Here is a 288,358-nt window from a genome sequence, read left to right on the forward strand (position 1 = left end):
CTGCAAAATGCTGCCTTCTCCTAAACAGCTGGACTCAGACCAGGAGCTCTGCACAAACATGTTCTAATAGAAATCTCGTACACGAAATGATACCTCCCAGGCAAGTGTCATCTCACTACAATCTCCAGTGATGAAGAAAAGTGAATCTATTGCCATTACAGGATTCCAGATGAACTGCAGAAAGAGCACCAGCTTTGACAGTTTGCCATGTTTGTGAGTAAAGGTCAGGAGCTGTGATAGGAGCTGCTAAATTCCTGTCCCTCCAGGAATCTATATCCATGGTTCAAAATGAAAAATGGTGTGCTGAACGTGTAGGGTTCATAGGAACACACAGATGCTGCTGTTAAAATGAAAAGATTAAAGAGGACACATTAGATTCATTAATGACCAAAAATATCCATTAATATTGGTTTTTTAGGGTTCTTCTACGTATAAAACCTCTGTTTTCTGAATTTATGTAGGAAAGGCAATGCAAGCTCACAACACCAAAGCTATGACCAATGCAACAAGGCAGAGTGAAACCTTCACTGGGTTAGTTTGTTTATAGACCAGTTGGAAAGCCTGCTCTGCTGGGGACAGCATGAGACTGGCATGCAGTTTTGCTGCCCTATGGGAAATAGGCTATTGAAATGCAGAATATGGGACTCTAGTTCAGTGCTACAGCAAAACCTGGAGTGCAGGTTTTGAACATCAGTTTAATGTGTTTATGCAAAATTGTTCCCTGAATTGTAGCCATGAGGAGAAAAGTTTTCTTTCTCATTTCAGGACTGGTGGAATGAGATCAAGCACAAATACTAGGACTGAGAAAAGGATTTGCAGGAGATGCTGCAGTATGCCAGGCACCTCCAGATATTGGTGCAACCAAGCTGTGTCCATCCATCTGGAAGATTTCTTCTAAGGTGTTACCATGTATTTTTCAATGTATTGACCCAAATATATGTATTAATTAATATATATTTGTTCCTTGCCTTGTGTATCTAACACAGATTTTAGATTTGTTTCTTGGGTGTTACCATTAAAAAAGTAATCAGCCTTAGAAAGCTTCCCTGCCCTGCCTTATGAGAGGATGGTTCCCAGAGAAGCTGCACTGACGACAGTGCAGGCTCAACCCCTGACTTTGGAGATTGGGGAAAAAGGCTTTTGCAAGTTTTGCTGTGTTCTTGCATTCCCTTAACCTTCACCTTATACCAGCTTATCTTTGCTGGTTCCAGCGTGCAAAGTCTGGTAAAATTTCTCCAGGTTCTTCCACTGTTATCCACTGCTTTAGCCAAGTGTCACCATTAGTGCAGGCATTCTGCCTGCAGCAGGAGGAGCTGAAATTAGTGACAGTCGTGTCCTTCCAGAGCTGACAGCCAAGGAGCCACTAAGATGCTGCTTCCTTGTCAAGGCCCTGAACAGGTCCTGGTGCCAACCAGCAGCATTTGGCCACTTTCCAAGGGTGTACCTCACTGCTTTCAGCAAGATGCACTGGTGTGTGTTGCGTGCAAAGTCCTGCAGTGATGCCAAAGAGCCAACAGCTCACTATTTTCTCAAAGTCAAACAGATTTGAGACTTCAGAATGCATATTGCATCAATTTGTTTATACCAGGGCTCCTGCTCCAGCTATGACATTCTGCTAAAATAATTTCCAATCAGTTTAGCATCTGTTTCCAGTGTTGGTATTGCCAGCTCATCTGTAGTCTTCAGAGACCAGACGTGCCTCACATAGTTTCCTATAGGTCATAGTTTTCCACTTGCTTTCTTGCCCAGCAGCTGGTGCCCACCCTCCCTGCTGCAGGCGGGAGGAAGCTGGTGCCGTGCAGCCTGCGCAGCCTCTGCTCTGCCACCACCCCTCGCCCGCCCTGCTTTCTCTCAAATGCGACATTTGAGCCATGGTCTCAGGTATTCAACACTCACTGAGCCCAACGCTCCACATCCCACACACTGAGCAACAACCAGCTTTCCTAAACCCAGCAGAACAGGCAGCTTTACCCCACGAACAGTACACATGTTGCCTGAATGCCTCTATGGAACGTGTGCCCCTCTGAGTGCTGGGGTGACTGGGAGAGCTTTCTTGCCAAAAACACACTGGGAGACCCTTTTCAAGAGCAAGAGGCCCAGTCTCCCACAGAGAGCTTTGTTCTGTGGCCCTAGCCCTGGAATGAGTCTTACCTCAGCAGATGTGCCAGCCAGGTACAGGAACCCTCTTGCACGTGCTACTCCCCTTGTCCAGGACATGCTGAATATTCCAGTCACTCACTGGATCCTGCCAGGACATTACACAATTTATTTTCTTCAATCCCGTTTATGAACTTTCCTTTCCCCACTAGTCTTTTAAGGATCTATATTCTCACATTTAAATGCACTCTCACTGTACCTGCCTCACACTTCATTAGTCACCTTGAGCAGGCCACTCTCCCTTGGGGCTCAAACCAGCCTCTAGAAATAATCTGAGGAAAACCCTGGAGCATTGTAAAGAACTTGGATGTGTTTTTTGTCAGCCATTCCAAAAGTTTCTTCACATAGCTCTTCGTTTTCTTATATCAGTCTTTTACTTGTGTGGAGAGTTCATATATCCAGGCTATGCTACTTCTGAAATAAGACTCTCTCTTGTCCAAACTCTTCCACTTTAGATAAAGTAATTAAATATTAATTTACATTTTCTTAATGCTTTATCATTGGACAATGTTCACGGCCTGTGAGTATGTACCTGTTATCCATAAAGGGAGAGGACTTAATCTGACATTTTTTTTTTTTGGTCCACTGACCATCTCAAACGAATCTCTGCTTTCTACTCTGTTGGTAGAGGTGCCTAAACCCACATAAAAGCAGGATATTCCTGCACAAATAGAACTTCTCAAAAACAAGAGTTTTGTCACCCTTTTTATTGAAACAGATAGAAGTAAAGAAATAATCTGCTGAGGGAGTCCTGTGTTGCCGCCCCTGATTTTGGTGGGTCTGAAGGACCACCTATAAGTTTCATTTTCACCTTAAAAGGACATGTTTCCAGCCTCAGCCTATGGAATCAGATCTCCATACCTGGGGCGGGGTCACTTAAGGTGATATATACCTGTATTTTTGAATAAACTTTGGATCTTGCTTGAACATCATATTGGTGTGTGCGGTCTCACTAGAGCCTGGTCTGCAACAGTCCTGCCTTAAAGAACTTTTCTTAAGGACCTCAAAGTTTGGTGAAACCAAGAGGGAGTCAGAAAAGCTGCCTTACTTTATATCCCTAAATAAATAGACATATATTAGCATATTGGTAAATCACAGCTGTCAAGCAGGTGTCCCTCAACCTCAGTGACAACCTTCAATTGAGCCACAGGTGATGAGGGTGTGGAGGGGAACTCCTTCCACTCCCAAATCCTGGTGCAATGCATCTGCCATGGATACAACAGAAATTAAGAAGTCTTCGATATTAGAGATAAGATGTTCTCACCAAACAGACGATGCTGCCGTGAAATTTGAACATGAGTGTTGCAAGCAAGGAGAGAAACCTGAGCCACCAGGCATTGCCCCCACAGTGCTGCAGAAGCCTGAGACATCGCTCATGGCCTTTTGGGGGTTTGGATATCAAGGGAAGCTTTACCTCTCTTTACTCTGCAGCTGGAGTCCTGCCATCCTCAGGGGCAGTACTGGTAAAGAGAAGATGGGTTTTCCCTTGCAAAAAGGCCTAACAGACTGCTGAGTGCAGGAGGAATAATTGCATTATTTGCATATCCTTAGAGCTCGGTTCTTCCTTGTCTATACCCAGTACAAACTCCATAATGTCAAGCTATTTGCCCCATGGGCCAATCACAGCAATTCGATCCTCCTTGGCAAACCTACATTACATTATTGTGCATCAAATAATGCCATAGTGTGGAGCAGAGAACAAATATTTGATGTTTGAATTAACATAACAACTCAGTCTCAGATAGCATAAGGCAGAGCTTGCTGACCCCAGGCAGCAACAGGTACAGCTCTCTGGGCTTTATTTGGAAGATGTAATCCTGCAGCATTTCACACCAGATATTCTCTTGCTCCAAAAGTCCTGCCATGGAGCAAGCTGTGCTGCCCTTCACTCCACCCAGCAAGACCGGTGAGATTACCAGCTTTATCCCCCTGGTCCAACTCCTCTGCTCTGGCGTCGCTACTGGGTTTGACAACTACTCTCTGGTCAAATGACAGCTATACAGTAATGTGTCACTGCAGTCAGCAGGTGGTTTGAATGTACTTGAACCATCACAGCTTAAATTCAGCTTTTTATTGTACTTCATAACCAACCTCTCTGTGGGTCTTGGCCCATAGTACACACATTTCAACTGCCACTTCTGGACAGTTCTGTTGCCTGAACTATTCCCTGTTGCTTACTTCTAATCAGTTATTCTCCTCTTTAAATCTGCTAACAACTCAAAACCTAAGCAGTCCTCAGTATGGTCTGTCTCGGCACATCCTGTCCTCAGAGCAGTAGTGCCAGGTAGGTAAGATGTCAAACCCATCAGAAACTTATAAATAAATATTTTATGTATATATTTATTAATATATACTAATTTGTATATTGATAGAACAGAAATATTTATTGATATGAAGGTCAGGGTTGCCAGGTTCCACTATATTTCCATTTAAAGATCAAATGACCTGCAAGAGGAAGGCATGGGAAGCACCAAACATAACCTGCCCCAAATGTCTAACTGGCTCAGCACAACCTCTTTCAGCTCATGCATAACAAATTTTGTTGGGGAACATGGCTAATTGAAATGAGAACAGCAGTGAACAATGGGAGCTCTTCCAAACAAAATTAGTCACTAAAAAGTTTCTGGGACCCCGTGATGGAAACTGATGGGGTCCCCAAGCTATTCTCCCCCCTTGCTCCACTACACTGGAGATGCTCTGGCTAAGAATGCAAAGGAAAATAAATGTTACATGACTGCATTTACGTATCTGAAGTCAGCACTTGGTAATGGTTCAGTAGAAAATGCCACTGGGGCCCTCTTTTTCCTGGGAGGGTGGCAGTGAGTAACTGTCAGCACTCTTTCCTCCACCATCCCACCTTTCCTCTGCTCAGAGGATGCTGTGGACCTGACAGAGCTCTGACTCCTCTCTGAGTTTTGAGAGCTTTACCCACTCCTGGCTCAAGGGTCAAAGACACATTTCCCTGGACTTGAATTTAATGCTGATGTCAGTTTCTTCACTTATTAAATAGTGACACTTTAGACTGGCTAAGAACAGTCATCAGTTGCTGAGTTTCTAAATATACTAAACAAGCTGCTGTGTGTGTAGGTTAATGTTACCTCCTCTTCCTCCTGGCTGATTTATTGTGCCATTAGCTCAGATTCCTGCTCTGTCAAGCCTGTGTTTGCGTTGTTGCACACCAGCCAGACTGGCTCCCAGCTGCACTTGCAAAACAGCTCGGGAAGTGCTTTGTCCTTTCTTGTGTCCTGCAGGAGACGCCATCAGTAGCATTCGCCCTGGGGACAGCCCAGCAGACAGCTTTTCCTGAAAAATTGAGATGCTCTGATGCACATGTGACTGCCTGAGGCCCCTTCCCACTCTGACTGCAATGGTCAGAGTGGGTCCTGCTCCATGCAGTGCCCCACTGCACACCTTGGCTCTGCTGCGCAAGGCTTTAATGGGTTCAGCTCCATGGTTCTACTTCCTTTCCAAAGAAAATCCTAGCACTAGTCAGTGCAGGGAGGGCTACTTATTCAGTAGTGTGTGGGAAGGCTGCAGCAAAATGTGGCTGTTTAAACCCTATTCTCTCACAATCTCAAGAAGACTGTGCATCCAAACTGAACCTTTCATCATTCTCGGGAAACTGTCAGAGTGAATTAAGAACCCTAAAAAGCCAGGGCTGTAACTCAGTGCCTTTTAAGTGCCAAGATTTTTGGGGGGGGGCGGAGGGAGGGAGGGAAGGAGCCACTAATGTAATTTCCAGCAGGAGTACATTCCTCTAATATAATTTGGCCTGGATACTCTTTCAAATGCAGCCTTTCCTTGCTGGGCTGGTTCAGTGCCATCTTCTTAAATGTCCCAGTAATTACTGATGCAATGAAAACATGTGCCCAGGCCTTTTCAGCCCTGGAGTGACACCAGCTTTCAGCATAGAGCACATTGCTGGGCATGTAACGGCACATGAATACTATGGTGGATGTTTTCACTATGTTCCATAAAGACACAAATGGCTCATTTGCTTAGGCTTTGTTTCATTTTTCTCTTTGATTAAGCTTTGGCAGTGCTCTGATGGTCTGCAAATTGTATGGTCCCTTACCAGATTAATAAGTATCACTTATTCTGATCCACATTTCCAATGCAAATTTTAAATTCACCTGTTGCTTGCTTTAGTTTGTCTTTTTGCCAGCACCCAGTGCTGCCTGTAGCACAGTTCAATAGCCCATTGCTCTGTGCTTTCCTTTAAAGGGAATGGTTTCCAGGGAAGGGACACTTGCTTTGCCATATCCATCTCCTTAGGCAAAAGCTATCAGAGGAGGAACTTGAAAGTCTGTCAGAAGGTGGTCTCTGTTGCTTCCCCCTTTGTGAATTAAAGCATTATTTTTCCAACAGCTTTTTAAAGATCTCCTTGCAATATTGTGCATAATACACTTGAGCATCACTGAAGAATCACAGCACAACACTGGTTTACTTCTCTTGGATTTATTTTGGTCATCTTTTTTTAATGCATCTTGTGATTGTATGTGGCAGCCAAGTGTCAAAGCTACTGAATTGTCCCCAAAAGCAGCTAGCTGGGGACTTATTACTGTTATTCCTCATAAACAGTTGGTGCTCAAGGACAGTGACTATTCTGGGGGCTCCCAGTTTAAGGATAACCACCAATCCCCTCTCACCTTGTCCAAATCAGTGGAACTGAAGTGGGAATTGCACCATGCAATTTTTAGAAGGTAAGAACCATGACCCTGTGATATTTGCAGGGCTGTAACAAGCAGAAGGTGTTAGAAAAGGGATGAAGTGAGAGACTGAAAGAATCTGACAAAACCCAGAGCCTGTAGAGCAGTGAGGGCATTGTAGAGTTTTGGAGAAGCTACAAAAATTATGAACTTTGGTCCCATTAAAAGAAACCATCAGAAGAAAGAAAGGAGGACGTGAGGTGCATGGCCAGATTTATGGGCAAGGATAGTGTTGACAGATATAGTTTTGAATTATTTGAAGAGAGAAATTACATACGTATTTGTGAAGCCAGAGAGTGTCACAGAAGCTGAGCTTTTAGAAAGAACAGGCAGAAAATAAACCACTTCACAGACTCATTCATTCTCTGTCAATACGCTTCCATTTCCCCTGGGGACAGCCAGCACTGCCCTTCTCTGGGATGCCCTGTTATATACAAACGCCTCAGTCCAACAGATTTGCAGGCTGCTACTGCAAGGCAGGACCCTCTTCTTGAAGCCTGGGTGCCAGCTGCTGTGCGTGTCTGAACTCCTGGTGCTAACATCACCATTCCCATTGTCCATCACATAACACTGTTGCTTTCTGGTTTACAGCCATGAATTCAGCCTCTGGCAGGAGTTACAAAGCAGCCAGTACATTACTAGGTAGCAGGAGGAGATAAACCCACAAACCACAGCTCATAGTCTTATTAAGAACCAGTACATTACAGATTCCAAGCAGAAATCCATGAAAGCAGAGCTGTTCTGCTCTTGGCATGTTGCACAGGTCAGTTTGGGGCTGAGGCAGCAGCAAGCCCATGAGCAGGAATGCACAGTCACACTCCCAGACTGTGATCCACATGGGTGTGCCTGCAAAGAGCCAGATCCAAAGGTAGGTAGGAAGAGGCAGCAGACATGGGAGAAGAGGCACTGGGGTTTTTCCCTCTCCAGCATCTTAACTAGGTAATTATATTTTAAAACTGTGATATTAAACCAAAAATTAAATAAATGAAAGTAAGGACATAGGGAAACTAAGGTAGCATGATTTATTGACATGAGCTGCTAACATATGCAGTAGATAATTACATATATTTAATCATATATTAAGTGCAAGCTGGATTTTTAGTATACATTAATACAGTGCATGGCATAAGATCATACTGGTTTTGTACTTGCCTAGAGTTGCATACTAATCATTAGAAAACTCTCCCACAAGCAATTTGCAGCTACAGAAGGCTGAAAATATCCCAATTAACTTTTGAACCAGTCCTGGCACAATGTGTAAAGAAACTCAGAGAAGGAGGAAGACAATTTGCAGCAGACCAGGGCACCACACAGCTGAAAATTCAATTAATCATAAATCAGAATCAGGTATGTCAGAAATAAGGACACAGGATTTCTTTTGGAGCCTTTTAAATCATATATACTTAACACCTTCCAAGGTATCATTCTAATGCTTTATCATCTGAGGACAACAAGACAGTAACAGCAGTATCAATTTTTTTTGTTGTTTCCTTACATTTTACATTGCTTTCTCTTACAATGCCAAGTTGTTTGTGCTGTATTAATAAAGTCCATTTAAAATCCATGCCTTACAAATGTTATACTGACCAGATTGATAGGCCCTTTTCTGAATGTGTGCAGCACAGTACAATTTTACCAAGGCAATTTTATCTGTTTACATATTCTACAATCTTAGCTTGGTTACTTAATGTCCTGTGGAGGTAGGGAGCTTTTAAGTAAAAATTATTTAACTTAAAACTGAAGGTGAAGAACCACTGGGATCACCAAATTTCTCAGACTCCAGCATTTTGGGGAGTAGAGACAGACTCCTTGGAGAATGTGAGGAGCTCAGACGAAGTGTCTCCCAGCCCAGGATGGTAGCACCCAGCAGAGGTTCAGTCAGGGGCTGAGCAGCTGACAGAGCTGACAGAGGTTCAGTCCAGGGGCTGAGCAGCCAGATGTGCTGCTGGGAACGTGTCTGTCCCCAGAAGCCTCCCAACATGTTACATGCTCCTTGTGTGGCGTGACACTGCTGGAACCTGCAGCTTGCACAAGCCTGGAAATTAAAAGGCAGCTGTGCTAGTGCCCAGATTTCCAGAGTTTATGGCAACTTTCTTGCCCCAGTGGTTCCTTGACCTTTTATTAAGACCTCAGTTTAAAAAAAATAAATACATTTGAACTACTGAACTGGGCTACAAATGCTGGTGGCTTGGCTTCATAGCAACATAAATAGCCCAGGTAAGTCACAGTCATACTAATTTTCTTTCTTTTTTTTTCTTGTTGTTAATTGGACATCCATAGTCACAGTCTTCCAGCCAGGTGGTAAAAGTTGCAAGCATTTCTTAATTGTTTTAATGAATTATCATTCTAATACAACATCCACTTTTACTTAACCTTTACAGAAGTGCCAGTGTAAGTGCAGCTGTTGCAGTGCTGTCACTTGTACAGATAAGTCACACATTTCAGAGTCCTGTACATTTACCACAGAGAAGAAAAGAGTGGCTTGTAAAAAAGTAATGCCTAGATTTAAGGCTTTTAGTTCTGAATTCTGCACATTTTTTGTTTAGTTTTCTGTTATAGACTGTTTTTCACATAACATTTATTATGCTTCCCATGTGTAATTTGCTCTTTAATACTTACTAATAGATAAGTATATAATCATCCTGACTCTGATCAGAGCTAATACAGTTGAGCAAACTTTCTGGGAAAAAAAACAAAACAAAACAACATTTATGTTGCACAACATTAATGAGCATCCATAAACATGCTACTCTGAGATCTCAGATTTATGGCAGTACAAAAGTGAGCACATACATTGGGAGTACCCCAGAGACGATGGCGGAAACAGTGAGTGGAAGAGAAGGAGAGAGGATAGAGTGTAACGGGTAATTGAACAATGATGGTCAGGCAGACAAGGGGATGAAAACCAAGAGACCCTCCAGTGTAGACACCAGAGTGAAGGCAGTGTGCACGTGGCCATGCTGTGGTGTCAGGCAGGTCACTGACGCTGTCCCAGGCCCCTTGAAGTTGGGCAATGCCCACCCAGCTCAGAGCAGAGGTAAGAAATACAGAAATAAGGCCCTTCTTTATCTTCCATCCTTGCCTGATTTTCTCCTCGGAGAGAATTTCTTGGCTATTTCACAGTTTATTTGTCGAACTTGTCCTTTGTGGTCTGTGTTGCGTGCCTCCAGTGACTGCTTCCACTTCCATTCATGCACAAAGGACACACACAGAAAAAAACCCTTTACCTGAAGGTGAAGTTAACCAGCTTTTCAGGCTGATTTGTTGATTCTGAAATCACTTACTGAAGGGCCTCTACTCCTTTCACCCTTGAAGGAGTATTGTTAAGCTTAATGTCGCTGAAGTAATTGTGGATACAACACTTGCGAAGTTCACATTGTAATAAAAGAGAACGTCCCTATAAACACCGCATCCAAGATATGCTTGTGTTTATGCTGAGAAAGTTTAAAGATAAAACCCCTGAAGAGCTTACATTTGGGTTTAACAGTACTAGCTGGAGGTAATTGTTACACAATATTCCTGGTCAGTGAAACTCAGTTTCCAGTAGCTTAATGGTATTTTTGTGATGGAGAGCAAGTTGCCATCCACAGCTGCATGAAAATCTTACTGGCACACACTGTTAGACATTTCTCTATTAAGACAGGATGCAGTGGTCCTATTTTTTCCCAATCTGGTGATTTTAAAACAAGAAAAACATCTCAAAATGGCCATCAGCAGCATGACGTCACTTTGTTTTCACACAGAGGTGGGTGGGGTGGTTTTTAGTCCCAGTACTTCTTGGCTAGGTGATGGTGTAGCACTTACCACCCTCCTACAAGTGGGATGCTCCCACCTCCGCCCCCTTCATGTGAAGTATCGACACTGTGTGGAGTCAATGTAGCAGTAAGAAGTGCATCGCAATTTTCCGTAAGACCTGAAATTAAAGAGAATATCTCAGTTTCAAAGTATGCTACAGTTCACATTATATGGTTCCTGGATGTAGCTCTCTGTAGGAGTGAAGAACATCAGAATATGTCATATGCAGCAACGTACAGGAACCAAAACTGGAGGGTGATTTTCATCAGTGCTCCACTGTGTTCTCCTTTGTCAGCAAAACGAATCCATGAGAAACTGTGAGTGAAGACTCAACTCCCAGTAATGTTAATTAAAAAAAATAAAATCCCCCTTGGGAGCAGGACTTGAGTGTTACTTGGGGGTGGACACAGAAGGCCTTGGAGCTCGCCCACGGGAACTGAGTAACGAAATATCTGAGGCTCTGAGTTAAGTGTTTTTCCAGTTACATCCAATCACTGTGCCTGTCCTTTAACTTATTTTTCACATGCTTGAGATAATGAGAATGATACACTCCCACCTTTGAAATAAAAAATTAAATGGAAAGGTCCTTTCAAAATAAGAGAAAATAGAAATTTTCTCTACTGACTTAAACTGAACTGCAGTGACTACCTACTGAAGACCTGACCAGAGATGTTAATAAGCATTTTAAGAAGCTTTTATTGCTGTCATACATCTAAGTGAATAACCCACCCACAGCATTAAGCTGTGAACTAAGCAGTCTTAAAACCATGTCCTTGAATAACTCACTTTCTCAGACCAACATAAAATCTAAAGTGAGGATATGTGAAATAGGAGGAGGGATCTGTGGGCTTGGAAAGAGTAGAACATGGGAAAATCGGTTGCAGCAAAGTTCTTGGAGGAAAGGTTGCTTTGGGATGAAACTCCCATGGGAGTGACATGCTCACATATTTAGCCCACATTACTCCTGATTCACAGCTTTTTCTTTCCTTTGGCAGATAATTTGCAGACTACACACAGAAAAAATGGAGAATCTCAGTTGCTCTTCACAACTGAAATATGCAAGCAAAGTGAAATTTTTAAAATTTTCTCAAGCTTTTGTGGTGCTATCTTTGGCTCCAAACTTTAAACTTTTAGAAGGGAATAGTTTGCACAGTAGAAGACAGTTCCACACCGTCTGAAGGTGAGATCTCTGTAAAATGTTTCAGGCTTGTCAGGTTTACTAGTCTGGATTTTAGTAATCTCTTACACAAGGAGTGCTTCAACAATTACTGTGGAAGGATTAGCAGAGCACTTCGTTCACAAAGACATCCTGTGGTTTCTTATTCCTGTCAATTAGCACGTTATTGTTCCCTGAATGATGAGGGCTCTGCGCGTAATTTAATTTGCAAATTAATTGTTTCCTGTTAGCCAGTAACAATACCTGACAGTTAAATAGAGGTGCTGCTCTTGGAGGCAAAATGCTGACCAGGGGAAGCTGCTTAAACAAAGGCTGAGAAGGCAAGTCAACAATAAGCAGATGTTTTATATGAAGGACATTGCTAAGCAGATGCATGGCTTTGCATCTACCGGTGAGTGAATTTCCTGCTCTTTTGGAAAGCTGACAGGTGACCCATGGATCCAGAAGCAAAGATATCCCAGAGTACTCATTAACGGGAAGGGCAGCAGGAGATCTGTTGGAGTATGTGGGTTTGGGTCTTCTTTTCCTTCAGTGTGATCCTCCTCCTCATGGTCTTTCCTGCTCTTGGTATGTTACCAGTGGGCATTAATGCAATGATAATGTGACCAAATGAGGAAATCTCGACAAGAAGTGTGCATACACATGTCTGTGCAACCTTCATTTTGTACAATAAGAGGCACGTGCTTATCACTGAGAAATGACGTTTAGACCTTAAAGACAATGATATGCAGAAATAATTTGATAGACTCTTTCTTCCCTGCTGCCTGCAGTGGTCCCAGTAGAACAAGATTAAAGTCAGTGACACTACTCTGTTTTAAAGCTGGCAAAGAGAAAAAAGAAAGAAAAGACACACACACACATACTAAGAAAAAAAAACCACAAAACCAACACAAAATCCAAAACCACACACAAAACCCACAAACAAACAACAACAAAAAACCAAACAAAACTCCAAAACAAAGCGAAGACCCCCTCATACATACCCAGGGAGATAAGTTCTACATGTCAAATATCCAAAATCCTTCCCATCACAGTCTTCAACCCCCTCATGCCTGTAGCCATCTCCGCAGTAAGCACGGCGGCATTCTAGTGAAAAATAAAGAAAGATATAACTTCAAGGCCCTTTATATGTAAAAGAAATAGATAAAGTAAGTGGAATTAGACTTTTAAGAATTAAGGATAAAACAAGGCATTTTGGGGAGGGCATCCTGTAAGGACTGTCTTACGAGGGGCAATATTTTTCTCTACAAAGAAAGAGCACTTTTTAGCCTAATTTCAATGACCAAGGGAAATAATGGATAAATACTAACAATAATTACCAGAGAATCACTAACTACAGTAGGATTTATTCTAAAAACTATTATTGCATAGATAATTACTATCAAAACTATTTAAGGGAAACATACAATACAGATAACATAAATGTTCTGAGGAGGCCCCAATCTGAAAAAAACACTCTGAGGTCATTAGGTGGTTTGAAAATCCCAGCCTAGACCTTTACCCAATATGGCACAATATCTATGTGTCTCTATTGTGAGTTCCCACATATGAACAGAATTATGCATTGCCTGTCTATTGCCTGTCTATTGCCTGTCTATCAGGAAAAAAAAGTGTGTAATGAACTATATAATAGTTACCAAAAATGTGTTTTTTCCCCTCTGCTGGTTCCTACTGACTTTAGCATGAGTGGGACTTGTGACATTTTTTCATGGTGACTGACATGTAGGCTGCAGTAATTTGTGGGGGTTTTTGCCATTTTAGCAATTGAACCTTGCTTTTGATGTCTTTAGTGTACCAAGACTGACTTTATAACTTGAACAAACTCATTTGCCTTTGACATCTTCTGGGGAAATCCATCGCTATTGAGCAAAGGATTAAAAGAATACTCAGTAATAGGGAGTTTATAAGAGTTAAAGTGGGTTATTTATGGATAGAAATGTTTCATTAATTACATCAAGGATGTGTTTGCTAGAAATTGATGTTTCCAAGGCCAAGGAGTCTATTTTACAGTTAAATCCACTTAACATTTGGTTAGCCTTTTTCTTTTGGTTTGGTCACAAGAGAAGAATGATGACAATGTGATCATTTCCAAGTAACTTAATGATTACTCTTTGGGTAACATCACTGTCAGAACTCTGTGTATTGCAGGGCCTCAATTGCCCAGTGTATAGCACAGAGAACATGATGTGCTCTCAGACACACAATGTACAATTTTCCAGGCACTAGAACTAATGAACACTATTTTCCCACATGGTTGTTCCCCACAGTTGACTGCAAATTCTAATTGAATCATTTTTTCATGTCTGGAGATTGGAGAGATCCTGCTGTCTCTGTGTATTACCCTGCAGTTAGACAACGTTAGAGGGGCTTTTATTTATATGTCTCCCTATACCTGTTGTGACTGAATTGCCTTTGAAATCTCTTTCCTGTTGTCACTGAGAAGTTGGCTGGGATTCCTGAGTTCTGAGAAGGGTGGTGATGGACAGATGACTGGAGAAACTCATATAGAACATGTCTGCCTACACTCCATTTTCAAAGTTAAGCTAAAAAATGATGGGATATATAAATGAAAAATTGCATCTTTCAATGTTGGCTGATACTGTTCTGAAATGTGAAGCAGCATCCTTTTGCTGGAACCAAGAAAGCACCAGCCCGGCTGTGTGGAGAAGGTGTAGTACTGCACTCTGGGGAAGGATTCAAGCTGTAAAAGTAACAAAGGAAGAAGTAAAGGTTGCCTCAGCTGCTTGAATGCCTATATGCTCTTTGCTGTCCACAACCAACAAAACCAAAGGAAGATCGAGTAGACATGAATTAAATGTTGTAGAAACCAAACAGTGAAGGTAGTGGGGCTGACACATTCCCTATGCAAGTAAATAACAAAATCCAAAGCAGTGTTTCTGGACCCAGAATCTAATTTACTGTAAGAAAGAGCCAGGTTCAATGTTTATCCCAAGGGCTGTGGTGCACTGCGAAGGTATACTACATCTTTTAGACAGAGCACTGGCAGCCCCCAGGAAAGGTATGTATGTAAATCAGCTGCTGAATTTGGCCCCTGAAATGCAGGGGTTTGGCTCTGACTGCAGACACCTCTGCTCAGTGAGGTACACAGTCCTCAGCGTGGATGCCTGAGAAGTACCTGTTGCCACCTCTGTCTTGTGCTGGTGTGTGCCATCCACATGCATGAAGGACCTCAGTTTTTGCACTGTGACTATTGTGCCTCTCTTTTCCTGTGCCTGTGTGGTTTCCACAAACCACACCAGCTCTCCTGAGTGAAACACCTGTGTGATTTACACAGCACTCTGTAGAAACAACTAATGCACTGTGTGATTTACACAGCACTCTGTAGAAACAGCTAATGCACCTTCCGTGGTACAAAGAAGCCACTCTTGATGCACCGTAACTTACTTATACAGTCATCGGTCACAACTGCATTGCCATCGTCACACTCTTCCCCATCCTGCACAATCCCATCTCCACAGGTACCCCCATCCTCAAAGCGATAGTCCACAGGATAGAAAGGGGTGAGCTGACCAAACAAACACACAGTGGTTACTGAACCAGATCAGGAACAGCCTGGCTAGCAAGCAGGATTGAAGGGCTGTGAGAGGCAGATCCCACGTCTGAGTTTTCCCATCCCGCTAATTGGTGGTTCACAAGGTTTATATAGAATCTGATTCAAAGTTCAGTGGACACAAGAAGGATCCTGCTGCTGATTTCAGTGGGACTTAGCTTAGCTCTTTGAAGCAAAAAGGAAATACACGCGTTTGGTTTGCAGGGTTTGTGTTCTGCAACTCTGTACCCTAGCGAATTTTGCCTTATTTTGTATTAAATTAAAAAGGTCTTTACTATATTAATACCCTGAACTCTGTCCCAGTTTGCTCACCAGTGGAGCCTGGTTCACAGGGAGAGCAACAAAACCTGCAAGACTGTTAACTTCTCAGTAATTAAGATTCCTGTGAACAAAATTCACAGAATTATGCACACTTGTGGCAATGCTGGAAAATGAGCTTTTTCTCCATTTGCTTAGCTGATTAGGTGTGACACCATAAGTACAGAAATGTTTTCTGTATTTCAAAATGAAACATACAAATTTTCTGAGACCACATTCATATTTTCACCTGCACTGGGAGCCATCCAAAGGTATCCTTGAAATACAAAGATCGCTGATCTCTTCTAAAAGCTAAAGCATTTTCAGTGTTTAACTGGTCCAATTCTTCTTGATTATTCACGACAAAAATCTGAGGCACAGAAAAAGAAGTGATTGGTAACCCTCTCAAGGAGTTTTTCAGATTGTCACAGAATTGAGTTTTGTCAACTGACATATGTAACTGCAAACAGGTAAATAATTACACAGAAAAATGGTTTGGTTGTCTTCAGAAACAGGATGGTGTGAGAACTTACACCCATGGACTGCCAGACAACAAGAGGCTCCTGGTAAGAAGAGAACCAAGTTTCCAAAAGGAGAATGGTCTTCTCTGAGCACCTAGCTATGACTCCAATGGCCCCTATTTCAAAATGCACATCCACAGATAAGGATCATTCAAAGACTTGTGCACAGTCATTGCTGAGAAGAACTGTCAGGTGCTCAAATGGTTTGATGGTGGAACAACTGCAAAATCCATATGGGCATAAGTGGTTTTTGTGGGTTTGTCTGTAACTTTTTAGGCATGCTTGCTGCAAATTAAATAATGCATTGCTCAATGCAACCTTCACTCATCTTTTACTACTTTGTACTCTGTTTAGATTTAATTGGCATTAAAATGCATGTTTCTTTATATGCATATATTTTGGTCTAAAGCCAAGTCTTCAATTAAACAAAAAAAAAAATCAGTTCCAAATGGAAAAATCAGAACAAGCTGCTCTCTTACCCATTTTTTAATGTCTCAGTCACTGAAATTTGATGTAAGAGGCATTAGGAAATAATCTCTTCCTTCAGCAGCTTAATCAATTTAATTTTTGCAAGATTCAAACAATTTTTAAATTAAGAAAAAGCAAGAGAGCTTCTGAGTAAAATGGATTTTAGGGCTGAGTCTGACTCCCACCAGCTTAAACAGAACTGGCTCTTTCTAAAACAAAGTACCCTGGAGTTTTTACACAACAGAATATTCCCATAGTTCTGGACAAAGGCCAATTTCATTAAATAAGCATTGAATAAAAATGCCTTCAGCTTGAATGAAAGAAAGCAAAGAAATAGGAAGCCAGCAGAGGACTGATTCCATAATTGTGTTCAGGAGCTCACAGCCCAGCCCCAGAGCTGCAAATTCTCTGGAAATCAATAGCAGATTTGTGCTTTCTGGAACTCTCTATTAGAGTTCCTGGCTTTTGAAAATGCAAAAGATTTAAAAACTGGAATGAATCTTGGCCAGTGACGGAAAAACAGCACTTTGATTCCCAGCCTCTGCCCTGCTCGGGCAGTGCTGGCGCTGGAGCTGCTGGCGGTGATGGCACTGCCGAGTGCTGTGCTTGGTCGGATGCTGCTTTGGCAAACTGCGGGACAGGGACGGGGCACAGAGCACCAGCTCTGGGACCTTTCTACGTGCAGCTACAGAAACCCCAACAACAGCTTTCAAGTGGTGTTAGACAAGGCTTCAAAGCTGCTATGTGGGGATCTGAAAAGAGTAATCGGTATTGAGGTTTAAGTTCCTGATCTTTACACTCGAGGGAGTAAAACAAATAGAACGGGCAGGAAAACAGGAGAACTGCCCTGCAAGTGCTCCACTTCCAGAGCTGAGTCTTGCCCCTTTGCCGCCCCGCATTCCTGGGAACAAAATGGCACTCCATCCTCATCATATGGGGGCTCATAGCAATAGCGTACAGTACTTATATTTTAAATAGTCACACTCTCATTACTATCTTTTAAGATCTAAAATGGAACTGTGCCTGATGGAGAAGGAGGATAAGTAAGACCTACACGTAATATTGTGAGCCTTATACCTTTTCCTGAGGTTTCCAGGCTCTGAAGTGCATGACAGGTTTTTTTGCAATAGCATGCAGCCCGATGTGATATGCACCGGTATTTCAGCATTTCCATCTCTCACCATTATATTTTAAAAACAGCAGACTTTCTTTGTAATGCAACCCTGCCTAGGATGGGAGCAGCTGACAAGACTTGCAATGCACTTATGCAAAAGACTGAGATCAATGATGCAGTTTAATGGGCAGTGTTGACAGTATGTCCCTTCCAAAGGCTGCAATAGCTTTCTGGCAACCCGACAGATGGGTATGTTAACGAAGTTAATTGCTGTTTATTGATATTCGCAGACAATCAGACACTGCACAATTGCCACTTGCATGAGGGGAGCGGTTGGGCTATGCTGGTACACAGCAGCAAGGTAGCATCTTCTGCGCTAAGTGCTACAACGCAGAGACTAATAAGCCAGAGTCCAGCTGAAGGAAAAGTACATAAACAGTATTTACAAAGCCCAAAGAAACCAGAAATGAAAAATTACTAGGTCACTTTTCACCAATGCCATGTTCTTTAAAGTACTTCATCTAATTTACTCATAAAAATGCTTTCAAGGCTAGAGAGGGAAATTAACTATATAAAGTGTATGTCTGTAGACAGGTGCTCAGAAGCCTGATTCCCGTGGTTTGTGGAAACTCTTGTTTGGTTTAAGGTAGAGGGTCTATGCATTGGGAGAAAGTTCTACTGTATATGTTCAATGTTTTGTCCCAATATTCCAATCTGAAATCACTGTCTTTGCAGAAGAAGATTAAAAAATCCCAAAACCCCCTCAAAACCCCAAGAGATCTTACTTCACTGACCAATCTAAAATTTTTATTTAATGAAAAAAAAGAAATTTAATTAAATAAAATAACAGATTATATATGTACAGTACTAGATGAAAAAGAGCATCCTCAGGCTTGAAAAATATTTCTAAACATGTGTTATCTTTGTTTGAAACAGCTGCATTTCAACACATGAATCATACAACCCTCAGAGTAGTTATGACACCAAATTCTTTTGCACCAACTGCTTCTCAAAGGTTTCATATACCAGAAATCACACATTGCCCACATACAGACATCTTCCCTGTTAAATACAAAATATTAGTGAGTACACAACCTCTTATAATTTAAGGACTGCTCACATCCCTTCCCAGAAAATCTGCTTACTGCAGGAACTTTTGGATAGCTGTGTCCAAACACGGATTCCTCATATGATGGGTTACTCATATGTTGTGGGTTTCTGCAGAGGCATCTCCCTGGAGGTCCTGGAAGTCCTCTTTCCCCCTTTGGTCCTATTGAGAATTGCCCTAGGAAGCAAAGTATCAAGTTGTCTTGTTATGAAGTTAATACACAAAACACAAACAGCCTTAATGGGAAAAGTACAGGTCAGGTGGATATACACATTTACCCAAGTTTTCAGATATTCACATGTCCTGACAAAACCACTGGAAACTGAGGGGAGGGATTACCAGAATCACTAATTCCAGCATTTCAGAAAGAAGGCTCCAGTTTGTACCTCAGTCATGTTATTTCAAATTATCTCAGCCTTTTAAATTTTTCTACCAGCTTTACAGAGGAAGAGAGGGAATATTTGCTTAGAATAAATGTCAGCCTGTTTGAACCCACAAAACTTCAGGACAGGAGGAAGACACAGATCACTCTATAGCATCTGTGCACCAAGTTTTGTAGAGTCAGTCTCTGTATACATCCACAATACTTTGGACTTTTGCACTTATATAACCACTTGAGCAATGCTGTTTCAGAGGTTCCTACACAGAAAAACCCAACTAGATATACAGGAGTTCTAAAATTAAACATTAAAAATGTTTTTTGACTTTCAAACTTTGGCAAGGATACACTGCTCTGCAGAATTAGACTATGAGCCAATACATTCATAATGCAAGCAGTGACATCATTACAGAAATGTCTTTTACCATCAGAATTTATATTCTAGAGGAGAAAGTTTAACAAGCCTGACACATAGACTTTCTGTAGATGGAATAAAGCCTTTAAAAAGTAATCTCAAGGTCCTGGCTTCCTTCCCATCAGCATGGTGAACATTCTGCTCTCTGAAAACTTCTAGGTAATTTACTCAAGCAAAGATGTTTCATAATGGGAGACATGAGATATATGAAGACTCTGAAGCTGTGCTCAGCTTCATGAATGCACCATTTTCACACCACCACAAGAAGAGACATCCTGTCCACTGATGTAAGCAAGGGAAGAAAAAGGGAAAAAAGGAAAAGGAAACGAGACATTAAACAGATTGGCTGCAGTACAAGCAGCTGTTATACATTTGGAGGAACAGTAGTTTCCAATGGGGTTTGCTTTTCTTTTCATATACTTTAGTGTATATCTGTGTGAAAAAAACCCTACCTGAGGGCTCACTGTCATTATATAGTGTGGGTCATGTATTGTCCTTTATGTCTCCATGTGGTCTCACAAGCTGCCCAGAGTTCATGTGCATGCACAGCTTTGAAGCTGTACAGTTATCAGCTACATGGTTTTTCTCGTGATGTCTACAACATGCACAATTTCAGTGAGCATAGATCTCCAGCACTGAATTAAAGACAGAGTTTTTCTCCACTGTCCTTTTTTCTCTTTGAAAAGGGAAAAATCTTTCTCTTCTCTTTCCTTCTTAATGCCACTGTGACTTGGTCTTATCTGTTTACCTCTTACAGAGCTGCACAGGGTAAGCATGTTCTGGCTGATTAGAAATCACAATCTTGCACTGTAAGCCAGGATATCTGGAGAAGCAGCAGAGCTCCGATGATGATTATCTTCAAGGCTGCCAGATGGCTTTTCATCATTCTCATCTACCAAAGTCCTTCAGAAACTGCATAGGCTTTACTTTTGGTTTTATTTGAAACATCAGAAACCAGCTTTAGAATGAGGTACAGAGTTGTCATAACGGACAAGGATGGCATATGTCTTCAGGAGAAATCCACTCCTCGACATCAACAGAGAAGCAAATAAAGCCCTGCAGCACTTTTTGCAGAAGAGCCTATGTGTATGTGATGTGTCAGGAGGGGCTGGGGAGATGGGACACCCTTTAGGAGATCGCCTCATCTACTGCTTACCTAATCCTGAAGGCCCAGGAGGGCCTGGCTGGCCAATAGGACCAGGCCTTCCAGGTGGACCCATGACACCTGCAGGTCCAATGTCTCCCTTTAGTCCCTGGAAGAGAGGAGACATCCATTTATTTGCTAAACTATTAGTAACACACAACCTCTTCCTATCTGCATTGACCTCCCCTTCAAGAAAGCCAAGACATTTGCCCATAGAAACATGTAGCATGAGCTCCTGGGAACAGGTGCTCTCCCCTCCTACATGGAGACAGAAAGACATGCCCAGGCAGGACTTCTGCTTCTAAATGTGAATGGTCACAGGGATCTGATCTGTGAGCAGTCAGGAATCTCTGTTATCTGACTTCAGCCCTTTGATACTCTTTCTTTAAGGATGCCTTTTTACCCCTGATGGCTCTCTAGGAGCCAGTGCAGCTCAAAATGAAAGGGGAAAATCACTAAGGAGATGTCAAGTTGTCACAGTGACATTTCCCAGTCTCAGGGTGCAGTTTTTCAGAAGCACAGTAATGACTTTGAAGCCCACACTATTTTCAGAAGTATTTTAGATGCCTGGACTCCTGTTTCTGCTTGACTTTTATTGTGTTAACAAATCATCACAAAGCAGGCAAAGGCTTGACTTTACAAAGTGCAAACTGGTGTGTACCAACACCATGCTGACAAATGGTGTCCCCCTGGTACCCTTTCAAGCAGTCAAAATGCTGTAAAATTACCTGTGGGAGAGGAGCTTACACACAGTTACCATATAATAGCTAATATTCTGTAAAATCAGCCCTAATCTGCCTCATAGGAGTTAGTCTGTGCAACCATACCCTTAGGCATTTGGAAGTTTCACCCTAGAACTGTTCAGCACTTCCTGTTTTTTGCTCCTGAATTTAATACAGTGACACTTATTAAAAATAACTATATTTATCTTCCTGCTCATATACTCCCCAAGGCTTGGATTTCTCAGTTCTGTATTTCAGTAGTGTATTACATAGCGCAAAGTTTAAATATCTGACTTGATTTTTATGTAACAGCACACATTATTTAGCATAATGAAATCACTTTGGAAGATGTAAGCTTTCTTTTAATGACAAAGGAGATTATTTCCTTGAAGATGGTGTAATTCCAGGTTAATGTGCATTCAGAAGATGAGTAGTTGTAAGTTTAAGAGCAACAAAGCATATATAGTAATATATGCTAAAATAATTCATAGTTATATAATATGCTATATCTCATGGATATGTTTGAATGTCACTTTCACCGTTTCAGCAGAGGAAAGCTGATTTTGCCATGGCCCATAAAGAACTAATTGAATATTTGCTTTGTTTAATCCTATTAGGTAAGCTCTGTGCCATCAAAATATAACAGGATTTATGTGAATGTCAGCGATACTGATCTCTAATTACTTCTTACATTACACAACACAGAACTAGCAGACCAGGGTTTTGTAGCCCCAAAGAAGACTGTGGGAAATCTCTTTCCCCCACACAATAGCAATTTGACAGAGTCAACCCAGCGCGAGTCAGATGTGCACTGCTTGAAAATGAGTTGTTTTCTGTGTCTTCTGCTTTGGAGGAATGATTGCTTAATGCTCTCCTACTTAGCACAGATAGATCAAATGATAATTGCAGGGGATGATATTAAATGTTTTTACCTTGGGGTTTTTTCATGTACCCATGGCATTCAGAGAAGCTTTTCCCATTGACAACATTTACATTCCTCTCCTTTCTTTCAAAGTAACATTGTCTAAATCACTAAATCATTCCTCCTTATCAAGACTGAAACCTTAAACTTGGTCCTTATGGTCAATTCCCAAGCTACAAAGCTTTGGGTGTTGTATCTCAGTTAGCAGCAGTGAGGCTGTGACTTGTGACTCCCACCTCCTGGAAACCGCTTAGGAAGAGCCTGCCCCAGAGGCAGGGGAGAGTTGAAGTCAGTCAGCTAATCAAGAAGTATCTCAAAATGGAAGTGGAAGTGACACCTTCCTAATTTAGCTGCTTTCATTTAGTCAGCTGGATCAAGAGACAGGAAATGGCCCCATGTTGATGGAAACCCTCCCTTCAGCTGAGCAAACAGCCAGACAACTACAGCACCTAAAGGTGGCAGCCAGACCCACAGAGCCTTAAAGTGCCACTCTACTTTTTTCAAAGGATTGGAAAAGAAGAAAGCAAAGCACTATCTCACCCATTTACGTAGAGGGAAAGCTGGTTTTCATGAAGATCAATGTTGAAATTGCCTTTGCAGCACCAGAAAGGGGTTGGTGTACTGAGTCTTGGGACTGGAAATGACAACTTAGGACCAGACTAAAGTTCTTTTAGTCACAATGTTTGTTGCCTTGCATTATGACAGGCCTTATGTCACCACTTTTTGATTAAGGTGCTGTGTAATGTGACAAAATGTCTAATGTCTAAGGTCAAGTAAGGAGTGCATTGTGTCCAAGCTGACCTGCAGGCACTGTCTTTCCTTTGCCTGTTGCTATGAAAAGATATTTTGTGCATAGTACTTTGGCAGGACAAATGAACAGAGTACGAAAAAAGAAAGCAAAACTAAAAAAAAAAACAGCAAAGATCACGTATCAACTTTTAAAACCTGACAAATCGAGGACAAAAGAATATTTCTTGTGGGTCATCTAGCAGACTTACACAGTACATGCCTTCCTTACTTGGGAACATATTATTCCCTCTCTAACACCCAACTTTTTTTTCCCCCCACACTACCTCTTTTTTCACTTCAGATACTATCTGATGGCATCAGAGCAACAGCGAAGGAGGTATGTACCTCTCTTTGCAATGCTGGGTGTAACCAGACTGCAAACAAAATACTTTCAGCTAAGCTCACTGATGATCGCATCTACAAGCACCTGTGTCCAAGCAGTTGTGCATAACACCAATGCTGGGGTAGCAAGGACCAGTTCCCTTCCTTGCTGGCAGAAAGAAAGAGGCTCTGCAGGTGACAATTCAGAGCATTAGGAACTAGTCTTCTTTGTGCCCCCAGTATCATTGCTTAAAATAAATACAAAAGGAAAGATGCACTCAGAGAGGCCCGCTTAGTGACTTGAACGGGTAACTGTGGCAATGCATTCTCAATACATGGCTTGGAGAATGTCATGTCAGAAATGGGCTGATGAAGAAAATATGCCAGCCACTGAGAATGCTTTAACAACTGATGTTTTTAATGTGGTTTAAATGTACTAAATGTAAAAAGTGCATAGTCACTGCGTCTTCTTCCCATCACCCCCTGCCTGGCCAAGGGGCTGGGAGAAGGACAGTGACCTCATATTTCCTGTTATCCCCTCCCATTGAATGTAAATCCCCTTACTCTTATTGGCACAAATCCAGACTTCCCTCTTGTCCCTTACTGGTGAATTTGTATCCCTCCAAAGTCCATATAAACCTGTACCCCTGATTAAACTTTCTCTTTGTTCCTGCCTTCGCCGGTGGTCCCTGCGTGTCCTTTCTGGGGGCTCTCAGAGACCACATGGTCGGGGTAAGCAGAGAACACACACTTCTCCTAGGTTAATGGACTGATAATCCAAGACCAGGAGAAGTTCCATATCGTTGCAGATTCCTTCAGCACACAGCATAACGAGGCTACAAGAAACCAACCCCCAGGTAACTATATCAATATTGCTATAATAGTGGAGGAATTAATATCTAATATACACACAATTCCTAGTCCTTACAATTCACCTGGAAGTCTGTAAATGTAGCTCTGCCAGCATAATTTTGAGCTCTTTAGCTTTAGATGGGTCTGTGACTGTAGGTGTTGCTTAGGATTCAAAGGAGGAGTTCAAGGTCTGCTCAAACTGTATTAAAAAAGTGTGTTATTAAGTCAGGGCTAAATACAATTTCTTTCATGCTGCATGGCCAGGGAACTTATAAGACCACAGCCCTAAGGCTGAGGCTTTAACTCCTGTGTAGCCTGTACGTGCATATGAGATGTTTCAGGGCATCTGTCCACTCCATGTGCGAGACAGTGCATGGTACAAGAGCATAAGCCACACAGTCATAGTCACAATCACACAGATGCCATGAGTCACAGAAAGAAGAAGAAACACCATGGTCCTACTTGTTTGCCTCGTTTTCCGGGTCTTCCTATAGGTCCTCTGTGTCCCGGTACTCCAGATTGTCCCTTCGGGCCCATCTCTCCCTTGAAAAGTATGGGGGGAAGGAAGCAGGATGTAAGTGTGTGGTTATACCTGTCTCATCCAATAGAGCAGATGGACATTGCTTTCATCCACCTGGCTCCTCTAGACAATGCTGGCACTGTTTCTTTCATCCAAGATGATACTAAAATATTTTAAAATAAACATAAAGCAAAAAGTATCTCTTACAATTTACCCACAGCCCTGAAAAACCCTTTTCAGCTTCAAGTGAATATGTTAAACAGGAAGAAGTTTATAACTAAACCAATGATCTGGGAAAAAGAGAGAAAAAGCAACAACAAACAGGTCAATCAGAGAGTTTTCTTCTAAGCTAAAAAGCCTGAAGAATTTGACCAAGTCCAAGCAGTGTTGGTCACTGAGTCAAGCCAAGACCATTCCAGGAAGTCCCTGAAGTCACTGGCTGACCCTATGTCAGCATTTAACACAACTCCCCAACACGTCATACCCACTTACTTTTTGTCCCAGCATTCCAGGGAAGCCTATTTCTCCCTACAAAGTCAAAGGAGAAAAATAATCAGAAAAGGTGATCTTTGACAAAGCAGCACCTTCCTTGGAAGGAAGAAAAACAAGTGCCATGTATGGATATCAATTAAAATACTCTGCACTGACTCAGTACTGCAGGTGATTCAATAGGTGGAGAATTATAAGCAAAATTTTACTATAAAGCCCCTTGTATGGTAATGGTTATGCCACTCCTCTGTCTAATTCTCCATTTTCCTGCTTCTGTTCTGGCAAAAACATCCTGATTATGCTTTTATCTGCAGGCAACCCTGCTACCTGGACAACTCCCAGAGCCTGCCTTTGGGGATGCCATTTCTCCATTTGCATCAAAAGCAGCTTACTTTTCCTTTCTTAGTTAAAAGAACCTCCAAGACATGAATCTCTCCTCCTCTTTCTCTCCCAGTACTATCATATCACCAGCTAAAAGCATTTTGGCAAGCTGCCCTGGTTTTGGAGTGCACAGGCCAAGAGAGACTGAGGTTACCTCCAGGGAAATCCCCTTCTGACTCATCAACCCCCACACACTCACTGGTGCCAGGGGGCACATAGACATGGAGTCTGTCCCACCAGCCTCACATTAGATGGGGCCACTGCTTTCCCTCACCACTCCTGCCCTCCTAAGAAGATGCTTCCAGGCTCCATTCCTCCATGCCACTCGTGTTTTTGCTGTCAGAAGTACATTGCTCTTCAAGTGCACATTCAGTTGAAGATCACAGCCACCTGGAAAAGAAAATTACCTGGTCTCCTTTGACTCCTTTGTCACCCCTATCACCTCTGGATCCCTGGAGAGAGATAGCAAGGCAACAACAGCTTCATTACTATCATTTCATGAAGAAGCAAGAAATCTTTCTCAAACACAGCATGATATTTGAAGTCAGAAAAGAGTAATATTTTCAGTGCGAGGTATATGGTTCATTATTAACATTATTACAGAATTAAGAGCAAGGCCTGTAGGAACAGGGAATAATTCTTCCAGATAATTACTTTCAATATATGCTTTCCTGGATGTAATATTTCCACACTTCACTCTTTTCTCCAGTGGGCTTCATTCCCCAGTTCAGGTCCCACAGTCACGTCCTACAGTGAGAACTGTCTCCATACCAAAGCATGTATCACCTAACTGAACCAGATCAACAATTAAGGATTATTATACCCATTCTGTAGGTGGGGAACCTGTGGTGAGGTTCACCGTAGCAACCTGTTCACAAGAAGATGGTGCAAAACTCAATTCTTCAGCACCCCAGACCAAGCTACAAGACTGTGCTCCTTCTCTATGCTTGTTTTCATTTCTCAGTGGGACCTTTAGACTTCATAAAAGTTCAATCTCATTTCTATAGTTACTTTTTTTTACGTAACTGTTTCCAAATGTTAAATTGTGCATTATTCTACTGTCACACTGACCTTTTCTCCTCTAGTTCCAGGAAAACCCTAAAGGGAATGATAGATATTTTAATGCTTCTTGCTTTCGAAATCACCCAAGATGTTGGACTTTCAAACTTTGAAGTGAAGAAAAAGAACGAAGCACAAATAATTAATTGCATCAACTTTTAAATGCAAATGAATATTTATAGCTTCTAAAATTCCACTGAAACAGAACTGTGAAATATTAATTAAAGGCACAACTCAGCCCAAAAGCCAATATGAAAAAGCCAGGTAAAGCCAGCAGGTTTGATATTGCTTTAAAACTGAAACAAGGGAAATAAAATGTAACTGGAGTGAATAAAGCATTAGACGCCACAATTAATAAGCTAAAAGCATTTCAGCAATAATCTTCCTGTTCTGTTTTGTTTGGCTGGTTTTTATTGGTTTTTTCCCCCATGGAATATCCTTAAGTTATACTTAAGCAATCTAATGTGATCATTAATATAAAACTAATCTTTCTCTTAGAGGAACATACAGTAAATAATGGTGTTCAGGCTTTTCCAGTCCTTTATTTGAATAAAGTGATTACATAGGTTTTTTTCAAGTACCTTAAAATGTTGCGGCTTAAATTTTTAAAGGCAGAGTCTATGCTATAGACAATAACGTGCAGATACTGGAACATCCAGACCAAATTGTGCTTCTATCCATCTGTCAATATGTATGCATAGTTTTATAGAGGACCAAAATGGTCTCCACAGTCTTATTAGGTGGGTGGAAAACATTGCAGACATGATTTAATGCTGCAGATATGCTTAAGAACTTTACTTTTCTAGTGTGATACAATTATATGTGAGTTCACTTTTAAAGTTAATTGCAATAATTTATACCAAAGCATTTTTAGGCAAAGCCAAATACACAGCCAAGCTCAACCAGACAACATAACCTTGCTTGATGTAGAATATATCTTTTTAGCTGTATTAGAAAAGACTTATATTGATAAATGCTTTCCAGCAAATCCATGAGGGAAGCAGCTGTCAGCAGAGCATTAGAAACCAATGTCTGAAAATGCAGCATTTGGTTAACAAACCTTGGAGCCCATTGGTCCTCTTGTACCTGGCAATCCCATCACACCCAACTCTCCCTTTTCACCCTAAAGGGGTCAATAAAGACAGTTATTGATTGTGGCTTTCTGATGACATTATATTTGAATGTCTTTCAGTTTAGGTTTTATGTCAAATAGTTGAGATAAGCCTGACCTTGGTGTACTATTGTAGACAGAGGTCTATATTGCAATTGTATTCTGCCTCAGCCCTCACATGTTGTCTTACTCTTCTGTTTACATTTTCTTGTGTGTGTGACTCATGCTCTAGTTTTGCCAGATGTCACTAAAGGACATGCCAGTAAACCACCATCAGCAGCACATCCTTTTCTGCATGAGAGTGCATTGTCTGTACCTGGCATCACTGCCACTGAGTAGCAGGTAAGAAAGGTATTTTGCTGCATGCCTTAGGGCTTGGGGAGGCATAGTGACTATTTCTATTATAGTTCTGAGACATCATGTGCTGTACAGTCATTTGGAGCCAGTAAATCATGAAAAAACTTTACAGCAACTTCTCTGGCTGCTGTCAGCTAATTATATCTGGCATGAAATACAGAGTAGACCCCTAGACATGCATCAGCAGAGTATAACTGGCTCTCATTCTCCTTTGGCTTTCACTGTTCTAGGAATGGAAAGGATTTTCACAGTGGCTGCTGCCACTGGAGAAGTTCAGAAAAGAAGAAACAAAGTAGGAGGAATAAAGACTGAACTAAGATTGTGTCAAAGAAAGAGAAGGCAAGGAAGGTGATTCAGCTGAAGAAACAGCAAATATCCACAGAGGTGAATATGAGGAAAAAAAAGCCAAACAGCAGCATACTGGAGATTTACAGCAAGAAGACAAAGTAGCAAATGTCTGTGGTGAAGATACCAGAAATTTGAGATTATCAGATTGGGAGAAAGGAAGGAGACACAACCAACTGAAGAGAGCACAGAGATCAGCTTGACTATATTCAGCTGGAGCCTTTGTTGACAGGCAGGAAATCGAAATTTATGAAGACCAAAAGGAATGAAACTGTGAACCTGTCTAAAGAACAGAGGAGGCCAATATCAAATGAGACAATAAAAGCAGAAATATTGGAATCAAACAGCAAGTAGGACTTACAGTTACCATATAGAAAAAAGTATTACCATTGTGTGTTGCCTTTAGCAGTGTGATGAACAAGCATAGAAATAGACAGAAGAGATTAAATCAAAATTATGAAGACGACATAAATAAAACTAAAGCCTATATAAGGAAAAGACCAAGTGAACTAGTTTTCTGTCTACTTTGCTCTCTTTCATCACTAGGACTATGAAGTTAGTTGAACCTTCCCTCTGCCCTCACTGTTTCCGCTGTGGAAAATCATAGCACACAATGCATTTGAGAGGGACATCATTTTGCTCCCAAAGTTCAAAGTGAACATTGATTTAACTACATACTCTCGTTGCTTGCCTATATTCCCACATACTATAATATGATGTTCTTCATCTAAAATAGCTGTAAAGATTTTGAAAGTTTGCTTTCAGATGTGGCTTGAATTCAGAAGTCATCTACTATTATTCTTGAAGTATCAAGAGCTACCACAGCACATCCTCTGAAGTGGGGGCATCAACATTCACAAAGCAAATGAACAGTCAAAGATTTACTGGAAAATGCAGCTTCAAACTAAGGATTGTGTGCAGCCCTTTAGCCTAATGCACACTGGATTGAAGAAAAGAAAATTTCCTCAGAAGTTCCACTAGAAACTCCATACACTGTGGCTCCTGTGAACAGCTGTACGTTTTCACGTAAGTACTCACTAAAGGACTGGCCCGAAGCTTTCCTATAATAAATGCAGACGAAGCAGCCACTCTGCAGTAGCAAAGTGGGTCCCGTCATTTCTTTTGCTGTTGGTTAATAAAAATAACAGGAATGAATGTTTATTTTTATAGGAATGAACCTCAAAGATGTGATGAGCAATCCTCATGGTTTGTAAACTCTTTCCCCTGACATCAGCCAGGTATTTTCCCACTGATCACATGGGATGACAGAATACCTTCAGGCAAAGGGATCATCATAAAGAATAGTTATAAAGATGATGACCAGCTTAGAAACACTGATATGTGTGTTTGTGAGACACCAGTGGCTATAAATTAGTCTTTATTAAGTTGCTTTTCAATTTCCCTTTCACATGTTTAACTAATGTAGGAAATGCTACAGGGGGTGGGGCTGAAGGTGGAGTAACCCAATACTAGACTGGGCAGGATACTGTAAGAAATGGGACAAGCACAGTGGTTTTGCACTGCTACATCTTCCCAGCCTCCAGCAGGTAGTTGTTCAGAGGCTTCCCAAGATAACTGTTCTGTTCAGATCATGATGTTGAACAGGTTTTTCCATGTGAATTTTAGTCTTACCTTCGGTCCCACAGGTCCAGGCCATCCTACCGGTCCTGGCATCCCAGGGACACCTGGAGGACCAGGTCTACCCTTGAACAGAAAACATTGATTACAATGATTCATAGAACATCATTCCTACACACTCTGCTGCAGACAGGAGATAACCTGCATGTAATTATAGCCTTACAAATCCAATTTATGTTAAGAGTGGAACCAAACCTTTAACAATTATTACTATTGTTCTTATTCTGAACATTCCTATATCACCAGCTATAACTGCTCTTTATTAACTTCTATATGGCTAGCAATAACTACACACATACATACAGTTATTTATCTGTTTTAATCACTGCCCATAAACCACTCTTTGAATATCTCCTAAAATGCTGCAGTTCTGTTCCATTCCACTGTATCACACCACGTGACAATATGATCTTAAAAATGCTGTCATGACATTCGGGGCCAAGAGTAAACTCTCACAGCCCAGACAGTTTTTAGCAAGAGTTACATTGTTTTATTTGCAGCCTGAGTGACTGAGAGTTCTCTTTTGGAACTTAGTAGTTTTTGTCAGAAGAGTAGGTATTGGTGTACTATGGTTAAGGTTTGCACTTTCTTGTAAATTGGTGGGTTACTCTCTCTAGGTCATTACTGTTTTGAACCCTTGAATTTATATAAATAATATTTTGTTTACTCTAGGCCATTTTCAAATAGATTAAAGAAAATGGCCTCTTCCATTTCTGTGGTTTATATTTATTTGAATTACTGTTTGGTAGCTGGTGTATATTATTAGAAAGGTGTTAAAATCTTTGGTATATTATTAGAACGGTAGTTCTTTTCCTGGTTAGTGACTACCTTCAGCATATCTCTGGTTTCATCCTGCATTTCTGTCTTCTCTTAAAGTTAATTACATTAAATGGATGTACTTAGTGACTGAGATAACATATTCTGTTTCATCACATGTAGGGACACATACTTTTGACAATGTATCACAGCTCATATGTCACCAAACATAGGATTGCAATCAGCATATTGCATTGGTGCCAAAACTCTGGAATTGTAATCATTAATGGTTATTCCTCCTTCAGGGTATCTAACTGAGCCCTGCTTAGACTTTGGAGAAGAAAAAAGTTTGATTTTGCTTTGGGCTCTTTATTTTAATACACCGTTTATGATAGCTCCCATATTCTGCTTCTTCTGTCTACAGAGACATAGTTCAGGTAATTTCCCACTCTGTTTGACTTGTCTCCATATTCTCACCGAGGGAATTTGTCCAATTCGAACCAGCTGGGGCAGCTCTCCAGCCCTGCCCCTGGAGTTCCCTGCCATCCACCCTGGGTACTAGTCAGAGCAGCACAAATAGCTTTAACCTCAACATTAGCTAATTTTTAATCAACTGTTGCCTGCACCCCTCTCTGGCAGCTGTCATCTATCAACTATTCAGTGGACTTCTAAGACAGCACCTTTGTTCATACCTTTCTTCCTGGCCTGCCAATTTCCCCCTGCCAGAAAAAGGAAAATGTTAGTCTTATACCCTCCACATGAAGTACAGTGGCTCATAAGTCAATGCATCAATGCATTTATATTAAAGACAAACACACAAACAAACAACAACACCCCCTCCCATCTCACATATCACCCCCCCCACCCCCCCGCCCCCACCCCCTGCCAAAACACTGGGAATATCTTTGTGCTCAAGACTTTGCTTACAGAGGTAAAATGACAAGAATTACTGTATCAGAACTCCTTGGTCTTTCCTGTGTTCTCAGCCCTAAAACTACAGTCATCACTTTGTATAACAAAGCATGTAACTGTGTGCCCAGCTTTAGGTACAAAGTTCTTTAGGCATCATTATGGAGCTGAAAACATAACTAAGCATATAGGCCAGTTTTAACACCTGAGCTGCCCCAAACTTTCACACTGTATGAGCTCTGCTTCTCACATACTCCCAGAGGGTTAGGAAGCTCAAAGGCTTTTGAATCAGTAAGTTTGCTGACTTGTGCACCTGCACTGCTTTCTTAATGCATACCATAAACAGGTGGAGCTATCATAAGAAGCCATGAAAATATCTCAAGACTGAAAAGGAACACTGAAAAATGAAGATTTAAATTACAGCTTTGAAGCAATTCATAGCTTTATATTCAAATTAAAGCAAAACCCCCCATTCATAAGGCTCACTGTTCACTAAACAGACAAGGAAAAAAGTGAACACCCTCCCCTCTTTCTTTGTCCCTGAAAAACATACCAAGCTCCACAACAATAGACACTTACCTTCTCCCCTTTTGGTCCCATTATACCAGGAATTCCTTGTGGACCCTACGAAGAAAAGTGAATGCTAATAATAAATTGCATTAGTAAGGAAGCACTGCTGGCTGTCTTCCCTTAGCCCTTGACCCTATAGGTGTTTCCTGGGAACAGTGTGAACCCATAAGTCTGAGGTGTTGGGTGACATGTTTGAATGTGGCCTCTAAATACCAGGTCTGTGTCACTCCTGAACGCCAGGCAGGAGAGTTGGACTGACATGGGAAGCCCAGGGCACCTCATAGATGAAGAGGACCAGCAAGAAAAACAAGCCTGGGGCAAAGGAAAGATGAGAAGTTATCACAGTCCTGAAGAATTAGCAACAACAAAGACCCAGAGACACCACATCAGCTGTCAAAGGAGGTCAACCAAAGGGGTGGTAAAGGAAGTAGCATAAAAAATGCAGTCTCTGCAGGGTGGGATGGATAGGTAGGATTGCCACCACTTTTAAATCCTGAACATATTTCTTTCTCTCAAATGAGGCTGATTCTTCTGTCAGGAGACTTCTTAATCCAGGGAGACCTTGAACTCTGTCTCAAAAAAAAAATTCAGAAAAACAGTTCTGTTTTTAGAATGCTTCAGTTCAGAGACCACCTTTTATTTTTGAATGACTAAGGAAAAAAATCCCACAAGCCTGCATCAGAGAAGCATTAGATTCACAATAAAAATCACTCACTCCAAGTTTGGGTTCTGGCTGTCATACTGTCCAAAATGTAATGCAAATTGTACAAGAATAGGAGCAAAATGTACCATCAAATGCAAATTCCTCCAACTATTTTAGTCAGTAGAGTTATTTTACATTTTCAGTAGTATAAATCAGAATGTACCCTATTAGAGTCAGAGACAAATTTTACCTTATTCCTTCCATTTTACCTTAGGCTAAACATGGGAGAAATTATACTCTGAGTTATGTCATTATAAATCTAATTCTCCTTCTTATGAAAAACTGTTAAAATTCAGCTGTGAGTCAACAGTATGAGCTTTTGCAACACCTCTGAAGGCCATGAAAGCTACAGCAGAAAAGAATTCAGAAGTACTTAGCAAATGTCTTTTTGTAATGGTAGTATTCTTTTCAGGCATCCATTGTCCCAAATGTATTGCCCAGAGGACAGCTGGATCTAACAGTGTCCCTTTACAAGACACAGTCCTGTAATTTATAATTAAAAATTCCAAAGCCATGTTATACCCACTCTTACTGTCTGCTGTTGTGCTAAAGTCTGCCAGTCTGCTCTATTTAAAAATGTTCTTAGAGGCATCATAGGTCATTTGGTTGCAAGATAAATATTATTTATAGCAAGTGATGTTGTAAAACAATAGAATTAACATCCCTGTTCTTCCAGTTTAAGACAGGGACAGTATTAAGAGAATATTAAAAAAAAAAAAGACAGTCTAGCAAAGACTGAAATAAGAACTGCTTCTTTCACATATATGGTGGCTCTGGATCATGGCCAGCCACACTACAAGGCTGTTTCATAATGCAGAGACTACTTTTCTTAATACAGGACTGGAGAAACACTTCCCATCGCTTCTTGCTGCACCTCGCCATTTCTCATGCTAAATGCACCTGCCTTATCCTGCATGTCAGCAAAGACAAAATGGGAGAACAAGAAAGACAAGGTTCTTGGGGCATTCAAACTAGATGACCTTTAAGATCTCTCCCAACCCAAACCATTCAATGATTCTATGAAAAGAAAACTTTGTGGCTTTCACCTTGCAACTTTTAGGCTACTTACAAATACCTTCTGAACTACTGACTTCAAAATAATTAAAGATAAGCTTTTTGATGCATAACTGAAACTTTACTTTGATGTACTGTCCATAATTTTTAAGTAGTATTTGGGTGCTTGTTAAAATCTCAGGCTGCCAAAGCCTCAGTCACAGCCTTGCTGCAGCAAAGGCCCCATGCCATGTCTGCTATTAGCTGTATTGTAATGAACTGGCACCCAAGGGCCTTGAGGAAAATCACTGTCCCAAAGAACCAGGCACAGCACATAGATTGGGACTGCCTGTGCCCCAGGAGAAACTGGGATTTTCATAAAAACCTTCCCCCTAAAGGTGGTCTGTTTTCTCAGAAGATGGGCAGGTTGGATAGGGCTCTGAGCAACCTGACCTAGTTGAAAATGTCCTGTTTATTAGAGGGGGATGTTGGACTGGTTGACCTTTAAAGGCCCCTTCCAACTATACCTATTCTGTGATTCTAAGATTTCTGACCTTCCTCTGAAGATTTCTGAAAGTATAAATTTGAGAAAATGAGGTGTCAGGTCAAAAAGACTAGTCCAAGGTTATCCAGCAAGTCTGAGACAGAGATGTTGCCGATCAAGCTAGGAGATCCCTTACCTCCTGAAACCCACCCGACTTCCCTGCTGAAGCCCCTCCTTGTCTCTGCTGTTTACTGCAGGTATTTGCCTTCTCAGGGATGCACTCCCCTAACATTCCAGTCCACTGCATCTCTTGTGCATCCACCCCACAGGCTCTTGTCCACACATGAAAGGACAACAGAGTCTAAAGCAAAGAAAAAACTGACCAAGAGCCTCTGAAAGGAGTGATGACACCTCCAGGATTTTTGATGGGTGTTACCCACTGTAAAACTTCACAAAAACGAAGGGTGAGCTTGAAATAGACTGGAGTATGCAAGGCAGGGGTGAGAACACAGGGTAAAAAGCCTACATGATTTATGCAGAGTCATATCAAAATGAAATAAGCCAAAGGTTGGTATGTTCATTAAGTTGTAAAAAGCATTTCCAAATGTTTCATAGCTTTATAAGGATCTTGGAGAATGTGAGAGAATGATGTGGTTTAATCACAAATGCATCACTCACCTGGGGGCCAGGAGGCCCTGCAGGACAGTGTGATTCAGACAGAGAGGAAGCCTGTATTATCTGGAGCTCATGGCACAGCTCTTCCATATCCACATCAAGCAGCTTCTACCAAACATAAAACATATGAGTGAACGTGTAGCCACACAGAGCCTGTTGGAGAAACCCATAAAAATCCAGCCACCACATACTACAGTCTCAAGAGTTTATTCACTCCCTTAGGAAGAACCCTAGGGTTTGTCAGAAGGTTCTCTTCATGAATATTTGAACATTAGCACTTCAGCATAGCATCCTGTCCCACAGCTCCTCCTCCTCTCCCTGCTCCTCCTCCTCTGAGAGGCACATCGCAGCTGGGCTGCGCGTACACCTCTGAGCCAGAGTGGGACCCTGGCCTATTCTTAGGGCTGACCCTGCTCTCTCTGTCCCACTTTGCAAGTAGCAGCTCCTCTCCAAGAATAGTGTCTTTGCTCTAATAATAGAGATTACACTCAGGGAGGGCATAGGCAGCATGAACTTTGCTCCAGAAGATAATAACCCACAGACATTCATTCACTGCAGATCAGAGCTGATGCCTTAAATGATGAATGGATGTCTGATCTTTTAACTTCAAAATTAAACTTTCATGAGTAAAATGCCTTATTTATGTCTTGTGACAAAAGTGATCTTCCCTGGAAACACATGAACACTGAGCCAGAAACAGTGGATTAACACAACCGATCTTCAGCTTCCACGTGAAAGGCCACTCCAGAAAAGCTCTGACTACAGACTCCAAAGCACAAACTGCTCATAGTCAATTCACACGGCTTCCATCCTGCTCACAACTACTTTGTTTTATGTCATGTTTTTATGGGGGAGATGCTGTGAAGGGTGATTTTATGCTCAGGTTACCCTCTGGGCTGCTTGCAGAAATCTCAAGAGACCTGGTCCCAGCCTGATCCTCACTGAAGGAGTACACCACATTTCTAGAGAGATCTTGTCTCTGGGTCTCCTTTCTGTGGAAATCAAGGCACAGGCAGGGGAGGTGATGAGACAAGCAGAGGCAACCATATTCTCTGGAGAGAATAGCACCCTAAATTCAATTCTGATCTCTCTAAAGGCAGTGGAGGATTTTACACTGTGCTTTTTCTTGGGTTAGTTCTTGTCAGATCTTACTAATCATTATTTACATAACGCTAGCAGTAATTGCAGTATTTGTATGTGGTGCATGGATAGTAGAATTAAGAATAGGAATTACTGAGAGGGCATAAAAAAAATCTTAAAAATTGGAATGGAAGATATATTGGAGTTAACAGACCCTGTCAGTAAGAGTCATTGGGCAAACTGCTATATTATGTATCCATTGTGTCCTGTACATTGGATATGTTATGGACATGTGTCACACAGAGCAGATTTGTGCATAGGTGGGTAAGTGAAACTCCATTATCAGCAACTCACACATATCTGTCTTACTGCAAACTGAAATGCTGGGAATAGATTTCATAACAGGATTTCAGGACCTTCATTTCACCTACTGGGTAAGGCAAATGTGATGCAAAACAGGAAATATATGTAATCTACACCCTGAAATCATTGGGCAGAATAGTAAATTTCCTTTCTGTCCTTACTTGATTTATTGCATTGCCATTTCCTTTAGTTCAGGATTGCCTTATTCTAAGAAAGTCCCAAAATAGAGCAGGGAAAACACATTAAGTTAATTGAATTAACTGCCTGAACAAACCCAGCCTTATTCCTTGATCTATTTGAAATTTACTTAAAGCTTCAGTCTGGGATGTTGATTGTCCTAACAGAGCCATAACATCAGAGCCAGGAGGGTTTGCTGAATGACACCACAAAGCAATGCTTGAGAGGATGCTTCAGTCTTTGTCATACATTAAAAGTCATGTGAAAGCAGAGAGTCTTTTAGGCCGGACTTACAGTGCTCCAGCTGTGTCTGAAGAACGGTGGTGGGAACATGGGTGGTGGAGGAGGGCCGAGGAGGCAGCGCGCTCTGCAGTTGAGCTGTTTCTTCTGTTCCAAACAAGGGAGATCTGTTCAATACAAACACTCATCTGTTTTCTTGAACAGCACAAACATTTGACAGAATAAGAGAAGTTTCCAATCCTCAGGATATTCCTCAATCCTATGTGCACTGATTGCAACCCCATAATCCAAGCAGGGATTTAAAAAACTGGGTGGACCCTTAGGTCTGTAAGTTCCTTCTCATGCTGAAGGCTATTCAGAGTTTTAAGCTCTTAATGTAGCTCTGACACAGGCTGATTTTGGAAAAATTCAGATAGGCAACATTAGAAAATAAATCAAATATTTATTGTTTTCTGTCTCCTCTGTTCCAAAAGTGTATCAGAAATAGCCTCTTCTGGTCCCTGCTACAGCCTGTGTGCTGTAATAGGGAAGCACTTGTGCTGTTGCCCCCCAGACTTCCCCAAGAACTGAACCACTTTAGGCACTTCTGTGGGAAGTGGGAAGTAGAAAGCTGTTTCACAGCACATTTGCTTTTATTTCCTCTAGGACTGCAACGAGGTCACCTTATTTCTGATTTGTGCATCATCCCTAGGAATAAATATCCTGCAACCCAGACTTAGTTGATGGCTTTGTTTGACAATATATTTAACTTTTTCTAAGAGTTAAACTTCCATCAACTATATAAGAAGCTGTGACCAAAGATTCACAGAGGAATGATATTAAGATGATGTATTTATACAGTGTAGGATATTTTCCTGAATCTATTTACCCCTTGGGAAACACATCTCTAATCAAGGTGGGGGCCTTCTTCAAAGGTTTTGTCAAGGATAGCAAATATTTATTTATGTCTGTTGGCTTCTTCCTCTGGCTAGTGGCAGCTGGAATGGGTGTCTGCAAACTGAGGGGTGGCAGGGAGCCAAATACAGTAGGAAGAAAAGCCTATAGTGAAGTATCTGGTATTAATAGAAAATCTCTAAATTAAGTTTCTGGGAAGACAAACCTGACAAAATTGCTATATTTGTATGCAAATCAATTGCAGGCTGGATATTAGTTACATCTCAAGGCAAGGGAAATTTTCTAAAGGACAGAGATACTTCTAGTTTTTCAAATGGCTCAGAATTTGTGTAATATCAGTTTCACCATCCCACAATAATGGGGATGGCATTTTCTCAATTCTGATGCACAGAAAACCGTTGCCCAGAGGAGTGTGATTCAGCAGCATTCAGCAGCATTCATGTCATCCAGACTTTTTTTTCTCTATCAAGACACTATTATTGATATCTTTGAGAGATGAGTCAATTTAAGTCTGACATGACCTATAATGAAGATGCCTCCTCAGCTTTTCCTCACAAATTTGAAACATAGCCAAAAAATTCAATATATTGTTTCATTTAATCTTTAAATATATACTGAAAATGCCAGTGCCCTTTGAAAAGTAGTAAAGGTTTGAGTCACCTGTCTTCAGCTCTCACAAGCAATAAAATACAAAGATATAAAGAGTTAAGTTTTATATTGGCTTAACCTGGATTTAGTCACTTTTACGCAGCTATAACCAAGTTCTTCAATTTTTAACACAGATACTTATGTGGTTGTCTGAATTTCAGGATTTTATTTGAACAAATTGTATTGTGACTAAGGACCATCTTATTAAAACAATGGAGAGCTCATAATTTAACAGGGTATAAAGTATGATTCTTTTTGTTATTTTAGGCCATGTTCCAATATAATCTTTCTTAGTAATACCTTATTGCATGATCTAGCTAAATTTTAATTAGACTATGGTAATTCAACAAGAATAAGAATATCAAAACTAGTCTGATGGGACTTAGTTGCTAAGAGATCACTACCAGGCACTGTAGAAAAAAGGTTTGCATTACTGCAGATGTACTGCTACTTTAAAAAAAAAATAAAAGGAAAAAAATTTAAGTGCTATTCTTTAAATATTCTGTAAATATAAGATTAAATATAGACATACATCTATAATTCTAATATGATACTTATCATGTCCTCATGAGTGAAGTCCAGTCCTGGGCTATAAAATATCTGGATTTTCCTTCTTAGCAGAAGTCAGCAAATCTGTGGAATAGGCTTTATTGAGAAAAACACCATAGCTAACTAAGTTAGTTAGCCATTGATTTCAGTCTTTATAGTCTTATACCAATACTACTGTAACACAAGTTAGGTTGAAATCCAATTTAGGTTTGCTGGTATAAAGAGTGATAGCATGTACTGATCTCAATGTGGAAATAAGCAAAATCTAACTACAAGTAATAGTAATAGATACTATTACTACAGATACTTGGTAGATGCTAAATACTAGTAGATACTATTATTATATACTAATAGATGCTATTATTATATATTAAGCAATTAGATGCCATCAACTGTATAGATACTACTAAATAAGACAGATATAATTTATATAATGATGAAGATAGTTAGTATTTTGGGGGCTCCATCAGTAACAATGGCTATGTCCTGGAAGGTGTATTGGTCAAGCCACTATTTAAGAGGATGGTCCTGGACCCAAGAACCTCCCACACTCAGGTATGACAGGTGATACGACAGCAGAGGGAGTAAAAAATTGAGTGATTCACAAGACAACTATGGTATGATCTGATCTTCCAGTAAGTACCCTATTTCACTGGTATGGATTTTGTAAGTAACTGTGATAGCCCCAAGAAGTACAACCATTGCAGTATTGCCTTGGTTTCTATCACAAAATGGTTACCTTGGCAGGCTTACTGGCTCTCTGGAAATGCAATGCATATTTTTAGGCTCCAGGTTAGTTTTGTTTGCTAAACAACAGCTTCAGAACAGTGCTGTTCTGTTTTTCCATCAGTGGAAAAAATCTCAGCCCAAGAATAGGACTGTCATAGTTTTCTGTGAAATATGAAGACCCTGCCTACACAGAGCATGTGTTTACATATCTCATATGGAAACTCTTCAACAACTCCAATGTCAAGAATATGTCAACATATTCAATAAACGAAGAAATACAAAATTAAAAACTTCTAGCAAATGTCTAAGAGGCAGTTGCTTACAGAGAACATTAAAATAATCAGCTTTAAAATAGAAAGTATTTACCATTTTCAAATTATTTTTAAGGTCCAGATTATAAATTAATCCAGCTCAAGAAAGTGACTATATAAATCTATAGCTATACTGCCAATGTTGCTTCAGAAACCAACATATTTTAGATTAGCTTTTGAGATATTTCATTTTGTTCCTGCAGACTGCTTGTGACCATAGCTAGAATTTGGGAACTCTTATTCAAGATGGCTAACACAGCCAGAGAGAAGCCTTCACTCAAGCTAAGTCCCCTGGAGGGGGGTTCATATGAGGTCTATCAGGCCTCCCAGAGCTGATCCTAGAGCTGACCTTCAACCCTATGAACCCCCATAGATGCAGCACAGGTACCAGAGAAGTCCTGCCCTGGGTTCAAGTCAGATTTACAGGATTTAATTGAAAAAAAAATCAATAAACAACAAAAATTACTTTTATTCTAAAATCACATAGCTGCCAGCCAAATGCCAGGAGGGAAGGACAAGAAAGGAAAAGGATACTTAATACGTGTTTCCCTTCCTATTTATGACCACACTGATCCAGCAAGCCCTGACGGGAAGCTGAGATGTTATCCAGAGGCTTCTCACCGTGACAGCAGTGCTGGTGGTTTGCCCAGCTTGTGACAGGCAGGACTCTGCTAGAGGGAGCTCTCTGAGAACTGACACCCGATCACAGGTGTTTCTCCCACTTGGGATGGCTGTTAGAATTCATAATAAATGAGCTAGGCAAAATAGCCAGTTAATGAACGTGGGCTTGTCCAGCTGAAACTGAGACTTTCATCTGCTTTGTTGTCATTCATTCAGGCTCCTCTTAACCTTCTTGCAAGGACAGCAGTGTGCCAGTGGCTGCAGCCACTCAGGACCATTCTGTACCTTTACCGAAAGGTGACTAAGGCACTTTTCACTTTTAAGTTAGGGAAGTTTAAGACCTTGTTAGAAGTGTCTTCTGAGAGCCATAAAGGTCAAAATCCCTTATTTACAGAGTAGACGCAGCTATTAAGCTCTCCTTTAAAACCCCATACACATTTCTTTAAAGTATGTTTTATGAAGTTGTGATCCAAAGTGTGCCCTAAGGACATAAGCAGAGTTGGGAACACAGCTTACATCTGGAGCTGGGCTGAACAGTCAGATTAGTGAATAATCTGTGACTCTCAGTACCCTTTTTAACTTTGACCTTATAGCTGATGGTCTAAATATGTCTTTCCCTATAACCCAGACTAAATATGCCAAAGAAACACATCAAGCTTAGGTAATGGTGTCTGCTTGGAGGAGGTGGTAACCCACAAAGTCCCCATGGGAGTTAAAGGATGAGACATGGAGCTGCAGCTCTCCTCTGCTTCTGATTTCCTCTTACCTAAAATGGGTCTTCAGACTCTTCAAGGTACAGAGCAAAATGGATCATAAATTAATTAAATTAATTTCAGAAAATTAAGACATTCAGACAAAACCTTGTACATTTCTTTTCATAGAGTCCTAGGATTGTTTAAGCTAGAAAATACTTCTAAGAATGTCAGGTTCAGCCACTAACCCAACGCAGTCAAGAAAATATCATAAAAATTTGAAAACACTCAATTTTTAATCCCCAGTGTGAATACAAGCCTTGGCAGCAGTAACGTGGACCTTACCAGCTGATGCTCACTCAGAGGCTGTCATAATGAAAATACACAAATAAATGAATGAATAAATAAATAAATAAATAAAATATTTAAAAATCAGTCGATGTTCAAAAAGCTGACCAACAGCACGAACCCTGGCACACTGCCTGGACAGTGAATCTTGGTATTAACCTGGCCAGAGCAGCAAGGACACTCTGTTCTCTATCCCCACCTAACATTTAGCCCACGTCCCTCAGTGTCTCCGAGCAGCCCAGCTGGTGAGTGACAGGCGGCTGCATCTTTGCAGGTCAGTCTTAGAAAACACTGCAGACATGGCAAGACACAGGAAAACAAAGGAGTCTGAGATTCCTAAGCAAAGGAAAGGCCTTTTACTCTATGTATGCAAACATTTCAGACATTTTATCTGTGTATATATGCATATATAAGGACAATTTGTATGCCAGAAGATTACACACTGTTCTCCCAGATTGATTGCAGAAGAAAAATTCTGAGATCAGTACAGAGAGAAGAAGGATTTGCTCATGTTGTCTCTGCATCTCAGTTTCACAAACAATGAAAACTCCCCATAAAATCTGATGGGTGGAATACTTCAGTGGATTATAACATGTCTTATATAAATCCTAGTAACAATAGGGCTGTTCTGTGCAATTTTCTTTCTACTGGCTTCCATTTGCAGAGGTCCAGAGCTCTGGACACTGCTACACAATGTTAAAAACTCCATGTGTTCCCCTCAATTCATGAGAAACTGAGGCACAGAGAAGTTAAAAGAGTCCCTCGAATCTGTGGATAATTAATTATAATATCAGAAACAAAGTTCTGCTCTGGTGAAAAATATCTTATCTCAATCATTTTATGAATCAGACCATAAAACTCAGCTGCTTGTCACACCAGCAATATTAAAAATACCCTGAGTATTAAAGCCTAAGAATTTACTATAATCTGTAGAAGAGCCGGAAACCCTGAAGATTAATGCAAGATGATTGCTGGATCAGCCCTGAAAGACTTGCATGTGTCATTCACTACCACACAGTCTTCTCCCACCTTATCTGTGAGATCAGTAGCAACAAAGCCTAGAGACACCAGTGCCACCCTTCTGCAATTGAAAGACCATAATCTGTTAGTGCTGACATAGATCAAACATGTACTTGACTTTGATGTTCCTTCACCATATGCTCAGACAGTCCCAGACAATCCCTATGAGACTGTAGGTGTTGTTACAAGCTCAGTGAGACCTCAGAGAAAAGCCTCCAAATTCCTCTTTCAAAATTTGTCTAGGTTAATTCCTCATGACTCCCTCACTGCAACAGATTCCCTGCCCAGATGACTTTAATCTCTTGCCTTTCAGAAAAAAAACCCTGCTCTATTGACTTGGGTTTGTAAAAAATCATTAACTTTGTAGTTCTAAGAAACTGAAAAAAAGAATACTTCCCTGGGTAGAAGAATATTTTAGCACTGCCTGCTTTAGATGAAATGTCTCCCTTTGCTTGTGTGCATTCTCCAGGTGCCTGCATTTATCCATATACACTTGCTAGTTCCTGAGAAAAATGTTTAACAGCCTCCTTTCCCCTCAATGTCTCAGTCCTCCTCAGCATTCTTCTCTTCTGTGTTCTCTTCCCAAGGGTCCTTTTACCCTTACAGCTGCATGGCTACAGAAAGCATGTCCCCAGTTTCCTTTCCATTAAAGGGGTGATTCCTTGAAGAACAGGGAAGAAAGAGAACTTCTAGGTGGGGTTCTGTTAATTCCTGTGAGGTTTTTCTTGCTCATTTATTTCTATTTTCCTCAAACACCCCCCCTACCCCCCGCCGTCACCTTTTGCAGGGCTTTCCCTGTTCTATTCTACCTACTAAGCTGCAGCAAGAGATAGATCTCTCAGCTGTGTCCTGGCTGAGTCCTATTATGCATTACAGCTGAACGTGCCCCCTGATTCTGCAATCACACACCATCCCAGCACCAAGAGTCAAAGACTGCAGGGATAAACAGTCCACTGAAACAGCAAACTTCCTTCCATCTAAACACTAAAGATATTTTCTGTAGTTTCAACTCAGATTAGCAGTTTATTTTGCTGCAATCATGCTGCTGTTTCTCCTTTGCCAAAGCAGCCCACCCATGGGAAGTCCCAGTGTGTGACAGGAAACAGACTGTAAAAACTAAGGATGCTAAAATGTGTTCTCTTCCTGTGCAGGGATTTAGTAATACTGACAAATCTGCAAATAAACTGTTTGTACTAGAGGCAGAGGTATACAAACACCTCTGTCTACAAGCACATAGGGACTAAGCTGGCTTTACAGCACTCTAAATTGCTTCTTGGTAGAGCTTCCATCCCTTCACTGAAAACACCTTATTTCAAATAATTTGCTTTTCTGTGCTGGAATTTAAGCCTTCACCTTCCAGTCTGGAAATAACAAAAACCGGGTGTTCACCAGAACATCCAATACCTATGAACTCCAAATAGTGCTATTTTAATTCATGGCAATGGTACAGAATTGAGGAGCTTACTCAGACCAGCTGGGGTCTCCATGCCAGCTGCAGTATTGCTTTCAGCTGAAGTTCCCTTTTGGACTGGTTGCTGCCTATCAGAAACATTCACAGGTTACAGAAAAACCTTTGAATTAGTTACTGCTTCCTTTGCTGGAAAGCCAAGCAAGCACTGCCTCAGTTCCTGTACTGACTTCTGTCCCTGGCAGCTGGACTTCTGCAGCACAAACTACCACCTGAGAAATACTGGCTTTGATTGGGTTGCACATCTAGAGGAGCTTCCACAGTCTCAAGCCGTGCAGCTGCCTTACTGGTAACACAAATGGAAAAAATAAAATAAAATAAAAAAATAAAGAAAGAACTGGCCTCTGATGTAGTCTCAGCTTCCAGTACTTCAGGAGTACAGGTATCAAACCTGGCTTCTCTATTTCAGGATGCCTCTGCCTTTATCACCTCACCACATGAAGCCAACCGAGTCAACCTTTGTATGAAACTGGGGGTAACAGAGGAATACAGGGACTGCATGGTTCTTTTTCAGGCATTTTCTTAAACAAGTGAATATTCATGATATCTGAAGCAATATTTCATTGAAACCTTTCCCTTCATTTCCATTATCACTGAACATTTTTTGACAAGACAAGCATCATGTCATGCAGCAATGCAATAAGCAGGTTAGAAAACCGTTTCCCCTCCTGCATATAAGACTGTACTGTGGAGCTGACAACAAAACAAAAATCCAGATTATTTTTCTTTCCCCAATTATTCTACAAACATTTTCCAATCCTACTGGTTGTTTACCTCTGCCTCCTAATTACTGCTTTGTGAGACGTAAACCTCTTTATTTGTGTCTTGCTATGCAAAGAAGTGTGGACAGAAATAAAAGTACTTTTAGCCCAGAAATTTTAAGACTTGGAAAAGACCCAAATACATTTTTCCAAGTATAGTAAGGACAAGTCATTGCTTAAAAACATCCTCACTGTTAAATGTGATTAGTTTTAGAATTTGCAAGTGCAGTGCTAAAATCCATTCTTTAAATGTGAAATTAGATTCTGGTGCCAGATACAAATAATTTACTCAGCTGACAGTCAGGGAACATTTGAGAAACCAGTGAAAAAACTGAGAATGTAAATAGAATGAATTCACCTTCTGTACCCACTGTGAGATTTCTACCAGAATATACAGAATTTATTGTTGGTTTCTTAGAAGTTTTTTTAAATGCAGATGTAAGCAAAGCACTAAATTAATTATTTTTTATGTAATTTTTCATAGCTGTGATCAGCAACAGCACACAGGTATGTCAGAGCTCCCCAAATTGCATCTCTTGATCTAGCCCTGTGGTTGTGGGATTATGACTGAATCATCTGCCAGCTGTTATTTTTTCCACATGTTATCCAATAACCATTGACAAGGCATTTGTGGCAGAAGCCTCACTAAGAGCTTCTTGGGTATTAAGGTGATTATTGGTGTCTTGGCCAGAAGAGGACAGCGCAGGGCATTGCCATGGAGCAGAGCATGGGGTGGTGATTGGGAACCAGTTCTGACTGGGCTCACACCTTCCCTGAGCCTGCAAACAGCAGCTGTTGGCCTGTGGGGATGGAGGAGGAAAGGGCCATGGATGGCTGCAGCCTCTGCCCAGGGCGCCCCAGGGTCTGTCACAGAGAAGCCCCCAGGGCAGTGCTGTGGAAAATACTCTACTGCAAAGAGCAGACTCTGGCACTTTTCTTCGTGTTTGACTCTTCTACTGTGGTTTCAGCAGAGAATATAGGTCTTTTCTAAGAGGCAGGTTATTTGTTGAACCCTTGGTTTTTAAGAGGATAGTTTGAAAGGCTTCTGCAGACACACAGGTGTGTGTCACAGGAGAAGGCGATGGAAACATCAAATTCTTATTTGTCTGGGTGGCATCTACAAATGTCAAATAAAGTTCTTCAAAATAAGTTTTGAGCTCTAATGACTTATATGTTACTGCAAAGCAATTTGGGGTATAACAGAAAAAATAAATCTTGATGATTCCTGTACCTCAGCATTGACTAATCTCAACATTATGGAAAAAGCATATCCCATTGAAAAGAAATGATAACAAATGGAAGTGCTTTTTAGCATCCTACAAAGTTTAGTGGAAAAAATAGTATCTAAAGGTTGAAACAAATGCATTAAATTGTTATCAAAGTATGTACTTTGAACATTTGTGGCCCTCAGAATCTTCATATTTTAGGATCTTCAAATGAATGGACTGTTCAAAACATTGGGAGTGAAATACAGTGTACTGGCTCTGCACATTTTAAATTACTAAAAAGCCAGAGAAGAGATCATGCATAGTGTTAGAGCTACTTGGCGCAGAAGCCTGTGGTCTCACAGAAGCTTCCCTCTTGATCATCCTTCCCTTGTAAATGCCTTGAACATTACGGCTTTGTGAACACAGCAGAGATGTTAGAGAACAAGAAAGGCTGTGTGCCTTTAGACTCATGTCTAAGGTTAATTTCATGTATAGAATTAAAATATGCATCTTTTGGTCACTGTGAAACTTATGGGCAAGGTCTGTAGGTATAGCTGGCCTTGACCTACAAAGCTCAGTTGAACCATCTCAAATCTGACATTGCAGGAATGCAGGACATTAGTCAGAAGCATCTCTATGGACAGAGTAACAGACTGAAGGTATGAGACAGTGATTTGCCATAAATTGGTGGAAGTTCCTCAAAGAAGAGACCGAGTAAGAGCTCTCACCAGCTTTCCTGTTCCTTCACACAGAACGTGACTTAAGGAAAGTCTTGCTGCTGAAACTGTAAAATCTATTAAGAGGGATTTCCAGTGCCCTGCCTCAGCTGACAACTAATTTGTTTTGTCTTTGCCTAGCAGGGATTTTCCATGCAGTGGATTCTTGTTTGCTATGTAAGTCATTCAGTATTTGTTAGTGTCATAGCCAGAGCCAGATGATGTTTATTCTGCTAACACCGAGTCGGACTACAGCAGCACTCATTGAGGTCAGGGTTTTATTTATAGAAGCAGATATACATTCATTTTCTGCTGTAATCTACCTGAACTCATCCAAAAGAGAAAGAAATATGAAGACATGCAAGTAGTACACTAACTGGGGCAGATCCATGAATTAGCACAGCACCACAGAAGCCAATGGAAAAAAAGCATTTTAGAGAAGCTGAGGATCTTGTCTATTATTTCTCATGGGGAAGGGAAGGGAGGGGTTTAAAACCAGAAAATATAAAGCAAAAAGCAAAACCAATCAAGCAACAAAATGTCCTGGCATGTGGCAAAACAGGTCTGCACTGCAAAACCCCTTCACCAAGATTTGCGATTTGAAGTATTTTTTTTTCCTGTGTTCCCCATCACTAGGAAGTGCGAGAATCCGAGTGTAGAGTGCTCCAAGCAAGGAAAAGTAACAAGACTTAAAGCAATTTACCTGCTGAAATTGAGAAGACATTGTCAGCGTACGCAGTCTGAGATAAAGCAAAGCAGAAGAGCAGCGGCAGGTAAAATCCCCAGACAAGCAGGCTGAGAACCAACATGCTGGCTGTGCTCTGGCAGATTCCAGCTCAGAGGCGCAGGGCTGCCTTGGGGGTGGCTCTGTCTCTACCCTCACTGCCTTGCCTGCTCTGTGCCTCTTCCCTCACTATGGGATGCGTGTGTCTGTATGTGTGTGTACGGCACTCTCTTTCTCTCCCCCCCCTCCCTCCCCGTGCCTTTAGGAAGAAAGAATGCCAACCATTTCCCATTAAATCTTCTCCTTACACTAGACACGGTTATATTTAACTGCTGTGCTGGATCAGTTGCCCCTATTGAGGACATTAGCTGCTAAAACCGGGGCATGGGGGATTCTGGTTTTGCTAACAGAAGCGAAAAGGCACTTTGGATAATAATAATGAGAAGCAGGAATGGCAGAAATTAAAAACTGGGCTATAAACAGCACCCTTCAGTGCAGGCAACCAGACACCAGCATCGAGATGGATAAAATCCCTGATTGATCATCTTCTACAGGTCACTAATTGTCTTAATGAGAGAGATGAGCACTGACCTAACATCTGCTTATCCTGGGTAGCTAGAAGTGCTGCATTCATGTACAGAGTGCACCTTGGGGTGAGGGATGTCATAAAGGCTTCACAAACTGATAAACACATAATTATTTAGGATTTAAGTGAAAATGACAGTACCACTGTAAGTGCTAGACCTTGTAGCACTGCACAGAGTTTACTGATGAGGTGCAACAGGTGGAAGAAACAATTTATGTGCCATATTGTGGTGAGTGAAAACGCTATCAGCTCTGTGGGCAGTGACAGTCAACACACTACACAGCACTGTGTGAGGAAAACAAACCTCCCACTCCTCGAAAAGCAGCAGCTGCCCTTGCTACCTGTACAAAAGTTTTGTGTTTATGTGCCTCTTTGCAACTCAGAGGACTTTCGCAGATTAATTTTTGCCCTCTAAATAACTAGCAGAGAGATCCTTCTCTCTGCCTGGAATCTGACAGTACTTTCCACACAAATCAGAGGTACATCCTTTACTATGAAAACATCATTACTCTCTCCCAGATGGAGATGGGTTTCTTCACCCACTGTTTGTTGTTCCCCTCAAGACAAACATGAAAATATTTCATATTGATTACAGATTTTTTTTTAATTTGAGAAAAGTATTAATTGACAATGACATGCCCTCCTGAGTGTTAAGCCCACTAAAGAGCAAAGTGATGATGTATTTCCACAGTTCTGGTTAAACAGTCTTGGCTGTTACTTCCAAGACACTGCAAACATTGACAAAGTCTTTCTAAATGTAAAGGCCAGATAGGAATAATCACATCTGGCTTATATATTTTTATCCTTAAAGGACATGCTTAGTATAACCATAATGCTTTCTAAAATATCTTTCTAGTACTGCAACACTTTGGATAATAGAATTTCTTTTTTAATTTAATCGACATTATTCCACTATTTGTTACTGTTAGTATTTGGCTCTTTTTGCTGAAGATAGTAGTTTGCTCTCTTTCTTCTTTGACCAAGGTGACCATGGATTAAGGAAATGCCCTTATTTCTCTTGGCATGCAGCATCTCGGAGGGAAAGGAATGGCTCTTGGGAAGTTTACCATGACAAGCCCTAATCATATAAGAGACCTCTTCTTCAGATGTAGCAGTAGTTCATCACCTCAGATTTTAGTGGAGAGCTCTCATTACAGGGCAGCAAACCAGGGCATGTCAAGGTGCAAGTCCTGTGTCTTGTTTTCTCTAATTTTAAGGTGTTGGCTTTACTGCTGAGACTGCCTGCAAGGCTGCTAATGGTTTCATCAGGAGAAGAATGAAGTTCGTTGGGAATAAAATGAAGAATAGCTGTGGGATTATTGCTTTTGACTTAGTCAGGTGACAACACACCAGACTGACACTCCATGCTAACTGACATCCATGCTGGATGACAAGGATGCACACCTGGTTACACAGCTTGTTTCTGACCTCTGTGGCATTGGTGCATATGACAGGGAGAATCCTGAGGAGAGGAAGTGTCATGTAGCAGAGTGAGTCTGGCACAAGACACTTGACAAACGTGTGCTTTCCAGGCCCTGACCTATCTGACATCTGTGAACTTGCTCAGTCAAGCAGTGCATTCCTCCAGCTATTCCCATGGGCTCACAAAGCTGATGCAAGGTTTCTGGTCCCTTCAGAGAGCTCTGCACCAGGTAGTTAAGGCCAGTTCTCTGAGATAAGTCCTTGTCTCTATGCTCCAAATAGCTACCAATAACAAAGGATTTTCTTTTCTTTCTTGTGTATTCTCTGCAGCTGTGGCTGCTGGTGTAGTGAAAATCCATATTAATACAACTTCATGATGCAACCACTGGAAAAGATCCCATAAATATTTGGGAATAAAAATACTTAAAATATTTTGGGAAATAATTTTTAAAAATCTAGATTATGCACTTGCTATGAAGTAATACATACTGCATAGTTTTTACTCTTATCTCACCTAGATTTGTTACTCAGATACCAGAAGTGAAAGAAAATACAAATATACAATATATATATAAAATATAGAATGGAAATACAATGGCTTTGGAAGTATTTATATTTCAGATAAGTGAAGAAAGAAACACAGCAGTTTTCACATTGCATTTTCTGAGTCTTATAAGATACCCCCATGGCCTAAGTCAGAACGCGAGGTTTTGAGGACTTTGGAAAATTTTTCCATGGTGAAAAGCCCAGAACACCAGATGTCATCTGCAGTTTAGTGTTCAAAGATAAGGATCCCACAGTTTTATCACAGGGTATCAACTGCAGTTTATAAAAAAATCCTATTTTAGGTAGATGCCATAGCAATTAAAAATGTCAAAAGCCAACAAACACATAAAGCAAAAAAATAGCCAGCATAGTTTACCTGTTCAAGTAACTGTGGCTTGACCTTTTCATCCTTGACTTTAGCATTTAGAAGTGGGTGGAAGAATTTGCCAATGACCCGAATATGTAAATAGAATTCATGAACCTTTTTTATGCAGGAATTAAGGAATATTTGTTAAGAAGAGGGCTTCTTGCCAGCCCTGTCCACTTTTGGTTGGCAGGTACTGCATCAACAACCAAGGTAAAATGAATATAGTTAAAATATCTTCAAATTCTTAAGAACACAGTTCTGGTTATGTCTTAGTTTGAGGGAAAAAACCAAAATGTTTTACCAAAAAGCAGAGGAGAGGATTCCTCCACAATAATCATGTCACTCTTTATTAAATTTAAGAAAAAGGAACTTTTAATTAGAAAATGGATATAAGAAGGATAACTGTTCTTAACTAATATATATATATATGTAGATATATGTGTCTGTGTATGTGTATATATATATATCTGTAGATATAGATATAACTGTAAACAGACCAGAGCAAACTACTCCCCCAGCACCAAAAGTAAAACCAAAAGAGAACAACCCCCGAAAAGGTAGATTCCTTCTGGATCACTTATATTTATGGACAGTGTCAGTGTCACACTTTGCCTGGCTGTGAGGTGAATGCTCAGTCTTTGGCTGGCTGTGAGGTGAATTCTCAGTCTTTTCCAGCGAGGCAGAAATAAGGGATGAACTCACGTCGACTCTCTCTCTCTCTTGTCCTCTGTTCCAAATGAAGAAGGAAAGCTGGGAGTGGAGGAAATGGTGATAATTCCCAGGAATCTCTTTGCCGTCCAAATCAGTCCCCAGGAAGAGTGAAAAAAAGGTCTTCAGTGTCCTGAAAACAGCTGTCTCTCCCTTCTTCCTCTCTCTGAAGCTCAGGATGCCCAGAGATGGAGGGGGAAAAGCAAAGAGCAGAGCCAGAAAAAAAAGAGAGCTCACCAGCAAGCAGTGGCTCCTTTTCTGCAGCTGCCCAAAAGAAACTCCTCCCTCCCAAAAAAGTCAAACCAGCACACACAAACAAAGAAAGTAAAACTTCTCCCCATCCCCAGGTGCTGGGGTAGTTTTCTCACCTCCAGCCCACCATTCAGCTGGAATCTGAAAGCCATCAGCTATCTTTTGCCCTCAGACCTGGGACTCCAAGCCTAAACCTTCTGTGTTGGTATAGTGAGAAAAATTCTCTGAGGGGTCTCCTCCCAACACCACCTTCCTGTGTTAGAACCTTTAATGGGTTAGAAGGACAAAGATAATCACAAAATAGTTTGGATCATCCAGTCTAACACCCTACAATAAGCAGGGAAATTTCAATATCAGGTTGTTCAGAGCCCCATTCAACCTGATCTTGAATGTTTCCAGGGATGGGGTCATCCACCAGCTCTCTGGGCAAGCTGTTCCAGTGTTTCACCATCTTTGTAAAAAAGTTTTTTCCTTATATCTAGTCTAAATCTACCCTCTTTTAGTTTAAAACCATTACCCTTTGTTCTATCAAAATACGCAATATATAATTGAGACTTTCCAGTTCAAAACTCTGAAAGATTTTTTGCTGAGTGTGGCAAAGGTAAAACATCAACCCAGTGTTAATCCAATAATATGGCAACAGCTTATGTCTGCAGAGCAGTACAGAAAAATTTTGCTCATTCAATTAGTGTAGAAGATGGAAAAGATTATGTTTTCCTTGTTAGATAGCTATTTAGCAACAATTGCTTTTCCCAATAAAATACCTGCTCAATCTGGCACACCTGAATCAGCTACACCTAGACTTTAGATTTAATACTACGGCAATATAGCTAATGTCACCTTGGGAGATGGTATTATTTAAAGTACAAAGGCAGCTGCTGAAGTAAAGAAGATAATAAGTGCAGAAAAACAATGAATAATCTCCTTGCTGGTGTATTTAAATTTAATTCAGAAGCCCATATAGGAACAGACTCAGTAACTGCGATGAAGTAAGTTCAACCACATGATGAATTTCTGGCTTACTGCACAGCTCCATCCATGCCAGTCACTCAGCTGGCTACCAGGACAAAGAGCAGGTGGCCAGTTAAGGACAAGCGGGTGCTAATCAGCCTTCAGATTTCCACCCAGGGTGAAGGAGGACACTGATGGCAGGACATTCAATTTCCAAAAGCAAAACCTTTTTGCAACTTAGCCACTTCATGGATGTTGCACATTGCACAACAAAACAGTGGCCTTTTGGCCTCCTCTTTTCTCTATACTCTCCGACTGCAGAAATGCAAAACTGGCTAGGGAAGCCAATTTATTTTTACACTTTTCAGAGCTTATTTGTTTCCAGAGCAGCCCAACTATCATCCCATTTTTATAAAGTTTGGCTCAGAACATTAACTTTGCACTTTTAGACTTATTTCAAAGGCTCAGTCCTTCACTTCGTTTAATCCTATGAGTAGCCCCACATATACATTTCTTTTTCTATTGATAACTACAGAATAAAAGAGTGAACCACATGAATAAAGATTAGAAGGTAATTCAGAGTGACATCCATCAAAGCTATCAGAAGGACCCCACTGTGGCCCTGTAACACTGGAGGCCACAAAAAAGTGCAACAATTTTAAAACAGTAATTCAGCTGCTGAACTTTGTAACAATACTCTTTTTTGATTTTTCCATTTCATATGCCTTCTAGACCTGGTCTTTCAGATCACATATTATTCACCATTTTCTGAGGGGTTGTATAAAGCTTTGCACAACGGCAGGGCCACCATCCACAGCTGAAATGTGTCCGTACACGTAATGTGGTAGACATGTAATGTGGTATACCTGAAAGCCATGATGAGAAAGACTCAGAACTGCATCTTATTTAAACACTACTCCTGGTATGTCTCCGTAAATTACCCTCTGTATCTCTTCTAAATCATCTTCCCTCAGCTGAGGTCTAGATATCTTCTTCCTCTTGATTTTGGTGTCTTGAGTCTGTTCAATACCTTTAATTTCATGTTCTGGCCTTGAAGGAAAATTTTTCAGTGGGCTAAAGCCACATGGGTCAGCATTCTCCAGACTTGACACCTGTAGTTTTTTGCTCCTTCTAATAAAATTAGGACATTTCAGAGCTACCTTGTTTCTGTCTCATCTTTGAAACTCTTCTCTTTCATACAGTTTCTTCTTGCCTAACACTACTCTTAGATCAACTCCACAGTATAAAACTTCAAACAGGTAAGCTAGATAAACAAATTAGCACAGATTTCATTCTCCTTGGTTTTATAGAGTAATTGTGTACTCTCTCATCTCAAATACCCTAATCATGACAATTAAGAATTTCTATTCCATCACAGTATTGAGTCAATTTTAGAGTAGTAAGAAATACAGTATGAATCCTTATATGAGCTTTTCAAAAGCTGAATAAAATCAAAACTGATGTTATCCATTAGGTTATCGCCTCCCCCAGCTTCAAATTCTTTGCTTTCCATTATCCATGTGTCTTATTAAAACAGATTGTACTTGTTATTGTAGTCGTTCATCTTTTCTAGAAATCCAACATAAGCTGATTTCCAACAGCTGAAACAAAATGTTTATATAATTCAAATACTCTTACTAAAGGAGAAACAATATGAAAATCACTTTTTATTAATTTTCAAGTATAAAACAAGAATTTATGCACTTACTTATCCAACGCAAATTATCTCCCCTGTGGTCAGTTCCAGCATTAACTCTTACAGATACTTTATACCATCATAATAGATTGTGTTTAATCATTGCAACATACCAAAATAAATTTGAGAGAGAAAAAGAATGCAGCAAAATTAATGACAAGATCCAACATTGTTCCACAATCTTTGCAGAGTACTTCTGAGAATACAGCAACTCTGCATTTCAGCAGTCTTACATTTGTGAGTTATATCCATTCTAGGATTTTATCCTTTTGCACTTCCTCGCCCTCCCTAAGGATATTACCTTTCTTGACTCAAGCATTCATAGTGCCACGTGGCTATTCCCAATTCCCACACATGTAAGAAGCAGTGGTACATCTAGTCAGACTGTGGTACCCTTGCTCATGTCAGATATTATCTTCCTGTTCTAGTGTGCAGAGACATTCCAGCCTAACAGTAACCTGAGGCCTTATGTCAGACCCAGACTGAAGTGCAGCAACCAACAAGCCAAGCCTTTGCAACAAACCTATATGGAGGCCACAAACCCCTGCCAGTCCAGTCCTCTTCTTTCTTGGGTCATCCAAGTGCCTTCCACTAGTTAACTAACACATACTGCCAATGAAATAATAGAAAACAAAGCAATCAAAACCCAAATCAGAGACAGAATTTCCCCTTTTGTGTATGTAAGAACAAAGAACAACCCACTGAATTTAAGAACAGATGTAAATATAAAGTAATCTGCATAGTAGTATCCTGAATAGCAGTTGCGTAGGCCATGACAGAAGCATAAAGAAAGAACTACTTCTCTCTTAAGTCAAATAGTCAGATGCAACAACAGGCAAAAACACAGCAGACAGAACCTCAGGTAGGCCAATTATCTGCATTCAATGTTGCCTCTGCATCACAGTCAATGTAAGATGGACACTGGGTTTCTAGACAGTGGAGAAAATTATATGAAAAACCTTTATTGCATAATTAGCCAGCCACAGCATGAGCACTGGTGGTTGCTTTGTGATGGCAGCCAAAATGAACATTATGCTTCAGTCTAACACTTTTTTTTTTGTTCCTCTGGCAAGGGATTTTTCTTTAGTTTTGTTTTGGTTTGAGACTTTTTGTGGGCTTTTTGTTGTTGTTATTTTTGCAGTAGTGGTAATGTTCTTTTTAAAATACTTCTGACCACAAAGATTTTTCATCTTATTCATCCTGGAAATCTCACTAATAAACACAGATATACTTTCAACCTACAGGGATGAGGGTGTTTTTTGTGAAGAGCAAAGCTCCAAACAAAAAACTAAGATTTTATTTTCCAACAAGCACCATAAGTCCCAGTTAACAAAAAAAATTCAGTAAAAAGAAACAGCTCTTGAGTAAGTCTGGATTTTTAATACACTGTTTCTACATTTAGTAGAATCTGAAAAAGAATCTGTAAAATTAGGAAGCTACTATCAATGCAATAGGCTTCGACACATAATGAGGGCAAGCAGGATTTTGCACAAGATGCTTTGTTTTGGTCCTTAGAGGACAGTCTCTAACAAGCAGCATGTTGGTGGCTGGTTAAAAATGAAGCTACTATAGTTGCAGACTATAGCCAAAGACTTCCATGTTTTGGTCAGCATAAACCACTCAACCTATTCTGTTCATCCAGAACATCCAAGATTTTAATTCACAAATGATGGGCATTACTATGTAAAAGAAAAAAGAAAAACTATGTAATTTTATGATCAGTGTTTCTGTACAATCTGCTAGAAGGCCTAGTATACATTCATACATGTCTTTCTCATTTAACAATTCATTAATTTCAGCATTTAAAGTTTCCTCTAATGGCAGTTCTAAAATTCCACTTTATTCCAATGGCTATGTAAAATACAGTTGTATCAATTCCAATTCTGGAAACCAGTTCAGTTTTGTTTAATGTACTGCCTTGCACCACAATCATCATCCTCTTCTACTACAGGTTCGAACGAGTCAGCCAGGGAAATTCCTGGAAGCAAAAAAACAAACCAACACAGAATAAAAACCATATCAGAATGGACAAAGAGTAAGAGGAACAGTTAGCTAGCAGTAGGAATCCACAGGAATTAAAGACTGCTCAAAAATGTTTCACCTCATTTTGTCAAGAATGAAAAGGAATAGCCTTAAATCCAGAAACCGTCATGAAGGCCACTGCGCATTAAAAGAGCCAATGGGGGACAAAAAAACCCAAATAAGCAAATAACAAGGAAAGCAGATGGCATGGTATGAAAGGACCCATTCTCCCATCTTCCAACTCTAAACACAATCTTTCTGCCTTGCAACTATCTCTGCCTTCTCTGTGGTTTAAGTGATAGTTTCTGAGGTTTTCAGAAGCTCACCAACATGAAGCTTGTAGAAAAAGAAAGGAAAACATATACATACCTGTTTCTTTCTGTCGGATTGTGGATCAATCATTACATTTATAAGAGAAGGTGTTTGCTCGTCAGTCAGGCTTGCTTTCAGAGCATTCTGCAATTCTTCTGGTGTTTTAACAAAGTATCCTTTACCTCCAAAGGCAGACATAATGTCCTCATAGTGTGAATTTGGCAGGAGAGAAACAGGAGGTACACTGTAACAAAACAGAAAACCGGATTAATGGTATGGAAGAATTGCCACACCGACCAATTTAATTACTTTAGCACGACTTTTGAAGTGCAAGATGGTTGTGCTGGCCTGTTGAATTCTTCTGGGCTGGAAGAACTATGGTTACTATATCACTTACACTATGTTTATAGGGTATCATACTCATTTTCATCTTCTGAAGACATTCCAAAACTTTAGCCAAGCTCTCTTTCTCCAGAGATTCCAGTTCCAGAAGCAGAAGTCCAGTGTAAACTCAGAGCTCAAGCCTCAGGTACTTGGAAGATTATCATGATTTAATGTTAGCCCACTATGAGCTCTGTATGTGACCTGAACTGCTGTAGGAACCCAAGACAACTAACAGAGAATCATCCCTCTGCTGCACTTTATGCAAACAACAGTCTGTACTTAGGATGGCTGCTTGCTTTTGGTAACTTGTGCTCACTTACATGAACTTAGCCCAGGACTAAATTCCCTTTCTAAAAGCAATTTCAATCTGGATTACAAAGCATTAAAAATGAAGAGAATGACCATTTTGGTCACTTCTGTAATTAACAGGACATACTTTGAAGATGCTTACCATGTAGCAGGATCGCCAAACTTTAACATCTCCTTCCAGGCATTTGCATTCAAACCAGTGTAAATCCCATTGTTGTTTACTACAATAATCAGAATTGGCAAGTTGTACCTACAGAAAGACACATTTGGAAGAATTCTGAAATACTTGCCCCTTTCTGTAAAATGTTAACAGTGCTAATTTTCTTTAAAAGTAAAATAAATTTTAAAAAATCACTTTCAGCTGAAACATGATCTAATCAACACCTGTAGAGCACTATGTCACAATAACATAAAAATGATCATGTGTAGAGTTTCTGGATTGTTTTCATGTGCTTTGTGGGTACCTCACCTAACAGCAGCATCACTGCCCTTCTAGTTAAAGTGATCCTGGCAAAGAGTGTCTTCTTCAGCAAAAAACCCAGTTACCTGCAAATAGTCTCCACCTCCATCCCAGAAAATCCAAAAGCACTATCTCCCTCTATGCAGATGACTCGCTTTCCAGGTGTTCGGTCTTTGGCTACCATTGCAGCTGCTATGGCAAACCCCAGTCCCACACCCATTGTTCCAAAAGTACCTGCATCCAACCTAAAGGGGAGAATACAGAATTACTATACCTTTATTTCTACTCAGTCTCTTCAATTAATCCATGGTGAATTACTTTTAATACTTTGCCATATACTATTCATATACTGTTTCATAAACAATTGGTACAAAGAGATACCAGATGTACTGATTATTATATTCAGCCAATCACTTGATATGACAGCAAATATTTTAAGTTATATAAACATAATGGAACTGTAATTAAAATTAAGAACTCTTGTACACTAGTTGTACTACAATAAAGACCTATTCTCATATGCTTTTAGCTTGCTTAGTAACAATATTTCAAAAACATTCTATTAGTGTAGAGACAGACAGACAACATGAAGTATTTCTATATTTAATTCCTTGAAAATACACCTACAAGTCTGAAAGCCATCAAATAAATACTGCTGTTCGAATTTTAGTCTTCTGTTCAACTAATTTGAAATCAAATTGAAAGGTATGATTAAGTTAGATCATTTCAATCGGAAGCACATAATGGATGCAAAAGTACATAAAGAACTAGATTATTCTAGGGTTAACTTTTCACGTTTGCTTTCAGATATGTGCAATGCAATCTGAAGAGACAATCATTAACATTACTGTGTCCTTATTTTAAATGTTGGGGAAAAATATGCAAACTCTTCCCACAACTCTACTGGAAATATGTGGGTGGGGTTTTCTTTGGTTCTTGGTTGTCTTTTGTTTATAAAACATTTAGGTTTACAAAGTATTTAGGTTTATTTAGGACTTTAGTGCTACTTTAGCAAGAAGGTATAAGCTTCATAGATGAGAAGTTTCACATCACATAACACTACTTTTCCCCCTCCTGTTCAAACACAGCACTTAATTTCTACTTACATTAAAACTTGACCACATGTAATGATCAAAGTGACACCAACACTTCCAAATATGAGTACCTATGTTTTAGGCATGGAGGGTTTACATGAAAGCATGCTCAATATATAATCCAATTTTCAAGTTTTCCTTATTTTCAAGAGTTTCAAAGAAAAACTTTTCATATGAGTTCTTGTCCTGGGTTGAGCTGGCAAAACGCCAACTGTCCAGGACAGAGTGAAAAGGGTTCCTCCTCCCCCCAACCAGCTAAGGGGAAAAGAAGAGGGAGAGAGGGAAAAAAAAACTTCCAAAGCCAGGTCTATGCTGAAACTAACTACATGTATTTATACAGAAAAGAGAAAATTAAGAGGAAACTACAATGTAACACACACTTACACAAGTCATGTATAACAAGAAATAACTTCCCACTTCCCAGTAAACACAAATTCTACCATTTTAACTACAAATCATTCTAGAGAAGTTGGTACTTCAGAGACAGACTTAAGCAGAGAGAAAAGCTAGGAACAAATATTTTACTTCCCTCAGATAACATGATGTTAAGCCGGTGCTCTGGGCTTGGGCCTCCCCATCCCTCCTGGGACAGCAGAGTGTCTTGCTGGCACCACAGCTGTGAAGCAACTGAACTAAGCCACACCCACACACCAGCTCTTACCCCTTTTGAGATGATGCAATATGGTATGGAATACAATATTATTGGCTAGAAGGAGTCAGGTGTTAGCTAGCTCATCCCAGCTCAAGTCAGCTGACAATCCTAGGCCTAGCTGAACTTTAAAACCTAAGTTTAGGCCCACCTGGCTAAACCCATAACAGTTCTTAACAACATGAGAATCCCAATGATTGTTTTTATTTTTAATCAAAATTTACCACAGACTGTGAGCACAAAAATTAACATCTAGGTCAGGGAATTCACCACCATGCTCCTCACTCACTTTCCACATGAGAGTGAGAAACTATCACCATCCTGTTGCAGAGCACACAGAGAAATGTTAAAATCTATGACAGGACATCAATACATAGGTGAAAAACTTTCCTTAAACCCTCTCCCAACCCAGTAAATTTTTAATTTTTTATTTACAACCTTTAAAAAGAATTACAAAAATTTGGACCATCATACTTTTCAGCTAAATGAAAACATTTATACATAGATTAGCACAACACAAAAGATACCACACCTTTGACGGGGGTAGTAATTTGGAAGCATAGTCCGTCCAATGTCCATGGTGTTTGCTCCCTCACTTACTAAAATGCAGTCCTTGGGTATCAGTTCTCTGATGTGATGAAAGACTGTATAATAATTCATAGGCAGGGATTTCTGTAATGCTAATCCCTTAAAAATAAGAAATATTAGTAACTCCTATGGATAGAATTTACGGTAATGTGCAAAACTGAGACATGTAAATAATAACTACAGAAATAAAAATGCACTCTACTAGGTAAGGATGAAATATTTGGTTTTCTATGCACTACGTCAAGGTCACTCTTTCTTCTATCTATCCTAGTGACACAACATATTTGTCAGAGGCTCAACCAGCATAGCAACCCTTCAGTGCCCCATCAACAGAAGGTATTAAAACTCAGTTTAACCTGAGAGGTACGTAAAATTTTTCTGCACATGGGTTTGACTATTGACAACTCTAAGTGAGCTGGCATCTGTGTGCTGGGAGGTAGTTGAAAGGAGCAATTTGCTAGAATGAATTTATTTTAGATCCCAATCTTGGAAACATGCATCTGAAGTTGCAGAATGAGTTGCATAAAATCAGGCATATAGCAGGCACCTGTGGTCTCTTAGTCTTAATAGCTACTTACTTTCAACATAGATTATACTTAGATCAGCATTGCTAAACTGCAATTTACAGAAGAAATCTAAGAATGCACCTTCACATAAGCCACTTGGAGTACTTGCAGGTAGTTGTAGTATCTGTGCACTGCTTAGAAGTTGCTGCCTGTAATACAGCAGTTTCACTGTGGTCTTCTACTAATGGCTTTAAGAATCTAATCCCAAAGTTCATTGACTTCCACACAGTTTGAATTTATAGAAAACAATAGAATACTTCACCCATAATACTTAAGTTACAGCTCAAAAGCCTAAGAAGAGTAAGCCCATACCTGAACAGCATAAATTTTCAAAGTGTGGGTGACATGACTGAGAAGTAATTGAGGAGGTTGGATACAGAGCAGTGACAAAACTGACATTGTATCATCAGTACCTGTTAAAGCAAGAAACCTTCTCTTTTCTTTAATGCAACACTACCTTTGATCTTTCCTCGTTGTTCTTTATTTTCCCTCTTAGCCTCTTCCACCACTCTGAATTAGAAGGATATTTCAAAGATCTTTTGCTGAATTCTTCTAAGAGCTGGAACAATATTAAAATGTCGAAGTGTCTTTCAACATGTTTAAAAAACAACACAAGCATCAAGAATAACATGGTCAAGACAGATACCTGCACAATCACAGGAACACTGGTCTGAATCTAACATATAACTTGAGAACATACTGGATGCACAGCATGAATATACTACCTGAAAAATGGCTTTTCTTGAACAGTTGGGGTTCTTTTTCTTTTAACTGGCAACTTACTTTATATGAATCAGAAAAAATTAAGGTCAAAACAGGAGGACATAAGACATTACATTACCTGCTTAGTCACAGCGTTTATGTCACCTAATAAAATTGCAGCTGGCCTTACATTATTCCCCAGCTCTTCTGCACAAATATCAATCTATATTTCAAAAAGAAAGACCACCATTAACTTGAGGATATTAAAGACATTTGGTTTTTTCAGTTCAAGTGAGGAACATGGTCTAACATACATACATGTCTAACATTGTCTTCATACCTTGTGCTGGCTGTAAAGACAACTTTGTCTTTCCTTTAAATTACATCAGGAAATCCTTTATTCAAAGTGAAATCATATAGAACTTTTTTAGAACATTAAGGAGAAGAAGGTGGTGATTTTAGGGACAGTTATATGAGAACTAGGCTTAGGTATACTTGTAAAGTCTATACAAAGCAGTAATTTCCTTACTGAGAAAATTGTGTGAATGCTACATGACAGTAAGAGTTTAGCTAGTATGAAGAAACTGAAAAGTAAGTTGCAATGACTGAAGCAACTTCCCCACTTGCTTTATAAGTGATGAATGAAAATTCTGAGATTACATGGACAATTAACTTAAGACCATGTCACACAGACTATGTACTGACTTAGTATTTTCATACTAATCTCTGACAGTGAAAATAATATTTACATTCTTTAGAGAAAGGAACATAAAATATGCATTATTTCTAAAAACAGTATTTGTAAAAATAAGATGTATATTTGGAAAAAATTAGCTTAAAAATTTACACCATTGCTCTGGAAAAGATGTAAAGTTTGGAATTTGAGATTATGTTCCAGACCACTGTAAGCAGGCCAACCAGCACGCTGAATCAACTACTCCTATTCAATCACAGACTCTTAAGAGGATTTTAAGGACATAAACAACTCAAAGATTTGTCTTTCTGAGAGCTGGCAAACTGTAAAACTCATTAAGTAGTTAAATAGCCTTTCTTCCTCTTTTCTTATTAACATTTTATTAACATTTTTGAGCTCTTGTATTATGACTGACTTGGGATCTGAAAGCAATTGTATTTAAAAAAAATCACCTAAGAGAACAGTCAAACAGTATGAAAGACATAACAATTTCAAAGACAGTTTGCTTTCAATGATGGAAATCCCAGTGTTCCAAAGACCATGAAAGTATCACGAGTCTAATCCTGTATTAGTCAAATGCATAGAAGTGTCTGCACATCTTATTACAGCAGCATGAAGTTCTCAACAGTGGGAACAATGCTGTGACCATTCTTAGAAAAAAATAAGGAAGTAACAAAAAATTATTAAAGAAATCGTAAGTAGCTCTGAAAAACTGCCATAACTATATGCACTGTATTGTCCCTAGGGCAGCATCTGCCACATGAAATACACTACCAAAATAGTTTACAATAATTGCTCTATGCAATGCTAGAACACAGAAGACTTCCTTTAAGTGATAATAACTTGCCTGTTTACCTGAATAACCTTTACATCCTGTTGAAACCTTGGTGGAAGACCAAAATGCAGAATCCAATTCAACCTTGCACCAAGCAAGATGATTACATCAGCATGCTGTAATGCCCTAATAGAGGGAAATGAAAGAATCAGATGAGGAGTAGTTATTACATTTAATAATCTTTGCACAATTAGAAGCAATCCTAATCACCACCCCAGAATATACACAAAATCCTTCCTTTAAGCCGCTTCTTTAGCCCTAAAATCCTGCATCGTTTTACACAGCCTATCACCAAGCCATTCTTGAGTTTAGGAACATAAGAAAACCAATTACTATTATTCTAACACACTGTGTTTAGGAAAGGTATCACAACATTAGGAGACTAACAAGATACTGTAATTGACGCTGAGGTTAAAGCAAAAGACTCACTACTGTGACACTGGCAATCGTGAGTGTCAAAATTAAAATTTGTGGATCTCTCAGTTTAGTCTCAGAACCTCTCATTTTACTCTCCTGGTAATTTACCTTTCAGATGGGTAGGCAACATTTGGTATATTCTTTAATTCTCCATTTTGCTTAACAGCACACTTAACAGTTACAAAGCTAAGATGCTCAGAAATGGACAACATTTTAATCTCAGTGTATATAAATGCTCCATCTACAAGCCGACTCTGTGCATATTCATACATAGTTGGGTTCTTACAGTCCATTCCCATTAATTTTGCCGAAAGACAAAAAAAGCTCTTAAAAATTACTTGAAACATAGTCTTTCAGTGCAGTTTGAAACACCTTACTTTTCTTTATAAATAAAGTTCAATTTATTGATTGTGTAGTGCAAATACCACACAGAGACAGCAGATGGCAAAACTTCAATTGCAACAAGTGCATCCCAAGCTTCTGTTTATGGCATTAAAATAAAAAGCCAGCAGTTAGCCTAGTGTCTGTTTAAAATAAACTGTTTGCCAGTTCCATTTTATGGTATGAAACACATACTAGCTACATTGACACATCTTGCATCAGTTTCACAGTTCCAGAATATTAGGCCTCAGATAAAGTATCTTCCTGGTCAGCATTCTAAAGTGATTCACCTAAATATGTTGCCCCTTTCCTGCCCTACAATGAGGTGCAAAATGTGGTTGAAAAATGTTTCCTCTATGCATTTTGTCTTCCCTGGCATCTCCAGACCACCAAAATTCCTAGCTGTTTCTCAGATGTTAGGATTAGAAGCCTTGTTTTATATTTACGTGGATCTTGCTGCAGCTACACAGTTTGGATGGTTATCAGGAACTACTCCTTTTGCCATTGGAGTAGGCAAAAAAGGCAGTCCACAAAAGTCCACCATCTTTCTGATGTTGTTTTCAGCATGTGAATAAGCAGCACCTGAATGAAATGAAAGAGACTGCTTAACACTACAGAAACCGACTGCACTCCCTTGAACTTCCATTAACCTGATTACACATTGGCACAAGGAGTTCTGTTCCCCATTATGAAAGCTGTCTCTTATTTTTCATTCTGAAGAACTCAAAACCTAACATGCCAAACCACAGATATTTGAGTTTAAAATGTCACATATTTTCGACAGAAGGGATTGATTTGGGGTTAAGACTTCAGCTGAACTATTTAGTTATTTCTCTGAAATAGGGAAGGGAAATTACAAAATTTTGTTTATTTAGAATGACAATTTTTAGTGGTAAAGTTTGGTATCATGGGGCAGAGGCTTCTGTAACAGCAACATGAAATGGCTTTTATGTTGTCATGTCATTTCTTTCTTGCCCCCTGCATGCTGTTGTACCACGTGCTCCATAGCAATCTGCCGAAAGAGGCCCTACTACAAGCCTTTAATGAAAAGAGAGAAGCCCGAAGATGAGCTTGTAAAGGTTTGTTTGTGCACACATTTACTGTGATGCCTTCAGTACATGGCTGCTGACTTAAGCTTGCCCAGGCAACCTGGAGTAACTGACTGGTCCTTGTGCAATGACTTCAGTCTGTGAGTCTTGAACACTGAAGAACAAACTTTCGTATGCATGTCAAAAATTCTGCTAACAACCATATACAACACAAAGTACAGATACATTTGTTGAGTAGATTCTCAGTTGTTGACATCAACAAAACACAGAACTATGTATTTTTGTGGTTTCTACCTTTCACTTTCAAATACCTTTTTGACAAAGTCCCCATAGCCTCTCCTGATGTACCTTCTGTTTGCAATTTCATTACCTAATCAATTATAGGATCCATCTCATTTCAATCATTGCACTCCCTAATTAAACACAGATACAGATTGTTCCAACATCTGCAGTAAAACAGCATGGGTTAAACAAGCTGATTATTTCAATTCTGTTCCTGGTTGACCCATATCATCAGCACCACTGCACTGGCTAATATTCCATAAGGAGGAACAAAACAAGTGAACCAGCACAGAGAATAATTACCCTCTATCTCCAGGGGCACCTCTACTTCAGAAATTAATTACACTGGCTGAGTAGATGGAAAGTCTGCAGCAATAACAGCAACACCTGCTCTATTGCTTTATATCCCCAAACAGGTAGGCTGGCACTTTCAGTAAGATCAAATGGAAAAATGACCTTTGGTTATTCTGATTCTTGCTATATGTGCCAGAGCATCAGAGAGAAAATATTAATTTCTGTATTCTAACAGAATTTGCCTGGCATTTTGGAAGTGATTTGGAAGGTATTTACTCTAGATTTAAAGAGAACTGTTACCCAATTTCTTTCTACATAAACTTCTATTTTATTAATTGACTTTTCTCTTAAACTAGATGAAAAAGACAACAGTTATAAAACAGAATAAAAATATTTAAAAAACCAAAGCAGATTTTAACATGAAATTCCAAAGAAGTTCGTGGTTTTTTCTACTGGTAGTTTTGTTTGTTTGTTTGTTTCACTAACACTTCTGGGGAAAAGTAATCACTTTGGTCACTGTTCTTGTCCCGAACTTGAACAGCTCAAAGCTACATCAAAGCTACCTTTGCCAATGATCAGCAGAGGCTGCTTGGAAAGAGCAATGATAGAGGCTGCTTTGGATACAGCGGAGTGCTCAGCCATGCTGATGGGAGGTGGCAGGCAGCATTCCACATACCTGAAGTAAAGCAAAACAAAAGAGGCTGTTAAAAAAATTCAAAACGAGAAATACTGAAAGAGAAAACCTATTGTTTAGCATAAAACTGCAGTTACTACACACATTACAGCATTCATTAGAATAGGATGTATTTTCTTAAAACAGGCTATGAAGTTTTGCCTCCTTGTTTCTTTAATCTTATAGGTAGTGTTCTTCCAGAGATGTACAGAGTGACATCATTATATTACCATACTAATTTGCTCCATTTTTGCACATTTCATTACAGACTGTAATCTGTATCATGTTATGATGGCATGTTACGTTTAGAGGCTGGATTTACTTGGTTTAAGAAAATAAAATATAAAAGTAACTTATAACTAAATTTTCTTTTCTTCAGGGACTTGAAAAATAATGAATGTAATCTTTACGCACTTGACAGAGCTCTTATTCACCTGAAGATTCACAAAATCCCCAGGTATGTCAATATAGCAGGAGCCTGGACGACCATATATGCTGGTTCTTACAGCCTAGAAAACAGATAATCACAGTTTTAATCATTGTTTCACAGAATTTTAAAAACAGTTATGTTTTAAAAGGCAAGAGAAAACCCTTCTGTAGGCAGAGAAGGTAAACAGTTTCACACTGCTGATTCATTTCAGGGAAAGCTTCCATGGAGTGACTTATATCAATAAAGTTTTGATTGCTATTTGCATTTTTGCCCATGTACCACCTGGGGCCTTTCAGCAGATGCACAATATTAGACTCTATACTTTTTGTTTATTTTAAAATGAGACAACTGTATTATCAGCTGTTAAGTCTGGAGATACAAAATTAAATGTTCATGCTGAACTCTATTCAAAGCAGCATAAACAGAGTTTACCAAGATAACCAATGCCTCCATCTTCTATTACTTTTGATTCCAGTTCTTCATTTGGAGGTAGATGCTCTGCTGAATTTGCAATTCTGGAAACAGTAGCTTTGTATGCAGAATTTGGGCTGACATGGCTGAAGTGCTGCTGCAGCAGTACCAAGAGACTTTTCTAATCCTCTCTGAAGCACTGAGATAAGGATGTGTTCTCTCTCACTCTCAGTAAAAACACCAACAAAGCAATAACCAAACTTGAAACCCAAACACAACCATCTCCACAGCCCCCCTCCAAACCTTCACATCAGAATGGTAAAACAGCTGAAGTTTGTAGTACATTTCTGGATCTCTCGCTAAAAGCATTTCTCTCATAAAAATTTTCCAACCCTGTCTGAAGCTAACAAAAAACACTGCTGGGATCAGTAAGCATCAGATTGGATCAGAATCTATTTCTAACCTATTCCATAGCATTGCTCCTAGGAAAAACCTCTCTGGTTGTTAATTTATTCAAACAACCATCATCTCATATCTGCAGGATAAAACTACTTAAGAGTAACAACTATACAAAAACAGATCCTCAAAACTTAAACAGAAGGAGACAGTTATCTGATGTTCTGTTACTAATTTTGTATTTTTTCATACCTTTTCAATAACAGCAGGAATAACTTCCACGCTACTTGGGCGGACAGACAGTTTGTTGTACAGCCTACCAGCTTCAACCTGAATAAATGCAAATAACCATTATATTGATTCATCAAATTGATTTTCTCATTTCCATCTATTGCAGCATTAATAAAATGAAAGAAATGTCAAATGAAAAGCAACAAGATGAAAACATCCCCATAGAAAAATGCAGCAGGTCAGCTGGTGGAAACTATCTCAAAACCATATTCATTCATCTGAGTGCTTAAGCTTTTGGGGTTTTTTTGCCTAGAAAGTGGTGTTTCTTTTCTTGGGAAGTTTATTTTGCTTTCATCCATCTCAGAATAGACAAAGGCAATTTACATGAGTATGTACAAAGACATTTCAGGCAATCTGCTCTATTTGCACAATGTCAATTTTGAACCAGTAGATGGAGCAAATCAACAGCATTTTAAGACCTGTTAGGAATTGTTAGTGTTTGGGATTGTTATTCCTACAATAATGAAGAAACAACATCAATTATTTAACTGAAACCTTTCTGTTGTATGTCTGTATACCTGTGGAAATTCTTGGAAAGCTCCCATGGTTTCCTGATTTCTGTCAGAAGAACCTCCAATAACAATCAAAGGCCTAGAAAAGTATATTTAAAAACAAAACAAAAGAAAGAAACTTAAGCATACATATATTTTTTGTAACTGAAAGCACATCTGTAAGTTCTTAAGTCAAATCCTACGGCTCTTGGGATGCTGTCCACACCTTCAGCATCCACAGATCTCCAAAGGAACAGACAATGACCAGCACAAAACAGGAATGGATTTTAAATATCAGAGTGTCAGACAGCAGACTTCCTAGCAGCTTTTGGGTCTCCAGTTTTAGGACAATCTCACCGTACTTACTGACTTGAATCTACCATAAAATTTCTAAAAAACAAGTTATATTGCAGGAAATTTTCATTCAAGTTTGGTAAAATGCATGACAAGGTGGTTTGAGTGGAACAACACCTCATCTAGAAAGCAAGAAAGTACTGATTGGTCTAAAAAGTATGAAGATGTTTGTATCGAGGCGATACTGTAACATGCACAAGCACCAGAACTAAGGAGCACATCAGGATACAATTTTTGGTAAGAATTAGGTTTTCTTTGTATATAATTTGGAACACAGCAGAAGTCAGCTGACTGACTGAGAGCATTTCTCCCTGCATTTTGTTTTTAGTAAAAACCACCAAAGCTCAAAGAAATTAAAAAAAATTAACATGTTTACAAGCAGTCCTGATCTTAAATTAGTTCATGGCCATGTGTGGAGGGCAGTATTACCTTACAATACAGGTTACAAATAACATAGGTGCAATTTTCATTAGAATTTTCACAAAACACAATAAATTATTTTCCTACAGGGAATAAAAACTAGTCTTTTACTCCACCTGTAGGTCAAACTCCTTAAAATCCTAAATGCTGAGTCAACAGAAGAAAGATGTCTTATTAATCTGCTTAATCATTCACATTAAATAGAAATATTGGGTCAATAGCTTTCCAGGTGTTTTCTCCTTAGCAATTTCTCTTCAGATACAGCCTTTCCTTTGACTGTATTTATCTACACAATGTATCATGCTGAAACATTTACAGTGTACTCCATGCATAATCCTAATTTAATCATCCATAAGCCTTGAGGATATGTGTATACAAGCTTCATAACCAGGCTATTTCTCTGCCATAAATCAAAAATCTCAGTTCTAATCCCCTGAGGTGGTGAAATGAGAACTTCAGGCTGTATCTTACCTTTGGGAAAATATTTATGGAAAAATACGCTTGGTGGATGCTCTACACATTTTATTCTGCTTATTCCCTGCCATCAGCAAAGTGATTACAGTCATCCATATATACTGAGTCTGACAGTGACAAACCCTCTCTCACTTATCTTTTCAGAACTTCTTTAAATGTTTTAATGAACAAAGTAACTCCTACTTCCTGATAATGAAATATCACTATGAAACTGCTCTACCTTTTAGAAAGCCAACTCCTAGAGCTGTATCTTGAAGAGATTTAGTTCTGCTCTTAAAGTTTTACATAATTTTCTTACTATATTGTCAAATATCTGTCCAACGAGGTAAGTCACTCCCTTCACTTTTTGCCAGGAGTACAGGTTTATGAAAGGTCAGGTAAACAGACCTTGTTTCAGACAAAAATAAGTTTGTGAGAAAATAAAAATATGTCTTGCAAAGCCATAAGTAAATGCCATGAACACATCCTTCTTACAATCAAATCCACGACTGTTCAAAAGAAAGGTCCTATGGGGAGAGGCTGAGGGAGCTGGGGTTGTTTAGCCTGGAGAAGAGGAGGCTCAGAGGTGACCTCATCACTGTCTACAACTACCTGAAGGGAAGTTCTAGCCAGGTGGGGGCTGGTCTCTTCTCCCAGGCACTCAGCAATAGGACAAGGGGGCACGGACTTAAGCTCTGCCAGGGGAAATTTAAGTTGGAGATCAGAAAAAGATTCGCTACAGAGAGAGTAATCAGGCATTGGAATGGCCTGCCCAGAGAGGGGGTGGATTCCCTGTCCCTTGAGGTTTTTAAACTGAGATTGGACGTGGCACTGAGTGCCATGATCTAGCAAATGGACTGGAGTGGACCAAGGATTGGACCTGATGATCTCGAAGGTCTTTTCCAACCCAATCCATTCTATGATTCTATGATCTTTCTTTTTTTAATCCATGGTCATATAGTGTCAGCAAAATTTTACTCAATAACTCATTTTTAAAAAAAGAATTTGAACACTAGAAGTTTTTCTTCAAAATGTGAGACCTGATGTCAGTGTTCCCATTACCTTGTCCATCACCCACTGCTCATTTAATGTTCCACATCCCATTGTTCCAGATCACACACTGTTCTGTGAATACAGTGCTTGGCATCACTGCAGCTCTACCCAACACACCTCAGAGTGCAGCTTTCCCAGCACCTTTCTGTGCCAGGCCTGCGAAAGTTGTCATGTCTCAGTGAGAGCTTATGGGAGTAAATAGCATCACTCTGGACATTCTTTAATTCAATACTTGATTACTGTCCTAAATGTCTGTGTGGGAAGCAAACAGGGATTTTAACAATGCAGTTGTCAATTGGTTCACATATGAAATACAGTAATTCAAAGGCAAAATGGATCAAAACTTAGAAAAAACCTTGAAGATGATCTCCAAAATCAATAAATCAATACAGGCTGAATATCAACTTCATTTTCAAACATATCCATACAATCAGCTATGCTGATAGATTTTCTAATATATGCACAATGGGGTAGGACAAAAAATGAGAATTTTGCCCAGAAGAATACAAAAAGTGGAACTAAATTACTTTTAGGATTGACAAGTGAAGAATTCCCTTCTCATTACCCACAGAAAAGAGGGAGAAAAAAAGTACTATACTAAATACCGTGGAGCTCAATATCTGCAACAAAGAACAATACACAACTATTGGAATTTTAAAGGAGAAATGTAGTTAAATTACCAGCAGTTAATGGTTGCATTTGCCATCCCAGCAAGGGCATGTAAAAAACCTGGGCCGGACACTACAAGACATACTCCTGGTCTAGACATAAAACAATTGAGAGAGAAAAGGAAAGTGAGTACAGGGAACACCAAATAAATTATCAACAAAAATTAGTAAAATGCTGAAATAGAGAATACTAAAATTTTACTCATATGATCAAAAGTCATGAATGGCACAGAATTTGTATGAAGGACTAAAGATATAGACATCAGAAACCATTTAGCTGTACACAGTTGTTATGTGCCACTCACACAGCAGTCTGTAATGTACACAGCTCTTTACTTCTTCTATCGCATCTACTCCATCATCTAACATTCATATGGAATTTGGTAAATCACTTAATTTTTGCAGTTGTCTCAACTGCACTTCAGCAGCAGATATCAGTGAAGAAAGCTCACAGAGGAAGAAGTGCATCTGAATCAATACAAATTCTATTACAGTTTAATTCAGCCACAGGCACTTGTCATTCCAGGTGATGAGATAAAAAATAATCATTCTTAACCAGTGAGCATTCCTTAACAGCTTTACAGACCACTTACGCATCAGGGAAAAAAATCAGCTTACTTCCAGGGATTATTCAAAGGAAGAAAAACTTCAAAACTGTGTAACAGAGGTGTCACACAGGCAGCATAAGGAATGATCACCTGCATCATCAGGTGTGCACTTGTGAGTGAGCAGAAACCAGGAGTTTACTTCAGGAAAGGATCCATACCCAAGAAACTCAGCAAACAAGTCACAGACCACTGAATGTTTCCTGACAACATTAAGAGCAAAATGCAGCAAAAGAGGAAAAGCCAGTACTTTGTGTCAGGAAAAACACGCAGGAGACTGGAAGGCATATGCTCAGTGTCTGTATTGATAAGGTATGTGTTGAACAATGCACTCAGATGATGAGACTGAGGCATAGCAGGTCCACCAGGCAAAGGTGGTGATTCCTGCCCCTCATACCAAGTGTTAAGTGACTATTCCGATATTAAAGGAGAAAAAAAATAAAGCTATAAGATGGTCAATATTGTATAATTTTAAGCACCTCCTTGCTCCTGCTCTGACTCAGAGCAACAGACACATTGGTAACTGCTACTGGTATTTTAGCATTCATGCTCTGCTTTAACTGCCCTACATCTGCACACACTAAGAAGTTGCAGCTCCAAAACAGACAAACCTCTCTAGTTTCTAACTGTAAAGCCTAACACAGTTAATATTATAGTACTAATATTTAATAAATTATATTATAAAGATTAATAAGTATGGAATGTACCTGCCAGTCAAATATCCAACAGCAGATGCAGCATAACAGGCCTGTTGAAAATATTGGAGTTAATCATATTATTATTATTACATGCACATTTCATGTCATCTTGTACATAACTTTCAACAAAAATAGTGAAAATAATTAGGTACTGATTATTCCCTGATTATCAGATCTTAAATGTAAGTAAAAGCACCCCTTTGCCCTCCACATTGTAAAGTGTGTTCATGGAGGTTTATCTTAAAAATCTCAAGACTCATCTCCACATTTCAGGCTCCTACTCACAGGATATTACACTAGGAATATCTGGAATTAGAAAAAGAAAAAATCAACCAGATCAAACCCAAACAAACAAAAAAACACCCCAATGCTAAAACAATGCATGAAACTTCTGCCTTCCACTGTATTCTGGACTAACATGAGAGAGGGACTTGCAAGAGAAAGACAAGTGCAGAAATCCAGTCACCACCAGAATGACTCACTGTATTTCAGAAATTAAGCAAGAGGTTGAAATAGCACAACAATATATGACTTGAAGGAGATAAATTTGATAATTCTTTCATTCTGTATTGAAATTCTCTGTTCAAATTCTTTTTCCTCCTACTTTCATCCTACCCATGTTCCCTTACTGGAAAAAGGCATTTAAAAATGAAAGAAGTTGTGATCCCCTAACAGAAAAGGAGGAGCTACTTTAAAATGGAAGTGGGAAAGGAAGGGCAAAAGAAACACTCAACTCAAAGCACCAATACTGTCCCTTATTCCACAATGAGTGACTGCTTCTCTACAGGTTCTCTACAGACACATTCAGAGTCCACATTCTTTCTAGTAAGAAAACATAAACTGGTTTTCATTCCACTGTAAAACAGGTAGGGTAAGGATTGGTCCCACTACAGGTACATACTTACAGCTTGTTCATTTCTCATTCCCACATATTTTATTCCAGCTGCCTGGGCTGCAACTGCAATTTCAGTGACTGGAATACCAACAATGCCAAACATGTATTCAACATTCTATAAAGAAAAATGTTAGAAGAAATCAGATTTTTTTCCCCAAAAGACAGCTTTAATAAGCACATGCCAAATACAGACATGCTAACTTACACAGGCCGTCAGAAACTAAAATGTAACAACATACAGTCACACAGAAATTCAGAGGTCACTGTGGAAACATACATAATGCCAGCTGGCATTTGCAGCTCGGCCCTCTGTGGTTGTGAAAGCCCTGGATTTTGGAGGCCTACAAGCAGTGGGGCAATGGTTCAGTGCCTCAGCAATGCAGGTTTAGTGCTTTCTACTGACCAGTTCTTGCCTGGGACTTCCCTGTCCCTTCTTTCTTGTTACTCAGTGAATCAGCTTCACCTACTCTGAAAATGCCTCACGGCATCTCAGGTTTTTGCACTTTCACAGAAAACTGACACCAAAAGGACCCCAAGCAATAATTGGGGTAGTGTCGTGCACAAAGAAACACAGAGATAAAGGCCTTGCTTAATTTTATTACAACTGCGCTACCTGTCTGTGTGAGTCACAGGCCAAAGGCCAGGCCTCTGTCAAGGCCGGTGTCAGGGCGGCACCAGAGACAGCACTGAGCTCTGAGCACGGCAGGAGGCGCAGGAGGCGCATCCAGCACGGGACGAGCCGCGGAGGGGCAGCCGGCACTGCTGGGACTCACGGGGACACGGCCTGAGCTTGGGAAGGGCCAGGCTCGGCAGAAGAAAGGAATCACTGCCGGCCTGCGGAACGCCGCCCCGGGGCCAGCCGCTCGGGGCTGCCCGGCATTACCGGGACCAGGCCGCTCCCGGGGCTGTGCGGTGGGACCTGCCTTCCTCCTTCCCTTCCCTCCCCCTGTGCGGCGGGGAGAGCCTTTCCTGCCCGCCCCCGGGAGGGCGGCGGCGCTCGGGGTGAGTGCGGCCGCGCACACTCGCTCTCCGCGGGCACCCCCGGCCCGGCGGGACCGTCCCTGCCCGCCGGCCGCCGGTCCTCGCCCCGCGCCTTACTTGAGCCCGCAGGGACTCGGCGATGAGCTGCGCTCCGGTGACCGCATCGCCCTCCATGGCGGCGCGGCCCGGCCGGGCCCGCGGGGAATGACGGGCGGCCTGGCCAATCAGGGAGTGCGGGGCGGGCCCGGCGGCGCGAGCGCGGCGGGATGCGCGCGAGAGGGGCGGGAGGCGCGCGGGCAGCACGTTCATGGCCCCAAAGGGCCGCTGGGGCCGTAGGTCAGCGCGGTGCTGGTGCGTGCGGCTGGTCAGAGGTGGTGAAGGCGGAGCGGGGCAAAGTACGGGATGTGTGGAGTAGAGGTGCCCGAAGCCGGCGGAGTGCGAGACACCTGCCCAAAATCCCGGTGGAAGGATGGCGCACAGGCCTTTCCTGTCTCTGCCCAGCCCCGCACGTGTCGCAGAAGGGACACGATTGACATGTCCCTGCCCCTCTTCCACCAAAACCACTAATGATGGCAGCGTTACGTTCGCCCTCACTGATCAAATAACAAAAAAATAGATTACATAGATAACACCTTCCCAAAAATCTACTTAGTAAAATACTGTAATCTAATGCAGCAAGTTAAGAGCAGTAGACAAGAGGGATCAATGGGAAAAAACCCCTTAATTATTTCAATGTATTTTGTGTTATATAATATATAACAGAATGGCAACAACATCGATCCATGGATACAATTCAATGTGACAAAGACTATTTTTTCATAGCAAATTTAATCTTTGCCTAGTAATTATTACTTTTGAGGTTACTGTCATTACATATTACTGCTTATGTTGCTATTATGTTACTTGTTAGTACTGATTATGTTACTATACTACCTGTCAGGCATAGCTTAACATGCATTTGCTATTAATCACTTAAGAGGACCCAGGCTAGTGCTGTGCTTCCTCTTTTATTTTTGTGGTCTGTTTGATTCTTCTGAGTATAGACGTGCTAAGAAGCCGGGTATGCGTTGGTTTTCTCAGTGTGTACATCCAGGTGTGGAGAGAGGTGATAAGTTTCCAAAGCTGTTGAAAAGTGAGTGGCTGCTTTAGTTCTTGAGTTAAACAACAGAAGTTGTTGGTTAGATAGGTCTGGAAAACCAGAATAGGAAAACAGTCTGCAATGTGACTGCAGGGAAAACCTGCATTCCAAACCTGAGCGTCAGTCTTTTTACCATTTGTGCGGACTTAAAACTGGAATATTGTGACTGGATGACAGTAATACTGCTATGAAATACTTGTATTTGGTGAGATGATCCTGCTGGAGCCTCTCGGCCAGGCAAAAGGCTACATAAATCACAGGAAAGGGACAGAAAAAGAGATAAAATTATAAAGCATTTCAGTTCATGAAAATTTAAAGCAGTGGCTCAGGTGAGGTGACAGCTCTGTAGACCCTAAGCAAATTAACTTCTCCTTAAGGAAAAGATTTATTAGATGGTGTAGCATTTTCCAGTAGGATGAAAATCCAGAATGTGGCACAGATACATATTTGGAATCTCAGCAGCCTAAGGCCTGAGTAAAACTTGTTGGTATCCTTATTTTTCTGGAAAGCTTAACATACCCAAGCCCAGCCTTGAGGCTTGTCACAGCTATCCCTGGTAGGAGCAATCCATAGATAGCAGTTCGGTTGTTAAAGCTGTTAAGCAGGGGAAAGGCTTTGGGGAGCAAGTGCTCACCCACTCTCTGTAGGACTAGTGGTAATCACGGCCAAGGGAAAGGACTTGGAGGAATTATTATAGTTATTATTTTAGTTGACCCAGGTTTAGCCAGATGGGATTGCCTACATGTTGCATGTTCAGTGCTGAACCTCTTGTGCATCTAAATGAGGAAAGGATTCATATTAGAACTTTGAAGTGTTTCTGACCACCAGGAAATGAACTGTGGCAGAAAAATAAGAATTTTCCAAGCATGTTTGTAAAGTACAACATTTTGTAGAAGCCTGTTACCTGTTAATTTTTCTGTTGGTGTGTTTGGCTTAGAAGGCAAAAGGCTATTTTTCTAACACATAGCAATTCCATCCTGGGGTCTGAAATTCTCCAATTCTTTCCATCACTTGTAATGATGAATTATAATTACATCTTAGTTGACAACTTTAGTGAAGAGCAGCTGACTAGAACCCATTCCTGTCCTAAATAGGCATTTTGGCTCTGAAGGGGTGACAGAAATAGAAAAGAGTGTTTTGTCAGTGAAATGCCACACAGTTTGTTTATTTTCAGTAGGTTCCTTAACTGTGAGGTTTCCCACCTCCTCTCGCTCCCTCTACTATTGGTGTATATCTTCACATGTGCTTTGGTGTTTCATTTGCAAAGCTGAGCTGCACAGAGCAGACTCTGTTCTTCATTTGCATTGCCAAATCACCCCCTATAGCTACTAGGTGTTTTCCTCAAGATGTAGAATAGCAAGGGTAGCTTATTGTACATCACTTTTCAAAACTGTTTATATAAATGCAGTATCTTTAATCCTTCTGATTACAGAGGTGCCAAGGATTTATTCTGGTTTTATTGTGCTTTAAATGAATTGAAGGCATGTATGTATGGACACACTGGCTAATTAAAGCTCAAGGACATATAAATATGAAGTTAAACTTAGCAGCATTGAATACTTAAGTTACTTCTGGCCCCTTGTAAGTGTTATTATTACATGTTAAAACTTTTTGGTTGAGCAAACAAATCTGCCCACCATGGGCACGAAGGTTTTTTGCTCTCCTACATGAGATTGTGTTGCTATCAAACCAGTGTTCCAAATAGCATGTAGAGCTCATAGAAGTAAAGAAGTGCCTTAAACTAAGCTAGTACTTACTAGATGTTTTTTCAATTTGTTTGTTGTTGGTGTTTCGGTAAAAAAAACCCACAGCAATATTGAGGAGTGCTAAATAAGCTGGTTTTCTTCCTGGAGATGTTATCAGTTAACTTGCCATAGACTTCCTTTTCTTTAAGTACAATACTATATTTAATATAAGATGAATAAAATAAGACTGGGATTAGTTTAGAATTGATAATTCTTTTCCTGCTGAACTCCTAATAGGAACTAAAGAAGGCTCTTCATGCATGTGTTTGTCAGTCTATATTTGCTTTGGAAAAATTCAGGGAGTTGTGGATTACAAAGACTGAAGGGCATTAAGAATGTTTTGGAACATTTTTTTTTCTTGGATAAAAGTTCCCAAAGAACAAATAAATTTAACAAGTCTGTGACTGAACTTACGGGCTATCAATAGACAGCATTAGTGCATCTCTCCTGCACACACTTTCAGCGTCGCTGATACTTGAGATTTAATTCCTTAATGGTACCAGTAACATCGTAGTGACAGATGCAGAATTCTCATACTGTGAGAATAATTCTGACAAAAAGGGCATTTCTACAGTATTACTGAAGTGTTGCACAGCCATTGACTGTGTCAGTCCTTGTTCTGTGTAAGTACTTTCCTAATTTGAGAAGCCCATATTGCAGAGTGCCCCAGCCTTTCAGACACACAAATTCTTACATTCTTTCTAAGAAAAGCTCGGTAATTCAAATTTTCTCCATTTTGTATGGAATTTTGAGTTATTGTTAACCTTCCCTATCTGGATTGTATAGGAGGAATGCGGATCTGAACTGCACTCATCATTTTTATAAATGTTCAAAAAAGCTGCACTGTGGGAGAAATATTTGCCTATTACATATGTGGAGTTGGAATGCAGTGAATCCATAATCCATTAGGAGAGGCACTTTCAAGATATAAGGATAGATAAATGCAGAAGTAGTGTCTAGTATTATGAGGGTTGGTTTCTTGTTGCATTGCTACATAGTATAACTCTTTTGGCATTCATCTGTTTCAGTATTGATAAAACAAGTTTTGTTTCTACTACTAAATACAGCATTCAAGTCATTTTAGGAAATACTACTTTTAGATATACCCCCCATCACCAAATGGAGGAGCAACTGCAAATTTGCAGGCTGCCTTTACCTTTCCCCAAAGATGTTTTGATACATGGTGAAATAATCTATAAATGAATGTTAAAGTTAATTGTAAAGCCAGACCAAGCTAGGAGATCAGTAGAACTATATATGAAGCTAAAATGCTTTTAAACGGGACACAGTTATTTAAAGCACTAGTATAGATAGATTTAAGGTTTAGAAATAATATGCATGTGATCATTCAGGAAATTAAGAACACTGCATTCTGTTCAGACACTGCTAAGAATCTCAGTTACTGTCCATATTGAATCATAAATTTAACTTTGTGGCAGGATATTTTGCTCCAGCTCCCCCCACCCCACCTGTTTGGTGTTTTCCCTTTAGATTTACAGCATACACCATGGTGGATCTGTGCTGGAAGCTGTCCGTCTGCTTTTTCTTCTATCAAATTGTCTCAGGCAGAACTAGGAGGGAGGGGCATTATGTTGCTGCTGTGTATGAGCACGAGTCCATCCTGAGTCCGAACCCGACAGCACTGGTGGATCGGCGCTCGGCACTGGAGCTCATGGGCAGGAACCTCGACATCTATGAGCAGCAGGTGGTGGCCGCTGCCAGACAGGTATGCCCCAGCTCGGAGCAGTGGAGTGTGTCCTATGGATATAAGGAGTAACTGCTGTTTGAAGATAATCTTTCACATTTGTGTTCCCAGGCAACTAAAGCTGTATTTATATATATAGTCATGGTCTGGGTTTTCAGACACTCTGACCTGCCAGCAGCTATGAAAAAAAATCAGACCAATTAGCATCCTGCGTGACTCAGGTTACTCCAAGCTTGGAAAAACACACCTATAGTTATTTAGCATATGGAAATTAATTTTCTATTTTGGTCTGAATACCTAGCTTGCTCCTTTCTGTTTTCTTAAATGGAATGTTTTCTCTGAAAGATTGTCTTATGGCAGCTGGGTTTGGTTTTGTTCCAGTGCTCTCAGTGGAAATTGCTTAATGTTTCTAAAAATTACAGAAGTTAAATGCTTTGGAAATTAATGTTCCACCATTAACAACTTTGTGGAACTAAATTTTTCCATTCCTTTCTCCTACCCTCCCATGGAATGGTTCTCAGTCTAAATATATTGAGAGAGACTAGTATTTCTGGCTGTTCTTATGCAGAGCCCCCATTCCATCACTCCCCAGGAAAACCCAAAGGTGGCTCTGGTCAAAGGGAGTGTTACTGTCCCTACACAGAGAAGAACTGACTTGCAGTTTTCACAGATCTGTTGTTCTGGGAGAGAAAAATTACCTTTTTTGTATAATTTGAAAGCATGATTAATATTTTTGAGACAGATGACTGAGCAGAAGCATAATAGCTATTTTTATGCAGCAGTGCACCCAAGACCCATAACTTATCCCAAAGCCATAGCATAGAGAACACGTTTGAACTGACTTCTGAAAAGTTAACAGGAATTTGCATGACTGATACTGTGACTGGTCTAAGAGGAATCCACCTAATTTTTAGGAACAGTTCAACTGTCCTTGAACTTCAGGCAGACCCAGCCTAGCTCTGGCACCAGACTCTGCACAGCTTCCACAGTCAAGCTGTTTCTGAAATCAATACTCCCGATACCCTGTCCAACCCTATGTACCTAATCTACTGAGTGATGCTGCACCCACCTTTGATACAGCTCATACAGCACCTTTGATGAAGTTCATCTGCAAATAACATAATTCTGACTTAAAAAAATTAAGACAAGTTTTTAACATCATCAGTCTTTAACCCGAATCATGTCATTCTCATGACTTGTGTGAAGGGAGAACACGTTTGGAAAGATGAAGTCCTGGTCTTTGCACACCCTTAAAATAATGTCAAACACATTATTTTTCAAGATCAATGTATGTGTCAGGTTAAATAAGCTTTATTTTTAATACACAGTTACAACTGCTACATAGTTATACCTACTATGAAGTTGAAGGAAAAATACTTTGAAGCTACAATAGTGGCAAAACATAATTGGACTATCCTTAAGTTTCTTTAGGTCTTTTTACTCATGAGATTCCTCTCTTTTCCTTTGCTTTGCCTACAAAGCCTGTCTTTGTTTTACATACAGGGGGCGCAGATCATTGTTTTTCCTGAAGACGGAATCCATGGCTTCAACTTCACCAGAAGCTCCATTTATCCTTACTTAGATTTTGTTCTGCATTCACACTCTGGTTGGAATCCATGCAGAGAGCCCAATTTGTTCAATGACACAGAGGTAAACACAGGAGTGATGTCTGCAGGGGTGGGATAACTGAGTGTTAGGTTTGTGCTCCAGAGGGGAAATTGGTTCCAGTAGGTTTTGTCACAAAATCATTAGTGCTTTTAAATTTTCCAAATACAGTCAAATGTGTTCAATTTTGAACACAGTAGAAAATAAGAAGTTGAAACTCATTAAGTAAGTCATAGCTGCTTAAACTATAAAACCTACTCCTCTGTATTTTGAAGTGCTTGCATTTCTCCATACTGTTTTCCAGGTTATTCAGCGTCTGAGCTGCATGGCACTGAAGAACAAAATATTCCTTGTGGCAAACTTGGGAACTAAGCAACCCTGTGAGCACACTGACCCTCACTGTCCACCTGATGGAAGGTACCAGTTCAACACCAACGTGGCGTTTGACGATGACGGGATGTTGGTGGCCACATACCGCAAACACAACCTGTACTTCGAATTTGCTTTTGATAGCCCCCCAGAACCTGACTATATACTCTTTGATACTCCTTTTGCTGGCAAGTTTGGCATGTTCACTTGCTTTGATATACTCTTTTTTGAGCCTGCAGTGAACCTTATCAGACAATACAATTTGAAACAAATTGTGTATCCAACTGCCTGGATGAACCAACTCCCACTCTTGTCTGCTGTAGAATTTCAACAAGCTTTTGCAACAGCTTTCAATGTCAATATTTTAGCAGCTAATATCCACCACCCTACCTTGGGCATGACAGGGAGTGGCATATACACTCCAGTCAAGTCCTTCATTTACCACAACATGGAAAGTTACGGTGGCAAGCTCATAGTAGCAGAAATTCCTGTGATTACCACAGATCATGAAACCAATTTGGAGAGTAATGAAAGACTCGGAGAGAACTTACATGACTCATGCAGGACTTTTACAGGCACCTCACTGGATGATCAAGTTTGCTTTAAGGAGCAAGAAGAGACTCCTGGCAGAGTATCTGTAAAAGGAAATGCACAGTTACCTCCCCTATTTTACGCAGAAATGATGTATGACAACTTTACTTTTGTTCCTGTATGGGGGGAAAAAGGAGAGCTCCAGGTTTGTGCCAATACCCTTTGTTGTTACTTAAATTATCAGAGAGCTGTTTTAACTGATGAATTATATGCTTTGGGAGTTTTTGACGGGCTCCATACAGTGCATGGCACATACTATGTCCAGGCCTGTGCATTAGTGAAGTGTGGTGGTCTCAGCTTTAGCACTTGTGGACAGGAGGTTACAGATGCCACTGCTCTGATAGATTTCCAGCTATGGGGAAATATGAGCACCCCTTACATCTTTCCTTTGCTGCTGACATCTGGCATTACCTTGGACTTTGCTGATCACATGGGTTGGAAAAACAACCACTATTTCATAAGCAAAAATAGAACATCTTCTGGCCTACTGACAGCTGCTCTGTATGGACGATGGTATGAAAAGGACTAGCACAGATATTTGAGTCAGAAACAACTGCCTGTACATTCTGAGTATATATCTTAACAGAAGTTGCTGAACATCCATACTTCCTACAGGTCCAGCTGTGGTTGTTACATGACTGACTCGGTTCCACATTTGAAATGATTAGTGAAGCACTTACCCTAAGAGTTCTAAGCTACCACAGTACAGACTGTACTTAAGTCCTACCAGAAGTGAAATAACTGCCTTGCAAAGATATAAAGGCTTGCTGTAATGTGGTGAGATGTTTTATACTGGGAAAATAACTAATTTCAACTGAATCTGTTCCTTTTAATTTAATCCTTTGGTTTTCTGGCATCCTGGACTGGAGTATGGAAATGCATAGGATGGAAAACCATGGCAAGAGAAAAAAAATAGGAAAGGGAAGGAAGGCACACTGTGTATGACATACACAAAAATATGTAGGTGTACATATATACAACTTGTATGTGCTGAGGTTCTGATTTCTGGTTAGGGTGCCATGATTGTTTTTTTTCTTAGAACCAAAAGCTTCCATCTGAACTCCCTTTTTTTTTCATATGCTTTTAACAGTATCTGAATGTTACAGTTGTAAACATCTACAGAATATCTAATCTGGGGAAGAGGATATCAAATGATTGTGAAAAAGTAGACTGCAGTAAGACACAATTCCCAAGAAATTATGTTTAAAGAATACATTGGCAATGAATATCAACAACCATGTTATGTACTATTTGAATACTTCAGCTTTTCCTGTTTAAAAGAGAGGTAGGTCATTTCAAGACTGTTTTGACTTTAAGACATCCTATACATTTTTCATGAATTTATTCAAGAGGAGTTATGAAAAGCACATAATGAACTGAGGGACAGCAAGGTTTTTACATCAATGCTTCATGTGCCAGATGGCAGGTTCATGCTGCTGAGTGAGTAAAACACACCATTCTTTCCAGAGCAGTAAGTAGATTGAGCATTATAACTGTTCTACTGCAGTGAAGAAGTCGGGAAGAAAATATCTGAAGGGTATTAATTTGGCGTTAAATTCAGACAAGTGAATGTATTCTCAAGCATTATAATTGTATGTGGTCTTATTGGCTGTTATGACTTCATCTGCATAATAGCTGTTGAGTAACAGAATAAACACAACTGTTCCTTTGGTCCAGTCCTTGTGTTCAAGTTGCTCTGATATAGTCAGGCTGAGAGGAGCAAAGCACTAACAGGAGAGCTGCGAGTCTCCATTTTGGTGGTCTGACCAGCCTCAAACTCAAATCACTGTGGCAGCTACAATATGTGTGCTGAGAGGTGTTCCATCAGCTTCTGCTTTGAATGAACTCACTTTCTGGTTTCAAACAGCAAAACAACCACAAAATTGCTGAAGTTCTACCTCAAGCTTTCTAAATATTTACAAAGAATTATTATGTAAATATTGTTGATCTTGGACTCTTTCAAATCTTCCCTCTCCAACCTGTATCACTGAGTCAGGCCCTTGCCAAACACAGCTTTGATACGGAACAATAGGTTTATTTATCCTGCAGCATATATTGGGCAGAAATACAGAGAGGGAAATGTCTATATCTCAATAGGCATCAAGTTGCTGATATAAAAGTAGACCATTCCACCTCAGGGTTATTAAAAATCATTCATTCTTTGGCACCCATAGTGCTGTTCTTGCTGAATGCTGCATGAATTCCAGGAAGTACAGGGCAGAAAAGCGAAGCATTTGCAGTGCTTATTGATGCTTCTGGTTCTAGTACCACACAATGAAGTCTCAAAGACTGGAACAATGAACAACTGGAGATTTCAGCTCTCAGGACCCTCTGTTTTTGGAGGGTGAAAAACATACAGCTTTGTGCACTAAAATACTCTTTGTGATTTAGTCCCAAAGCAGACTATTACCACAGAAAGGCTAAACAAGTAAATAGCATTACATGTATTTGTTATGTTTAAGAAAAAGTATTTATCTGTGAAATACTTGCAAAGTGTGTCTCAAAGAGCTATTCTAGCTTTGGGTATGTTAAAACTATTAGAAAACGACCTTCTGGCCTTACTGTTCGCATGGGGCATGTTTCTCTGTCTCCTCCTGAGAAGAGCAGGCACTAAATTAGAGTGTGTTCTAGTACCTTGCTCCCTTCACCCAAAAAAATCAGCCTTTAGCAAAGGGACACTAGAAAAAGTCAAACAGACAGGACCAGACACAATGGATTACTAGTATCTACTCCCCACACCTGTCCTCATCTTTGAGTAACAACAGATGTACCCGTTCTGAAACAGGGTGACCAGGCAGTAACTTACGATCCTCACCAGCACACATCGGTGGCTTTTTTCGGAAGTCTGTGCTGGAGCAGCAATCCCAGCACTGCTCTGTTTCCAAACAACCCTGTATTCACCTGAGTGAAGCTACTTCCTACTTACTGAGGAGGTGTGAGAAGCCTTTAGCAAGGCTGTTGTTCACATTTGTAACATACTGTAATGCAGCCCATCTTCTAATATCTTTCAATGGATATAAACAGTTTTATTAAAGCTTTCTGAGTAATTTCTATCTGAGAGTGCAACAAAACCAAACCAGAACACAAGGATCTTTTGGCACAGGGGAAGTACAGCTGAAGTCTAGAACAGCTTTAAATCGCTTGGACTGTCGACTGTAGTGAAAGCAGGATTTGGGAATTTGTACTGATGCCAAAGAAACATTGTTTCTGACTCATACAGCAGGGGAATGCTGTCTTTAAGGGGCCTTGATACTGCTCCTGGGAAGTGAAAGACAACCACAGAAACTTACCGTCCACGCAAGGCCACAGCATGCGAGTCAGAGGTGTTGGGGGGTTCCTCATCAGGGATCTGCTGCTTCAGGATTCACAGTAAGTTTTCCAGGCAGATGTGGGGTGTCCCACTTACAGTGAGAGAAAACACCAGAAAACACACCAAAGGAACAGCTGGCAAAGAGGACCTTGGGGTAAACTTACCAAGAGGCTGAGGAACTGGTGACACAGTGGGACAATCTGTTCACATCAGAGACCTTCCTAATGCACATGTGGGCATAAGCTCCCTTAGGCACATCTCAACAAGTGAAGTGAAAACCCCAAATACTCACAAGTTGAAGTGAGCATTATCACTCCATTAAGTTTTTAATATAGCTATGGAAATACCTGAGAGAGTCACTGTGCTCTCCTTCCTCCCTGCCCTGGGACAGCAGGCATAGGCAACACAGGTCAGAAACCAGAGACAATGATGGTACATATAGCAGATCAAACTCTTGGTAGAAGAGATTAGAAACCTTGAACTCAGTAAGATGTTAATAGACTCTAAGATTTTAAGAAAACTATGCAGTTTCAGTAACAAGTTTGGCAAGGGACAGAAAATGCAGACAGGATAGGACATGAGCCATGAGATTCTGCCCTAAAACTATTTAAGGTATCTAATCTATTTTTTTAACATGCAAGAACACCTGAGACCTCAGCCTTAAGCTTTCAGAACTAAGTCATCTCCCAGGTACAACGAGAAGGAGACCTGCATGTCTGTCATTTGACAAAGCTTGAAAGGAGGTTTTGTTTGGTTCTGTTGTAAATCTGAAAAGTGATAGTTGTAGCAGCTTCTATTGCAATTTTAATGAAAAAAGAGCACGTAAGGAGTTTTTTTCCTCTTTAAATATTTAGTGCCACTATCAATGTGAAGACAGCTTGAAAAGCTCTTTAGGTTCTCTATTATTCAATTCTGTTTACAGTTACATGGTGAAAAACTGTAAGATTCCTTTCCCAACACGAGCTTGGAAATTGCCAAAACAGCATGGAATAGAGGGAGCTCAGTTTATCCTCATGTAAAATAATGCACAGCACACCAGAGAAGCATGGATAATTTAGATACTGCTTTATTCCAAGACAAATACAGTGCTAAAGAAATTGGGTAATAGGTTGGAAATAGCCACAAGAAATCTTCAAGTCCTGCAAGCAGGGACACTCATCTTCTTCCCCTGTCAGGAATGTTCAGTTGCAAGATGAGTTGTAGAAATTGAAAATTTTAGACACACCTGCAACTAATTTTCTCAGGAAAAGGAAACCAAAACACTCTTGATCTTCCTGGGCTCTAGATGGTTGAACAACTTAACAAAATGCTCTTTCTGAGGCTGCCATTTCAGAACATGTTTTTCTCAGTAGTCTGAGAGGACATACAGATCAGACTGGGGGCCTGGGTGACATTCACAATGTCCCACCAGCCATTTGCATCTCCCGTTAAGCATTTAAAGGAAGCAATTTTTGTTATACGGCTTATAGATCATCATAAATACAATAGTTGTATTTTTCTTAAGAATAGCCAGTTATTTCATCATTTCAGACTAATGCACATTGACACTTTTGCACTTAACATTCTTCAAAATATATGGATATTACTCTGAGAAAAGGAATCCAGAAAAAGCAAAAAGCCAATGCCAACAGCTAATAAAGAGGCCTGCAGTGCATCTCTTCACATTTCATAGAATCATAGAATATCCTGAGTTGGAAGGAACCCACAAAGATCTTCAGTGTCCAACTTCTGGCCCTGCACATGATAATCCCAAGAATCACACCATGTTCATGAGAGCACTTAACACCTCTGGTTTCAATCTGTAAAGTCTGGAGACCCAGTTTTATAAATTCTCATCTTGTCCAATTTAGAGTCACGGCTACACATATACATTATAAAAACAGTTTTTCATCCTAATCAGAATTCTCCAATTGTCCTGACAACTTCTGCAGCACATTAAAGGATTATAAGGAAGTCATCCAAATCATTGAGATTACTACAGGAGGCAGTAACTACTTATCTTGGATTTAAGGATTTATATGAATTTCCTTGACCAACTTTAAGAATTTACATACTTACTTTTTCCTGATATTAAAATGAGTTTAAATCCAGACCTATAGAGGTAGTGTTAAAAGTTTGAAGGCCTTATTAGGAGATTAATAAAGGCTCTTCCCTCCAACATTATTAGTCTGGTTCCAACCAGAACTGGATTATTAGGAATCAGTGCATTTTAACCAAAAGTGCCATGCCATTTCTTTTGGGAAGTGGATATGTACAATCAGCAGAGGCCCAGAACAAAATGGAGGGAGATGAGGAGGGTCCTCCTGGTGCTCCTGCAGCTGGAGCCATGGAAGCCTATGAAGCACCCTTGCCTGCCCTGTGGTACACTGAGCCAAAGAGCACAACCTCCAGTTCTCCACAACTGCTGTTTCCATAATCACTTATCCTTTTTTTTAATTTAGGTTTCAGTTTTTTAATATGTGAACTTCAGTGATCCAAAGATGGAATTGGGCAGTATGGGCTCCCTGGAGACATCTAGAAGTGTTAAAAATGTTCCACAATTATGACAAACTTCTCACAAATAAATGCTAACCAGTTCTTTGTGCAGTATTCCCTATTACTTACAACCTTTCTACAGGATGAATCTCTCACCCAGTTATTGCATGATCAACAGAAAGGTCACAACATTTCTTTTTTTGCAAAAGAGAAGCTGAGCTACCAAAACACTTGCCTTATCTCCAACCAACTGCATTTAATGAACATTCTCTAAATTTTTTTGTAAATTAGAATGTAAATAGAGCATGTTATTTCTGGATTACTACTGTAGTTTTTGTCTCTAAATGGACATTAATATCTGGGCAAGGCAGGAGGGCTAATTCCTCTGAACACCAGAATTAATTTGGTTGGAGAATCTACAAACATTATCCCGTGCTTCTTTTTAGTCATCTTCCCTACAGCTTAGGTAACAGCTTTGGGATCTTTAGTGCCCTTTATGTAATGTCAAAAGGAGCAAAAACTTTGGATTTAAGTATTTTTTTTTTCAACCAAACATCATTAATTCTTTAGCCTGGTAGCTGAAACCAGGACATAAACAAGTCAGATTTTTAAACAAAATATATGACCAGAAAAAAACCCCAAACAATTGCAACCAAAACCTAAGTCTGAAAAGTGCTTATTTCTAGCTCTGATTGTTCCACATATATTTATACAATTATTTTGGAGACATCTGAGCATATGAGGATGATAAAAAGTAAAAGGAAGAAATACAGAGCAGGAGACACAGGTCAAGATTTTATAAGGAATTACAAGGCAGAAGGGTTTCTCTCAGGCAGGTGTATGTGTGGGCAACACAATGATTCTTTTATCAGCATCCAGCATTTATCCTGCAACAGCTCAGCCTCAGAGGTTAATACTGAGTTGGCACTTTCTTCTGCAGAACATTTATCCTGAGAACTGGAAAACCCGTAAAACATCCCAGAAGTCAGAGTACACAGAGAGCTGAGCAGAGCCAGCTGTTCTCAATCCCTAAGTCCATTTGATTTCTTTTCTTCCCCAGGACAAAGAGAGTTTATTTTATTCTGATATATTGCTTCAGAGGTCCAAGTCAAGGCTCACTAATCTCCCTTGGTGGAAATCCAAGAGATTGCTTGGATAAAGGCTGTGCCATATTCATCTATGCAAAACGAGCATTTCTTTTAGAAAAATGAAGACTCCAATATAATTGTCTGGAAATGAAAAGGCCTCCAACTGAGATATGAACACTTTGTTATTTTTTAAACCGCCACCACCTGCCACTGACAGCATTATTTGCTTTTCAGAAACAAGAAACCTGCTGTTCCTTGACCTCTCATTACGAAAGTGGTCTCTGACTACTGTAGCATGGTCTTGGAACAAATCACATTCCACTTTTGGAATTAGACTATTTTATAATAATAGTCTCAATTATAACTTACAAGGTACAATTACTGTCCTACTTATACTGCCAGCTAGTAGTGGAGTTGGTTGGTTGGTTGTTTGCTTTGACAAATACATGCAAATTGCAATCTACAGGCTCACTGAGCAAATTGTAATGATGACTTAGATAAGATACAAAATCATGTAATTCTGAATTCCCAAATGGATTCAACAATTTGCAATAAGACAGATATTCAGCTCTAAAAGTTCACAAAACCTACCTTAAAAATAATGCAATTTAACACAGAGAAAAAGTTTTCTTCCTCAAGAGGCAAGTAGCAATTAAATGAAAGGAATAATTTCTGATTGACATAAGGAAACAAACATGTTCAACAGCACTATTTTCTGCATTTACCTGTATTCTTTAACTTGTAAACAAACCAATGCCATCTGAGCTTTTTCTCCTCTGTCATCCAAGCCCAGAGTGGACACAAACAGTTTGGCCTCTACTGCACTGCTAATTATCCATAAGACTGGAGTGTTCCCTCCTATCAAGTGCCCTTTGGCTACAGACACCACCCACTGAGGTAACAGGTCATCTTGGAGTCAGACAGAGGTCAGCAGAGATAATAAGGGCCTAATAGTATCATCTTCTCACAGTGCCTCTGAATCAACACAAATCAGAGTTTCATGAACAGAAATGCGCAGCCATTACCTTCTAAAAACAGACATGTTACCTGATGTTCTCATTCAGGTCTCCCGAAAGCATGAGGAAAAAATGGGTCCATGATGCTCCAGCCTTTAAATTTAAATAGCTGCAGAGAATCTCAGGACAGGCCAATATGGATCTTCTGAGTGCTGCCTGATGCCCAGGTGAGGCAGGTACATCACTCCCACACAGCCACACAGAGGAGAGATTCAGAGGGAAGAAAGCATGGAAATCATAACCTGCCTGAAATCTTCTAATTCTGGTCACAGATAAAGATATTGCATATATAAACAATGAACACAGGCACAAATGGTTAGAAAAGTAATAATTAAAAGGAAGCTTAAAGGAATAATGAAGTAATTTAACATTTAAAATTAAGTAGTTCACCTTCGCTTTAGAATTAAAATGCTGGCAAAGCCTTTATGAAGTAGATTTTATAAATTCTAACATTTCGACAAGAGATTTTGTCATTAATGCTTAGTACATACAAATAAATTATTCATTAGTAGAACTCACATTTGAGTTTTATTATAGTCCATAAAATATACAGGAATCTTGAAGTACTGAAAGAGTGCAGGTAAATGCAGTATTCAAGCAGTCAGTATTTCTATGTACATGCTCATTAATTCTTCAAAACCCCCACAAAATTATCAAATAGATCAAAATATTGTCCCGTGTTTCCACACTATGTTCAGAAAACCAGCTGTAATTTACAAAGATTTCCAGTTTCACAATACAAAAAAAGGATAAAAATGAAATTGGAATAAGTTTGTAGTAATTTATTTGTACTTTGTCAGGACATGCAAGGATTCCTTGCATGGACATAAATTCACTTGAAAAGTAACAGTTATAGTTAAAGCAGAGCCAAATAAAGTAAATATTCATATTCAACAGACAAAATTTGAGCTTATGTCAGTCTTTCATTTTTCAGGCAATTAAAAAAAAAACCAGAGTAGTCTGTTATACATTAAAAAAAATGTTTGGGCAAGTCTGAACTACATTACAGGGACCTGTTTCTGCAGTTTTTCTAAATGGAGCACAACAAAGATACACAGCTCTTCCCACAGACCAGACAATGTACTTTTTTCTCTAATAGGGAAATATACTTTTAAATTCACCTTCCTCCCCTCCCCCCCAACTTTGTAACTCTGGGATTAAGAAAAAAAGTGATAGGGATATACAATTTTAGTCTTACATACAAATTTATGATGTAAGAAAGTGGATAAATTATTGAAAAGAACTCTCAGTCACAACAGGGTTATCAAGACATTTCAATTAATTTTACGCAGTTTCATAGTTTCCAAGTTACTCATGTATTTTTAAATTAAGAAAAATCTCAATCCAAAACCCAAAAGTTAAAAAAACTTAAAACTGTGCAACAATTACTGCTTCCCTCCCACCCCTTCCCTTGTTTATTACACTGTACATTTTTCACCCTGACTTCACCTTGTTAGCTGGTTTAACTTTAGTATTATAAAAGTATGACAAGAGCATTTTCATTTCACCTAAAAGAAAAAGAAAATAAAACTTAAAAGTACATCTGCTTTCTTTCATGGTACATTTAATAGTGTCGGAAGGCTTTCAGAGGATTAAAAAAAAATAAAATTCAACATTTAAACCCAAATCTAAGCTTCTTTTCCAGAAGTAATTAAGGTTTGGTTGAAATAACTTCTCAAATAACCTATTCCAGTTTTCACAAAAACGTATTTAATTAAAAAAAAATCTTTAAGTTATTTGGTCCTTTGGCAATTTGCAGCACAAACAATGCCTACTGTACCAAACTCATTTATTGCCTTCAAAATGGTTTTAGTTTTATTGAGAATATTTAAATCTAGCATCCTTTGTGTTGAACAATAGTGTTGTTCATTTACATCAAGTTGGGTGCCCAGTCTGCAGGAATTATTCCTGGCACCAGAAACAGAATGGTATTAATACAGATAAATAAAACAGTTTTGACATTCTTTATTTTTTCCCCATGGATTCCAAGTACTTTTTCAAGAATTTATGCTTCTTCTGCAAAATATGCTCTTAAGAATCTTCCTAGAGTCTCACAGGTTTTTTTTAATGTAACCACAATAAAAAAACTCATCTTCTCAAAGGTCTGTTCTCTTTCTGTACTAAAACAGCAACAGCTTTCTGATAGCACAAGCCTGACCTTCCCAGCATGAGGATTCACTTCTCAGACCTACAAAATGCAGCTTCTAATAGGTCTCAGAATCTGAGTCATTGAGCTCGTCTTCTTCCGTGTATGGATAGCCACCTTCCCGGCCAATATTGTTGAAAGTACAGTAAGAGCTGTGGTCACTTCTCATGATTGGCAAGGAATCAAAGGTGACAGTTTTTGAGGTGTTGGTGTAATGATTAATGGCATTGAAGGTAAGGGAAGGTAATGTGCTGCTTGATGAAACAGGCATCATGGTGGCCAGAATGAGAGCCAGGCAATCGGCCACATCCTTATTGGGTGCACAGGCCAAAGCCGGTGTGTAACCTAGAAGTCAAGAAAAAACAAAACCTCAATTTAAAATTAAGACAATTCAAAAATTTCTCTGAGATTATATCATCTTTCAGCTGCAAAAACATTTTACATTGCTTAGTTCCACACTGTTTAAAAAACAAAAATATTAAACACATTATCGACTAGAATTTTTAAACTTCTGGTTACAAAAACAACCTTGAAATTAATGGGCTTTGCAACAAAGATGTAATTTTTTTAAGAAGCACAGTCAGACACTTTAGGCCAGTGAGAAAAGCCTGGATCTGAAAATGGTGAGGAAGTCACCTGGCTGAGGAGAGACAACTAGTGGCAGCCCACAGTGATGGGTGAAGGCATTCACTTAAGAGCCACTGCAGAAACTACAGCTCAACATGTTAAATGTTTCTTCATCCAGAAGCTTTCACCATAATATTTGTCACAGTTACTTTAATAACGCTGTCCTATCTCAGTAAGAAGCTGGCTAAAGCAGCAGGGCCAGGTAATTGAAAAGGCAGAGTACACAATTTCCATTTACCTACACTTTATTACAATATACAGTAATATAAACTATAAAGTCAATGCCTAACTGTAATTCACGGGATATCAATTAAGAAACCCACAGAAGTTTGAGGAAATGCCTGCTGGGTTAGCAGACTAGGACTTGTAGAGACATCTCTTGATTTTTAACTGGTCCAGACAAACTTCTACCAGGCAGTGCTATTGTTACAACCCCCAAATGCAAGAGGTCTGGGGCCATGGAATGACTTGCAGACAGGTCACATAGCTGTGACATCTTTCCTGGGTAATCATGTCTCTAATAATCCTCCAACATTGCTCCTGCAGCTTCCCCCTTCCCTGTGTACCTGCCTCCACTCATTCAATGTCAAGAAAAATGCTTCAAACCCTCCTCAGTGAATATCTGTGCGCTGCTCGTCTCAGGCATAACCATTTGGCACAACACCCGAGGGCAAGTTCTGGCACAGGTCTCGGGTGTAACTACAGCATCAAGGCACCACACTTGGTGGTGACACTAGCAGCTCTGGAAGCTGGGCAGTCACGTATGTACAACCACAGATCACAGCTAATTCTGCTGACAAGAGCAGGACAAGTTCCCTCTGCCTGGCTCCACCCAGCACCGTGTGCCCGGATCACCCCAGAGCTCCTCTGTGGCATCTCTCACTGAGGGCAACAGACATGCCTACAATGAGCTCAACAGGAAGACTCAGGTTTGGGTAAGGCTGGAGTGTGAAGTTCTGTGCACTACCCCTAGTTCACAACTTAAAGGTGTACAACATCCAAGTAAAAAGCACACAAGTAATTTTAAATAATAGATAGCTTTCAAGCAAAGCACACGATGGACTTCTATCCAGACCTTTGGAAGGCATGGAAAACAAGGCAATGCCCATTCTACCAGCAAGGGTTTCAACTACTAAGGAAGTATCATTATTGTGGAAGTAGATTCAGGTCAAGTTTTAGGATAGAGCTCAGGAGCAGTTATTGTATTGTAAAATTGCACATAAGTTTTAAACAAGTAGGCACATTATGGAAAATAACTGTTGCTAGAAATTAAGGAAACAGCAAGCAGGGGACAGTCTTGCAGTTGAATTATTCTTTGCTCAGGACAGACCTTGTGCTTGATGCTTGGAACAGAGCAAGAGAACAGTCCCTGCCCGAAGGAGCATACAATCCAAGGAAACACAGATAATTCAAGCACAAAACGCACCAGCTGACCATGCGATAGGGCCGTACAGAAGTGCAGCGCAGCAGATGTTTTCATTGTTAGTAAGGTACCACAGCACTTAAACAGCTCAGAGTTAACAGTGACAGTCTGCAGAAGAGATACATTTTGAGAGGATTCAGAAGCAAGGGCCAGAGTTCGCCACACTTGGATGATGACTGCATTTCAGGCAGAACAGAAGGCTCAGAACTGATACTCAGATGGACACCATTTAATATCTACAATTGCTGGAGGTTGTATGAAGGTAAGATGATATACAAAATAAGTTTATTCAAGTTGGACATAATCAACATAATTTCTTTCACTAATGTAATTTGATAACACTTTAAAGAAAAACAAGCAGTCACCTGCTACCTTTTTAGTTTCTTTTTGTTTGCCCCCCTCCCCCCTTTTAAAGACTGCTAAGATCTTGAATACTCATACTTACGTTCCTTCTGGAACAGAGTATCCCAGTTCATCATAAAAAAGGTCAATGTAAAGATTAAAAAGAATATTTGCTTCTGTTAAGTTCTTTGTTCTCTAAAAGCCATGTTTCTACTAATATTCAATTGTAGGTCTTAAGCTCCGGGCTTTCATAAGCAGAAATGAAATATCACAGTTTTAATCTTGCCTTAGACATAGCTTGCATCATGAAACACTGACATCTGTGTCCTCCACCACTTTATTTTGGCCTGTATTATTTTAAATTCATAAGAACAAATTATATTTTTATGTCACTTAACGGTAAAATGATCATTCATATGTCAGGGCAACAATAGCTATAACCACTTCAAATTTTCTTTCAAGAATATGTTGGTAAACATACTGACTCCGCTGAAATACTGTTACTCGCTTCTGGTATAATGTTACCCATATTCTGTACTTGTACCTGCACAAGCCTTCACACAACAATATCAAAATTACTATCTTCATTTGTAGATGGGGCAATAGAAGCAGAGTGAGCTGAGGCAGACTCCTTGCACAACAGAAAACAGCCTGTGTGATGGACACTGACCTAAGACTAGGGCTCCCCCTACCCAAACAAGCAGCTGCTCCCTCCCCTGGGGCTTGAAAGTTTCCATGAACGTGCCTACAGGAAAATCAGACGGTTATTAATGCAGTCAGTGCAATGAGAGTTCTCAACATAAACTGAATGAAGTGATACACAGGGCAAGAGATGAGACTCTGAGGCATCAGTCATCTTCTTGTAAGCACTTAAAGAAAAATTTCCTTCCAGAAAACTGGACTGCCAGTATAAACCAGAATACAATGTTTGGAAAAGAACTAGACCAAAAAAGACACCCCCCACCCCCAAAAAAACCAATAAAAAAACCCCAACGCCCAAAACAAAAAAAACCCCACTCTCTCCCTTTTTTCAGAAGGCTCGAAAGGCCAGTGATCACTGTAGTGATGAACCTAGAAAGAGAAAACTCCATACTATGGAGTCTTCAGAGAATGCTTTCTCTCACTGCTGTGGTGCATGTGACAAATAGACTATACCAGGAACTTTAGCTAGCCTAGAAAGTGAAATAGGGAGAACCCACTACAAAATAAAAAAAATTGAGAAGTTGGTTGAGTGACCAAAAATAAAACTTCATATGCTACCAAATGGAAGAAAAAATAGTAATTTCTTTTAGGACAGGTAAGCTTACAGAAATTCAACAGTATTTTGCGGATGCAGGGAATGGCAGTTTCATTATGACTGGTATGAAAACATGGGAAAAGAACTGAAAGATTTGAATAAGAACTGATACAGAACTGAGAATGAATCTTCAACATGACTGTTTTTGGGAAGTACACTAGATAGTTAATTTGCTTTTTCAGATGCATTTAATCTTTTACAAACCAAGAGGATTCAATTTTTTGACTGACATTAGTTCTTAAACTAAAGCAACCTCATCACATTGAGATGCTCTATAACAAAAGCCACAGAGCTTCAAATCCAGAGTCCTAAATATAAATTATTTATAAACTGAAATGCAGGTAATTGGAGTCACGTTGGATTTTCCAAAGCTCACGTTTTTCAATAATGATGTGTAGCTCAGATACAGCAGTAGAGGACTCAATTTATACCACTGTAGATACAAACAGAGACTGCTCACAAAAAGTCAATGCAGCTTTTACAGAAAGGGACAACTTCAAAGGCAAAAAGTGGATCATCACTCCGTGATAGCCAAGGTCCCATGTCTACATGTTCCACATATCAAGATATAATTCCATGTAAAACACTAAAACTTTCTAAAACTAAAACTAAACTCCCATTTCATCTACTTCTATCTGAAATGTCAAACTTGGGTGGCAGATCACTGAACTCATCTGGACTATGCTAAAGTTAGAGAATCTCAATGCTGTGATCCAAAATACTCCAGTGCCTATTTCTTCAGTCCGAAAGAGAAATCTTTGTGAATATTCTCAAGACTGCTCTAATAAAGAAAGCAATTGCTAAAAGAAAGAAAAGAACCACAGTGAGGAAAAAGATTAGATAACGCTCAGAGTTACTTTATAATTTAAAGTATGAGCAGAATTAAAAAGAAGATTTTTAGATCCCCAGGTTGCCAGAGAACGTTGACACAATGTTTTTCCTCTGTAATGTCAAAGGACTGGCTGGCTGTACATCAGAAACCCACAGTCAGCATACATGTGATGAGAAACAGAGATCTAAAAATAGTATTTTCCAATCTTTTAATTTTAGGGAGTTTTGTTTAGCAGTTACCCCCTAATTTAGGTAAGGAATGATCTTTAAGTCATCTATGTCACTTTATGCAGTGTAATTTGATAACCACACAGCAAAAATTAAGAGAGGAAAAACTTTATAAAGGGGAAATATAATTAGAACTATTAATTAGGCATATCCCTTCTGGGAAAAAAACCCAAAGGAAACAAACAAAAAACCCAACAAGAAGCAATCCACTTCCCAATCCCAGCTATGGTTTTCATTTAAGACACATTGGGGTCTACATAGGAGATGGAGTTCCTACACTTCTAAAAGCACAGCTTCTGAGGACGGATGTCTTACATGAAAATACACAGAACAGTCAGTAGATCTGATTTTCTTTTGTTCTTACAAAGTGTACCATTTATTCTTGTGATAAAATGTTTAATTCTTCTTACTTGCATATGCCAAAAATGCTGAAGAGCCAGAAGCTTGAGACCAATAACTGAGAGCTGTAAATCATACTTGCTTTTAAAAGCTAACATTGATATACCTGCTGTGACAAAATGAATAGCAATTCAATCCAGCTTCTTAACAGCTGAGAGTTATATTTTACTTTGAGAATTAGTTTTTTCTAACCATTTTCAGTATGTCAAAGCTCGTGCATTTATAGGTCGATCATAAAACTATATTTATAGTGCATCACAAAATTACAAACACAAACCAAACACTTCCAGGCCACGACCTGCCTAGGTCTGGAAAATATTCACTCTCCTTATTCTTCTGCTACTTTGCTATAATGATCCATCACCAATGCATTTTCTTCTTTGGAGGACCTACTGCAAGACTCATATGAAGTTTCCACAGAGTTACTGCTTTTCAGGGAGTTGAGTTTAGAACCACAGTTCCTTATGGGGAAACAAAGTGAAATTTTTCTTACCATTTTCATCTACAGCAAGTACACTTGCTCCCTTCCCTAAAAGCTCTTGAACTACAACCGTTAGTCCATTTCGAGCAGCAACATGCAGAGGTCTGTGAAGACAAGCAAACTCATATATAAACCTTAGAACAAGTTACTAAGTAAGATAGGTAGCTTGCATCTAATTAGATGCAGTACTTACATTCCTATGTTATTCACACATTATATAAGTATTGTGGATATAATAATTAAGATGGGAAAAACAGCAAATCTCTTTTCTTATTGCAAAGAAACTCTACAATACCAGTTGTGACCTTTCTTCTTTTTATGGCAGCACACCGTGAGGAAGCAGCTGCCAGCAAAGGCCTGTCTGCTTATGGACTTTATTATGTTAAAATGTCAGAAATACCTTGCACCCTACTGTTGATAAATCCTGCAGTCAATTTTTGTTAACAGATATCATCACTTCTGAGAGTTACGTCATATCACTGACATCAATCAGCAGAGATTGGCAGTTGTATTTTATTGCATGTAAATGCTTACAAGAGATGCAGAAGCATTTCACCAATCTGCCTTTTCGATTCCACTGTGATTATAGATAAAAAATATTTCACAGTATAATGAAAGAAGCAAGAAAAGCAGATTACTTTTCAAATGTCAAACTATTAACCATAAATCAATTTTGTGTTGATTTAATCTATGAAGGCAAGTGTAGCTTTATCTTAATTATTCTATCATTTTCAAATGCAAATTTTTCAAAATTGGTTCTCACTGGCTTAAATAAAACTCTACCACCACTCAGAAGGAAACAGAATAATCAACTTACTTCCCTTCTGCTTTAAATTACTCCTCATTCATTCTAAGATTCCTAAAGTTGTTAGAATTAATGTGAACTGTGTTTTGAGTTAGAAATGAGTACCTTACCTAGAGACCAGAAATACAACAGATACAATAGGAACAGCTGTATCTATGGTGCTAACATTGAAATATTAAAAATTGAAGACCTACTGCACACCACAGATACACTGGAAAAACATACTGTAATTAAAATAATTTTAATATAGAGACAAAAGAATTTTATGTTTATCTTGCCACAAAGGATTTTGGTTAAGTTGTTCAGAAAGTCAAATTTAGTTATTAAACATTTGCTAAAGCAGTGGTATTTCAAACAACTATTAAAACCTTGCAATTTATATAAACATTTCACAGAGGTGCAATGGTGCACCTATTTTAATTCATGACATCTCTTGACCAGACTGTATGAGCCAAGGCATGTGGGTGGAATTACATGAGCCTGTGGTAACATAGTTTCCCACATCTGTTCCCATCTCATTTTTCCTTTTCCTTCTTTCAAGACATCCTCACTTCAAGCCAGAAAAAGGCAATCAATCCCCTTCCTGCTTTCTGGGTATTTCATGCTGTGTGAGGTGCACTATGGTGAACAACAAAAGCAAAGGAAGGAGTCTTACTATTTTAACTCCTTAGTTCAAGCAGATCTCAAGCAGATCTCAGGGAACAGCTGAAGAACTGTAGGAGTCTGAGTAAGGCAAGACTACCAGAATCATATGTTAGTTGCTTACAAGTTCCAGTGGTTTTTTTTGTTTTTTCTAAATGGTCTGTGATAGCATTATTAAAGCAGTCTAACAATTCATGTGCATAACTCAGCTACATATCTGGTGTCAAGTACTGTCTGTAACACAAATATATTCTCTAAAAGAAAAAATGCAGAAGAGTTATTTTAATAGCCTATCCTGATTAGTATGACACATGATACATTTCTAAGTTTTCCTTATGATTTGGGCTAACCAAATCGGCTTAATTCTTCTACCAGAGAGAAGATCTTTAGAAAGATTCAAGAATACTGTATTCTCCATGATATTTAACAATAGTGTTTCATCCTCAAAACATGAAACAGAAAGCATGCTGAAGAACAAAAGCATAGTTCAGGTAGTTGGGGTTCTTTGAAGACTAAGTCGTAGTCTGAGTTGTTAACTGAATTGAATTGTAATTGAAAAATTGGGCAATTTTTAAAATAGAAAAATACTGATTTAAAGGTTATCTCAGTGCGTTGCAGTAATTCCACACAGGTATCACAATAATGTTTTATTTATCATCCCTTTCACCCATCTAAAACTAGAACTTTAAGTATATGCAAAACACTGATTTCAATTCCAAGTTGGTTCAACTCTTGGTACCTGTTAAACAATTAAAATTCAACCAGTTGGGGGGAAAAATTCTGAAAAATATTCCTCTTTATGACAAAAATACACACTAAGAGCTCATCTTTAAAACACCCTGACTGCTGATACATACGTTTGCAAGGCTGCATTGGTGGCGTTGATGAGGTTTCTATCTGTAATCTTCTCCAGGATTAACAAGGCACTAGTTTCATGACCCTTAACACAGAACAAAGATCTGTCATATAACAAATACTCTTCACAAATTGCTTTGAATGCTTTTTTAAAGTAACGGTATTCTTAAACAGTGACGGATAACAAAAAGCTCAGCACTAGTAAGTTGGATCACACACACCTTGCTGCAAGCCAAATGGAGTGCTGTGTTCTTAGAACTGTCTTGCAAAGTCAGATCAGCCTTAGCACTGCTAACCAGCACCTCTGGGGAAATAAAGATTTGTATTAACTAAAAGCATATTTCTTAAAGTCTAAATGGCTTACATTTGTGCAAAATGAAAAGACAATTTCAACCTAATATCTTCACAAGAACATTAACTATAAGGCCACTTCACCCATAGTAGGACTAACAAAGCTAAGAGCAAAAATAGAAGTTTTCTCTTTACCAACTGTATTTGTCTGTCCATTTTCTGCAGCCATCATTAAAGGTGTTTTCCCAGAAGAATCTACAGCATTTACTTGAGCACTGTGACCAAGCAGAAGCTGTAGACACTCAACGTGATCTGTAAAAGCTGCTGCATGCAGAGGAGTTCTACAACAGACCAAAAGACAATACAGCCATGTTCAGCCAGGCTTTTTGCTTCCTTCAAAGGGGCATCCTGACTGAGATCCTACAAACACAAAAGTCTGGACAGTCCCTCCCACAGACCCTTTGCAATCAGCATTGGCTGGAGTTGTGACTGCTGCCTTTAGAAAATCACCTTCTAATTTCAAATAAATCCCCCCATGTAGTTTATAATAGAGATACAATTTGAGTCAGAAAAATTAAAAGATGCATAAAGTGATACCCAAAAAAAGATACTATTTAAAACATGCTCTAACTTGGCTGTATAGTAAAAAGCCAATTCAAGTTTATTGAATCAGAACAGGATTTTTTAAAAATCCAGAATTTATGTCTAACACAGCATAAACAAAAAACCTTCAGAGAACAAAATTGGGGGAATGAAGAATTAACATAAGTAGCAAATACAAAAACCCCAAAAGACTGAAGAATTTAGCACCGACACTGTTTGATATTACTAATATTCTTTTGTGCATTTACACTCTTACCTTCCTTTTGAATCTGTTGAATTTACAATACCAGCACCTAGTGTATCAATTAACATTTCTGCAGCACCTTCATTGTCATTTATCCTATAATGAATTGAAAAGGCTGTTATTTACAGAATGATAAATCTTTTGTTAAATACAGCAATGAAATTTATGAAGAATAATTTTGCACTTCCTTACACAGCACAATGCAAGGGACTGAAAGAATTTCCTTCCATTTTCTGAAAAATTTCCTGTTCCAGGAGCAGCTCTACACAACTGTCATGACCTAAAGCAAAAATAAGAGTAAGGTATTACAAAAAAGGGAAAAGGTCTAATGATGGATTACAACTAAAAATATGTATCTAAATTCGATTAAGCAGCATTTAGTTTCAAAGAAAGACTGGTTATATTCAACACAGCTACAATTAGGAACCAAGATATTTTTGGAATCCTGAAAATCAAACTGATATTTAACACTGTAAACTTTAAGAAATTTAGAAGAATCTCATGCTGTCTGAAGAACATACAGTTTAATTCTTTACACCTTTGAATCTCAAACTGTTCTGTACATTCACCACGTTGTCTACACAAAAACATCTCCACACATCAAGGTTTACTTTTGTTCCACTGATTTGCTAAACCCAAAGAAAGACCAAGTCAATAGTCATAACAAAGTCTGAAAAGAAACATGTTCAACCCATCATACTGATATTTTAAAAATCCTAGACCCTGCTGCTGGACAGGGAACTGACAACGGTAACTATTTGTTTGATTTTCAATGTGTGTATGAAGAGTCCCTTAGTTCAACATTAACTGAAGTCTAAATATTCAAATTTTCGTAAGTTCTGTAAAATTTTCATCCTAGAAATCAAGTATTTCTTAGTTCTGTTTTATTCAGAGACTGTAGTCACTGTGAAAATGAACCAAGCTGCAAGAGTTTAATTTTATGAATGTGATATTTTATTTCAAATTATCCGTAGTTATTCACTTGATAATAACCAGTATAAACCCTTACTTCTTGATTTTTCTCCATCATGTCACTCAGAGGTGAAATAAATGACATCCTCTACTACATCAGAAATGAACAAAACCTTCAGCAAAGGGGTTGAATGAATTTCCTACCTTTTAAAGCCTCCCTCACTCTCAAATCCATGAAAAGTATATCAGTGAAGAAAAAAATTAATTCTTGTTGAATCACTATTATACACTTTAAGCTTCTTATGCCTATCACGGTTGATATGAAGCAAATTTAAAAACAGATTTTATTTGAAACCATTCCTCCCAAGACTCTCCGTGAAAGTTATTTTTTTGGGATGTATGGACCATTTCTATTCAAAGGTCCTATGCTGAATTTCTTGAAAGACTCCTTGAGCCATAAAACTAAGAAGATAATAATATATAACAAAAACATAGGACAAAAATAACTCATTATGTATTAGTTGTTAATACATTCCTCTTCAAGATACCACATCTGTCATATTCCCTCACTGACTAGTACAAACTGAAGGAGGACAGAGTTTATATGTTGCTTTTCTACATAGTAATAACTTCTACCTCGATATAAACAAATACATTTGGAGATGTGTTTTAACTTGGCTGTGTTTTACCATTATAGCAGGCCCAGTGCAGTGATGTGTAGCCGTGATTGTCTGCAATTGCAGGCACTGCATCCACAGATGTCGCTGACTGCAGGAGGGCCCCCAGAACACCTATATGGCCACAAGCAGCTGACAAGTGGATAGGGGTTCGTCCCCTACAGTCTCGTAGTAAGGACTTAGCACCATGTTGAAGCAATGCTTCCACACATTCCTCATGCCCAGTAACTGCCTGAGAGGGAGACAGGAAAGAGCAAGTTCAAAAACATTCATGTATGTAAAAGCTAAGCTGTATAATTAAAGCAAGCAAATCTCAGGCAAATTCTTGCATTTTTAAGTAATAACAAAGTAAGTTATTATTCTTAAATCTGAACACAGCCATTCTTTTGGAAAAATAGTAATGTATTGTAATAGTGATGACAGAATATTTTCTTCAAATAACATGAAATGAATTGCTAATCTCTAGGACTCATTGAACTGTCTTATCTGGCATAAACTAGAAACAAAGTATTTGGCATATGGCATGCATCACGCTTTTCTCTTCCTCCCATGAACACTACCTTCCTGCCTCCAACAAAAAGCTGTACTCGAGGACCTCTCCAGCCAATACTTTACAGCAAGATTCAGAGATTCTAGAAGTACAAAAGAATTCTGAGGGTATGTAGCAAACAGGCAAAAACTAACCTTTTGAAGGCAACTACAAAGACAATCAAAACTAAGAATGGCAAGATGAGAGCAATGAGAAAGTCATTAACACTACATATTAAGTCTATACCCGAAATTAGTATGTATAAAAATGGAAAGAAAAGGAATATTCTCTTACCCCTCTATGTAATGCTGTCCTTCCCCACTTATCTTTGGCATCTACATTTGCTCCTTTGTTGAGGAGTGAATAAACGCAGTCAGTGTGCCCGTTGAGAACTGACAACATCAGAGGAGTCCTGAGCAGAGAGCAAAATACAGTGTGATCAACCTGAAGTGTAACAGACTAGCACTCAGCTGACGTGTAACAACTACTATCCCTTCAGGTCAGCAATGTTAAAATCTATATGATCAATTAACTTTTCTGGCACTACCTTCACTCTGAGAATGCCACTCATTTGCTTTTTAGAGTCAAGAAAAAAGTAATATCCCCTAATTTAAAAGTCCTGACGAAGTTACTCGAATCCATTTTCTCATTATCTGGCAATAAGACACATTTTAGTTTCCTCCCAGCTGCCCATTTTTTACCATCAACTTTATGTTTACTGCAGTATACAAAGTCATATTTGTCCGAGTTGAGATATAATCTCTAAAATAGTAAGTTAAAAATCACCCCTGTAAAATATTTGATTTTCCTTTTAAAAAATGCAGTAACTTGTGAAGAACAGAATATCTATTGTTTAAACTCACTGTCCATTTCCATCTTGAATGTCCACTGCATTCTGTGGTTCTGCATTTCCTATCAATAGCCGCAAGCATTCTGAATGACCATTTGTAGCTGGAAAACATTATAAAAATAAGGGAGTTACATTAATTGCCTTTGAGCATATGGCTCAAACAGAGTGGTAACCTGCTCAGCCCATTAACTTGAAAACTCACTGCAGCTTTACCACTGTTATAACTTAAATTAAAATATGAACACTAGAAAATAATTTCAGAAATCACGTATTCTCAACCGTACAGTAGTAAAACTAATTGATACGAGCTGTCAGTTGCCCACAGATAATTGGTTTTTACATATAAATGAAGTTGCACTCATTAACTGTAATTAGAATATATGTTTATACAACATCCACAAGAAGGAATATTTAAATACAGTAATTAGCATAAGTTTTGCTTGTTTTAAAGCACAGATAACCCCATACTTAGCAAATCATATACAGATTTTGTTAGCAAGTGTAGCATGAGCATAGTTATAAAATAATAACTGAAATCACACAGAAAGGGAAAGGAAATGTAATGCATAGACATAATAAACTTAGCAGTTAAAAAACATGGAAAAAAAGAAGAAACAAAAAATATGAGAAATCACATTAAAATGCAGCTCATGAAAGATACATGATTGCTTCTTGGAAGGGAAATTATTTCTGACCTACAGCTGCAGTATTGAGTCCAAATAAGAACAGCAACAATTCACGCTTCTGTAGCTGACAGAAATGCTAACACAAGTTAGGAAAGCTAAATCAAATAGAAGAATACAGCTTGTGCTCATGGACAACAAATTAAGTGCTTAGAATGATATTTTGTAATCATGCTCTTTTAAGAACAGTATTTCTGTAACAGCATCATTATAAATGTCAATTTTAATAAGCCTATTTCCAAAGAGAGAAACAATGAAGAATATAGTTTGAATGCTAGACTATGATAAAGGTAGACTTAGAGATATTTTCTACGAAATTCAGCAAGAAGAGGATTGCTGTTATTTTGAAAATGCTCAGGAGTCATTTAAATCCCTGGAAAAAATCTAAGTAAATTCTCATGTCTCTTCTCAAACTGTCAGAACTCTCAAAGACTCCGGTCATTTCTGGAAGTATTTTACTGCCAAGACAGGCAACACAATATCCAAGTTTGGGCTGCATGAAAGGCGAGGAGAGAAACAGGGACATGCCACTGACACCCACCAGCACAGCTAGGACAATGTACTGCTCCAGAGGGAAGGGTGGAACAGAACCCTTTGAGCTGAACCCATTTATTGGATTAATAGTGGTTTCTACTCACAACTGTTTTGTTGCACCTTAAAAGTCACCATCTATTCCTAAACATCATTTTTTAGAACATTAATGATAGACTTCCAAACACAAAGATGATCCACTTCAAAAGCCCAAATTACAGAAGTTAGTGGTTAGCACATACCTGCAGCATGTATTGGGGTCCTCTTTATAACATAATCTTTCACCAGGATGGATGCTCCCTGATTAATGAGCACATCTACACATTCCACATGTCCCTTAAAGGCAGCAAGATCCAGTGGAGTCCTTCCATTGTTATTCCTCACATCAAGGTCCAGCAGTGACTGAACTAGCACTTCCAGAGCTTGATGATGGCCATGATAGGCCTACAAGAAAACAAAAATTCTTCAGCTTTCCCATCCTTCATGTTTTTTCCTTTCTTATCAGGACTAAATAAATGAAATGGTAGTATTTTTGTTTTAACATCTAGAAGAGGTATTGATGCAGCACCTACATAGCTTCAATAGTTACAATTAATTTAAAAAATCTCCCAATTTCAGCAAGACAGTTAGTGGGTTTTTTCTCTATTCTCTATTCTCTCTCTCTCTCTCATGTTTTCAAGCAACTGCAACTGCTTTCAGAAAATCGTGTCTTCAATTTGTATAATTAAAGTATTTTCAATACTGCATGTTTCATTGCTTTATCTGATAGCTACATCATTCTCAGATTTTTGAAGTGAGGAACATAAGCAAACTTAAGTAATTCCTGTTAGCTTTTTACACAAAGTATTGAAAAAAAAACAATAAAAAAGACAGTACAAATAGCCTTCATTTACCAGCATTAAGGATTATTTTTTACTTTGGAGATATAGATGTATTGGTACTGTCTGAGACTTGCTCTATTTTCAGAAAGTACAGTGTGGTTTTTCAATTGCTTGAAGTTCAGTGGAAAGATGAAAGCTACATACTGAGCTGGTTACTCTGTATTTTGAGCATATTTGCATACGCAGTTTCTTCACTGTCTTACACTACTCTTTGTGCAAATCTTTCTTCAAGTATTAAGGAAAAATATTTCTCATACTAAAACAATGAGGATAAAACAATGTGATGATGAAAAAAGTCGTAATTACTTATAGAACAAGTCTTATAAAAGTTTCATTAGTATAAATTAGAACATAGATCTCAATTTGAAGTTTCCACATAAAAGTTGTTTGATGAAGCAAGTGTCAAGTGAAATGCAAAAATCACCCTTCAGGTATATTAGTACCTATGTCTGCATTTTGTTTATTGTCATTAACTTCTTTTGAAGAAGTCCTGAATGAATAAACCTGTGCAACAACTGTGTTGCCCCCAGAGGAGCTGTGATGACTAAAGAACGAAACACTTACTGCTAAATGCAGCGGACTTATAGGTGCTCTGTTGTCTGAATCATTCAGCATGTCAGTACCTGATGTTTCCATTAGCTTAGAGAGAGAAAGTCAGAGTGAGTACAAAAACCCCTCATCTTTAAAAGCACTTAGCAATAATGGCTACAGTTTCCAGAATACACAGATCAAAAAATAAAGGAAAAAAATAGGCAGAGTAAAATAGAATTACATATCTCCTGATCTCCTTCAATCTTTTATAGAGCTTGAACTGCAGTAACTGCAATCTGTCCCCCATATTCATCCCCCAAGTCCAGTTGGTTAATTTTGTGTAACAATGCAATAGTTAAATCAGAAGCTAAACTAAAATCATTATTTTTTCAGAAGCAGCCATATGAAATAATATAGAAGAAATGTATACAAAGGGAAGACAAGGACAAGAGACAGCAGCATCAGTAGGAAAAACCCCAACAACCACACAAGGAATCTTTTAGATAAGGTGAAAAGTCAGCAAGAAAACAGTAAGAAAGACCAGAAGGCAGGATGGATTTCTCCGAACAGAAAAACATTTCTGAGAGAGAAAAATGGTCTCAAAAAGGCACAAGTGTTATAGCATTTATTAAATATCTATGTATATACATTTCTATTTGTTGATCTAAATTCTTTTTCAAGACCATATTTAATTGAGTGCACTAGTAGAATTAGAACATTCAAAGTGTTTGAAGAACACTACATTAAGGTTCAAATCACATCTTCATTATTGTTTAAGTAAAAAAACCACACGGCTTAAAAAATTTCTTATTTTAAAATTGTGAAGTGCAATTAAATCTAAAGTGTAGTTTAAATTGAATAATACATCCATGTATTGAAGAAATGGTTGAATAAGTCTAAAAAATAAGCAGTACTTTTAAAATTACATGTTCCCTTTTACTGTATAGTAGTACTTTAACAGTGAGAAATAATATACTTACAACATCTAGAGGCGTTTCGCTTGCAATCTGCAATTAAAAACAGTCAGAATTCATGTTTGAATACATTTGAATATAAACCTGCAACTGGAATACAAATACTGAAGGTATTTAACTCAGCATATCAAATAATATATATATTTTCGCAAAGGCAGCAATAAAACCTAACTAGGGCTTTATTATCTGAAGTTCTCTTACGTGGCCAGTAGTTACTGTAACTATGCCAACTATTTTTACAAGGCACCCTTTCCTTACAGGTTTTCCTTTCATCTTCATTTGCTCCTTGAAATGACATTAGTGAAATTTCTTAACAGTTTTCAATGGCATAACCTGTGGTTATTTTATTTCAGCCATCAGCAAAAAATTAGCAGTATAAGTTAAAAAACAAAACAAAACTAATGTCCCACATCCTCAACCAGGGGATGTCATCTATTCTTCTGACAATACGTTATCTTTTTAAGCCAGTACGCAGCATCTCAGCTCCTCAACTTGATTCTATTTTAGAAATACCAAATTTATTTGTCCTTACAAAGGCTGAAAATCAGTGACCCAGCTTACAGGTGAAGAAGCAAGGTGGAGGAATCCCCTGGCCTCTCCATCACACTCTGTAAGAGCAGCTGTTAAAGCTTTCATCTATGATACATTTTCTTACCAATTCAAGACACAGGCGATGACCATAAGCAGCTGAATAATGAACTGCATTGTATCCTTGCTTGTCTCGGATCCCCGGGTTGGCATCATTTCTTAGCAAGTATTCCAGGCACCTATTCAAATTGACATATGCAACCATGTATTTAAGTGTTGAATTTCAACTTAATACTAAGTGATAAATTGTTCCAATTCAACTGGAAAACAGAATACAGCACCCAGGGACACTGATTTAATTGTACACTACTGGCTAGGACAAGAAAACACCTAACTCATTACATCTAAAGCTAAGGTTAATCACAAAACTTCCAAAATCTGAAAGGCTCCTACTCTGCAGGAATACTCCTGCATCTTCCCAATTATCTGACTTGGCTGGAACTACTTCCACAGCTACTTTTCTCCTAGCTAACATAACTGCAGTTACTTTTGCTAATATCAGTGATTCCCATTTTGTATGTTTTCCTGCGTCAGTACATTCTTCTATACTTAGCACAGAAGGAAGAGAACCAGTAGCTGAGTTCTTTATGGTCATATGCAGGAGTCACACACAAATACACTGCCACTATCAGACAATAGTTTTTTGATTTATTTATACAGTAAACACACTTAGTTGTTTGCATACTTATATCCTACTATTCCTTACTTTCATTACAGAGTTATAAGGCAGAACATGATCAGCACAGTTGCAGCCACAGAACTCAGCCAGGAGGATGGAAAACAAGGGATTCAAGTCCACTCACGCTCTCTCTCTGGTTTTCTGATTTTAACAGACTCCATGCATGCACACTAACTGGTTCCAACCAGTAACTCTACTCATTCATAATTTAATATTGTCTATAATTTCAGCAATATTTTGCAAAGTCACTATTGTGACCTTGAACTTGGTGTACAACAGGTCACAATCCCGTCTCTCTGGGATCACCAAATACTTCTTTAATCAGTTAAATAAAATGCCTATGAAGCTAAAACATATATTACCCTGTCAAATCCAGCTTGGAATATTTCTTCCTTAGCAGTTTACCTGAAGGTCTCACAGATTATCACTACCAGTAGTGACAAATGGATATACTGACAACATAAGGGTTTTAGTTCCCATTTATCTCATGGAAAATTGTTTGGTAGAAAGTCCAAGGGAATTTCAACATTTGTAGTTATATGACACAGATGTGCTTTGATGTCATGTGAAAAACTTGCAGGAGGAGATGGCAGGTTTAGATTCAAGAGGCAGGAATCCTAACATGACTCCTGATTAATACCTTTAAGAGTACAAACTTTATCATTCAGAACCCCAAGGAACCTCAAACCTTGGAGAAATACAGGCAGATATCCTGCAAACCCAGCCATCTCCTGAGGGAAGACAGCATGACACTGAAACATCAGAACTCTGAGTTCGTTCAAGGAACAGCCTGGAGTCAGCAGATGGAACAGTGCAGTTCATCATATGGACGAGATCCAGTACCAGCCGTGCTGAAATGGAAACATTTCAGCACAAGTAATAGCTGTACCAGGTCAAGGGGCCAATAACCTCATGTGCAACAACAGCTATTTGCTGAGGTAAGACCTGACATTTGTTTCTTCAAATAAAGGTTGAAAGTAACAAACCAGGTGAGTCAAGATGAAAGGGGAAAAAGCTGCAGCAAAATCTACGAACAAGGAAGTGTCTAATTACAAAGGACTCTGCTTATTAAAAAGTTGAGACAAGCAGAAGCAATGCCAAGGTGCAGTCTCACTTTCATCATTTTGAGCCCAGCATAAAGGAGAAAAGGACTTAGGCAGGTAGTGAAAAAGGTAAAAAATGCCTAAAGAGTAATATATGTAAAAGATGTAAATGACTTTACAAGTTCAGCATATCTAATAAAAAGCCACCTGTAAAGCATATCTATGTTTTTAACCTGGCTTTTATTTGCCCAGTAAACAAATGCCTGGATTTCATTAATTGCAACCATGCTTGCATGTTTTTATTTGAATTAAAATGGGACGAGATTTCTGAGAACCCAAAGACAAGTCAATTTGTCTCTAAGTAAGAACTGCAGTTCTAACTTTCTTCATCAATTTTAAGCAGTGATTCTGTGTTAGCATTCATGGCTCATTAACACACTTTACACATCACTCACCTTGGCTAGCTAACTTTCTATACTTGTGTATCTTTTGTACTTGTGCGCTCACAAAATCCATAACAGGATGCAGGAAACTAAGTCTACTAAAAATCCTTAAACACCCATTGTTTGCAGTGCAGACCAGATAATTATTTTTGGTGTTTCTTTGCATCCATAGAAAAGATTAACTTTGCATCGTTTGCATACTTAACTGTCCTCAACAATTCTCTTAAAAAAGAGTTTAATCAAACTTTCTGAAAGCCCAAGTAACTTTATTTCCTGTATGTTTATTAGTGAACTGTCCTTTAGAAAATTCTAACATAGAAATATCATGGGTATTTTATCCCTACATTCTGAAACCATGTTTTTCTTTCTAGTCTTATTTGAGGCTTAGTGCTGTTTGTTCCAGAGCAGAAGCATTTGTTAAAGATCCAAAACGAAATACTCTTAAGCAGGACCAAACCAGAAAATAATTTTCAACAAAAACACCCTTGCCTCTATAATCTGTTTTTAAAGATGTCTGAACAAGGACTGTAAAACACCCAGAAATATATTTGGAATGCCTCTATAGATGGTTTCCTGACATGTTTTATCCCAGGCTTTATAGTCCAACTCAGTAATCATTTTAACTTCATTCCTGTTTTGAATATGAGGCTTAGCAGTACTGGCTTTCCAGCTGTTACTAATCATCTTGCTGAATCAATATAAAAAACTTCTCCTCAGGCCATTCTGCTTTGCAGCCTGTCTTCCAGAGACCCAAATGTTAATCAGAAGGGCAATACCGTGTGGGTTCCAGAGACAATCCTTTGAGTTACTTCACAAAGCCCTGCAGTGCTGTCATCATTCTCACTTGTGCCTTTTGTAAGACAGATGGCAAAACGGTGTCATCCAAAGAACAATTTTAGTTTGGAGGTTTTCAGAGCAACTGTGAAGCTAAAATTAATCCTAGCTCAACTTGTAAGAGAGCAATTAAAGTTAAATAATCTCAGCAAACCCCAGCAGGAAATGAAAGTATCTCTAAAAAGCAGCAGACAATTTTATTTTGAAATTTGGCTTTACATAAAAAAGGCACATTCTTCAAATATAAGTTCAATGGCGATGAAAGAATTTTTTATTTAGCCTCCAGAACACAATCTGTAAGTTATCTGCCACCTCACTGGTCTGGCTACCTCACCTTTCACACTGTGCTGTATTAAAACGAGACGATATGGCACAAAGCAGCCCTTCCCCAGCACAGGTGTCCCTGTGCTCGTGGAATGCACACCACGATGACACATGAGTGTGTCACAGCCAAGCGCTGCTCTTCTCAACTCTCCTCAGTATATACAATGTCTGCAGCTTAAGTAACCTCAGCAATTTTGTGCCATCTATATACACTTACATATAAGCTTTTAAGTCATTAACAGTCCTGTCAAGTATAACTGCTATTTACAAAATAAACACATATAAGAGATTTGTGGAATTACAAAAAATTCTGGATGCATTTCTTTAGTAAAAGTGTAACTATATCACAAAAACTTACCCTGTCAAGAGATAGTTTTAATGCCAAGCAAGACTATTTTAATCAACATCTGAGGATGAATCATACTGAAATGCCAAGTTAATATCTATCCTGCTGCAGGCCTACTGTAATTCACAGTCTGGCTTCACAGTGTGTTTCAGACTAATTACACAGATTTTTGGGGCAATATTAAGAACCTTCCATGAAACACCACCCTTCATCAGAATTTGTTTTTAAAGCAAAATGACCTACTGCTCTAAACTCTCTCAATAACCCCCACAAAGAATATTTACCCTAACGTTACACAGAAGATGGGACTAAAAAACTCAATTCCAAACGAATTCTTGAATTCAGGCATCTCCATGATAGGACATAAAGAAATTATTACAAAATATTTTACTATTGCTCATTTTTTTCCTCTGAAATATCTGTTACATAAAGTACTTTACATACAATGAACAAGACACTGTCAAGTTTCATCTTTAAAAATACATAAAATGCATTTTGCAAATCTGAAGGCCAAACATACACAACATTCACAGCTCAAATGTTCCTAATGAGAAAGGCTTTAGTACAAAGTATGCCACTTACTTCCCATCTGTGTCTGATGCAGCTGCATAGTGCAGAGGTGTACAACCCCTCTCATCAAGGTCATTCACACTAGCTCCAGATCCCACAAGGGCAAACAGGCACTGATAATTACAATTGGCAGCAGCATAATGGAGTGGAGTTCTTTAGTACACATTTAAATAAAAAGTACAATGGTAAATAACAGCAAAATAATATTATAGAGACAGAAAAAGCAAAATAAAGTGAAACTTAAGTCCTCGTTACATTTTTAACAAGTATTTGTGGTGAAGAACACATCATTACAATATTAAAAAATGGGGCCATTTTCTAGGGACCATTTAATAATGCAGAACAATATCTAGTGGATTTATTTGCCAGCCAAAATATGCACAAACTTTGTATTAAAGGAAGCTTTATATGGATTTTCTTGTGTAAACTTGTAGAGGGAAATCAAGTTTACATTAGAAATATTATTTTCTGTTAAGTAATTTCAAGCCACATGGAAAAACATGGACAAATAAAAAAACTGCACAGCAAATAAATGAAGTAAAAATAAAATACAACAATTAACAAGCAGATGTTTCTGATATCAGAATTTTGTTTAAGAGATGAAAGCATTACTTATTTTTTTAACTATACTAACATAGCAGAGACATTGAAAGAAACAGTTTTAAAATATAGCTTGTTGTCTTAAAATAAAACCATGAAATATTAGTACTGATGTATAATCTCAGAGAAAACTTATCCCAGCTTCAAAAACACTAACAATTCTCTAAATAAACTGGTTCCGCTAAAATTTCAGATGACTCAGACTTCCATTTTTATTTTTAGAAAGAGATTACTGCTATAAATATCTCTATTTTGAGGAGACAGTCAGGCTCTTTAAAGTGTCCCACCTCTTCCCTCTCTTTTAAAGTGACTTTTTCCCATTTTTCTCCACTTTAAACTACTTGAATATTTTCCATCTCCTAAAATGATTGCTCTATATAACATGCACGTTAAACTAAAATCCAAGCCAAACCAAGAAATAAAAACAACTTTCAATGACAAAAGTTGTGACAGATATTTTTCCTTTCTCAGGAAATAATGGAAGTGGAATTTAAAGCAAAATACAACTTTGAATCTGTAACACTTTCCTCAATTTCTACTTCTGCTGTTCACATCCTGGAAAATCATATTTTCCATGATGTGATGTGAGATTTTACACAAGTACCGGTCATTTCATCTAAACTTAAATAATCCCGTACTAAAAATAGAGATTAATGTCATTCCAAAAGAGTTTAAAGCTTAAACAGGGAAACAGAAATGGATGGATATAATGAAAGGAAAAAGGTGAAGCAGTTGTAATAAAATTATGGATATTTTAATAAAAAAGCTTAGAAATAGCAATAAATTTACAGACTTGCCTAATACATTATTTGGAAAACATTACTAATGTCCTTGGATGACAGCAATTTAAACACATTGCATCCACATTACAAGCAAAAAAAGGCTCACTAAAATTACAGCTGAATTTGAAACTTAGGTTTTAAAAGCAAGACCAAACACCTACTTAACAAAACACAATAAACAAACTATATTTGTGACTTTTGACAACATATGCTGAAGCATCGTTTATTAGAGACATTCACTGCATCTTAAAAAAGCATTTTACCTGGAACACAGACACTTGCCCACACAGCAACAATCTACTTCTGCAATACAAATCTAGACTGTCTTACCTTCCAAATCTGTCCTTTTTGTTGAAGTCTGCACCAGTGTTTAGCAGAAGATTGAGGCACTCCAAATTCCTATTAAATTAATGCACTATTACTGATGATTGCAAATTTTATTTCTTACTGCTGGCCTCTACGACTATCAGAACTGCTACACATGTACATCTCATGTTATTTTTAATGGAACCGAACTATAATATTAAGTTTTTGACAAATACATTTCTGCATGTAACACATAATTGCTAGACCAAATCAGTAAAGAATAAAAATTATTTCAAGACAACATATATAAATTCTATTGATATCAAATGGCATGCATAAAGGACATAAACATGAACCTAATTCAATAAAAAATTCAATTCTTGTAAAGAAATAAACAATAACACCTGCATGTCACATGCTTTTTGCTACCAGGATTCCAGCACAGAGGCAAGTTTTTGCTGCATATTTTTAAGGCCAAATATAAGTTGCAACATAAATATTTTACTTTTTAGTGTAATCAATTCTCAATAAAATATGTCCATAATAGATGTACAATACTGTTTATTGTTTAAACTCTATCTTGGTAACTTTCCTATATTGGAGATGAATGAGGGAATGTGTCACAAATTACGTGTTTTTATATGAAAAGAGCACTTTAACCTTAATCACTTGCAACGATGATGTATCTATCAAGTATCTTTTAACTTAGAATGATTAGTTAACAGTATTACTTAACATTCAAACAGAAAAATGAAAATATCGGTATCATGGAGGAGTTCTTGTGTCCCACAAAGTGTATCATGAAATTTATTACCCAATTCTTCCAGGCAATTTTGAGTAGTTGCTATAGAAAACCTACAATACAATAACAATAATCAATATGGATCACAACTTAAGTGATGAGCAAGTAGTTCTGACTACTTCATCCACCTAAACTCTGGAATTTTGAGCAAGTAGTTCTGACTACTTCATCCACCTAAACTCTGGAATTTAATTATTGCTTTTAATTTTGTTAGACTGATCTTTTGTTCATGGATTTGGTAAAAACAAATTTCCCCAAGTTGCTGTTCTCCACCTCATGTCCTACAGTAACCTGAGGTGGGCATGCCATTTTAGAATGCTGTAAATTCTAAAAATTCTATCATCATCTGTGGAAATTAAAAAAAAAAAAAGAGACAGCTCATCCCCAAACATAAAGCTAAGGTAAGGCTGATGATACCCGGACACTGTGCTCCAGCAATTACTTACTGAGCTGAATAGTTAATTTATTTTCATTGTTTGCAGACAGAATCCATCTTCAAATTATTTTCATGTTTACATAAATTCCAAGGGGAACACACAGAAGAAATACTAAAAAATGAGCAGGAATGATCATTTGAAAAAAGAACACTAAATATGAAAGCATCAGTGCTTTGCTGCATACCCTCCAGCTGCGGCTGCATGAAGACAAGTCCTGCCAAAGTCATCCGGTGTGTCAATGTCAAAACCTACAAAACAAATATTTTGTAAAATCATTATGTAAGACCATCCTTCACAAAACTGCTGTCATCCACTATTCAGAGAAAAGCTTGCTAAGCAAACTTAACAGCTGTTTGCAAAAAAGCACTCGAACATTAAAAATTACTTAATTTGAAACATGTCCTTGCTATTTGCAATATTTAGAATAACAGGCATTTAAATAAAACTCAAAGGGATCAGGTAAAAGACAATTAGTTGCTCTGAGGCAAGAGGCTGTATTCTTTCTTATTCTATTTACCTGCTAATATTTCTGTGCAATTTACTATTGAATATACAATATATACAAATAATATGAAAATTCAAGAATATACTAAAATTTATTAGTATTATGCAGAGATTATTAATTTGTGGTGATGTCAGCATTACTAAATCCATGAGCTACTTAAATTTCGTCCTTGAGTTTAGCACCTTAGTCCCAAAGAAAGAACTTTGTTAAGCTGGAGTGATGGCTGCAAACAACAGTTAATTACAGAGCGGCCCTTTACAGATCATTGTAGGTTTTTCTTTCCAAAATGGCTTGACTATGGAACCTCAAATCTGAGATCACAAAATTTGACTGTACAACTCCATATCTAGCAATATATTTTGACACAAAGATTAATATTTAAATCAGGTTTCAAAGCAATGTCTTTGGTTTGAAAGAACTACTCTATTCTACCAAGAGTCTTGCTCCTGCATAAGGTAACTTACTCATTAAATCTCTGGTTTTGGCACCTGGGGAATGCTGGCTTTTTTTTTTTTCCTTTTTAAGAACCGTTCAACAACAATAAATAATGAACAACACGGGATGTGTTATTCAAGAGTGTTATTATTTTGGAACTATTTTCCTACTCCATATCCCACAAAATTGGTTTTGTATGCACCACTATGTTCTGTCATTTCAACAGGCAGTGCTATATGGCAAACAACAGAGTTTACCAATTCGATTTGAAAAGTAGCCTTTGATGTCTTTTCACATCTCTAGGTTGCTTTTCTACCACCAGTAACAACTTAAATGTGATTCAGTGCTGGAACAAGGTAGAATGGGGATATTTTGTTAAGGTCTGCACATGAATATTAATTAATTTGAAAATAAGAGATCCTTAATTTACATAAAGGAGACTTTTCCTCCCAAAAGCAAAAGGGCACATAATCTGCAGACACCGATCCCCACTCCAAGAGCATGCACTAACATGCTCTTAGCAGTATCCAGCCTTTCCAGCTTGAAGGCTGAACATACTCTTCAAATCCTTATCTGCTCCAGGCTAGATTTACATCGAAGTTTGCTGAACTCATGTAAAACTCAAAGAAATCACTTTCAAGTTTTCTGCAGGGTTTTCTTTGCCATACTGAATCTCCCGTAAGGGCACAGCCCGCACAAAAGCATGTTTAAAAGAGCCAGAGCGGCCCTCATTTTGAACGCATCCAACTGAAATTTTGTCAATGATTGGACAGTTCTTTCCCAGGGTGGATCCTTGCAAGCTTGCTCAGGACAGGGCAGGACAGCAAATAAAAAGCCTTACCAGTAGGCAGTTTTAGTTATATTCCTTTAGTTCTTCTCCTAGGCTTCCCTAACAACCAATATAAAGGTGGGGAAGCAACTTCTTACTCTTCCTTTTTCCCAACTCTCTCCTCTATGCTTTTCTTCTTTCAAAAAACATTGTCTCCAGATTAATATAGCCCCACTTAGTTTATTCTTATTCTTCTGTTCCTGAAGCTCCCTTTGGATAAATCTACTTTCTCAGAATTGCAACAGTTCAAAAAGCTCAGTTCAAATTCACATCAGACTCTGGCCAACAAAGGAAGTAATGACCTTACAGCCTCCACAACTTCAGGGAGAAGTCAGGCAATGAAAGAAAAGAGTAGTTTGTGTTGCATTTGATTAACAACAAACCACCGATGCAACAGCTTCTTAATGCAGCAGTCCACAGAGTCTTCAGAGTTATTAGGTGCCCACTACGGGAATAGATAGGAATAGACTGATCTGTACGAAGCTAAAGACATCATGGAAGAGAAACCGGAGGATGCTCCATGAAGCCAGAACATCAATCATTTTCCTTGAAGTTTCATTATAGTCTGAGCCAGTCATCCCACCTCTACAGCCAATTCAAAATGCACAAACACAACATTAAAAACTTACAAACACATTATTACAATTTGGATGACTTTTTTTTCAATTACTTCAGCAAAAGTTTGCATTCACTTTAACTATGGACTATCCATTAAAAACAAGCACTGGCCTCAGGTGACCAGTAAACTACAAAGAGTTTTATCTATTACCAAATTAAGATTTAATTAAAAGCTATCATGTGAAATAGAGAATGAAGGGCAAAGCACCTATAATATTTTAAAACAGTATCCTACCTGATGAGAGGAGCTTTCTGCAGCAGTCTGAAAATCCACTTAATGCTGCCAAATGGAGAGGAAACATCCCATGTATACCCCGCCTAAGATACACCATAATCAGGTATCACAGTTTCATTACAATTAAAATAAAACAAACATTATTGCGTGCCAAAGTGCATATGCGTAGTGGGTTCAGCAAACCACCTAATTAGAATACTGAGCTAACTTCACATATTAAATGCTTTCTTACAAGCTCTCAGGATGCACTAAGTCAGTGCAGCAGCCTATTAAAACTTGCAGAGCTTTTATTTCAAATACAGAAAAGGAAAATTATTTCTCTTTTTTTTTTTTGGTACAAATTGCAATGTATTGAGTAGCTACTTAAAAGTACAGTACAGGATAATATACAAAGTATTTCCTATTTCAAAGTGAAGATGATATTAAAAATCACACTGGTCTTGTTAATAAAATAAATACATTTCTAAATTCTCTCAGTTTGCATTCATGTCAGTAAAGGTACCTACTTTGCAGTGTCAGCACCACTCGTAATCAAAGTGTTGATTAATAGCTCATGGCCATATCTTGCTGCTATGTGCAAAGGGGTATTTCCATTCTTATCTTCACAGTCTATTTCAGCTCCTATAATAAAAAGTAATTACTAAGTAAGAACATACATAGGCATACAGACACTTTTGTTAGAAAAACAGCACTGATGATAATTTAAGGAACACTAATAATTGTCAATGAGTAACAACTTTGGATTTAAAATCTATAAAGCTTTCAGAAGTACTAGGTAGTTATAACAAGCAAAATAGAGAAAAGTATTGTATTATGTAACTACATGTAACAAACTTTCTACAATCTGGTTATGGAAGAGAAATCTCCATCATTTTCCTGCATTCTGAAAAAGAAATGGTTCTTCAGTGTAATTTATCCAAGTTTATAAGCAGATATGCCCGATTCCACCATTAACTGGTCTATTACTGGACATTGGATATGAAAAAAATTCAGTACATTGCTACCAATACAAGAGGACAAAAATGTTCATAATACTGGAAAGCCAGTGACAAAACTCTCCCTCTCCCTTTTTACCATTTTGAATGATGGTTTGGGATCTTGAAAATCTACCATGGATCGCCGTCATGTGCAGAGGTGTTTTCCCATCTTTACTCTGGAAAAGAAAAAACCCCAGTCCCTGTGTTTACTTATGGTCAATAACAGTAATCCACCAGAACTGACCAAAAAAACCCAAAAAAGGGCATTCTTTTCATTCTTCTTTTCCCTCTGTTCCATCCTTTCCATGCACTTCTGCCAAATGAACACTGGCAATGACAAGTCAGTAGGACATGGCAAGCTCCTCACAAGAGCTGCTCTTCATCACTCTTCCAGCTGTGAGTGACAACTCAGCCATGCCCACTCAGTCACTACTTATGTTTTTAAGATAACTCTCAAGAGGATGATGACAGCACATAACTTTAGCAAAAAGCCTATGTCCAACCCTTCCCCTGCATAAATCTAAAACAAAACAATGCTTTGTTTCTTGAAAGAAAGTAGCTGTATTTACCAGAGTGTAAATCACACATTATACTAGAAGACAAAACATTAAAAAGCTCATGTGTTTCTTGGCAATTTCTGTAAAGGGATGTTTATAAGCAATTTATCATAAACCACAAGTAATCCCAGGGTAGAACTATTCAACTCTAATTGGTACTATACATTTGAAATGCACATCTTAAACGTGTACTTAGTCATTCACCCAGTAAAGATGTCCTTTAAGCAGGCCAACAGTAACGCATAAGGAAACTTCAATTTTTAACACCTCAATCTCAATGCACTTACAAACCCATTTTTTTCTGTTGTTATTAGTTAGGATGATTTCCCCCTTGTACTTTATCACAGGTAATGGGAAAGTTTTACTGCAGAAAAAGATTCCTTAAATGCACTCAAAAGAATCACAAACATCACAAGAAACTACAAGGACTGCTGAATGCACACACATACAACACCTTTAAATTTTAAAAGTAGACTTTGAAGAGTACAAAGTGTTCACAAAACAAAGTTAAAAAAGACAGAGATGGTAGGGGGAGCAAAGAATATGAACATAGACATTGAAATATCACAAATTACTGTTATCTGCAAAAGTGTCTTCCCATCTTTACTCTCCCATTGAAACCAAATGGCAAAGCTTCTATGGATGTGTTACTGAAAGTCTGCTGGAGACTGTTTTAGGGAAAGATGGATGTGGAGCTTTTAGTTGTGTCACCACACCGAGCAGCATACACCACCTACAACAATGCTATTATGGGAAACACTGGCTTCTCAGACCTAGATTGAAAGAAATAAAACACTTGATAATGAAAGTCAAGTTCTCTCTCTATCTTTCAGCTAGCAGATTTCTTTGACCATAAATAAACCAAAAGACAACTGCATATCCATAGCAGATGCAAACACAGAAAATGGCATAGAAATCCACTTGAGATATTGGACAATCAGTTTTAATTCTGTCATTGAAGGCCTTAAGAAAAGGCCAAATGAACACATCATAAGTGACATCTTCCCAAAGCAATCTCTGTGCTCTGATTTTCTTTCATCTTTCTCCCATGATTTAATTCTCCTCTCTTTATGCAAACATTAACATTCTCTATGTCCAATTACTTTACTCCTTTAAAACAACTGTTACACATCTGATGTCTCTTTCCCTCATATTTCTCCTTCTTTAACCTGGAGAATCTATTAATTAAAGAAAAATTATCATATAAAATAAGTTTAGTGAAGTAACAGAAGAATTTCAGGGCTTAGCTAAAGTAGCCTGCAGTCTCACTGGCTCAGATGAGATAAATCTGTATCTCAAAGGTAGGCTAAAGAAGACGAAGAAGATGGAGCTGAAAAAAGGTAGATCCAAGTCTCAATGAGTACATTAATGAAGTACCTTACAAAGACACAAGAATAACTTAAGGTGACAGTATTAGAAACTCAAGAGTACAGTGGTCAAGTGAGAACTTTCACAAGACAACTTCAGTAAAATAAGCTACAAAATAATTTTCCAGTTGTAAATGAAAACCCTCAATAACGGATTTTTAGATTTACTCTGTTCAAATTTACTTAAAAATGCACTTAACATAGATTTCTAAAACAACGGATTTGATTATCCACAGTGCCTCTCTCATGTCTAACATTCTCAGGCTCTTATCCAGCCTCGGAATAACGTAACACACAACTGTCTGTCAACATATAGACATAGAACTGGTATAAAATTAAATGAAGATAATAATTCCCATGTTGAAGTCAAACTGCTAGGTATAGGATTGCATTCAGAATTTGCTTCTAATAGACTGCCACGAGGGAAGGATATACAGTCAGAACCAGTAGCCAACTATTTCTTCAAGCAATGAAACAGGAAGCTCTATTTACTGAGCAAAGCACTATTTCCTGAGATGCCAGGAGGTTGGACTGCATAAGCAGAGAGGTATCTTCACTTTTGCTTCAATTTCCCTTTCTTTATGCCTTTAAGGTCTTCTATCTAAATATCAAGGTAGCTACAGCTGTGTGGTTTTATGAGGCCAGCCAGGATCACAGCATATGACAGAACAGCTATGGGCTAATGTTAACTTGCTGTTTTCAGTGAACCTCAGTTAATTGTGGCAATGGGAAAGACATCACCCAAATCCCTATCACTGTAGAAAACATATCCATAAAATACGTTAGATAATTTTTTTTGCTAAGAACAATTTGCCAAGAACAGTAGTTGATATTAGGCAGAAATACTACAGAGCATAATGATATCAAGTGATTACTCAGATATTAACTGTACTCAAGACTACTGAGCTTTACTGAGGGTCAAGGGAAATGCAGGTCTACCATGTCACAGCATTCCTCCAGTGAAATCTCCCCCTAGCAACAATTCCTCTATTCTACTACCACCAAAGGAAGTACAAAACTACTTCTATTTAGGTCACTGAACTTCCAAGCAGCAATGGGGCCCATAAAACAATTAATACTGTCCCATTACATACTCATTTCAATGTGTTCTTCCATGCGTGGAAATCCTGAATAGTAAGGCGAGAGTGCTGCAGTAATGAGCCATACCTAACAAGATTCACTGTTCTACAGTGGACCCTGACAAGGCTATGAAAAATAGCAGGAAATTACATCCTCTGCCTCCAGAAGTGATAAAAAGCATATAACATATTTCTACTGTTCTATTATCTTGTGCCACATAATCCAGTCTCGAGATGAGGCCAGATTCACAGAAACACACAAGAACTTACCCTCCATCTGCCATCAAGAATAAGAGTGGTTCCCTTTTGCTCTCCTCAATGTCACCCACAGCAGAAAGTGCACTAAAGTACTGTCTAATCTGCACCTAGATTACCCCTCTGTTACCTCTAACAACACAGAACCAGTTGCACATGGGAGAAAACTATTGCATCAGCTTACACAAGCAAGATAATTAAGATGAAAAACAGATCTCATAACCATTTTAAGAACTACTTTGAACTTAAGCCTCACTATTTGGAAACAGAACAGAACACTGGCTTCACTAAATACTTGGCAAGAAAGCTCTAATTCCATCTCATTTTAATTCCACAATTTATTCTTACCTACACAACATACTCTTATTTTTTTAGGGATTACTCTTCTGATTAAATCCAAGGTTTACCTTTATAGATCTTTCCAGGGAAGCAGAAGTCAACTTGAAAATTATCTTCTTTTGCCTCAGTTTTTGCACTTTTCAACAGTGCAAGTGATGAATTTTCATATACAAAGTAAGGCTGTTCACACCTTTGGGTGCAAATTTACAGGCCAAATTCTTTCATACTGGTATAAAACCACAGAAATGCTATTGACAGAATTACAGTGGAAACACCTTGATAAGGAAATAGGATAAATGCTGTTATCAAGCTGTAATTGCTTAAAATCTCTACATAGCCCTACTTGCCTAATTTTTCACTTAACAGTTTTGATACATACTAAATCAATACATTTTAATTAACCCCAACCTACAGATAAAGTTACTAATGCTCTTTCTGAAATCGAGCCCTCCGCACTTCTTTCTTCTACATCAGAAATATACATAAAGTTATGAACCCCTGCAGCCCTGCATACAGAAAAATTCACTTGGCTTGAAAACATTTGTCATAGAATCATAGAATGGTTTGGATTGGAAGAGACCTTACATATCATCTAGTTACAACGCCCCTGCCATGGGCAGGGACATCTTCCACCAGACTACGTAGCTCAGAGCCCCATCCACTGTGGCCTTCCAGGAATGGGGCATTCACACCTTCTCTGGGCAACCTGTGGCAGTGCCTCACCACCCTCACAGTAAAGGATTTCTCTGCAATATCTAATCTAATGCTGCCCGCTTGAAGTTTGAAGACATTCCCTCTTGTCCTGTCTCTGAATGTCCTCAACAAAGTCCCCCAGCAGTTTTCTTGTAAGGCCTCCTTTGTCCTTACTTGTCTAAATAACATACATATATAATCAATAGTGTATTTAACAATGTGGGATCATTTTCATGGCAGATCACATGTTTCTGAGAAATGATGTTTCAAGAATATAGGACAGAAGTCAGCCAACCCTGCAATACTGAACCCTCAGTCATATCCAGTCTGGGACACCAGGCAGGGAAGAAAGCTGGCAACAAAAATAAGCGGACTGTGACCTGGATATTTTAGGGCAAGTTAGAAACAAACCCCGTAACACAGCTCCTTACTTCTGCAGGCCACTTTGGTCATGAATTTTTCCACAACTGTTATGTACATTTTCATTAAATGAGCCATATATCTAAATATATGTAACAGTGAGCAGGAACCTACATCTAAGATTTTTCCACATCAAAGACCTTATTTTTAAAGTACTCTCAAATTCTCAGTTTGTTATGGTTTTGTACTAACAATAAATATAAAATTGTATTTTAGAACTAGTTAGTTGAAAATCAGGGTGAATTGCTTTGAAAATTACTGCTTACATGAAGTGAAAACAAGCATCACGATTTTAAACAGAAATGTCAGCTATTCTAACATTCACTTCCTGAACAGGTTGTGCCACAATTCAAACAGAAATCTAATAAGCTCATTTTTAATTTCTTCTGTTTTGTTTTAAGAAACAAGAGGACAGATAATTCTCTCCTACCACATGTGGGTGATAGTTCACGCAATTAGACATTTTGCATAAGGAACACTTGGACTCCTCATTCCATATACCCGTTTCCCACTTCCCCTCGCCTAAAACCTGTCAACACACCAGATATTGCCACTAAATATTTCTGAATGCAGCTGAATTTTCTTTACAAGAATAAAAATCAATGTAGCACAAAACAGGAGGTCTCACTTCTCATGACTTTACACTACCAGCTGGAGAAGACAACAAAAGATACAGGTTATAGTTTTCTTTTATGCTTGTGTGTATTAGAAATTCTGCCTACAATATCAAAATATATATAAAATACTAGATTCTAAGAAATATTCTGCAACCAAAGACTTGTGACCAAGCAGAGATTTAAAATGTATATGTTCTAGTTACCAAGTTTTGCTGGAGTAATTAAAACACCAGCTGTTAAGACTTTCTATTGGCCTGATCTACTTATATTTGTATTTGTAATACACCCTTCCCAAGTCTGCCTGACTAATTATTCTAGGATCATACAATATCAGCCCTTCAACTGCTCCAGCAATTAGCCTGTTCTTCAGCAATTGGCCATTTCTTCAAAATATCTTTGATTTCCTTCATGTTACTTATTTATAAGAAAAACGTCATTTTGCATTTTTTCAAATTATTTGCTTTTCTTTACATGGCTAGACTAGGGAAAACAAATTATATGGAATTCTGACATTTAGCTGTAATCAAGGTTGACCAGACAGTACTGTCATCCTTCCTGTTTATCCTTTTGGGCTATTTAATACATCCCACTGAGGTTTTCAGATTCTGATCAAGTTTCATGAAGCAGCATATTGGCTCATTTTTACAACAGTACTTTTCATACCAGTAGCCCACCTCTCAGTGGGAACCTCTATATGTTATAAAAATATTTTTGAAGAAATGACCTCTGATAAAGACGTTCTGCATCTTTATGCATGAATGGGTGGCTTTGGATACACCTACCTTTATATTTACATCTGCTCCATTGCAGACCAAAAGCTCTAAACACAAAGCTCCATGTGTTGATGCAGCAGCAAAGTGCAAAGGTGTAAAACCCTTCTCATTCACTTGATTTACATTAGCACCACAGTCTATGAGTTCGTTCACTACCACATCTTGCCCATTATAACAGGCTACATGCAGAGGAGTATTTCCATAGGCATTTGGTTCATTCATCTATCAGAGAAAAAAGTACCATGATTAGTTAGTAGGCAGAAAACTATTTAATGCAGCATTTAGTTCTAACAAAGAAAAATCTCACATCATGAGATTACGTTTTGGAACTCTCTAAAACCAGAAATTAAAAGCAAGTTCTGGGTGTAGCATTCTGATTGAGACGTGCATCCCTGGGAACAGCATGATTGCTTTAAGAGTGAGCCAACCTCCTCCAATTGTCTCCACATCAGTTTCCTGTGTGCAATTTAAGAGAACACACACACCCCAAAAATGTCAACAGTGGCAGTTTGTACGGACATTACATACAAAGCATAGCACAGCACAGATCTCTATAAAAACAGCATTTACAAGCTTCTATTAAAAACAGAGGGTCAGAGAGACTTTTTCTTGAGGGTGTGTGTGTGGGTGTGTATAAAAATGGAGATTTTTGTGGTACACAACATTATACTGAATCCTGATATACTTCTCAATAAAGAACTTGGGCTGCAATCTCCAGCCTTGCAAGACTAAAATGTGATTCGCAGTGTAGATTTCTTACACAGTTTCACAGTTTACTGTTAAGACACTTTCTATGTGCAGGTACTTTAGAGCATTTTAATTTATTTTGCATTTCAATACTAATATGGTCTTACTTGCTGTAGTGTTGAAGTTTCTCACAATTTTTAGTATTTCCCAAAACGTATAAGGTGTTAGAAAGTCAGTAACATCTATGTTATACAAACTGAAGCAAAAACATTAAATTAAATGCGCTTCAAAAATGACTGTGTGGCAGAGCTAGGATTGGAATTCCTATTTCCTGACTTCCAGTCCAATGAACTGAGAGCAAGAAGCATCAAACAAAAAACCCTCTTAAATACTCATTTATTTTCAAATTATTGTGAAAAATCTGCAAGGCTTTTAAGTTACCTGGGAGAATGTGGTTTTATAACAGAAATAGTAGTACTTCCAGATATCTTCATTCACATGGGTTCACTGTATCATAACCTGTCCCTAAACAAAGTGTGCTACAGTACTAACAAGAACACTTCGAACAATAAAAAAACATGTATCACTTAGTTTTATTTTCCTTACATCAACACCAAGATCCAGAAGATACTTGACTACACTGATCATCCCACTAGATGCTGCAGCATGTAAGGGTGTGTATGATTTCTTGTCTTTGCATGTCACTTCAGCTGTATGGGTCACAAGTAATTTCACAACTTCAATATGACCTAAAATAATAAAGACAAATAAAATGAAGCATCATTTTTTATTAATCAGCACAGGTTTGCAAACTTAAGAATTATACAATTGTTATAACATGATCAAGGCATTGCTCTTTTGGACCTAATCTGTAAAAGAACTGTTCTTGTTTTCTAACTCTATCATGAACTATAAAAGCAGCATAAAATAACCATATCCACACACCACATCCAACAATCACAGCACCTGCACTGCAAAAATAAATTTGCATATTCAAAAACCAATCTTGTCTTCTGCTTATGCAGAACTGGAAAGGTAAAGTAACTTTGCAATTATTAAACATTCCCTGCAAATTTATGTTAACAGCTCAAAGACAGTGTCTGTCAGATTTCCACCATCACCTCAATTGCAAACATGCCCATTAAGATTTTTAAATCTTACACAGAAGCTTTGAAAAAATTACACAAACATGAAAAGAAGAAAATATTCTACTTTTACATAAAACATATCCCCTCCAATCTTTACTTGCCAAGTGCTTAAACTGTAGAACCAAATATTACAGGATTTAGCAAAGCTCTGTTTTCAAGACTGACTCAGACAGTCTCTGAGGAACTGAAGCCTTTTGACAGCATCAACTGCTCTCCTAAGACAATGGGAGAGAAAGAGTCGAGTTGGAATCATGAGAAAGAGATGACAAGGGGGAAGTTTCAGGTGGAAAAGGAAAGGGAGGGCAGGAAGCCCACCCTGAAGGGGTGGGCAGTAGCTCTCAGTGCCAGCTTTGTGCCAGGGGCCCTGACCCCACACCACTGCTGCAAAGGGCGATGGGCTTTGACCCTGAGACCACATGCTTCTCTTCTCCACTGGTTTGTGGGCAGCTGTGACACTGCCTGCTAAGAAGCCATGAAAATGGGGTAACCAAAACAATGTCATACGTGCTCCATTGTTAATTTAATTGCCAAACAAGTCATCACTGAAAGCACTTGGATAATCATGACAAAGTCTGCTGAATAAAGTGGTACCCAAGTTCAACAGAACATGATACACTTAGTGCTTTGCCTTTGTAATTGATGCACACAGATGTGAGATTCTTTGTTTTGCCTTACAAGTCACACCCTTCTATCTCAGTTAAAGAAGTGGTGAGGGGCATCCTGAATACTTATGCTTATATTTATCCAGTCAGACATCTAAGTAGAAAGTATCAAATCCAGCTTTCAGCTTAAGGGCTTCATAAAGAAGTTGAGGGTCTTCACTTTTTAAGAGAATTTGCAAAAGTTTGAATAGGAAGTGTCTACTCAATGGAATACAGACAAAGCCGGTTTTATAAACTTTCAGCCACCATGATACTTACTTTATGCTGCATGCCCAACAGCATACACAACACCATTTCACCCAGCTCAATCAAAACCGTAAGAGTTTACCAGTGCAATGTGAAGTGCTGCAATATTTCACTTCTTAACTACTTCAATATTGTAGGAAAGAAGGGGAAGAGAAATGTAAACATGATACTCATCTTCTGACTCAAATACAGTGGGAACAAGAATGAAAACAAGCTGTACATGAGACAGAAATACAGAAGATACTGAAAGTAGTGAAAGGAATAGAGACGCTGAAAGGAACAGTGGCAGAAAAAACTTTACAGAGAAGATAAACCCCCCACCAAACCCCCTGACCTGCATTGAAAACACAAGCAGCCATCAGTGGAAGACTCCCAAACAGAAGAGCAAGGCACTTGATGTGAGAAGTGCTGCAGAGACATCCCGATGTGCTAATGAGGGCCACGCTAGCACACAGCAATGTAAGTCCATTTCAGTCACAGCATTGCAGCTGGACAGCAATGGAGCCGGGTGAAAAGCAGGAAGGAAGGGAAACAATGGATATAACCCTAGAAAGTTATTTATAGTAAAATGACGAAAAGCATCACTTTTTTATTTTGTAGTCAGTTTTACATGGTGGAAAAGCTTTTAAGGTTTTCTTCAAACAATTGGACCAATGCACAATTGCTCTAAATTGTGAAAGAGAGTCACAATTTTTTTTCTTTGATTCAAGACTTTCAAAAGCCTTTTCTACTATGTTGTCTACAAGGATATTTAGGTTGATTGACATACGCTGAATTACATTTTTCTGCCCAAACACTGTGCCTCTAACATTTTCTGTTAACAGCCTAAGAAATAGCACCAACTAAAAATTAGAATTAATGTAGCTTATCTGAAAAAACAGAAGACTTTTCTCTCATCTAGGCAAACACAAACCAGAAAATGTCTCAGTCCTCTCACTGACACTTGTCAGATTTCTGCCATCTCATGCACAAGTTTCCTTTAATAAAATTTTGCAAATAACCACCTTGAGTAAGGTGGTTGGACAGCCTGTCACAGTTACTGCTTTGCAGATGTAAGTACAATAAAAACACTAATGCAAAATATTGCAAAGCATGTTGGATCAATAATGAAGAATGTTCTTTAACTTCTGGGGTTTCAAGTACTGGTATCAGAACCTGAAGTGCAATGTCATCCAACTTCAAGTTGTAAGTTAAGAGCACTAATGCTGTGATGATCACTTAATAATTCAAGTCTTTCCAAGTCTGATAAAGGACAGTGAAGTACATTATTACTCTGGCAGTACTGACAGTGCATTCATCAAGACCATGAGGACAGTAATTATCCGCTCCAGGAATAAGAATAGCAAGGCAAGAATTTGCAGTTTCAGAGAAGAAATGTTCTTTAAAATGCAATCCCCAGAGTTGTTGTAATGATCCTCTGTTTCAGATAACCCTTGAATGAACTCCTTACTTTTTGTCTAGCATTACTGCAAAATTTTACACCTGTGATTAGACTCACTGGTTGAGGAACATACTTCCTCCTATTTAAAGAGCAAAATCACTTACCTTACTGTACTGTTTCCAACAAATTGATTTTTCTCACCACATAAAACACATTTACAAGGCAACTTGAACTAAACTATTAAGGGTTTTCTGGCAGACACACAGCTAATCTCAATGCTTATAATGCAGGTTTTTTTCCTAGAGATATGTAAACCCACTAAAGACAAGGTGATTTTTTTTTCAACCACAATAGTAATGAACTGAAATATGTACATACCCATATATGCTGCCCAATGTATAGCTCGTCTGTCTTTCTTGTCAAATGCATTAATATTGGCCCCTCTAGACAACAGTAAGCTGACCATCTAAGATAAAGGGGAAGAAGACAAGTCATAATGGGAAAGGAAACTGCTTAAAAAAAGAAAATCATGTAAGAAAACAAAAATGCATGGTTTTCTCCATGTAAATGTTCTGGTTTTTTAATACTCCATAAGCTTGAAAAAAAACTGGCTGCCACACCTTGGCACTAAAAATGAAGTGACTGTAAGGAACACAAAACTTGATGTCAGCACAAACGTTTCTCAGTTTGATACAGCAAAGCTGTGGAATCTTTAAAATCTTCAGCTTATTACTAAGGGATTCACTACAGCTAATGCCTAAAGCAAGCCTATTTCCAATGTGTGTCCAATTACCTATATACAATTAATGGGATTTTCTCAGCAGTCATTTTTCAAAGCTTCAATATTAGGCAAGTTAGAGCTCAATGCATGTATTTTCTCCACATTTCAGAGACAGCACATTCCACATGTTCACACAATTTACTGAACAGAAAAATATCCTGGTCTTTCAATTTTAAATTTACTGTTACTAGTTTAACTCCTCTTAACTCGGCAAATTTACTTCTGTTGTAAAAAAAGTGAATACTGTAACAACCTTTCAAATAAGTGATGTAACATTTTATTTTCCACAACTGTTCTGTACAGAAATGCATACAAAAGACACATTCAAATACTAATCATGAGAAATGTGAGGGACAGAATGATGAGTGGAAAACAAGAGAAGAAAATGAACTTTTACCTCGACGTGTCCACTGAAGGCTGCGTGATGCAGGGCGGTTCTGCCTGCTCGATCAGACACATTGACATTGCTCAGGAGAGGCACCAAAGCTTCAGCACACTTCACAGCTTTGTTTGCAGCTGCTATGTGGAGGGGTGTCTGCCAGTTTTTATCACGAGCATTGACATCTGCTGAATGCTTTAACAACACCTGAACAGCATCCTGAAAGCATTTACAAAAAAAACCCCAAACAAGTCCCTTAGTAAAGATCTGAAATGTCAGTCTTAGATTGAAGGACAGTACAGTGGAACGTAACTCTTTACAATTTGTTCATTTGCAAACATAATCTCACACTCTGGGCTTTGTACTTCATCATAAATCCAAATCTGGGGATGTTCTTGTGAGCATGAATAATATATTCCCTACAGGATTCCACCAAATCAACCATTTCTAAATTTTTTATCCAATTCCTTAAGCCACTTGGCAACTTTTTTTGTCATCACAACTCATTTCCAAAGCTCAATAAACCACCTTAATTTCTTCTATTGCCAAGGATTAGTGAAGTACTATGAACTTATAATGACCATGAATCAATCTGCCAAGCAAAAGTTTTGAACTGCCGAATTTTAGTAACGGCAAAAAGAACAGATTATTAAATGCACATTTAGAAACCACAGATAAAACACAGCATGGTCACAAAAAGTTTCAACATACACTGTTGCAAAACTCCTGAAAACCGTTTTAAAATATTGCACTGAATTCCATCTCTCAAAAGGATTATTCATTTCCTTTACAAGCTGTGAAAAATTGACAAATCAGACTGTAACTCTTACAGCAAGACAGACAAATCCCATTAAAATATGTGCAGGCAATTGGAATGTATAAAGAATTAAATGTGTTGGTGATATCAACATGATGATGAATATTGCATTTTACATCAACTATGTGACCTTCTCACAATCCACTAATTGCTTTTGGTGCCTGCCAACTCAGTCACTGAGCACACAAATAATTGATTACCACTTTGAATTTAGAACATGTTACCATAAGTTGTTACTAGAAACTTTGATTTACACTGTGGTACAACAGCTAGGTACTACTGTCAGCTATGAGTAGAATGCTAAGTAACTTTTGATTCTATTTCTATTATAATAAATGATATTTAAAATGTTTGAATTTCTTGTACTGTCAATAAAAAAGAAAATAGGAACAAACATTAAGTGAACATACTGCACCACAGGCTTGTAATTTAAATGAGAAATGGAATAGCTCTTCCATTCTCTCAGAAACCAAAGCAAATTTAACACTTTAAAAAATTAATTATATTATAACTCTTGTCTTTTTAAAACCAAGTATTGAGAAATACCATAATCAGAACAAGGAAGTTTTAGAACAGCTATTACCCCTTTTGCAGAAGGAGGCACCATAATACCAGTATAAAAAAAGTATCTCATTTTTAAGGACATAGGCATTAATTAATATTGCAGAATTACTGAAGCTACTTAGGGTATCTTTTTTTAAAATTTGCAACATACATCAGGTGTACAAAAATATAAAGGCCTAAAATGTGACTGTCTTGACATGAGTCGCCAGAACCAGCTGACAGATAAATCTGTAATTCCAGCGATTGTGTATGTTCCAATGTCCTTGTGAAATTGCAGCTGTCCTTACTTCACAAGTCCAGATGTTTTACTGAAATAATTATCAAGGTTTTTCTTTACAGCTTTTCATCCAATGCCCCAAACCCATACATGTCTGCCAGTAGGAAAGTGGTGCCACCATATATCAACCACATATATGGGCTCTTATGACTCACTGTGTGTATAAATAGAGAATTCTGACACGTGTCTGTCATTGCCTTTGGGTCAACAATCTGATTGGTTTACATGTGTTGCTTCCCTTTGGTCAGTACTTTCTTTAAAACTCTCCACTATTTTAAAAAATACGACCATGGCTGCATTTCTTGAAGTCCCCACTCAGGCCCAGTTTGCCAGCAGGGCTCCCCTCTGCAAGCGCCGCTGCTGCCAAGAGCTTTGACTGCTCCTCAGCTCAGAAGGATGCAGCGTTTGGGGCTTTGGTCAGCTCCCAAACAAGCAGCCTAAAAATATCTCAAGAACAAACAGCATTTGGGAATAAGGCACCCTTGAAGATTCATTTTCAAACACTGTTTGGAATAGCCTGATCTCCACATAACTTGGCTATTAATGCTCGTGACAAAATACTGCCATTTATCCAGGGAACTCAAAAGCAAAACCTGAACTAAGGCTTGTTTAGATATTTCATGGATCAAATACTTCAACACTTGTCAAAACCAAAATATTCAAATCTATCTTCTTAAACAAAAATTTACTAGTGAAAAACCTTTACTTGAGATACTGAAATGAGCATCAGTTTGACTCAGGATCTCAAAGGAGAGAGTTTTGCATAAACTCTTCCACATAACAAGCTCAGCATTTCTTTGTTTTGATCTTCTACAGGCATTTAAATTTTTTATTAAGACAACCACAATAGAGAAACAATAACAAACTAATTTCTTACATTATTATATTCTCACAAATAAACTGGTAGACTTCAAGAAACATTCTACATTTCACTATAATTTTGAAAGTCATGCTCAATACCATTGTTATTAATTAATGACTTGGAAAAAAAGACATTTGCAGGCCTTTATAGAACCATTCATTTCTTCAATGCCTGAACAGATAAACATGTACAAAACCCCAAGAAATGAAAGATGATGCTGTAAAAGCTCTACTAAATCCTATTTTATCTCTATTTCCCTTATGCTGAACCATTCTAGGAGAAATAAACTGAACTTGAAAACACTGCGCAGAATCCTCTGCTAAGGAAGTTGCAGAGAGCAAAGTGGAGAACTTTAAGTTTATAGGTTACACAAACTTGCAAAACTGTTCTGCAATTCCAAACATCTGGAGTAGTTTCACTTTTTAAAAAAAGGACAAGACAAATTGAGATGCCTTAGTTTAAAATAAAGCAGTCACAAAAAGCAACATACCTCACTACAAGATGCTACAGCTCGGTGTAAAGGAGTCAACCATTTGCTGTCTTTGGCATTAACTCTAGCTCCTGTAACAAAAAATAAAAATAACAGACATTTGAAATATATCTATAGGATGACTGAAATATTTTCAAGAACAGAGATAGAACTATTGGAAGTTACTTATTCTAGACTCATCAAGTCCATTTGAAGGATACTCCCACAATCTAACAAAAGTTTAAGAGACTTCACCATACCATAAATATCTGCTTTTGTCAAACATCCTAAGGACCTAATGGTGTACTGCATCACATCATGTGCCATAACATAACGCACTGTATCAAGTTCTGCACAGAACTCCAGAAAAAGGAGAATTTGAGGATTCTAAAAGTCACCAGGAATGTCTTATGATTTTGGCAATCCTTCCCAAAAGACAGCAAGTGATGAATGAAATCACAAATATAGTGAAGTAATGATCAGTAAGTGAGAATGTAATTAATATATTTTGATTGTAATTCTGTAATTACAAATCTGTAATCAAAACCTGTAATTCTTGATTGCCTTCCAGGTAATTGTTGGCCACACTTTGTTTTTAGCAGGAGACAAAAATAAGAGCAAAATTGGTACTCCAAGCTCCACTTGACTTAACATCTAGCCAACAATCAAGGAATGAAGACTTTCAAAGTCAGGTCAGATCCACCCACATACGGAGGGGAAGCACCATGAGCTTCAGAAGGGAGAAATGTACGTGTCCACCCCAAAGAAGGGGCAAGTTCCTGAGCTGCAGCTAAAGTGAAAACGTGCTTAGAGTCCAAGCAGTATTTATGGCTTCAGATAAGGAGTTTACTGACATTTCTGCTACTTTTAACACACAGCTTCAAAACTGCACCAGAATAAATACAAAAAGATACTGTACAAAACCTTTTCCCAGTGGTAAGTTAATCACACTTGCTAAGACTAAAAGAAATTAACACATGAAAGTAAGGAAATTGGCATTAGCCAAAGAAATGCCTAAAGAAATGTTAAGTGATATCTAAATTAACACAGTCCTCTCAAAAGAACAAAAATCAACACAGCAACATCTGCTCTCCATCCCATTTGTGGTGTTCTACCCCAAGAAACAAGAAAGCTGAGGTCTAGCACATTCCATAATTAAAAATAAGTATGTTACAGACTCTAAAATAAGCTAACTTTTCAAATACAAAGAAAAATAAAATTGTAGATTCTCTGACAAAAGACAAAAAGAAAGTTGACTTTTGACAACAAATCTAAATCTCTGATGGACTTAAAAGAACCACCAAGCTTGATTTTTCCCTCCACAACAATCTCTCAAAGAAGTTGCAAAATTGTTATACTGAAAGACAGTTTTTAAGCAATAATCAGAATAAATGTACTGCCAAAAAACACATATGCATTATTACTGTGTGAACTGGGAGATCTATAGCTCTAGAGACCTTAACCAAAAGAGTAATTTTCAATTTATAGAGAGATTCTTTGCCTTTAAATTTCTCTATGAAGCCATGCTGCCAAAAATGATTTGAATTTCATAAATGAGCTTCTCCAAACAGCCTTGCATGTGAGGACACACTCCCTCTCTAGGCTGCTCTTTACTCCCTAGCACATGATTTAGGGAAAATGTTACCGCTCCTCCCTCCCCCTTCACACGCTCTGCATGGGTCATGAAGATCCCTCAAACCTCTCAGTCCCACCATGCAACAGTGAGGGAGTTTACAGCCTTGATTATCTGTGGTAAAGCTCTACTCCAGACCATTGCAAGTAAATGTTACCAAAAATATATCACACCTCTACAGAATAACTTTTGCTTTCAGGTGATTTGTTTCGCAGTTGCTGAAAGACAGTTTGAACACGTGTCTGTGCGTAACTCACCGCACTACACTGTCAAGGAAATATTATCTCCATGAAGCCCAACCTGCTGACGTGTTAACCAGGGTGTTTCTTACATTTCAAATGCCAGTTAAGCAGCAGTTTGCTCTTTCAAAGCACAGTACTGTGTATCTCAACTCCCAGTGTGCAAAACAGAAAAAAACCTAACCCCAAAAAACTTCCACCTACCACACTGGATCTTCCAGACTTCAGCAGCCTGTCTGAACATGTTTATTAAAACTTCTCAAATATTTCATTTGTTTACTTTAAAAAATTTTATATTTCAATTCTTTTAATGACATAGAATTTGCAGGAAAAGGATTAGGGGGCTTGACAGACAGATCGAACTTACAATATCACAACACAAATATTCAAGCTGACCTTAAGAACTAATCACGTAAGTGACGCTCTCCTAAAATCTGCACCTTCCACAAAAAACCAGATTATTCTTCTACACTGGTGCAGTAAACCAAAACATTCAACAAGTTCATCTCTTTCTTTACCCATTTTGCTAGTACAGCCTAGTAAGTTTGCACATCTAGGCAAATATAAAGGCAGGACTTTTGCTCTGCAAAAGGTGGATGTAGGGAGAGTGAGAGAGATGCAAGTATTACATAATTTTCTTCCCTAATCCCTGAATCTCACATTTTGTCTTGTCAAGTTGCATTCACAAGACTGACAATTAGAAAGACATCTTTTATTTAATAAATATAGTACAGAAGCTAGTGAAAAACTCAGTGATCATTACTTCTGGCATATTTATTTTTCAGGAGGGCCATTTTCCAACTGAATTCACACACTGATTTACAGAATGATCCTGGAGATTTTAATTCTATCAGTTTGTATCTGGCAATTAATTGTACATTTAAATGTGCCATTAGCCACTAATTCCTGGCCATGTATTTCTGCACTCCCATTGGCTTGGTGTCCATATTCTTATATTCAAGTAAAAGGCAGCATCTCAGCCATCTCTTGAAGAGACAGGCAAGGAATGACTGGCAGGAAATGCTGCAAGGAGCGACCACACCCCCCCTCCTTCATGAAGTGCCATACAACTATACAGCCATGTCTCTCACTTCAACTCTGTGTTTCTCTAAAGATCTTTTGTTGTAACTCTCCCCCGCCCCAAACTCCTCTGCACCAGAACTCTTCCTATTTGTAAATGTCCTCAGCAGACCAATGAATGCAGTGGCTGCATTACTTATGCATCACTAGCTGAAAACAGATCCAGAAAAGAAATACAACAGAACTGACAAGACATTTTCATCTTTGCTCACAGTACTGACTTAAGTACTGAATTGCCTTCCACTGTTCTGTTTGCAGTCTGTATTTTTAGACTTTCAAGGATGGTATTTTCCTTTGTTATTGTACAAGATGTGCTAGGACTGAACAATATCATAACATAAGCAAAGAAAGAGAAAGTGTTTTCATTCAATTATGCAATACAGACACGAGGTATTTGAAGCTCTGAAATGTTTACTTGGGAGGAAAAGATGTAAACAAGATCTTCACAGTGCATTTAAGACAGTTAACAAACTTTAACAACTAGTATACTGGAATAACTCTAGGAATAAGCTTTGCAGAAATTAGGAAGCTCTCAGGTATAAATCACTGAGAGTAACCACCAGTCCTACTGTAATTAGATTATACTTAATTAAGTTACTAACAGCTAGTAATAGCTTCAGAAGTTTTTCCTTTTAAATGATACACCCTTTTATCTGGAGACAATTACCTTGGAAGCACTTAAGCTGGCAAGTAGAAATTCTCAGACTACACTGAGGAATAAATAGAGAAGAAAACTTTTCCTTAGATAGAAAAATATGTGAACAGTCAGGAGGAGATACAGAAGGAGATTTTAAAGTAAAAGATTGGAGATATGAATTGCAACAATCAGCAGTAGAGATTGAGGGCAATTTCCTATTGAAAACTTGCGTACTTGCAAAACAATTGCTGCAAAAATAATGAGTCACACCTAATTGAGAGAAAGCTGCTTGCTACTTATAAGCTAAATATAGTACAGTAGAGGATCCAAAGATCTCAAATAGTGAGAAAGAATTTGACAGGAACAGCATTGGAATCTTTTGACCAGCCACAATGACGTTTCTTCAGTAAGAGTATTTCTTTTTGTTGTTTAAGAAACAAACAAACAAAAACTTCCCAAAACAACTCCACAAAACCAAAAAAACACATGGAGATACACTGGCCTCAAAAGAGAGGAAACCCACAATCAAGTCAAAGCCATCCTTCCAGAACTTCATTTATTTATCAGTATAAGAAGTTCATTTCCTTTAAAAACAGCTTCTGCCACATCTCGGCCCCCATCTCCTCCAGCTTTAGAGAACAACAGGAGATTCTCTGACTCTTCAAGCTATTGGATGCTTCTACCTTTTCCTAAGTCAGCTTAATTTTCTCTCTCAAAGAGCATCAGAACTACTTTCTTCACAGGAACTGACTGTTACTGCTGCCAGGGGGACATTTTGAAAGCTAAAAAAAGAAAACGTCAGCCAACATCGCTGTCAAAAGCAAAGGAAGTGGCCGAAAGATACAGCCAGTGTAAAAGGAGCCCCTGTGAAGTGCCTTCAGTGTGTGGGTACATCTGTAATCCAAACAAAGGCAGCTCATGCAGCTGGGATTCTGCAGCAATGGCCTTTCAACAGCTGAGCTACTCGCATAGCTTCAGAATCAGAGGAAAAAAACACAGGTAGAGTGGTGTAACACTGGAAGGTCTTTACTATCTTCCAAAATCTGCTATTACTATAATGACAGTTTTCCAGCATCAGCAAGATTCTTATATTTTCCATCTGACCCCAATGAAAACAAAGTTGTGGTCTGCCAAACCTTAATGAGACTGAGTTTGACCACACTCATGTAAAGCTGAGCTACACGCAGAGAAAATTTTGCATTAAACAAACAGAAATGTGTTGTTTTAGTATTTAAATATCAATACAATAGAGTAACTAAATCTATTCAAAGAAAACAACTGACAATACAAATGCTGATTTTCAAGAATTACATTGATTTCAGCAAAAGCAATAATAGTCTGCAGGGTATTTCAGAGAAAACAAGTGGGAAAAGTTAGTATTCACAAGAACACATTCTGTGATCACATTAATCTGTTTGGCTTCTCACATGTCACTTCCTGGGAGAGGAGACTCTGCTGGCATTAAAAACTGTAGGATAAACAGAAAGAATGGGGTGTTTTTATAAATCAAGAAGCCTCTTCAAAAACAGTTCATATTCAGGACTTAAAAAGGGCTTGATTTTTTTAATCAGGGCTTCTTGGAAAGAACTGGAAGTTGGACATTTGGTTAATTAAGACTTAAATATTACAGTTTTCTAATTTTCAGTAATTTGCTATCATTTAAACAATTAAAGTCAGTGCAATTATGCAAAGTAGTCAGATCTATTTGTGTACCAGGATGCAGAGCTGTATGTATGGCCAAACTTTGCGAACGAAGATTTGGGAAGGGCTCTCCCCACGTGGGTGTGCCCTTCCAGCCTGTGCAGTGGATTTTAGGTGAGGCTCAGCGTGCGCGGAACTGGCCCCACCGTTTAAGTCCTGAGGTTCATCTGCCACGGCCGAGAGAGCTTGGACAGTGACACTGAAGTCCTCAGGACTAGAACCTACAGCACCCGGCATTTCCCAGGAGGTCTCCCATCCAAGTACTAATCCGGGGCTGACCCTGCTTAGCTTCCGAGATGTGACGGGATCGGATGTCAGGGAGACATTTAACTGCCCTTTGCAGAGCTGTACACAGGTCATAAAAATACAACTGTGATGAGTGCTACAACTCTTCCCAAACTAATAAAAAAAAAAGCTTCTAAATTACAATTTTCAAGTGACTAAAATACAAACTTCTGTTCCATTCTTCTGGATGCTATAAACAATCATCTTCATGCCTCTTTTTTATTTACTGGTCAACTCTCTACTTAACAAATTTAGGAATCCTAATTGTTTATCAAGCTGCAGTCTAACACTGAGACATGATTTGAACACTTAGATTTCCACAGACCACAGGGGTACCACAATCTGTTGGTAAGACATTCACATCCTCAGGACAAGTTTTTAAGTGTCCAGTGAAACACTGACACGAAATAAAAACCAGAAGGCAATCCAATTGTCCAGCCCCAAACTGGAGCCACTGAGGCAATGTTCTTTGAGGGTTGGAGCCTGTTTCCAAACCATCACCTTCAGGTCCCTTCCCAGGTGAAAGACTACAACAGGAGAGGTCACAGAGCAACCTTAAGGTTTGTGGGAAAATGTCTCAAGAATTCAAAAACGAAGTAAGAATTCTAGGACTGAAACTTAGTCCACAAAAGTCTGCAAAAAAGTTCCCACAGTTATATGTTCAGAATGTGCAATATGGGTTGCTTAGGTCTATAGCAAGGTAATATAAAGACAGTGACAGCAACATACGATCCAAAATACACACTTGAAAGCAAGATGGATCGCCTGGAGCAGGATGTAAAATGTTCCAATCTAATTTAAAAAAATGTGTAGGTAACATATGATAACACTTTAAGAATAGAGAATAATGAGAAAGAATCAGGTAAGAGACTTTGAGCAGTAGAAAGATTAATACTGACTTCAGTAATTTTGAGGTCCGGTTTGAAGAAGGAACAAAAACATCAAAGCAAACAGTCTTTATAGGATACTTGCACAGCAGGAAAACTGTAAAGGGGTTCCCAGTAACATTTCAGCAAAGCTATGTTAGAGGACATTGCAAGCTATAAAGATAAGCTCTCACAAGGTGAGAAATGCTAGGATGAAAGTAGTCTGCACTTAATTCAATCCCTTGTGCAGATACGTTACAATAGGACCATCAAAGTCACAGACACAATTGTTACATGTTTACTTCACAGAGGAGATGCTCATTCAGAAATGTGATTTATTCAACAAACTACTTTTCTCATTGTTCAAAAAGAGGTCTTGCAACACAGCAAACCTTTCTGTAGTAACACATTCTCTATTTGCTCTCTAATGCTCATCTATTATGGCAAAATGTAACATTATACATTTGTCTCAAAGGAGACATTTTATTTCCAGCTGAAACACAACAGATGAATTTTCCCTATCTTTATGAAATGGAGAGGACAGAAACACTTAACCTTTGTTCCCTGCCTTCCAATTAAAAGACAAATCCCAGCTTGTGCATTTTCAGACACCTAGACCTGATTTCTCAGAGGAGCAGCTGGTTCAGCACTTCTGATACAGCTGAAAGCTCACACTCCACCAACCACAAAGAGTTCAAATCCAGCATTCAGAAATGAGGAAGACTAAATTGGTGACCATTTTTTAAAGAGTATAGTTTAAGAGGCTTGTGTAAAACCACCACTTGCAAGCCGGTAATACACCAATTTGTACCCAAATACAGCACAGCCTGAACACTCAGACACAACTTTCATCCTGCAATTAATTAATGCTCCTCTTCATTCACTTGCAAATGCGTCGACAATTCATACCTACCTGTGAGAGACTTTCGGGAGGCTGTGCCTCTACAGCAAGGCAAAACATGTTACTGAAGTCCATAGCACAGCACTTGAGCATAGGCAAGGTTGGACTGATACTGCCCATGCAATCCACAGCTTTCAAAGCTTTTGATTTGCAACCATCTAATGCAGTTTTGTTGTAACCAAATCTTGATTTTCATTAAATAAAAGTTATCTGAGACGTGCCAATTCCTCCCTGTCTTCCTGCACAATCTGCAGGCACTGAAGCACCCCACAGCGACTCCTCCCCGCGCTGCTCAGCTGTGGACTGTTCATGCTGTGTCCCAATTGCACGACTAACATTTCTTCCCCTGCTGCCACCCCCCAGGCAGGGTCTTGTTTCATTCCTATCTGCACTAGAATCTCTCTCCTTCCCATGAGCACTGTGCCCAAGAGAGGGCTATTTTCTTCAATCACAGTTCTGGTAAATGGACTCTATTCACCCAAAACAGAAAGAAGATTCACCCTGAGAAGTAGCTGAGTATAACTTTACAAAGTTTATAACATTGTTAGTTTTTGAAAAGGGTCACTATACATTTTTAAGAGGCACCAGAACTTGTTTTTCTTCTTGACAGGGAAAAGCAGCACCTTTTCAGATTTTAAAACCATTCACCATTTCAAAACTGAACTTTTCAGGACAAATTGTCACTATAGAGCATTTCTGTAAGATAGATATGTAAATATAAATAATGCAATATTAATTAATTGTATAGATAATAATACAGAGTACAAGTAATATATATAATGAAAATATTACATCTTTCTAAAATTATAACAAATTAAATTATGCCTGGCAATTTCAGTTGAAAGTCTGGAAACTACTCCTACAATTTTAAAAGTGGCATTTCCTTAAAGCAAAATTTGCTATTAAGGGTTGATGGGGGTGGGGGTGAAAATGGCCAGCTTTGCACAAGTTAGGTATGCAATTAAGCAGACTGAAAATTAAAGTACTTTTATGGGACTGTTAGAACTTTTAATCTTTCGATGTAAGCCTGAAGCTCCATATTATGAATTCAGCCTCAAGCTACCTGATGGGTAAGTTTGTCCAAGATCAAAGCCAATCAACTCAGTACTTCAGTCATGAAGTTCTGCTTCAGTTTTTTTGTTTAGTTTCTTGGTTTTCTATGTTTTTTTTTAAAAAGCCAAAGTATACTGTTTTACAGAACTTGCAATTTGTCTTTGTAGGAATAAATAGGGGGGGAAAGATGATATTTTAACATTTTCATTTGATCCTAGTTATACTCTGTGCATATAAGTCAACAGGCAAAGATACTTAAAACAATACAACCAACTCTGGATGCCTTCTATGTTCAAATTTAATTGTTTTTCTGAAGGCCATTTCAGAACCAAAGCAATGCTGCTAACATCTACCTAATACATATATACTATTCCTTCTTTAAAATAGTTAAATTATTGAAAGCTGATCAAGCTACAAATAAAAATAGCTATAACTGAGAAAGCTTTCTACAAAGAAATATCTTAGAGCAGAACCACACAGTATTATAACACTGATAAGTCTGGAACTCAAAATTTCAGTAAAAACATCTTCAATTTCTTAGTACATTAAATATCTCAATGAAAGTTACACAGACTAAGATGTACATAAATACTTCTTTGGATGTGTATAGAGTTATTTTTTTCCATTAACAGGAACAGAACATACCAGATAAAATAAGTAGTTCAATAATTTCTGCATCTCCCAGATAGGCAGCAGCATGTAAAGGGGTCCTTTTCTCATTATCCTGTGGCAAGAGGGGGGAAAAAAGGTTTTATTTAAAATAAAAAAGTATGTTTTAGCATTTTCTATGTTATGAAAAAACACTGCATAAAAGTGAGTCTTCCAAGTATTATACATTTCATATTTTAAAAGACGTAATTACCCTCAAGACATTGGTCACATTTACTAAGACGATCACGCTTCTCCCTAAGGGGCTCTTAACACCTACACAGTCAACCACTGTTTTCCTGACATGGACAGATTGGCAGACACTCATCACATCTGTAGATTAACCCATCAGTTATAAATCACCATGCACTTGAGCCTGTCCTACACTGTTAAAATGATGTATCATGTCATTAGCAACAATTAGTGAGAAACATTTTCTTTGCGAAGTTTAAAGCTCGTTTCAGAAGTTATTTTAATACAAAATAGAAAAGAAGTTGGACTGCATAGGGGCAAAAATACTGAAACCCAGTTTCAACTGTTTTGTTTTCTGTAAATAAGCAAAGACAAGGCAGGGTGCAATTTCTTTTACAAAAAACCATCCTGGAGTATGCAAGTAACACCCATCACTCAATTAATCCAGGCTGACCTAACATCCTTTTGAAGGTACAGGGATCAATCTTAGCCATACACAACAAATATTGATGAATATTCTCTTCTGAAAGATTACACAAAATATCTCTCAACTCTTTCAGGATCAGTGTCATTTCCCCTGCAACAGTTTATAGCTTAACCAGAAAAATAAGATCCTATCACAGTGAGAGATAAGAATGAACAAGAACCAACCAGCCTGCTCTCTGAGGGAAGGCTGCTGAGACATCAGGGAAGAGACAGATAATCAGTCAGCATCCTGGTTCTGGTCTCAGCTTTATTTAGATGTCTAAATCTTTAGCAGAGTTTCAAATACATTGGGGGCGAGGGATAAGATTATGTGCAGCAAGAAACTTTAAGTCACAAGACATTGCTATTAATTCAACAGTTGTGTCATGGCTATCATAAAATTAACACACATTTTTCATTGACATTTTATTTTGAAAAGCATTCCTCTCCCTTGCTAAAAATAACCTTATTCAGGGAATCCCTACTTGAAAGCTGGCATCATAAAAGAAAAAACTAGAACTCATGGCACGAATTATCTGATAGCAAAACTGAAGCTGAGGCCCAAGAAGTCCCTCTAAAACACGAAAGACAACTTCAGAACTTAGAACATTCAACTCACCCCCTTCAAGGAAACATCATCACACACACAACCCCTTGCTCCAAAACAACCCACTCCCTGTTTAGTCCCTGCTCAGAAAAAGGGACTACACAGTTTACTGTCTTACCCATATTTGCTAACAAAATTTTTTGACTTAGACATGAGTCATTCCAAATTGAGCTGACACTGATGCACCCTAAGGAATCAATAGTACCTCCTTATCACTAACACCACATAATGCCCCTCACCAACTTCTTGCCAGTTTGTCTCAACCACAGATTACACATCTAGGATAAAAAAAGACAGCCCCTTGTCACCAAGGCCTTGCAATCTTGGGGGGCCAGGGGGAAAACCCTGGAAGCACAAGGGAAAAAGAAAAGCAATACACATTAAAATTGCTTCTCCAGTTCAAAGCTCAGTCACTAATGAAAATCAGTTTTTATTCCTGCAGTATGGAGAAGCAAAGCTACTGTAGGCAGCTAATACTGAAGCCTGGTTGATAATGCTAAAGAGCCTGTAAACTACAGAATAAGGAACACAGAAATTAAATGAGTACGATAGTTACTGTCTGCAATTTCATCACAGAATTAGAGAAAATACAATGAGCCATGAGTACATTTCTCTGTAGAGACAGCATTTACACAGGAATATGAGCAAAAACTGCACTCCTCATCAAAAGGGCAAAACTCATTAAAATTTTCATCATACTTGTGTTGTTGGTTTCTTTGGTTTGTGTTTTTCAGTTTTTAACATCTCAGTGACAGAAGCCATACAAGTAACCAAGACAGAATGAATCAGAAATCTTCAATAAAACAGTGGACAGAAGGGAGTTGTTTGTCTAGAAATACACTAATCACCAAGCCCTAAATACATTTTCCTGAAACATCCAAGGTCCAAATATCTGATAAATTTCAGACATGCTTCTCCAAAAAAATCCAACCTCTCCTGATGAAATCCACTGAGCATCCTGAAACCACGATATGAACACAAATCAGCTTGAACACAAGCAAGATTTCCACTCCACTACTCTTGTTTCCAAGCTGTGAGTTTTCAGTCATGCAAATATTTCTGCTGTTCTTACGCTGACACTTTGAAAATATCGAAAGCCCAACTCCCAGTTCTGCAGCAGGGAGTACAAACTGGGAGTGTTCCTGTGCAGGAGGTGTGCGATGTCCCTGCTCAGCAGCACCAGGGCAGCCCTGCTGGGACACCCACAGCTTGTCATCCTCTGGGTAAGCTCCAGAGTTTGGCATTTCAACAATCTCAAGCCCCAGGGTATTGAATGACCACAAATATTCCACATGCTGAGGGTGCTTTGACAGAAGCCCTGACCTTTTTTTCCCACTCCAGTTCCACAGTTCGCATTTTCATGTATTTCCAAACAACTTTTTTTTTATTTAACCTCTCAGTGTGAAAATGTTTGGTTTGGTATTTAAAAACCTGATTTTCAGAACCTGTTGCAAAAGCAGAAATGCTGCATTCAGCAACCTCTCACAAGAAGTCTTTGCTTCCAATAAAAGAAAATTCTCATTTTGTTCCATGTGAAGTCTTACATTTTATTAATTAATTTTAATAAATGAAATCTGATTACAATGAAAGAATTCTGTATTTTAAATGCTACCAACAGCACTGCTTTACAGACCAACTACTTTTTATTAGCAAACAGTAATTACTTGATGAACAAATTTCATCTGCAAACTACTGCATACGAAGGATAATATTTAATAACACTACGAAAGCTTTCAGTTTTAACAAGGAACTTTGGAAGCAGACATCTTGCAGCACTGATACATCATACTAATATCAATTCTGACTCTGGTATTCTTCCCTGAGCTTCATAAATTTAAATTACATTAAAAGAAAAGTGTCAATAGAGAAGGGGTTTGTATACAGAAGCCACTGCTATGCAGAATGTCAAATCTAACACTGTTGGTACTGTTTAATTCCAACTATCGCTGTATTGTGGCAGTATTTGACAACTCAGAAAAGCAAGTGTTGTGCCATCTTCATTTTCCAGTTCAAAAATCTGCAAGGCAAATCAGACTATCACAACCCTAAATTAGCTGTAATGGTAGTAAGGAAACAGATCTAATTGTATTAGGCAGGTTTCACATAGTTGGAAACAACTTTAAAGTTTTTCAAACCTGTTTCCAGTAGAAACAACAAAGGATTTTGTATTCCCAATAAGAAACTCCCAAGTTTAATTCCAGATATCGGTCAACACTGTCAACAAACTAAAAAGCAATAGAAGGGCTCAATCCTTAAGGAATCAGCTTTCACAATGACAGTTTTGTGTCACAAAAAACCCCAACATCATATTTATATGCACCTTTGGATTGTATGACATGAAAAATAAATAATCCTTCAATGTGCAGTATTTCCATTTACCATTTTTTCCAAACATTTGCTCTGCACAGGAGTTTGTATAAGGATAACAATATGAGAAATGCAGAGAAAGCCTTATGACCCCGTTAAACCTAAATTTGGAATCAAGTGACATGGACAGTGGTACTGTGAGCTCCTTAATAAACTCTACTAACCAAGAACAAGGGTAAGGCCCCACCTTTATTTCATTTTACCTAAACCAGAGGCTTTAATTGCTTCACTTTCAGGGATCAAAACTTCTACAGTGGATAAATCTGTGTTAATTTAAAGACACAGGTTTCAAATCTACCTCTTTTTAAAGTAGCAAATGTCCTTTGAGATACAGCAATTTATTCCCGGTTTGGGTTCTATCTCAGCCATTGATTTAGAGTAAGTACTTACAACTACAGAGTCTTAAGGAGGTGGATGCCTTAAAAACAGATTTCTTATCCCATGCATATCCAGAAAGACTGCCATAACCAGACCATGGCTTCCCCAAGAGTATATTATAAAATTCATTTTGCCCTTCAAATACTTCAAATCTACAGATCTGAAATCTTCGAATTAAAATATGTTTTTGAAAAGCCTGAATGCAGCTTCCCCTTCATAAAAGCTCCTCTTTAGTCTATCTGGTCTTCAAACCACATTTTGCAATAACATTTTAAAATACTCCCAATATTTCATGATCACGCTTACAAAATATCATTTAATAGGTGTTTTGTGCTGTATGACTTGTCAACTGTCTGCTTCCAGTGCCATCTGTTCCTGTCAGAAATCAACCCTAAAAACACAATCATAAATCTTGAACAAGTTTCAATTCCAACACACCCTGTAGTAGCTTTAATAAACATTCCTTTTACATGAAACCATTTTAAAATGTAGAATTTTCCAGTTCAGTGAGAGGGACAGGACTTCTCAACCAGCAGGATGTGTAACTCCTGCTGGTTTTCAGAGATAACGTATAAGAACATGATTAGAAGTATTCCCAATTCTTTGACAGTGTGGAGCACCACAGAGGCCTCTCCCTGTGTGAAGTCCCAGCGCTGCACTTTGGGGTCACCAGAACATAGAACTATAGGTGCAGATTTGGCTACAGGTTTTAGAATTATCATTTTGTCAGGTAGAATAACTGTATACTTTAACTAAATTTCTTTGTTCCTCCACACAAAAAAGAACACATCTACGTATTTGGTGCTCACATTTCAACTTTAAACTTCTCAAAAATTTATTGTAGGTACTTTACTCTGTAATTCAGGTCACCAACTCTTCAGAAGTATGTTCAATCACCACAGTGCCTTAACACGTAACTAGAACTTGAAAATTAGTGAACTGAAACAAGAAGAGAAAGATTAAGTACTAGGCTCTCAAAACTTGTAATTCTGTAACAAATAAGTTTTGTATCCCTACTCTACTTGGAGTGTAATTGACTCGCTATTTCTTTTGGATTTTTTCCACCAGTTTTCCCACAATTTCTTAAGCCAATTTTCAGAACTTTGAAATGTCAGAAATTAACAAATTTCTAATTAATTTTGTTTAACATACTTTTTGGAAGCAGATCTCTACTTTCTCACCATATTTCAGATTTAAAATGTATACCTAATACAGAGAGCAAGCTAACAAGTTACACTAAAGGTCTTCTGCATGCTTAAAAATGGGAAGAAAGCACACCAGCAATCACAAAAACAATACCCATTACATAGCTCAGCACAATGTATCTTTTGAATCCAAATAACAGATACATTGTAGTTGAAATTATTAGATATGTCATGCTGACTTCATTAATTCCTTGAACTAATGCTAATGCTACTATTTGTATGAACATTTGTACTGCATTTGAAACAAACTTTTTCTGAAAGCCCAGTATCAAACTTTCACTAGTAAGACTTTATCATTAAGCATTACATTTCAAGACACATGCTCTTCATGTCATCTCTTAGGGCACAGCAAGTCTGGACTTCCAAGCACACACACACACACACACACACACACACACACACACACACACAAAATGGGGAGGAATCTTTGCCCTCTTGCTCATTAAGAATCAGTGACCAATGACTCAAGAGACCTTGCCTTGTAAAGAACAAGGAAAGAAAGTGCCTTTATCAACAAGGGTCACGTCAGCCTAATCTGCCAAATCCCAGCCTTGTTTCTAGTTCCCATCTCCAGTACCAATTTAACACTGCACGCTGGTTCTGACTTGATTCTACATCATAATATAACAACAACAGTAATAAAAAATGTCATGCCATGGATGAAACCACTAAATTTTCTGAGTGCCACCTGCGGCATTGTGAGCTTGTGGAGACCTTAAAAAAACTCGATGGCAGAGGCAGGTATACAATACAAAATAAAAGGTAAGTCAGAAGAGAACTACAAAGCACCTAGAAAAGTATCATAAAAGCACCACTTTGAGAAAGACCAAAATTTTACCTGAACATGGGTCATTCTAAGCACATATGTTTCTCAAGAGCAAAAGCTCCCCATTTTCTAAATTGCCACAAGGAATAAAAAATAAAATCCCACAAGAAGATAATTTTTAGTGGATCTACACTGACACAGAAATCAGCCAGCAAGCACCATACATCTCACATGGTAGAAGACCATTAGCTATATAACTGCAAAGGGGACATGAACTCTCCTCTCCAAAATCTGATTTTTCAAGTAAAAAAATCAAATGCTCAGCAACTGCAAATGGGTAGATTTTGGATACAAGCATATTTCAGAAACAGGGTAAAAGTTTAACTTGTCTGGAAGAATGGGCAAAAGTGGGGAAACTCATGCTGAGTGGCATTAAAAACTAGAGAAATGAAAAAATCTGATCTATGCTGATTTCTTTACTAAAGGCAGTGATAAAAGGCTAAGAAACGTGGCTAAAAACATATTGAGCTATGTGAGAAATTCATAAGAAATAAATTAATAAAGACAATGAACCTTGGTCAGTGAAATTCCTTCCCTGGGACAATAAGGCACACTCCATGATGAAAATCTTAGGGGAAAGAAGGATCACAGACACCGACAGAGCAGGAGCTTTGGAGTCCATAACAACAGTGACCAACTATAAAGCATTTCATAACTGAACAACTGTGCTTTCCTCTTCTGACTACTGAACATGCCAGGCAATCTTATTTCTTCCCTAACACAAAACTGGGTGAGTTAAAGGAAAAAAATGCAGAAAAAGTAGGTCAAATATTTGAGTTTTAGCTTTAACTTGAGGAGAGCAGAAGGACACTGCCTGTACAACATTCCATATCACATGCACACAAATGAGAATCCCCACCAGGAGGAGGCAGGAAGAAATCCCATTGCATGGCTTTGCTATCTGGATGTACTTTGCAATTCCCAAATCATCCCTTGTTTAACCTGATGCCTCTGGGCTTTTTAAATGGAATTTCTGTGACTGAATTTAAAGCTCAACTTCACAGAACAGCACCAAAATCCATGGAAAACAATTTACTTCTCACTCCTAACCACTATTTGATTCAATTCAAATAAAAGAACTGATAAAAATCTCTATCCTTACTGAACTATTACAGTTCATACACAATATAAAAACTTATAAATGAAAAGCACATCAAAAGTTTGGTTCATTTCTAATATGCCTGAACACCAAAAGCAATCTTGTGAGAATCCTTTAAAATTAACCTTTCACAGAAAAAACATCATTGATACATCATATGATAGTGACATATTGGAATATTAACTTACTGTCAACTACTTCTTATTAAAATATGTTTTACGAAACAAGATAACTCACTTGTATCTTTCTAGTATTTTGAAGTAACACATTAAAGTATCTTTTATAAAAATTGCACAAAGAGTATCAGGAGTTCAAGTTACTTGAGCAAACATCAGATGCCAAATTGACATTGTCCAGAAGACAATCTGGTTTTTAATATTGGCACTCAGCAGAACAACTTGACAGGAAGAGGACAGGGAAAAAATTTGCTGCTTTAACTTTTATTGAATCCCAAACTTTCATGTCCACAGAAACTCAGGGAAGTGCAAATTTAAATTTGATACTACACTACAAAAAAAGATTGGTGAAAGAGAAACCAGAAGTTTAAAACAAATAATGTTGTTAAATAACACTCTTTTGGACACCTTTTAATAAAAGAGTTCACTTCAAATGCCATCGGCCTTACACCATAAGAATTAGGCACAAAACATCACTCAGGTGTAGCTGTCCTCTTAAAATAGTGGCCCCAAAAGAAAGGCACACAAAGATGAAGAAAAGTGAGTCACACTTAGAGGAAGAAAGAGCTTACTGAGCTTCAAACTCCATCTAAGATTATGACTGCTGGGCCTCACAGTCAGCTAAATTCTCAATCAGAAAATGAGAGTGAAAATTTCTCATTTTAACATGTACATTTCAAAAAATACTGGTTTTTTTGCTGTGGTTACAAGGTTTAAACAGTGAGATTCAGTTCATGATCATGCCTTGTTCACAAAACTCTGCTGTTTTACTATGAAAACAGATTAAATTTTGGAGAATATTGTGTTTCTTTTTAATTTGTTTTCTGGAACACCATTATTTTATTCTGTCAATGACAAAAGTGAATGAAGCTAAATTTACTAATTTTGTTATAAGTTTTGTTACTGCTAAAGGTAAAAAATTATCAGTAACAACCGATATCAGAACAAGAAGGTTTGAGGCATTCTGGTAGACATTTCATTCTTATTTCTCACAACTAAATGAGTACACAGCCAAAAGACATTTTGACTCATAGTCAAGTATTTCAAAAGCAGATTTTGTAACAACCAAACATCTCTGTGTTTTTCCTCTTCCAAGTAATTCACCTCAAACACATCTATCTTCAATTATTCTTCTTTTGAAAATACTAAGTCACAGTGCTTTTTGGCAATAGATGTCTTCCCATAGCCTTTAATTTTTTATGTTAGGGCGGTCCCATGGTGTAAAGGAGAGCCCTCTGGACTCTGAATCCCAAGGACCTGAGTTCGAGTCTCAGTGGGAACCGTCTCCTGGCAGTTCAATGCCTCCCTGCCATCCCATCCCGTCAGATCTCGGATGCTCAGCAGGGTCAGCCCCGGTTAGTACCGAGTGCTGTGACAGTCCCGAGGACTTCACTGTCACTGTCCAAGCTCGCTCGGCCGTGGAAATGGACCTTAGGAGTTAAACAGTGGGGGCAGTTCTGCGCATGCTGTGCCTCACCTAAACAATCCACTGCGCAGGCTGGAAGGGCACACCCACGTGGGGAGAGCCCTGCCCAAATCTGCGTTCGTGAAGTCTGGCCATACACATACATACATAACTTTTATGTTCCCTGCCATTAAAATTCTGCTGGTTAGATTTTTCAATTTGTGTATAGAGAAAGCACAGCTTGTAAGAAAGCTGAACTTAGGTGCCTGTTTTATAAAAATGTCTATATAACATTTTAACATTCTATGTAGACATTTTTACATAACATATAAATGTTTTTTTGCTAAATTACAAAGGCTAGGATTTCCTGTGAGTGAATTCAAGCATTCATTTGGGTATTGGATAAGGACTTGAATAACTAAGAAGGTTTTGTGAGCTGTTCCCTTTCACTGGAAGTTCCAACATCAAGAATTTGGTTCCATTTATCACTAATAAAGGTTACTGAATTCTTGCCTAATACATGGAATGAATAAAGAGCTACTCTGTAACCTTTGGTAAGAGCAACTTGATCTCACAGTGCAGCTGAGACATTTTGGATCTATTTTCCTTTCTTTAACTCAGGAATAAAAACAGAGCAACCTTTACAACTAAGACTGTTCTTTGATATACTAAATCACTGTAGGGGAGAGAGCAAAAAAAAACCCACTGAAATTAAAAAATACCCACCCGTAAACCTCTACAGTGTTCAGAGCTCAGCTATATAAAAAACCCAAACAAACAAAAACCTTACAAAGTAAAAAATAACCCACAACAACAAAACCCACAAACAAACAAACCTACCCCAAACCACCAAACCAATAATAAACCACTAAAAATAGTTTTCCTTGGCTTTACCCTTCCCAAATACCAATATGATTGGTAAACATTTACCTGGTATATGTGACAGAAGAAAACCCCAGCTTTTAATCAGAATGCAGTTGCTGGTAAGAAAAATGACCAATAACTCTGAAACTATTTCTGTAAAAAATAAAGCATTGAGAAAACAATGGATGTTCTGTCATAAGAGTACAGTGAGGTGGAGCACATTATGTAACGCAGAGTGGGCTGAGTGAGCGACACCGACAGCCTCATCTTACAGAGCTCTGTCTGTAATGTCTGAGGACACGAGTAAGAAAGTATGCCAAGAGAGAAAACAGTACAACACAGACTCTGTTTATGCTCCAGTGAGAGATCACACACCACACTAGGTAAGGTATGCACATCTCCATCACAGTTTAAATCCAGCACATTACGTTCAGGCCACTGACACTTTTGTTCAGGAAAGCTGCAGTTTCTGCCCTTTTCATTGCTCAAATGACAATGTCCATTGTAAAACAGATATTTGTCTCAGTAACTGCATTGTCTTGCTGACAAGAAAAGATGTGGTTTTCAGTCATATAATGTTGGCACTTCTTCTTGGAGCAAGTCAAAATATTTTCTTGGAGTGTGTTATGTTAAATACCTTCATAAAGTAAGGTCATCCAGTTGCAATACTCAAAGTCCTTCTGTTAAAGAAGGAACTCAAAACAGTACACAATGCAATCTCTGCTAATACAGAGACAAACTGTCAGGCAAGAAAAATCCTGCAGAATATATCTATTCTGAAGAATGAGAGTAAAATGAGAGTGGAAAAAAACCAAAAAACTTTCACCCAACAAGGGTCCACAACAGAAAATCAAAGTCCCCAAACTGCTCACAAAAGAAACCTAGCAGAAATCCTCTGCTAGTGAGGTTCAGATCTCCTCTAAAACTGTTGGCTACCTTAGGATCAAAGTATCTTGCTTGCACTATTTCTTAGGCTAAGCTTATCCCCTGTCCACTTAGGAGATCACTGTCACTATAAGAAGAGCCAGCAGCAACCAAGACATTTACACTCCTTTGAGACAGTAAGTCAGCATCATGTAATTTATAATTTACCATAATTACATATATACATATGTATACAACTAGTATTCCATGCAAATAAAAACAGAAATTAAATTAATGATCAGGAAGGATAATAATAAAGCCAGACTTTAAAAGACTAAAAAGAGAACAGATTTTCACAGGTTTTGGAGACAAATGTACAGGCTGACGTTACAGGCCTGAGAAAATACTGGGCAGACTTCATAATCCAGATGAACACTGTATCCAATCTTCTGGGGCACACTCTTTGGCAAGAACTCAGTGCAATGACCTTCCAGTTCATTTATTCTGAGACCTGACACCAGTATGAGCCTTTTCAGGTCCCACCAGCAGCAGACAGGAGTCCTCTGCCTTGGGCATTGTGGGATATCCCTCCCTACATCATACAGAAACAAATGAGAGACACTTCCTTTTCACAACTTTTGATATACATCCTTCCTTTATTAAAGTAGATGTAAGGAACTTAAACCACTCCCTCATGTACAGCCACGTAGGGCCAAACTGGACAAATGAAATTATGTTTACCGACAGCGTATTAGATATTCCACAGCAGATATGTAAGACAGCTTTAACCACCTGCAATTTGGAGAACATTATCTTGTTCAAAGGTGTGTTGCACATGTGTGAACAGTTTTCACCCAGAAAATTATTGCAGAAAATTCAAATCCTATCCTGCTTTTACCAGTAAGGCATTCCTTCAGGACTGAGTCCATGCTGGAAGCCAATGCACGTCAAGTCTATTGAGTTTTGTTTCTTTCTGCTCTTTCAGTGGGGATGTTCTGTTCTCAAATACCAACCCTTTGCATGTCAGGCACAGCAACTGCCAGGACTAACTCCAGCAAGCTCTAACTATTCAAGACCTCGCCTCCAGCTTGTTTTGTAAAAGCAGCAGGAAATGCAGAACTTCAATTATACTTTGAAGGTTACCATCTTAAGCAATAATAACTAAAAGTGAAATGGCAAATTAGACACAATCTACAAAATTATTATTACTAAGAATCATACTGGAGACTCAAACACAAAATTCTTGAAACACTTTTAAATTTGAACTAATTATTCATGCTCTGCACATCAATGACAATTTTTCAATGTTAAAGAAATAACATTGACTGAAACAAAACTTGCACGTCAAATCCCCAACGACTGTAAAAGAATTCAGTGTTTGGCCAGTACAGTAAAACATTGCCATGCAGACATCCAAGCTCGTTTGCCCAGTTTAGCAAACAGTAAAATCCCATTTGCACAGTACTAGGCGAGCTTACTAGAGCTGATGAGAAGGAGGACGTGTTAGCCTGAGTAGCACACTACACTAATATTAATTCATACTGCAGTCTCTCAAGAATAATTCTCATTACCTGCACAGGGCAGCACCATGCCACGTAAGCACTCAGAGGGTCCTACCCTTTGCAATGGTAATTTTTTGAGAGCTACTATGCACAAAACCCACTGTACTGAGTAGCAATTTGCTGATGTTAGTCAGATTATCTCATAGCTCTGTTGAAGGCTTGTTTGTATCCCTGTAATGGGAATGATAACTCAATACATCTGAAAATCTCATCTGCAGGGCTAATTAGAATTATTGACATGAAGCAAGGAATTATTCCTCTCTGAACTGGCAGGTTTCTCTCATTAAGCATTTCAATTCTGAAGAAAAATGCCTAATTATACAGATCTGTATTTAAAACATCTTTAATCTATTTCTACACCAGAAGAAGAACTCAACACCATTTGGACACACTTTATCTTGAGGCTGAAAAACACGATTCACTCTAAACCGCTAAAAAGGGAAAAAGATATCTGATTAATCATTACAGATGACACGCTTGAAAAACATTCCCCACTAATGAACAGGAAATCCATAACTTCAAAGTTAAGTAAATAACTTTTATATTATGAATTTAAATCTTCTTTCAGTAGCTGGTGGATACTGTCTACAATATGGAACTGGCAGCACTCGGAAGAATCAGTCTCCAAAGTTCTCCATTTCTGGAATCAGTCTGGCTTCAGACCAGTGGATCAAACAGCCTAATATCCAATCCTTTAGAAGCAGAACCAGCTTTCCTATACAAAAACCCTCCCTACATTCCCTGCAGCAAAGTTTCTTCTTATCTCTTCAGATATATAACATGAATATTCATGTTTTTAAGAACTTATTTAATTCTTTACAAAAATAACCCCTGGACATTTCCATACAGTAGTGCAGAACTCCATCTCCTCCTTTAAAATACCTCATTAAAACCTGAGCATGTTTAGTGGCAAGGTGTTTTACAAGCTTTGTGCCTTCTTACTATAACACCACACACACTGGCCTGTGCTAGTCACAAAAAGCCCTTCTAAAACCAATTCCTGGACTTTCTTGCATGCAAGATCCTTCAGCTCCACATGCATGGCTCAAGTTTTGAGTAGGCACAACATGCTCCTGGTCTGCACAAGACCACAAACACTCTCTCCAAAACCAGAACTCTTCACAGAATTTTCCTTCTATTTTTCAGATATAAAGAAATTACAATTAAGTGAACAAGTTATAAAGCAGGAGAGTCTCATATGACTCATCATTTCATCAGGCTGATCACACAGGAAATGGGGGTTCCTGACTGTGGTGGAAAGTTTAGTACAGAAACTATGGAGAAGCAGAAAGCATCATCATGCACATTGGACAAAAGTCCATGGAAAGGTTTAAGGACAAAGAAACATCTTGCTCTTCCTCTAAAGCTGTATTGTATTAGAGGTCTGGAGGCAAGTAGGATAGAGAAGATGAGCATCATCATTAGTCTCTGAGATTATATACTATTTTCTTCTCTTCCATATATTCAAAAAATGTATTTATATATACCTCACACAAAATGAAAACATACCCAACCAAATAAAGCCATCAACTATTTAAAATGTCTCCATCAAACTACAAAAGCTCAGTTTTTATTAAAGGTCTGTTCTGAGCCAGAGATAGGTATAATTATTTTTTATGAAAATCGGTCAGTAAGAATTGAGCAGAAGGGTCTAAAGGCACACACAGCCTGGTTTGCAATGTGTGCCCACCCTGAGCTCTCCTGCTCTCTGTGGGACCTCCCTGCCACTCATGTGCCCCACACAAGATTCCTTGGCCTCTGCTCCAGCACCTCGGGCTGGGTTCCAGGCAGAGGCTGCTGCCCTGACTGAAGGCCTGTGTTCTCAGCAGTGTGTTTTACTGGAGGAATTCTCTTTATTAGTGTTTATTTAGATAGGAATGTTTTATTTCCTCTCCAACCCCCTGCAGTTATTTCAAAGGACTCTTCTCACTGCCCTTTCTTTATATACCTCCTGTTGTTAACATTAGATAAACAACCATACTTTTAAATATACATAGAAGCTCACACTTTATATATAACTGGTATGCACTTATATATAGGCATACACACATGCATGTATGTGTTCTTTCAATATACAGTTCCTATTTGCAGAGAAGCTCAAAGGAAATCACTGTGCTTAATAATTCAAAGGATAAAACTGAATTAAAACAATTAGTACCAAACTATAAGTTTTAACACATCCTGTCTTCTCATCATATTAAAAAGTCTTTCAAACTCACAAATACCTCTAATTTTATCCCCTAAATGTGCTACACTCCAAACTGAAAATAAAAAGAGATTACAAATTATGTTCAACCAAGCAGAAACCTTTCCAATGTTGAACAGAATTTCAAATAGATAAATTATATGGAAAATTAACAAGCAGTTTTAAAACCATTTTTCTTCAAGATTTGATTGCTAAAATGTGAAGATATAAATAATAATAATGACACCAGCTATAACAAGCACATTATAAAAGTTGGGAAATTAAATCAATCATTATTCTAATTATCTCTGAGGAAAAAAAAGTGTTCTCAATATAGCAGAAGACATGCAAATATTTCTAGGCACTTTATTAACACCTCAGAAGTCACTGTTTTCCACTAAATACTTCTTTGCTATGATTAGAGACTCAGGATATTACAACATATGTGGAAAGAATACTTGAAATTTAATATTTGTTTTAATAGGTCTAAACGGTGCACTCCTCCAAGGTATTATTGCAGCTACACTTTCACAGTGACAGTTTAATAGTTCAAGTTGCAATAACTACAGTGTCCCTTTATTAAATGCTTGCCTGCAGTTGGAAACTAACAAAAGCATCAATTAAAAAAAAAAAGAGATACTTTTGGAAAAGAAAAATGTATGCCAGATCAAAACTCTCTAGCAATGGTCACAACTAAGAAATGTAATGTTCATAAATTGCCCTATTAAAATAGGAACTAAAAATAAATAAACTGTGCTCTTCAGTATTTTCTGGGTGTCTTTTTAATTCCTTCTTCACATTCACATCAGCAAACCAGACATTATATTGGTCATGCCAGGAACTACATTAAGATGCTGCTCCACAGTAACAAATATGTTACCGCAAGCTTTTGTTGCCAACTTCAGATGCCAATGGAAAGTCCTTCATATAAATAGTCTAATTTGCCTTCAGGAACGTGACAAAATAGTTACCAACACTGGGTGTGATGCATGTCTGGGACAAACGGACTGGTTGGCAAACCCATAATTTCACCTCTTTGGAAACACAGCCTGAAGAGCTAAAATCTGTGCAGTTCCTGCTTAGCCTTTGCTGCATTACAGTAGCTTTTAACTACTGTTTTTCTCACCTATTTAGGTACAAAAACCAGAGGGTAGGTTGGCTCTGATTGCCAGAAGCTTTATCTAGAAACAAGAGGTGATATAGATGAACTGGCCTGGAAAATTATTTCCCTGTAAACATACTCCAAGGGGACCAAATCACAAACCACTATGAACAACCCCTTTTCCTGATCAATAGTCACAGTATTCCAGAAGTGGGAAGGAGTACCACTTGGACATCAGAACATACCTGTCTTCCCACTGTTTTTATCTCGCCCATGCAGATCTCTGAGCAAAACTGTTATTTTTCAACCCTGTTCTCAAAACTATTTCCACTGCCTGATGAAAACAGCCTCCCTGAACCCTGCCCTCACCAAAACACAGAAACATGGCACTGCAGATCAGCTGCAGCTACTTAAAAAGCACCGCGCATCAGCCTGTGTTGAGTGACTTCTTTCAGTTGTCCCAACCAGAAGATTCTTACACCAACAGCCACTCTAAGTTACAAAAGGCAATGATAACAAAAGGCATAGATCAAACACTTTACACACAGCAATTAAAGCAGAAAGAGGTTTTAAGAGGCACAGAGCAGTCAAACTAAAGTGAACTTACTTTTGTAGTTGTATTCATGTACACTTTTTATAAAAACAAACAAACAAAAAATCCACATTAGTAACTGGTAAAATAACTGGCTATAGAAAGAAAATGAACTTAAAGGTAAGAAAATATCTAACCATCTTTTTTAGCTCATGATACATTATGGCTTTATGCTTATTTATTTTCAAGCAAATCCATGATACTTAGTTATGTAAGATTCTTAACACTGAGAGATATTTCAATGTAATGGCTGAACTAGAAAGCAATTACAGTTTTCCACAGAACAACATCTATAAAAATTCTTCATATGACACAGGTACAGGATTCATTTGTATGACCAGAACATGGAACTTTACTGAATTATGTAGAATGTTCCACATTCTGGCCAGGTAATTCAGGCTTTTCTGTTCTACAGTGCACTCTCAAGTATGCTGAAAAACACCCGTTACTCCAATACTTCAACAAACAAGGTGAAGTATAAAGATGAAAGCCAGGTGATTATACACTTATTACCTATTTTTTCCTATTTAACCTCTTTTAGGACTTTGCTGACCATCACCATCATCAAAAAGAATCTTTCTTACTTTTTAAACTGTACTTAATTATTCATTATTCATTCTTAAATTACTACTGTATTTGAGACCCTCAATAATCTACATCCTCTGGTACCCAGACCCGATGCTATATGAGAAGTCCTAGATTTGTCACTAGACTAACAAACCAATTTTCTTACTTCTTTTCAGTATATGAAATGACCTTCAGAGTGAGAGAAACTAAAACAAACAAACAAAACCAAAACAAAACAAAAAAATCAACAGGAAATCAAATAACATGTTCTATTTTACCCTAGAACAACATCCAGCAGCACTCTCCTACTACACAAGTAACACAAAGAAGTTATGCAAACCTACTGCTGGCAGGACTGGGAATGGAGGCCACATCTCAGCTGCAGCAGTGATCCACACAGCAGCCCTGCTGCTCAGACACATCACCTTCACTCTCCTGTTTGTACCCAGTACTTCAGTGCCACAGGATCAGACCCCTTGTCAAACCCACCAACAAAACATGGGATTTATTGGCAACGCTTCATTCCTATCTAATACCAGGGGGCGAGGGTGAGGGTCAGGGTGGGCAGACAAAAAATCCTTTAGTTCTATGGGTTTGTTTTGTTTGTCCCTTCTTCACAGAACTGTAGCACAGGTGAATTTTTATTTTACTTTGTGGTTACTTACTACAGAAAAGAGACATGAAATTAAGAGCTGTGCTGGATGGCCAATAGTTTAGCACAGAAATCATACAGATAACCCTGACTGCTACAGGGTACCAGTGGTACAATATGAGGAACTTCCCTTTCCATTATTACATTTTATGTTGGAAAAAACACACCAACTTACAGATAAAGCAGCTTTAGAATGTTCCAGTTTAAATTTGTTTTAGTGTCACAAAGCACAATATACAGTAAGATACAGGTGTTTCATGTTTAAATCACTTGTCACATATGTCAATATTACCATTGTAAATAGAAATGGGGACCACTTTTGAACATTGGGAGAGATCTGTGTAATTCTATGATTCCTTCAAAGGAAGTGCTTGTTTGGCTTCGGCATGAGAAGAGCAAGGAGCATATTGACACCAGTTCCAGAGAGGATCAGATGTTTATCCCTCTCAGCTAAGATCAAGTGCAATGGGGTTATAAAAACTACCTATTGAATTACCTGAACTATCAATTTTCATGGCAAGAAATACTATCTTAATAGGTCTAGGAGGAGGAAAAAATGTTCTGATTTTTAACAATCACTTCAATAGTGAAGTTTACACCTTTAAATAATTTTTGACAGTGCACCAGCATTCCCTTCACAGAATTATATTCTTAACTGATAGCTGACATGAAATATTTCATTTTCACAATCTTTTCAAAAGCACATATCATAGCAGTTTTGATTACAAACAAAAATGGCACAGTTTACAACAGTAACAGTCCTCCAGATCTTCAAAAAAAAGCCTTAACCAATACTGATTTATAAAACGCAATGCTGAAATAATTTAATTAGCTAAAACTAATTGCTGAGAAGTACATAAAATTCAAACCAGCCACACCAATCTAATCAGCAAGAGCAGGAAATGTTGAGGATCCCCATTAACTAATAGAGACATTAAATGTATCCATTATCATGCAAGATTTTCCTTTCTGTCAAGTCTCAAAAGCTCAGGATTGTACCCAGAAATAGTAATAATTTTTTTAAACATGTATATGTATATACATGTACACACACATGCACTTAGAGATCAGCAAAAGCCATGCATGTAACAGAAAGTGTATCCAGTTTGACATATGTGACACATGTGATTTAAGCCTGATTCACGAGACAAGCAACCACAGTTACTCGAGCTTTCTTGGGGAAAGGGAAGGGAGAAGCAATTCCTTCCCCTCTGATTTTAATTGAAGCCTCAGAAGAGTTCACTTTCCAAACAATTGTTTAATAAAGTTTCTATAAATCAGTTTTGTCTTAAAAAGCTGAACATTTTCAACTTGCAGAGAAGACAAGCCTTTTTGAAACACAGTTTAGGCAGATAGGGCTACACTCAATTTGCTCTTTCTTCACCAAAGATTACAGCAGCAGACAGAATACAATACATACTTTCTAAATCTAAACTGAGCCTGTGACCCACGAGGCTGGTGTGGCATGAAGAGAGAACAATCCTCTTCCTGAAATAGCCCATTTGGTATCTGTACATCAACTTACAGTTGCACATAGCAACTCATGTGATGAAAGACCACCCATTTCAGAAAGTCTCTAAATGCAACACTACAGTAGAAGACACCTTCTGTTTTAAGAATAATGCTCTAATACAGCCCAAACCAGATGCAATAATGAGACATGACCATAACATCAAACAGTTACCACAGGCTAGCTCCAGGAAGCCAAATGAGCAGACTCAACTCACTTGGCTTTAAAAGAATATTGAGCCAATTGTGATTAAAGATAAAATATTGTAAGAGAGTAAATGAAGCTGGATGATAACAGAAGGAAAAAACCCACCACATTTCATCACTAACAACTTTCCCAGATGAATGCCATTGTCACAACAAAGACACACAACAGCTCTATCTTCAGTTTACTTCTGGGCAAAATAAATTCACAGAACACTGCCTGGTCTCCAGTTAGAGAGTCCAGCCCATGCACAGGGGAAGGGAGGATGGAAGGAATCTCAGCTATTAAAATACAAAGTGCAAAATAATGAGTTGCTCTTGAGAGGGGGAAATGACTCTGCAGAGGCATTGGAGGGAATGACTCTGGAATTCAAACAACTGTACTGAAGCACTTTGATAGCCAAGTGGAAAAAACCCAACATATACAATACAGTGGCCTAACACAATCCACAATGGTCAAAACAGTTTACCGTGATCCTGCTCTGTTTTAGGAAATATAAATAACTAGGAATAACTTCATTTTCTTCACTTTTCCCCTCCTTCTGTTAACAACAATTTGTAACACATAACTCAGGAAGCAACTTTGGACCTAGACTATGTAAAGACATATTCCCTCCAGCCAAATACATACAGATAACAAAAACACAAGGAAAAGAACAAAATGCACACACAGACACAACGAAAAACCCACTAGGCAGTCTACTTCGTTTCTATCAGACAATGGGAGAATTTATATGCTCATTTATCTCCAATAAACAGCATTTAAGAGATAAATGTAAAAACTACACTAAATACTGTAGGAGGACTAGGATTGCCATGGTGGGAAGCCATGGCCATGCATGATAAGGATCTGCCAATGCTGAAGAAGGTGGCTGTGAAATGCCATTTTGTCCTGCATGGATTCTAACCACACCTTGGGTGTTACCAGGCCAAGATGCACACGTGTTCTGTTAAAAGGGAGGTGTATAAACAGAAAGGAATTTAAAAAAATTACAAGGTAAAATGTAAAAACCTCCAGATTTTGACTCTTCCAGCTACAATATAACTACTAGGCAGTATGAAGTAACTCTTTTCAAAGGTAGCAAAAGATTACTCGCTTTCCTATTTAAGCACATCCACTCACTTCCTATTTATTTGCAACTCTTTGACATAACTTGGGAAAGAATATAATCCCAAACCACTACCACATACAAACTGAAATCTAGCAGAGCTTTCTGTAATAGATGATAAAAAAATAGCAGAAAGATACTATATCTCTATAGCTCCATAGCTATGAATGCTAAACCTGACTTAGACACAGCTCCCTCATACTGGTATTTATCAGCTGGCATTTCTCAGCTATAAATTCTGCAGAATGCTTTTAAATGTCATAATAGACATACCAAACTAAATATTTGCTCTTGGTTTACATCTCTTCAGAAGAATGGGCCACTAGCGAACATTTAGATGTCAGCCTTTGCCTTTTAGTATCACTCTTGTTCTGATGCATTTGGAGAAGAAACAGCTACACATATTCCTGTAGCGTTAAGCCCTAAATGGTTTGTGTCACTCTGCTGTAATAAAACTATTTCTAATCCATGTAAAGAGTTTATACTCTATTATCTGGCACAGTGTCAAACATTAGAATTAGAATTTTAACAGAAATACAGTAACTGCATGCTGTTCAAATCTTGAATTTCACCCAGTGCAACAAACTCATTTCAGTACAATTTTTATGTCTGCAGCGCCTGAGTTTGCTGTCCCACAAACAGGACATATAAATACAAGTTCTCATTCTTACTAATGTCATCATTAGGCTTCATTATTAAACCTACCTACTTAAACCCCAGACTATTTTCTTATATTGTGTAATGAGTACCACGCTGTATATGATATGTATGTGCTGTACTCAATTTAAAAAGAACCGGTGCCTAATGGCATCACACTTAACCAGTCTCACTTTCTGTAAGTTGGTCTGATGCAACTGTGTAAACAAACTGAAGTTACCCACGCATGGCAGAACTAACATCACTAACATTTGAAAAGAATATAGAATTAGGTCTGCAAAGCTATACTCCTGCTTCCCAATATTTAGTGCATATATAGGCTTTACTTAGCCTAGTACATAAAATTTACAGCTCAAAAATTAGATAAGTTTTAAAGTGATTAGTACAGATAAAAGCAGTCTCAAAACAAAATTAAAACATATTCAAAGCTAATGATGTTTGGTTTTACCTGAAAATTAACATCTTCTTTCTTAAATATTAGCGCTCGAACCTCATCAGGATCTCCATTAAATATAGCTTGAACCAATGGCGGCTGAAATGAAGAAAAAAACACATCTTAGAATAAAACCCCATTTTAGGTTTTAATGACACACATACAGTTTTTTGATACATAACAGAAACAAGGTAAGGACCAAATAAAACATCCCAGGCAGTAAATAAAGAAACCAGCAACAGTATTTTGAACCAAAGAAATTCCAAGTTTTAAAAACTTCAAACATACATACTCAAAGTCAAAGATATATATATACACACACACACACACATATATATATATATATATGTCTATATGAAAAAAAAAGGCCCAGAGGACAAGCTTGTAGCAGCTGAAAAGAGAACACCTCATAATAAAATTAGGGCTGTTGTTATGTGCTGCACATTCTATACAGTATAAGAAAAAAATCCCCTTTTACATTAGCAAGTGACTTAAGTTACTGGAAGTCTTTCACCTGCTCAGACAGAGTGGGAAAGCAAAGTGCATCAGATAAGCATGGTAACAAATTCACACTCACATACATCTATTACTAAATATAGAAGGATTTCTTAGTAAGTAAGAAAAGCTGCTGAGGTATGCTAGCATGATTGAAGTCAGTCTCTTGACAAAATAAAATAATTTAAAGCAATAAGAGCACAGTCTCCAATGTTGTTCATTTCCAGAAAGAGGTCCCTTGAATTTAACAGTTATGTCAAGGCTGTGACTTATGTTAATTTAGCTTAGGTTTATTTTAGCTTAGAATTGCTCTTGCTTGATATAACTATATACTCTATCAGTTCTCAAAATAAACACAGCATATTATTATAATACAAGGCTTACATCTGTTACTAAACCAGTTCTACATAAATGTACCACTGAAGAGCGAGGAGTGGAGCAGAGAAACCCCATTTACTTCAAATACATTTCCCCAAGCCTTCTAAAACCCCCGTTATTATACAAGAGTTGAGACCTGTTATTGCTGCACCACAGATAAGGTTACATGAAAAAGAATGCACCCTTGCAAGTATAAATTCTACCACTAAGTTTCAGCTTTTTTCATCCTTACCATAGGAAGATTTGACCACCTTGTCTTGTTTCAACATTGTATGTATTAATCTTAGGAAAATAACTACTGGTATTTGCCACAGAAGTGTAAACGGGAAATATGCCAACAAACAACATGCCTTACCAGCACATTTCCAGAGGGTGATGGACGTAAAGATAAATTTTCCTGAGGTAAATTGGAAATAAATGTGGGAGAATCATCTTCCTCCTCCTCCAAAACAACAATACAGACTCGACTCATTCGATCCGTTTGAGGAAGCAAAAGCAAACAAAAAAATGCCACCAATGGTACTTTTGGAACGCGAGGGCAGGTATCGCAACAGTGACCATAGAGGAAACACCTTCACCTGTTTCACGAACTTGCGAGTGCCACCGCTGCTCTATCAGCATTTAAAAAGGGACACTCCAATCCCCCGTCACACTTCATTTTTCAGGTTTAAGCACCCTGAGACGTTCGAGATACTGTCGAAAAATAACTTGTTCTTTTTAAAATAAAAAATCCCTAGGCATGGAAACCACAATAACGAAACTGGAAGAGCTGATAAAAATATCCGAAGATGCAATTCCGTTCCAACAGCACTCACTGTCACACACAGCTGTCCTTTCCCGAGCAGATTTGTCTTTGTTAATGTCCCAACTTCCACGGCGTCCTCCTACCCCCACAGTGAAACTATTGTTGCCGAAGACACGACTCTGTGCTACCAGGGAGGAAGGGGCACAATTGTCCCGCTACGCAAGGTCAGTCTCGCAGCGGCCGCTCCGGTGCCTGGCAGGGAACGCGCTCCGCGATCATCCTGCCCTGCCGCAGCCTCCCCTCCCTGTGTCAGGAACAGGCCGGCCGGGAAAGCGCATCTCGGCTCCAGCAGTTATTCAGGATCTCCTTTAGAGAAAATAATTCTTTCCCATGCAAGAAAAATAGCTGCAACGTGCAGCACGGCTGCAGCACATTTACATGCGATGAGTCAGACCAGAGGGACAATGAACTCCTGGAATAAGATTGCCGGTGGAATCCAGCCTCTTCCAGACGGCAGCAACGCAGCCGCTGTTACTCCGTCAGGGACACAAGCAAAGCGGAGCGGGCATTTTTCCTTCACCGGGCAGTAGCTGTGGCTGCTCCATCAGGGAATGCGCAAGGCACAAACACTGTCGAAGAGGAATGCTCCAGCAAAACAAGCTAGCTACTGCACACAAAAGCTCAAATTACTCCCTTAGACGGTTTCTGCAAAAGCAGTTCATCACTCAAGTGCTTCTTTTGATCACTGTGTGAATGCAGTTCCCATGATAGTCTTCATTCAGATTGAGGGGGAGGGGAAAAAAATCAGACACCGTGCATCTTCTCTGAGCCAACTTCTTCATTCGAACATCTGTCACTGCGCCAACCTCATTCTCCTCTTCAGTCAGAGCTTCTGCTTATCAGTTTTTTTCCTTGAAAAACTGAATTATACAATCGGCAGAGAGGCTTGCAAAGCTCCAAGGAAGAGGCTGCTGTCGGTCCGCAGGAGCAGCGCCCAAGCCCCGGCACGGCAGCGCTCCCTGCGCAGCCCTGGAGAGCAGCGCCCGCAGCCCGGCGGTGGGAAATGCCCAGCAATGCTCACATGGCACACTTACAGACAGCCCGGCCACCGCTCCCAGCGCAACTTCCTCTGGCACACAAAAAAAGCGCCTTTTTCTTTCTGGAGGGGCAGTCTGCAGTTACGGCTGCGCCACTTTGGTGACTAATGCAGCTGAAAACGTAAAAATCCTGAAACTGAAGAAAGAGCGCCTGCTTAACATTTTCCACTGAAAGCCGCAAAGAAATGTGGTGTTCTAGCTCTGCTGACTGACTACTGCTTAGGCAGTAAACAATTCCAGCACTTCTAACTGCTTTCATATGGCACCGGTCAGAGCAGTAAAACAATCCTTGCTTAATTCACTGAAGACAAAAAATCCCACATAAATCCTCTGAAAATTAAATGAAAAGTAAAATATTAAAGTAATACTTCGACTATTAAAAAGCCAGGTATTAATGACCAAACCCATGGGTTTTTGCAACTAGTACAGGCAAACATACCCTTGAAAAAAATTACATAATGCATAATTTGAATATAACACTGTCATTAAAATATACCATAATAATGAAGTATAATATAAAGCCCTACAACTTGCTGAATAAATACTTCAGCTTGAATCTGCCTAAATGGTGCCAGTTTGTGGGTGTATTATGTAAATGGCTTCTGTCAAAGTTGCTGGATAAGCTTCAGTGTTACAGGCACAGAGGGAGGGGTTTTGCTCCTGCTGTGCAGTATAAAGGCAATTCTGATGTCCTTCAGTGGCTGCTAAGATCAGAACTTGTCAATGGTGAGGAAGTTTATAGCTCATCAATAAAGTATTTGCACACAGGTTTCTCATATGAATCCAGGAAGAGAGAAGAACAGGTATAAATGGTGCGTTAAATGGTTTGGATATAAATAGATATGCTGAATTTCCACCTCTGGGGGCCACAGGGAGGAAAAGCTCAATTAGCTCTCTCTTGCAATAATGCCTACCCTACAATAGCTTCACTGCAACATAATAAATTGCTTAAACACTCCCCTGGTCCCCCTGATACTTCATGTTGGTGAAGGTTTTTGTAATTGCAAAAGACCACCTTGGCCAAGGGCTCCCTGAGCTCAAGACTCCTGGCCTGGCAGAATAAAGCACCAGTTTTTGATTCACCACGAAATTTCAGATTAAAATTTCCCAAGACTCACAAACATCTTTATAAATATATTCTGTTCATTACATAGAGTCTAGTTGTTTTGAAATTTCATACTTCTGGTCTTCATAACAAAAAGGCAATTATTTGTACACTACACTGCTTTGTTCGAGCATTCCAACCATGTGTTACAACAAAATGACACAGATTCACATGAACACATATGACATGTCCATCTTGGCCACAGCAGAACTAGTTTTAATAGAAACATGGACATCCTCAAGGCTAAGCTACTGCAACACCCCACTGTCTGCTACAGAACACTGAAATCCCAACACAGAAAACAGTTTGCTTTCTCTTTGTGACAAATGCCCCATGGAACAGACACTGTAGCTTATTTACATAACTAAACATTCATTTCAAAAGAAATAAAAATCAGACTTTAAGTCTACTAGTGAAAAATACTGACAAAATGCATACTTGGTTTGCATCCACTACACACAAACTTGCTAGATAATGGTTTTCCAGCTAAGCCCATATGTTTAGTGTAAATGAACACTTTTTGAGAGTCAGTACATTTATACAGTAAGCAAAGGCCAAAGGTTCCATATGCTTTCTCTGGAATTACCAACATTGCTAGGTAGAGATAATGCCCAATTTAGTTCTAATTATCCAAATGTGGGCCATTTTTGACCTTTACAATTAATGCCTTAAAGTCAGCTAGAAATTAAATAGCTAATCTTAAAGAGGACAGGTCTTCACACTCAGTTAATTGTGAAAAAACAGAATATTTTAATCTACTCTGATAATTATTCCAGAGATTTTGCATATAATTAAAATAAAATTAATACAAACTATTTCCCAAAGCAAGTTAACATGTTATATCTTGCCCAACATGATATATTTTTGAATGGTGGCATTACTACAGTCAGAGTTAAAAGCCCACACGTCACAGTTTGCATTAGAAAGAGAACCAACATAACTGAGTCAATATTATATTGATCTCGAAAGCAATTTAAACCACCTAAGCAAGCAGACAAAAAACCCCTACTCACACTAGGCCTGTGTGTGTGCAATTACTTCCACAACCAAAGGAAAACCCAGTTCTAGAAACATTTAATTTTTGCTCACAATGAACTTGCATTTCACCCTCCCATCCCCTTCAACCAAAAGTTGTGCCTTCACCTCAATGCAAACACCATCCCTAATGGTTTCTTCTTTCAACTTCAAAAAACCATCCAAGGTATCCTCTGGTGTGCAAAATACAGTTGCTAATCCTACCTAGCAGGTACTCCGAAAAACAAAAGCTGTCCACAACTCTACTGCAGGAAACCAAACCAATCAATTTGTCAGCAGATTATACAGACTAACAACTTTTAGTGTGGGAGAAGAGGTAACAGAAAGAGAAGGAAAGCAGAGTAAAAATCCAAGAAGATTAATTTAAGCCTCTGCTCCTCAAACTAATTCAGGAATTATAACAGATCTTTACAAAGGTACAAAGAACATTGCATGCAGAAAAAACTCTCTTCAGTTGATACTAATAAAATAACTGAAGACAACAGGCTGTCACCATCTATCTTCTCTAAATGTCACACATTTCCAATAAGAAAACTTACTAAATGAGTAGTAGCAAAGAAGACTCAAATAAAAAAATGCCATGTCTGCTGGGGCTTGAGTGGTGTTCTGTCTGACAGCCTCCACTACAATATCTGTTCACAAAGTAAGATCTCCACACTTAACTCAAATTTTAATGACTGCAATAAGATCTGCATTTTTGCAAAAAACAAACCAACAAAAAAGCCCAACCACTTTTGTGTTGACATGATAGCTGTATGCAAATAAAAAGAACCAAAAGGGTTTCAATTTACATACTACACTTAAGTAAATCAAGTCCCAACACTCCTTCATGGGTGCATATAAAGAGAACACACTACAAGAATGCAACCTGCAGGTTCAGACACAGATGTCAGCCATGCCTGCACCAGACAAAAAACATGAACTCTGAATCAGCTAAAAATAGCAACCTTTCCTATAGATCTGCCCTCTTCTCTAGGAAATGATGAGCAGAAACTGCAGCAACACTGCTGATGACACTGAAAACCTCACCAAAGCACAGTCAGTATCAAAGAATCTACCCAAATGAAGATTTCTCTCTTGCCAATCAGCATTTACCAAATTTTTTCTGGGCTGAGATTTCATGTGATATTTTCTATAATTGAGGGTCTAGAAAAGGAAGGAAATTGTTCTGTCAGTTTGCAGTAAAAACTGAAAAAAATCAGAACCAAGTGAGTCTTGAGTATCAGCTCTGCAAGGCAAATACCCAACCTGTGGAATTTTTCAAAGGACAAAGATTGCTTGCAATAGCTACAGGTCTAAGTAAATAGCTGTGTCCCAGTATTAGCAGATTTGTATCACATATAGACAGAGATGAGTGCTCAGCATCACCATGAATGTAAGTTACAATACTTCTATAATAGTTCTCATGAGTCACTCCTCTGAACTTCTCTGCAGTTTCCTCCCCACTCCTGAGGGAATGAGGTGGAGTCAGGAAAGAGAACAGTCTAAAGCCAGAAATTACTACCTTTCTTCCCAGTTTTGCTCTGCTTGTTCCAGAGCACATGCACAGCTGGGATGCAGGAAAGGGAGAATAGTTTTAACTTCTGGACTCCACGTTTCTGCTTCAAAGGAGAAGCGAAATAACTCTGTTTGCACCTCCAGACACCAGAGGCAGTTCCTATTTCTTTTCCTCATGCAAGTATATAGTCTTTGTTAATCTAGACAACTATTTTACATAGTCATATATTATCTTTGAATTAACACTTTGCAATTAACAAAATCTAGTATTTGAATAATGGTCTCAGCAAAGACTGAGACACAAATACAAACAAAGAAGAAAAATACTCCAGCATTCATTTTAACTTTTCTCAATTGGAGCAGCATAAGAAAAATTAATAATGCAAAATGTCTGTGATTCAGACGCAAACTTAGTTTGTATTCTTAAGCACATTGTAACCTTTTAAAAATACTTCAGAATACTTCTGATCGAAGAACAATAAAATATTTTAAAAGTGTTAGAAGTCTGTAAGTAATTTTCTGTTTAAGACTTCTTCCACATTTTATATATCTGAACAATACACCTGTAGAGAAACTCTTGGCTGAAAAGCCTCACTGCCACCATAGCACAAGATAAATTAATAACTTTAAAAAATGTATCTCTGATATCCAAAATTTGAAGTCTATTGATCAGAAAATATTTGAGAACTGTCCACAAATGAAAAACCAGAAAAGCAAATACTAGTCTTATTTCTCTTTAAAGAAAGTGAAAATATGAGGGTACTTTGTCTTCCGTCAGTGTTTTCCAGCTAGGATGTCACCCACAACACTTCCCTTTGAGGCCAGATTTAAATTCACTGGCAGGAGGGGTTTTGTGTGCCCTTTTGGTGTACAACCCTGTAATCAAAATCAACAATCTATTCTTACATTAATAAACACTGCATAAAACAAGTCCTCCAGTCTGTCTGACTTGAGAGTCTCAAGCTACTTTGTAGAAGAAGTGCATGTGCTCTGCCTGGAGGCTCCTCCTCACCAGATTTATCAGCTGCATCCAACTGCAGCCACCTCCCAGTTTTGACCAAAGCAGAGGGCAGCAATTACACCCAACAGCGTTTCTAAATAATAACCATACGAGTCTGACATTGGTATTGTCAGTCTTGTAAAACCGATTAGAAGTCAGATAATTTCTATTTCAGGGCAGAGAGATCACAAAAAGATGTGCCTGTCCAAATACAATGTTATGAACAGTTAAGGTAGATTTGCATCCAGTGAGACAGACAAATAGATGTTGCCAAACTAGGTAGTATGGTGTGGATTTTGGACAGGAGTCAGGCTGGGAAGAAGGTAAGTGACAGAAGATGACTCCTGTTGGCAAATAGAGAAGATATTACCTTAAAATATCAGTTTGGTCAAAGAGAGAAGCAGGCAAAACACTTTAGCCTTTGTTAAACCCACACAAACACACAATTATTAGCTGTACACTTAAGGCTTTCTGCAAGTATGACAACTTTTTAAAAATACGTTCATAATACAAAAAGCAAGGCCCACACATTGGTTACAAATATTTCTACCTGTTGGCAGAGCAAAGGCAGAAAAGCCACTGATAGGACCGCTACTTCTGGCCTTCTTAGCACCTTCCAACTCAGACCATGTCACCAGCCAGTTCTAGTTTTGGGCACTGAAAATGGCATCAGTTATGATCATAATCACAGTATCCTTCCAGGAATCATTACTGAGGGCAGCAGTTTCAGCTGCGCACACAAGCTCTAAATGCAGAGTTGACAAAAGCACACAAAACAAAAATCAAAGGCTGTCTCAGCAGTCCCTGTTTGCTCCTGCACGTCAAGCACCCTTTCCCAGCACATCCAGCCAGTTGCCGGGAGGTGAGACTGGTCAGGAACGCAACAATAGCTGAGCAAAAATAACAACCCAGACACACTGGAAGACATTAGCCCCCTGTCACAGCTGGCACTGACAGCCTGATGCTTCAGGAAGCAATGCTATTACGTTTTCCCAAGGGGAACAAACAGGTAGCTTGGCTGGAGCAAATGAATGACTGCAGAATTCCTAATCATAGTTTTATATCTTCTATCACACTGCCTTTAAAAGGTTTATGCCAATAGAGTATGCATTCCTCTAAGTTAACTAAAACATGATCCTACTAAATTATATGAGGGCAGCTGGTAAAACAACTAAGAGAATTCCCTTTGGGCATTTGGGCAAACTCATACACTGAGAAGAATTAGTACATCTCCTTTGATCTACTTCTCTACTGATCTGTAGTCACGCTCTGATGAACAGAGGAAGTGCTGATTTTACACATTTCCTCTTTGAAAATGTTTTCCTGCAATAATACTGCTTCTGCAGGGAAAAAAAGAATCAAACTCATCATTTCTTACAAGACAATCTATCCCACATCACAAAGGGTCAACATAACACTTCTCATTATACAATAACCTTGCTTTTCCCTCTTCAGTAGGAACTAAGGGGGCTGCAAATGGTGCATGGTTTGAGCTTCAAGGACAGACACGGTAATGCACAAGACCATCACAGGCCTCTCAGAGACTGCATGCTGGAATGCCAGAAACTCCCTGGGGGTTTCTAATGTATGGTATAGCAGGTTTAACAGCTGCTTCCTGCTCTGATGCACTGAAACCAATTTCCTGTCTGTATCCCAAGGAAAAGAAGCAATTCTCACCTGCCACCTGCTTACTCAAAATGAAACCTGAGTGTGATCTTTCACTGTTACACGGGAAAAGAACAAGTCCCAGCTTCCCTGGATTTGGATGCTTTTCTGGTTTGTCTTTTAACAAACTGCTGTTTATCCAGCAGAGGATTAGGAACACATCACCTTCGGTCTGTAGGCCAGTGAGCTTCCCCACTGAGGCTCATTTACCTGTATGGGCAATACACAGGAACCTTTATCCTCACTCTGGTTCTTTAGCTGAAGGCTGGAAATCCTCTGAAAGCAAAGGTAGCACAGGGCAACACACCCACATTCAGCACTGGACAGTGCTGGTGATGATCAGGAAGTTGTAGCTGAAGCCAAGAAACACAGCATAAAGTTTATCATTACCTCATTAAAACTGCTGAACTGCCATATTGCTGAGCTTCTGAAGAAGAAAATGTTAGTCAGGTAGATGTCTAGAAATGAGAATTGCTCTGCTGCCTATGGTGAATGATCACCAATTCAATCCCAATCTCCACTCTAACTGATGACACATAAAAGCTGTCACTGCAGCATGTTTGATGAGCTTGGGCTGACAGACAAATCAGTCAGTCCCCTCCATGTCACATCAAGGTTATTCCTTCCAATATCATTCTTTATCACAGATATGTCCATGCTTTCCTGTTCTCCTTCTCTTTTCCCTATAAAATTCATTAGCTAACAGATATTTTTTCAGCACCACTTCGTTACACTCAAGTGTGCATAATTTTTGAGTTATGCTCCAAGTTTTGTAGAAAGAACAATGAAACCTGAATTTGACTAAGAGCATATGAAATTATGAGGGAGATGTGGGTTCATAAAAGACACCTTCATTTTAGCAGATAAGAATAGTAGCAGGCAACCACATAAAAATGTAATACAAATCCTAGTGTTCTAGAAGACATTCTACACACTTGAAAAGTGATTATTGTGACTGAATTTTTATCCTGTACCACTTAACACAATTTAGGCAGAAAAATCAAGTCTGTTATGCCAGTCAGTAGAAGGGCTTTCACAGTTTTATGCCACCAACCACATCAATCCTGGTGGGTAAGTTGTCATAGCTACAAAATGTTTGCTTTTATACATTTGTCTGAAACTGCTATGGAATTCCCACATGACCAAAACCAGCACTGGCCGGGAGTGCTCCACCAACATTTAGGAACTTGAGTCACACACATATACTGTTTCCGCTCAGACTATTATCTGAGAAACACTAAAAAAAATGATTCATACCATTTTGAGCCATGGAAGGGAGGAAACAAACATCACATTCAACTATTTAAAACCTTCAGTGATGACTCACATCAGTTTAGGCCATTTCCAGAATCAGCTGCTTTTCTCAAGTTGCAAATTGCAGTTGTCTATTCAAAAGAACCTGCAAGACAGACCTGCTTTCAACAGAACCATGCAACTATCAAAGAATGACCAAAAAGGGAAGGTCTTTTTGGTTTTTTGCCCCCTTTCCCTGCCCCAAACAAAGCACAAACCCCAAGCAGCTCAGTGGATCGTACCTGTGTTAGCCAACTGATAATTATGTTTAAGTTTGATTTGAGCTCTATTTGCAAAAATCAGCTTGGAAATTCTGCTACAGCAGTTTGTTACCTGTCTTGTTACAGCCTTATTAGCAGAGTTTTGTCCTAGCCCATGTCTGGCTTGGACTCACAGCTGTGTTATTTCAGCAGCAAATACTAACGAAATGTTAATCCAGTCACAGAAGCAAGAAGATATAACCAATTAAGAGTGAGGAATAATGAACAGCCCGTGAAAAGCTGACAATAGAGCAGGGCAATGCATCTAAAATGTTATAAAGCACCTCTTGGCCTCCAGTGATTAAATGACCATGTGGGGAAGTAACACAAATTGGACTGAGGAAGGAAAACAAGCCTAAGTAGGAGCTACTATACAGTGCAGACTGCTTTGCCCCTACTAGAAAAACACTGGAAAGAGAAGACTTCCCAAATGTGTCCAGCTTAGGGAAGGAAAGTGAATTTAGCTTTGAATGTCTGTCTGTCATTAGCTCATAAGCATAGCAGTCTGATAAAAAAAAGAACTAAAATGCATTATCAAGAGAAAACTCTACTTAGACAGAGTGATAGCAGCATGTATTTTCTCAGAAGATCACAGGATTTCTACTATTCAAAACAAAGCTCTGATTTTGTCAACAAGAAATAGACAACAAAATCTAACTGCTTAAAAACATCTATTTTACATTTTGGTCATGAGTGAAATTCTCATAGTAGAAAGTTTTGGAAGTCAGTAATACTGGGGGGAGGAAATGTCTGTAATATTTCATAGTTCCAAAATTCTCAACCAGAAGAAAGAAAACAAAAAAACTGTGGCCTTTAAAAGTTTTTGTTCAGATTTTCCTAGCCATTAGTCATGTGAGGGTACAATCTGCTTACACCCCAGGCTTCCCCTCCCTGTCCCACCCAGTGATGAGTGTTGCTGCAGGGAAGGAGGAGGGAGAAGGGGGGAGTTCTGTGGTGAGGGCTGTTGTTCCAGGATGAGCTTTAGGAGGTGAGGGTCCTGAACACATTGATTTTCCTTTAAAGTTTTCTTTTAAAGAATTTTGAAATCAGTTTCTCTCTTACAGAAGTGTTATCAGAGTTGAAACAAAGTAATAAATATTTAACTATAATACTAAAAATGCATGTCACATTCCTACTCGTGCAATACTTTTAATTTAGTTTTGGGTAGATATGAATAGACTGTGACCACAGAAACTACAGTTCAGCTGCCTTGCTCACATGTGGGATTTTTGTTACCATACATATCAGTGGTTCAAAATATTATACCCAAGTGAGCCAAATGATTTCTAGTTGCTATGGATACCACCACTTTTTTTTTCTCTTTTCAGTATGTAAACAGTCAGTGTCTCTGTGTATGATTTATTCTGATTCTCTTTACAATAGTGTGGGTCAATAGCTGCCTCATATGTCACGGTTTGCTGCCTGAGAAAAACTAAATTTCCTAGAAGTTTCTAGGAACCCCTTACACCACCCCCTTGTCCAAGAAAAAGTCCCGTTCTGGCAACTGGAAACACTCTAGAAAACACAGCTGAATAAAATCCCCACACTCACCCACCCACATACACACACTACTACGGGATGAGAGAGCTCATCTGAAACTTCTGCAGCTGCCAAAATGGATGTGGCTTTTCTCAAAACTGAGCAAGGAGAAACTCAGCTGCAGACAAGACTCTTCCACACCTGCTTCCAACCTTCCAAGGAGTCCTCCCTCCCCTGGGCGGCTGCCAGGGCAGTCGCTACAGGACAGGAGCAAGGAGGCAACATTCACTCATAGGTTACTTTTCCAATCAAATTTTTCAATTCAATACTTAGAAGATTAAAAAGCACTTTGCTTAAAAAGCCAAGCAGTCCATTACCAAATGAAATTTCATAAAATATAACAGAGTATTACTTTAGGATGCTAATTAAATTTTTACCAGCCTAGAAAATTTGTTTGTTTGTGGGTTGCTTCTTGTTTTTAAGGTGACAGCTGAGGAAGTGGATGAGTCTGATTTTAACTGCGCGTCACCAGACTCTTCACTCCTCCCTTCCCCACACAATCCTTGCACATTCACATCCCTTTCCTGAGCCAGCACAGGCAACTTGTGTGATCCAACTGCCTCTATTTCTTTTTATTTTTGCTGGTTTGCTGTTTGAGCCAGCTCACTGTGGGCTGGCAGCTGATACAGGAGCAGGGGGAACATTCAAACTGCTACTAGGACAGACAGCAACGCAGCGGCTTCGCAAGCCCCGGCCCATCAGCTCAGCTCCACTCCTTGTATTTCCCTTAAAATATCTCAAAACAGCTTTCATTACACCTGAACTTTTCCAAACCTGGACACTATTACAACCAAGAGCATCATTCCTTAAATACTTTCCAATTACGCAAAACCTTACTTTATGCAAAAAAATCAAGTTTCTCCTCCCACAATTCACATAAATCACTCCCAGTAAGCTTCCATAGGGGGAAAAACCAGCTTGCAACACAGAAATTTCACAGGTTGTGTTAATCAAACTGTCCCTACAGAACTAATAGTATTGAAAAAGCACATGACAGTAAGAAAAGACTTGAGAATTTTAGGGCCCAGAATTTAAAAAAAAAAAAAAAAGCAGACAAAAACAATTATGTATCCAGAATCTCCATATGAGCAATTTATGTACTAAATACAACCACAACAGGCAGTTAAATGCCTCCCTGACATCCGATCCCATCAGATCTCGGAAGCTAAGCGGGGTCAGCCCCGCATTAGTACTTGGATGGGAGACCTCCTGGGAAATGCCGGGTGCTGTAGGTTCTAGTCCTGAGGACTTCAATGTCACTGTCCAAGCTTGCTCGGCCGTGGCAGATGAACCTCAGGACTGAAACGGTGGGGCCAGTTCTGCGCACGCTGAGCATCACCTAAAATCCACTGCGCAGGCTGGAAGGGCACACCCACGTGGGGACAGCCCTTCCCAAATCTTCGTTCGCGAAGCCGAGCCACACACACACACACACACACACAACCACAACAAGATAGTTACAACTTTATACCACTACCTGTACATGATTTAAAAGTTAAAACTTGTGGTTTGGGGCTTGGAGGAGTTTTTGTGGTTTTTTTAATTTATCTATCAGGATTATTTTGGGCTTCATTTCTTCTAAAATCTTCTTAACACTTACTTCAATCAGTGATTTATTCAATTAAGACAACATCTAGAGGAGAACTTGCAAGGTAAATTTTGGCCAGCAAAAGGCTTTATAAAGGAATATTTATAGAATCAGAAAGATGGTACCAAAACACAATTCATAATATACAACACACAAGAGCATATTACTTATTTAAAACATTAAGAATATTAAGGTCTATACACCCTTGCCTCTAAAAATCCATAGGATTACATATTTTAGAATCTACAAATAAATAAATCCCATTCAGCAAACAGGCAGGTATGAAAAGGGCAAGTATTTGGTCAAGTTTTTGCAGAAATAAGGAGACAGGACATCATGCATCCATTGTTTTCTACCACTCTTTGGCAACACAACTTTTATAAAAGCATTATGAAAAACAAGAAACAGGTTTCTATAAAATATAAATACAATGAATTGTTTATGAGTGAATATGTATTATTATTGTCATTATTATAATCACTGTTATGGTTAATGAATATGTTAGAAACACTTCAGCATTTGGTAAGAAGTCAGTAATATCATTTAGAACAGTTCTACTTATTCAGATTTTACGTACCCAGCTGAGGAGTGTCTTCCCCAGCACACACTTCCCACAACCAGCCTACTCAGAGTGTGTGCTAATGAAGAGGGAACACCACTGAACTCATGAACTGGTGTGCAAAATAAACTAGAATCTAGAAATACACCAATAAACTTATACATCTGCTTTTCCAGAAGAAGTGTTGATGTCCCAAGTTTCTTTTTGGATGTACACTGACACCTCATGGACATTTAAAAATATTTAAGTCTACCCTCCCTTAGTTCTATTTTTTCTCTCTTTAAAAAAAACCTCCAATTATTTATTTTGTTTTAATGAACTCCTGTCCTCTTTAGAAATGCACAGGACATTATTTGGTCTCTTGCTCATTTTGTCTTAAGAAACTACTTGGCATTAATTTTTGCTGCGCAGGAGGGGTCCCTGCTCCCCCCCAAACAGTGAATCATGGAACACAGAAAGAGAAGGTCCCTCTTCTCTTCAGCCCCTCCAAATGGCAGAGAAGCAACCACAGATGCTGTAAAACTCCTCACAGAGCAGGGATCAGGAAGCTAAATAGCACATGAAGAATGAGGTTGGAAATGTTCTTCCCCAAATGACAGAAACTGATTTTGAATAATTGTCTGGTGCTAAGCAAAAACCCTTTACTCTTTGAAGTCCAAGAAAACTTTCATAGTTAGGCACACGATTACCTGAGCACATTAACAAATTTTGCCACTTAAAGTTCAATTTATGGCAAAGTAGTACCAAGTTTTATTGAGCAATGTTGTACCATAGAAAACAAATGCAAAAGGTGAGGTTCCTTCCAGATTCTCATCCTAGAGTGGAAGTTACTTTACACTTTTTTCAACAGGCTGTCTAATATGTATGAAAAAACCCCAAACCTCTGCCATTTCTTGTCTCTTGACTGAGGCAGAAAACACAAAGAAACCCAACACCACAGACCAAGATAAAACTCCACAGCATATCTACATAAATAGCCAAGCCACACACTACACATCTCAAGACCAATAAACTGACAAACTACTCCTTGCTAAATACAATTATAAAGTGCTCAACAGTGAAAAATGAAAGAGTAATATACATGTAATAGGCCTGTAATGTTATTTGCTAGGGATGTTACCAGACTCCTCTAAAATACCATAGAGCTAATTTAATTAACATTATCCAAGAAATATTAATATCCAGAGAAAAAAGGCTTTCTTTTGAAACATTCATCTTTACCTAAATATGCAAGACAAAGCCATTTAGAGGATATTGTCAGTTCTTAAAAATGAAAAGCAGCTCCATTACGTCATTTCTTTAGAGATACTACTTCAAATTTCTTCATCTTCTAAAAAGTAACACTTTCAATCTGCTCTCTAAAGTATTTACAACATTCATGAATGCAATATTTAAACATTTTGGCAAAGTCTGTGAAGCTTTCCATTTAAAAAAAAATAAAATTATAGGGGGAAAAAAGTAAAAATAAACCTTTACTCTATCTCCTTCCCATGCCTAAGGGAAGAGGAAAGGACTCTCAAGCATTTACTTTACTTAATACAAGCTTTGTTTTCTATCTTTTGAAGAAGCATTCTTGTAACATTAAAACCTAACCAAGAAGGACAAAAAGATAAGCTTTCTATCCCAGAAGAACTTCCAATCAGCTTTTTGTCCCACAGAACTCCTTGCTTTAACAGAGATGGAACAAGCAAATTGCCAGTCAGACTATTTTTACAACATATTCCCTCCCAGCCCTGCCAAAAAGCAGCAGCTGATAAATTCATAGAATCATAGAATCGTTTGGGTTGGAAAAGACCTCCAAGATCGAGTCCAACCCTTGGTCCGACTCTAGTCCATTTACTAGATCATGGCACTCAGCGCCACGTCCAATCTGCGTTTAAAAATCTCTAGGGATGGTGAATCCACCACCTCTCTGGGCAGCCCATTCCAATGCCTGATTACTCTCTCTGGAAAGAATTTTTTTCTGATATCCAACCTAAATTTCCCCTGGCAGAGCTTAAGCCCGTGCCCCCTTGTCCTACTGCTGAGTGCCTGGGAGAAGAGACCAGCCCCTACCTGGCTATAACTTCCCTTCAGGTAGTTATAGACAGGGATGAGGTCACCTCTGAGCCTCCTCTTCTCCAGGATAAACAACCCCAGCTCCCTCAGCCTCTCCCCATAGGGCTTGTGCTCCAGTCCCTTCACCAGCCTTGTTGCTCTTCTCTGGACTCGCTCCAGCACCTCAATATCCTTTCTGAACTGAGGGGCCCAGAACTGAACACAACACTCAAGGTGTGGCCTCACCAACACAGAGTACAGGGGAAGGATCACTTCCCTGTCCTGCTGGCCACGCTATTTTTGATACAGGACAGGATTCCATTGGCCTTCTTGGCCACCTGGGCACACTGTTGGCTCATGTTGAGCTTTCTGTCAATTAGTACTCCAAGGTCCCTTTCTGCCTGGCTGCTCTCCAGCCACTCTGTGCCCGGCCTGTAGCACTGCAGGGGGTTGTTGTGGCCAAAGTGCAGGACCCGGCACTTGGCCTTATTGAACTTCATCCCATTGGAATCAGCCCATCTCTCAAGTCTATCCAGATCCCTATGCAGAGCCCTCCTGCCTTCCAGCAGATCGACACTCCCTCCCAGCTTGGTGTCATCAGCAAATTTGCTGATGATGGACTCAATCCCCTCATCTAAATCATCAATAAAGATGTTGAACAGGACTGGACCCAACACAGACCCCTGGGGAACACCACTGGTGACTGGCTGCCAGCTGGATGCAGCTCCGCTCACCAGCACTCTCTGGGCCCGACCCTCCAGTCAGCTCTTAATCCAGGAGAGGGTACACTTGTCCAGGCCATGGGCTACCACCTTTTCCAGGAGTATATTATGGGAGACAGGGTCAAAGGCCTTGCTGAAGTCCAGATAGACCACATCCACAGCCTTCCCCAATTCCATTCATCAGGGAAGAGAGGTTACTTTTCAGTCATTACTATCACCTTCTAGTCCACAGCAAACATCGCACCTATTAAAACAAGGTCATCTTGAAGTACACACTAGACAGAACCTGAGGTAACACACTTAAAAATAAAACCTATTCTGCTCCACATACCTGCGTTAAAGAGCTACCAGCAACACCTGCTCAAATGGTAGGCCAAACATACCACCTGCCACAGGCATCCACCCTTTTAACTCAGCTCAACATCAAACTCATGTTTTCTGCATCAGGTGTCAGAATCAGTTAAAAAATACAGGGAAAAAATAAAATAAATAAATAAAATTAAACAAAAACTACACAAAAAACAAACAAAACCCCAACAAAACAAAAAGAAAAATCAAACAAAACTCCATGCACCACATCTTCACTAAGATTAGAAGAAAAATAAATTGTAGCATCATCTGTTTAATTTACTTTTATAGCAATTTAAGTTATAGCACCAGAGTATTTTGTAGCTTGTTACCAGAAATTTTGAAAGGTCAAAACATGCACCCATTACATATTAATAATGAGTATGTTTTGTTGTTTTACTATTATTGGACTGACAAAATCAGTCTCTTACCTGTATATGACCCACGTGTTCAGTAGCTTGCAGATCTCTGGCATGCCAGTTTTCTGAATAATTTACCCCCCAATAACAATTTCCAGCCATAAACAATTCCCACAACATGTAAAAACTGGACTAGCAAGCTCCACCCAAAAAATAATCCCTAATCTTTCAGCAAGTGCATTGTGGAAATACTGTAACTAGCACTTTTTTTCTAATATTTCTAAATAAGCATGTGCATTGCTTTTGTATTTGCACAAGAGCACAACAAGGTCTATCAGCGACCATGGCTTTCAGTCTCCTCGCTAAACCACTACTAACCATTATCTTTACAGCCACTTCAACCCCAAGAAAGACACAAGGAGGACAGGAGGAAACCAACACTTCTCCTCAGGACATTTGTCAGGACATTTTCCTTTAATAGTCTGATTTGCAGTTAAGCTGCTCTGGTTTGATTCTATGACAGGTCAGTTGAGAAAAACCACCATAAGGCATCTAAAACTGTAAAAGATCAACAAGGGGAGAGATTTGCAACCTGAATCTTCACACAGGCTCCAAGTTATGGGAGACATCTACACCACAAGGCAACTTGGCCTCCAGATTTCTAGCACGTGATGTTAAGGAACTAAGAGAAGCTGGAGCTCTTTAAAACCATAAAAATACAATTGTGGTACCAGCAGTACATAACAGAACCCACATTATCACTATCATTATCATTATTATTATTATTATCATCTAAGGAGACTTAAACAAAAGGAGTATAGTGGAGCCATCTAAAGTCCCTGCTAGTCTCGAAAGGAACGCCTGTCTTGCAAACAAGGTGTCTAATCAAATACTACCAGTTTTAACAATTTTGCTGCAAATGCTGAGAGTTTATAATCAGGGATGCCCACAAGCAACACTTAGCAACCAATGACACTGTTAAGCTCTGCAATAGGAGGGTCTTGCTGAACACCACTCACCACAGACATGGCTTCCAAGGCATCCCACCTGGGGAGCCCCCAACAGCCAAACCCAGGCCCTGTCCATGGTCCTGCATCAGAGGTATTTCAGCTGCTGGTGGCATGGACTGCTGGGCTGTCCAAGGTCCCAGCAGGGTGAGATTAGCTCGGGGGGGGGCTGTGAGAAACAAACAACTACTACTTGCTTCAGTTTTATAAACAGACTTGCCCATATGGAGCTCCAAGACAATCACAGCTTTTGGTTTTGATTTTGAAAGTCATAGGCTTAAGGGGTGGAAATCCATGGGAAAAGGATTACAGTACAACTATGAAAGGTGTTAATGAACCAAGGTTCATGTCCCACACCATTAAAGCATAAATTTCCACCAACTGAAATTACCACTTCATGACAATCTTCCTCATCCAGTAAGAAAAAGTTGTTGAGTGGAAAGAGACTCTCATGAACTTTAGAATGCCAAGTTCTCCCCGAATTGTCCTGTATCATTGTTGATGCTCCCAGAACCTGGTGCTTTCAAACAGAAATAACATAAGCAATGCATCATTTTATTATTGGCAAGAAGTATTACTGCTGTTTGTTTCTATGTCCCAGTCGGCACTATTGGAGGCATGATGAACAGGGTGAGACTATGCTGAATGAGAACAGACTCAATTTTCTAACCTGGTGGTAGCAACACAGAAAAAAACCCAGGCAGGTGCTACTTCTTTCAAAGTAGAGGTCTACTTCAGTAGACTTCAGACTTCTACAGCACAGTTAAAAAAAAGTAATTACAACTCATGAACAAACAGCCTGTTGATTAGAACTGGCCTTTTCAGCTTTCATTCAGCAGTAATAATTAAGAGTCTGAAGAGATGTACACCAGCTCCTCAGGCAAACTTACTCTGGAAGTTAAGCATCAAAAACATCAACACTTTTCCAAAAATCAAGATTAGTCTACATATAACCAATTCTTCCCCAATAAATAGACATGGAAAAGATAAAATTTCTTCTCTAAGTTCTTAATTTTTTTTCACTATGCCATGTTTACATATCTTTTCCTCCATTAGGGTTTCAGCTTACTGAGAGGAAATCAACAAAAAAGGAGCATAACAGCTCAGGAGTGTTTTGCCCTCCTCAACAGCAAAGAAACTCACTCTTTGACTGAGACCTATATCAAAAAAATTTCCAGAAAACCTGTGCAAGTTGGGAAAGACAGTGGCTTTATACCACTAAAGTACCTATGGGAAATAAGGGAGACTTTTGTCAACAGAGACTACTTTGTCCAGAGAATCCATAGATACTACACTGGCAATAGGAGCACAGGATAATCTCTGCTAGGGGAGGGTTTGACACCAATACTCTTGTAATTTCAGAACTACTTTCAACTGCAAACAGTCTCAATCTATTTTCCTATGCTAAGAGGAAAAAAGGAAGTTGCAATTGTTTACTGAGGCAAACAAAACTGTACTGTGGGTAATTATTAATTTTTTCATTTTCAAAATAAGAAGTGCAACTGGCATATCGATAGGCCAGTACTTCTTGGGACAGAACAGGCAGTGTAGTGAGCAACATGTGAGACTTCCCATGCCAGGGAGGAGATCTCTGGAAGTTTCAGTGTATTCATATAAACAGTTACAGTCTTTACCGCTAGTGGGTTTTACTGACAGGTGTCTTTTTTGTAGACCAAAATGAATTAATCACTATTTACTTCCTCTTCTTAAGTTTGGTATTTACAAGGAAAACCCAACTTTCAGGGATGCCTCCCTTCTACCTGGGGAGGGGGGAGTGGAGGTGGTGAGCAAACCTTGAAAGACTCAGTTTTCATAATTAAAAGGGCCTATGGAATGCAAATGGAGAGGCAACAGCTGTGCTAAGCAGGTGCAGATTCGTCCAAAAGAACTATGATTACAACACTGTTTTGATGAGTCTTAATGATAAATTAATTACTCAGGTCAAAACCTAATTCTCAGTCACTTTTCAAGCTGGGCAGAGTGGCATGTGGCGTATTCAGCCCCAGTACAGCCAAGGACAAAGAGGGGCTACTGTTGTAGTTGCATGTCCCCAGTGTTTACTTTGTGCTGCCACTACAGTCACCTTCCTGTCCCATGAGCCACACAGACTGGCTGTCAGGAAGATGAAACCGGTTTTTGCTAATTCAGCCCACAAACTGGCTTACTGTAAGATCAGCTGAACCAGAGCAGAAGAACGGCTAGGAAACTCCCAAGGGAGGGATATGAAGGGAGATTACCTTTTCTAACAAGGGCTTGAAGCTAGGGACTTCTTAAATGGCCCTAAAAGTAGATCATCTGGTCTGTGCAGACGTACCTTGGCTACTGATCTCATCTACCAATCAGACCTTCAACCATATTCTCAAATAAGGCTGTAGCTAAAGTCAACTTTCTTCATCTTCTTAAAATAAAAGCATAATTCACTGCTCAGCAATTTTTACAGAGCTGAAGTCTATAAGAACCAGATGATAAATAGTGTAAACGCAATCAGTGGCAAAGCATCATCTTTTCTCTAATTTCTGCACACAACCTCCGTCATCCCTGTCCACACACACACACACAGAGTGTGCAGCAGAAGGCCCCTCTCAGATGTGTGAGCTGCACAGATGTGAGGTCACCCTCACCAGCCCATGACCACCCCACTCCACTTGCAACACTCTGCTCTTCGACATTTCAATATCCTTCATAGCATCATGTAATTTTTGCATAGATTAGCACAATGAAGTATTTTCAGCACTTTGAATATTGCTCAGTATTGTTTTAATGTACTGTTTTTATAAGACTGTTCATCAAAAGTTATCCTTAAATGTCTAAATGTAGAATTCAAACATTGCTTTATATTACATTCCGATCTGACAAATATTGTGTTTTGATCTCACCATTTTTATACTTGATTTTATGTTCAGATTTGTGCTTACATTATATTATTTTGGATTGAAGATTATTTCCAGCCACAGAATGGGTGAGGTTGGAAGGAACCACAGTGGGACACCTGGTGCAAACTCCCTGCTCAGGCAGGGTCATCCCTAGAGCACATTGCACAGCATGGCATCCAGACGGTGTTTGAAGATCTCCAGTGAGGACACTCCACAATAACTTACAGAAATCTAGATAATCTAAACTGAACAGCAAGATGATGAAAAAAAAATTAACTTTGAAGATTTTTCTGTCCTAGTAATTTTCAATCACTTTCCAAGCAGTCATGTTACTCCAAAGAATTTGGAATATTATGTGCAAATATACCAGCAGTGCAAAATAATATTCTAACTTTCTCAGTTTGAAAGAAAAGACAGAATGATTAGTGGAAATCACTCTTAAAAAAAGAGCAATATTAAGTTTTGTCACTTGGTGGCAGCACACCAAAGAAAACGAAAACACTTGAGCAGGACTACAAAATTCTTCCCAGCACATATTCCTTTACCTCTCGTATAAGTGTCAGAATTCCTGGAAGGCTGAAGTTACTTCACAAATTTAAGACAGGCACACATGTTTAAGACTACTGAGAGTTCGTATTCAAGGAGACATTAAAGGCTCAAAATTTAATAGAGTCTTCAGTCTTTCCAAAATGTTTACAGGTTCACCTACCTACACCAAAATTGCCAAATGTGTACTAAAAAGGATTCCAAATGAGGTGCAAGGGTGAGCGAGGAAACAGAAGCAATATTGGAAAGCCTGATGTTCCAACAGTGCTAACTGTTCCTACAAACTGAACTGAATAGGGGACTGATTCAGATGCATCATCAATTTGGTGCCACCAGAAGATGACTGAAAACTCATTGCAATATTTTAAACTTCTACCAACATCTCTTAAGCCACCTGAAACTCCTTCTGGCATTACACACGACAGGCAGCCCCACATGCAGTAAGTACCTGACAGTGCTATTGCAGTCCGTGTCAATGAACCAGAATTGAGTCTTCATCCACTTAAATAACTGATATAAGGTAAAGGTTAGATTTAATTAATTTAGTAATATTTAATACTAATTAAATAATTTAACAAACATCCAAGGAATGTTTGAAAATACCACTACTGAAGCTGTAAGGAGATGCAATGAGAACAAGAAGATCTGCTGGTTTCCTTCGCCTCTGCACAATGTAGTAGCAAAGGCCCATTTATTACATGGGTAACAGGATCACTCTCTTTTCTCTCCAAATAGTATTTTACACAGAGACATACAAACTACATCATGTCTTATTTCCATAACCACATGATAAACTGCTTTATTTTGCACTATTTGTAATCTACGTGTCACACTTATCAATGACTAATAAAAGATTATCATTTGCTACCACATCATTAATGCACAAGTTGCAATGATGGTTTTTTCAGACGTGTTTTCAATACATTAGATCTTGATTAGTGTAAGTTCAAGATTTTAAACACAGTCATTCTTAATAATGATCCCATCATCATCACGGCTAGGCTTTGCGAACGAAGATTTGGGAAGGGCACTACACATGTTTCCTGCAAGCATGCTGGTGGCTAAAAAGGCCGATATGGGATAGGCAAGTCCAGTCACAAAAGGCACAGCGGAACGTCTCCCTAGGTGACACTGGCAAGGAACGGTTCTTTCTGCGTTGTCTTTTCTCCTCAAGACTGACTCTCCGTGCGTTCTCAAAGGAAGCAGCAGCGTCGTGAATGGTGTGTCTCCATGAATCCCGATTGGAGGCCAGAGTGGACCATTGGTGGCAGTCAATATGGCCAAGGCTGAGGCGTTGTTTCAGGGAGTCCTTGTATCTCTTCTTCAGGGCTCCTCTCTTGCGGCAGCCGGTGGCGAGTTCACCATAGAGCACAATCTTTGGGAGGCGGTGATCCTCCATCCTGGAGACGTGCCCTGCCCAGCGCAGCTGCGTTCTCATCAGCATGGCCTCGATACTGCTGACCCCTGCCTGTTCAAGAACAGACACATTGGTCACGTAATCAGACCAGTGGATGTTTAGGATTGAACGGAGGCAGCGCTGATGGAAGTGTTCGAGGAGTCTCAGGAGGTGGCGGTAGATGACCCATGATTCAGACCCATATAAAAGAGTAGACAGTACAAAGGTTCTGTAGACACTGATCTTTGTACTTTTCTTCAGGTGTTTATTGGACCAGACTCTGCTATGGAGCGTTCCAAAGGCTCTTTGCTAGCCTGTTGTCTATCTCTTTGCCAGTCTTACCATCTGAAGAAATGATGCTTCCCAGATGGGTGAATTGCTGGACTGACTTAAGCTCTGATTCGCCTATAGTGATGGGAGGATGATGGAAGACTTCCTGAGGTGCAGGTTGTTAGGGAACTTCCATCTTCTTCAGGCTGACTTCCAGCCCAAAAAGTTCAGCAGCCTCTGCAAAGCAGGATGTTAAGCGCTGCAGAGCTGCTTCTGTGTGAGCAACGAGGGCGGCATCATCAGCAAAAAGCAGCTCACGGACAAGGTGATTCAGGGTCTTGGTGTGGGCCTTCAGTCGCCTTAGGTTGAATAGGCTTCCATCGGTACGATATCGGATGTAGATGCCGTTTTCTTCATCGAGGTCTGCCATGGCACTTGGGAGCATCAGGCTGAAGAAGATTGTGAATAGAGTTGGTGCAAGAACGCAACCTTTTTTCACACTGTTGGTTATTGCAAAGGGCTCAGAGAGGGCATTGCTGTGACTGACTTGTCCACGCTGATCCTCATGTAGCAGGATGAAATGATCCCATACAAAAGCAACTAATAAAGTCTTTATAGTATATTTTTTTGCACCAAACACAAACTGCTATTAGCAAAATACTTGACTTCTGGAACAAAGAACTTTAGTTTATAGGTGAAAAGTATTCTTACTCAAGCTTCAGGAAGATTGAGTCATCAGTTTAAGCCAAGCATTGAGAAGTATGTATCACTTGTACCACAGAGGTGCAACTGTGATAGTTAAAAATGTTAAATGAATTCAAGTAGAGATTAGTTCTCCCTTTCCCTCTACCTAATCAAATAGCTTGTTGTTGTCTAGTATATATGCAGTCTGGTAGGGCCCTTCAATTTTTATTAGCTTCATTAAGAATACATTTTAGTGAAACACACATGCACACATGAAGTGCCTTGACCTAATCCAGCACTGCAGCAAAACAATAAAATGGAGACCAAGCGAGAGAGATGAAAGCAAACACAGAAAGCAAGAGAAGTGCAGCAGTTTGCCATCAGAGGGAGTTCGAGCCTTAAACAAGAGTGTTCAGCTTCCAGGTGGGAGCAGACAAGCAGCCCTGGTGCGATTACAAACACACACACAGTTTTAAAGGAGGGCTGCTCCTCCAAAACGTTCTCGAGAAACGGCATATATGGGAAATAGCTGCAAGAAAGCAAAAGAATTTTCTATTTCTTATATGCAGACAGACATAGTCATGGGACAATGAAAAACAACTTCCAGGTTTTCCCCAGTTAAATTACTACTAATAAATAAAAGCAAGGAAAAAGGTACTTCCGATCCTTTTGTCAGTTAATTAACTGCCTTCAAAAGGAAAAAAATAAAAACATTTATATTGCAACATGGAGCTTGATTTTGGGTTTAACAAGTCAAAAGGGACAAGCTAAACAAATAAGGCACTTGACTATGTATCAGCCTGCACTTTATCCCATGCTCTCCATTCCACTTGGGCGCTGTTCAGTGCCAAGTGTGCCCTCAGCACAATGTGTGCCCCTCAACGTTACCTGCAACAGCAGATCCTCAGCTGAGGCATGGATAAAATATGGGAGAACTATCAAAAAAGAAAGTAACATTCCACCCACACCAAACACACACATTCCTAAGTCTTCCTTTCTATTCCTGCTCCTTAAGAGGGAAGAGAAACCATTTTTCAGCATATTCAAGACATACCAGATGAAGTGTATTAGATGCAGTCTGTTTCAGAAAGGAAAATGTTTGCCCATTTACTCACTTTGCAGAACACACTAACTTCCTAATACACTACGAAAAAATAGTTATCTATATTCCAAAGGTACTGAAAAAGTAGCAGAGTAGGTCTACAATACCTCAGGGTTTTTTCTACATCCAAACCATGGAGCCATTTCCGTAGGTAATCTTCCTTTTTCCTATGCAAAAGTGGCTCAGCAAAGTCAGCAGAACTCTGGCATCTTTTAAAAATAAAGGCAATTGCATTTTATTCAGGGGTAAAAAAAAAATAAAGAGAGATTGCTTGACTAATTTTAAAAGGAAGCTGAATTCAAATCCGAATCATAATAATTCTAGCAAAATATGGGGTGGGGAGAGGAAAACACGTTTTTTCACAGGAATCAAGAGCTGGAGGCACATACTTGGTGTTAAGTAGCTCGCCTGCTTAGGACAAGTGTAAATGAGTCATACCATCTGTACTCACATTCAGAGGATAGTCTGGCAACATAGCAGGGAGAACACAAGGCAAATATGATGCTCTGCTCTTATTGTTATGGAAGCAGCTGAGCTGGGAAATAGAGGAAGACTTAGTAGTCAAAATAAGAACTACCTATAGTAACAGACACTGAACACCTTATTCTCTGAATTTATAATTATTTGTAGAAGTCTCCACAGAAAGCTATAGTACTACAAAGATTCCTAGAGACTCACTTATAACTACTGCAGAGGCTGATTAATGCTGTATTTCACATGAATATTTCTATCTCACTGAATAACACAGAAATGCTCAAAGTAGAAGGTAAATAGATTGGAGCATGAAGTCATTGTGGAACATCAATAATTCAGGGAGAGGTTATTTAAAATAACCATTTGTTAGAGACAAGACAAAATGCACTGACCAAATGAAAAAAATCACAGCAGAATCAACACTAGCAAGCAGCCCTCTGAACTAAGTTGTGCTGAGCAGAGCAAAAGCAATAACCACATCGGAAGAAAAAACAAGGACCTCACAAAGACACAGTGTGAGACTCATCCCAGCAAAAGTGTGAGAAGTCCCATCCAAAAAGATGACTCGTGGCAGCATCTGAGCCAGGACAGACAAAGCCACCCTCAGCACCTGGAGCAACGTGCCACAGAAAGCTGCTGTTCCCAACACAGCTGTGTGGGTGGGGGATCCAGATTCAGGGAAGTCAGCACCAAGGTGTAAAGGCTTATCATGAAACAAAGTACTAATACTGGAATAATGTGACATGTCCAGTTTTCTTCAGTTTTCTTTTAAAAAGTCCCAGATAGTCAAACTATGCAGAAGGCTGAGCTTACCAACATTGTTTTAGTTTTAATAAAAGCAATATATTTTAAAATGCAAAACTAAGCTTACTTTGCATCTCAGGATATATAATTTTACATATGTAGCATGTAACGCTCCATCTTTTACGTGAGATGAGAAGTGGAGGTTAGTAGCACCAAATCCTGCTACAGACTGTTCAGTGTAACACAAACAGGTTATTTATGATGGTTACATTTAAACTACTGTACCAACAGAAGGACAACAAGTTTTTCCAAAAATATTCCTGGATATCTTGAGGGCTGGAAGGGAGAGAATAGACATCCATCTGCTTTTCCAAAATCCTTGTGATGATTTGTTTATATTTTATACCAAGGAGCATCAAATGTACAATTAATTTGAAGTGGTACCTCACTTTCACCTACTTTTCGTGCCTTCATCTTTTAGTTACATGAGAAAACTGTTTATGACCTTAAAATAACAAGAAACCTGATGCACTTATGCTTTTTGCATAGGATTTTTATGCACTTTGATCCTTTAATCTTTGTGTTGGTTAAGATCAGGTATATTATTTCAGAGCATTCTACAGATTACAGTAACAGCATTTACAATTCCCAGCAGGTTTAGTAGCAGCAGCAGGTATGCACAAGGATGTCTGTGCCCAATAATCACAGTTCACACGTAGGTACACTAATATAAAATCAGTATCATCAACATGTATGTCCAGCTGTGAGCTGAGCTGATCTGGGGGAAGGAGAGGACATAAAGGCAAAGGAGGCTGCTCTGCCATTTCCTCAGTGACTCCTGTTTACCAGGGACAACCACTCAGAGGAACTTCACAGGCCAACAAAGCAGTAACTGAAGCTGTTTCATTGTGAATCAACAGAACTGTGAGAGATCATGGCAAAAGTATTAGACCATTTCTAAATAAAAGTAAATTCAAGAATAAATTGAAGAGTACTCCTGTTGAATCCTACTTAATGAAAAAAGCTTTGAGCTTGAACAGTTCCCTGGCATAAAACAAGAGGTGAAATAATGAACTGACAAGTCTGGAGAAGAGTGAACCTACAAAGCATCCCAAATAACATAAGTGAAAACATGTGTAGATCCTCTCATGTTCATACCAGTATTAAAAATGATCAAGGTAGAAGAGGTGTAAGATTCTCTAGACATTCCAGAAACTTCTACTTACATGTTATTTCAGCATGTCTGCACGTGCAACTTCAAATAACAACTACATAAACAAAAAGCCGTATCAACACTGAAAATTGTTAAGATATACCTGGGACTGAAACACTTAAACCCCACAAACAAAGTACTGCAGCTCAGATGCCATTTCTGTGGTCTTCAATTTCACTTTTACAATTCTTTTCGTTAGCTACCTCAGAGGTAATTTCCATCTAAAAATTTGGGAAGAATGCAAAGCAAGCAGAAGATGAATTCTGATGGGACAAAACATCAAAAGGACAGACAAAAAAGTAACAATAGCATTGCTCCTCAAGTGGAGGGAACAAGTCTTTAAATGCTGTTTCACACATCTTTTAGGGAGCTAATTATCTGGATAAAAATAAGGTAGCATGCCGAGTCACAGCAGTTCATATATAAATCAATCCATAAAGCAAGTTTACGACCAGAACAGTTACAACAGGTACTCTTCAAAACCGCTGTACTTCAATACAGCCAGAAAAGAGTAATGCTTGCCAATCTCATCAGGTGCTTGCCACATTCAAAGAGACTACAAATCAAGAGGTGGTGTTCATGCATGTTAAACTCAAAGAAGCACAAGGTTCAGAGCTATTTGAATCTCTTTCGTCCATAGCAGGTTATCTCACAATGTTTGGCTTCACAGAAACTTTGGTGCTTGAAACATTGAAGAGGACTGAAGAGTTAAGGTCCCTCAGATTCCTGCTGTGGAAGAGAGACCTTCTGGGACACACCTGTGACATATTTCAGAACATCTACAGGAAAACAACTTAAAAATGGGAATGGGTAGAGGGAGGAAAGGATTGCATGCTCTAGGGATCTGCCCAGGCACAGAGATCAGATTTGATCAATAGTATTCACAGGATGGCAGGGTGGCCGTTTGCGCAGTAATCTTTTGCCAGCACATCACTTTTAAGAAATTGTTTCTTAATCCATGGGGTTTAATCATCACAATTTAATTCTCAGGTGTCTCGATTTTAACATTTCCAGTCTACCTAATATGAGGGTAGGAAAGAAGGAAGGGTTAGAAGCATTTTAGAAAATACTGCAAACCTACACATCCATCAGAGACAATGATAAAACATAAATACTATTTCAAACAAAAAAAAGTATGCACTTGTGAAATTAAGTAACAGATATAAAAAAGAATGTCTACTGGAAACACAGCTCATGCACCAACAGGAACAAATATCACAAGTGAAAACTTCCTTAGAGTTGCTTCTCCCTCCCTGACAAGAAAGCAGTACCTTTTGTCTTTAGAGTAATTTTTGAAAGCAAAAACAGAAGCACATGTAAATGGCCTGACTGGATCTTTAATGAAGAAGTGCCGTAATTCATAGGGACCAACAGTGCATGCAGTCATTTCTCTATTCCCAGAGCCAGCAATGCAAGCAGCAGTTGTCTTCTCAATCCTATTAACCATGTCTTTTAAGAAAAAGACTATAACACGAAGCAAAATGTATGGAATAAGCAGCAATTTGAACAGACTTAAGAGTCTGCAATTTCACAGAAACATTCCCAGCGCTGCTAATGCACATGACTTTTGTTGTCTTATCAGCCTTGAGGCTATGGTTAGAGGACAAAAATATGGCTTTAAAGATGGGTCAGAATTCACTTGGAACAGAGATGTTCCCCACAGGTGTATCCACATAAGCTTTTAACACAGCTCAGTGGCATGGAGATTTTATTTCCCCAAAAAGCAAACTCTAAAAAAGAACTGGCCAGCACATTTTCAGCATATGCATGAACTTCACCTTACAAGAGGCCCAAATCAGTCAATGACAGGTCAAATATTCGAGTGAAAACATGATTTGCATTTTCTAGTTCAGTACACAGGATACCACCAGGCAGTTAAATGCCTCCCTGACATCCGATCCCGTCAGATCTCAGAAGCTAAGCAGGGTCAGCCCCGGACTAGTACTTGGATGGGAGACCTCCTGGGAAATGCCGGGTGCTGTAGGTTCTAGTCCTGAGGACTTCACTGGCACTGTCCAAGCTCGCTCGGCCGTGGCAGAAGAACCTCAGGACTTAAACGGTGGGGCCAGTTCTGCACACGCTGAGCCTCACCTAAAATCCACAGCGCAGGCTGGAAGGGCACACCCACATGGGGACAGCCCTTCCCAAATCTTAGTTCGCGAAGCCGAGCCACACACACAGGATACCACACACACTTCAGGACTTTTTTTCTCCAGGTAAGAACCCAGTTGCTTGGACAGGATACACAGTCAAACATCTCCTTTACCTGCAATCTGCCAATTGCTTAAAGCTTAAACCATCACTGCCACTTCCACATAAACGCATGAGGAAAACTGGCATTCTGACCTGCCATGCACAAGTGCCAAAGCAGATTCCGCTGCATCAACACAGCCTGCAAAGGGAACAAGATCGGATTCCTCTGACTACCACAAGTCAGTCATCTTCTCTATCTCATCTGAGGGCTACTGTGTGTAAAAACACAATTTCGAAGTTCAGCAGGATGGGGTCATTACAGAAAAAAAAAGTAATTTTTTTTTAAAGAAACCCCTAGTATTAGATTTCACAGAGTGGAACACTTGAAGGGATGAGAAAACGATAAACTGGTACAGCTTGTCCACTTGCATGGTGGACACAGACATTCCCAGGAAAATTAATCCCAAGTAAGTAATGCCATCAATCTACAGTAGATTGCTAAAACCAAACTAAGGCCTTGCTCACCTATAGTTAAAGGGCCATTACACTGACTAAACAGAATGCACTTCCAAAGTACATTTGGCACCTCCAAGTATCCAGGTGCTGTGCTTTGAAAAACAAACAAAACAAGTCTTATTTTTTTCTTGACAGACAGGAACCTTAAAAGAACTGTGACACATGCAAATGTAAAGTTTTTCACTTCTTCAGGGGTAAGAGAGGGGCCAGATGGGAAAAAGAAGACATCTCCTCTTATGAGGAGAGACTGTGGGAGCTGGGCCTGTTTAGTCTAGAGAAGAGAAGACTAAGAGGGGATCTCATTAACACATACAAATATCTCAAAGACAGGAGCCAAGAGGCTGCTGCCAGACTATTTTCAGTTGTGCCTGGCGACAGGATGAGGAGCAATGGCCAAGAACTAAAACACAAGAAGCTCCATCTCAACATGAGGAAGAACTTACTTACATCAATGGTGGCAGAGCACTGAACAGGCTGCCCAGGGAGGTCCATGGATCTCCCTCTCTGGAGACATTAAACATCCACCTGAATGTGTACCTGTGCAACCTGCTCGAGGTGACCCTGCCCTTGGCGGGTGGGTTGGACTGGACGATCTCCAGAGGTCCCTTCCAGTCCTAACGATGTGAGGACAACCTTCCCAACACAGAACAGCAAAGTGACGTGCGCTAAACTGGGTGTGATCCACCACAACCAAAATCGGAGACAAAAGAACCATCCTATAAGATTAATATTTCAGCAACTCTCCACAAAAGCAAAGCAGTGTTGCAGCAATTTCTCCTTCTCAATCCTAGACTGCTTAAATCCCTCCACAGGGAGAGGACAAACAAGCTACCACTAAATAAGCCTCACAAGGTGTAACCCTCTTCAGAACAGACACCTGGTTGCTTTGTTAACACTTTTTAAACTAATCTCTACCTGTGTTTAGAAGAAGGGCAGACCCAGTCAAATCAAAGTAAATTATCTTCATTTCTATTTATGCTTTCTGGATGCATTTAAATAGCACACAACAATCTTTGCAGTGCATTAATTACTTGACTTTGATTACTTTAATGCATTCATTACTTCACTTTTATTACTTTTGCTGTATTTTTTAATTTATGATTTTATCAGAGCATCTAAGAAAACCAGGAAATAATATTTTACGTTGTTCTAACTACATGTGTCACTAATTAAATCTTCCAAAAATGTCTCAAGTTAAGTAGTCCACAGTATTTCCTTCATACAACACTTAATAAATTGAATAAATGACTTGGGGTTGGTCACAAAGTCTGTCAAAATTTTAGGATTAGTACAGTTCTATCAGACTTCATAAGAAGAGCTTTTCTTTTCCCCACTGAACAGACCAATTAAGATGAGCAATTCTAAAGAAAATACCATTTGTTCCAGAAGAGGATACTGTTGTCTAATGCTTCTTTTCAAACAGTGAGCTTTCACAAACTCGTTCCAAGTGCTTAGCTCATGACTTCCGTCCATGAAGAAGTTTTAATTCAATCCTCTGGCAACAGATACAGACTACTTAAACGTTACTTTTTAATACTTCTTTGAATGAAAGAATGGAAGTAGATGGTATACTTAAATCTTAACAAGTTAATATTCGTATCTTTCCCTAATGTAATTTGTAAATTAAAAATTTCCCCGTGCTGTTCTCTATGTACTCAAGCTTGAACATTCCCCCAAAGTTCCCACAATCCCTGCCAATAAACCACACTGAAAATAGATTAACCTTTTGTCTAGTCTTATCACTGAGAACCTTTGTACAACATAACACAAAGAGCACCACAAAAAGTACTCCGTATCTCCTCTAAGACAAGGAACATTAAGTACAGAATAGCAAAAAAACTACCATAAATGTAATTTAATTCACAACACTGACATTGATTTTTAAACACTAATAGCTACATGACACAGATATTCTCAAAACTTTGTATACTTTCAATAACTTAATTTATTTCAGTATATCAAAGAAGATTCTGCTCTCTCTCATATTCTCTCTTACAAAGCAAATCTGTAATCTGATACTTAGGTAAGCTTTCTTAAATATCAGAAAACCTACATATTAACACTGTGCACTTTATTTCATGTTTATCATTCTCGTTCCAGCACCCATTCCCACCTTCCAGTGTTCATTTGTTTATGTTTTACATTTTCATATCACCCACGTGGGTTTTGACTCCTATCAGAAGCAGCACTAACACATCCTCTAGCCCTCAGCAGAGGCAGCTGACCTGCTCACAGAGCAGTCCCTGAATGATTGCCTAAGGTCAAAGGGTTAAAAATTTTGAAAAAAAAATTAAAAATTGTGCCAATGAGCAGTTTCAAGAACAAGCATGATCCAGAGGCTGTAACCTGACCTTCACTGAGTCCTCACAAACATACCGGTGATATGCAGACAACTACTTGTGTGGAGACTATTACATGCAATTTTATTATACTCTTTTTTGCCAAGGTGATTATTCCCAGTGCTTTTTTCCAGTCAAAAGACATGACCAGCTTTTTTTCGGGTTTTTTTAAACCAAGCTTTGTAGTTCTATCATTGCTTATTCCAGACAATTAAGCCAGAATGAATACTCTCATCCATAATCCACTGAATTAAACAGTTTTGCAGCACAACCTGACAAAGAAAGCACAAAGTAAGAACAGTCCACCTTGATAAGGCTTTCACTGATGGTGATTCAAAATGCTATCTTCTTTAGCTGCTGATAGAAATATCTGCACAGCCAACGTGCTTATGTTGTGGCATCCCCACAACTATACCGGGTGATATGTGGAATATCAAACACTAAGCTTAGCTACTAATTTTTATTTCAATTTTCTGCCAAGCTGAGATGAAAAAATGTCTTCTATTACAGAAGGCAACAGCTAACTCTGAGACTGACATGCTTCATTAATTACTATTTGTAGAGTTTACTTCAACTTAGGCATTTTTCTATGACTGTATTTTCTTACTAGATATTTTCCTACCCCAAGCATCTATCTCTGTGCAGGGAGATAGAGGGATCACCAGTCACAACAGGCAAGACTCCAAGCCACCACTGGATGGTTTCCAAGAATTAAAGCTGCACACACAAGAAGCATAAGCTGTTGAAGGGCCTTCTGTCTATACCCATTTCTATGAGGAAAAAGGCTGCAGCAAATTCAGACTACTTTTGGCATGCAGTTTTCAGGTAACTGGGCTACCTGAACATGATCACTGCAACCTCTTCAGAAGAGATGGTAGGTGAGCAAAAGTTTTTTTGATGTAATTTTCAGAGCTCCAGTTGTAAAACTGAGAAGTAGAGCATGTGATCAGCCTAAGAGGGGAAAAAAACCAACTTTAAAATGCTGCAAGAAAATCGACATGCTGTTGTCACACAGGAGACAGGAAAAAGCTGAGGGTCCTGAAAGGCAGCGCATGTGGTAAACAAGTCTGTTACAGAGGAACTTTTCTTCTTTCAGTGTTTTCATAGTCAATGGAAGTCAACATGGTATGTTATAAATAGAAGCAGACTCCTTAAGACCCCAGGTTCTCTCACAGTTAAAGAGGAATTCACAACCACACTCAAGCCCTAAAACAATCAGGAATGAGAAAAGAAAATTAAGCCTGTTGCTGAGTTTCAAAACACACTGTAAGAACGGGCAGGTCAACAGCACTGAAGTTACTTTCTCAGAGAGGTCCAAGGCAGACCACACTCAAGTTTGTCCACTCACCTCCAGTCCCCAAATCAAAGGACACTCACACAAGTCTCATAATCTGTGATTACAGGACTTCTGACACAAAGAGGTAAGAGTAAGTTTATCTGAGCCAAAACACTCCTTTCTAGTTCCTACCAAGGAACACTTTCAAGGAACAACTTTGCAGTCATATGCTATGCTAACCTAAATAATTTGCCTCTCCCTTTTCACCACTTTGCAGAAGAATGAGAGACTGCTGAAGCTCAGCTACAACCTAATATCAAACCATGGTCTTAGGCAAAAGAGAAAAAGCCACTGTGTTTCAATCACTACTGTTACAAACCTTGCAAATGAAAAAAAAAAACAACCCACATCATCAAACTCCATCCTAAAATTATTGAACTCCTACCTACCCTTCCATGAAACTTTACCTACTCCACTGATTGTAAACAATGGGGTTAATTCAGGCAAGGCACTCCATTTCTTACATGCACAGTCCTACCCCACACCAGAAATATATTTGCATTCAGTAGTGCATGTATCTGTATTTCCTTCTCCTATCTGTGAGCTGAAAATTTTGGCCTTCACGATGGTAGATAATTTCCAAGTCATATAATTAGCATTCCTTTGGCGGTTAATTAACCTCTTAAAAGAAAAACAGAATAACAAGAAAAACATATCCTACTGTTCCTGCCTGTATTTAACCTTGCTTGTTACAGGTCATTTTCATTGTTTCCCATCTAGGGAAAAAATCAAGACAGTACAAATACACACCAAAGCAGCTGACACCTCACTTCTGCAGCCCCGCCATACAGCGTGAAAAGTAAGAATTTGGCACCCTGAACAGGCATCCTGTGACAGGGCATCACAGCCAGGGTACACGTCACTGAACTGCACACAAGAACAGGCCATAAAACCATGTGGACAAATGACATAATTCCAACAATTCCCCCTCTTTTCTTCAGTTATGCATCCTACTTTTACAGGTTACTTTTTCTGAAAACAAGGGGTGCCAGACAACATTAAGGAAGCACTAGTGGGCACTACAGTCATGAAATATTTAATAATAAAAGCTCTTTGTGGACACCTGTAAAAGTTATTTATGTCAGTTGAAGTAATGCAAGTTCCCACAACATGTAGTAATGCTGAGCCCCAGCAGACACTTCTGAGATCTTTTCTGCAGGAACATTCATTCTGCATGTGGGTTCAGTTAACTGTGGCCAACGGCTGCCACCAGACCGAGGTCCAGATGTACAAGGTTTATTTCTGCTTCTGGCCATTCAGGAGGCAAAGAGTCAGTATTCTAAAATGCTCACTCCAGAATGACAGTGCCAAAACAACTTTGCAACACCTCCAATCAGCATGGAGGGAGCGCTGCTAATACGGGTACGGGAAGTTTCCAGGGATGGGGAGCGGAGCTTCTCCTGACAGACTCCACAGACACTGCTGGCATTGCTATTCCTCCTGTCAGTCAAAGAGATACTATTTCTTTGGCTTATGTAAGTTCCAGTAGGGAGCTTTATAGAAGGAAACATATCTTGCTGCTTCCCTATGTAAGGGGTTGGATGTTGGGACAGGAAACTGGTGTGACACTCCAAATACGTAAGGCATTTTCTGCAGCCACTGCCACAGCAGGAGAGCCTTCCAGGTGACAATTAGGTTGAAATGCAAAGATGTAATCAATAGTTTTTTAACACTCATGCTAATTTTTCAGCAAATTTTTTCTACTACTTTTAGGTACAGAGTCATGAACCGCAGTGCTGCTAGTAGTTATTCTTGAATTATGTATGCAGAAAGTTTAATACTTTAACAATTACTAAAGGAGTTTCAACACATATGCAGAGCATTATATAGAAGTGTTATCAATCGAAAACCTCACAACTAATCTGTTCAAATGCAAACTATGAAAAATACTGTATTTTTAAGCAATTATGGCTTATTAAATGTGGAGAGTTTTTTTAAAAAAAGGAAGCCAATTCACAATGTGCAAAGTCAAAGCCCTTTCAAAAATACAAAATGTGGCTGCATGCAGCTATATTTGCCCTTCCAAGATGACAAATTTGATATACTTGATCCAAAAACATTTTTTACATCTCTGAGTGTAGAAAAACAGCAGGAGGCATCCTCTTCTGTATATTACTCAGTGTTAGTTTGAGATTAGAGATGCCGGGAGAGTCCCTTTCCTGTGCTATAGAAAGGTGTAGTAGGCAGAAAAATGAACATTAATGTCTTGAAGTCATTGTAAACAGAGCTCCACAGGGCAGCTGGACACCTGCGGGTTTTTCAGTGACCCTTGTCTATGAAACTTTCAAGTTCATCAGAAGACCATTGCTGTTCACTGACACTGACAATCTGGGATATCCGAACCATTCCTGTGCTTCTGGTTCTCACTCCAGTGTTTTACAAATCCTCTCTTCACCTTTCTTTTTGACTCTCGTTATGAACACCTTCAAATAACTCCCCTCTTGAGCTGTGTTTCTTATAAAGTAGATTAACTTGACTATTTACATCCCTGATTGCAGTAATTATGATTTGCTAAACTTACAGTAAATAGAATGGAGAAATTTCTATGGACAAGTTATAAAAAATTACTAACCTTTTACTTGAAAGGTTCAATTTTAATAGTTTTATCATTCCGTGATCTAAGTAGTGTTAGGTTATAAACTTTAAATGGCTTTGTGCTTGTGGATGGAAAGAAACAGCAAAAAGCATCGTGGGGTAGGAGTGGAAGAAATAAATAATGAGTTGGGTGATTACTACAGGATCAGTGATGCAGGGCAGAAATGGCATTTGGAACCTTGCAGGTGACAGGAGCAAGAAGAGAAAGTGTTCTTCTACAAGTTCTCCTTAATACTGAAAATTACCTCCTAGAAGGAAACCACTGCTGAAAAAGAAAAGAGCAAAAGATTCAGCAGAGCTATAAAGCAAAATACTGTTCCCAGAACTGAGACAGGAGCAAAGGAAATAGAAGTTACCAGGCAGTACCAGTACAGAGTTCTAATTTGGCAGAGACTGCACAGCAACACAATACTAAGCTAAGATCTCTTTCTATCAATCCTCCTGTTTTACAAACACAGCAAGAACTGAACAAAATCCTGCAGTTAAAAAGGGATGGAGGAGAAGGGTAGGGAATTTCATTAATGTGCTATTTCTGAAGCATCCCTGTACCATGACTGGAGACATTTCAGTAATGGAAAGCAATGAGCAATAATATAATCAGAAAAATAATGTTGACATTTTTTTCTTCATTTTTTGATTTTATGTTGTTCATTTTAATCTAAAAATACTTTGTGGGGAGATACTGGTGAGTGATGAAGTGTCAGCAGACACTACACAGAGACTTGAGGCAGGAAAGAAACATCAAAAGTTCAGGATGGAAAGGAGGACTTTGCACAATTACCTGCCCACTTTCATGACCAACTGACCTGACTGAAGCAGATGACCTGAAGATGGAACAGGGAAGGAGAGAATACCAATTACCCCAACACTGCACAAAACTCAGTCTGCAGCAATAGATTTAAATTCCTAGATGATGCATTAGTTACAGATTAAGTTAGTTATAACTACAGAACTTGCTGAAAGTAGTATTTTCTTCCTCCAGTTCAGACATCCACGACTCAAGTAGGTCCTCTAGCTCTACAGAGCTACACAGATCTGTGGTCTCTTACGCTGCCTGCTGCTTGATGACCAGGCTCCTGATGGAAGCTTCAACTTCCTGTCAGAGGGACCAGCATAGATGGAGCTATCAAAATAAAAATCAAAAAGGAGGACAAATGGCAAAATCTTGAAACAAAACATGAATTCTTAATGACTGATAGAAATCCTGTAAACTCTAAAGGCTCATTTTGGTCTCAATGCTTTAAGTACTGAAATTTCATTTTCATTTTGTCATGATGACAATCTTTGCTTGTGCTCCCTTCTCCTCCTTCATTAAGGCACTGTTCTATCTTTACTTTGCCAAGGGAAAAAGAAAAAACCCAGATGTGCCCATGCTTTCTTCTCTGCACCAGATGGAAGCGAGAACAGGACTTCAGCACAGAGTGAGAGCGAACCATAAGTATGATTGTATGACTACAATATGACCTAGAATAACTTACAAGCAAATGCTCATCAACTGGAATTAGAAAGCCCATTAAGTGAAGTTCATTGTTTGAAAGTATGCAAACATTAAACATTTAGGATGACTACATCAGTCCAGGACAGTCAGAATTAGACTAACCCATGTAATCAGGCAAAGTGACAAATAAAACCTGAACATTCAGAGAGTTCTAATACGAGCCAGTTATGATTACTCTGGGGCAGAAAAATGTTTACACTCCCATCCCTGTAAATGTAGTTCTGAAGTTTAACATAAACTTAAGCAAAGTGGCTTTGTTTTTTTCCTTTTTTTCTCCCAAACCCCCAGCGTTAGAATAGAAAGATCTTTGCTTTATACGTCTCAAATTTAAGTACAGTTTCAGCAATTTATTGAGAAAAATACTTGTCCTCAGGCTGCCCTAAATAGGTAGACTTTATTCATGTAAATCTACTTAAGGACTGTTGTTCACTCAATTCAAATACATACATTACTGTAGAAATGAACAATGAAATTCTAATATTATATTCAATGCATACTAAAGAGCTTCTCATTATTTTAGGACAGTTGTCAGGTGCTTCAGCTAAAAAGTAGTTCCTCAATCTACAAGGATGTTATAAACCGACTATTTTGTCCCTTTTTTATTTGCATAACCTGCTGGTGCTTCCTCTTTAACTCTTTGTATCCACACAGCTGCCCACAGGTCTCATTTTTCCTTCTCTTCCAGCTACTGAGTCCCACCACTCTTGCATTAACTCTTGTTTTTATGCTGAAATGGGTCAGTGCTGTATAATTCATCAACACCCGAATCACAACTGAATTAACACAGTTAAACTGGTCTATTGCCACTCCCTGGGGACAGTGCCAGTGTCATTACTGAGAGGAAGAATAACATTCCCTGATATTTCAGAGTTTAAATATTAAGATTCTGTCTTCACTTGCACAAAAAGTAACACCAAAACACCTTATTTCAGGTTAATCTTCAAATGCCAGATTACAACTTCTCCTCCAGCCCAATAATGAAGGAAAAAACAAACCCCAAGAATCAGTACAGTAAGGATGTTACCAGCACTTAGTGATGAACTGCTTGCTTTATTTTTTATTGATGAAAAATATTCTGTGATTCGTATTATGATACAGGTTATTCAAACACAAAAATTATAAATAACTTTGAAACAGTTAGTCACTGTAACTAAGGCAACGAGTCTCCCACTCAATTTCCAGAAATAGGAGTAGAGGAATAGAGGTAAGAACAAAATAAAAAGTTGGCAGGAGCAAGAAAACAAAAGATCAGATATTAGTCTGAACTCAGAAAGGCCCAGGTGACTAGAGAAAAATAAAGGGTACATAACCTGAGAAACAAACCAGCTCATAAAAGATGGAAGTGGAGCATATGAAGTATATAATACCAAATATACTTAATTCCAATGATCTTATTCCACAACCCATTGCAGTGAATGGAAACTACCACAGAAATCCCGGAAAGTAACTATCCACATCACGTAGCAGATTGCTAGTTCAGAGTCACAACAGCTACTACCAGTTTCCTACAAGAATCATCTTTTTGTGAGTGCTAAGGAAGTCACTTCTTCATAAACAAGAGCACATTTTCTGTGTTTTCCCCCGGTATTTGCTTCCAAGTAATGGTCAGAAACCTTCAGTGCTATCTACATGAATAGACCTTTATCCCCTCACAGAAGGCCGCTGAGTTAACAGGATCTGCCATAAGGATCTGACGGCAAAATCAAGGCTTGCTTTGTTTCTCCCCCACCTTTTTTTCCCTTGTTCTTTTAAAAAGTTTATTTTCTTGACTGAGAAGAACTGCCTGTTCACAAGTCAAAAGTTCCCGAGTTATCAACAGGCAATCTGATCCTCCCCAAACGAACACGTGGTAGAACCAGGTTCTCTCAACACATTCTAATGGAAGGGCTGGTAATTACTGCGTAGAACAAGATAAACAGAGTTCAAGTTACTCAAAGTTGTCCATCAGTTAAAGAAACTTACCTTTTCAGTACATGTAAGCTCTTAGCCTGGCAGCAGGAGAACTAACAGTAAGACTCCAGATGGCTTGGTAAGTATTAATAACTTCTTAATTTAACTATCTTGCATACAGATTGAAAATATTAGACGCAAATGTCAGGAAGAACACAGGACGGAGAACAGAGCACAAAGAGTGGTTCTTAACTTCTACAAGATTCTGAAAATAAATGTTAGGTTTCTTTAAAAGAACAGTAACTTAAAAGTAACTTCTACCAAAAAAAAACCCAAAACACACATCTCATTAGTCTACTTTTGAACAGAATTTGTAGAGTAATACCACGTAACAACTTCATTCCCACCACAACCCTCCCTCACTGAACAGCAGCAGTTCCTTTTCATCACCACAGGAGACCATTCCTCCTCTCAGAGTAACAAGGAACTAGTTGGGACATTTATTCTTGGCATGAATTCTAAAAGAATGAAGTCTAATGCTGGCAGTGATGAAAATAGCAACCATAGAGGTATTCAGAGTATTCACTATGACACTGCAAACATTTGTTTAACTGCCAATTGAACAAGATCCATCTTAGCTAAGAGAAAGATATAAATGGGCAATAAAGAAGTCGGTGCTCTCACTGCTCAAGGACTTTAAAGATAAGTGGTCACTCTAATATCTTCATACAGTTGTTACTACTCAGATCCTTATCATCCACATCTGACTTCTGGAAATAACGCATTGCCTCAAGCACAGTCTAACAGTCATAAAGAAAAATCCATTCAAAATTTTTTCAAATGCCCATCATTATTAGCCCTAATTAGCCCTTTCCTATTACACATTTAAGGTTCAGAGAAAACAGAAAATGCGTAATTAAAATTATAATGCACTACAAGAAAAAAATAAAGCTTTACCACTTATAACAACACTGCATACAACAAGTTTTGCCACAAGTTGTTACATAGTTGCAAAACTTAAGAAAAGAAATAAGCCAGTTCTGATCAGTTTCATACATTTCAACAAAACTATACTGAGATGTAGGTTTGCATGAGCCTAAAAGGTGACCTGTAGGCACATATGCAGGTAAGGATTGTAACAGAAAAGCAATGAATCTCTGGGCTGTCAGGCAACGCAAATTTCACCCACACACTACAAAAAACTAGGCTGTCAGTTACTCCTTAGGTGTAAGAGAGACTACCTCGCTACCCTTTAAGGGAAGAATGTACCTGTTCTGGGAAACAGTCAATGTACCCAGAAACCATGACTGAATACCAAAATACCGAGGGGACACTCAGCCTTTCCCAGTTAGCTGTGCAGCTGAGCAGGCTTTGACACAGGAGACCGAGGCACTACTCTGAGTACCCACAAGCAAGTCACTTTTTTCTTCCTCTGACACACACTTTCCCCTTCCATACTACTCCCCCCACCACCATGAATTCTGATAAAACGTTAGTAACTCTTGACCTAAACTTGGTTTTCAGTGCAGTGTCTTACAGCAGTTTCAGGAAGAAACAGACTTTTATAGGCTTCCTCCTACTTGGCATTTTAGTAGTTAAAGCAGCTTCTCATCTCGAAGAACCTGGTACACAAGCACCCATACATGAAGACAGTATGAAGGCAAACAAACTTAAGAGCAAATACCTTAATCATAAGGTACACTTACCGTATTTTTCTTTTCTATCTTGAATGGTTTAACCTTCACAATTTGTAGATTTCCTTCCTCTGTTGTTAAACATGTCTGTCCAACACTGCACAACAAATCAAGAGCAACAGAACAATCTACAACTTCTACCTTGACACTTGAATGACTGTTTTTCTGTATCTGAGTTAAAGTTTGCAGTTGGGCATTACAGGTATCAACTTTGCTTAATATAGTTCAATTTAGCTTCCAATGCAATTTTTGCAAACATGGCTTATGAGTTTTTTAGATACCTAATATACTTTGAAAGCAAACACATAAGTCACTTCTGACAGTGCACTGTACACCCTGAATTATGTCAAAACTTTGAAATGTATTCCTACCTGGTAGGTTGGCAAAGCAATAAAGCTCGAGTAGCATCACAGATTTATAGATAATGTACCTGCTGGTTGGTTGTTCAAGACGAGAAAAGGCCTGCTCTTCTCAGTGCATGGAAAACCCTTATTCTGAAGGTTAAACGTGTCAAATCAGCCTCCACAGACAAACAAATATTTGAGCTTCACAAACACATTAAGCATCTGTAGGATCAAAGTTTTGTTTATCAGGTACTAAGTAAATTAAATCAAGCAAGCGGAACTGGGATTTCACCCTCCGAGCTCAACCAAGAGCCTCAGAGCAGAATTTCTCACCTAACTGTAGTTCCTGAGCACTGCATTTGTACTAGCTTGCAGTAACTTGAAAAACTAAACTAAAGCAAGTGTAGGAAAACACCAAGCTCCTTATATGCTGCAAATCTGCCTCTCCCATCTAAATTCTGACATTTAAGTAACACAGAGACCTTAACATTTAAGTAACACAGAGTTACCAAAGAACAAAATCAATAGGTTTATGTTGAATTTGGAAAAACAATCTTGAGAATTATCTTAAAGCAATACTTTATTTAGTAGAATTTTTGTTTCAGAAAGTTGTTAATCTGATTGTAGCAGAAGGAAACCAACAAATCACTTCCCCCATTCATACTCACTTAACGGTACAAACAACAGAGCAGCCTTTGCACTCCCCCATGAAGCAGAGCCACCACTGAGGAAAGAGACTCACTACATGGACTACAAACACACACTGCAATTTACTTTATTCTAAATGAACACACCACTATGAAGCAAACTATATGGTCCAAGCAAAGAAGAAGCATGCTTAATGAAATATTGAAGAGAAACACCTCTAATCCCACATAGCACCACAGATTGGTTTTTATAAAGAGCAGGTGGTGTTACAATCCCAGCACAGCATCCTGTCCTCAAGTCAAGACTTCTCGCAGCACACTGCAGGAGAACTGACCTGGAGGAATTCTCTGTAACTAGTAAGGCTGAGAGATTTCTTGTCAATACAATTCCTCGTGACTTTTCAGCATTCTTAAACAAAACAGTTTTAACAGAATTTAGTTTGAAATAACCAATTTGTCAAGCAATTGACACTTAAGCAGCAGAAATGCAGCTGCTGCTAAAAATCACTCTCTCTACAAAAGGCTCTTCAAAACCAGTACTCCCTTTATTCCCTCCTTCCTTTCCCTTCCTCTTTTAAGTGGAAGAATACTTCAGTTCCCAGTGTATCAATTCACCGTTACAGGTCCATGAAGCCTCTAAAAAAATCCACTTTGAACTTCTACTGGATTAAAACTTCCATTACTATAGAAGCTGAAAACCTCACAGCCACTACTTTGTCAAACCAATGGTCCCACATAGTCCAGTATTTCACCCCAGCATGTGTAAATAGCAGGATCCTTCCCAGAAGAAAAGTTCTGAACAGTACTTCCATGTTAACATATTGATAATGGAGTTTTTGCAAGCTATTTCACAATAATTACTTGCAGAAGGGTTGCATTTCTTGGTTTTAACAGAAGAGATGAACAAGCATTTGTATCTGTGGCGAGCCTCCCATAGCAGAGTAGTAACAAAGCCTAAAAGGCCACCTTAGTCAGGGGGACACTAAATGCATTTTGGGTCCACAATTGTTGCTCATTCATAGACGGGGTTCTAGAACACCACGAGACTTCATAAAGTTTGCATACAGTACGGCAGGACACAGAAATCCCAGCCCCGCATCACCAAACATTTTTTAGAACAAAATCCCAAGAGGCAATGGCAACCTAAGTGTGAAAACGCAGATGTGGCTATAACTGATGTCGGGACTCGCAGGTAAGGATGGACTGATATGGATCAGCATAACAGACAGACACAGGATACAGCTGCCAAAGCACCCCGAGTTTCTAGGTGTTTTTTTCTGTGGGGCTTTTTTTTGGGTAAAGGGGGTGGGGTCTTTAAGTGTTACAGTCAGTTGGTTATCTTTAAGGAAGAGTAGTGAGGAGACCCGCAGCAGGATGTATGAGATTTTACACGGAATTTGGCCTCACACGCATGAAAACACGAGCAAACACCATTCCTGGGAAGCATCTTTTCACAGGCGGCAAACTGGCAGCGCAGACCCTCCCACCTTTGTATCCTGATACCGCACAGGAGACAATAGGTAGGACAGGGGAGACACCAGGAAAGGACAGAGAGAGAAGACAAGTATTTTTCACCAGCTGGGATGAAAACCGAAGAGCCTGGCAGACAAAGAAGGGTGTGATGCGACGAGAGCAACAAACCACTGAAGGCACGAAGAACCTCCTCTGCCTTCAGGAGGGGAGCGCGGGCGCGGGGAAGGCTTGTCAAGACGGCGGGAGGAGAAAGACACGGCGGCCGAACAAAAGATTGTCACGGCCTGGTAGGGAAAGGTGGAGGGACGGGCAGGCGGCTCCCGGGCACGAGAAACTGCGCAGGGCCGGGTCAGGCTCCGGGAGAGCGGCGGCAGCTCCTGCTCCCGCTCCCGTGCACGCCGCCTCCCGACGGGAATCTCCCGCTCACACCGGGCAGTTCCGCAGGCCCAGGTGCACCCATGCAGAGACGCTGCCCTTCCCAAAGCGGGTGCGGGACGGGGCTGGCCCGCCACCCCTGCCGGGCTTCCCCCCGCTGCCGGGGCTTGGCAGGGACCGGCCGGCAGGGCAGGGCTGCCGCGGCCACCTGTTCGGCGCGCTACCTGCGCGGTCCCCGGGCGGCAAGGCGGGCCCCGCCCGGCGGGGGCAGCGACGGCCGCAGCGGGAGCACATGGCGCCTCCCGCCCAGCGCGGTCCCCGCCGCGGCAGCAGCCGCAGCCGCAGCCATGCTGCCTCCCGCCGCCTGGCACGGCGCGCCAGCACACGGCGGCGGGCGGGGCGCGCCCGGCGGCACCGGGAGGGGAGGAGGAGGAGGAGAAGGTCGGGAATACGCACCTGCTCGCGGAGTTTCAGGAACACCATGGCGAGCGCGCGCCGCCACCTCCGCCCGCCGCCACCGGCTCGCGGCTCCGCGCGCCCACGGCCACGCCCCCCGCCGCCGCCTGGCGCCGGCCACGCCCCCCCTGCCGCCACCGCCGCCTCGCTCCGGCACCGCGCGCCGAGCCCGCGGGGGCGGGGCCTGTTCACGCCCCGCCCACCGCCCCGCCTCTTTCTCCCGAGCCGCGTCCCGAAGGAACCCGCCCGCTCGCACCACCAAGCGCGGCGCTGATTGGCCCGCGAGAGGCGGGGCAGAGTAAGGGCGGCGCTGATTGGCGAGGCGGGCGCGGCGGGCGCGGCGCGGGCAGAGCGCGCGGGACGGGCACGTGGGGCGGGAGGTGGCGGGAGGTGGCGGCGCTCGGGTGCGGGGCCGGCAGCGATTCCTTTAGGGATCGCCGCGGTTTGCCTACGCGTGGGTTCCGCGACCTGGCGTGATAAGCCCCGCGGTGGGGTTACCGGCACAGGCGTCTCGGTCCGAGACGGGATCGCACCTGCTCTCAGCCCGCGGTGCCCCGGGAAGGGTCCGGTCACCCGGCGAGCTCCTGTGCTGTCCAAGGGGGAGAGCGGGGCCGCCCTCCCACCCGCTTCTGTCGGGAATGTGCGCAGCGTCCTAGCCTTAGGGGGAAGGGAGCACCAGAGTCGTGAATGCCCGAGGCCCAAGGGAAAGACAAAAGCTAGAGGGTCCTCAAAAAAAAAATCACAGTTTTATTAGTACATTACACACTTGGCATCGAAATTGGTATGTTAGTCCCCAACCTACCATATAAGCACACGGCAGTAGGGTTTGGAGAAAGGGGTAGGGAGAAAGGGCAAGTGCTGGTTCCAGCACTGGTCCAGCCCAAGTGCTGCCCGGTGTCCACATGGCTCCCGTCTTACACTTTGTCCTTTGCCACGGCATGTTATACCAGCAGGCCGCTGGGACTCTACAGAGTGTTGCATTGTGGTCTCTGCAGCTTCACTGCTGGGGGTGCCTCATGGCCAGGGCTGCCCAGGACCCCCAGCAGTGCAGGTGCAGGTGTGGGGCTGCACTGAACCTCCCTGGTTGGCGCATCAAGTGCTCATCTCAGTCCCGCAAGAGCCCATGGTCGTGGCAGGAAGGAGGAACAGCAGCTGAACTGGAATCACTGAGTAGTGTCAGTAGGCCAAATAAAGGCCTGAAGAGACACCCTGACCAATTACCAGATGGAGCAGACATGTACAGATAGAATAAAGAAGAGAGTTAATTTGAAAGTGGTTTGCTATGTATTAAATGTTCATAGTTTTTTTGGCAGAGGATCAGTGGAGATTTCACCTGCATAATTCTCATGCTGTATTTTGAAACATAATTTACAGGCTTATTGGTAGGATGTTGTGCCTCAAGCACAAAAAAGATCTTCATAGGTAGGATTTTAAGAACCTCTTGTGAAAGGAACAACACTGAAATAAAATCATGTTGCTCTGCCACTGAATAATGCTGCAGCCAGCCCAGCATGGTAACTAAGATCTGGAAGGGTTATTTTCTCCTGATTTTTTATGTCCCTCCAAGAGAATAACAGGCTGAAGAGAAGTGAGGCTTTTTGGAATTGCATAGTGCTACAGACAATACTGATATGAAGGTTACAAGTTCCTGGATTTTCTTGTAGCTTCAGGATGGACTGTGACTTAACACTCCACATACAGTTAAATCTACTTAGGCTTTAATATTAACTTAAAAAATGTAAGTCTGACAAAGCAACCAAGTGTATTTTGTGTGAACACTCATTTGTGTGGTTTGGCCCTTGCTTGTGTGTGTTGTTGATTCCAGCAGGAGCCTGGCATGTGAACGTGTTCATTTGGTGTCTGGTAACATGAGAACAGAAGGATTTTCTATAGGTGCTGGCTGAGGCAGATCTTTCATTAACTTTGAATGCCAGTGATCCAATGGGGTGTTCTTGTTTGTGTAACTTTATTTTTACCAGTTAAGATTGCAGTCCTATTTTACTAGGCAAAGGAAAAAATCTCAACATTGTCACACTTTCTAAATCAATTTTATTGACATTTAGATATGTCCAGAAATGCTGATTGTGATAAATAAATTTTAATTAATTTTAAATAGTCCCCAAATTTATTATTTGTTTATTGTACCTGTGGTTCTTTTTCCTTGTTTGTTTGTGAATAGAACTGTATTATGTGAAAATAGAAAACAGGTAGATTTTGACACTATGCAAAATAGTTGAGGACTGTGATAACAATGTGGTAAAGAGACCAATGGTTGTGGAAATTAGCGATAATTTTATCAATGCAGTCAGTGAAGGAGAAAATTACATCAGGAAACATTGCCTTTGTCTGTCCTCAAATTCGACTGCTCCTTTTCAAAGTGAAAAGAATGTCTGGAAGCTGATAAACTTCTGCTTCCTCCTGTGAAGTTTATCAGTTTATGGAGTTACTCGAGAAAATATCTGCTTTCAGTTCACCCGCTACTTAGAGTAATTTCTGTATATAGACAAGTCATCTCACGTAAAAATGTTGCATCTGGCATTATTAACATCTCTAGCAGCTTAGGGCCAGGTACTGATTCAGTGGGGGAAGGTGCATCTTTATTTCATTTTACCTTTCTCCAGTACTCAGGCTATAGGTGGGGACAGGCCGTTGGCTTTACTGTATGTGCTTAAATGTGACATCAACCAACTGAACTCTGACCATGGATCTTTTTTTTTTATTGTGGGTTATAAGACAATATAGTTTGAAAAAGATTAAGAGGTAAAGTGTGGAAGTAACAATACGGATCCTGGAGATATCTGTCTGTTTCAATTTAGGCATAAGTGGCTACTATATATGAAGGAGGATACCACGGAAGTGGGGAATTTTCTGAGCGTTTTTTTCCTTGATACCAATCAGTTCCATATGGATATTTTTTCTCAAGTCACAATATAAATTACTGTGCTATTCTTATTCTGCAGCAAACAGTCCAAATTATTATTATAGCTGGAAAAAAAATGAAAATATTGTCAACAATGTTGTCTGATCTGCAACTGTTCCACAAAATACAGTCTTTGACTGCAGAGTGATAGAACAGAAATGAAACATCAAAAGTTAAATGTAACAGTGCTGCAAAGAAATCAGTACTTCTTGTTCATGTATTACCATTTATTTCAGGGTAACTTCACGCATGTCAATTTTAAGTCTTGTGTTAAAGGGTAACTGCCTAAGCGTCCTTTAGCAACATTCACAGAATGTTTCACAGAAGTCTGAGTATTGACATACAAACCACAGCATTTCTGATAATGTTCAGAATATACATCTGCAGAAGTCAGAAATTTCCACAGGATTTTTTAATTGGACAGTTTGTAAATTATTAGCTGCCCAACTCTCCTGAGGGCACACTTTCAGCAGAGAGCCACAGGCTTTAAATGCACAGCTCCCATTAATGTTAACTTAAAATCTTCACTCTGTAACTTATCCCACAGTGTGTAACACTACCCAGTGTTTTAAAGATAGGACCATATGTGCTGCACTGAAATACGTAATGGGATCAAATTGAAGGAACTGTAGAAACCTCATACTGGAGATGTTTTTTGAACTCATCTGAAATGTCCTCATGATTTATTTACTTTGCCAAGAATGCCTGTATACTTTGCTCTTTCTAACCAAGGATTTCAACCCTGGCAAAGCAGGTACTTATTCTCTTTTCATTCTCCAACATGGGTAAACAGGCACAGAGGTCAACAGGCTTACACAAGGTCATGGCATGAGTCACTGCCGTGGCTAGGAATAGAATCCAGGAGTCCTCATTGCCACTGCCCTCCTCCAAATGCTGCCCTGTACTCCTAAATTTAAGCAGAGCTAATTTTATTTTTGCACAGAATACAGGGTGTCTGAAATCAATATAATGTTACAGTTTCCTACAGAGGGATGCATTTCTCTTTATGACCCTGAATCAGCATTACTGAAGAGCTAGTTTTCCAATGGAAACCACACTCATAAGGGTGTGCTGGGAGCATCATCATAAAGATTTTTACACATGCTATGACATATTTTATCCATCAAAATCTAAAACAGTCAAGGTTTCGTAATTCTGTGACAAGAGATTACATTTTGAATTGTTGGCTGTTCATAGTTACTGATTGTAGTGGAAACATATTAAGTATCATAATGGCATCATCAATCAAATATCATCGATTGGCATTTCTAAAGCACCATTATGCTTATGGATGCTCATTTGGCCAGTTTCGTCCCTGTCTGGTGCAGACAGCAGGAGAGAGAACTCATGAGCCCTTCATATTCAAGGAATGAATTTAATGTCTGGAGGAGGGTAGGGCAAATACAAGTGTCCTTTGTACAATCAGCAAGTTTTAGGGTCCAGCCAAACAGCTCTAAATTCCTATCAGTTGTGTACTCCAGGGAAGATTCAAGTAGAATTGAGACAAAACAGAAAATTAAAAATGTATGGGGTGAGGCAACAGTGGTAAGACATTACATCACTTACATTTTGATGGGGAAAATGTGGGGAGTTTTGGTGTGTTCTTATGCTGCCTATTTGCCAGTATTTCTGGTGAAAAATATATTAAACAAGAGCCTTTTACAAAGGTAGCAATTTTGTCTTGAATTGCATATTAGAAATCTTGTTCACATTTCTTCTAGTTTGAATAACATGCAACCTTTTTCCCTCTGAATTACATCTATCTTCTTTAGCAGGATAGAATCTCAAAGAGGCCTAAGAAAACTGTAAAGGACACTGGGGGCTGGGCTGACATAGAAGAGAATTTTATCCAAAATCTTTTTATAATTTCTTTTTTTTTAATGTCTCCAAACTGTCCAAGATTTGGTGAAAAGAAGTTGTATGCCTTTGAGAATGTGATCATAAAAGTCTATTAATTCTGAGTAGCTGTAAAGCCAAAATTAATCTAATAAAAACTAAAGAAATAAATTGTATCTTTAAACTTAGTTGAGTCAAGAAAAAAGAAAGAAAATATATAATTAACATTTTTCTTGGTATTAGCACATGCCAACATGACTCCTTCTTAAAACACTGTGAATATCAGCACCCTTATACATTCTTATACTTACCTTGAATTAGTGTTTAAAGATCAGAATATTTTGTTACATATTTCTTTATATAAACAAACCAGAGTATCTTACTTTTATTTATTTAACAAAATACTCTGTTTTGTTTATATAAATAACCAAATGCCTCAAAATGTCTTTTTTTTTCCGAGCTCATTGTACCTCAGAATGGAGCGTATTGACTAACTGGAAACTCCAGTGGGATGTGATCTTACAAATTATTTTTTCAGGCTTGACCAGTTCTTCAAAGAGTAACACCCAAAGTGACGCACAAGAGGGAATGAGTTTTGGTCAGTCACCTTGTCAAGCTGAAAGCTCAATGCACTATAAAAGTTTTGTTGGGAGGTTTTATGTGACCTGCTTCACAGGGATATTTTGTTAAAATGCATTTCATCAATGCTCTGGCAAAGTATTAAGTGGAAGTAGTGAAAGTATTAAAGCAGAAATGCAAGAAACAAAATAGAGTTTCTGACTTCTGAATGAGAAGTTTCTGAGCATCAGAACCCCTTACTTCCCAGTGATGTATGATATAATTTTAATATCTCAGCCAGGTGCTTGTTTGGAGAAGAGGATTTCTGCATACACAGATTTCCTCTCCAGGTGAGCTAGTGATCCCTTACGGATTGGTTTTTGCTCTGGTTTTCTCTTTCACAATAGCTTGGTTTCAATTGTGGAATGGTGATTCCAGTGTGTATTTTACATATTTGGTTATAAAGCACTGAAATGGTCACCAGGCAGGGAGTGGGGAAATGAAGGAAAAGAGATTTTATCAACTAGCCAAATTTCAGTTGAAATGAGACCTCTGAAAATGAGCTATGTGTGACACAATGTAAGCTCAGAAAGGAGGACAAATTGGGATTCTGCTTTCACAAGTTCTCTTTTCACACCCAATACTGCAGGAGTAGGTGCCATTAAAATGGGGACAGTGTGTTCTATAAAGAAAAGTGAAGATAAGCTTATTTTACCAATACCACAGTTGCTGCAGTTATGGCCAACTTTCTCAGTTCTCGTTTCCCTCAAGATGCAATATAAACCAAAATGCAGTAGCTGTAGACATGTACTCTCACCTAGTAATAATGTGTTACCTGATGCCATTTTATGTAAGTGGCTGTTACATATCCAAATGTAGGAATGCAACTGCACTGCCACACACTGAGAACCTCCGATTAAACCTTTAAGTTTGTAAAGTACACTTGGAGGCTCCTTAATTGGTACAGCAAAGAGGCATTTCACTCTGCAAACACAGTGAAAGGATGATCACTGCACCAGCCATTGTGGAATAAAGATTCTGCCATAAAGAATATTCATCTTTAAATGTGTTTTTTTTCTTGGAAACATTTTTTTAATACTTTGATGGTGTACGTGAGCCTACAGCCACACAGATATGTATATAAACTCTTCTCAGATAAATACTTTTATCATCTAAAGGAATAAAGTGCTTGAGGCAGAAGACAGGAATCTCTGGGAAAAACACTACTGTGATGAATACATTTGTCAACTGTGTGCCACAGTGATGAATTTCAAGGAAGATGAAAAGGTTTTTCATGACAGCAAGAAATTTGTAACTCAAAGAAGAGAAAATGAAGCAAACAGTTTGCATTTATCTTTGCATCTTAATAGACAACTTTATTCCTGTTTTCATGATGTTGTCTTCATTCTCATGCTAAACAATTTCCATTTGTATGAAATATTTAAAAGAAATGGAGTCATACATGTACGGGTTAGTATTGTCAGTCACAGAGGTTAGAGAACCTAATATATGGATATTTTAGTCTGAGGTTTTTCGTTAGTACTGATTTTAGAGTTGCTTTGGACCTGACACTTGACATGCACGGAGAAAATGCATTAATTAGGGTTTGATAACTTACTCCCCCTGCCCTCCCCTAGAACATACACCATGGCAAATAAAATCAGAAAGGTGTTTCACTTTTTAAATATCTGGTTCTGCCACACCAGCACTGGAATCAGTGTTTGTTTTCCTTTAGTAGGTGCACAGATTGAGCCCCAAGCCCTGCAAGCTGCAGGACAGTGTGTGTTCTGCGCAGCATCTGTACTGGTGAACATGCTCTCCCTTTTCAGCTGCCACAGCCTGAGTTTCTTAACTTGTAGGACATGCTGCATAATCTGTATTTTCATTTTCTACATAGCAAAGTGTTACACTTTCCTTGGAAAAGTGGAGAGAATAACCTTCAGATCAGCTAGCACTGGGATAAAGGTAATTAAAGCTCTTTTACTGAAGACATTAACACCAGATATTCCCTAAAGTACTGACTGTAGAGTTCTACATTGCCATGAGGTGAATTTGCTAAATGTAAATCTACATACACTGAAATAGCATAATTTAACAGAAATGCTGGGAAAGTTACATGTAACATATTTGGCAATGGTTCTGTACAGGCGACTGGTCTGTGCACCATAGTGTTGATTTAGGGAAAGACTTTGAGTTTGCACACATGCCCATTTGTAAACCACAATGTGAACATGTATTGAAAATGCTGCACACACTGTAGAGTTTTGTTTCTAAGCTGCAGGTTTTCCAATTACATAAAATAATCTAAAATTTATTTATTATGTTTCCAAGAATTATGCCCTGCAGTCATATGGTGGGATTTAAAACACTTGTGTTATCACAGTCAGTTTTAAGTTGAACACCCTCCAAAATACAAATCTTGGAAGAGAAACACCGTTAGACCTCCCATGGATCCAGTGCTAAGTTGCACTCTTCTTGAATTTGAAATATGGCTCAGATACACCACCCACACATAACTGTGTTTTTCTTTACTGCTGTCATTTGGAGTAGGCGTTTGGCTGTATGTGGAAGTTTTCATTTTATTGGTGGTGTTATTATTTGCATCAGTGTTCCAGCTAGGATTTCCTGCCATTTGTTTTTTTCCAACTTCCTATAAGCATCAAAGCAACACCCTTTCAGCTGCAAAAACTCGGTTTCAGCAGAAGTCACCATACAAGCACAGAACCAAAAGGCACTTTCTCTCCCAGAGATGATGCCCTGCAGGCCCAAGGCAGCAGCAGCACTGCAGGATGCAGAGACAAGGCAGCAGCAGCAGTGGCTGGTGTCACCTAACAGGTAACCTGACCGGCACCCAGCACTGGATGGCAGGATCGGTGCTGGATGAGCTTTCGGTGGACTTGTGCCACAGGCAGGGCTGCACCACTGCCAACACCCGCGGCAAAGGGCAGCAATGCCCCAATGGGGCAGAGGAGGCTCCTGAGGGTCCCTCCTGCTGGGTTTTTTTTGGAGGAGGTTGTGGCTAGGGCACTACCCAGCTGAAGGTCAGAGCTGCTGACCACCCCACTTGATTTCAGGGGTCTGAGACATTTGTGTTGGGGACATCCCAGTGAGGTTGAGGTGAATGAATCTGGCCATGCTTTTAACAATTTCAGAAAATGAATGTGTCAATCCCAACATCACAGGAGAAAAATAGCTCCAAATCCACAGTTCCATGGCAGTTTTTTGGTGAGGAGAGGAAGGTGGTTTGCTGCATGGTGCCTCAGCCTGCGAGGCGCCTTCCCTGGCCACCCAGAATGGTGAGCACCAGTCTTGCACTTCATCAGGTCAGAGCAATGGATCAGCAATACTGCTGTTAAAAATTATTAATGGTTTCACTTGTGAAGACCAGCTAAAATTGTGCTTCTCCTTCTGCCAAACAAATCAAAATAAAATGTAGCTCAAAGGTCCTTTTAGTGGCTGATACCTTTGCTTCTCCCTTATGGAAAAATCCAACACAAAGCCCTTCACCTTACATCTAGTACAGATATTTACATCTTTGGGGTTGAGGACACTGTACCACTGCCCTCTCAGTATGGAAACCTAGTGGTACCCCATGCATTGACATGTCCAGATCCTGTATAAAAGGGACTGTGGTTGCTTAGCCCACTGCTTACAGGTACATCTAATTACTCACAAAGCAAGAGAAGTACTGTGCAAGGCATAGTGATTTTGGCTGAGAATCACATATTCATCCACCTGAAATCAGTGTTTGTTTTCTTTTAGCAGGGTTTTGGCCAGATCTGCATGTGAGGATACACTGGAGAGGAGGGAAGGGAAAAAGAAAGTTGGCACTTAAATTATGGTAGTAAAAAGCTGCATATCTCAATGCGGGATATAGATCTGTGTGTATATATTGACAGGTCTGCATGTGCTGATCTACAGATTTTCACCCAGTGCAATAATTCTTGTGATTTCTCTTGGACCCTCAGCTGTGCTGAGCTAGAACTGTCTCTTGATAGCCAATTTTCCAGCTCTGTCAAAACACTTCAACTGCCTAATAAATAATGCATATGGGCATTCTGTGATGAACCATAAGCCTGAGAGGAGATATACACAATGTGAAACTTTTACAGAAGGTTTTGACCTTCAGAGGATTTGCCAATCCTCTTTCGGATTTGCCAGAGTGAGGGGAAAAAGTATTTCCTGAGGATGACTGACTTTGCAGGCTCCAAAGCAGAACATGATTCAAACGGTGTGTGGAGAACACCAGCAGATCAGTGGCCTGGGAGCAAACCTGCTGGAGCTGGGTGTCTCCAGGTGCCTGCAGCTCCCGGACCCCACTGCTTGCCCAGCAGTGGCAGCAGGGAATCCTGGCCAGCCCCAGGCAGCAGGTGTCACAACTGTGGCGTGTAAAGTTCTCATCGAGTTACGATGGCCACATTCAGTTTTCTGATACACGAGTGTCAGATGTGCTGGGTAGACAGATAGACACCAAGATAAGACTGGGTGTATTTTCTGAACAGTATGAAAATCTCAGTTTATGGTTGTATCAAAGAAAGAATCTGGTTGTTGTGTTTGAAAAGTCTAAGAAGGTGCACATTCAGTATCTTATGTATCCGAAAGTTTAAGACTGAAGCAAGAATTAAAAGAATACCATTCTTATTTTTCAAGACCTCATGACTTCTGCCAGCCCAGCTCAGGATTACTGAATGCTTGGGGCTAGCCCTACCCTCAATTTCATTTTCCCAGCCTTGAGCCAGCATGGTGTGCTTCCATGTCAAGAAATGCCAGAGTGGATAAAGTGAGCTACCAGCTCTCCCCACACTCTTTCCTATTCCTCAACAGAGTAGTCTTGCAGTGAGGCTGTTGTTTCACAGGAGCTGGTGCAAGCAGCCCCTCCACTCCTGCCACCCCTCACTGCACCACCAGCACCTGCTTCTGCTACCTGGGCAGCCAGGCTGAAAAAATACCTTTTTCCTTTCTTGTGTCTTTGGTTTTGTTTTGGTTTCTGTTTTGAGGGCTTGGGGGTTTTTTTGTTTGGTTTTTCATGTTGTTTTGGTTTTTGCATTTGTTATGTTTTGGTTTTTGTTTTGTTTTCTGTATCTTTAACTAAGACCTATCTACTGAGCCAGGTCATTGCACATCCACAGAAATAATCCTACCAAGCATGATCAAGGACAGCTGAGGCTGGGAGAGAGGGGTGGGAGTCATGGGAACTGCTTGCACTGGCTGCTGCCAAATTCACCTGTGAAAGCACATCCTGTTAGGGAGGCTAGGATATCTCCGGGCACTCATAGCTTGACTTAGAGCCCTTCATTCCTTGTTAAATGTGCTTTTTAATGACTACTGTAGACAGAAACGGTATTTTTTTTTCCTACTGAAACTCATTAAAGAAACTGTGAGATAGCTGGTGTCTGTTTGCATCAAAACCGACACTTTTGTGCAGGGCACCACACATTCCTTTGAAATGTACAGGAAAGTTATATTCATTACCTCTTCATTTCATATGTATCTGGTTCCTCTTTTTTGATCCACAGCTATCCTGCTTCTGTTTGATACATTGACTCAAAACATCAGGCTTAAGAAAACTATGGACAACAAACAAGGAAATCCTCACTATCTCTTTTGTTATGTAAACTTAGATTTTCTTTCCTTTCTTCCAAGAAAAAAAAAGTAAATACTTTTTCTTACACCAGTTTAATTTAAAAATAGCAGAACTATTCTATTTGTATTCACACAGACATATTTAGTGCTGTCTTTACATACCCTTATTAAGTCTAATCATTCTCCCCAAAATATATTTGCATTTAACAGTGTTTTACAGTACCCCACAGCTTACTCTGTATGACACATCAAAAGAAATATGTGATGCTTTCTTTGCTGTCTACCACAGTGGTCTAATAAAGAAAATGGAGAAACTAATTTTCTCCTCTGATATGTGTCCCAAAGACAGTTTAAGGGACCCTGTAGTCTTTTCTGCGATTATATTTAATAGACTCAATGTTCTAGTCCCCTTTGCATTAAGAAAAAAACAAAAACTCCTTAAACTGAAAACATGGATTATATTCAAATCATTTAATTGTACTGTCAAGGTCTGGGAAGGGGAAAATTTAGCTGGGATGGCAAGGGACAAAGAACTAGCTAAAAACTACTAGTTCTCTGTTACTATATCTTTCTTAATTTGTAGAACGTGACAAATTGGATGGGATACCGTAGCCACTAAGTCCTGTGACTTGAGGATAGATCCTTACAATTCTTGGATAAGTGAATGGCAGGGACCTGCTGGTTTTGAGACCTTTCTCCATAAGAAAGTCATGGCTGCCCTCTAGAATGTACACTTGGGTTTCTACCTGTGGAGGCAAAAGCCAACACTGGATTAGCTTTGATCCTTGTAAAATGTCAGCAGGTCATCCGTGTCACCACACGGGCAGGGAAACTGGGCAGCCATCAGGTGTCACAGGTTGTGCACAGCTGCCTGTGCACATAACATAATGCTAGAAAACCCATAATTTTTCATGATTTCTCTATTTCTTATTGCATAATACACAAACATTTATCTGATGTTAAATCTGCATAGCACATATATAAATACATATAATGGATATGGATAATTATATATAGATTAAACAGTTATATTTATCTAACAACTGCAATTGCTTATGAACAAAAAGAAAGTGCAAGCCCATTTTGCAACCCTCTTCAGCATCCTTGCACTAGCCTTCCAGTGCAAAATTATCCTGAAGGAGTACACCCACTTTTTGATGAATACAGGGGAAACAAAAAGCAAATGTGGAGTCCTGATGGCTTTATGTTGCAGTGCAAGGCTGGTTGGAATAAAAGATGCAAGAAAGTTGCGACAGCTTTGAAACTTCATCAGTATCTGAGTACAGGTTGGAGCTCTCAGCAGCTGTTGCCATTTTCAGAATCTGTTAGGTTGTGCTAGGCTATATCCTCAGACTTGGGGGCAAACAAGTGCATGACTTTGTAGCCTGCTTGGTGGCTTTGCCCTGCTAGTTTTACAGTTGCATTTGGACATTTCCTTCAAAAAGGAAAAGAAAAAAATTCCAAGCAATCTGCTGCTAGCAGAACCATGTAGTTCAATGTGGTCTGAGTGCTACTATGCCTTCACAGTGAATAAGTGCATTTTGCATGCAAGTAACAGAAAACACTGAAATTTAGTGTCTAGGGAAAGAACAAACCAATTAGATGATCAAGGGAAGCTATAACAGAGAACTGATCAAGATAAATCTAAAAGAACAGTGTAAATCCATTTAGCTGGTAATTGTCTATGTGTGATAAACTTACTTTAGTTACTGCACTTTTCCTGTAGCAGTACTGACATAGCACTATAAAATTTAGGGCTCTTTTTAATGTCTGCTCCATCCCAGTGGGATCTCTGCCTGAAATACTGCTCCAAGGAATACAGCACATAATCAGGCCCTTTGAAACCACTTCAGTAATGCTGAATCCATATAAGTGTGGATGCCAATTATGCTAATGAAACTGCAATGGGCCCTTGGTTCTTGCCATCCTCTAACAGTGCTGTATAACTATTGTCCCACTCAGCAACTAGATTTTGTGGCATGCAACCACACAGAGTACTAAGATTTGCTGCATGGTGGAAGTGCCTCATTGTTCCCCTAACCTAATTCTGCTAAAAACATGATGCAAACAACAAGTAACTGTAGAAAACCTGTGATTTTTTTTTTTATTATGTTCACTTTTCTACTTGTCCTATATTCACAATTCCAGAAGCTGTAAGTCTAATGCAAACAATATTTATATTGTCCTTCTTTCTTGCTCCTTGTGTCCTTTAAGGCAATGCTCCATCCTGAGGAGAAGGCACTGGGAAACCATAGCAGCCTAGCAAAAATTTGGGATGCCCCTGAGAAAAACCAAGACATGTCCTTAACATCTTGTCTCCATTTCCTCTTTCTAGCTGATAAGATCTCGTACATAAATACTCGTTCATGGCTTGGCTAGACATTTCTTTAGACTCAGGCAGGACAAGTCACATGTTGTTTCTCTTTTCCTCTGTTGCCTTCTCTCACACAGCCCTACTCCAGCAAGGATAATTTTTCTTCTCAGGCAAAAAGTAAGAGTTTCAAAGTCTGTATGTTAAAATGTCTATATCCCCTCCCCTGCCCATAAAATGGCCTTTGACTAGAAGTTGCACATACTTTCTGTGCTCATAGCTTCAAAGTAAATGCTTCAATCAGGAGGTCAAGAAACTTAAACTAAAAACTTAAATTTTAACTGAGGGTATTATCATGGGGGCTCAGTGCATCACCTCAGGCTGTAATTTCAATACAGATTTGCTCATTAAATGGACAGTATATGTTTTTGCATAAGCAATGTGCACACCTGTGCATGCTCAGAGTTTACAGTGTCTCTGTCAACCCTATAGAAAAGTCTTTACAGCCTGGCAATGTTATAATTACCTTGGCAATACAGCACAGGCTAAGGTACCAATCAGCTTATGTAGCAACAGCAATAAGACTACTACAAAATCCCACTGAGGACACTTTTAGGGTGTGGTGGGAGTAGTTAATAGAGATCATGAGGAGACACAGACAGGAATATGGATTCATTAGGAATAATAGCTTTCACACGATTAGTCAGGAAAAAAGAAAATGCCAGTGCAATGTTGACCAGTCTGCATTATTGGGCTATTACTTCCACGATCAGTGGCAAGTCCTGCCTTACTATTTTTTTTTCCACATTAAATCCTATCAGCACTCCTACAGTTCCAGGACTACAGTATTTCAACAGTGCTTCATCCCTTCTTCATGCACACATATTACAAGTACTACAGTCTCAGGGAAACAGCTTTGAAATCACTGTTGCTACAAATGCCTCTGCCTTGAATTCTCTCATCATTTTGTAGACCATGACAATTGCAGTCCATAATATGTTTGTAAAATCAGTGAATACACGCAAATGTTAACCTTTTTCTTAGTTTATACAACAATAATGTGCTGTCATGTTTTCCCATCCTCTCAGCTGCCTTTGAAGTGACATCTCACTAATGACACTAATTCCATGATAGGTGACAATGGATACTTGGAATAGAGTTAATTGATGCTTGGAATATAGTTCCTGGCTGGCAGCTTTTCTGGGGATTGACTTCATTCTTTGTCATGCCTGCAAATCCCTGCTAATGATCCTCCCTTACTTCACTGAGCACTGGTAGAAGAGCAAAGGCAGCCTATGGTTGAGAGTCCTCAGGTCACCTGTTCTGCCCCTTTTCCACAGAATGCAGAGCAGTTCATAAAGCAGTTCCTAAGACCTTGCCATTTACAGCCTGTCATTTGAAAATGTATCTTCACAAGTTCCGAAATGAAGTAGGAATGCTCTTCTTGCCATGTTTCTGACGTTTACTCTGCCTTTTCTTAAGTCATAGCCCAGAGGTGTGCTACGATATTTGATCATTGACATCTGAGGCTCCTCAGATGTCCCAAACACAAAGAAATTTCCAGCATTAAGTTTCCTGTAACTGATATTGCCACAAAGTGCTGACAATGCTCAGAAAACTAATATTTATTTTTCTCAAAAAACTTTAATGAAAATATTAAATATACTTATTTTCTTAACTGGTTCTATATTATTGTTTATTTCTTACATAAAGTCCTATTTTAACTTAATTATTTTTGCCTTCTTCTCAGTGCTCTAAAAAGGATTTGCTTAACAAAAAGAGCTCCCTTCTGTAACACAGGTAGCATTGCCTTTGTCTCCAGAGCAAGGAGACAAAGAGCTGTGAGTACCCAAGGGAGTGCTCAGAGGGAAATGTCTCCTTTCAAAGAACAGGAGTGAGGACATGACATCGCAGCATAGCAAGGCAGATACTTCCCTCTCCATTTCACTGTTGGCTTCAGCATCCCATCTGCAACCCAGAACTGGCATTAGATATTATATAAGAGGTTGCTGCAACCCAGGCTTGAGGAGCATGCTAAGCAGCAAACAGCTAAGAAGTGTTACGTTCTCCTGTGCTTCTGAGGTTCGTTTTGTTCTGATCTATGGCCTGAACTGCTCATTAGAAACACTGAGATACACACACTGGATGTAATTCCATCAGAAAATCTTCATGGTCATACCTGGACTTGAAAAGACATGTATAAAGAATGCAGAAATATACAGAGTATGTATGTATGGCCAAACTTCACGAACGAAGATTTGGGAAGGGCTGTCCCCACGTGGGTGTGCCTTTCCAGCCTGCGCTGTGGATTTTAGGTGAGGCTCAGCGTGCGCAGAACTGGCCCCACCATTTAAGTCCTCAGGTTCATCCTGCCACGGCCGAGCGAGCTTGGACAGTGCCAGTGAAGTCCTCAGGACTAGAACCTACAGCACCCGGCATTTCCCAGGAGGTCTCCCATCCAAATACTAATCCAGGGCTGACCCTGCTTAGCTTCCGAGATCTGACGGGATCGGATGTCAGGGAGGCAGATAGGCACATGAAAAACTCAACAGTTCTACGGAATTTGCCCATACCTCACGCTATTTGAAGCTTGAGTATCGTTTTCACCATTCTTTCCTTGCTACTCACTGCTGCCACCATGTGTTACCACAATTTTGGTGTTTTTCCCGAAATGACAACGTCCCTTGAAATAGAAACCTGTGTACTGCTGTGGGCGACAAGGACTCGGAATTTGGTAAGGCAATACCTAAGAGAAAAGATGTAAAATGGGCAAGCCCTTCCTTGGAAGACTAGGCTGAAAACAGATTAATAAATTTCAGAAGAGCCTCTTCTAAGCAAAAGCTTCACATTTTGAATTGAGATTCTTGCTATTTATTACCAGTAGAATTTATGGATGTGTGTTAGGAAGTGCGAGGCTAGTACAAGTAAGTGCAAGTACATAGAGTGACAGTCTTTTTCTCTCCCATGCCTTCCTCTTGCACTTGGATCTTTTGTCATGCTTTTCAGGGACGACAAACACATTAATAATGAACAAAGCAGAATGCATTCAGGAAAGCAGTTTCTTCCTAATTCCCATGACCTGGTAGAGTGCCTGTTCCCTCAGAAATGAAAGGCAGTCTTACAGTTTGGGCTTAAAAAGAGTAAATGTGGATATTTTTACTGTCAGTACAAATGACTAATTAAACCATTATTAACATTTGCTGTGTCTCCATGATAAAAAATGTAGCTAAGTTTTATCCACTGTGTGAAAGACTAGTGTGACTCAGACCTAGTAGGACAGCAATTCCTACAACTGAAGTTCCCCCAGTGTGGCTTGGTTCTCTGCTAAATTTATTTCATCTTAAATAACTCGTTAGGGATGACATTTAAGTGACAATCTGTTGATAGCTAATCACAAGCTCGCAGCATATCATTTCAATGGACTGTCTTGATACGCAAGTTAAGGTTGCTGTAACAATTCTCTGGTTTATGATTTTGTTGAGAAAAACAGGGAGCATATGCACGGCTTTGCTGTTCTCTCTTCCCTCTGTCTGGCAAGGTCTGAGAGCACATGCCTAGGTATAGATGCAGTGTTACCAGTTCTCACATTGGTTAATGTGTTACCAGCACACACTCGCAGGCCAAGGAATGATTTCAGAGTATCAGTTTGCATTTAAAACATAAATTCAAGTTTAGTTTCCAGCTTTTGTGACTGACAGATAATGGATGGATAATCCTAGTTCCAAACCAAGAATTGTGCTGAAGATGTGTATGAAATCATGTGATGCTGTAGCCACCTATGTTTCTGAGAGTCTGCTTATGCATATGACATTGCAGGAAGTTTGTCTTACGTCAGTGGTTCTCTACACAAATGTCCTGGCAGCTGAACCTGTGTTTATATACCTTGCTGGATCAACATGTTGGGGAAGGATAGGAAGCTAATGCTTCCTCAGGACTTGATGAGAAGGAGAGGAAATAGGAAAGAAATATATATGAAGGTCTGATCTTGCTTTGGATAAATAGTAGCCAAGTTAGGAATTCTGCTTTTGCACGTCATTTATTTATGGTGCCTGTGAAGAGGTTTTTGAAGAAACAGCACCAGGGTTTTCACAGTGATGCAAGGCAAGGGCACGTGAGAAAACAGATGCAGCTTGAAAGAGGAGATGCTCTGACTGGACGTGAGGAAACATCATGGGAAAAATTGAGCAAGGGAAGGTGTTGCCCAGAGAGGTTGTAGAGTCTGACCTTGGATTTTTTCAAGACCTGACTGTTTAAAGCTCTGAGGACTCTGGTCTTTGCTTATTGTTGACCCTGCATTGTGAGGAGATTGGACAGGAGCCCTCCAGAGGTCCCTTTTCACTCAGGTTACCTGATGGCACTGTGATGCTATGGACTTGCATGACAGCAAGAGCAGACTTCAGCAGAGTTGAAAAGTAACCACCATGCACTAAACATTACATCCAGGATTTTAATAAAAAAGACAGATTGAAGGAGTTAACCTGTGTTTTCAATGATCAGTTTTCAAAGAAACATTAAAAAATTATGGACTCCCATTGATTCTCTCCCTTTATTGGTGGGAGGAGAGAAAAGAAGGAAACTGAACTGATTTGGCATAATGTGTAATGCTGATGTAGGTATCATCTCTATGATGACTCTGTGTCCTACTGAGATATTTTCAAAAATACAGAAAGTACAGGGTCACTTCTGTAACCTAGGTCCTTCATAAGGAATGAAACTCATTATTTTGAGCCCCGATGCTTTGGGCTCCTTGATGTGGCACAAGTGCATGATGGCAGACTCCTAACAGTCTGTTTCAAGCTGTCCCTGATATTTTGAAATTAATATTCAGTTTTCTTCTTTCTTCTGTTTCTTCCTCATCATGAAGTGCTTTGTTACAACATACTTTCCTACTGTTTACTGGACTTAGTGAAGCAAGAAGAGAAGTGATTGCAAACACCAGGAGTGTCCATCATTAAAAAATGGGATTGTATCTGATTTCACTTTCAAGAAGAGTAAACCACTACTTCCAACTAATGGAGCCATGACATTTCCTGCTTGAGGGACAAGACAGAGAAAACTTAAGTCGTCAGTTTTTGCTATTCTCCCTGACTCCCAGTTAAGGTCATGTCATTACAATGATGCTATAATGACATATATTCTTTTGGGTTTGGCAGAGCATTGTGGCTCCACCAATTTACTTCAAAGATGACGTGGCTGTCCTGAGTGCCCTATAATCTTGAAACAAACAGTGTTGCCTTGTTGGAGCTGTCACTACAGCATTTGACATAAAACAGAAAAGAAAAAGAAAAGTGTGTATTTTGGAGGATGTGAAGGGATTCCAGTCAGTTTAGAAGGATAATGTTTCTTTAACAGGGTAATCCATATGAGACTTTCCTACCAAGTACAAAAGCATCTGCATCAGGCATCTCTAGGGCAAGTCTAAAAAATATTGCAAATGATTTAGGCAGTCATTAAATATGACCTTTGTTCTTGGCAGCAGCACAAGGAAAGCAAGAAATAATTAAGCAAGCAACTGTTGAAAGCACTACTGACCAGTTTCAACACTGAATTTGTTTTCTGCTGTGAGATGTTTTTGCTTCTCATTGTTTCATTTTCCCATGTTGAAAGAAAGACACAGATGTCATTTTAGTGTCTACAAATCTAGCTATGTTGATTAGCATTATACATTTAGAATTGGCATTAGTTATTTTCATGCATACTACATCATCCAGCATTGCTGTTCATATTTTTATGTTTCTGAGTTATTAATTTTTTAGTAATTCTCTGGAGTCTGCCAAGTAAGGTACAGTGTTTTGCTGAGTTCTGTAAAAAAAGGCAGTACTGGGCCAAATGCTCCTTCAAGGCGTAAGAGATGAATAAAGAAATTCTTTTAGCCATTTGTCCTTTCATCTCACTGAGCAGAACCAAAACAGTCTAATTGCTCAAAGAATGTCATTGGACATCTGCCCTGACCACTAACAGGTGCTAAAAAGGCTTTCCAAAATGCCTAAGTATTTAGCTACCAGGCTTCTCTTGATTCTCATGAAATTAGGCAGCGCAGCACTTGGAAAAATCCCACTGGGATCCAAATTCTTTAACATATCGAAGCAGTTGTACAACGATTCAGTTTCTTTTAATACAAAAGCCCAAACACATTTTATTTTTAGACATCTACTGAAAAAATTGCCTGCTTTTCTGTTACCCTAAATGCTTGCAATAAGATGCAATACAGCAAAACCGACCTAAATGATTGATTCTATGAAAATACACAGGGGGAACAACTTGGAAGCAAGTATATTACAGGCTAGTTTACTCTGAGTATTTTTTATCATCTCAGCTTTTATGAATGAGAGAGAATATTCTTTTACATTAGAAGAATTATAAATTTGAACAGGTTTTGAATCTTCAGATGTTTTATGGCAGACCTTCACTGTGATATTACACATAGAAGATGGTGGCACAATCTACCCTCATAAGAGGACAGAAAAAAAAGGCTTGCAGGTGTTAAAAGTCCAGGAATCCAAGTACTGAAGTAACAACAAATTCTTATTGTTTAAGTAATAAAAACTGGATAGCAAGGGGTAGATCCTACTAGAAATTCAACCCAAAATAGAAGTCTATTGTGTAGAATCATATTCCACTGCTTACATATAACAATTTCATTCTTAGAATTGCAATTAAATAATTAACATGAACCATTTCTAATTTAAATATCTCATCAATTAAATAAAAATCAGCAATGTTGTAAAGCTGTGGAAAGTCAAACAGTCCTGAGTGGTGCGAGCAGAGGCCAAGAAGAGTGTGGATCTGGTGGGGAAAGCCAGTGTGAGAGCAACTTGTGATTCTGCATTATCAGGCACTGTGTTTTATATGCAGATGTTAAAAGAAATAACGTTATCTTGTCAAGCAAGTGGAAGATCTAGAGGGGGAATGTGATACTTCCTGAAATATGTAAGTGGTTACAGAAGTCAAATGAAATACTATTTATTGGAATATCTCATATGAGGAGGATGATACCTAAAGGGTTTCAAATTCAGCTATAAAGACTTAGGTTATATATTAGGAGCCAAAGTGTTTAACTGTGAAGTCTAGTTGGAGACAGGACTAGGAGGCCTGGAGGAGCTCTGCACTTATCATCAGAAAGTGGCCTTAATAACATCTGCCAGATGTGGGAAAGGTCTGGCTGGCTCTGCCATAAGGCAAAAGGATGAACTAGATGAGCTCTTAGATTCCCTTCCAGCCCTCGTTGCTGTGATTCTGAGATACATCATGCTGGAAAGCCTGTCTGTAATTATTTTGTCCAGCAACATGAGTTCCCCTATCAAAGCCATTTTATTCATGGGACACATGAGCACATGGTGATGGAAGTTTTCTGAGGAGTGGAGCACTGAATCCATTTTATTACCATTCTTCTGAGTTATAACACAGTGCTGTGGTTTAACAAGGAATTTGGGAATTATCAGAAGTCCTGTTAGAAGGAAGCATCTGTTTTATTTCAATGTTTCAAATTTTAGAGATTAAATACTCATCAGTAGCTTGATTTCTGTAACCTGGAGGGTCACTGAGAGGTTTGCTTATACAAAAAAAATTAGGGTTTATTACAGTGAGAGCTATTTTTTATAAATCTTTAAATACTGTATGAACTTTCCTCCATTATTTCACAATGTGTACCCTTTAACAAGCCATTATGGTAGTCACATCATAAAGTTAAACCAATGAGAAAGAAATTAAGTATCTGACATAGTTTAATTGTCCACGTAAGTAAAATACAAATGGTAACCATATAACTTGTAATAGTAATAAACAGGTCTAATATTGGCATTGCATTGTAATAAAGCTAACTTTTAGAAGCAGACATGATGATTTGCTTAAAGAAAAGCAGTTTAACCTTGACAGTGAATATAGCTTCCAAGCCATCCAGAGGAGATAGGAGCATGAAGTTTTATTTCCAGATATCTGTGGATAATGGTGCCTATCTATGGAAAATAGTGCCTTCTGTGGAAAGGAATGGTTCCCCAGCATCAAAGTACAAATATAAACCAGTGGCATCCAAAAGGGGATGCCTACATTTGCACATATTGATCTGGGGCTTACTTTGGTCTCTCATCTACAGGAAGACAAGAACCTGAGGCAAAACCTAGTTCTAGGAAGAGCTGCTCTCCATGTTGCTGATATTCCCCTGAACTGCAAGAATAATCATGTAATTATAAGAATAATTCACTGTACTTCAATTCTCATCTTTGTGTATTTTCCATGAAGAAACATACTCTGCCACTCTTAATGGGAGTTCAGTTTCCTCTACCTCACCTCCATGAATATATGCCAGTTTAAATAAGAAAACTGCTGTGTGCATTTCCATGTAATTGAAAATAAATATCTCTCATCTTCCTTCCTACAGAGCACTTTAAATGCCACATCACAGCCTGTAACTTATTGACAGAAAGAAAGGCCACTAACACAGTGTATTGGCCTCCCTGCTGCTCCTGCGAAAGGCTGAGGATGCAATACAGCCACCTGAGCAGTCCCTTGCTGTTACTGCATGCAATCCTGGCACAGAACAGGCACTGCCAGTGCTCAGATATCAGTGCACAAAAAGCCCTTCTCAATATTCCCAAAAACTTCCCAGCCCCATACTCGCATGTCTGCAGATACCTTGCTGGCTTGACCTTCCCAAGAGGTCTGGCCCTCTAATTCCATTCTGTCTCTTGGCAGGAAGTGTAATTGGATACTGGCTGCCCCTCCCTCCTCCTACCGACTAGGGAAGCTGGAGTAATTATATGCTGCCTTTCTGCATTCTTTTGATTTAGTGTCTTATCAACACTCTTTTCTGTGAATGGTTGGTGTTTGCAGGTTGGTTTTCCCTCGGCATGTTGAAAGAGCTGATAGTCTGGTAGAAGAGACCAGCTTGGAACATAAGACCATCTGATAAAATGCATTATGAAGTCCATTAAACTCTCATCATGAGCTGTCCTCTATTATTAATAGAAATGTTACTGCATCTGTTGTTTATCATCACACCTTCCTCTTGAAAGACCTGTCTGAAAGCATTTAATGTTTTTACAGCTCAACTGTGAGGCTTTTTTTTTTACCTCATTCAGCAGCTATTCTGTTATGCATTGTAGCATAAGAAAAAGGTCCTCACCACAATTTCCCAAAGAATGATAGTAAGAATCAAAGCTAGATGTCAAATTGCATTCACTACTAGCTATTTAGGGGAGTAACCAGGGTTTATTCAGCTACTAACCAGCATTTTCTGATTATTGGGTTAATGATAAGTCCATTGGGTCCTATTGTTCAGCAAAAGCTATAATCAGAAACAAAATCCAGATGAAGCCATTTCTGTTATTCTATCGTGTGTGAGTTTAATGCCCTGTACTTTGAAATAACTCTCATTTAATTTCTCTAGGACTTTAATAGTGTAAAACATCATATTTAGTTGATAGATTAGTAATTATGTTCTTACAGCTTAAAGAAGAAACATCCACTTCTCAGAAAAAAATCCAAAGACCAAATGAAAAGCTATGATAATGAATAAAAAAGGATAATTCAAGCTATGCTTTTTGTTTCTTACTACCCTGGCGTCCCTCCTTCTGCTCTTTCCTGTTCAGTGTAAGTGATTTAACTTCCTAAGCCAATTCTTTAGATAAACTTGTGCTCTAATTTTAGGTTTATCATATGGCCTACAAGACATTTTCTTTGTGTGATTCTGCAGTGTCAATCTCCATACAGTCATTGCTAAGTTGGGGGTCAGAAGAAGAAAGAACATTTAGACTCTATTTCTAATTCCTCCTATGTATATTTGCAAGGAATTAAGTTCCAAGAAAACTCTAATAAAATGCATGGCTTCACAACATGCTGGAAAGTGTTTATTATTTGGAATCTGAATATACTCTAACTGCTTTTGCAAACAGATGCTCCAAATACAGTTCTTAATTAAATATCAAGGGTCGGATTCAAACGTTGGTCCATGCCAGTAGAAGATAGCACAAATCCTGGCACTGGGCCCCAATCCAACCAAAGGATGACTGTGAATGCCTGAAACATTGCAGGCTCCCCTCTCTTGTGGGCAGGCATGCCAGACACTGAGATACAATGCACAGAGTCTGGATTTTGGGGTCTTTCTGAGGTGTCAGTGTGGTAGTGCAGTTCAGATGGGCTGACAGCATGACTTGTGTGCGCGTTGGGCACGATGCTCTCCAGTCAGGCTGGAGGGAGCTGCTTAGTCATATCATCAGCAACCACCACTACAGATTCCCTGAATCTTTTAACAGAGATACAGGTGTCAGTTATTGAAGGAAGAACCATGATGAGATGAGCTGTCACCACCTTAAGGGATTTTTTCTGTTTAGTAACAGATGTACAATAGGTTTTAGATAATGATAGAGATGGTAAAAGATTTATTTTGGGAGTCGCAAGTGGCTTTTAATACTCAGGTTTTTGGTGTTTGGTTTTGACAATGAGAGGAGACAAAACACTTGGAAGAGAGGCAAAGAAAAGGGAAGTGCAAAAGTAGCAAAAAGATCTTTTCTTTAGCTGATGACTTCTGAACCACATCAATGATCCACTGTGGTCCCTTCCAACCTGATCCATTCCATGACTCTGTGACATTGCACAGTAGAACCTGTGTAAAGAAGACTAAGTAGCTTTGGAAGGCACCATGACTGTACAGCTTTACTGGTCTACTACCAGAGATTTCAAATATTTCCAAAGATAATATTTCACATTTTCAAAGATTTAGCATTTACCTGTCGTGAAAGGCTGAAGAAATGCAGTTAGATCATAGCACAGTCAGATCAGACGTTGTGTAATATATACTAATCCAGCTGAAGCAAAGACTATTGGGTTTTTCAGATCATTTCTTCTTATGGGAAAAGATTTAATCTTGGACAGCAAGGCTAAACACTTCCATTAAGAGGTACATACAAAACAAGGAGAACAGAAAAGGAGCAGGAGGCAAAAATCAAGATGGATGAAGAGGCAGAAATGTGATTTTGCCAGCTGGGTTCCTTCTTGGTTCCCTTCTCTAGTTACTGGTTAAGTTATTTCTTTGGTTTATCTGGATACCCTGGGCTCAAAGTCATGGGTATCCTGAGGCTGAGGAGCTAATAGAGCTTGAAAGCTTTCCAGGCTGCCTGTTCTCCCAGACTTTGTCAGGCTATTGACCTCCTCAAAGGTCTATTACCGACTTTCCAACACAGAGATTTTAGTCAATTGATTAATATCTAATGCTCTTTTTTATTTAATGCCATAATGTTACCACTATCCTTTGTACAGTATGAAGTAGGGTTTTATTTAACTTTGCTGTCTTTTATGCACAACTTCATAGAGCAAACTGATTCAAACTTTTATATGCCTTATAGGTCTATATCCTTTCACCCAAAACTGAGGCACCTCAGCCTTAAAAAGACACAATTTTTAGGGCAGAAAGGCCTGGGTTGTGCCTCTTCTGCCTTCACCATTGAGTCTTAGAGGAAAACTCTCAGGAGAAGCCAGCCTGAGACTTCAGCTGCTGAAAACAGCCAAAACAAGGCTTCATGGATTCTTGGAAAACATTTTACTGTTGAGCACTTCTTCTCTTCCGTGTGCTGCCACTGTTGTGATTGATTTACCTCTGTGTCACTTATTCACAGATCTGTACTTTTGCCCTTCTTTCACCTTTTCTATTCAGTCATCCTTGTCTCATAATTTTCTTTCTTGTTGTCTAACTTCCTTCTAATTCCACACATCACAAAAGAAGCGAAGAACACGTGAAGCAAACATACTAATTTTTTGCCATCATTCCATTGAAACTTCATTGCTTATGCATTATACCTCTTTCCCTACCAGACATGCTACTTGATGTCTATTTCCCTCTATTTTTCAAGCTGTGTAGTACAGATACTGCCTACAACTTTTTGTTTGCACGAAGATGCCTCATTCATACTTGGTTCCTGGCCAGCATTGGAATAACTTGTTAAATGCTTAACACTGATGCAGAGTGAAACTAACCAGAACCAGCATTGTAGGACCTCATGATATTCTACAGAAAAAGCACTTGCATTCTAATCCCAGTTTTACTTTATTAGGTCCTTATTTTCAGGCATTGGGAAAAATTTTCAGGGGGCTGCATTTTACTATCTACTGTTTTTTTCCATGCTCAAGTGTAGTTTAAGGTTTATAACACTCATGAAAATATATGCCCCTTCTTGGTGGAGAATTGCATGCTTAGTACAGCAGAAGCAATAAAATTCAGCAACGGGGGATGCAAACTCAGATATTCCTGTAAAATTTGCATCTCCACTGTCTTCTTGAATGGGAATGGTCACAAAAAGCTTGCAAGCAGTCCCCACTTGGAGAAGGTATCTCTACTTTTTCCTTAACAAATCTGTTGTGTAGAAATCCCTGAAAACAATGACAGGCACAGTTTTGTTCTACATCTCTGCTGGCATTTTAATGCATTGTCTCAGACTTTTTACCAAACCCATCTGTACTATTTTATCTCACTTCTCTGCAATATAAGAGAACTAGAGGCTTTCTACTGGGAGGCAAAGCAGAGTACAATTGTCCTCTTACAGTATCCTCACAATATCCTCCCCTGGGTGCAGTTTACTGCTTGGCAACCTAGAGGGGTTTCACCCTGGGTGTGTATTCACCAGTCTTCAGGGCTAACACACAGCCCATTAATAATTCCTGATCAGCAAACCATAACCATGATTAAGGAATGGAAGTGATCCATGCTTGGAAGGATTTTGGCAGCAAAGATACAAACATCTGTGTAGGGCAGGCAGGTGCTATGGAGGTAACAGCTCCAAGGCAGGCTGGGGGCAGTGCTCCAGTGCATGGGGGTGATGCAGGTGGCCTTGGACCCCCTGACTGAAAGGGCCTCTGAAGCCTGAAAGGATCCTGCAGCCAGTGTCATGTATGTCCTCGCCAGTGCGCAAATGCTGAGGAAACCAATATGAAGAGTGGAACAAAGCATGAGCACACAAATTTATGAAAACTCCAACATGTGATTATGCAAAATGCAAGGTGTGGCTGGTTGTATGTGCTTTCTCATTAAGATGACTTCCACATCATTATAAGCAACCAACGAGAGAGAGATCTTCATCATGCAATCAATTTCTCATGTGTTTTCCTGTTTTGGTTTTGTAAGTGTCTACTTGCCAGAAAATCAGATGAGGAAAAGGGAGCATATAAAAAAATTACATATCAAAACAGACTGTATGCCCTCTAACAAAACTTCCCTTAAAAAAAAAAAAAAGAGAGAGAATTTAATGTTGACATACAGCCAGGTTACAAGCATTACAAGACCACCCCAGTCACTAAACTCTTTTACATGCCCAGCTTCTTGGCGTCTGATTGGGAATAAATTGCATTCCCAGTGGATCAATAAAGAGTTTTCAACATGCCAGAATCACAACACTCAGTGAACAAGCCAAACCAAGATATTCAGTGCAAGCTGCTTTGAAGAGTCTCATATGCAGAGGTGAGTTTTAAAACTGTGAGGGGTTATTGCATGCACCTCCACAAAGATAAAGCTGTTAATTTTTATGTCAATTATTTCTGACTCTTTCTCTTTTCACCCAATTGGGTGTATGTCTGGCAGAGTGCAACTAATTACCTTTTTGAGTGTAAAGAAGGTATTAAACAATTTTTTCTTTCTATGTAGAAATGATGAAAAGCATTTATTATATCAATCTGAAGTTGCAAGAACAAACAACATAAATGGCAGAAAGTTTGAAAAGAATTGTGTCTTTTTTTTTGGCACCAAAGAAGCAAAGCAATCACATAATCAAGTGACCTAGGTACTTTGGAAAGATTCATCCCTTTTGATTTATCCTTGCAGTGCATGTCCAGAGATGTTGAAACCCTGCTAAACAGAACTCTGTTTATCTGCAAAAATACATTATGCAAGTGTTGGTGACAGTATCAAGACAGTATTGCAGTGCCATGCAGTATTTTCTGCAAATCTTTTTGTATAAGAAAAGTAAAATGTGATACATTTAGTATGAGTCTTTCCCCAAAGACATATATATGGTGCCACTCAGTTGATTTTTTACAGTGCAACATACGAAAGATGAAATCACACCAAGGTAGGTTCAGGGATTTATTACTTAGGGCAGCATTCATAGAATATTGTGGCAATTAGTAGTGTGCAAGAATAGAATCTTTCTCCTTCAGACCATCATGGTCATGACAATGCATCAACTATATGAGGACATTACACACTTTTATAGGCACTATTAAAAGGATTGAATGAGCTTGCTGAAAATATTCTCCATATGGGGTAATGCTTAACAGTAATCATTGTATATTGAATGAAGCATGCAAGTTATCTCATGTGACCTGATTAGTCAGAAATAGTGTTTCCAGTCTTTGAAATGAGATTATTATCAGTTGCAATAAAAACAAGCAAGACTATCCTTTGTGTAAACTGTGTGCTGGTAGCATTGTCAAATCTTTGAACTCGTACATAAATAGGTTGAGAGACTAACTCTGACAAACTGAAATGGAGGTGGAGCTTCAGAGCCTGATTATGAAAGCAATGAAGGTGTGAGATAACTCATTTAGGGAGAGCCAAAACTGCTTCTCAAAGAAACAAGTCTTGATTTTATCTGTATCCTAAAGGAGGCCAGTTTCAGCCTGATTATTTTGTCCCCTGTCTAAACAGATCTCTGAAAGGTATACAGCAATTTTTCCTGTCAGGAATTTGCCAGACTCAGATGTGCTTGACCATATGACTGTTTACCACACGTAGGTGCTCCCCCGACAACCTCTGATCTTAGCTAATGTTTGTCTTTGGTTCATCTATACTGGGCAGTTTCCAGAAGCAGGAACCTACCTCCTGCTTGGGTTGTGGTTGGCACTCTCCCACAGCTTTCCCTGCACCTGGAGGCCCCACACTTCTTTTCCTGCCTGGACCGTGGTTCTTCCCATTTCCCCATTCTCTAATTCCTAATAACTAAGAGAAAAGGGAAATGCATATACTTCAAGGGTAATTCCTTGCTCTTGCAGAGGGAGCTGGATGATAGCAACTCCAACAGGGTCTGAGCCTTCACACCTGCCTATTTTCTTCTGCTTTTATCCTTGTTTGAGGATCTTCTGTGGAATCTCCAAGGAAGCACCTTGTAACAAATTTGGTTCCTCTAAGACAAACCTCTTTCCCAGAGTTGCTACTCATTATTTTGATGCTGTGTCTCTGATTCTCAAGTACAAACACTTTCATATCACAGAGGTTGAGGATTTGGTTTCCTTATCCCCTTTGTTCTTTCTCAGTCACTTCTGATCCATGGTGTTCAAGTACCTTCTCATCTCCCAGGTTTATTTAACATCAGCTGTTTCCCAGTTTCACAGCTTTTCAGCCAGTGCTACTAGTTTTCCATCCAGCCTGTATTTCTGCCACCTCCAAATATACTGGGGATTGTCTCCTCCAACCAGAGTAGTCCAAACACATACAGATAAGCAGGATCCTGGGTGTTGCCTGTGTCACTATAACCAAAACCTTTCTTGTTCTTGATGCAAGATGTTCCTTTCAGAAACATCAGTGAATGCTTCCAGGCCACTTTACTTCGCTGCCATTTTATTCCTTGGTTTCTCCACCCCCCAGAAATCCCTACCATAACCTCTGTTACTCTATCTGCAGGGTAGAAACACACCACCACAGCTTCTCTGCTGTATTTCTTTTTGCCATTTCTGTAATGCCACTTATGTCTCCATGCATTTTTCTTTGACAAGGCCAACTGCAATACCACTGGCTGGAGCTCTACCTTGCAAGCAGCAGTGTGTTCTTCAAGTATAGTGGCCTCTAATAGTTCAATGTTTCACTAAATCAATAGTTCAACAGTTTCAAGAATGCAAATTCAGTTCCACTACCATGAGTTTATTTTATGCTGGAACCCTTTTCTGCAGGTTGACAAATTTCTCACCCTGTTAGGCTAACGAGTCCTGACACCTCATCTTATTCCTATCTGTGCCCAATATTCATTAAAAATCAACACAGAAGTCTCCCAAGTTCTCCTTCTTGACTGGCTTTTAGCTATTGCCTTACAACTTTTGACATCTGGTTGCTGGCAGATGTTTATACACTAGTGCCTTTCTGAACCCAAAGTCCCATACTCACATACTTTTAACTTTTATTTAGCTCCTGGTCACAGGCTACTTGGCAGTGGCGTCAGAGTCAGATGGCTACCTTTCAAAGATTCAGGTCTGTAAGGCAGTCCTTCTGGTCCTGCTGACAGTGTTAATAAACTAGTAAAGGAAGAGCCTTCTTCAAAGTGGTAACTGAATAAAAAATTGCTTTCACAGATGTGTGCCACAAAAAAGACTAAATGCTCTGTCCATGACAATAGGATGCTAACATTTGTTCTCTTAACACACGAGGAATTGAATAAATGTAGGAAATAGCCATGAAGAGCTAGTCTTTGCAAAGGCATTGTTGGTCAAGAAATCCCTGCACAGCACATTGCTGGTGCCTATGCAAGTATTTCAGGAGAGCATTGCTTCATGGTTTGAATTACTGCCAACAGTCAACAAGACACTGATCCAGCTGGATCGCTGCCTGATCACCTTATGGTATTTTAATTTTCTATGTTATAAGGCTGTATTTACAAGTGTTCAATACTTCCAGGAAGTGCTTGTATGTGCTGAGAAAGCAAAGATGAAATTTCAAAGGTGTTTCTAAGTTAAAAGCTTGTACAACAGAGCTGTTGATTACACCTCAATGGTGACAAGAGGTTATTCTAAGCTGGAAGGTTATTCAGGTTCACTCACTAGAAGCAGTTTCTCTGGTTTTCAGTTTCTGTTTTCTGATCTTGAGATCTGAAAATTTTTGAGAGTTGCTGATAGTAAAAACCCTGACCTGATACAGAAATAAACCCAGAAATTACAGGGGAATTTGCAGACTTTGCAACAGCTCCTCACTTGTTTATATTCCTGAGATAAATTCAGGCAGGAATATTAGAAACCTGTTTGCTGAACAAGCCAAACTGTGGAGTTGAGCCCACCCTGAGTGCAAAGGAGCACTTTGTTCATCCTTAACTGACTGAAGCCTGAGAGAGCTGAGACAATCCCTTTGTTGGGAGGATCAGAAGACAGTTTGTAAGAGCCTGACAGCCCAGTCTGCAGAGCTTTGCCAGCTTAATTAACACATTTCTTCCTCTGGGGAGGAGGGAGCCCCCTCATGGATGGAAAGAACCCCACGCTGTTTCTAAAGCCACCCAAGTGCCACTAGCTTAGAGGTTTTACCAGAGGGCTACCTAGCAGCACAGGCTGCAGCTTTCCCTTTTGACTCCAGTGAGTACCTAGGAGGGGAAAGCAAATCTCTTTCCTGACAGAGAATGACTCATGCAGGCTACTTGGCTCTCCCTTACTATGTCGGTGATAGGACATTTGGCTGTGTCTCACAGTGTACCTTTTGTATACAAAACACCTGATATACATATGTGATGTGGCTTTGCTCCTGCACAGATGTGTGTGAGGGCAAACACAGCAGGCTCAGGCGACACATTTGGGTGTTGCTAGAGCTAACTAAAAGAAGTAAGCTGGACAAGGATGTGTTCAGGCCTTAAGTTCATGTCTAAGTTTGACTGAGGTATAGCAGTTCAGGAGGAAAACTGGAACTCGACACTCACAGAACCTTGATCAGAGCACTGGTGAGTGCCTGAGCTGTAGCAGAGCTCCAAGCAGAGGCCAGAGCAGCAGTGCCTGCTGGCCAGAGAGCCTGGCCAGCCCTCTCTGCTCCCCTGGTGCATGTCAGCTCCCCTGTCAAGGGCTCCACAGTGCTGGGAAGGAGCAAGCTACAGGTCTGGGACTGCTCCTCAAACTGGAGAATGGACTGCTGATGCTGCTTTCAGTGCTGGCACATGTTCTGCTGTCAACCAGGGATGCTTGAATGAAAGGAATGTTAAAGAATTTGGGTCAGTTTGTTTTTCTGTACAGCGGATGCCAGGGCTCAGTGCTTTACCTGGGGGAAATTCAAACACTATCTGCATCCCTCTGCGAGACAACTTGTACTGAACAAACTTGCTTTATCACTTCAGTGTGCTTGAGGCTGTTGTTTTGTTTTTAATTATTCTTATTTCAGCAGAACCTCAAAGACCTTTCCACAAGCAGGGCACAATCTTCCCAGCAATACAGAATGTAAAACAGTGTCTTCCCCAAACAGGTGGTGATCTCAGTGTGTCTTGGAGGCTAAAGGGAGGATGCAATGGAGCAAAGGTGTGATGCAGCAAGGCTCTGGCTCACAGGCATCCATCAGTTTAATGGCCAAGTGGAGACTGGAAACCAGATTTCTTGGCACTGTGGCATGCACCCACTTTTCCAGTCACCCCAATCATCACATCTGCACCTTTGGATTAATGTGGAATTTGTCCCCTAGCCCACAGCAAACCTGTGTGTTTGGGCAGGCTGCCTGAGTACTGCTTTTTTAAACATCACATCAGTCTTTCTTGCTGTCAGGATACCACCTCACAAACATTCATGTAAGAGCTAGTTCCGAACAACTGTCAAAGAGATGGAGCCACTTTAAGCCAGGTCTGACTCCATAACCCTCCCCAGGTAAACAAGCCCTACAAATCCCGAACTGGAGTGAATAAAACTAAAAAGATGACTGCTATATGTTCAGAAGAATTTGGGATAACTATGCAGTGAAATTTTCCTTCTACAACAAAACCAGTGGGAGAAAAGAAATGTGTGGTGCAGACAACAACTATCACTGTCACTCTCTTCTGCAAAGTTTCAACCTCAAAAGGGAGAAGTGACAGACGTTCAGAAAATACACTTTGCATTGTGATTCTTAAAGGAAGAGCTCAAAATACTAGGGTGACATACAGCATTATAAGATACCCAAGGTTACATTAGGAAATGAAGTACATTAAAATGAGGAATCACCATGTGAACTAGCAATCACATCTCAATCAGCATGATGTTATTTATTTATCACCAGAAGCACACATGATGGTTAGCAGACAAAGGAAAAAATAAAAACCCTGCAGCATGGGTTTTCTAATCATAATTAGGCATAATCAGATTGTAAAATACTTTGTCAATGATTTTAGTTGTGCTGTGGTATATTTTTTGGAAAAGACCAATTTATTAAAAGGGAAAGATTTGCAGAGAAATGTTTACATAAATGAATTTTTTATGCAACTTTATTGAAATAAAATGTTCATACAAGGAAATGCTTTAGAGATCTTAAAATTAAAACATTTGCATGTGAAATTAACCTAAGCTTTGTGGCAATTTCTCTTACTGTGAACGGTAAGGATCTTTGTTTCTCACTCTGCTTCAGTGCACAATATATTCTATAAACTAGTTATTGCTAGAATTTCTTTGGTCACATGTTACAATGCAGTATGGAACTGTATCAAGAATGAGGGTCAGGACAGTGCTGGCCGGCAGAGACTGACTGAGAGAACCACATAGGTTTAAAACATGGGTAGGTTACAGATCACATGGGCTGAGAGCAATCCAGTAGCATAAGAAACATAGATTTTCTCCTGGAAAGGCACCAAAGGAGTCTGAAGGGTGAGTGAATTGACAGGGCTAAGGGGAAAAGTGGCAGCAGGGGAACACAGTATGATACAGAGCTATTGCTAAGGAAATGGCTGAGCCAGGAAAGGATGTGCTGTAAGGAAATGTCAGCATGAATATTTCATATATTGACCCTTTTTGTAGTTTCAACATCTTAAAAGACAGTGACTGTAATTGACGTTAGACAGTGGGTAGAGAATGTAATTCTTGTCCCAGGAGACTGACATATATTACTCTAAAAATACAGCTCCAGGCTATGTTCTGCAAGGTGACATGCATTGCTACAGGTATTCACTGAAGAAGCATCATCATTATCTGCCTGAACCTTAATTTCCCATGGAATATCACCCCTGTGCTTTTTTTCTCGCTAGCTAAAGTTGCAGTTTCATATATAAGGGCACTTCTGGAACAAAAAGGTGTAAGACAACTCTGTGGTAGCAAGTTGAAACCAGATGAGTTCAGACTATGAATTAGCTGAGGCATTTTTTTTATCAGTCAAGGTAAGTAAACATTAACGAGGGCTGTAGTGGATTTTCCACAATTGGAAAGCTTAACATTTTAATTGGTTGTTTTTCTAGCACCAAACACTACTAAGGAATTTTGCACAGGAATTAAGAGAAGCACATTCTTTAGTCTGTGTTATGTGCAAGACCAGACTAGTTCCTTCTGGCCTAAGCTATTTATTACTCTAAAGCAAACCCTCCTGCCCTCAATAAGAAAAAATTTGTAAACTGAAAGCTAACTACAAATGCCTAAGGTTCTAACAAAACACTTTTATATTGAAAGCTATTTCCCTGGCTGTAGTCTGTGTAAAATAGCATCCTACACACAGAATACGCATTGGAGCCCCTTAAGTTATACACCCTCTGGTGGGTAGTGAAGTATCTACCGGACGCATCTAGTATAGGAGTGAAAACAATTCATGCTATGGAAAGGTTTATGCTCTGACCCTAGAAATAGCTAGCATATCTTCTCTTCCATGTTTTGACATAACAGTCCCTGCTCTTCTTACCCATGGAATCTTTCAAGTAGAGTTCCCATCTGCTTGTACCCCAGGCTCCATGGAGGTGCCAGGACCTCACATTTTTGGAGTGCGGAACTGTGGCTTTTGCTTCTCACTGGGCTATCTGAGATGCCTTATGGTTGGAGAAACCTTTCAATGAGGACGTGTTGCCAAGACCAGCCCTTTGCTTTGTACCAACACAGCTTTACTATCAGATGTATTCCTTGTGCCACTCTCAGAGCATGCAAAAAGCGCATACAGGAACAAACCAGCTGATTCACCTCACGGACACACATCCATCACATGAGCCTGCATCAATTGTCACGTTTATCCAAGCAATACACACCATGAAGTTCACATGCCAGAGGCTCATAAACTGAGCTCTGCATGCACAGGTAGCACAGAGACCTCTTTGAAGGAGCTTGGCAAAGAGGGACCTAGGAGAGGCAGCTTTGCCAGGCAATCTCTGCCATGAAGACATGCCTTGTTGACCATGAGCAAGATTACTTGTTTTTCTGGTCCACCCAGCCGTGATGGGAGCTATAAGTGCAGCACAGGCATAGAGCACTAAAGGACCCAGAGACTACTCTTGGTGCTGAAAGTTAGGTACCTACTGAAATGTGCTGTATCAAAGCCCTTGGATGAAAGGCTTCTTCACCAAATAGTGCAACACCATTGCTTCATGTGGTACTTGACATCAACCTGTACAGTCAGTTTCTCTTTAGGAGATGTAATGAGAAAGTCAATATGTGTCAAGCACAAGATGGAAGAATAAGCCCTAAAGTTGGTCTTTACTTTGCTTTTGTTTCATCAAAACTTCTTTGTTGTCATCAAAGGGAAGTTGTTTGTTCCAAGTCAATTTAAATATTAATATAGACTAAAATACAGGATAAACCAAAACAAGGAAAAAAATTACTAATCTATTAACTAGACAGAGAAAGCTGCCAACTGGGAATAATGCTAAATGGGCACTTTAAACTACTCTGTGGAATGTGAGTTTGATCAATTCAGTCCAAGCCACATTAGTCTTATAAAAGCTAAGAGTAGCATTTTCTCCCAAGGGCTTCCTTTGAGGGATATTCCTGTCAAAGCACAGTATCACAAAGACAATTAAGGACGATAATATTTTTGCATATACTAAACAAATTATGAGTCAACATTGATCAAGACATACTTTCATAATTATTTTTTTAAATGTACTTTCAAGTTCACAGTATAGTTGTCACCAAGCTGACAGAAGCAGTAATGACTAATGAAAATAATTGTACCATGACCCTTTGAAATACTTTTGATAGGCAAATACTTTCCAGGAAGCTGGTAGGGGAAAAAATAGTGTTCTCATTAATACTTTGTGTTCTTATTCAGGTAGAACACAAGGTGGGTATGTTATGAGACTCCCTAGCATCATTGGCACATTCTTGCTCTTTCCTCCCAGATTAATCAGCATTGAAGTTCTCAGGTCTCAGTGATCGTTGCAGGCTCATTACAGGTGCTGCTTTGCTTGTATATCATTGCTGTTCCACAAGCATATAAGTTATTGCTTAGAAAGGATTTCTGGATATTTTCCCAGATGTAAAATCACGAAGCCTTATATTTAGTACTCCAGCTGATGACAATCCTACCTGCATACTTTCTTTCCCTCGTACACATACACTTGGCTTTGAACTCTGACATTTATCTTATGTCATAAATTTATTCAATTAACCCAACACAGTACATTAGTATAATGGCTAGTCCCCAGCCTGAATTCTCTTTTGGAATAGCTAAGTAGAATTGTAGTAAAGTTGTTTTAGTTCATATTGTATATACAGTCTGCTAAAAGGCATTTAAGGAGTTAGTGGTGAAGCTCTTCCTAGGGTAATGTTCCTGCTTCAAGGTTGTTTATATAAAAAGGTGCCTAGTCTTTGTAAAGAAAATCTCCACATACCTCTGTGCTTCCTGCACAATAACGTGATGCATTACCTTTCCCTCTGAAGTTATCATCCTGGCTTCTCTATATAAATTTTCACCCCAGCAGGAAAATTCAGGCAGGCCCTAAAATAAATTAAAAGATTCATTCAAAGGTGCCCTTGAAAATTCAGGGCCTGAAAATGGGAACAGAAAATGCAGCATGATCAGAAGCAGTTCAGTTCTGGACTCATTTGTTTATGTCAGACATTTTCAGTCTTTAGAAGAGCAAGGTGATCCAATGTTAAGTAAAGTTTGGGAAACCCTTGGCATCACTCAGAAACACACAGTTCAGGGGAGAGTGAAACTCCCATCATGTTCCTAACTATACAGTTCAACTTTCCAGACAGAATTTTTTCCTTTGTGAAATATGAGGGGACATAGAAGAATCTGGGAATGCTACTGAGCACCACTGAATCATCACAAGGAACTTCCATCAGTAACATTGGCTGTCAGTTGGCCTTAAATGGTTTACCTGAAGTTATATGTTAACTCCCAGGGCCAGAGCATCCACACAGCTCCTGGATGGTGGTAGGGACAAAGTGTACCAATCTTCTTGTTTTTCTGAGAGGGAGCCAAGAAATCATTTCTCACAGTTGATGCAGTGAGGATTTTTAGAGCAGCAGAGTGCAAATGTCTCCTGTCCTAATACATTGCTGGGAGAGCCTAAGTGCTCTGCAGGACTGCCCATCATCATATTGACCCCTGCTGCAGCAGCATAACAGGGAAACACCTTCAATTAAACAATCAACCACTCTCAATTCCACCAGCTATTGCTGAATCAGCTTTTTGACCACTAAAATGATGTTTTTGTCAGATGTTTTCAACAGTCTTTTCTACACAGTCTGGCATTGCTTTGCATGGAAAGGGCAGTGGACTCGCTTGTTTAGAGTGACTTACTGCAGACATGGAGCATTCACACCCTGAGCAATAATTAACATACTTCCAAGATGGAAGGGAAAGAGGGGGTGTGGGTGCTGTGAAACTTTCCATTGCTCTGGGATAAAAGCCTTAGTCACACTTTATTACAGTACCATGCCATTTCCACAAATTTACCCATAGCAAATCATTTGTTTCTAGAGTGATTCATAGCCACGGCTGCTTCCTGTCTTCCTGCAGGCCTTCTGCAGCATGAGGCTTCTCACAGGCTCAGCAAGACCCACATCTGAAGAGGGCTGTCAGCAGCATCCAGCCTGGTGCTTCTTTTCTGGTGAGAGTGGGTGATAAGGGTGGCAGGCTGAACAATGGATGCTCCTCTACAAGCAGATTAGCCTGGCCCTGCAGAACATCATGTATCTTTTAAGAGATGCTGTCAAAGAGGAAACAGCAGGTCAAATCCTTGGTGAGACCAAATTAGTGTGGCTGCTGTGGTTGGTGGAGCGGTGCCAGCTCATAGGAGGTGAGGATCTGACCCTGTCTGTCTAGGAAAACCAGTGTGTGTCTGGGGTTTGAACAGTGCTGGAGAAGGGATTACTGCAATCAAAAGGAGCGTAAGATTTTGCTCACTTGTCACCAGTTGTGCTGTTTCCCATACTGTCTGCTTGAGTGCTGACACTGGGCAGGTCTGGCCCCTGTGAATGCACTTTTGGCTTTTGTGGTATTGCTAAATAACCCCTGTAATGAGCCTTTCTCACTAAGATTAGAAAAAACTGCCAAAGGTTCTCAAGCACACTGAATTTCTATTACACAGAAGGCTGCATCCCATTCCTTCTCTCTTTGAGTGAAAGAGACCTGACACTGAGGAACAGCAGCAGCAGAATTTGCCCCCTGTGCCACCTCAGCCCGCTGGCACCCACCAAGGACCCTTGAAGGATGTGAATCTGCTGCAGTTCTGCAGCAGCTCTGTTGCAGGGGCAGCACAGAGACAAGGGGATGGACCCTCCCATCCCCCTGCAAGGCACAAACATGATGTTCTCTGTGGGAATGTCAAGTGCATTTTGAGAACTGACAGAAATGTCATAGTGCATCACAAGTGCTTTCATCGCCTCACCAGAAATAAAACACATGGCAGGTCATAGAAGGCTGTTTTCGCTCTTATCAACAGTGCTGGCTGTTGTCTGGCTGTGCAGGACCTCCCAGCCACTCCAAAGGCATTTTTATGCCAAGGGAACAGCATCAACCTAAATGATTCCATGATTTTATGAAAGTGCTTTCCTCTCTCTCTCCCTCTCAGTGCTTTGGGGTTTTTTAGGTCACTCAAGCCTGAAATAAAAAGTCTAGCTCACTGGAGCCTGTTGGTCCAGATACAACTTCATTTGCTGGGGTTTTGATATCACTCAGACCAGAATTTCTCTAGATTCCATGGATTGTGGCTAAACTTCTTGCACAGTTTTTCCTTCAGAAGTTCCCAGATGTCTCAGCTGACACTTCCCTGGCATATATTTCAGGGGAAGAAAGATGCAAAAAACCCTGTCACTCATCTGACTGGGTTTTTTTCTAGCTACAGTGCTATAATGCAGAGGAAACAGTTGATAAATACAGAGGAAAATTGGTATCAGCTCCACTTTTCTTTCTCTCTGCCAGGACATGTCCAGCTTTGGTTTGCTGGTGATCTGCAAGCTTTGTTAACAGGTTGTCTGTGGTACTGTCCACAATTTTGGTCTGCTCTATTCACACTCATTTTACATCCAGAATTTAGAGGGTTTCCCAGAAGTTATCTTGGATTCTCTGATGCTGTGCAGGTGTCATACTAACAATCATATTTAATGGTAGGTTTCCAATTAATGTGTGTTATTCAGTGAGCCAGTTGCCAAAGCCTATTTGTTTGTTTTATTAATTCAGTGGAAAATAGGTCCTGATCATTTGTTTGGATCTATTCAGTATCTAAACTGTGATATCAATTTTAATAGGCCTTCAGGGACATGTATGTAACCCTACATACATCCCCAAGTATGTCTGATTCCCAAATAAGGTAAATCACAGCCATTAGTTTGTGGCTAATATTTTGCTTGCTAAAGTAGTCATCATGCATCTATGAAACAGAAAGCAAAGTGTCTTAAGTTTCTACAGATTTAGTTAAGACACAAATTGTTAAGCTGAGCACTGAAATAGATCCATGCCTTTGGCAGATCAGCTGGAGGCATGTCTATCACACTGTTGCACTGTTTCTATCAGTCTTCTGACTCCAGAGGTGTTTGAACCTAGAAGTATTTGAAGTTTTCTGCAAGAGTATTTCTGCCTTCAATCTTTCCAGGACAAGCAAAGTGGCTTCTCTGGGTCACCACAGGTAGAGACAGCCAGGAGACAGCCCAGGGAACCAAGCACCCGATGCCTCTGAGGTCACTGAAGACCCTACAGGATTGTTTACAGATGTAAGAGCTTGTTCCACTGCATTTGGCCAAACATTCTCTCTGCTTTTAAGTATCTAAATACTTGAGCCTTTAGTGTCTGAAATTAGTGACCACCTTCCGCTCCACTTGTGACATTGCCCTGCACAACCAAGCCTAGGACGTTTACGTGCTGGTACTGAGACACTCCCCTCAACGCAATGGTGTTCTCGGAGAAAGGGCTGTATTTCCTTTTTGCCTGGCTGAGAAGCTGAAACTTCCCTTTAAAATAATCCAGGTAGGTAAGAACTGGTGGCAAATTAAGATTGCATGTATTACACAACACAGCTGAGAGGGCTTAGTCAGAGGAAGGCACACGGCTGTAATGTTAACTGCTTTCCTGCTATACCTGTATTCTGTGTGTCTGCAGGCTCTCCTGGATTCTACACAGGTACCTTCTCACACATGGTCAGCAGTAATATTTCTTTCTGTAACTGACTCTGGTTACTGCAAGAAGGCAGGACGATACACGTGGGTTTTCTTTTATCGGCAGCTTTTGGAGCAATCAGTCACAGTTTTCTAAAGACTGACTCAAGTGAGCATCAGTTTTGCTATTAGTAGTGTGATTTCAAGGTGAGCTCATGGACATGGCAAGTCCCCAGCACAGTAATTACCTGGGGTGCTTAAGAGCAATGAGAGCTCATGGAAAATTTGATAGAGTACTAATTATATCAGAAAGGTTTTTAATGATTACTTTCTGTACAAAGATGGAGGAACAAAATAAGGCATATATTCTGCATATATCCTGAGTGCTGGCAAATAAATGAAGAGCCTCATGGGTGGTCTAATAAGAATTATCTCAGTGCTCACAGGAGCTCTGACTCAGTCAGAGTCAACAAAAACCAGCACTTCAGTTGTGGCACTACCCGAGTTCTGTGCCTCTCTATTTTCAGAGCCTCAGTTTCTCTCTCTTCATATATCAGCACCAACATAGCATCAGTATTTTTTAAGCAACCTCACTACATCAGCTCCCAACCCTCTAACCAAAAACCTTTTTTTTAATATTATCCAATATCTTTCTGTGATATATAAAGGTCCCTGTTTCAGTCTCCTTGTATACTGCTCCCTTGTTCATGCTGGTAAATCAGGTAGGAGTGTGGAAGTGTTTCCAAGATCAAGGTCAGAATGGTCTTCCTGCTCCAGATGGACATTTGCAAAGACTGTTTTAAAATAAAATATTAAAAAAAATAAAATTATTCTCCAATGACATATACCCCAGAAATTTTGTCACCCTTTTCACATATTACAAGCTGCTAGATTTTACAAATTTTCAATGATTGAGTTCCTAAGTGCACAGGAACTTAACTAATACACCCAAATTCAGATTGTTGTAATTTAAATGGACCAGTGGATATCACATCATAATGTCAGAAAATGTGCCAGACTTTCCATTTTGATTTTGCATTGAAATAAATGTATTCCAATAATATTATCAATGGTAAACTGCAGAGGTGCTGGGATGTGGTGGGTTTAATAGGATACACCCTGTACTTCTTATATAAAAATATCCTTTGGAATATGTGAAGTTTAACACATTCTTCTATTATAAACATAAATTATTTATAAGTTACAGGTCTGACACTTCATTAAGTATCATTTCCATAAAGATAACCACCTTTTAGAGGCTCTTCTTTTTGAGAAGAGGCCTAAATAGTCATATGTTGATATTGCAATACTGAGCCTTTCATTATAGTAGAATTATCTGGAATCCAAGTGCAGTGGTCCTGAATTTTCTCTGTTCTTCAAAAGGGTAAGGAATATGCACAGCAAATAATTTAAAGTCCAATTTCCAGCCCCTTTTTATAGTTAATAGAGCTCTTCTTTAGCCTGAGGGTTTTTAGTGATGAGTGGTAATCTAACTACTTCAGATCTTCATTCCAAAAAACCCACTCCTAACTATGATGTACAGGTTTTTGTCTTTTTCATGGCTTTTGGTAAACAGTAAAGCTGGAGAGGTCAATGCTTGGTCTTTGGTAACCAGGCACCTCGGTCAGTATGAGGTGCCTGTCCACACAACAGCTGAGCTCCTTCTGCTGCCGAAGGAAATTGCAGTAGTTCCATTTACTTCAAGGAGAGTGGGAAATACAGAAGATCTTCTCAAAAATCAGGCTGCTCATATCCAACACATAAAAGTAGGCTTGGAAATTTTGGTTTTGTTCACCTGCACCTGATCTCATGCAACCTATGACGCTGTACCATGAAGGAAGGGTGCAGGCACACATTTGTGCAAGAACAACCACAGGAGAAAACACCTGCATTCCAACACCCCTAGCAAGCCATCTTAATACCATCTGTAGGCTCTTTTAAACTACAGGTGATCTGTGATGTTTAGGAGAGTTCCTTCTTCCAGGCAACATTGTTTGAAACATTGCCTGTAACAGCACTTGCTTGTCCATTGCTGTAGTGCAATACACTAACATGTCTCTTGACTCCCAGAGCAATTTCACATGTATGGACATTTCTGTCCCAGAGTCTTTTAGTAAACTTATCCGTGGCAATTCCAGCACTGCTCCAAAGGTGAGAGGATGATGTGAGCCACATCTCATGACCATGCAAAGCCCATTCACTGCAAAGCAGAGAGGTCTGGCACAGCAGGACAGTGCAGACCCTGACCAGGAGCCAGTTCAGGAACTGGCAAGGAACAGCCACCCACGGGTAGGAGGTGCCTCCTTAAGGCCAGTAGGCCTGGGACTATTCAAGTATTTTACTCAGGTAAAATACATTGCTCTTCTTTAAGACAGTGAAATGTTGTTCAGTGCTTAAGTACTACATTTGTTGTCTCTTTTTCCTCACCCTTAATTATCCTCCCTAAACCCCACAGTGTTGAAGACCACTTATCCTCAGTCTCTTTTTTGACAGTAAGTGAAACTAATGCCCATTTTAGTGCTTTAGATACATTCTTACCCCAAAAAAATTAGCAAATTCAAGTCTCCAATATCATCTTAGATGAAATCAACCTGTTTTCATGTTAGTTTGCATTATAAGCTTCAGCAAATTCCCACAAAAATAAAATACTGGCTGTCATTTCTTACTGACTGTTTTTCCTGATATAGGAACTAGATTATGTAGAACAGATGGGGCCAAATTTTGCTCTTATTTGCATCAGCCGAAGTCAATTTATTTCAATGACAGCAATTCCTAGCACAGTTATAAGAGACATCTCTTTTTAAAGCTCTTGGAACATCACAGCTCAATAGCAAAAAAAGGCAAATGAACACTTTGAAATGTCTTTGGTTAAACAACCAGTAAAATGATACTACTTCGGAAGTATATGGTGGTGTCACTCAAAACATGTTAGCACCAGCACACTATGAAGATGGGGTAATGTAAAAAAACTCAGGGAAATACAGTAATAAATTAGAAGGTGAGGGTAAGGGTAATGCACAGAAGAGCACCAGGGAAAAAAAGAGAAGCTACAGAGACCCACCAAACAGAAGCAGAAATATCATAGAGTGCAGACAAGGAACACATCTCCAACTAGAATGTATGTTCTAGTTTCAATTAGTAAGCATTTTCTTACAGCTTGTCAACATGAATACAGAATTTCTACCAATGTGTGTGTGCACACACGTAGGTGTATCTATATATGTGAAAATAGCACCACATCTTAAAAATGTAACTGGAGTTTTAACATAAATATTGCTTCATGACTAAGTGTCATGAAACAAATCCATTTGTTCTATCAATGTTTATGTAGCTAATCTTCTGAACACATGATCTGCACACAACTGAAGAGACTTATTTTCTTGATATTCATGTTTGCTGAATCTAAGGACCAGGTACCCGGAGAAAACAAAAGCGTGGGGTTAGAGTAGGAACACAATGGATTGCAGAGGCTTGGCACAGGCAAGCCAGGGAAATCTGTGTGATTGAGGATATCTACTGTTCTGGCCTAAAAAAACACACATTACCAAGGTTGTATACCTCACAGGCCTGCAGTGCCCTGCCAAACAGGACCCATACCGTCCAGAGGGATTTATCTGGGCACATGTGGCTGGTGGCTTCCTAGGTCACAAAACAAAAACACTGGAAAAAAGCAGCCAGTTTCAGTGAAAATATGAGAAATAGCCCATGATCTCCCTAGGAACAGACTTTAACCTTCCACTATGTAAAGCGCTCACATTTTGCAGGAATGCCAACACCACTCCCTGGACACCTCATACTGGGAGCATCAGCTTGGTGGCTCACAGGGACCACAGCAAGGCAATGCTGGTGGGGACTGCGTGTCCCTGCAACACAGAGGGAAGAAGTAACCATCCTAAACAGAAGTCTTCTCCATTTTCAGTGCATTGAAACTATTTGGAGAAAAGTCTCTGAGGAGAATACACTTTTGCCCAGGCAATATTCAGTGTGCACTGGATTTCACACACAATTTAGTAGTCACAGGCAGGTATCTTAATTCTGTCCTGTCAGCGCTGTCAGCATTTACCTCACCTCCAGCCAGAACACCCTCAGTCCCTGCACTCACATGTCTAGTAAAAGAGGTGGTTCCCCTTGGGGACCAGCCTCACCAGCACAGCACTCTCACTGGCATTTCCCCCTCCACCCAGCCTTAGCTCACTACCAGATAACCTCGTCAGCAGGTATGGGATGGGATTCGGTGGAAACCAAGCTTTCCCCCTTGCTTGTGGTTCCCCTTTGCCAGCCACAGAGGTTTGAGTTAGTCCTGTCTATTGCACCAAAGCAGGGATTATTAGCGGATGTGTCAGTCTGTAATTTGTTTCACAGTGTGAGCCCGTATGCCTGAGTGGTTCTGTTCCCCTTTCTTTCAACAAAGCCAGTCCATCCTTTAATTCAATTACAGCCCTTTATTGCTGGCTTCCTCACAGACCCCAGCAAACCAGGCTCTCTGCTTTGCAGATGATAAAGATACCAGCTCCCTGGATTCTTGAACCCAATTTTCATGCAAGCTACAAAGATAAGGGTCCGTATTTTTCCAATGAGCACATCCTGATCTTCTGCAGTGCTGAGCTCTTGTTCTGCTCCAGAAACCCCCCTTTGCTTTAGAGGAAAGAAATGCTCCTCAGCATGCGCTCAGCATTTGCAAGACCCCACAATTAAGTCATTTCCTGAAGGCCACTAAGTGAATCAGAAACACTGCCAAGAACTTAATTCAGCTTCCTGAATCCATCCCCTGCTAAACATGAGAACAAAACCATGCTCTGTTTACACAGAAACTAAATGACATTGAAGTTTTAGTATTGCATGATTGCATCCCATTTTTAATTAATTTTTCTCTCAGGTCTCTTTTTCACATTTTCATCTGGAGCATTAACTTCCCTGTTGAAGCTGCATGTTTTCTAGAGTCCCAGCTGGAGAATCACAGACAATGGCCAGATTTGGGCCTTGAAGGGCTCTCTGGGCTAGCATCCTCCTCTCCTCCAAAGGAGATGTCACCTTCTCCTGTCTCTTTTGTCTTTCTCCCAGACCCTGCACTGGATTTGTTTGGGGTCCTACTCCAAGAGAGAGAAGGCTGAAAAGGAAAGAAGACACCCTCCTCCTCATCTCTTTCTGAATTAAGGGTCTTATAAAGACAGGGTCCACAGCCAAAACTGAGGGATGGTCTTAGCAAAGTCTTATCTCCCCCGTCAAGACAAGGGAAGAGATGCACCCTGCAATTCAGCTTCTTCCCTTTGCAGAATCTGCTCCCTGGAGAATGGTTAAGATTCAAGCTTGAGGAGAGATTTCTGCAGTCCAGTAATTAAACTGGAATGACTTCAGCTATAATGGTCTAGAGCCAAGCAACATGAGTACTGCTGACCTGCTGTTTATGTCATTTCTAACTCCATCTCTGTAGCATAGGGCCTTTTTCTCTCCTATCTGCCATCAGAGCTGATATTGACTATATCAGACTCTCAGAAGGGTTTTTCCTACCACTATACCATACCATTTGACTCTGTGTGAGTGTGTGTGTGTGTGTGTGTGTGTGTGTGTGTGTAGTCAGCCTGAAGAAGACAGAAGTTCTCTACCAACCTGCACCTCAAGAAGTCTTCCATCATCCTCACATCACCATAGGCAATTCAGAGCTTAAGTCAGTCCAGCAGTTCACCTATCTGGGAAGTATCATTTCCTCAGACAGTAAGATCGACAAAGAGATAGACAACAGGCTAGCAAAGACATACAAAGCCTTCAGAAATCTCCATAAAAGAGTCTGGTCCAATAAACACCTAAAGAAAAGTACAAAGATCAGTGTCTACAGAGCCTTTGTACTGTCTACTCTTTTATATGGGTCTGAATCATGGGTCATCTACCGCCACCTCCTGAGACTCCTCGAACACTTCCATCAGCGCTGCCTCCGTTCAATCCTAAACATCCACTGGTCTGATTACGTGACCAATGTGTCTGTTCTTGAACAGGCAGGGGTCAGCAGTATCGAGGCCATGCTGATGAGAGCGCAGCTGCGCTGGGCAGGGCACGTCTCCAGGATGGAGGATCACCGCCTTCCGAAGATTGTGCTCTATGGTGAACTCGCCACCGGCTGCCGCAAGAGAGGAGCCCCGAAGAAGAGATACAAGGACTCCCTGAAACAACACCTCAGCCTTGGCCATATTGACTGCCACCAATGGTCCACTCTGGCCTCCAATCGGGATTCATGGAGACACACCATTCACGACACTGCTGCTTCCTTTGAGAATGCACGGAGAGTCAGTCTTGAGGAGAAAAGACAAGGCAGAAAGAACCGTTCCTTGCCAATATCACCTTAGGGAGACGTTCTGCTGTGCCTTTTGTGACTGGACCCGCCTATCTCGTATTGGCCTTTTTAGCCACCAGCACGCTTGCAGCAAGCGTGGGTAGTGCCCTTCTCAAATCTTCATTCGCGAAGCCTAGCCGTGATGATGATGATGATGACCATTTGACTTTTCCCATACATAGCTGCTCATCCAGTACTGTTAGATCCCTGATTCTGAAACCACACTAGCTTGCATGCTCCCATCCAACTGAAAATGAATCCACATCCCATCTGCTGGCATTTACTCCACACATTGCTGTGCTGAGACCCTTTTGTTATCCATGGCACTGATGTCACCTCCTTGAGCCTGCCATCCCTTCCAAGGGACCACAAGCCATGGAAGTACTGGTCCCCAAATGCATGGTTTTGGCTGGGAGTGGGAGTTTGCAGTCTGCACAGCTCATGATTTTTACATAGTCTGTCAGAGATTTACACCACTTTATGCCTTGGGTCTCCTACCAGGAGCAAGGTCTCAGAGAACTGCCCACTAGCTGTGAGCTTTACCACAGCTGGGACTTTCCTCTCAGGCTATGTTTTGATTATCTTGTCAAGGGTTGAGCCTTCACTGAGTTTTTGCTCTACAAACTCAGCCAAGTCTCTTACCAAGAGTTCAGCATTTTCCCAAAATTACAATCTTGCCTCATTGGGCCAATCACATTCTTGTCTGTACTTTAGCCATCCTTTTGGTTTGCCACTTAAAAACATATTGTTCACATTTCATGTGTTGCCACTGTCACTCAATGCCTGTAATGCAGTTTCACATCTAGCTGGATTCTCTTAAATTAAGTGGAAAATTTCACAATCTTTGAATGCTTTAGAAAAAACAATGGTCAGAAATTAGACTAGTTAGACTTGACTATCTTTATTTTGGCACCCACTGCTTGCAGATACTGAGTCACTGTTTAAACTCTCTCTGGTAGATCTTTATATTTTCAGAGGATTTCAGCCCCGGAAGGCAGAAAGCTTTCATGCTTCTTTTCAGGGAATATTCTCACTTTCTTTCAATCCCGGTTCCCTGCATTGCTCAGCAATTACTCCAAACCCTGAAGTCTGGGCTCCCAGACTTCTTCCCTCCCCATCTTGCTTATAATCAGATGCAGCCTCGAGCCTGACCCCAGGGGAACCTCTTCACAGTGTGGGCATCAGCTCTAACTGAGTCTTGCATGGACCTCTTGGGAGTGCAGTCCCCTCAAAAAGGCAAGCCTAGAAAAAAAATTCCTGAAAGCCAGAGGTGAACAGTATTATCAGTCTCAAGGAAGGAACATGGGACCTTTCACACAGATTAAGTACAGAATAGTGAGTAGAAATAAGTAGATTCTGTACAAATAATGATTTTCTGATCTCCTGAGGGGGAAGACGGAAGTAATTTCCACAGAGGTTATGTATATCATCTCTATTTCAAAGAAATCTCCCTAGGTGTCAATAAATGCACTGATAAGATGAAATGTAAAGCCAAATGACAGCACCAAATCCCCTCCTCCCCCTAGAAAATAAAAAGTAGTACACGCTGTACATCAATCTGTTTCTTGGAAATCTGGCATATTGCAACACCCAGAGTTGGCTCAGATGCTTCAATAGCAGCCAGACTCTTGCAAGTTCAAGCATTGATTGCTGAGGATGGCACCAGGCTTTTCTCCATGGCAATGCAGACCACTTCTGCTCAGCCATCTGTCTTATCCATCACCTTTTAAATTTCACTGCTGTCCTTGTCCATGCAATGCTGACATTTCATATGCAAGTGTGCTGCATACAAATCCCCAGTGCAGGATTTCTCTGTAAAACTCCAGGTGCTGTTCAGAGATTTGATTTAAATGAAGTAATACATGTATTATCATCACAGTGAAGATTATAAGAACTTGCTTTTTTCTTTTTTTTCCACACTGACTAAGGCAGTTCAATTTTATTTAAGGTTACTTAAGAGATAAAAAATGACAGGCTTACTGAAATGTATTCTGGTTTTCTTATAAGCACCACTCAAACTGTTAATTCTGCTTCTGCATGCTAAGGAGTTACATAATGATGGTAATTACACCTTGCATTTCTATGGTATTTTCATGTCATGAGTATGTTCTGTGAGCTGAACATGGAAATAAATTGAAATGGTACCATTTCTAGGGGTTTTACAGCTGCTGTCAGTGCTAGATAGATAATAAGGAATGATAACTTCCCTAAATGGAATCTTTCAGGCAGGCTTGTTTGGAATGCAGGCACCTACAGAACTACCATTTTCACATGAAGATTTTGGGAAATTTTACTGGAAATCTCTCTCTTTTGATCTGCAATTCAGAAAAGCTTGAATACAGGAAACTCAGAAGCTTGAAAACAATGAAAGCAATGCCTGCCTGCTGCATTCACTTTAAGGCAGTGTTATCATTTGAGAAGAAAGGGGAGGCTGCACCCCCTGTTTTCACTATGTGCAATCAGCAGGCAGGTTTTTGACATTATGCTGACTGCAACTTGTCACAAAGACAAGATGCAGCCTACGTTAATTAATAGAGGTCAGGCAATCTCTACTCACATGGCTTACAGAGATCTGCATTTTCAAACAACAGATCTGAGTCTGATCTTTGCTCTGAGTAACAAATCATGGAATACCTGAAACCTGGGAGCATAAAATACATGTCTGCATTTCTTACAGCCTGTGGCCATATTGTTATTAATTCTTTGCTTTACTGATTGTTCACATTAAACTTCTATTAAATGTATTGGAAAGTCTTTCCAGGCTCTCAAGAAGCAAAATGTTTCCTAGATCTGTCATAGCAGGGTTTTTTGGATATCAGACTATATGGGAAAATCAATCCAAATTTATCAAAGATGTGAAACTGCAGAGAATTCATTTTTAGAACCATAGAATCCCTTTGGTTGGAGAGGACCTTTAAGATCATCAAATCCAGTGTTAACTCAGCACTGCCAAGTCCACCACAAAAACGTCTCTAAGTGCCACACCCACACATAAATGTGGGTAATGTTTAACCACATTAAACTCCCATAGGGATGCTCCTATCTGGAGTTAAACTAGTTCAATCTGAACAAGTTCACTTTCTTTTTGAAGGAGCCTAATACAGGGATTAGAGCAGGCTCAAATCAGCCTCTTTCTCTCTGTGAAGCACAGCCCTCAGTGCAACAATCCACATGGAAATCCATGTACTTCCACAGCTCCCCCTGCAATCTCAGTGTACCTTTTTTGCCTCTATCCTGGAAAAAACAGTGAATGGACCAGGAGCCACAAAAGGTACAGCACCTGAACACAAAAGATTATTATCTCGCTTGCCTGCATATCGCTGCCTGACTCAGCAGTCAGAGAAGGAAACCTTTCATTTCACTGTATTTATTTGTTCAAGACTGGAATGTGCTGCTTTACATGAGGGAATGTCAGACTGCCCAGGCCTTTTGCAACTCTCTGTCTTGGGTGTTTACAGGTGGGCAGACGCCAAATGCCATCACACTATTTACAGTCCTCCTGCAGGATTTTAATCCAGAGGATGTACCACCTTTTTACATCTGAGTCCCCTCGAGTTTATTGCCATCACCCCTGACAAAGCAGGACAAAGTGAAAGGAAGAGCGGAGGTAGCCAGGAATGGCAGAAATGCTGGCCCATTGTGCAGAACTTGCAAATGCTAATCAGGCTTTAAAAAAATGCAGTAAGTTATAGCTGATCCAGCAAAAAGAGTGAAAAACTGAAGATAGTAAGCAAATGTCTGCCTTCTTTCCAAGCTGTGTTTTTTGTTTACTCACAGGAGGACCACAGAGCAAAATGGGTGGAGATTTTGTTTGTTTCTTTCTTTTTGACACATAAAGAATGACTTGGCAGCAGCGTTTGATTTGAAGAAAGAAATGCAAGTCCATACAAGCTAGATGATTAATTCTATTATAAGCAATGATTATTTAAACTGCCAGGCTTAAAAATTCTGAGGGTGTAATTTTATCATTTCCAATTATCTAATGTTGCAGTGCCTTTTCCTTTACTCTGCTTGCCATTTGAATGAAACTGGAATCTGAAATTTCAAAGCTAAAGCATTTGAAAGGGATTTTTAGGAGAGGGAAGAAGAGTGCGTCTGAAAATTTTTATTTACAGTCTAATCAATACAACAAAGGCTCTGTTCAGAGATTCTCATTTAAAAGGAACTGACAACCTGAGAAAGCAAGACGTGTTGATGTGTTAGTATTTTAAATTTGAACTCGAACTGCAACCTTCACTTGACCTTGACTCTAAACATTTAAAGCTTCTTTGCCTCAGCCTATCAACATGCTCTGCACATTTAGCCAGCATCTCTCCTGCCACAGTTCTGGTTCTGTGTCCCATTTATTTTGCTTTTCTAGCAAAATATCTTTCTTCTTCCCTATCTATAAAAAAGGCCAGAAAGGAGAATTACAGCGCATAGGAAATCAGCACTATTTCCTTTAGCATTTGCAGCCATCTGCCAAGCACAATAAACACATCCAGTGTCAGCTGGGCTCCCTTCCCTCCTACGCCCCTCCCACACCTGGTCCAAGAAAGAAGAAAACCAACTAAAGGGAAATCTGGAGCCCGGGGGAGGATGCCCGGGCGGGAGCGTGCTGTTTCCGCGCCGAACAGCAGAGGGGAGCAGCAGAACGGCGTCTGTCCGGCTGCTCAAGGGCTGCCAGGACCAGAGACGGAGGTGGCCCCCGTAACTCTGGATCCCCACTACTGGGGAGACCCTAAAACCTCTCATGCACCGAAATGCAGCATTAAATATATCTCCTAAATGGCTGTGAGGTCAATGGACCTCTCTGGCAACAATGTTTGCAAGAGGGGGCTAACTCTGTTAACTCTGTATTACACCCTTAATGGTCCAGATCAGCAGAGATGTCTAGTGCCTAACTCCACTGGTTTGGAGTGGTCTCCACAGCCTTTTGAACTTGTGGCAGCTGGTATTTCCCTATAGAAATGTATGTGCAAATGGCACAGCTAGTTATGTTAGATCAAATCCATGCTGGCATATCAAAGACCCTACAAATAAGTTCAGGTTGAGAAAAATACGTAGTTCTGTTACTTGAGCATTCACACTTTCCTGTTTCTGTTGTATCTACCTATTTCATAGAGCTGGTGCCAGGAGATGTGGGAGCTGACCCTCTGAAATAGAGCAGAAGTCACTGGAACTGGTTCATACTGGGGTTGTGAGCCATACAAGCAGGGTGTTAGGAAGCACTCAGCCTGGAAAAAACTCATGTCAAGGGCTTAAATTCATGAAAAAAAAAGATGAGGAAGCCTTTTAAGAAAATTGAAGACTGCAGATACTAGTTGCCTCCTAGGTTATATGTAAAGCCTAGAACAGAAGTTGCCTTGAAAGTCTCCTGGTCTTCACAAGGACCAGAAGAGAGATCTTTTAGCTGCCTGATGAATAGCCCTGGCATGGTACCAAGCTATATATGATTGGTAAGCAGATGGTCTGGCAGCCTTGCAGGCAACCTCAGAAGTGGGGCTCGCTATAGCCAATGATCACATCCACTGCGCATCATGGTACACCCAATTTGCAATACAGCACATACCTCTAAGTTTGGGGAGTCATGACCATAGAGAATGTGGTGCCAGAACTGGGTTCCTTCAGACACAAGTACTGAGCAGGGATAGAGGTGGCACGTGCCTAAAGACAGCCATCCCTGCTCTGAAGTTTGTGTGGGAAACCAGTCAAAGACCCTGCAGATGTAAGAGCAAATATGCATTTGTAGAAGACCCTAAATCAAAAGCCCAATTTTAAAGACAGAGCTGAAACAGCAGGAAAAGGGGCCCTGGTAAATGGATTTTCCTGAACAACAAAGAAACCCAGCATCTTAGGGTTATCCTTTCAAAGTTAAACATGTTCCTGAACGTACAGCAAATTTGGAAGTCTAGGGAATTTGTTGGATGACGGTAGCTGAAAACGCTCTTTTGAGTCTTCCAGCAAGTCATAACCCTCTAGCTGAACTGCGGCCAGGGATAGGCAAGGGGATGTGAGGGGCAAGTCACAAGCATTGGATCACACGTTCCAGACTACATCTGCTCATGTGCACGTGTGTGTATTTAGCTCAGCTAGGAGCTGAGATGATGACCAGCCTCACAGGTTTTGAGGGATCAGAAACTGTAGAAGTTCTTGTCTCTGTGCTGAGTTTGTGAATTCAAATGCAGAAGTTACTGGAAGGGTCATCATACCCAAAACAGCCCTTCAGTATTTCAACTCATTAAAAACATGCCATTGTGGCATCAATGGCACAACATTTTATTAAAAATTAAGGCAGGTAAAAAACACCCAGACAATAGATAAATTGCACCAATCTTCATTTTCTTACCAAACTGTGAGATAATTTGTATAACTAGGGTCTCTACATCAAAATGCCATCCTGATTCCTTGCATTCAGGATTTCCCACATTTCCTCTGCTGGCCTGGCTTCCTGCACAATGACACTATTAGTGTCGGCTGAAAACTTTACATGCACAATTTCAAAATACACTTGTGAACTTTGGAAGAAACAAATTCTTCCTGCAACAGTGAAGTGTTATGTCAGCAAATACTCAAAGCACCAGACCTGCTAGTAACAGCTGCTATGAAATAAGGGCAGTGCAAACCGGCTGAGCACTAAAGCTGTTGCTTTTGTTGTGGAAAGGGAGAGCCAAAGCAGATTGCATCAACTAGACAAATTGAACAGAGCAAAGAAACGATTCACTAAATTAATAACTTGCTGCCTATTTTCCCCATAGTAACTATCTGAATTAATTCATGTCAGAAGGATAAATGTATAGGAGCTGCCAAGGGACATGGTTAGAACTAGGAAGAGGGAAGAAAGAAGAGGAAACACTGAGAGCCAGACTGTGGTGAGTATGCACGCCAGGTAGAAAGAGGTTACAAAACCACTTCCAACAGGTAAAACTTCTACAGGGAGTGATTTTTCTACAGCTACTCCCCTAAAGGGAGGGATTCAGTTCACCTAAGACATCTGTCTTTGCTACCAGAGAAAGTAAGACAATATAGAATTCCTGTGCCGTGTTCAAGACCCTCATGGGTGTCCCTCAGCCCAGGGAAAGTCAGGCAGAGACCTGCAAGAGGTGTTTCAGCCTCCTGGTCCTGCAGAGGGAGAGGGAAGAAGGGCCAGGTCTGCAGCATCCAATGCCTGCATGGAGGTCTTGCAGGTGTGTGAGAAGACATCACTTGGGTCCTAAGGATGAAATCAGTTTGTCACAGCTGAATAAATCCAGGTTATGGTCACAACAAATTTACAGACTTGTAGGGCAGGGCACAGGTATTGAAGTGCCAGTCGACATGAATGGATTAAAAGAAGATCTGGAAGAAGACATAATACTGAAAGGAAGGTAGCTAACAAAGGCATGAATGGTTCCTAAGCCCCTTTACAAAACTGGGCTGAAAAACAGATGCAAATGGGAGGAAAAGTCCTTAATTTCATGTGTGCCCGTTGCTGGCCACTACATCTTTCTTCCATAGAAGTACATTTGCTAGAGGGCTGCTAATGTAGACAAGGATGGCATAGAACCATTCTTTTAGCAGAAATATTTGATGTACTGGGTATTTTGTCATCTGCTGCTGCCATGTTGGCATTCCTAAAGTCAAATGTAGCTTGTAACACTCTCATAATTAGCCATATATGACGATTTAAAATGAGGTCCTGGAAAATAAGTATTGACATTTGATCAGGGTAATGTGTCATGGTGAAGGATTTTTAAGGACCATAAATAGAAACAGCCTCTGTTTTATAGCTTAGCTAAAAAATCCTTGTGAAACCAAAGGGCTTATAATTAACTTTATAACAACACCTACCAATGCACACACATTGCTCAGTTTGCTCCCTGGTCACTCCCAGCAGAACACCAGCTCCTTCAGTGAACAAAGCAAAATCACTTGCCTTCTTCCCAGATGGAAAATAAAATTAGCCCGAAAGAGATATAAAGCTAAAAGGAAGAAGGAAAATTGCAAGGTTTAAGGAGAGAGGACAGACAGAAGGATAGAAAAAAATTACTGCTGAGAAGTATTTGTCTCACTTTTGACTATTTTTGCGTGTTATGGCTCTATTTTGGGCTGCAATGGTTCCCCAGCCTTTTCCTATGGGTTATAATACTGATGGAACCTGATGGAATACTGATGGAACCTGATGGAATTTGCCAAAAGAGGCTCCCTGTTTTGCCTTTTGCATTCAGCAGCAGTACACAGTTGTTTTTTCCCTCAGCAGGTCTGCAGAACGGGTGCATTTTGGCATCACTGATTCCAGCAAAGAGAACATCCAAAATCCATAACCACACAATAACATCAGCGTGAGGCTTAGCCAGCCACAGACTTGGGAACTGATTTCAGACACAGGCAGTAAGTTTTACTTCACATGTAACTTTTTTATTTGTTTTCACACTTTCAATTCTCAGAAACAGTTCAGCAGAAAGTTGTATAAATACAGCACAGTAAGCCTACATGGAGCCCAGGACATATAGCAAAGGGGCTGAGATTTGTTAGCATTTTTAATGTAAGAAAAACATTTTCATTACTCATATGTAGGAAGAGTGGGTGGGGGAGCTTAGCTGGGCTCTGTCTTGGGTGATTCAGATGGAGCATTTGCAGGAGTGTCCCTGCTGTGAGGCTGGCTTTCTCAGAAGGAAGCAGCATGCAGGACTTCAACACATGATGCAGAGTATGACTCAATACACGTTGTCTACAGACCAGCTTCATGCAAAGGCACTGCACACAACAGCCCTGGCTGCTTGCAGTTACACTGCTCACAGCGCTGCAGTGCCTGGAACGACTCACCCAGCAGTAGGGATTTTGAAAGAAGAGCAGCTATTATGGCTCATATCTTTTCCTCTACACCACTTCTTTAAAATTCTGCCTGTACAAGTGGCAATGGAGCACAAACCATTAATCTCTGTATTTCCACAGTGTAGTCAAGGCTGACTAGCTCAAAAAACTTCATTATGATAGAGTATCCCATCTCATTCTTCCAGGTGCCTTCTTTGGCAGCTGTCAATGACATGACTAAGCAACCTCAACACCAGTCCAGTGTAAGCAAGGTGCCATCCCAACAGGAAGTCCCCAGCACCCTTCTGGCTGTCTCAGTGGCCTGAACCTCTGGAAATGGACTACAGTCACTGGGAATGTCAGGCCAAGCTCAGGTACGCTGTGTGGCAGCAGAAATAGAGTTTTAGAGGGTTGTATTCACTTACATCAAGGCTGGTTTTGCCCTGCAGCCTGAAAACTTATTAAATGAAGCATCAAATTAAGCAATGTGTGATGGCAGATTGAACAGATACTATGCATGTGTCAGGGCTAAATGGAAGGCATTGACATCTAGGGCTGTATAGTCTTCACTTGGTAGCTGAACCAAAAAAAGCTGAAAATTCAAAAAAATTAAAAAAAAAAAACAACAAAAACACAAGAAGGAAACAGATCTTGTGATTAGAGGATTTTTGTAATGTTGGTTCAGTCAATATTGCTCTCCACAAAATAAGCCTTGCTAGTAGAATGGATGCCACCAGAGCACTGTCCAAAAGATAAGAAATGCCTGCCTTTCCTGGTCCTTTCCTACACAGATGTGATACTGCAGGGTTACTGCAATTGCAGTGTGGTGTGAGAGCACGAAATGCACTTCATCTACAGCTTGCTTTTGGGAGATGACAAATTTGACTGCCACAAGGAACACAGGAGAGTTTGGGCAACTGCATTTCAGGTAAGTACTAGCTGTGGTGTATTGCAACCAAGAAATCTTCTCATGTTAAAAATATTTGCTGGAAGAACAGTTTTTGTGGAATCTGTCTTCCACTTCAGTGTTCTTTGGTTCTTTGTTCAGATTCCTAGTATCAATAAACACAATATAGAACTGTATCAGGCTTAAGAAGAAGTGCAGCCATCTTGTGCTCTCATGAAAGTCCTTTGAATAGTTTGTTCACTGTGTGTTACCATGGGTGCAAAACCAACTCCGAATGGCTGTGTCTTGTGAATGCATAGGCAGCCACAGATAAATTCAGCTCAGAACCACGAGATGTATATCAAGATGTATTTGTCTGTTGAGGCTTGTGTATTTTGAAGACACATTCCAGCAAGTCCTTTTAAAAATCAAGTCAAAATTTGAAAATATTTCTCTTTTTTTTCATTGGCTTCCAAGAAAAAACCATCATGTCTTCCCCATGCTGCAAGCACTTAGGAAACTCAGTCCACATCTGGACAATTAAACTGCCTGGAAATGCTCCAGCTCTGGGCTTTGAAGAAAACACTTTAAATGTTGAAAGAAAACATTGATAAGCCAAAAATAGGGAGATGGGTGGATTCTATCAAATTTCATAAATCCAAAATCATGTACATATGTATTTATTGCAGAAACAGTTTCTGTTCTGCTTTGAATTGCATTAATCTGAAACAGTTCAATTGCTCCTCACATTTACACTTTGAGATTCTGCCCTGATATGATTTTTTTTTTAATTAATAGGATTTCAAATGGCTGAGATAACTTTCCAGCAAGATAATTGTTGGCCTGTGCCACTACATACCATAGTCTATCTGTTTAATCTTTGAAAGGCCTTAATAAATAGTACGACATTTCAGAGCTCTCCTCCCCATGGGAAATGACTGTGCCCCAAATTCCCTTCCTGTTCCCTTTTCAAATTGCTCTTTTGGCTTGTCAGATTTGCTGGAGGGTTTGCAGCCTGCTTGCAAATGCTTGCTGTGGTGAGAATTGAGAATGTTATTTCACTCTCTTTGGTGTAAAATTCCAGGTACAGTATTATGTCACATCTGAAAAAATATATCTTGGCTCCAAAAGAAAAGATGAATGGAAAAAATCATTCTCAACCTGCCAGGAAAATATCTTTTTCCCTTTCAGCATGAAAACAAAATGTAGAGTCAGCTGAGAGATCTAAGGATGAAAGAGAAAATAATGTCCCGAGCTTTTCTTAACCTCCATCCCTGAAGTATCTAAAGCCTCTTGAAGGAAGCAGAACAAAATAAAGAAAACCAACTTTGGTTGTTTCCATGTAATGAAGTCACTTATTAGCTGTGTTTCAGAGTGGTAAGAATATTAAGGTTGCTTTTACCAGCAGTTCTGTTTTCAGCAATTATTCCTAGAAAAAACTTAAAAAATAACTGGATAATGCAGAATGACACCTTTGGCTCTGGACATGCTCTGTCCTTTATCTGTCTAGCAGCCACAGGTAGTTTCTAGTGCTAAGTGAAAGCAATGAATTATAATATAGACAAGCCTGGATCTTCACTGTCATATTTTATTAAACTGGTTACAGTGCATTGAACATCAGAAAAGACAAATAATTGTGGAGGAGGAAAAGGGGGAAAAAAAGGACTGACAGAAAATTTCATGTTCTTGCACATGAATGGCAAGAACTTGGCTAGAAGGGCATATTTGGCTGAGGGGCACACGGAACAAATTTGAGTAATGCCTGCTCTTCCCACCAAACTCCTGAAGACCTCAAGGAGAGGGGTGTTGGGCCCCAAGGTGACCACTGCCCAGCAAGGCTATGAGCAGTGACTGAGTGCCCTAATTTGTCAGACAAGAGGTTCTGTGCCCTCATCCCATAGTCAAGCTCTGAATCTGCTTACTGGAGAGCATGGTGTTCAGCTATCCCTGGTTGCAGAGAAAATCTCAAGAGCTTTCCCTGGTAATCTTATTCACTGGGATCCTAAGGTAGCTGATGGGTCTTCTGGCCTGTTTGTGGCCATGGCCAAGGTGCTGTGTCATATTAGAATGCAAAAATTTCCCAGTGCCTCCAGCAATTTCTCACCAAAGGGCTCAGTGGCCCTTGTGTGCCCTGGTCCCTTCTCTGCTACACAGCCAGCCAGGCAGGGCAGCAAATGCCCTCTGTCACTGAGCAGTGATTTGGGTATGTTTTTGAGACCTTTCGGTGCCGATGGAGCATGGGGAGTAAAGGAGAGAACAGGCACTGAGAGAGAGGTGGGCATCTTTCAAAAGCATTCAGAGACAGAAAAGTGCAAGGACTCTGACTAATCTGCCACCACAGAACAAATGGGGTAGTGCAGCCCAAAAATCTGCTCCAGCCCCTACTGAAATTAACGGGAACCTTAACACCAGTTTGAGGGGGAATTTGAATGTCCAATGGGAAGCTGACCAAGAAGAAATGAAGTGTGGCAGCCAGGGTTTTATTCAGAGAAAATGAATGTTACAAAGTGGCATGCAGAAATAGAAGACAACAAAGACTCAGAAAGCCAAATACAGCAACAGATTTAGAAGGCAACTCTGCACCCTACTCTTCTCTTTTGAAAATGTCCTTACACTGAGTGGCAGCAATCTAGGGAAACAAATAGGGGTCACAAATGAGAAACATTATCCCAAAACTAGCAAAGATTCCCATCTTAACATGTCTTATACTCTTGATCAATCCAGCACACACAGACATAAAAATCTTGGCCAAAGACTGAGCATTTCAATTGGATAAATTACTTCCATATTTAATCAGCCAAGACTGAGCTATATTTATTAGAGAGTGCAAAACTTCTGGCATTTTAAGGCAGCTGTCTATGTCATTGTCTTCTCTAATGCTATTAAAACACTGCTACGCTATCACTATGGAGTCTGGCAAAACATTTGTTGTATGGAGTGAGATTCAGAAGACATAATTTTTAACTGAATTTGGATGTAAGTAGGACACTTTTCATAATTCAGTGTTTTCTGTGATTGGTCGGGCTGGTTCAATGGGTCAGCTTTTACCAAGGTCTCTTCTCAGAGGCCAAACTCCCAGAGAGGAGTAGCACAAATAAGACACTTGGAGAGGATATGTGAACCCTCAAGTCAATGGTATTGTTCAAGAGTAACCTGAAAGGAAACACATCAAGTTTTAAAAGAAATTAGTAGCCGAAATGTGGTCAAACAGACTGTTTTGATCTGTGTGATATATGTTTAATTTTGGGAGTGCAGGAAGTGGTAGGCTCTTCAAAATGTACTTCAGGTATAAAAGCTAAATTTTGTTTCAAAATAACAAATGGATTTTAGAAGAAAAATACTGACACTAGACACCTAGATTTCTTTTGCTGCTAGCTTAAAAATCAGGTCCTATAAATTGACAAATACAAAGATTTGTTTCTTTGCCTTGAATCTGCATTTTTGATGAAAAAAATACAAAGCCATAACCAAGATCCACCCTTGAGCAAGCACCCAAAATACAATTTCAGTCAAAAGAATCCATCCACAGGGAGGGAAATAAAAAAAACCAACCAGACTTCTTTCTCAATTCAGTCATTTGCTTCCTTTTTATTTGAACTGGTAGCAGAGGACTTTAACAAATTTTCAAGCTAAATGAAACCTCAGTAATTCAGAAATTCTACTGTGTAGTGAAGCAGTGCTGTAATTGACAGATCAGTCTCCATTTAAATTAGCTCTATGTGAGGATTAAAACCTTTCATATCTGACCCAAATCCCCCCTAAATTAATATTAGCTCCCTAAGTCAGCTGGCTCAAAATGTACTTTGATCACCTGGGAAACTTTTCCCTATTTTTCACTGATTAAGATTGCTGCCTTAAAATCAAACACATTGCTCTTCCCTTTAACCTGACTCTGAAAATATGACATGAGCTTGTAACTCCACACAAACAGACTCCTACTGCAAATACATGCAAGTACATATTCCATGTCATCTGCAAATGCATGCTTATCATCCTTCTTTTTTCTTAACTTATTTGGAAGCTAAAATACAGGTACTTGTTTCAAAAAGAAAAAAAAAGTCAGAAATTCCAGGGTGGTCCTAATCTTCTCATCTTGGCATATATATGTCAGGGATGGAACATGTGAGCAGAGTGGAATGTCAGACAGGCAGAGTATTGGGGACAGACAGAACAGTATAAAGCAAGAAACCTTCACATAACTAATTTACTATGTCTAAACTGGATAAAATTCCTACGAATGTGATGTTAAACACTTACATATGGCAGTATATTTTTATGGAACAAGATTAAGAAATTATGTAAATTTCCAAGCATAAAATTTTGGCTAATCAAAATCTTTTGTCAAGTTATCTGCTTTCATTTTGAATTAACCCTCCATATTACCACTTTGTCTCCAGAAAAGACTGTATCTTCATATAGATCCCTTGAAAATGTAATGGACAATTGTGTTTCCTGGCTCAAAGAACTTTCCTGCACCATTCCCATGTATTTCCATATATTTTATTACGTACAAATCAAGTATTTTTTAGTAGAAACAGACATCCTATGTGGAATATGAGCACTTAACCAAGTTTCCCTTACTTCTGATCTATTTGCAGTGAAAACCTGTCCAAAAATCCTACAGTAGGGGAACATTTCTGTTTAAAGAGGAACACTAGCACCTGATAAGGCATGCAGACCTGGGGGTGGAAGAAGTTATACCAACATATAGCAGATTATAGAAGTCTCTGAAGTTGTAGATGGAGACTACATCATCATCATCACCCAAGTCTCTAATAAAGCACTTCAAGATGGAGAAAAAAATGTGGCACAGCACAGCTCTGGCTCTGCTACTTCATCCTGCCTTCACGTGGCTCAACCCTCATCTGCAACACTATGACTGGATTTATCCCTTTTGATCTGTCCAGCTGAAATTCAGGATCTTGGCTATTCAAGGCAGAAGGAGAACTGGAGGTGGACTGAGACTTCATCAGAGTAACCCCCTCTATGAAAAAACATATTCAAGACCTTATTTCTTACCACAAAAAGCCCTGAACCACTCCACTCACAGATCTGAGCACCTTTCTGCTTTTGGACCATAGGCCTCCAGATCCAAGTACCCCAAGTCAAGAGTGACACCCTCTGGCCACACAGAGGCCCATAACTCACTGTTTGGTGAGATTTTCCTCCTCCCCAGCTGTACAGAGCAGCATCCTCAGAGGAGTTCAAGGACAGCACTGCCCTCAAACTCTAGTCCCAGCTGTGCTAAAGGCCATGTGTGAGGCTGAGTCCAAGCACATCTATCCCACCTCAGGGTTTTCTCGGGGAAAGACAAATTCTGTCTTTTAGCAAGAGGTGTTTATATTCTGTTTTTCCACCTGTTCCTCCTTCTCTTACATTTACAAGCACAGCTCCAATCCTGATTTTTAATTCTGCCCCAGCTTTCTCATTGATTACAGTTTTAGGTAACTGTTCTTAAGCCATTCATTCTTAAACAAATCTAATTTTGAGAAAAAGAGCAACTGGGGAACCAACTCTGAACCACTGTGCCCACCTAAGGTAATTAAGAAAAATATTTCGCTGCTAGGATCTTCAGCAGTACTTTTGCACTGACAAAACCAAATTACGGCAACTCTTTGTGTAGTTGGCAGAAAAAAATCTTGGTAACGTCCCTGTCAAGCACAGCTGAGATGACAGGGTGGGCAAAAGAAGCAACTCAGAATTGGTATCATCACACTTGAAGCAAGATGTAAATAAAGCCACTGACTCTTTGCGGTACCCTCACCTGCTCTCACACCCCTTAGGGGCCTTGCAAAACCCACTGGCAGCTGCAATTACAAGAAACAACTCAAATGCTGCTCTTTGTACTGGAAAAAAATTCTGTTTGAAAGGTATCACCAAGCTAGTCCATCCCGCGAGCCTGAACTACGCGGATAAAGGGGCAGTGCTTCTTTCGGAAGAAGGCAGTACTCCTGGAAATGGTGCCATGAGCAAAAGGAGGAATGTTTCTTTAATTTGGACAAAGGGAGGAGTAAAGACAGTGGAAAGAAGGTGGCTCTAAAGAGAACCATATGAGTGAGAAGGAAGAAATCATTTTTTTTCTTTACCATCTAATTAAAAAAGCATGCTACAAAACATTTAGGCTTTGAGACAGGCCATGTCTCTGGGACTGTCTGCTTTGACTTGCAGGATTCTTTTGAGCGTGAAGGATGAATTACAGGCAAAAGACTCAGTGACTTAGAATCACACCCACCACATGACCTTCACCAAAATATCTGAGCATGTAGGACATGCAGAAGCTTTGTCAATAGCGCCATAGTGGTGGGCAGAGACCACCTGAAAGGGAGTTGCGCTGACAGCTCTTTCACATAAACCCAGCAACTGGGAAAATGAGGCAGGTGGACATGCAGGAAAAAGCTTCTGCTGTGCAGCAGATGTTTTCTGCCTGCTCATGTGGAGGCTTCTTCCAGCTTACAATCAGGGAGGCCAAGCTGAGGGGACACAGATCGGTTCAGGAGTTCATAGACCCATTGACTAATTTTTCTATTGAGGAAATGTCAGAGTGTGTTTGCTTGCACTTTGGGATGTCTTAATTCCCACCTCCTCTGATGCTTCCTGTCCTGTAAATGTTTTTACTCTGGCTGGTTAACAAATTCACTTCAGCCTGGCAACTTATCTGCTAAGGCAGTTTGAGCAGCAGATAGCTGATATTTACCAGGCTTGAGTTAAAAATAATTCATGCATTACATTTGAATGTTGAATCTGAGGTAACCAGTCAACACAAGAACATAGTTCATAAGTAAGAACAGATGCAAAATTAATCAGATACATTTTTTTCTGTTTCTTTCCCTATGACTTTTCTATTTTTCTGGTGAACTCTGACTGTTCCCATCTTTTCCTTCTTGCAGGGAAAGAAACCTGCATGCCAAGCTCACAAACAAAACTGCCTTCAACTGTCTTTCTGCTGATAAACACAGCAAAGCGTCCACCCATTCTTGCAATCCCAGGAGTCGCTGTAATGCCAATGTTATGTGTGAACAAAGCAGTGCCAGGAGGTGCAGACTGGGGTGGGACTGGAACAGAACATCCCTGAGCAGCTGGTGCTCAGGAAGCTGGGAGCACATATCACAAGAAATGCTGCCACATGCCTCTCAGTATCTTTGCTTTGCTTGCAAAAGAAGGACTTTCTTCTGACATACCATGGCAGTTCCTATGGCTTGTTTGATGCTTTTATGTTTTCTTAACCACCCACCCACACAGCCATACCCTGTCAAGGGGGAAAGCCCCAGAGATTCATATTAGCTGGGCTGGATTAGGAATTCCTTCAAGCACGGTGCTGCCCAAATGCTTATGGCTGTGCTGCATTAGGAATGTACCACAGCAAAGCAAGTAAAAACAATCCCAGAGAACCCTCACCTGGGTTCCCCAGACTGGGAGCTCCAGTCATCTGATGTGGCTGCTGCACAAGTGGCTCCAAGGACATAGTGAGGAGTCCTTATGGGCAGCATGGGTGAATAGGGTCCATGCTGTTCTCAAGACTTGACACCATGTCTGCTGAATACAGATATCAGAAAGACTGGACTTCACAACTCGGAGTCCAACAGTCTGCTGATGCTGTTCATACACCCATTGCTTTTCTTGCCACACTGCCTCTGTTAGGATTAAAAGATTTGGGGGTCAGGCTATGAATAGACCTTGTTTTTTGCCCTATAGGAATATTGTAAAGGCCAGGGAGATATGTGCATTGTGGCAAGCTGACTGTACTTATGTCTGGTTCCATTAGCATCCTGGGAGCTAGCCTGCCATTTTGATGCCAGAAGACTCGGATTTCACAGTGGAGAAACATAAATCAGCATTAGTTACCTTGGAGACTGTAAATGAACTTTAAAATGCACGATGTGCTTGGCTACCAAAGAGTACAAACATGCCACCACCCTTGCCACATAAATTTTGGCCAGCTGATCATTGGTGGGCCATTATTAGTGGCTGTGGAGACAGAGAGCTTTGTAGGCTACCCTTAATTCTGGAAATCAGGAACTGAGCTAGTGCCTGGGGACCAAAACTACTCTAGTGGTGATGAATGTTCATAACATCCATGTAAATTGGTCTTTTGGACACTCTTGAATAGGTACCAGGCACAGATGTTCTGGGAGGAGTCAGTGATCCCTTCAGCACCTTTCTTCAGTGACATCATTTGTCTTGCATAGCTGTGTCACCCCACTACCTCCTCTCTGTCTAATGTTGACACTAAGCAGTAGGACAAGTGAGGATAACATACTCTTGCAGGCCAGCCTTTCCTTCTGGTATTTGCAAGCAAACAGCAAGAGCAACATGTGGTACATCTCCAAGATCCCACTGAGAGGATATGCTCTGGAACACCCCAAAGCAGACCCTCCATACTCATGGCTGGGCTGTGGTCACTGCCACTCTCCTTGGGGAAAAGCCCCTTTTCCTCATTCATGCTTCTAGGAGTTGCCATTTACAACACACTTGCTGTTTTGCAGCTCAATTCCAGCTCTGATGCACTAGCTATTTATTGAGTATTGGACTTTTAAGAATTAACTTCAAAGCAACATCAATACAAAAGAAGAATGTGTAAGCAACAGAATTTATATGCTGTAATCCAGATTTTAGAGGCTTCCCCCATAATTACAACTGTCACATCTGGTGTCATTGGATTTCACAACCCTGTCTCACTGCTTTTCCTTCTGTCCTCCCAGGAACCAAGAGCCAGGTCTCTCTGAAAAAGACACCATGGAGCAGGTGGCTGATTCTTCCTGAGGGCTGTATATCTAAGGTTGTTTTCCTGACATCAGGCACAACTTCTGACAACAACCCTGCAAAGTTGGCCAGAACTGAGGTCTCAGCACCTCCTGCCATGTGCATCACTGCTGTAGGGGTCCTCAGGGAAAGGGTTGCCCCCACTTACAGTTTGTTAGCTCCATGATAATTCCCTTCTCTCAGTAATATGTAGGGGCAAAAGAGGATGTAGTTCTTTTTTGGGAGCATCAACTAGTTAAAACACCTTCCTAACTCAAAATGACAAAAAAAAGAGGGCAGCTACAAGAAGACATCTTAGGCATATTGCTGCAGGTGTTTTAACTAGTTAAAACCATCCTGAGGTTGCAAAGACTGCCATAGCCTCATCCTTCACCAAAAACAGGCTGAGAGATGAGCCAGCAGGGACCCAGGGGGGATATAAAAGGATGCAGCTAGGAAGGTGGTGGGAGCTGTCAGCATCAAAGCTGCCATGACCCGAAGTAGGACTATAGTTGTGTCTGTCTCAGAAAGGGTGGGGTAACTTTCTCTATGGGGGGAGCTTGTCTCTACCTTGCTGTGCTGTCACTGCACCTGCAGTGGCCTTCAGGAACAGAGGACTATTCAGTCTGGTCCAAAGATGGTCCAAAGATGTCCCTCCAACCTCCAGTTTTTTTGTAGTCAACTCTCTGTCCTCAGCTAGGTTTCTGAAATCCAGGAGAATAGCTTGACTTCTCTTTCTGTCCTGGGAAGCCAAGAGAGGCATTAAGTATCTCAGCTGGCTGTCTTAAAGAGTGCCTGCTGTCATGAAGGAGAGGATAGAGGTGGTGGCTCCACAATATCCACAGGGAGTTTCAGCAAAAGCTTGAAGGAACGTTTCTCTCATTTTCTAGGACATGAATATGAAAAACATTCATTGGATATTAAAAACAATAAACATTTGTTAGATAATAAATCCCAGACTATGCTTTCTTGATAAACTGAATGATTTTATGAGGACTCCTCAGTGACTGAAGGCAGATTCTTTCCCAGTGCTGTAATTTGTTTTGAGCTTTGCTCTTTGTTACCTGGTTTTGCCTACACCCTTCTCTGTGAATGAAGAAAACACCTCCAATTGCCCTTTCTGTAATCTTAAGGGAGAAATTCAAGTAACTGGTAAAGTAATAAATCTTTACTACAAATCATCACTCATTTTTCTTATGAATATATATAAGACTTCTACCACTAGTTGGAGTGGGAGATAGCAAAGGTTAGTGTAATTTCTTTCATTGGTTACCACAACAGACTTAAAAAAAAAGAAAATAAATCCCTCCCTCTATCCAGCTATTGCACTAGTCCAAGTCTATGCAGTGGGACCATGAGTCATGTCACCAACAGCTCTGCAAGCAGGAAGCTATTTCTACATCCTAACAAAGGCAATTCTGTAGCTCAAGATAGCAAATTCATGAAACATCTGTGAAAGGTCAAGAAACAACATGCCATTTCAGGGCAAACAGACTTTCTTCTGAGATCCCATATTTCAGAGAAAATCTCTGCTTCTCAGCACATACTGCCAAAAGTTATATTAAAAAAATGATACCATAAAGGTAGAAAAAATGTTAATGTGGCACAGTGCTGTTTTATTCAGGTTTTTTAGCAAACTCAGAAGGGTAGTTGTCATATTTAAAAAAGCAGCAAGCCAGCAGCCAGGTACTAACATTCTTCACACTGTGCAGATCCTTCCTTGCATCCAACCCAAATCTGATTTTTACCCTTCTCTGCTGTTCCTTTCCCTTTCTGTATAACCTGTGCAGCCCAGGGGCCAAAAGCTGCATAGTTTCCATCTCTCCCTTTTCCATTCTGGAGACTGTTCCCAAGAAACCAAGACAGCTACAAGGGTGCCTCCAAAGAAAACAGGCTAACTGGGAAAAGGGATGAGGTGACAGGTAAAAAAAGATTTTTAGGGCAGGACCTGAAACAAGATAGCTATGACATCTGTGTGCCCACTTCAAAGGCAAAATCTGTGCCTTTGGAGGGCAGAAAAGGAGATTCCGCCTCAGGGATTGGTCTGGGAAAGGTCTGCAGATTACCATGTAGCAGTTTCCAAGTAGAAATCCCCTCCTGTGGGAGAGGACAAACTAGCCCAAGTTTAAAAAAATGCTTTTAAATCCCTTGGAATGTAGCTTTCCTTTCTGTTTTGTCACTTAAAATCATAATTATAGGTGCTGCTACTGCTCCATTCATTGTTACCCTAGGCTAATATTTTCCGTCATATCCACTATTTCCAGTTGCTTGTAACTTCATCAGACCTTTAACTTTAAAGGTCTAAAATCTTCCATGCTCTTTCTGACTGAAATTGATTAGGAAATACCCAAGTTCAGAGGCTTTCTACAACTAGAACTTGTGACAAAGGCAGGTTTTCCCACCAGCTCTTGACAATGACTGTGAAGGTTTAGCAGAAAGAGAACAGTGAAGTTCAGAAGTTGTGTGACACCATCTTGCTGATGGGTTTTTTGATTCAATTGGTGTGGAATTGAGCAAAGTACCAAAGCCTGCCACTCCTCATGCACAGCTGAGTTTGATCTGTTCTCAGTTACTCTGTGGCTAAAGCAGAGTGCAGCTGGTTGGAGATCAAGCTCCTGCTAAAGACACCTCAGACACTGGCAAGCCTGGTGCTGTTCAGAAAGGACTGTGTGGGCTTCCTATGCCATATGGGATAGAGAGAACACAGCACACACTGTGCTGAAATCTCTTTTAGACTCATGCCATGATCAGTGCGGCAGTAGTGGAGCAGCTTTCTATTCCCAAGTCCCCAGGCAGACACATGTGCCATTGCCACAGCCCTGTCTGTAAAACTGGGGAGGAGGCACATCACAATAATCTTATCAACAGTTGCCAGGGGCACAACAGGCTGGTATTTTAAACCACATTTATACAACCTAGCCCTGGTCTTCCCTAGTGCACTGTGGGGCCACAGGCCTTTCCACAGTGAGAATCCTTCAGATGTCTGGCCTTTAGCATGCCCTTCCAGGGCTGGCTCCCCCCCACAGAAAGCATGTTGCCACTAACTGGGTGCACTTTGCAGAACAAGTCATGCAGGAGCAGGTATTCCTGGGCAGGGTCTTCATGATCTTCTTTCCCAAAAGAACTTGGTTATTAGTGGATTATGTATTAAGGGACTCAGGGCCCATATCTTGTAAATCTTATGGCTAACATTTCTCATAGCAGCTAAGGATGGGATATGCCGCCCTTCATCATTATTCAGTGGAAGTAAATGAAAGCTGTAAGCAGGGCACAGTACAGTTTGGAAAAGAAACAAAGCACCAGGGATCCCTTCTCCACAGACTTGTTTTCTTTGAGGAGCTCTCAGCAAAGCCACCAGAGCAGAAACAAAAAAAGTCTACCTCTCAGTCCCTCTAACACTTCCTTAATAGCTTTGACCTGACAAAGGAAAAAGTATGCCAGCAAAGGTATCACCATCACACAACTGCAGCATTTCCACCAGATTCCAGAGGATCCCTGGCTCCCAACATCTAATCTGTCTCCAGCCTAAGGGGTGGACCCAAGAGGTGAATCTTCCCAGTCTTTGTTGTGTTCAGGTTCCTTTGTGCCATTGATACAGGGACGAGGAAGCAGCAAAGCAGAAAAAAATGCTCAGGTAAAAGATGTTCCTAATGTTGCTGCTTCATATATGTTTGGGTTTGTATATTATTAATTTTAAAATAGCATATAAACAAGAATGACTAAAAAAATCCCTTTGCAAATGTGAATGTTTCCGAGATCTAGGACTACGTGCTCCATTAACTTTTAAGGAAATAGAGGCTAATGAGTGCCAATATTATTGTTGAAAACAAGATCTAATTCACCAGGATCTTAGAAAGTTTTATGCATAGCTTTCAGTTACATACTTGAATTGTTAAAGCATGTACAAAAATAACCTTATAAATGTGTATAAACATGTACTTAATGAACACACATGTTCACACGTATTTAACTGAATTTTCAGCTGGCTTTTGCATACAATCTGCTTCCTCTGTTTGTGGATAGGACTGAGCTAAAACACTGATTTGGAATTCCCTTGTCTTCAGCTTTTTGTAACTTGCTTCTTAGGATAAATTCTCCTGTTTGCTCACACCCCAAAATCACAATAACATTTACTATAGATAGGAAAAACTATGCAGTTTCAGCTATTTTCTAACATTATCCAAACACTTTTAAAAATACTCTGATAAACTGTTATTCAAAAAAATCTGTTTTCAAAACTGGGATTTTTTTTATCAGGAAGAGAACTGCTAAGAAAACTATGCTGTTTAACCCCCAGACATGCAGCTCTGTACTTAGGAATTGCATTGACTTCAAAGGAACTGCTTGGAGTGGTAAGCTTCTACACAAAGGTTGGAACATCCTGTCATATGCGATTTTCTTGCATCTCAGCAGTCACTACAGGTGTGTTTCTCTTGTTTATTTGCTGCTTGCACTATGCTTTATTTGAAAAAAAAGAAAAACAAACAGCAAACAGTCATTCATTATGCTATTTTTCAAGAGAATAGATTTTAAAGTTTTTGAAGCAAGAAGTCTTTTTATTCTGAATTTGACCAGCAGCAAAAGCTCTACAATCCAGCTCAGAAACTTGGCCTTTATGTTGCAGTTATCCTACAAATAAGCAATAGTATAAACTAAGATATGCCTGAGATGCAGGCATTTGAACAACAAAGAACAATGTGGTTTTTTCAAGCAAGATTCAGATCTTTATACATTTTAAGCCTTCACTTGAATCAATATCTAATAGGCCACATCACTGACTTATACTCCAAATATTACACTTTCTTGTATATTAGACAATTATCGTGCCAAAGGAATATTTTGCTTTGATTTTTACTCCTGGCCCTGTGCTTGTTTCTGCAGATTGCGTTGATTCAAAAGCCAGAGACCTTGGTTAATTTATGAAAGACAATTAACACTCGAGCAAAAGTGTTTCAAAATCCAGCTACTGCTAACTTGCCAAAAAAAAGGACAAAGTCATAAAATGCACACTAGGGCTGACAAAAAGAAAGGAAAAAAAGAAAGAAAAAGGTGGGGGAGAGGGAGTGGGAAGAGAGTTGACTACAATTCTGAGAAAAGAAGATCAAGAGAAACTGAAGCAGGAATAAAATACACTGAATATCTAAGAAGTGGATTTTTTTTGAATGCTTGGCAAAGTTGTGTGCGAATCTGGGAACCAAAGAATACAGGGAAACATAAAAGCTCTCTATTTGTGGTTGCTTGAAGAATAAAACAAGCCATGTATCCAACAGGAGAGACCTGATGAAATATGAAAAATACATTACTATTTATCACTCTGACCAATGTATTTAAAGTGTTGGTGACATAAGTGTTTTCTCACTGTTTAAGCTGCAGAAAAACACAAATGGATCTTCAAATAGAAAAAAGGACCCCCCAAATCGGCCTTTATTTATTCTAGGATCTTACTAAGAGGAAGAATTCTTCAACAGAACCACAGCCTAACAGTACCTTCTCACCACTTTTGGAAACCTAACTTGGAACTTTACTATCTTCATGTTTGCTAAAATTATTCTACACACTGTTTTTGGCTCAACTACTCTATTAGAAGCTGATAGTGGAATTGAAATGCTTCATAAAGTACTTAATGCCCTTGTATATCCCATCCCTGGCAGAAATTTTACAGCTCATCTTAGTAGTGAAGTCATGTTTCAGCAGGGGATGGGGCAGGGAGGAAAGGGGCAACAGAAACTCTTTGTGGCAAAGGATCATAATTTGAATAATGACTTGGAAGACATTCAAGCACTTCACTCACAAACATATCTCTCTGGATGACAAATCATTTCCATAAGTTCTTTATAAGTAGTCAAAAGCACACTCACTTTGGGAGCATATGAATATTCTGAGACTGATTAGAGCTACCCACATATTAACATCATATATTACAGTTGTGTCAAAAGCAGATTTTCAAATAACACAGACAGATCTTTTTCCTGCAGTGTGCTGGAGGCAAACCTTGAAGAGCAGATACTTCAGTGGAGAAGGTTGCTGTGAAGTGTGACTTCCCTTTACCTTTCTTTCGCCTTCTCAATTTTTCTTAATAAGCAGAACTATTTAAGATCATCATATTACACAACACAAAGCAAAAAATCCATTCAGGGCTCTCATACAGAAATCAATGCCTGTGGTTTTCAACACACATCCCCAAAGGAAAATGGAGCCCAACATTCCTATTTTGTAAGCAATAAGAGGGCAGGACAGAGAGTGGAGTGACTTTCCCAAAACCACACGATGGTTTGGTGGACAGATGGAAGCAGAACCCACACCTCTTTTCCATACTCTAATGCCTTTATCCTTCCCTGAACAAGGACCACACTGAAATGCAATGGTGAGCAGCTTGCATTGACCACTACTCCTCATTATGCTGTTCCCTCAATCATCCATTGAATTTGGTGCCCAGAAACTGCAGCAATGGGAAAGGTAAGAACTGAACTGCAGCTTAGGGACTTGGTGTTGACAGAAAGAAAGCAGAAAAGATGTTGTGACTAATCTCAAAGCATCTCGGGGTTGAATTGCAATATAGTCTGGGCCTTTGGCAAAAACCTCAGTCTCCAATGAATTGTCATGGACTACAACTTTGTAACACTGAGGAGAAAAGCCACCAAAAGCTTTTTGACAAACCTCAAAACCAGTTTGATCATTGCATTCATAACCCTGCTGAGTACCAAACCTGATCTGCAGCAGTGTTTAAATTATTCAGGTCTGAACAGCAAGAACAGGGGAACAACAGAACAAAACATTTTCAAGAAAAAGAAAATAAAAGGTGAGAGAGTATAAGAAAATTTATGTGCTTTGTTCATGCTGCACATTTGTTCCCTCTCTTTGTCCTCTTTGACAGTCCAGTTGCACTGCTTGAAGTTGTTGTTTTGGCCCAGTTGGACTGCTGCCTAGTTTTCTTCACAGCAAACCCAGAAATACCTGGATTTTGCAAGAGAAAAAATATTCCAACAAACTAAGATTCTGTATAATCTTGGCATAGAAAAACTACTGGCAATCTTAACACTTTTTTCCTTTAAACAGCTGGGCTAAGCACTTCCCAGTTTGTAATTTGGCCTCATGGTAACAAATGCAGAAACAGTGACCAAAACTGTAATTATCCTTATTCTGAATCCTCTCTTATTGTTCAAAGCTAACTTTGTCTTACCAAGCACACACATTAACATATATCTTTTATAAAACTAGACAAAATGCATTTGCTTTCTCTTCCAGAGGGTTGGGGTATGACTCATCAATTCAATAACAGATACAGACCTAAATTTCTCTTTGATGATTTAAGCTTTATCTATGGTTTTGTTTGGAGTACTTCTGTATTTCAGTCTCCAGTTTTTGGGTTCCAAATAACTGAATAAGTTGCTAAAGGGTTTGCTCAAGCTAATAAACCAGTCGGCTGGCACAATTTAAGAGCAAAGACCTGCATTGCAATGCAGCATCTTTAGAACAGTAACTTGCTTGCAAGGACAAGAGTAGTCACGAAGCAGTGACTTAGCCCAAAATAGGTATGCAAATGTTGGTTGTACTGGATCACGAAGCCACCTGCTGGAGGGTCATTTGCATCTACTTAAGCAGAACAGGGTTTGCTGAGATGCAGACTGATTTCCTGACTATCTATTAGCATCTAGACAGGACAACTTTCATTTCCTAATTGAAAAGGTCAAATTCTGTAATCCACACACTAACAAGAAGTTTGAAGAGCTAAGAATGGAAGTATTAAGAACACCTGTGTTCACATAATCAAATGAGTCTGCAAAATAAATGCTAAGATCACTTTAAAGGGAGATGAATTATCTAATGTGCTTGTATGAGGAAATGCAGCTCTCCCTGAACTGACAAGTTCAACATCCTAGCATGCAGCAGTCAACCCAGGTGAACAAAGTTTCTAAGGATTTGAAGCAGAAAGCTTTATCAAAGATTTCTTTTATTCTTGCAAAGACAATAGACACCACCTTGAAGTGCCAAGCGCAGCAGCTTCTATAATGCAATACATCTGCCTGCCTGTGATCACCACTCCAAGATCTGAAGTCTGTGTGCTGCCAACAAACAGCCCTACCACACAAAATGCTTGATTGAAGTATTTTCACTACACAAAACTGTGTCTAGCCTTGAATCTTTTCCAACACGGGTTCATGCCAGTATTGCAACAAAGCCATTAAAATAGTGGAGCTGCAGCAGCACAAGGCTATAGTCTCCCTGCCTTCAGTAGCTCTGGTGCCTTTGCTGGTCACCAGAGGGACCAACAGAAATCTGTACCTGTCACTGAAATGGAGACAATGTCATTACTGCTGAATCTTCAATCAGAAAATCACAGGTGCGGCTAAGACAGCTACAGCAGAGACACACCAGGCATCAACAGCTTTGGAGCAAGTACCCCTTTATATGAAAGTTTTCCATAAAATTATTTTTCTTCAACTTTACTTGTGGGCCTTGTGGTGTGCCATTCTGTGCACATACCTGAGCAGGGCCTGACTTTAGGGTCGTGGTATCTGATGAGGTGGGAAGGCACATGGTGGAAGGGGATGATCCTGGACACAACCAAAGCAATCAGACTTTGCTTTCCATTGTCGATTGGAAACTGACTCGGAGAACACTACAGACTTGAGCATCAGTGCAGTACAAGTGTTCCTAAACAACCAACATGCTAAAAAAGTGTAAAATAAATGCTAGTTTACATCAGTCTTACACAGAGATATTTTAAAGAATGCTCACTAGTTGATTATTTACATAGCCTGTTTACATAACAGTATGTTTTCACTTACCTAACAGTGGTTTTTTTCTGCAGCAAATATGTATCTATATAAAATATATTCTGCACATAAAACCTAAAGGTGGAACATGTGTGTCTGATAAAGAGACTGTTACAAGTTTATTGTATATCAGGATTGTTCCACTTCAGTTTACAATTTGTTTTATGTTCTTTTGAACTGCTTTGGTAAAACTGGGATCAATTTAACACACATTCAATTAAGTTGTTTTCAGTAGGGTAAGACAAAATTATGAAGTACAGCAGACACTGAAGTACTGAGCTGCCTATAGTGTTTAGAACAACTAAAAATAAAGCATGTCAGACTATGAATTCCACAAATTTCCTGATTTCCTGGCCCCAGTCACTCTGTCTCAGAATCACATTAGAGTGAAAGGTCTTTTATACAATTCAGTCTTTCCTTAGACAATATGACAGGTATATCATTAAATTATTTCCAGGCAGCCACTGTGTTCAAACAATAAAGTCTCCATCCAATGCATTTTGTAAATATGCTATAGCTGTTCAAGGCTTTCTGAGTTCATGGGATTGGAGTGATGGCCCTTAATGGTCAAAAGAAGGGAAAATTCTCTGCTGAGATCTTTCCATCTGGTTTGCAGCCCAAACTCTATGGATCACAGAAGAGGCATTCTCTCTTTCACTGTGTTATCTAAAATGAGGCAAAGCATTTTGGGGTTTTGCTCAGAGGAAAAGCAAGACAGCATCACTTTATGGAAACTATCCCTATTTTTATTAGTTTCAAGTCACTTTTTAAAGTCATAATGTATAGTAATAAACATGGGCATCAGCCATGAGTGCTGGTACAGAGAGCTGAAGAATGAAATCTTTGCTGTGTTTTAATTTGGTTCTTAAGAAAACCTGTGACATCCATTCCTAGAAAGATAATCATATGGCTGCAAGTTTAGAGGGAAACAGACTAATTTTGGCTTTTAGCCTCCAGAAATCAATAGCAGAGCTACCAAATTCTTTTAGGGTTTGAAGGCTATCCAGCCTCTAAAGCTTAGGCTGAAATACAGTCATATAGAAGAACAAGCCTGGTTAGTCATACAGAGCTTTGATTTGGAGCCTTCAAAGGCAGACAGGCTTTGCTTTCTTTCCATTTCAGGCACTTTCTTCTAATGCTTCTTAGTTATATCAGCTACCTCTTTAAGTCATAAGTTCTGCTGCTCACTTCTAGTTAGCTGGCACCTAACCTTGGAAACATGGACTCCTCTGTGTTCTGAAGTTTCCAGGAATATAATAAATGAAATCAGAACCATTTAGGTTGGAAAACACCAAACATTAGACAAGATACAATGAGGAAAAACTGATAAACTGGAAGTTCCACCTGAATATCAGGAAGAACTTCTTTATTGTGTGGGTGATCGAGCACTGAAACAGATTGCCCAGAGAGGCTGTGGAGTTTCCCTCCCGGGAGATGTTCAAGAACTGTCTGGATGCAATCCTGTGCATCCAGAAGGAATATAAAGATTAATCAGATGTATACATTTAACCTATCAGATTCAACCAGATTTTGGTAGGAAGACCCCCAGACAGTAAGTAGCACAGGCAACCATGTGTGCTTATTGTACAAAGTCTGAACAGCCTGACCTTGCAGGAGGCAAGGAACAAACATGGGAGCAAGCAGAGTGCCCAGCTGTGGGGAAAAACTACTCTGTCTGCAGGAAAACCAGACATTTTTACATCAGTCTGCAAAAAGAAAAAGACTATACCCAAAACCAATCCAAAGTGCATATATTCCATATAAAGAAAATCTCAGCTAAGGAAAGGGAGAAAATATCAGAATTCAAAAGTTAGATACTTTCACTGATTCGAATATTATGTTGGATTCAGATGACATGATTATTACAAACAGGACACGACTATACTGATTAACGTGACATCTGAATCTAAAGTAAAGATTTTGCAGAGATAGTTGACTCATAGATGGGTAAAATTTCAGGCATATTCCATGTAACAAGAAATAAAGTCTTGAGAAATAAAAAAGTTTGTAATTGCCTATGGAAATAGAATATCTGTTCTTAGGTTAAAAACATATCGGAGATATTTCATTTAAAGACTTTATAGTGCAGAGGAGGAGAAAAGCTTGAAAATGGGAACCATTTCTACAGGAGGAAAAAATAGAGCACAAATGTACATGAAAGTTGGTGTGTTGTAATAGCGGGCAGTCACCGAGGTGAGAAGGGCAGCTCCTTCCCCATCCTCCTGTGGAGCTGCTGCACCTTCTGTCCTCCCATCCAGCACCACCCATCCAGCTCGCTCACCTCCCACAGAGCTAGTTGCTGTTGGGAGGGGTTAGTCTGGTGCTGAGTCTGTTCACTGAACCAGTTCCCCCTGCCTTGACCAGACATTTATCACAACCAGGCTGTGCACAACAGGAATTGGGCGGAAGCAGGACTGCTCCTTCTGGGGGCAGTCTGTAGTGAGGCCAAGCTCTACACAGTGCAAAACACAGGGTAAGCAAGAGGACACTGAAGGAAGAGACAAATTTTCAACAAGAAATATCATAGACACTCCATTACTGTCTGCTTTTAATATGAGAAAACTTCTTTTTAAAAAATTGTTTAAAACTGCTTAAAACAGAAAAGGCATAGTGAAAACAGACTGAAATTACACTCACCATTATATGCAAACAAATGCTAAATCTATGGTACAAGTTTAGCTTGGGAGTACTTGTTGATATTGACTCTGGGTAGTGTTTCTGCACTATTCTTGTCACTATCCAGATCTCCTTAAAGAATATAACCTCATATAAAAACTCTGTTTAATACCTATGACAAACCAGCTGAGCATAATGTCACACATTGCATCATAATTTGATTGCTATGCTTTGTGATGGCTGTGGTTTGAATGACATTACTTCATAACCAGGGTATTACAATTAAGCTGTCTTATGGAAAACAGCGTCAATACTGTTTAAAGAACTGCTAAGTTTGCACTGGTAGGGAGCATTAACCTGTAGGACAACATACCTGGGATTATCACCTGTTGAAATCCTGTACAATAAGGGTCTTAGAAATATGACATTAATGCTTAAAATAAGAGTATTGTAAGTTCTTGCAAACACAATGAGCAAGTGTGAGACACAGAACAGTATCACGGGTTTATGCCTATGCACATATATAGTATCAAAACCATAGTCCTCCTCCCAGAGGCATCTGTCTCTTGTGAAGCTCCTTCTGTGAGCTGACTGATTTGTTCCTGGCTACCACACAGGCCTCTGTGTTTTGTCACCTGCATGGCACGGGGGTTTAGCTTTTAAACGTATTGTGGGATTTGGAGCAGCTTTTCAGAGCAAACTAAACAATGACTTGAGCCACAGAGACATTGTAGGAAAAAACCCGTCACCTAAACTAGATGAGATTGAGCTGAAAGTCAGCGTGGCACTGAAGGTTGCATAGAGTAAAAAACATAGCCAGCATTTAAATTCTGTGCATCTGTGACAGGAGCAGAGAAACTTATAATGAGAGGGCTCAGGTTTTTGAGTCCCCAGGAATGAACATATTACTACATGTTAAAAAAAAACAACAAAACATGAATCTAGAGAGAAAGAGCATTTCTCTGGCAACTACAGCATGGGCTAATTTCTAAAGGAACTCCATAATCCCCAGTGGAGAGGCAGCACAAGCCAAAGGAGGAGAAAAATTATGCTTGAGAATGGCAGCCAGTATAGGTGGAATGAAGCAAACAAGAACACTTTTTGTACTGCTTCCCAATGGAGCACAATGGTGATCACCTTGGCTTGTAATGTTTTGTTGAGGTCTAGAAAGGGTGGCACATGGGAAATAAAGGAAAATGGAGTTCTTCACTAACTCCAGGATTAGAGGATTTATGATAATTTGTAATGTATTGAATGCTATAGCTCCTCTACTGCTTATGAAACTGCAGAGGAGAGTTAAATGTATTCATTTATTTAATGGAACTGCAGATTAAAGATTAATATATTCATTTGTCATGCATACAATTAAACAAAAATTTTAGCTGATTGTGAGTTGTTTACAGAGACTAATAATTACCTGATATATCCACTTGAGACAGGACAGTGACTACATAGTCTGTCTCCTGACTAGATATGCAAGAATAATTTACAGACAAAGGATGTCTTAGGAAGCTTGACTCTCTTGGAGAAAGTTGGCAGCACACAGGGAGGCAGAACTTTAAAAAAGTATTAGACATTTCAGACATGTAAACTTTCCTTGTGAGGGCAGTTTACATTGCCTGACATGTCCTTTTGTAAAATATCAGCCTTATTGGCCAGAAGTCCAATTCTCTGTTCACACTCAAAGACAGCTTTCATGCCAGACTAAGACACAGAAGATGAGAAGTAGTTTTTGAGGTCGGTATCTTGGATGATATGAAGCGGAATAAAAAAAACCCCTCTTGTTCTATTAAATAAATATCACTGCCAGCTTATTGCAAATAGTTGTGGACAAGATGCTCAGCAGATGTGCAAGTGTATAGTGTTACTGATTTCGGTAGCACAAACACAATTTACTCTGTGCAAAGCAAAGGCTTGAGCCTTCATAATTAGCAAGTTTTGCTTCTGTGGAGTTTTGCATGGATAATGCTCAGATTGCTGAGCCATTTGCAGAAAGCAAAACATGGGGCTAAGATAAATATTTTAAAATTCAATTAATAATTGCCCTCTAAAACCAGAAGTTTTGACCAGAGTACAAGTCTGCCTCTTGTTTCAGCTAACATTAACACCTCACAACTGTAGAGCTTCACACCACAAGCCTTCCATGAGGCTGATAGAGTACTGTATATGTGGATATATGTCTGGTCTGCTATGACAAGGCTCTGTTTTCTGCTACTGAGGAATTTTATTTGGCATGTGAAGAAGCTGCTAGCAACCACATATTGTACCACCAGCCACAGGAAGGGCTCTCTGCAAAGCTGTACTGCCCATCCTCAGATGGCTTCAAGTCTGTAGTAACATGGGCAAACTGCCCTGGCAGAGGAGTCACACTGTCAGGCAGGTGGGCTCCGGGGAGCCAGGTGGACTCACTGCAGGTCAGAAAACCAAGCAGCACCTCAGCCTGTGAGCACTAAGGGGAGCCCAGGGGACCACTGAAGGGGTCCCTCTCTCTGCCTGTCATGGGATCTCAGTGCAACCTGGCACCAGCTACCAGGGATTTTATGCCTTGGAAGAGCTAAAGTGCACTGAAGCAATTTCAACCATTCTGGGCAGGACACAAAGCCATTTTTGTGAATTGTTAAAAGCCTTATATGGGTTGAAGTTTGTAATTTTTGACAGCCCCCGGCAGCCCAGCATAGTGAGGTAATACATCTCCTCACTGGGTCAGGCACAATCCCACAAACCATAGAGCAGTCCTGGCAGCAGTGCTGCTCCATGGCTACCTCTGCAGGCCAGATGTTTGTGTTTTACAGCCTACAACAGCAAAGACATGAGGCCAGCTGACTGCAGGCAACAACACCCCAGAATCCCAGACCATATTTCGGTTTTCTCTTCAGCAGATATTCAAGGTGCTTGTGGCAGTTTTCTGTTGGCTCTTGAAGATAAAAGGTTTTTCCCAAAGGATCAGTTGATCAAGCTGAAATACCTGTTTTGAGCTGCATCCTTAAGATGACCTCCATAGCTTGCTGAAGCAAAAGGGATTTTTTTCCCCTTCGGAAGCAGAGGCGCTTAACCTCAGCTATGTGTATCTACATTATGAATATAATTTTACTACATTATTGAAGCCTGATGGATTAGAAAGTCTGCTGCATAAATTACACTTTGCAATCCTTTGCCAGAAGCATGGGGGAGACTAATTTTAACAAATCATCATCCCATCTCCTCCTTATGGGCTGTACTATTTTTTAAAGGATAAATTCACCACAGCACTCAGGGTTCTATTTTCTAGCTTTAAAAAAAAATCCCAACATATGTAATTACATAATGCAGAAACCCTTTCAACTCATTACTATACTGAAAAAAGCAAATAAAAATCCTAAGTTTAATGTGCAGAGAGTTCTTGCTTTGGAAAATTGCTTGATCTAGGAGAATGTGGTGCTAAAAGAGCCCCTTTGGGCTTTAGAGCATGACTCAGAAGCCATGAGATATTGCTCTCTCTCCAACCTAACAGGGGCTACACCTTCCCTTTATGCTGTGAATGCAAGGCAAGACTGGCAGCAGGTTCAGGGTCACTCCAATGAACAGGGCTAACCACAGAAACCACAGCAAGGACAGAGTCCATCAAAAACCCTGGGGTTAATGAACTGTGCGGCAGCACCTTGAGACTTTCATTTCTTTCCAATGAATGCTTGTAATTGGGAATTAAAACCACCAACAAAGCTAAAATCATGAAAGGAAGAAGAGATTTACACTCATCTGCATGGGGAGTTTTGAATCCCTCATTCCTTCAAGACAGACTTAACTCACCCAGCATGAATCAGTTTGTCAGGATGCTTTGGCCATACAGATTTTCCACAAGAACACCTACTGCATATAATTTGTACTCCATGAGTTTTATACGTTACCAGAGGTGGGATCTGCAGACAAAAAAAAGCAAAGGTGAACCCACACTTCACTAGGTTTTTTCACTTCTGCTTTTAATGTGACCTTGAAGAGCCTATTTAATTCTTTTTCTATGTTATGCTCATGCACACCTATGGTTTGTTTTATTGGTTTTTGGTTTGTTTTGTTGTTGGGGTTGTTTTTACCCCAAAGTATATTTTGCTATTTTTGTTTTAAGGTCTATGAGGAAGATTTCAAGAGGCTGCTAGTCTTTGAAGTTCTTCCTCAGATCACAAAAACAAAACCAGAGTCAGCAGCTTCCTCTTTTTCTCTTTTATGTTTGAGAAAATGAAAAAAAAACCAAACTAACAAGTAAGATGACTTAAATCACATGTCTCTGAGTTTTTTAATTAAAGTGTTTGCTCCTTCTGGGTTTGGAGGCTTGGAGACCTGCAGTTTGAAGCATTAGCTCCCATTTTACTCCAACGCATTTTATCAGAAACTGTGGTCAGGCCACTCCTGCCTTTTGTGGGAATTTTGATCATAGGTTAGCACAACAAATGCAGGTCAGCCGAGGAGCAATACTAAACAGAATTGAAACATGGGACTCTCAAACTGCAAATACCATGAGGCACTGAAACAGGAGAGGGGACAAAGGC

At 39.6% G+C, this 288,358-nt stretch overlaps 4 protein-coding genes across 10 annotated transcripts; 1 reads left to right on the top strand and 3 right to left on the bottom strand.

Annotated features, from left to right (window-relative positions):
• Window positions 1–10,690: 10,690 nt before the first annotated feature.
• Window positions 10,691–48,085, bottom strand: COLQ (collagen like tail subunit of asymmetric acetylcholinesterase). Of its 2 annotated transcripts, XM_071560116.1 has the most exons (17): window positions 47,980–48,085; window positions 37,366–37,478; window positions 35,455–35,556; window positions 32,606–32,650; window positions 31,810–31,836; window positions 30,356–30,427; window positions 27,971–28,033; window positions 26,923–26,949; window positions 26,259–26,303; window positions 25,474–25,509; window positions 24,924–25,004; window positions 20,868–20,964; window positions 18,955–19,094; window positions 15,957–16,076; window positions 15,244–15,364; window positions 12,822–12,924; window positions 10,691–10,779 (listed from the first exon to the last, which is right to left on the bottom strand). In XM_071560116.1, exons 1-17 carry the CDS (start codon window positions 48,083–48,085, stop codon window positions 10,710–10,712), a joined length of 1,368 nt encoding a protein of 455 aa, XP_071416217.1. In that variant the 3' UTR covers window positions 10,691–10,709. The 2 variants fall into 2 exon arrangements, with proteins under 2 accessions (XP_071416217.1, XP_071416218.1); XM_071560117.1 differs by lacking the exon at window positions 35,455–35,556.
• Window positions 48,086–54,479: 6,394 nt separating this feature from the next.
• On the bottom strand, window positions 54,480–74,609 carry HACL1 (2-hydroxyacyl-CoA lyase 1). Of its 2 annotated transcripts, none has more exons than XM_071561027.1 (17): window positions 74,503–74,609; window positions 73,415–73,519; window positions 72,519–72,559; window positions 71,219–71,299; window positions 68,286–68,358; window positions 67,729–67,806; window positions 66,654–66,748; window positions 66,130–66,242; window positions 64,388–64,523; window positions 63,164–63,269; window positions 61,754–61,837; window positions 61,370–61,471; window positions 60,291–60,445; window positions 58,102–58,260; window positions 57,698–57,805; window positions 56,920–57,106; window positions 54,480–56,506 (listed from the first exon to the last, which is right to left on the bottom strand). In XM_071561027.1, exons 1-17 carry the CDS (start codon window positions 74,557–74,559, stop codon window positions 56,474–56,476), a joined length of 1,713 nt encoding a protein of 570 aa, XP_071417128.1. In that variant the 5' UTR covers window positions 74,560–74,609; the 3' UTR covers window positions 54,480–56,473. The 2 variants fall into 2 exon arrangements, with proteins under 2 accessions (XP_071417128.1, XP_071417127.1); XM_071561026.1 differs by lacking the exon at window positions 74,503–74,609 and adding an exon at window positions 74,018–74,331.
• BTD (biotinidase) lies at window positions 74,331–83,214 on the top strand. Its single transcript, XM_071561028.1, has 4 exons — window positions 74,331–74,406; window positions 78,760–78,994; window positions 80,477–80,623; window positions 80,883–83,214. The coding sequence occupies exons 2-4, from the start codon at window positions 78,776–78,778 to the stop codon at window positions 82,065–82,067; spliced, it is 1,551 nt and encodes a 516-aa protein (XP_071417129.1). The 5' UTR covers window positions 74,331–74,406; window positions 78,760–78,775; the 3' UTR covers window positions 82,068–83,214.
• Window positions 83,215–90,188: 6,974 nt separating this feature from the next.
• ANKRD28 (ankyrin repeat domain 28) lies at window positions 90,189–208,503 on the bottom strand. 5 transcript variants are annotated; one of them, XR_011698318.1, is made up of 29 exons: window positions 164,227–165,593; window positions 163,014–163,097; window positions 141,976–142,054; window positions 132,957–133,027; window positions 129,965–130,165; window positions 129,165–129,252; window positions 125,956–126,098; window positions 124,672–124,884; window positions 118,660–118,738; window positions 118,092–118,206; window positions 117,586–117,668; window positions 115,148–115,211; window positions 113,749–113,817; window positions 112,049–112,189; window positions 107,865–107,976; window positions 107,216–107,242; window positions 106,269–106,343; window positions 105,066–105,267; window positions 103,623–103,710; window positions 103,054–103,171; window positions 102,243–102,462; window positions 100,834–100,921; window positions 100,654–100,737; window positions 99,990–100,135; window positions 99,725–99,807; window positions 99,506–99,588; window positions 97,214–97,305; window positions 93,627–93,731; window positions 91,837–91,918 (listed from the first exon to the last, which is right to left on the bottom strand). XR_011698318.1 is itself a non-coding variant. In XM_071561030.1 (28 exons), the coding sequence occupies exons 1-28, from the start codon at window positions 208,410–208,412 to the stop codon at window positions 91,632–91,634; spliced, it is 3,162 nt and encodes a 1,053-aa protein (XP_071417131.1). In that variant the 5' UTR covers window positions 208,413–208,503; the 3' UTR covers window positions 90,189–91,631. The 5 variants fall into 5 exon arrangements, 4 of the variants coding, with proteins under 4 accessions (XP_071417131.1, XP_071417133.1, XP_071417130.1 ...); XM_071561030.1 differs by lacking the exons at window positions 93,627–93,731; window positions 164,227–165,593 and adding an exon at window positions 208,386–208,503 and having other exon boundaries at window positions 90,189–91,918; XM_071561032.1 differs by lacking the exons at window positions 93,627–93,731; window positions 164,227–165,593 and adding an exon at window positions 205,103–205,122 and having other exon boundaries at window positions 90,189–91,918.
• Window positions 208,504–288,358: the final 79,855 nt, after the last annotated feature.

This window comes from Pithys albifrons, chromosome 7 (genome assembly GCF_047495875.1).
Source record: "Pithys albifrons albifrons isolate INPA30051 chromosome 7, PitAlb_v1, whole genome shotgun sequence".
Taxonomy (NCBI): Eukaryota; Metazoa; Chordata; class Aves; order Passeriformes; family Thamnophilidae; genus Pithys; species Pithys albifrons.

Coding starts and splice junctions, on each gene's coding strand:
- ANKRD28 (XM_071561029.1), bottom strand. CDS start 164,343: ATGAGTCGAGTCTGTATTGTTGTTTTGGAGGAGGAGGAAGATGATTCT. Junction 115,212..117,585: donor CAGAAAGCTCCTCTCATCAG/GTAGGATACTGT, acceptor TTTGTTTTGTAG/GTTTTGACATTGACACACCG. Junction 91,919..97,213: donor ACTTGCTGTAGATGAAAATG/GTAAGAAAAATT, acceptor CTTGACTTCTAG/GTTACACACCGGCTTTGGCC.
- COLQ (XM_071560116.1), bottom strand. CDS start 48,085: ATGTTGGTTCTCAGCCTGCTTGTCTGGGGATTTTACCTGCCGCTGCTC. Junction 37,479..47,979: donor TGTCTTCTCAATTTCAGCAG/GTAAATTGCTTT, acceptor TGTATTGAACAG/ATCTCCCTTGTTTGGAACAG. Junction 10,780..12,821: donor TGTAGAACTTATCTCCCTGG/GTATGTATGAGG, acceptor CTTTAATTTCAG/GTCTTACGGAAAATTGCGAT.
- BTD (XM_071561028.1), top strand. CDS start 78,776: ATGGTGGATCTGTGCTGGAAGCTGTCCGTCTGCTTTTTCTTCTATCAA. Junction 78,995..80,476: donor TGGTGGCCGCTGCCAGACAG/GTATGCCCCAGC, acceptor TTTTACATACAG/GGGGCGCAGATCATTGTTTT. Junction 80,624..80,882: donor ATTTGTTCAATGACACAGAG/GTAAACACAGGA, acceptor ACTGTTTTCCAG/GTTATTCAGCGTCTGAGCTG.
- HACL1 (XM_071561026.1), bottom strand. CDS start 74,128: ATGCGCCTCCTGCGCCTCCTGCCGTGCTCAGAGCTCAGTGCTGTCTCT. Junction 68,359..71,218: donor AATGCAACCATTAACTGCTG/GTAATTTAACTA, acceptor ATACTTTTCTAG/GCCTTTGATTGTTATTGGAG. Junction 57,806..58,101: donor GAGGTGGAGACTATTTGCAG/GTAACTGGGTTT, acceptor GTCTTTCTGTAG/GTACAACTTGCCAATTCTGA.